This window comes from Globicephala melas, chromosome 3, assembly GCF_963455315.2.
Source record: "Globicephala melas chromosome 3, mGloMel1.2, whole genome shotgun sequence".
NCBI classification, from domain to species: domain Eukaryota; kingdom Metazoa; phylum Chordata; class Mammalia; order Artiodactyla; family Delphinidae; genus Globicephala; species Globicephala melas.
Genome location: NC_083316.1, coordinates 123,851,650 through 124,095,442, shown reverse-complemented (window position 1 = coordinate 124,095,442; position 243,793 = coordinate 123,851,650). Strand labels below are relative to the sequence as shown.

Sequence of the window (243,793 nt, the reverse complement as noted above, 5' to 3'; positions counted from 1 at the left end):
ATTCATTGCCTTTAGCTCAGCTTTCATCTCTGCAAATGAGTTCTCTAATTTTTCTTGGTTCCTTTTTATAGTTTCTAGTTCCTTTTTATAGTAATCTGCATTTCTATCAATAGTCCTTCTTAATTCCTTCAGTATTTTCATTATCTCCTGTTTGACTTCGATGTCTGTTAGACTAAAGTGGTCTGTTTCATTGATTGTTCTTTCAGGGAAATTCTCTTGATCTTTTAGTTGGGAGTGGTTCCTCTGCTTCTTCATTTTACTTATATTTCTCTGGCTGTATGAGCTTGGGAGAAACCATTATATACTATGGTCTTGGAGGGCTGTTTTTATGTGGGAGCGTTCCTGTTTAGCCTGTGTGGATTTAATATATTTTGTTGCGAGGGCTATTTTTAGTGTGGATGCCTGTTACCTCTTTCCTCAGTATGTGCTGGATGTTATTTCCCTTGATGGGAGGTGTGACTGGTGTTGTGACCAGAGCCTGCACTGGATATTGAGCAGGACCTCCTCTTTGCACTGTGGTTGTCACTGCCCTGTCACGGGCTGGGTCTGTTCCCTCGTTGTTGTAGTAGAGGGCCCCAGATCCATTTCTGAGCTGCATTTTTGAGCTGTGTTGGGAGGTAGGTGGGATTGGGGTGCTCCCACTGGAAAAGGAGCTACTGAGTATTCCTCTGCCAGAGCTGTTCACCAGTGAGTGTGTTCTATTTTTCACCTGTCACCCATTGTGCAAGCTCCCAAAATACACTGTTGTTGGCACTGCCCTTGGCCCTGCCTCAACCATGGGAATGTCGGCATTCAGCCCTAGTGTCCCTCAGGCATTGTTTTCACAAGGCCACCAGCACAGATCCATTGAAGTCAGGTCCCAAGACTGCTGTAGTCATGCACCTGGACCCTCTGTGGCCTACAGCTGCTAAGGCCAGGTCCATCTTGGTCACAGGAGCACCCATTGTCCACTCGGATGTCTTGCAGGTGCTGAATTTAGAAAGCCAGTGGTGGAGGTGTAACTCTGAGGCTTGTGCAGCAGCGGGGAGACACTTTAGCCTTGCTTCCTAGCTTGTGCAGCCCCTGGGGCTTAGTTCTGGTTTCAGCCCTGCCTCTGCATGTGGGCAACCCATTGGCAATTGTTCCTGGAGCCCGCCAAGGTGGCAGTTGGGGTGCAAGAGCCCGCTGAGGTGGCAGCTGGGGAGCATAATCTGCTGAGGAGGGAAACCCTAAGACAGTGGCTGGGGCGTGCTCTCCTGGAGCCTTTGGAGGTGGGGGCTGGCGTGTGGATAAAGAGGCTGCTAAGGTGACCCCACCCCCCCCTTTTGCATGCCACTTTGCAATGGCACTTTGCTTCTATGGCAGGCCTGGGCTTCTTCCGCAGAGACTCCCAGATGAGACCATATCACACTCCAGCCCCTTCAGGCTGTCTTTATGCAGCCAACCGCATTCCTCTCACTGGGTCTGTCCTCTAAACCCCAAGTTTCAGCACCCAGTCCCAACCCATACCAGCAGACGCATGTCTCAGGCTGGGGCGCACAGGGTGGTGGCATGACCATCTGTATAGGTCTCTCTCTGTTCGGCCTGCCACAAACTGTTTATTATGCTCTTCTCTGAGCCTCTGAAGCTCTCTTTCTGTCCCAGCTGATCTCCCCACAGGTGAGGGAGTTTCCCAGGGTGCGGGAACCTTTCCTCTTTTTCAGCTCCCTCCCAGGGGTGCAGGTCTTGTCCTGCTTCCTCTTTTTTTTTTTTTTTTTTTTTCCATTCATCCTATTTGGTTACATGGAGATCTTTCTCGTCCTTTCAGGTGTTTGAGGTCTGCTAGTGTTCAGTAGGTGTTTTGTGAGAATTGTTCCATTTGTAGAAGTATTTTTTGATGTGTTTGTGGGAGGAGGTGAGTTCCACGTCCTTCTACTCCGCCATCTTGAGCCCTGTATTATCACCATTTTAAGTGGTGAGAAATATGTAGCTCATTGAGCATTAGCAACTTGCCTCAAAATCATATTATTGGTATGTTATGAGTTGCTCATAGGTCTAGTCAAAGTTACTGATTTAAACGGCAGTGCTTTACTGCCACCTTATGGGTAAATGGGGTTTGTTAAAAGTCCTTCAAGAGTTATTATGGTTAAAGTTGGGCATAGAGTGCCTGTAGCAGATGAAAAACGTGTCTTATGAGTCATACTAAGATGTTTGTATTATAAGACAAAAAATAGTGCTTTTTAAAACAGATCATATTTAAATCATTATAGAATGGAGGCAGAATTATGTCTGGAAGAAGGGAATGGAGGCTGAGGTAATAATAAGAACATAAAAATAAACCATGAAATGTGATGAAGACTTGGATTAAATACATGTTTATGGGTTTAATTTATACTTAAGATGAAATAAGGAATATATAGAAATTATATATTGAAATTGAGTTTGAGTGAGAAAGGACTCAGTAGTGACATTAACTTTCATTAACTCTAAACACATGGAGGAGCACATTTAGAAAGGAAAAAATAAAATTTATATTGGATAGATTGATTTTAAAAATTCTGAGCCAGTGAAATTAAGATGTTTACTATCTGATACTAAGAAGATGGGTACAGTCTCATGATGTGAAAATGTGAGTTGTAAGTATATAGGCAATAGAGTAATTATAGTTGTTGAGAGGGATTGTCAAGCAGAGGAGGTGGGGATGGGTAAAGAGAAGATGGCAATGACAAAAACCTGGGACTGATCAACAATGAGGGATTTCAGACAGACAGAGGGATTTCAAAATTCAAAACACCTGCCAGAGAGTGGGGTGGGGTAGGGGGGAGGGAGGGAGAGGGAGAGGGAGAGGGAGAGAAAGCACAGGCAGTTGTTGTCAAAGCTAGGAACGCTAAGGGGGACTCTTCTTTCATGTTGACAATGGTGGGGTATTTGTGGAATTGATCATCTTTTAGGGGTTGCACTAAAAGTAAGGAAGTCTTGCATTTAGGTAAATATGCTCATCTCCTTTCCTTTTTTGAAAATGTCTACTCTCAAATAACAGAAAATAATATTATTATGAAAGTTCTTACTGTTGTGTATAGCAAATTTAAGTAAATGTGTTATTATCCTCTTTGGGGGGGATTGTATTATTACAGAGCATGATCTTATCTTTTGGAGTCCTTAGAAAAAGTAAAATAATGATATTGTACTCTAGACTTTAGAAGATATCAGAGGAAAACATAAGTATAATGACATGATAAAGATAAAGCTGACTTCTACTTTCGGATAATATGGAGTAAGAGAGACCAGCTATGCTTCCTACCTGAAAAGACAAAAAATCAGACAAAATATATGAAACAATGACACTGTCTAGTCAGACAATGAAGAGTGCTGATTGCTGAGAGATGGGAAACAAATATGGTAAGCTCTATGGTTGGCCTTGGTTTCTGCATTGTGAGAGATTCTAGGAAGAGGAAAGAGGAGCCCCAAGAGGGCAAGGGGATTCCCTGAATTGAGGAGACAGAGCTGAGAGGAGAGAGACCAAAGTGGCTATAGTTTGCAGGACCATGGGAGAACTGGAGAGAAAGCTCAGCAGAGTACTGATTTGTGCTTATGTGTGAGGAAACTACCCAAGGCTAAGAAAGAACCACCAGAGAGGATTAGAGATAACAGAGCCCATGTCTCATACAGAGCTGGTAACGGTGCTTGTTCCTATTAGCCAGACCAGAAAACCTTATAATCCATGGTGCAATGAGTAGAGTACTCAAAAGGGTCTTGCCTCAGTCATGAGGAGTAATTAGCCCACTTAGTGAATACTGCACTGATCCTATCTAACTCTTAAAAGCAAAATTCCAGAGGATCACAATGTTTCCAAGTAACTGAGCTATGTGTCAGAACAAAGCTCAGGAATATTTCTAGAAATACAAAAATATTCAGAACCAAACAAGGTAAAATTCATAATGTCTAATATCCTAAAATATAATCTATAATGAGAAGAAAAGCAGCAAACCCAGAATGGACACAAATATTAGAATTAGCAGATAGAGCCATAAAAATAGTTATTGTAACTGTATTCCAGATGTTAAAAAAAGTTAGGAACATGTAAGATATGAATCAAACTTGTAGAGATCAAAATTAATGTTTGAGATGAAAAAGCTACTGAATGGTGTTAATCGAAGATGGATTACTACTGAAGGAAGAATTTTGTGAACATGAAATCAAAGCAATAGTGTTGGAAACCAATCCTCCCTGGAGTTCTTGGTGTTCCTGCATGGCCCAGGACTCAGAGCAGTGGAAATTGACACACTATAAAGATAGAGACTGTCATTCTCCCCAGAACTATTTGCTTTTCATATTCTAAAGATGATAGACCCAAGGTGATTGTTTCCACTGATTTACCCTAAGCTCTGTATGGTAGAGACTGCATATTGTGCCAGTTCAGATGGCATCCTTCCCTTGGCGCCTCTGTAACAGATACCCAAAGTGTCAGTGGGAGAAGTCCATTGGCCTCTTTCTAATAAGATGCTGAGATAATTTTAAGAGGACCCTGGAGCCATGTGTCCCCCCATGTAATCAACATGGTAGTTAAGGTTAAAGAGCCAACAGAACATATAAACAATCTGACAACAGTCTTATAGGATATTCAGAGTCAAAAGAGATATTCTTTCCCAGGCCAGTAAGGAGCAAGCCGCTGAGGAAAAGAGAACATGTTAGTTTTATGTTAGTCTTCTTTCCATATAAAGTATGTGTGTGTGTATATGTGTGTATATCTGTGTGTGTGTGTGTATATATATATGTGTATATATATATATACATATATATATATATATATATAAAGAGACAGAGAGAGAGAGAGAGAATATAACCCAAAGAAGAACATGTCCCTATATGTTTCAAAGGTGAAAATGTGTCAAGAGTGTCAAGAGAACTTAAGAAAAAAACCAATGATCAGGGTCTCCCCTGGTGGCGTAGTGGTTGAGAGTCCGCCTGCCAATGCAGGGGACACGGGTTCGTGCCCCGGTCTGGGAAGATCCCACATGCCGCGGAGCGGCTGGGCCTGTGAGCCATGGCCGCTGAGTCTGCGCGTCCGGAGCCTGTGCTCCGCAATGGGAGAGGCCACAACAGTGAGAGGCCCGCGTACCGCAAAAAAACCCCAAAAAACCAATGATCAGTGGGACATTCATGAATACCATTAATGTAGACCTCCTCTACGGAGAAAAGGGGGGCTGGTGAAAATGTAGGGCCCTGCTGATCCAAGCCAGACATGCATAAATGCCTCTGCTTAAAGCCTGAGTCCAAAAGTGAGATTGTTTAATGTGGAAAGTGGGAAACAGGAATGGCCAGAAAGAGCACAACACTCCACCTTTCCTTTTTTTTTTATTTTTGAATTTTATTTTTTTTTTATACAGCAGGTTCTTATTAGTCATCAATTTTATACACATCAGTGTATACATGTCAATCCCAATCGCCCAATTCATCACACCACCCCCACCCCCAACCCCCGGCCGCTTCCCCCCCTTGGTGTCCATACGTTTGTTCTCTACATCTGTGTCTCAATTTCTGGCCTGCAAACCGGTTCATCTGTACGATTTTTCTAGGTTCCACATATATGCGTTAATATATGATATTTGTTTTTCTCTTTCTGACTTACCTCACTCTGTATGACAGACTCTAGATCCATCCACGTCTCCACAAATGACCCGGTTTCGTTCCTTTTCATGGCTGAGTAATATTCCATTGTATACACGTACCACATCTTCTTTATCCATTCGTCTGTTGATGGGCATTTAGGTTGCTTCCATGACCTAGCTATTGTAAATAGTGCTGCAATGAACATTGGGGTGCATGTGTCTTTTTGAATTATGGTTTTCTCTGGGTATATGGCCAGTAGTGGGATTGCTGGATCACATGGTAATTCTATTCTTAGTTTTTTAAGTAACCTCCATACTGTTCTCCATAGTGGCTGTATCAATTTGCATTCCCACCAACAGTGCAAGAGGGTTCCCTTTTCTCCACACCCTCTCCAGCATTTGTTGTTTGTAGATTTTCTGATGATGCCCATTCTAACTGGTGTGAGGTGATGCCTCATTGTAGTTTTTATTTGCATTTCTCTAATCATTAGTGATGTAGAGCAGCTTTTCATGTGCTTCTTGGCCATCTGTATGTCTTCTTCAGAGAAATGTCTATATAGGTCTTCTGCCCATTTTTGGATTGGGTTGTTTTTTTTTTAATATTGAGCTGCATGAGCTGTTTATATATTTTGGAGATTAATCCTTTGTCTGATGATTCGTTTGCAAATATTTTCTCCCATTCTGAGGGTTGTCTTTTCGTCTTGTTTATGGTTTCCTTTGCTGTGCAAAAGCCTTGAAGTTTCATTGGGTCCCATTTGTTTATTTTTGTTTTTATTTCCATTTTTCTAGGAGGTGGGTCAAAATAGATCTTGCTGTGATTTATGTCAAAGAGTGTTCTTCCTATATTTTCCTCTAAGAGTTTTATAGTGTCTGGTCTTACATTTAGGTCTCGAATCCATTTTGAGTTTATTTTTGTGTATGGTGTTAGGGAGTGTTGTAATTTCATTCATTCTAATTTCATTTTACATGTAGCTGTCAAGTTCTTCCAGCACCACCTATTGGAGACTGTCTTTTCTCCGTGGTATATCCTTGCCTCCTTTGTCATAGATTAGTTGACCATAGGTGCGTGGGTTTGTCTCTGTGCTTTTTATCTTGTTCCATTGATCTATGTTTCTGTTTTTGTGCCAGTACCATATTGTCTTGATTACTGCAGCTTTGTAGTATAGTATGAAGTCAGGGAGTCTGATTCCTCCAGCTCTGTTTTTTTCCCTCAAGACTGCTTTGGCTATTCGGGGTCTTTTGTGTCTCCATACAAGTTTTAAGATTTTTTGTTCTAGTTCTGTAAAAAATGTCATTGGTAATTTGATAGGGATTGCATTGAATCTGTAGATTGCTTTGGGTAGTATAGTCATTTTCACAGTATTGATTCTTCCAATCCAAGAACATAGTATATCTCTCCATCTGTTGGTATCATCTTTAATTTCTTTCATCAGTGTCTTATAGTGTTCTGCATACAGGTCTTTTGTCTCCCTAGGTAGGTGTATTCCTAGGTATTTTATTCTTTTTGTTGCAATGGTAAATGGGAGTGTTTCCTTAATTTCTCTTTCAGATTTTTCATCATTAGTGTATAGGAATGCAAGAGATTTCTGTGCATTAATTTTGTATCCTGCCACTTTACCAAATTCATTGATTAGCTCTAGTAGTTTTCTGGTGGCACCTTTAGGATTCTGTATGTATAGTATCATGTCATCTGCAAACAGTGACAGTTTTTCTTTTCCTATTTGGATTCCTTTTATTTATTTTTCTTCTCTGATTGCCGTGGCTAGGACTTCCAAAACTATATTGAATAATAGTGGTGAGAGTGGACATCCTTGCCTTGTTCCTGATGTTAGAGGAAATGGTTTCAGTTTTTCATCATTGAGAATGATGTTTGCTGTGGGTTTGTCATATATGGCCTTTATTATGTTGAGGTAGGTTCCCTCTATGCCCATTTTCTGGAGAGATTTTATCATAAATGGGTGTTGAATTTTGTCAAAAGCTTTCTCTGCATCTATTGAGAAGATCATATGGTTTTTCTTCTTCAATTTGTTAATATGGTGTATCACATTGATTGATTTGCGTATATTGAAGAATCCTTGCATCCCTGGGATAAATCCCACTTGATTATGGTGTATGATCCTTTTAATGTGTTGTTGGATTCTGTTTGCTACTATTTTGTTGAGGATATTTGCATCTGTATTCATCAGTGATATTGGTCTGTAATTTTCTTTTTTTTGTAGACTCTTTGGTTTTGGTATCAGGGTGATAGTGGCCTCATAGAATGAGTTTGGGAGTGTTCCTTCCTCTGCAATTTTTTGGAAGAGTTTGAGAAGGTTAGGTGTTAGCTCTTCTCTAAATGTTTGATAGAATTCACCTGTGAAGCCATCTGGTCCTGGACTTTTGTTTATTGGAAGATTTTTAATCACAGTTTCAATTTCATTACTTGTGATTGGTCTGTTCATATTTTCTGTTTCTTCCTTGTTCAGTCTTGGAAGGTTATACCTTTCTACGAATTTGTCCTTTTCTTCCAGGTTATCCATTTTATTGGCATAGAGTTGCTTGTAGTAGTCTCTAGCATGCTTTGTATTTATTTCTATGGTGTCTGTTGTAACTTCTCCTTTTTTATTTCTAATTTTATTGATTTGAGTCCTCTCCGTCTTTTTCTTGATGAGTCTGGCTAGTGGTTTATCAACTTTGTTTATCTTCTCAAAGAACCAGCTTTTAGGGCTTCCCTGGTGGCGCCGTGGTTGAGAGTCTGCCTGCCGATGCAGGGGACGCGGGTTTGTGCCCCAGTCCGGGAAGATCCCACATGCCGCGAAGCAGCTGGGCCCATGAGCCATGGCCGCTGAGCCTGCGCATCCGGAGCCTGTGCTCCGCAATGGGAGAGGCCACAGCAGTGAGAGGCCCGTGTACCTCAAAAAAAAAAAAAAAAAGAACCAGCTTTTAGTTTTATTGATCTTTGCTCTTGTTTTCTTTGTTTCTATTTCATTTATTTCTGCTTTGATCTTTATGATTTCTTTCCTTCCGCTAACTTTGGGTTTTGTTTGTTCTTTCTCTAGTTCCTTTAGGTGAAAGTTTAGATTGTTTACTTGAGATTTTTCTTGTTTCTTGAGGTAGGCTTGTATAGCTATAAACTTCCCTCTTAGAACTGCTTTTGCTGCATCCCATAGCTTTTGGATCGTAGTGTTTTAATTGTCATTTGTCTCTAGGTATTTTTTGATTTCCTCTTTGATTTCTTCAGTGATCTCTTGGTTATTTAGTAATGTATTGTTAGCCTCCATGTGTTTGTGTTTTTTACGTTTTTTTCCCTGTAATTCATTTCTAATCTCATAGCCTTGTGGTCCGAAAAGATGCTTGATATGATTTCAATTTTCTTAAATTTACTCACGCTTGATTTGTGACCCAAGATGTGATCTATCTTGGAGAATGTTCTGTGCGCTCTTGAGAAGAAAGTGTAATCTGGTTTTGGATGGAGTGTCCTATAAATATCAATTAAATCTATCTGGTCTATTGTGTCATTTAAAGCTTCTGTTTCCTTATTTATTTTCATTTTGTATTATCTGTCCATTGGTGTAAGTGAGGAGTTAAGGTGCCCCACTATTATTGTGTTACTGTCGATTTCCTCTTTTATAGCTGTTAGCAGTTGCCATATGTATTCAGGTGCTCCTATGTTGGGTGCATATATATTTATAATTGTTATATCTTCTTCTTGGATTGATCCCTTGATCATTTTGTAGTGTCCTTCTTTGTCTCTTTATTTATAAACTTCCTTTATTTTAAAGTCTATTTTATCTGATATGAGTATTGCTACTCCAGCTTTCTTTTGATTTCCATTTGCATGGAATATCTTTTTCCATCCCCTCACTTTCAGTCTGTATGTGTCCCTAGGTCTGACGTGGGTCTCTTGTAGCCAGCATATACATGGGTCTTGTTTTTGTATCCATTCAGCGAGCCTGTGTCTTTTGGTTGGAGCATTTAATCCATTCATGTTTAAGGTAATTATCAATATGTATGTTCCTGTTACCATTTTCTTAATTGTTTTGGGTTTGTTTTTGTAGGTTCTTTTCTTCACTTGTGTTTCCCACTTAGAGAAGTTCCTTTAGCATTTGTTGTAGAGCTGGTTTTGTGGTGCTGAATTCTCTTAGCTGTTGCTTGTCTGTAAAGCTTTTGATTTCTCCATTGAATCTGAATGAGATCCTTGCTGGGTAGAGTAATCTTGGTTGTAGGTGCTTCCCTTTCATCACTTTAAGTATATCATGCCACTCCTTTCTGGCTTGTAGAGTTTCTGCTGAGAACTCAGCTGTTAACCTTATGGGGAGTTCCCTTGTATGTTATTTGTCGTTTTTCTCTTGCTGCTTTCAATAATTTTTCTTTGTCTTTGATTTTTTCCAATTTGATTACTGTGTGTCTCGGTGTGTTTCTCCTTGGGTTTATCCTGTATGGGACTCTCTGCGCTTCCTGGACTTGGGTGGCTATTTCCTTTCATATGTTAGGGAAGTTTTCGACTATAATGTCTTCAAATATTTTGTCGGGTTCTTTCTTCTCCTTCTGGGACCCCTATAATGCGAATGTTTTTGCATTTAATGTTGTCCCAGAGGTCTCCTAGGCTGTCTTCATTTCTTTTCATTCTTTTTTCTTTAGTCTGTTTCGCAGCAGTGAATTCCACCCTTCTGTCTTCCAGGTCACTTATCCATTCTTCTGCCTCAGTTATTCTGCTATTGATTCCTTCTAGTGTAGTTTTCATTTCATTTATTGTATTGTTCATCTCTGTTTATTTGTTCTTTAATTCTTCTAAGTCTTTGTTAAACATTTCTTGCATCTTCTCGATCTTTGCCTCCATTCTTTTTTCCAGGGTCCTGGATCATCTTCACTATCATTACTCTGAATTCTTTTTCTAGAAGGTTGCCTATCTCCACTTCATTTAGTTATTTTTCTGAGGTTTTATCTTGTTCCTTCATCTGGTACATAGCCCTCTGCCTTTTCATCTTGTCTATCTTTCTGTGGATGTGGTTTTTGTTACACAGGCTGCAGGATTGTAGTTCTTCTTGCTTCTGCTGTCTGCCCTCTGGTGGATGAGGCTATCTAAGAGGCTTGTGCAAGTTTCCTGATGGGAGGGACTGGTGGTGGGTAGAGCTGAGTGTTGCTGTGGTGGGCAGAGCTCAGTAAAACTTTAATCCGTTTGACTGCTGATGGGTGGGCCTGGGTACCCTCACTGTTGGTTGTTTGGCCTGAGGCCACCCAACACTGGAGCCTACCTGGGCTCTTTGGTGGGGCTAATGGAAAACTCTGGGAGGGCTCACACCAAGGAGTACTTCCCAGAATTTCTGCTGCCAGTGTCCTTGTCCCCATGGTGAGCCACAGCCTCCCCTGCCTCTGCAGGAGACCCTCCAACCCTAGCAGGTAGGTCTGGTTCAGTCTCCTCCGAGGTCACTGCTCCTTCCCCTGGGTCCCGATGCACACACTACTTTGTGTGTGCCCTCCAAGAGTGGAGTCTCTGTTTCTCCCAGTCCTGTTGAAGTCCTGCAATCATATTCCACTAGCCTTCAAAGTGTGATTCTCTAGGTATTCCTCCTCCTGTTGCCAGACCCCCAGGTTGGGAAGCCTGATGTGGGGCTCAGAACCTTCACTCCACTGGGTGGACTTCTGTGGTATAAGTGTTCTCCAGTCTGTGAGTCACCCACCAGCATTTATGGGATTTGATTTTACTGTGATTGCGCCCCTCCTACCGTCTCACTGTGGCTTCTCCTTTGTTTTTGGATGTGGGGTATCTTTTTGGCGAGTTCCAGTGTCTTCCTGCCGATGATTGTCCAGCAGCTAGTTGTGATTCTGGTGTTCTCGCAAGAGGGAGTGAGAGTACGTCCTTCTACTCTGCCATCTTGGTTCAGGCAAGACTGGTAGTTCTGAGAATGCTCTTATACCTTCATTTAATTTCTAGATAGCAATTTCCTCTCAGACAAGAGCTGTGAAAGCTTAGAGCACTCTCCCAGGGTGTACTTTTTCTATTCCAAGTCTGTCTTAGACAAACTAGAGCTGGTAGATGGATGACTACTCTGGTTACAGCTGCGAGGGGAAGCTCAGCTGGTTATTTTAGGCACATTTCCTATTAATATATATTTATTTTTAATTCTGAAGGAATATGGAAGAAATTTCTGTTGTGTTCTTTGGAAGACAACCAGGAGCCTTTACATATTGATAGGTTATTCCACAGTTTACAGTATCAGAGACCTGATTAAGCCCTGTGTTTGTCTCTGACCTTTGGCTCAAATGTTCATTTTGTTCTACTTCTGAGGCTTGAGATACGGATCTGAGACCCATGTTAAATGAGACTTTCAGAAAAGTTTATTTATTAGGGAGAATATGGAAGGCAGCGAATCAATGAGGGGAGAGGTCTACAAGTTCACTAGGGGTAGCTCTCTGTCACTAAGAACACATCTAAGGAGGGTTGAGTTGCAAGAGAAGGATTTTCTCAATGGAAAGATAAAAAAAAAGGTACTTCTTTCATGTCTGAGTCCACTCAGCATTTTCCATCATGCAGAAATTAATTTTTCCCTGAGATTTCCTGAAGGAAGAATCAGAATAAATATTTCATTAATATAATGTCAGAGCTACAAAAATACTTGCAAAATTATCTATCACCCTTATTTTATATTTGAGGAAACTAAGAGCATAAAGGACATTGATTACAGACAAAAGCCAGGTTATTGGATTTCCTACCCTGTTATCCTTCCATGATTCCAAGATGCCACTGAAGATATTATGACCTATATTATAAGCTCTTTGAAAATAAGTTACTTAATCAGGCCTCAGCTTATGATATATGAGGCATATCAGTCCTCATCTTACTGTGTCAATACTCTTACACTTTGGCTGAATTCCTCATTAGTGGGGGTGGCCTGAGGTTTACACATTCCTGTCTCATTGCTCTTTGTGAAAATTACAAAATGATCATTGGGTGGAGGGCTTCAGTCTGGTGCCACGGGGAGAGTTTTTCTCCCTGTGAACTTCACTGTCTTATACAGAGATCAACCCTGAAGCCACAGTTTAGTGAGACTTAGTGTCTAATCACTGATAATCATGTCACATAAATCCAAAAACTAAACTAGCCAGAGGACCCAAACTTTATAGTCACCTACCCTAGCTCAGAGTTTCAGACACATATGAAGTTGAAGATATCTGAGAGAAGGCAAAAGTATAGTTTGTTTTAAAATCAAAGAATTTTAAGGACTCAAAGAGATATTTAAAGCTTCAAGTGAAAAAAAATCTATCAATTGGCATATGGGAATGAGAAGGCTGAGAGAAGAAAGGGCCTAGCAAACACTACTGAGTACAGCGAATCTGCTTTCTACTCCAGTGGGCTTTGTATTGCCACATGTTCTCCTGAGCAGGGACTGATTATTATCTGAGCAAACTGGAGCAAATTCCTGGCTTCAAGGCTGTTGTACTTGGTAGAAGAGGTAATCACCTTGCACTAAGCTTTTTCATTGTTCTCTTCTTTTCTCCCAGTATTACTCACATGCTCTCAACACACAAGATGCAGGGATTTTCATAGGTTACCAAATTGTTGCCACAGATGGGTTGATATATACCAGGGCAGGGGTTCACTGTTCCATTGAACCAACTCAATCTACTTTCTTATATGGACATTTCACCTGAAATTGAGTTGAAAAGAATGATATGATTAGAATTACACTCACAGACACCCCTGGACTTTACTAGGAAAATCTAAACATAGAATCATATCCTAGTCTGACAAAAGCTCTCTAGCTTCCCCCTCCACAAAGCAAGGGAACCGGAACCCACGTATGTCCATCAGCTAACAACGTACGTGATGCCCTTGTTGTCAGGACCTCCTGACAGGAAGAGAGAAAGGAGGCCTGCTATGCTATAGTGGGAAAAGGAAGAGTGCGTTAACAGGACAGATTTGGGAAATTTAGCTTCTCTCTCAATCTCCTTTATTCTCAGACTATTTGACCTGGAATTAGTCTTAGAGATTTTCTGTGGTAACTCAGCTAAGGAAACTGAAGCCCCATAATTGGAAAAGATGTTTCACTGAAATCTATATGCCTTGACTTAAAATATTTATCACATCTTATCTACTAAAAATATCTCCAGGCTAACTCTTATCTTGAAGGTGTGAAACATGAGATCATTTAGAGTAACTCCCTGATTTTGTAGGGAAAACTGAAAACAAAGGAAGGGGCATGTCTCAGTGGGACCAGAACCCATGTCTGCTTGCAATGTTGGTATCAGTGATGGCTTGAGAGCAGTGACTCTGGGATGATTGAGCTTGACGATGATAGTCTCAGGGGCTCTATGATTACCATATGATAGGTAGATAAAGTACCTCTAATACAAGGTGGGTAGGAGTTTGGGCTATTTAGAGAAAGAGGGATCATATTTGAGCTCTTCTCCCTTCTTCCCTTATCCAACACCAGCACAATGGCCAGGTCACCACCATCTGTCTGTCACCCAACTACTCCCTCCACTTTCTCTTTTCCTCTGTAGCCTCTAATTTCTGTAATTTAAATGTCCATTGAATCATATTATTCCTGTACTTATGCTCTTTTAATTGCATTTCACTGCACATAAAAAATTTCTTCTTAGTATAAGCTAAAAGACCCTATGTGATCTGTACCCTTCTGACTTTTCCAACCTTGTCTTATACCACCTTGCTCTTTGCCATTTTCCATGGTTTTTTTTGTCTTTTTAAAAATTTTGTTTTGTTTTTGCTTCAAGTGCTCCATAGTCCCTCCATCTCAGAGTCTTGTGGTTTGTCACGACCCCCCCATCAAATGTATTGTCTTTTTCTTGAACCTAAACTCATTCTGCCTTCAGAGCTCAAGTTATGACCTACTTTCTCAGAGAGTTCCCAAAATACAATCTCAACTTTCCATTCCTTTTTTAGTATCTCTAATCAGTGTGTAATAAAGCATTTATACAATTATTTGACTAATTCCACACTCCAAAGAATTATAAGCCCATAAGGGTAAGGTCTGTTTCTGATTAGACTAACCTTTGTGTGTCCAGCACATATATTGGCACTTAGTCTTGCTCTATAAATATGTGCAAAATGAATAAGATTTTAAATAGTTCAAACTGAATGAATATAGTCAAATAATAGCAAGAGTAATTAGTATCATCTTTAAATATAGCTTTTCTTTCTCTTTAGAGTAGGATGTATATTCATCGGGTGAGTAGGCTATGTATTCATCTGCTGTGTAACTATAACATCTGCTGCGCCCCCTCCCTCCCTCTCTGTGTTCCAGTCACACAGGTCTTTAATCAGTGACTCAAGTAGGTAAATCTTCCTCACTGCTCTCCATCTGGGTGGCTCCTTCTCACCCTTCACATCTCAGATATCCCCATGCCCAAGAAGCCTTCACTGACCACATTGTTGATAGTAGTATCTCTACTTTCAAAAGATATTCTCTATTGTACCATCCTATTTCTTTTATTTATAGAATTATTTATAGAATTTACTATAAAAACAGTCACTCTCTTCGTTTTTTCTGGCTATTTTTGTAAGCTTCATGAGAAAATAAGTAAGAATGAGTAAGGTTATTTTTGTTTATAAATTTATGGACAAGTGGAGGACTACTCTTGCAGGCAACCTTCTTAAGAGGAAAACTCTAGGACTCAACTCTATGAGACTAGAGTATAAATCCTGGACAAATTCTATAGACTTTTTTGCTGGAGCTATAGCCTCTAACAGGTTCTACACTCTGATCTCTGCGTCCCTTGAAGGCCAAGCTGCCCTAAAAACATCTTTCTCACCAGTTAACTCATGAATATATTTTTTTAAGAAGTAAAATTTAAAATTTACTAATGAGACAAAAGCTTAAAGTGCAAGTGCTCCTGAAGTGAAGGAGTACAGTGATGCAAATCCACATCAAAAAACCAAAACAATCTTTCATTTCACTATTTCCCCCATTTATTAAACATTTATTTTACCCCACAATATATTCAGTGCTCAGAGGTATAGCTGAAAATGAAAAAGGTGTCTCTGTCACTTTGCCCTCATACAAGTTGGAAACAGAATTTGAGGCTCTGTTCAGAGATTTCCTGTTCCTTCACATTTCCTCAGTCTATAACTTAGAGTTGGCGTTTGCCATTCACAACTCCCATAGGCATTCTCTGCATATCACAGGGCAGTTAGGAGCATTCTTTCCACCAAACTGTGAGCCCCTCCAGAGCAGAAACCATGTTATGCCCAAGTCTGTGGGCATATAAGAACCTGCCCTGTCCCCTGGCAACCGCCAGTGTCCATAAACATTTTCCAGGCACTACCGAGGGCTCTGTGGTATACCTATGACCAAATCTCAGCTTGGGTCCCAGTTTGGATTACTCTCCTCTGAGCTCCTATACCTACAGTGTACCTGCCACATTCATGTGACATTGAAGAACATCACTTGCCTCAGTAAGGTTCTAAAATAGTAATTCCAAAGAAAACTCAGAGTCTCGTTCCCAGGAAATTTAGAGGAAAATTACCTTAATATTTCCATGTGGTGGCCACCAGTGTGGAGGGCCTGAAACCATAACAAATGAAAATAGTTAAAGAATCTAGTATCTGGTAAGTCATAGCTTAATTTGTTGACAGAATAAAAGAGTTTTATGTAGTACCCAGAAAGCTTGCAATAATTGAAAACATTATTTCATTTATACGTATATTCATTCATTTTTTTAAATGTGGGGTAACTCTTTTACTCCTGGTAGATAATCAACAGAAGACTATATAGGTGCATCACTGCCAGTCCAGTGTACCAAATAATTTTTTGATTAACAGTAATTAGCCTGGGCTTGAGAGGATTCAGAGCTGACAGCCAATATATGAAAGAAATTAAGAAATGCTAGAACTTTAAAGAGATCTTTTAACCCAATCCCCATATCTTATGAAATGCCCAAGAATTCATGGCAGATATGTAAGAAAACTAAGCTCTTCAGTCTTTGAAGCTAGGTCGCTCTACATGACTTCTCTAAAAAAGGACACAAAAGATAATGACCCAGTCAAATATATGGCAGAGCATTTTCAAAAGTTCTGAATTTTTGTGATGCACTGTCTTGGAGGCATATTGCCAGTCACTTTCACACGTTACCTCACCCAGTCACCCAAGCCCCTGGTCCCCACGAGTTAGGTCTTATAGTCTGCATTAATAGATGGGAAAGCTAAGGCCCCTGCCCATTGGCCCAGAGCCTTTTTTTTTTTTTTTTTATCACACTCCATTGTCTGTCTCTCTATATATACAGATATATAATATAGTAAAATGATACACTTAATAAAATATATATACACAAAAATCTCAAAGCATTCTCTTCTAGATTATCATGTCACAGCCCAGCAATCAACCTTACATCCCTGCGCAAAACAGCTACATTACTCACCAGAAGGTAATGTCAAATGTATCACGATAAAGAACAGAAGTGAGCAGAGTACTGGGAAGGATTTGGCCACTTTTCCTCCTGGCGTGTCCTTAGAATAATTCTCTGAGATACTGCTTCAGGATGTTGCCTTTTGATACAATCACAAAAGAAGAGGTTATCAGGATATTAAGACCACTTCTGAAGTGAATATTCATCTCCAGTATACGTATTGTATGCTCCTTCTCCGAGAACAAATGCTCAGGAATAAACTTTGGTTAGTTATAAATAAATGTATAGATCTCAGTGACAGACCTGTGACTACTTAGAAGACAGAAGTAAATCAGAGGTTACTGTTTGGGAATAACTGTATTATGTTAGGATGGAGATATTTTAAGTGTCTTGAAAAGGCACCTTACCTGATGATTCTCTCAAAATTTTTTTATTTGAAGGGATACAAAGAAAATGATGAGGCTGCTAGAGGCTTCTAGACAACAAGGGCTTCTCAATAGAGGAAGCAGGTCTGTACTTGGTCATGAAGCAGAGATTGCCTCTTGAGATTAAGACAAAGATTTCTAATACTCCAGGCCTACTTGGCTGTGCTGAGAATCTTCTGACTCGGAAAGCTAAACCCTCTTGGAGCATTCTGAGAGACTGCATAGGGAGAAAAAAATAAATACTCTGTCTCACAGGAGTTCCCAAGGTATTTCATCCAGAATTCAGTGAGCAAATTCAGTGAGCAGATCCTCCCTTGGGATTGCCTTTCCTTGTAGCAGCCTTTCTGACCCTAAAGAATGGTATATGGAGGTTCCAGGTCCTGACCAAGGACCACATTGAACTCTCCCTGTCTTCCTGTTCCTGCAAAAGTGACCTGGTCCTCCCTATGTCCTAGAGACCTTTTTCTCTGCTCTGTAGCATATGTTGATAGGTAATGTACATGAACTTGCCTTTATGCTATGGTGTGATATTTGTTATCTGAGACACTGAGATGTTTCCACAGTGCTCCACTCTCCAGGATGTCTGGAGGCTCCTGGCACAATGTCCAGAGCTGTCTGCTCGGCCCGCTCCTGAGACAGTCTATGACTCCATGTTTTTCTAAATACATCCCCATCTCTTCCTGACATCTTCCCTGGATTACTTTAGGAATGGAGCTTCAACAGTGGAAGATCCAGCTGTATCAGAACACAATGCCAGATGCCCACTCTCCCTACCACGTGTACCCAGGTTGACTCACCTCAGAAAGGAAGTGAGATGTAATGTAATTCTTTGTGGCTGGTGCCTCTCCTTTAAGGAGCATGTGTTAGAGCCTCAAGAGGGGATAGAATAGCTGTGTAGGAGAGGGAAGACACTGATGCATTGTGTGCTGGGCTGAGCAGGCCCCGGGAGGCCAAACATTTAGGATGAGTCAAAGACAAACTCAGCAGGAGGTGCTGGGGAAGGGAGTACAGAGATGCCTACAAGACTTGGGTGGTGGGAACGGATCGCTGGCCAGGGCAGCCCTGGGTGGGCAATCCAAAGAGGCAATAGCAGAAGAAACATACCACAGTAGGAAAGAGCATAGAAGTATCGAATGTTCCACAACAATAATTAGTGCCTTTGGCCAGAATGAAAAATGTGGAAACAGCTGAGGAAGAGAGGAGGTTGCAGTGACAGATGAAGTCTGTGGATGCCATTTGCAGTGGGTCCAGCCTTGTCCTGTAGCAATCCAAACCTTTGCAGCTTTGTAACAAGGAAGATACCTTATCAGAGCTGGGTTTCCTCCTAATTTCTGAACTTCCTGCCTCTATGTTACATTTTTTAAAAAGCAATTCTTCTTATGTCAAGGAAATACAAGTTTAGAAAATTCAAAAAGTAGAAATATTAGAAAAGAAATAAAAAGACAAGAAACCTCGAAACCCATAGATAACTGTGAAACATAAACTGTATTGAATTATATCATTCCAGTTTTTTAAAAAAAATCTATATATACATACACAGAAATGAACACATATACATGTTCTTGTCATATTTGATCACATTTTTGTAGTATATATTGTTTTACACTTTTTTGACTTAGAAATGTACTGTGACATTTTCTTGATCTTTAAATATAGTCATATAGAACATGAATTTAGATGCCTAGTGTCATATTCTATCACATATATGGATTTTTATTATATTAATATTCTTCCATAGTTGCTCAATTAGGCTGATTTCAATTTCATTATTCTTAACAATACTGGAATGAACAAATTTTTATTTACCTCAGTTAATTTGTCTCATTACTTCATTTCAATAAAAGCCTAAAAACAGACCTACTGGAAACTTCCAGAAAGGACCTGGGTCACTTAGAATATGAAAGAAGTGGTTTTCATCCAACCTGTGGGCTCTGTAAGTCTAATATGGAACAATTTGAAAATACCCTGTCATCTTCCTAAGTAAATCAGTCATCTCCCAGTTCAGAGAGGTAGAGGCATCCCATTGTTTAGGAAGGATTCTGGACATAAAAGCAAAAGATCAAGTTACAATATTTTTGTCAACTTGAAAAGTAATTTTTCCTCTCTGGATGGAATTTTCCCATTTTCACAATGGGGTAATCAAACCTTCCTTAAGGAACTCTTTGGAGGTTTAAGTGAGCTAACATTTAAACAGCTTGGAAAACTGCCTGCCTCCGCTACTGATATGGGCTTTATAGGCTCAGAGCCACAGATTGATTGCATTGTATGAGTATTCAAAGGTAATAATGAGCGTGAAATTACTTCCCACCTGATAATAAATAATTTACATTTTTCTCAACTTTGCTTTGTCACAAATTTTGTTATTAGCAGGGTATCACTGGTTAAATGAGTTCCCGTAGGCCTTCTACTGTTTGGGATTCTGGTTTGTCAGGAGTTGTGTGGGCACTGGAAATACAGCTGTGAAAAAGAATGGCATATTCTTGACCTTAATGGAGCTTATACCTTGGCAGGAGAATATTATTAAACAAATAATTACTCGTGGAAGGCAGACTTGAAGAAGCAGATTTTAACATTTGAGTTTCCTGACTCTTGTGACATTCCAGTATGAATCATGGCCCCTCTGATACCCATCCATAACAGCAATGAGAAATAAAACAATAATTTCCACAGATCCAATATCTTGACTCGGTAAAAGTGAAGCAGACCTTCCTAAGATAAAAGGAATTGCATATTATCAATATGTGACCCTGTTTAATAGCTGCAAAAATAAGATAACAGAGAGAGGTCTACAAACAGTATTTAATCCTGTAGATTAAATACATAGAGGAAAATACATAGAAGAAAAAGAAAAACATAGGAAAAAATCAAGCTAAAATAGTTTTAGCTTTTCCAAATTCCAGTTGAACTAATATTGGGAGAGGAGAGTAAATAAGACTGAGGGATCCCATCTTCCTCAAAGAATCCTTAGTCTTTGACTTCTTCATCATCTCTCATACCCATGGTTGAATTCCAGAAGCTACAATTTGGGGCTTTGTTCCTAGATGTCAGGCCCTATTCCTAGCTATGAAATAATTCAGTTTGTATGTTCCAGTGTCACCTCAAACGAATATTTTAAAAAGCCAATTCCTCACTGTACAGTCCAAAGCAGATTCTTTTTTTTTAAGTTTATTTTTTTATTGAAGTATAGTTAATTTACAATGTTGTGTTAGTTTCAGGTGTACAGCAAAGTGATTCAGTTATATATATATATATATATAATAATACATATATATATTCTTTTTCAGGTTCTTTTCCATTATAGGTTATTACAAGTTATTGAATATTGTTCCCTGTGCTATACAGTGGGTCCTTGTTGTTTATCTGTTTCGTATACAGCAGTGTGTATCTGTTAATCTGAAACTCCTAATTTATCCCTCCCCCACCCTTTCCCCTTTGGTAACCGTAAGTTTGTTTTCTGTGTCTGTCTGTTTCTGTTTTTTAAACAAGTTCATTTGTATCATTTTTTTTTTTAGATTCCATGTGCAAGTGATATTATGTGATATTTATCTTTCTCTACCTGACTTCACTTAATATGATAATCTCTAGGTACATCCATGTTGCTGCAAATGGTATTACTTTATTAATTTTTATGGCTGAGTAGTATTCCATTGTACACATGTACCACATTTTCTTTATCCATTCATCTGTCAATGGACCTTTAGATTGTTTCCATATTTTGGCTATTGTGAATAGTGCTACTATGAACTTAGGAGTGCATGTATCTTTTTGAATTGTAGTTTTGTCCAGATATATGCCCAGAAGTGGGATTGCTGGATCATATGGTAGCTCTATTTTTAGTTTTTTAAGGACCCTCCATACTGTTCTCTGTAGTCGCTGCACCAATTTGCATCCCCACCAACAGTGTAGGAGGGTTCTCTTTTCTCCACACCCTCTCCAGCATTTTAATGATGGCCATTCTGACTTGTGTGAGGTGATAGCTCATTGTAGTTTTGATTTGCATTTCGCTAATAATTAGCAATGTTGAGCATCTTTTCACGTGCCTGTTGGTTATCTCTACGTCTTCTTTGGAGAAATGTCTGTTTAGGTCATCTGCCCATCTTTTGATTGAGTTGTTTTCTTTTTTTGTTTTGTTTTTGATATTAAGCTGTATGAGCTGTTTGTGTATTTTGGAAATTAATCCCTTGTCAGTAGCATCATTTGCAAATATTTTCTCCCATTTTGCAGGTTGTCTTTTCATTTTGTTTATAGTTTTCTTTGCCATGCAGAAGCTTTTAAGTTTAATTAGGTCCCATTCGTTTATTTTTACTTTTATTTTCATTACTCTAGGAGATGGGTCCAAAAACATATTACTGCAATTTATGTCAAAGTGTGTTCTGCCTATGTTTTCCTCCAAGAGTTTTATAGTATCCAGTCTTACATTTAGGTCTTTAATCCATGTTGAGTTTATTTTTGTATATGATGTTAGAGAATGTTCTAAATTTTTCTTTTACATGTAGCTGTCCAACTTTCCCAGTGTCACTCAGTGAAGAGACTGTCTTTTCTCCATTGTACATTCTTGATTCATTTGCTGAAGGTTAATTGACCATAGGTGTGTGGCCAAAGCAGATTCTTACCACCATTAGGGATGTGGAAATCCTTCACAGGATTTTACCTAAGACTGCATGTTCTCCAGTAGAAAGGAAAGTCAATTCCACTGCCCAAACCATAGAACTTTCACAGTCTAGTCCATTCTTTAACCAATTATCACTCCACCACAGTACTAATCTGCCATTCTTTAGGTCCTCAGAGCTGTTTCTCCATCACAGGAAAGCCACCATACAAGTGATCGGTCCCACCCTGGACCATAGGGGAAAGTCTTTCCCTTCTCAGGGTTTTTTATTGAAGCCACAGGACAACATTGTCCAGACTTGCATATCTGCCTAGGAAAATTTTGTTTAGACAAAAGCAGAGTTTATGTAAGTAAACTCACTTTTTCAATTTATAGGTTAAAAAAGAAAATTATGTAATTATTGTATAATTACATATATTTTTAAAACATAGGTTATATAATGTACTCTACAATATATCCACTCTACAATATGTAGACTTTGTCATTGTTGTTGTTTATAGTTAAGCAAATTATTTATTATTACAGGGTCAACACCCATGTGCCCACCATTCCAGTCATGAGCTAGCATGACCATCATCCTAAAGGTCTCGTATGTGTTACTGCCTGAATATTTATAATCCCCCAGAATTCATATGTTGTAGTCAATCCTCAATGTGATGGTATTAGGAGGTAGAACTCTTCAGAGATGATTAGGTCGTGAAGGCATAGCCCTCATGAATGGCATTAGTGCCCTTATGAAACAGTGTCCGGAGAGCAACCTTGCCCCTTCTACCATGGGAAGACACAGCAAGAAGATAGTAGACTGTGAACCTGAAAGTGGGCTCTTACCTAGCACCAGATCTTCTGGTGCCTTGATCTTGGACTTCTAGAACTGTGAGAATATAAATTCCTATTGTTTAAGTCACCCAATCTGTGGTATAGACAGTTCCCTACTTATGATGGTTCAAATAACAATTTTTTGACTTTATGGTGATGTGAAAGCAATATGCATTTAGTAGAAACTGTACTTTGAAATTTGATCTTTCCCTGAGCTAGTGATAAGCAGTACAATACTCTCTTGTGATGCTGAGCAGTGAGCCATAGCACCCAAGTCAGCCATACAGTCACCAGGGTAAACAATCCGTATGTTGACAACCATTCTGTACCCATACAACCATTCTGTTTTTCACTTTTTCAGTATTCAATAAATTACATGAGATATTCAACACCTTATTACTTTATAAAATAGGCTGTGTGTTATATGATTTTGCCCAACTGTAGGCTAATGTAAGTGTTCTGAGCACATTTAAGGTAGGCGAGGCTGGTACGTTAGGTGCATGTATGATATTTTCAATTTATGATGGGTTTATCGGGATATAACCCCATCCTAAATGGAGGAAGATCTGAATTTTGTTATGGCAGCCTGGCATACTAATACACTAGCTCATTACATGACTAACAGCACCCTCACTCACCCTCCACATTGTTGCCAGAGTGATATTTTTAGAAACCAAATCTGATCTTGTTCAAATATTTAACTGATTCCATCAACAGAAAGCCCCCTCATGACCCATGCTTATCTCTCCAGTCTCATCTGCTCTGCCTTTTATCCCAGCTGAATTTAAGGACTGAATTCCCAGTGTTTCCTGCTCCTGAACATCCCTGTGCCTTTGCTTCTCATATTTATCCTACTTTGCATGCCCTTACCCACTTCATCCATCAGACTGACCGCTACTTCTCCTTCAAATATCATTTTACTTTTGTAACAGTTTCATGGCCGCATTTCTCTCCCTCACCCACCACAATGGGTTAGGTGCCCATCCTTAAAATGAACTGTCTTTACTACCACAACCCCATGTTTGCCGTTCTCTTATAGTATCACATTTCAAACTCTATTAAAATTATTGACTTTCCACTCACATAGCTCTTTACCCCTAAATTATCTCTACTTTTGTGTTCTTGAATTTTTTTTGTGCTTTTTAAATAACTTTTTTACTGTTATTAGTGTTCTTAAGTCCCTAATGTTCTTTTCTTAACCTGCTAATTAGTTGCAGTATTAGAAAATAACCACATGTACATCAATCTGCTCCAGTTAAGGGCTACGAATAAAGTTTGTGGAGTCTTCCTCTGGGTAAATAAATTATACTTTAGGTTTTGTGTTTAGGCTGGTCAGGTGTCTTATCTATGACTACTCACAGTCATAGATCATTTCTAGAATACATATCTGAAAACACTTTTCCTCGATGAAAGTGAGAAATTGTTAAAACATTTTATATTAAGAATAAATAAAATTTCTGTGTATACTTACTCTATATATACATATATATATAGTATATATACTATAGTATATATATAGTATATATATAGTATATATACTATACTTACTTACACTTCATCATCATGAAGTTTCCTGAGTTGAGATCCTTTCTGTCTGGAAAAGTAGATTTTATTGAATGGGTCATACAGTTATTTGATATTTCATAATCTACAGAGTAAAACATAGTCATATGTCATTTTGTGTTGTCTGACCTGAACTAAGAATGAAGAGTGCTGGTTAATATTCTACCCTAGTTAGCTGATATTTACCATTAACATCCTTGATAGATGATCATTTTGCAAACAAATAAAAATATAAAAAATAAGACCAACATTAAAAGGAGATTGGGCACTTTTAAAATAGTCCATGAATATTCAGATGGAAATCAAAAGCATAATATAGTGTGCAAACATTTCTGCAGTTTTAAAAGAAAATATGCACACATACATCTCTGGCATTTACAGTTTATGTAATTTTGTTATAGTCATTTCTCCTTTCTGAGTATTAGATTTCTTCCTTCTAAAAAGAAGATATGAGATAATATAATCAATACCATCTCAGTCTTCAGTCTCTGATGGTTTTATTAGGGCATGAATTTGCATATCCTGAGAGACTTTATTTTGGATAACACTTGCTATTATATTTGTAAATTTTCAGAAGGTCTAGAAAAGAAGGAGGAAAATTATAAAAAGGAAGAAGAGTTTATTTCTTTGAGTATTCACTCTTTGTCAGCTGCTTAGCTAAGGTTTGACATGTTTTATCACAGTGAATCCTAAACACTATTATAATTTCTGTCTTACTGAATACAGAATTGTGCAGCGAATTGGGTATTTGCCTAATGTCACAGATCTACAAACTGCAGCCTGGATTCTAATCCAGATGTATGACACCAAAGCCCATGATTTTTTTTTTTTTTTTTTACATCTTTATTGGAGTATAATTGCTTTACAATGGTGTGTTAGTTTCTGCTTCATAACAGGGTGAATCAGTTATACATATACATATGTTCCCATATCTCTTCCCTCTTGCGTCTCCCTCCCTCCCACCCTCCCTATCCCACCCCTCCAGGCGGTCACAAAGCACCGAGCTGATCTCTCTGCGCTATGCGGCTGCTTCCCACTAGCTATCTACCTTACGTTTAGCAGTGTATATATGTCCATGACTCTCTCTTGCTTTGTCACAGCTTCCCCTTCCTGCTCCCCATATCCTCAAGTCCATTCTCTAGTAGGTCTGTGTCTTTATTTCTGTCTTACCCCTAGGTTCTTCATGACATTTTTTTTCTTAAATTCCACATATATGTGTTAGCATACGGTATTTGTCTTTCTCTTTCTGACTTACATCACTCTGTATGACAGACTCTAGGTCTATCCACCTCATTACAAATAGCTCAATTTCATTTCTTTTTATGGCTGAGTAATATTCCATCGTATGTATGTGCCACATCTTCTTTATCCATTCATCCAATGATGGACACTTAGGTTGTTTCCATGTCTGGGCTATTGTAAATAGAGCTGCAATGAAGATTTTGGTACATGACTCTTTTTGAATTATGGTTTTCTCAGGGTCTATGCCCCGTAGTGGGATTGCTGGGTCATATGGTAGTTCTATTTGTAGTTTTTTAAGGAACCTCCATACTGTTCTCCATAGTGGCTGTACCAATTCACATTCCTACCAGCAGTGCAAGAGTGTTCCCTTTTCTCCACACCCTCTCCAGCATTTATTGTTTCTAGATTTTTTGATGATGGCCATTCTGAATGGTGTGAGATGATATTTCATTGCATTTCTCTAATGATTAATGATGTTGAGCATTCTTTCATGTGTTTGTTGGCAGTCTGTATATCTTCTTTGGAGAAATGTCTATTTAGGTCTTCTGCCCATTTTTGGATTGGGTTGTTTGTTTTTTTGTTATTGAGCTACATGAGCTGCTTATAAATTTTGGAGATTAATCCTTTGTCAGTTGCTTCATTTGCAAATATTTTCTCCCATTCTGAGGGTTGTCTTTTGGTCTTGTTTATGGTTTCCTTTGCTGTGCAAAAGCTTTGAAGTTTCATTAGGTCCCATTTGTTTATTTTTGTTTTTATTTCCATTTCTCTAGGACGTGGGTCAAAAATGATCTTGCTGTGATTTATGTCATAGAGTGTTCTGCCTATGTTTTCCTCTAAGAGTTTGATAGTTTCTGCCCTTACATTTAGGTCTTTAATCCATTTTGAGCTTATTTTTGTGTATGGTGTTAGGGAGTGATCTAATCTCATACTTTTACATGTACCTGTCCAGTTTTCCCAGCACCAATTATTGAAGAGGCTGTCCTTTCTCCACTGTACACTCCTGCCTCCTTTATCAAAGATAAGGTGACCCTATGTGTGTGGGTTTATCTCTGGGCTTTCTATCCTGTTCCATTGATCTATCAATCTGTTTTTGTGCTAGTACCATACTGTCTTGATTACTGTAGCTTTGTAGTATAGTCTGAAGTCAGGGAGCCTGATTCCTCCAGCTCCATTTTTCGTTCTCAAGATTGCTTTGGCTATTTTGGGTCTTTTGTGTTTCCATACAAATTGTGAAATTTTTTGTTCTAGTTCTGTGAAAAATGCCAGTGGTAGTTTGATAGGGATTGCATTGTATCTGTAGATTGCTTTGGGTAGTATAGTCATTTTCACAGTATTGATTCTTCCAATCCAAGAACATAGTATATCTCTCCATCTATTTGTATCATCTTTAATTTCTTTCATCAGTGTCTTATAATTTTCTGCATACAGGTCTTTTGTCTCCTTAAGTAGGTTTATTCCTAGATATTTTATTCTTTTTGTTGCAGTGGTAAATGGGAGTGTTTTCTTGATTTCACTTTCAGATTTTTTATCATTAGTGTATAGGAATGCCAGAGATTTCTGTGCATTAATTTTGTATCCTGCTACTTTACCAAATTCATTGATTAGCTCTAGTAGTTTCCTGGTAACGTCTTTAGGATTCTCTATGTGTAGCATCATGTCATCTGCAAACAGTGACAGCTTTACTTCTTTTCCGATTTCGATTCCTTTTATTTCTTTTTTGTCTCTGATTGCTGTGGCTAAAACTTCCAAAACTATGTTGAATAAGAGTGGTGAGAGTGGGCAACCTTGTCTTGTTCCTGATCTTAGTGGAAATGCTTTCAGTTTTTCACCATTGGGGACGATGTTGGCTGTGGGTTTGTCATATATGGCCTTTATTATGTTGAGGAAAGTTCCCTCTATGCCTACTTTCTGCAGGGTTTTTAGCATAAAAAGCCCATGATTTTAACTACTAATCAGAAAGGAGTGAATTCAAGTTGTTGGAATGAAAAAAAAAAGAAAGTTGTTGGAATGGCTGGTAATAACCATTCTTAAAATCTCCTAGAAGCTGAGATGTTGTTTATAGTGAGGACTTAATATTTAATGGATGGGGCTGGTGGTGGTGAGGATTCCAACTAATTCCAACTCTGCGTTTGGGCTTTCATTCTCTTCCCTAGACCTCTCCAGACAATCAGAGAAGCAACATGATTCTCCTCTGGGGTATGAAGGATAGATCAGTCTTATAACAGTGTCCATGGCTAACAGCCCAAATATAGACAGCTGTCTTCTGAGTTTCCACTAAGTGGTAAGAAAGATGTAACACAGGAGATTCATGAAACTTTGACCAAGAATATATTTCCCACCTGAGACCCAGTTTCCTTAAATGTAATGTGGGAATAAAAATGTCTATATGTAGCAGCTAATCTGAGGGACATTGTAGACTATAAATGAGAATTTGGCTGGATAGCAAAGAAATATATACACATATATATCCTTACATATAGCTGTTTTTTCAAAACAAAGCAATGTCCAAAGAGTACTGGAGGATCATGACAAAAGGTAAGGTTTGTAAAACCATGTTTTTAAAAACCAAGCAGATTTTGGCCAATGTGAATTTTGTGATCATAAAACAAAAGCAAAACAGGGCTCCAAATTGAGTACTGTACTTACTGATTTAGCATACAAAACATGCATTCATTACTGCGAGTTTTCCGATCTATGTCACATAATGGTCTCCATTCCCTTGTGCATGCAATCCTGGCACTTTTTCTGTTGTATTTGGTGCAGTCCACCTGTAATTGGAAGAAAAATAATACCCTACATTCTCTTCCTTCAATTCTGCATCATTCTCATATTGAGATGGTAAAGAGGGAGAAGAGAGTGGAAAGAGTACTAGTCTCTTTAACTTTTCAGCAAACATGTCTAGAAGATCTTTTATGGACCAGGTGCTGTGCTGCAAAAATAAATCAGACCTAGAATAGTCCTTAAATGAGAATTAGCAGTTTAAGAAGGAAATATTAATCTCTCTTTTTAGGGTTATAATGAGAGTCCAGTAGGATAATGAATGTGAAAAATACTGAGAAAAGTTTAAAATGCTACCAAAAGGTAAAACTTTACTTTATCTGCTCTTCTCCTTTTGCAAGGAGATTCATTTTGTAACCTTTAAAGAAAGAAACACCACCAGGAAAGTACAGTAGGAACAGTTTCATATCCTAGGGAATTATTTCAGCCCACTGTGAGTCAGTTTAGCTACTTTCATGACTCATTTACACATTAGCTCTGATTTCATTTTTGCCAAGAGCATGCCGAAAAGGTACTCACCTCTGTCCCTATTGCTTGATGGCCAGAAGAGAGTAGGATGAGATTCATTTCGAGAGAAGGAATTGGAGAAATAGAAAATTCCACAGTTAGAAATGCAAAGCTGAATTCATTGTTCACAGTAACTAAAACCCATTTCCCAACATCCCTTGCCCAGGCCAGACCTAAAAGAGGTCACTTCTTTACTCAGGGCCAACTCGGGGGGAAGTCAGAGATATATGATTCTGACCAAAAACAAACAAAAAAATGAGGTGGTAGGGGGAATCTCTGGTCATTGGAGAAAGGGCTGTCCAGGAGATCCTGTGGGCATGCCCAGGGTAGAGTTGGAGTTATGGTCTCAAAGTTGTATAGGTGGTTTCTGAAAGGCCAAGTCAGAAACCTGAGAGATCCTGATGAGGAACTGAGCAGAAAGCTCACAATCCTTTTATTCTTCTCAGTCTCTCTTCCTCTTCCTCTTCCTCAAAGTCTGATTCACCCCCACTCTGTTGATTAGACCAATCAAAATAGATGTCTTCTAAATTTTCTTTTGACTTTAACATTCTATAATTACTGAAGGCTGAATATGTTGCAGTTAACGTTGTATGAATATTAAAAAGGAATCCTAACTTACCAGGTGGAGTGACAACCCATGTAGTGGCTGCCGGAGCAAGGATGACAAAAGCAGTGATGCTCTTCATAGTGATGATGAATGAGGGTAGTAGAGAGATGCTGTTCTGAGGCAAGAAGTTCAGAGAGAAAGAGAGAAAAAGCAGTCTGCCAAATACACATATATATACTCAGGGCAGGGTCCCATCCTCATTAAAATTGGCCTTTGCAATGATGATTGGCATTAATCCAAGCTAGGGTATTTATTTCATGTGTCAAGGAATGCTTCCTTATTATCTTGAGCTACAGACATTTGGAATAGTTACATCCTGAAACTCATCTACCAGAAGATCCCTTTGATCACTCAGCAAATATAATGGTGTGGCTATATTTGAGAACAAATAAAATCATAGGTGTAGTAAAGAGCAAATAGACATTTAAATGACGTGTAAAGGGCATTAAGATTATATTAGATGCAGGAAAGTTGAAAAGGATCATAGAAGCACATTTCTTTAAAATGTACTGTAGTAGACAACATTAATAGCACTGTAAACCTTGCTTATCTAGAGCATGAACACACTTTACAACATTTTATGAAGGCTTGTTAAATGATTAACCTTATGAAACAAGAAGAGCAGTATTATTGCTATTCTGCAGATGAAACAACAAAAACAAAAAAATTAAGTATATTCTTTTGGGCTTTCTTTGTGGTGCAGTGGTTAAGAATCCACCTGCCAATGCAGGACATGTGGGTTCGAGCCCTGGTCTGGGAGGCCCCACCCACCAGAACACAGGCACCGGTCCCTTCCACAAGGAAGACTACACAAGGCACTAAACCAATCTCACCTACTGGGAACAGACACCAAAAACAACGGGAACTACGAACCTGCAGCCTGCAAAAAGGAGATCCCAAACACAGTAAGTTAAACAAAATGAGAAGACAGAGAAATATGCAGCAAATGAAGGAGCAAGGTGAAAACCCACGAGACCAAACAAATGAAGAGGAAACAGGCAGTCTACCTGAAAAAGAATTCAGAATAATGAGAGTAAAGCTGATCCAAAATCTTGGAAATAGAATGGAGAGAGTACAAGAAACGTTTGACAAGGACCTAGAAGAATTAAAGAGCAAGCGAACAATGGTAAACATACAATAAATGAAATTAAAAATTCTCTAGAAGGAATCAATAGCAGAATAACTGAGGCAGAACAGATAAGTGACCTGGAAGATAAAATAGTGGAAATAATTACTACAGAGCAGAATAAAGAAAAAAGAATGAAAAGAATTGAGGACAGTCTCAGAGAACCCAGGGACATTAAATGCACCAACATTTGAATTATAGAGGTCCCAGAAGAAGAGAAAAAGAAAGAGTCTGTGAAAATATTTGAAGAGATTATAGTTGAAAACTTCCCTAACATGGGAAAGGAAATAGTCAATCAAATCCCAGAAGTGTAAAGAATCCCATACAGGATAAATCCAAGGAGAAACACGTCAAGACACATATTAATCAAACTATCAAAAATTAAATACAAAGAAAAAATATTAAAAACAGCAAGGGAAAAGCAACAAATAACATACAAGGGAATCCCCATAAGGTTAATAGCTGATTTTTCAGCAGACATTCTGCAAGCCAGAAGGGATTGGCAGGACATATTCAAAGTGATGAAAAGGAAGAACCTACAATCAAGATTATTCTACCCAGCAAGGATCTCATTCAGATTCGACGGAGAAATTAAAACCTTTACAGACAAGCAAAAGTTAAAAGAATTCAGCACCATGAAACAAGCTTTACAACAAATGCTAAAGGAACTTCTCTAGACAGGAAACACAAGAGAAAGAAAAGACCTACAAAAACAAACCCAAAACAATTAAGAAAATGGTAATAGGGGCATACATATCAATAACTACCTTAAATGTAAATGGATTAAATGCTCCAATCAAAAGACATTAGACTGGCTGAATGGATACAAAAACAAGACCTGTATATATTACTGTCTACAAGAGATCCACTTCAGAACTAGGGACACATACAGACTGAAAGTGAGGGGATGGAAAAAGATATTCCATGCAAATGGAAATCAAAAGAAAGCTGGAGGGCTTCCCTGGTGGCACAGTGGTTGAGAGTCCACCTGCTGATGCATGGGACGCGGGTTTGTGCCCTGGTCCGGGAAGATCCCACATGCCGCAGAGTGGTGGGACCTGTGAGCCATGGCCGCTGAGCCTGCATGTCCGGAGCCTGTGCTCCGCAACAGGAGAGGCCACAACAGTGAGAGGCCCATGTACTGCAAAAAAAAAAAAAAAAGCTGGAGTAGCAATTCTCATATCAGACAAAATAGACTTTAAAATAAAGACTATTACAAGAGACAAAGAAGGACAGTACATAATGATCAAGGGATCAATCCAAGAAGAATATATAACAGTTGTAAATATTTATGCACCCAACATAGGAGCACCTCAATACATAAGGCAAATGCTAACAGCCATAAAATGGGAAATTGACAATAACAAAATCGTAGTAGGGGACTTTAACACCCCACTTTCACCAATGGACAGATCATCCAAAAGGAAACTAAATAAGGAAACACAAGCTTTAAATGATACATTAAACAAGATGGACTTAATTGATACTTATAGGACATTCCATCCAAAAACAACAGAACACACTTTCTTCTCAAGTGCTCATGGAACATTCTCCCGGATAGATCATATCTTGGGTCACAAATCAAGCCTTGGTAAATTTAAGAAAACTGAAATTGTATCAAGTATCTTTTCCGACCACAATGCTATGAGACTAGATATCAATTACAGGAAAAAAATCTGTAAAACATACAAACACATGGAGGCTAAACAATACACTACTAAAAATCCGAGAGATCACTGAAGAAATCAAAGAGGAAATCAAAAAATACCTAGAAACAAATGACAATAAAAACACGACAGCCGAAAACTTATGGGATGCAGCAAAAGCAGTTCTAAGAGGGAAGTTATAGCAATAAAATCCTACCTCAAGGAAACAAGAAACATCTCAAATAAACAATCTAACCTTACACCTAAAGCAATTAGAGAAAGAAGAACAAAAAAAAACCCCAAAGTTAACAGAAGGAAAGAAATCATAAAGAAATAAATGAAAAAGAAATGAAGGAAACAATAGCAAGATCAATAAAACTAAAAGCTGGTTCTTTGAGAAGATAAACAAAATTGATAAACCATTAGCCAGACTCATCAATAAAAAAGGGAGAAAACTCAAATCAACAGAATTATAAATGAAAAAGGAGAAGTAACAGCTGACACTGCAGAAATACAAAAGATCATGAGGGATTACTACAAGCAACTATATGCCAATAAAATGGACAATCTGGAAGAAATGGATAATTGTTAGAAAAGCACAACCTTCCGAGGCTGAACCAGGAAGAGATAGAAAATATAAACAGACCAATCACAAGCATTGAAATTGAAACTGTGATTAAAAATCTTCCAACAAACAAAAGCCCAGGACTAGAAGGCTTCACTGGCAAATTCTATCAAACATTTAGAGAAGAGCTAACACTTATCCTTCTCAAACTCTTCCATAATATAGCAGAGGGAAGACACTCTCAAAGTCATTCTACAAGGCCAACATCACCCTGATACCTAAACCAGACAAAGATGTCACAAAAAAAGAAAATATAGGCCCATATCACTGACACACATAGATGCAAAAATCCTCAACAAAATACTAGGAAACAGAATCCCAACAGCACATTAAAAGGATCATACACCATGACCTAGTGGGGTTTATCCCAGGAATGCAAGGATTCTTCAGTATATGCAAATCAATCAATGTGATACACCATATTAAAAAATTGAAGGAGAAACACCACATGATCATCTCGATAGATGCAAAAAAAGCTTTTGACAAAATTCAACACCTATTTATGATAAAAACTCTCCAGAAAGTAGACATAGAGGGAACTTACCTCAACGTAATAAAGCCCATAAATGACAAACCCACAGCCAATATCGTTCTTAATGGTGAAAAACTGAAACCATTTCTTCTAAGATCAGGAACAAGACAAGTTTGCCCACTCTCACCACTATTACTCAACATAGTAGTATGTTGGAAGTTTTAGCCACAGCAATCAGAGAAGAAAAGGAAATATAATGAATCCAAATTGGAAAAGAAGAACAAAAACTGTCACTCTTTGCAGATGACATGATACTATACGTAGAGAATCCTAAAGATGATACCAGAAAACTACTAGAGCTAATCAATGAATTTGGTAAACTTGCAGGATACAAAATGAATGCTCAGGAATCTTTTGCATTCCTATACATTAATGATGAAAAATCTGGAAGAGAAATTAAGGAAACACTGCCATTTACCATTGCAACAAAAAGAATAAAATACCTAGGAATAAACCTACCTAAGGAGACAAAAGAGCTCTATGCAGAAAACTATAAGACACTGATGAAAGAAATTAAAGATGATACAAACAGATGGAGAGATACACCATGTTATGGGATTGGAAGAATCAACATTTTGAAAAGGACTGTACTACCCAAAGCAATCTTCAGATCCAATGCAATCCCTATCAAACTACCAATGGCATTTTTCAGAGAACTAGAACAAAAAATTTCACAATTTGTATGGAAACACAAAAGACCCCGAATAGCAAAAGAAATCTTGAGAAAGAAAAACGGACCTGGAGGAATCAGACTATACTTCAGACTATACTACAAAGCTAGTAATCAAGACAGTGTGATAATGGCACAAAAACAGAAATATAGATCAAGGGAATAGGATAGAAAGCCCAGGGATAAACCCACACAATATGGTCACCTTATCTTTGATAAAGGAGGCAAGAATATACAATGGAGAAAAGACAGCCTCTTCAGTAAGTGGTGCTGGGAAAACTGGACAGCTACATGTAAAAGAATGAAATTAGAACACTCCCTAACACCATACACAAAAATAAACTCAAAATGCATTAAAGACCTAAGTGTAAGGCCAGACACTATAAAACTCTTAGAGGAAAACATAGGCAGAACACTCTATGACATAAATCACAGCAAGTTCCTTTTTGAGCCACCTCCTAGAGAAATGGAAATAAAAACAAAAATAAACAAATGGGACCTAATGAAAGTTAAAAGCTTTTGCACAGCAAAGGAAACCATAAAGAAGATGAAAAGACAACCCTCAGAATGGGAGAAAATATTTGCAAATGAAGCAACTGACAAAGGATTAATCTCCAAAATATACAAACAGCTTACGCAGCTCAATATCAAAAAAAACAAGCAACCCAATCCACAAATGGGCAGAAGGTCTAAATCGACATTTCTCCAAAGAAGATATACAGATTGCCAACAAAAACTCGAAAGGATGCTCAACATCACTAATCATTAGAGAAATGCAAATCAAAACTACAGTGATTATCACCTCACACCAGTCAGAATTGCCATCATCAAAAAATCTACAAACAGTAAATGCTGGAGAGGGTGTGGGGAAAAGGGAACCCTCTTGCACTGTTGATGGGAATGTAAATTGATACAGCCACTGTGGAGAACAGTATGGAGGTTCCTTAAAAAACTAAAAATAGAACTACCATATAATCCAGCAATCTCAGTACTGGGCATATACCCTGAGTAAGCCATAATTCAAAAACAGACATGTACCACAATGTTCATTGCTGCTCTGTTTACAATAGCCAGGACATGGAAGCAAGCTAAGTGTCCATCGACAGATGAATGGATAAAGATGTGGCACATATATACAATGCAATATTACTCAGCCATAAAAAGCAACGATATTGAGTTATTTGTAGTGAGGTGGATGGACCTAGAGTCTGTCATACAGAGTGAAGTAAGTCAGAAACCGAAAAACAAATACTGTATGCTAACACACATATATGAAATCTAAAAAAAAAAAATGGTTTTGATGAACCTAGAGGCAGGACAGGAATAAAGACACAGATGTAGAGAGTGGACTTGAGGAATGGAAAGGGGAAGTGTAAGATGGCACGAAGTGAGAGAGTGGCATGGACATATATACACTACCAAATGTAAAATAGATAGCTAGTGGGAAGCAGCTGTAGAGCATAGGGAGATCAGCTCAGTGCTTTGTGACCGCCTACAGGGGTGGGATAGGGAGGGTGGGAGGGAGATGCAAGAGGGAGGGGATATGGGAATATATGTATATGTATAGCTGATTCACTTTGTTTTACAGCAGAAACTAACACAACACTGGAAAGCAATTATACTCCAATAAAGATGTTAAAAAATTCAGGGTTCAAGAATAATGATCTAAAAATTCACTATCCATGTTCTTCTCTTTCTGGAAATACTTATACGAAGAATTAATCTGGTCAACAACCAACATGACTGCGTTTTCCTTTCACCATCTACTCAGTAACTAAGGATTTAAAAACAGTATATACAATTACCTGAAACTCAACATCATCACAATACATTGCCCAAATCAAAAAACCCTTCAACAAATCCACGCTCATCTCTATTACCAGTTCCTTAACAGGCTCAGTTTTTTTTTTCAAAACTAATTGATTAGGTGTGATTCTGGGGCAGCCAGCCTTTAATGTGGACATGCACTGCACAGGAATTCCTAGCAATCCCCAACATGGGTCCCACACAGAGTAGATGTCAGTTTCCATCAATAAGTGTATATGTAAAACATTATCTGTTTCTTTTTCTCTAAATAAAATTATGTCTGACTCTGAGGTCTTCATTCTGCCTAGATTTGGGGAGATTTGGTCTCATTCATTATAGGAGTTTATGAGGATCTGAGGTGCTTAAGCAGTGCACAGAAAATGAGAACAGGCCCTATTATCTCTGAACAGGCATGGTTGCTGCCTGCATCTCAGCAGTGCAAGCCAGCCTTAAATGGTTCCCCTCACTGAGGCTGCTCCATGATTCTGTACCACCCATGAGACAGGGTGATTTTTGACTGAGATTGAGAACCCCATGAATCTAGGGTTCAGCAGATACTTTGTATAGTCATACACTCAGCAGACTCTTCCTCTTCAGGAAGCTGCCGGGCAGCAGTCTTGGTCAATACTCCGTCCCTTTGATTTCTTTTGAAAATTTAACTTCTTCTGCTTTGGTTACTTTCTAATGTACTCAAGCCATTAAGAGTAATTTTTTGCCCCTTTTTATGTTTTTGTCCAGTTTATTTCAAATATCCTGTAAAGTAAAAATACATACCTTTTTCTTCAAGCTTTGTGATAGAGAGTGAAGGAAAGATAAAAAGAAAACTAGTTAATAGCTTTTAACTACTGCCTTAGTTGTTGATGCTGTGTTATTACTTCTTGTTTGACATATTGACATTAAAATGACTATGTCAAAATTCCATTCATCTTTAGAAACCTACCTTGTGCTTCCAGATAAGTGCTAACCTGGGGGTAAACAGCTCCACCAGAAATTCTTCAGTGGGTACTTATAACTGGAGGTTCTCCAACTACCTACACCTCTCCTGGGTGCCTGGGAAGAGCCTCTGGGTAGAGACGGATGGGGCATTTCCTTCGTGAATCATCCATGTCTGTCTTGTGACCAGAGGCCAGGACCTAAGCAAATATCCTTTGTGAACACAACTTGTCAGAGCTCATTTTTAGAGACCTTGGCAGTAGGAGTTCTGGCAACTTTCTAACTTAAAATTTAAGGAGCAAAGTGGATCCAGAGATGAGAATATAATAGCTGGCAACTTTCCATTTTATTACTGCTCCCAGGACTTCTTTCGTGTTAAGTCAAACCATTAGAATTCACTTTTCATTGCTAATCCCATTACTCTATGCTAAAAAATCTGCATGTGTACTGTCTCCTGCCACATGATCCATAGATTTGGAAGTGAAGTATTCCACAGATTAACAGACGTGACTGTTTCTGTAGATAATGAAGTTTTCTAGGATCATTTGATACAAAATCCACCCTTTTGTCTGAAAACATAATCAGGTAGATAATTTTATTTACATGAAAAGCATGGAACTGTGGTTCATGAGGCCAGAGGGAGTGGTGTAAGGGACATGAGATTAAAAACCATTTACTTGAATTTGTATTTCTCCTTTGCACTCATCTGGGTAGGCTTTGAAAAATCACTTCCCCTCTTTTGGCTTCAGGATTCCCATATACTAAACATGCTGGATAAATCATCTCTAATTTTCTTCTAGCTCTGTCAGCCTGGGAGTTTATCAGTCTGAAGTAAAATAACCTTTCCCTGATTGAGATTTTCTTTATAACTACATATCATATATTTAGCTGATAAAGAGCAAATTAATTAGTTGAAAGTTACAATAAGGCTAATTATAACAATACACTTCACAGCATATTTTTTTCTGGGCTCCTACTGCTTTTGCATTCCTCTTTAGCTGCAGCCTTTTCTAATATTTCTGAGAAACATCTCATGAATCTAGCCTTCATCTGGGGAGGAGATACATTTTATAAGTTCATATTTTCAGGTAATTTTAGCTTGTTTCCAACCATCAGTGCCAGCAATTTTAAATTTGTACCAGGAAGGGAATGCAGAATCTCTAAGTTCTTTGAAAACAAAAGTCCTTGTAGGCTTTATGTCATTGACCATAACTGAGAGTGCCTATTTTAAATTTTCTTTTAAGTCTCTTAAGGGTCTAGCTTTAGTCAACAACTTTTAATAAGCAACACTCCATGCTAGGTATTTTGCTAGGCACTGGAAATAAAAACAAGAACATTAAACCATCTCTTCTCTTAAAGAATTCACAGTCTAGTGAGAGAAATGGACTTGTAAATAAGCAACTAGGAAACAGTGACAGCTGGTAATATAGGTGAAAGGACAGGGTGTTATGGGAGCATAAGAAAGGAATAACTAATTCACAGAGGGGAAAGAAGTCATGGAAGGCTTCCAGAAAAAAGCTACACCTTTAATGAGGTGAGAAAAAATTATTCTAGAGTTTGAAGGAATGAACCTTGTGAGATGGAAGGAAAAAGTGGGAGAAGGACCAGGGGTGGATAAGGAGGATATGTTAAGAGGAGAGGACATAAAGGAACAAGTTTAAGGAAATTATTCAAGGGTAGAAGGGAAAGAGGAGAGTGTAAGAGCTGAGCCTGAAGAGGTGGACAGAGAGGCCTTGCATGTCAGGAGGAGTTTGGTGTTCATCTTGGGGGCTAGAGAAGCCACTTAAAAGTTTCATGCATATTACTATCAAATTTGGATTTCAGATCATCACTCTGCAGTGGAGAATGCAATGGATGGGAGAAGGCTGAAGCAGGGAAATCATGTATAAGGCTGTTTCGGTCAATCATGAATGATTGATGATGGTTTAAACCAAAGATTTAATAGATTTAGTGATTAACTGTACAGAGGATAAAAGGTATCTGGGAAGATAATGCCTGGGTTTCAGGTTTTTCTCGTTTTACTGTGTTTTAGTGCAGTGTGGCTGCTTAGTAGGAGTTTTCAAAAAAAAAATTAAAATGGGGAATTATACAGATCTGTGTTTTGAAGAGGTCATTTGGAGATTAAAAAACAAGAAAGCTGTAAAGGATAGAGACAGGCAAGTCTGTTAGGCCATTGAAAAGTCCACTGAAATGAAAAAGAGGATCTAAAATTCATTAAAGAAAAAAATAAGGTAAATGTCTTTAGGCTAGAAAGATATTTACAAGGACTGTAACAGATAAGGAGAGAGTGCATGGAATAGCCTGGAGGAAGACAGCTCATCATCCCTCAAAATAGTCCAGAAGGAACTACTGTCAAGTGAAAAGTCCATCAAGGATGATGAATGTTTTATGAGGTTTTTTTTCTTGGGACTGATTTTCAAATGACCAAGTCTTTCTTTCTATTCTCCCTTCATGCTTGAAGAATGATTTATAGTCACATATTATTTATATTTAACTTTAATTTCAATACTGGAAAGAAAAAGGGACTTGTGTGCCAGGATGGTATCAGAGAAAGAACAAGATGTCTTGTTATGCTTTTTACTATGAGGGAAACAAGTATTATCCATCATTGGTAAAGGCCACAGGGAGTGCTATTTGAGGGCACATTCCCTTCATTTACCATGATCTAACTGTGCTATATATGAGACTGGCCTTGGACAAAGTCAACCAGCAAGGCCACGAAGAGTATTGGATTGGAGTACAAATGTGCATTTTGAATGTGCTTTTCTCATTTGTAAGCACATATTAAATGTTTAGAAATGTCAACATTTATTATCTTCTATTATTATCATAGAATAAGAAGTGTGGTTGGTGTTTAAGTGTACAGAAGGGAGCAAAGAAGACAATTAAGTTACAAAGAAGAAGGATAAGGGAGATTCTTTTTTTTAAATTGAAATATAGTTAATTTACAATATTGTCTTAGTTTCAGGTGTAAAGCAAAGTGATTCAGTCATTATCTATCTACATCTATATCTATGTATATAGAGATATATTTTTTCAGGTTATTTTCCATTATAGGTTATTGTAAGATATTGAATATAGTTCCCTGTGCTATACAGTAAATCCCTGTTGCTTATCTGTTTTATGTATAGTGGTTTGTATCTGTTAATCCCATACTCCTCATTTATCCCTCCACCCCTCCCATTCCTCTTTGGTAATCATAAGTTTGTTTTCTATGTCTGTGAGTCTGTTTATGTTTTGTATATAGATTCATTTATATTCTCTTTTAGATCCCACATGTAAGTGATATCATGTAATATTTCTTTCTCTGACTTCACTTAGTATGCTATTCCATAGGTCCATCCATGTTGCTGAAAATTGCAGTATTTCATTCTTTTTATGGCTGATATTCCACTGCCTATATATACCACATCTTAAACCAGTCATCTGTTGATGAACACTTAGTTTGCTTCTATGCTTGGCAATTGTAAATAGTGCTGCTATGAACATTGGGATGCATCTATCTTTTTGAATTAGGGTTTTCATCTTTTCTGGATATATGTCCAGGAGTGGATTTACTGGATCATATGGTAGTTCTATTTTTAGTTTTTAAGGAACCTGCATACTGTTGTCTGTAGCGGCTGTACCAATTTACATTCCAACCAACAGTGTACAAGGGTTCTCTTTTCTTCACATCCTTGCCGATATTTATTTGTGTTCTTTTTGATAATAGCCATCCTGGCTGGTGTGAGGTAATAATTCATCGTGGTTTTGATTTGCATTTCCCTAATAATTAGTGATATGTTGAGCATCTTTTCATGTGCCTGTTGGCCATCTGTGTGTCTTCTTTGGAAAAATGTGTGCTTAGATCTTTTGCCCTTTTTTTGATTGAGTTTTTTTTTATATTGAGTTGTATGAGGTGTTTGTATGTTTTGGAAGTTAATCCCTTGTCAGTTGCATCGTTTGCAAATATTTTCTCCCAGTCCGTAGGTTGTCTTTTTGTTTTGTCGATGATTTCCTTTGCTGTGCAAAAGCTTTTAAGTTTGATTAGGTCTCATTTGATTTTTTTAAAATTTTATTTCTTTTCCTTGGAAGTCTAATCTAAGAAACTATTTCTACGATTTATGTCAGAAAATGTTTTGCCTATGTTCTCCTCTAGGAGTTTTATGGTGTCATGTCTTTGTGAGTTTATTTTTGTGTATGGTATGAGGGAATGTTCTAATTTCATTGATTTACATGTAGCTAAAGAGACAGATTCTTAACTATAACTGAGTTACAGCCTACAGGTCAAACTTGGCCCACCACCTGTTTTTATAAATACAGTTTTATTGGAACATAGCTATGCATATGAATTTACATAATGTAAATTCATTATATTAACACAACAGCAGCATTGAGTGGTTGTGACAGAGGTTGTTTATCCCACAAAGTCTATCTGGCTCTTTAGTGAAAAAGTTTTCTGACCTGTAGTCTATACAAGTGCTCTCTGTACTTGTTTCTGAAGCCTTGAGAGAGAGAGGGAGACTTCAGGTGAGTTCCTGACATGAAAAAATAAGGAGTTTGACAGTGGTACTTCTATGAAAACCCACATTCTGAAAGTGGAATCTGAAGTATAGTTATAGAGAAATGCATAAGTCTGTGGTAGTGACCAGGAAGAGGTGATAGAAATAGTCTGGCCTTCTTTAGGTCCATCTCAGGATCATTTGTCACTTCCCGGTTTAGAATTTCAGGGCTGGTTTGTGAAACGTCAGTAAGATGGGTCTGGTTTTCATTTACCTCCCATTCGGATGTCAAGATATAACTCAGGAAGCAACTCAAAAATCAGTTTACTTGATAGTTAATAAAGCTATTTTGTTGTGACCATTTTGACACAGATGACATTTTATATTTGCCTCCAGATTGTGTCTCCAAAATAAACAACTTTCAGTTGTTTTTTTTTTAATCTCAAGTAATGTGTTCAACACATTCACACTCTTAACCCCAATCCCAGAGCCTCAGTCCATTCCCTATTTTCCTTGATTCTCATTTCATCCCTGACCTCTGTCCCCCTCTTCACCCTTGACTTTGACTGGGTCCCTGGAATTTTCTCCATTCCTGTGTCTCATCCTGTTCTAGACCACCCTATCCTTCACCTCACCATATCCCTGAGCCATACTTTCTCCCTAGTGCTCAGAATTATTATCAAGGGTTGCTTAAGCCTTGACTGTGAGAGAACATAGTCTTCTGTGCATATTACCTGATAATCATAATCAAAATAATAATGAGGAAGGCAGTACAGGGGGCTTGTTGTTGTTATCTCAATAAAATATTCAAAATGACATAAAGTGACTACTTCTCAAAAATCATATGTCTTGGCCAGGAAAATGGTATTTCTGGATTTCCTAGAAATAACCAAGAAGGAGATACAATCTCAGATGTTATAGTATCTGTAAACCCATTCTGTATGTCCTGGAATTACCAAAGAAAATAGCAACATTGTTTTCTCATTTTTTTTTTTTTTCTAAAATGGCTCTGTGTTTTCCTGCTTGAAAAATGATTTACAAGTCTTTTCTTTTTTCTTAATGATAACATAAAAAGAAAAAAAAAAACACAGGGAATGATTTATCTTCACTCAGTTAAAGAGGACAAAGATCATAAAATCCTACTATAATGGGCCTAGTGGCAACTTATCTAAAAGAAAAAGGGCAGAGGAATCAATACAAAATTAACTCCCCAAATCCAAGTAGGCCTGCCATTCCCAGCACAGTTCTAGAGCTGAGAACAACTAGAAGCATGGTGGATTCCCCACAGCTTCCTCCATCTACAGTGTGTTCAGCATTAGCCTGGAATCTGCAAGTGAACAATGTAACTAGATACTGTCACAGGACACCGGTAGCAAGGTTCTGAGCATGAGAGTGTTTCAGCACTGAGGCAGGAGCTTATACGTGTTCCATCTGCTATCTAGTGCTTATATTCTCTGGTGGATTTCTCATGTGTATTAGGTCGTTGTCTAGTAGCCTCTAGCTATAATACATGTAGCTCTTGAGCACTTGACATGGGGCTTGGTAACTCTTGTTGCCTTGGTCTTCCCCCAGACTATGTATGGGTCCAAGGCCCTGATACAGGAAATTATGAATTATTGATTCATATCTGGTTTGGCTTTATATAGCTGTTGGCTGCCTGGGAACCCCTACATCCCCAACTCTCTTCTAGACATTCCTTCCCAGCCGTGACAGCAACTTGAATTTGAAGAAAGCATTCTCCATCCACCTATAGGCTTAGAAAAACAAAAAGGTAGAGTTCATTCAGCTTCTGCAAAAACAAGTTCCTATTTTCCAGGCAGTGACAAAGAAATCCCAGAAATGGCGTTCTGCGGGGTTTACTTTTATTGAACAAGCAGTTGGACAGACAGCATTGTGATCAGGAGGTTTCTACAGCACAGACTGGGTGAAGATGTCTCTGTGCCCTCAGATCACAGAATCTAGGAGGAAAGAGATGGAAAAGACTGAAAGTCAGTGAGTCCATTCCCCCAACAGTTCTGTATTGTTTTCTATAGTAAATAAGACGAGCTCTGAAGAATTCTTTGTATATACAGATGGTGAAGGTAGGCAATTCAGAATTGGAATACACATTTTCCCTCATGGCTTTCACCAACTCTTTCATCATTTGACCTACAAGAGAAGATGGGTAGGTTAGATGTTAGAAACTCAAAGACATTGTAGAAATGCAGGCTATACATTTATGATGGTAATAACATAGTCAAAGAAATCCATAGATTCCTGCATTCTGCTAAGAATGCACAATTTCAAATCACTTTCACATTTTATTCCGTTGATTCAGTGAGTATTTATTGAGTATCTAGTATATACTACCTGTTGAGGTGGATACAAAAATGAACTCTGCTTTTGATTACATGAGACCGTCATGGTAATGAAAAAAGGAAGGTGTCATTCACATCTTTTCACAAAGGAATAAATTAAACTTCAGAGAAGTTCACTGACTTGCCAAGATGTCACATTTGGTCAGGACTTAAGTCTAATTCCTCTAACAGTTAATGCTTTACTATTATAGTTTGTTTTAGGCCATGAGATTTTAATCAGCTGTCTTCCTGCCTGACTCATCCATGTAGTTGTATATTCTTGAAATCAACATTTAAAACATTAAATCAACGTTTAAATTTTTAAAAAAGGTAACTGCATCTTGTCTGCTGGTACTACCTGGAACACTAGCAGCATTATTATTCCAAACTCAAACCTCCACTTTAGTTCTCACATTAACCCCATCAGGCTTCCTTTGATTTGAGTTGGCAAGCTATGGTCTTGTTGAATCCTGGAAAATCTTTGTCATGGAATTGAGAATAGTCATTTATTCATCTCAGAAAATAGTACTGGTATTTTTCTTAACATAGGAATTTCCTTCCAGTGTAGCTAATCTTTATTTAATTGAGGTAATGCCTTTTCTAGAGCCCTTGGTTTTCAGAATCTCCTGACAACTAAAGGATGGTGGCAGAGCACAAGAAATGAAGTCAGGGCTACAGTGGACCCCGAACAAATACTGATTAACTTTGGTAAATTGCAGGATTTCTCCCAGGCTGATTTTCTGTAAAGTGGGAAAGATAATGATCCCTGCCCTAAATACAGATTTACTGTGAGGACGCAGAAGGAAAGAGCAGATAAAGCTCTATATTAAATTAATCTTAGTAGTTACTGGATAATGAAAAGTACCTCGTAGAATAGGAAGTAAAAGTAGGATTTTCAGTCTATTTTTCCAGGAAAGTTGTGACTGCCAGGCCTTTTATTCATTCTTGGGATTCCAGACTCTCTTAGAGAATCTTCTACAGAGGAACAAGGTTTAGGCAATAGTTTCCAGCCTCCAGGATTTACACCCATAATGGTTTTCAGAGCAGTCCTGAGCCATGACCCACCCATATCACCTTGGGGTATCCAATATCACATAATTGAATCATACAGCAGGAATTGAACCCATGCCCAGGACACCTCTTGCTCTAATGATTTGTTCCATCAGATAAAACCATAAATAATTCCTGTCATTAATAATGCCTGTTACATAACTCTAGCGAGAAAAAAAACACCCCAAAATGAAAGGAAGGAAGTTGCAAAACCTTTTGTTCTTAGCTCTGGCAAGATGCTTCATTATTTGAATAAATACATCTTATTAGTATTATTCTATGGCAGATTCCTCATAAAGTAGTTTGCATCATGTTGTCTACATGAGATTACAGCAAGGCATAGTCTAAGGTGTGGTCTATAAGACTTGCATAAAGATTATTTTTACCTCCCTGTTTGAGATGTACGTGACCAGGTATGTTTTTAAGATGGGGAGACAGGATATTCTGGCAATAAAATGAGAAGCAGACCACTAACAGTTTATATCTAATAAGATTAAGAAGATAGCCAACACAACATAGGGACTAGAGCAAAAGTTTAAAACCTCTCTTTATATATGTGTAATGCCCAGAGTAGATATATGACTTTTTTAACCCACATGAGAAAACAGTGAAGGTCTCCTGACTTCATTCCAGTACCCTGCCTCCTACCCTGCGTTCCAGCTGCCAGTGTGAAACCAGAAACACCTAGCTTATAGCTCTTGTTTTTCCACTTTCCCATATCAAGGCTCGCTGAGTTCTTCTGAATATGGTCTCATCTAGTATTGCTTAAGATCCTCACGTCTGGCAGAACTGTTTTTAATTCCATTATTGCCAAAGCTTTCTGTGCCAGTGGAATAGAGTAAAAACAGTTGTGAATAATAATAACTAGCTATCAAATCTTACTAAAATATTGTTTTATTAAAGATAAGTATATTTTAATACCAAATATAAATTTATTAAAATTATTTAAAAGAAATAAGCATTGTGCCAGGGTCTGTTTCTCTACATTCATACTTTAGGCTCCTAGGCCTGATAATAATAATAAATGCCATTGCTTTTTAAACACTGGGCCAAATGCTTAAAAGTATTTATTAAATATTTTCAATAACTCAGTGAGAGCTTTGGTTTACGTATTTATGTGATTTGCCAAAGGTCTCACATATGAAAAACATCAAAAACTCTGAACCCATATTTATCTGGTGACAAAAAGTTTTCTCTTATTTGAAAATTCCTAGTTTTTTCCCCAGGTCACATATCATCTTGCCTGAGGAAGAGATTCCTCAAATGCCATCACCAGGGAGAATATTAAACTCAACACATTGGTCTTCCTTACCCTCGGGATATATGTTCCAAGATCCCCAGTGGATGCCTGAAACCACAGATAGCACCCAACCCCATATATACTATGCTTTTTTCCTATACATACATACCTCTGATAAAGTTTAATTTATAAATTAGGCACAGTTAGAGATTAACAACAACAATAATAAAATAAACAATTATAAAGTTATGTGAATGTGGTCCTCTCTCTCTCTCTCTCTCTCTCTCAAATATCTTATTGCACTGTACTCACCCCTTCTTGTGGTGATATGAGATAATACAGTGCCTGTGTGATGAGATTGAGGTGAATGACATAGGTACTGTGACATAGCATTAGGCTACCATTGACCTTCTGAATAGGTCACAAGGAGGATCATCTGCTTCAGGTAATCCATCAAACTATGACGATGTTGATGTCTGGATGACAGGAGCAGATAATGTCAATGGTTGGGAATCTTTGATAGCTTAAGGGTTTTTTTGCCAAAAACTTTTGGAAGGACATTGTAATCGGAAGGTGTCACTCTTTTTTTCTAACTCATCAAAGTGTTGCTGCAAAGGTTGTAATCCTTTGGCGATCATACGGGTGACTTTAATGCTGTGTTCCATCCAAGGATCGTATTCCATAATTTTTTCCTTTAATATCTGTGCAATTTGAAACACTTTGGCAAATTTTGGTAATGTTCACATTGCTGGTTCTGCTTCAATTTCTTCATCTTCCTCTCCCTCTGTAGATGACTCAGTAAGTTCTTCCAATTCCTCAGTCTTTAACACTTCTCAGTGGCCTTCAATATGTTCTTCCACTTCATCGAGCATGTCAGAATATCCTTCTCCGTCAACTTGTCTTGCCCTGTGAATGATTTTCCTAACTTCTCCATTGATCCCCAGGAAGCCTTTAAAATCATTCATGACTTCATACATTTTTCCAGCAGGCATTTACAGTTTCTAGGTCTAATTTATCCATTGCAGCTTCGAGGAATGTTATTGTGTCAGCAATAGTGAATGGTTTCCAGCAGTGCATTTTGTCCAGATTAGGGTCTGCATCAATTGCTGATCAAATGTAATCAAATACCAGGCGGGTGTATGTGACCTTGACAAATTGAATGATGCCCTGGTCAAGGGGCTGAAGTCATGAGGTTATATATAGAAGCAAAAATACAACCTTGAAATTTTCATTTTCATAGCAAATAGATTCAGGATGGCCAGGTGCATTGTCTGTTATTAGGAGGACTTTAAATTCCAAGCCTTCCTCTTCCAAGTATTTTTTCACTTCTGGGTTGAAGCATTGGTGGTATCATTCCATAAACAAGATGGCTGTCACCCATGCTTTCTGATTATGGTATCAGAACACAGGCAGATAATTTTTGTTTTTGAGAGCAAGTGGGTTCTTCACTCTGTATACTATGCCTGGCTTAATCATATGCCCTGTGGTATGTACCAGAGTTAATCTGGCTTTCCATGTTTTATGCCTTGGTGCCTCCTTTGCACTTTTATGAATGCAGGTTCTGTTGGGTATCTTCTTTCAGAGGAGCCTCATTGTAATTGAAGACTTGTTTTGTATGACATCCTTTCTCTTTAATCAACCTTTTCAACTGTCAGAAATGTGGCACAGCTTCTTCACTGGCAGACGCAGCCACTCCAGTAATTTTTATATTTTTCAGTCCAAATCTATTCCTGAATCTCTGTAACCATACTTTACTTGTAGTAAATGGCTTGGTGTCACTGATTTCACGGCATCCCTTGCTGAAGTCTTGGTAGAGGCTTGATGCTTTCTGGCCCAGCACCTTGCCACCAGTCAGAACACATTTTCTATTCATGTCTTCCACCCACAAATCTAATGCCTTTTCCATCTTAACTAAGCACTTATCACACAATGTGGCTGTAACTTGTGCACTTTGAGGTGGAGCAGCAAAACTAACAAATTTCTTTTTCCTTCTTCACAATTTCGTGGATAGAAGATTCATTCTTACCAAAGGTCTGAGCACCTCAGCACACAATATTTTTTTCCCCCTTATTAAGGTGAGAACTTTTACTTTGCACATAGAAGAAGAACTTTTGGGCTTTTCTTTGGCATATACAAATTGCCAGTGTCACTACTCTTGCACTCTGGGGGCATTATTCCTTCAAATAAGGGTTATTTGAACAAAAGACTGTGATGTCATGACAGTTGATCTGATAACCTAGATGGCTAGTAAGTGACTAAGAGGTGGGCTATGCTGGAAAAAGGTGAGATGGAGCAGGACGGTACAGGATCTCATCATGCTACTCAGAACAGCACATAATTTAAAACTTGTGAGTTGTTTATTTTTGGAATTTTCCATTTAGTATTTTTGGACCTTGGGTAACTACAACCATGGAAAGCAAAACCTCAGATAAGGTGAAAGTACTGTAATGTGTGTCATAACATCCTTGTAGGGATTTAAATGAAAAAGGCAACTTTTCATGTTGGTAAACAGCTTAATGCAAAGTATTGATACGAGGATATAAGGTTTAAGTCCACTTCTTTCAGTGTCTGACCTCGCTTGGTCTCTGTCTCATCTTTGTATTGCAGATCACAGAAAATAAAATCAACTCTGCAGAAGTGTTACATTATGTACATTCCTCATAGTCTGTCATTGATCCCAGTAAACTGTAAACATTTAAAAATGTTAACTACTATATTTTTATTTCCACATATTTCAGTAATCACTTATCTTCACAACGAAGATTTGACCAATTCTGGGGTTATCTAACCTAGTATCATTTCCCTGGCCAGAGAACTGTCCATCACTCAGTTCAAGAGAACAGAAGCAGAACCACCTGGTTCTGACACTGTAATCATGAACACTGGTGTACTTACAGATGCTGGCATGCTGAGAGGTGTTGTTTCTGGGTTGCTCTCCTCACACCTTCCTTCACTGCGTATGCGTATATTAGTTTGGCGTATTCTAAAACAGAAGAGGAAGTTTCAAAGATGGGAAAACTCAAAGTTATAATGAAAAAAAAAGACAAAACACAACCAAGGATCAATATGACATTTGGGCATCAAACCAGAACTGAAATTAGGGGTAGGGGCCGGGATCTGCATTCAACTATTTTCCAGTAGGCATCATTCAGGTTTATTCTCTCTCTCCTGATTGAGCCCCAGATTTGTGCTCCAGGCCTGGATCTATTTCATCACATTTCATTCTCCTGTACACTATACAGTCATGGAATTGTTGAATGTCAGAAATAAACTTGGAGATCATCTAGAGCAAAAGTCATTATTTTATAGATGGGAAAACCGGATCCCAGAGAGAAGTTTGACTTTATTGGATACCTATAATGTGACTTGGAGATTATAAAATAGAATATATTTTGTAAAATGTACTTTATATAAATATATATAAATTCTATATGTATGTTATAAAATATAACAATATATGATCATAGAGTATGAATTTTATATCAATAGTTGGAAAGAATCTTAAAAGATGAATTTTAATGCCTTTCTCGTAAGAAATATTATATAGCAAACATCTACTTGTTTGCTCTGGTGATAGGAAACTCACTGTCTATCAAGACAGTTCATTTTGTCTTTGAACATTGTGCAAGTTGAAACTGCTTCCCTATAACTTCCTCTAAGACCATGGAAACCAATAATGTTCCATCTTGCCTGGGTTAGCCTGAATCTTCTCTTCCTAATGTATACTCACAGTTCTTTAGCTAAACAAGCCTTTATCAATATTTTTATTATGGGCATTTCTGTAATTTCTGAAGCTCCCTTGAGTAAACTTACTGTGGGTTTATACAGTGAATGGAATGCTTGTAGAGCACTGGATGGATAACTTAGGGCCTGACATTTACAATAAAGAGAAGTTGAAGGATTTCTGGGGTGAAAATAAGACATATATAGCAACAGATTCATGAATGGTTGTACTCATTCCTTAAACATTTAAGACATTTAAGAATTAAGATTCCTTAATTATTAAAACTCTGTAAGATCCATGGATAGATCTCAAGAGATTTATGTGCCCACAGATATTATGCATACAGATTTTTAATGTTTCAGCATTTTCTTTTCCTTTGTGGAAAGAGGTAACTTTCTCTATATTATCAAAGGAATCTTTGCTCCCCAAATGTTTAAGGAACTACTGCCTTGGATATAACAGTAGTGTAGTGGAGAGAAAAGAAAACTGTGTTTAGACCCAAATCAACAAGATTAAAATCCAGTCTGATCTACTTCCTAGCTTTGTCATTTTAAACAAATTACCTGGACTCTGAGCCTCAGATTAACCATCTTTGCAATGAAGATGATACCACTGTGTAGTGAGCAGTGAGGATTCAGTGAAACTGTGAATATGAAAGTGACTGACTTACAGATATAACACATAAAGCACTCATATTCAGATTTTAGTCTATGTATATGAACTGCAGAATGGCTCTTGCTTTTGTGAGTTAGTTGATTTAAAAGGAAATAAATGTAAATTCAGATATTTTCCTGGGATTGAAAAGCAGGATATCAGTCCCATCCTCAAATTCTGGGCCTTGCTTACAGTGTTCTAAGAAGGAGAGAATGAACATATATGGACTGCAATGTAAGTCTGAGGTGGGGTGGGGTAGAAAAGTCAAGATTTGCCACCATGCCCTTATTTAAAGCTGGTCAAATGAAGGCTGGGAACAGGTGAAGAATGTGAATGGAGGTGAGAGTAAATAGCATTTGAGCAGAAAAGCAACAACAAATCTACAACCAATAATTAAAGTATTAAAACAAATTCCTTGTATTTAACTAAAATAAAAATCGCTATTCTTCTCAATAATCCTGTGAAGTCAGCTGGCCCAGAGAACTATCTCAAGTTTTCCAGGGAAGAAAGTGAATCTCAGGATGAGATAATATGCCTGCAGATAGATTGTGATAAATTGAGAATAGGTCTGCCGGTTGCTCCAGTGTGCTTTCTTCTGCACGATAGCACTTCCTGCTCCAAGAAGACTTGGAGAGGATGGGAAATCTGTGACTATCAGGTAGTCATAAGGCCATTAGAGATTAGAGGCTGGGCTGACTCTGTATCACAATGATTTTCAACTTTTTTCTCTTTACACGAAGGGTAGATGATGTTCACGCTCCCATGAGTGCACATGGGCTTAGATTTTCTCTAATTATTGTAACCCCACCACTTTTTCCTTTCTCTTCCACTCAGTAAACTATATGAACAGTTTTATTAAAGGGATAACCTTAAATCCTCTCTATTTTATGCATGAATAAGATCATTCACAACATTTGAATTTTAACTGCTACGATTAGTAAATTGTTTGCAACACACCTCACATTCATATCAGTACACTGCTGTGGGTCAGCACTGTCATCAAGAGCCTCTACACTGGAAGATGGACTCATTGGACTTGTATACTTACAGATTTTCATGACAGAGCCTGCAAGGATTGCCGTATGTCTGGCCATCATCACCACAGACAGGCTGTAAATCCACTGGACAAAGGTAACCCATCCTGGGTAATACTCGGTAGTGTTTGCACATCTCAGAGTTCTGAACAAGCAAAACATAAAGTACATTTGCTCAATGGCACTCAAGAGATATGAGCTTGGGGGAAACCTCTTGCTTTCCTCAATCATGTATGAATAAATGGTTAGTAAAGGAACTGTAACATAGGTTATACAAACTCACATATTCGTTTCACACCACTGTTAGGTAGATTTAACCTCCTAGATTTGGCTTCTTTTTACTAGGGAAGTTAAGTAGCTAAACCAAGATACAAGGAAAAACAAAGCAATAAGAAAACAGAAATCCTACATGATACTGGGCACAGATAAACTGAGGTATGCCCATAGGACAAAAACTACCATGCAAGAAATAATATCCCTTTTTTTTTTCTTAAATGAAGACACTGGTTATATACAATCTAGAAAGGAGAGACTCAGAGGTAAATGCTGGGTAACCATATGGGTTTTTGAGTTCCAGCTCTGCCACTAATTAGAGAAGTGATTTATCTGACTTCTCTGAGCCTTAGTTTCTCATCTGAAAAACATAAATAATTATAGCTTTTGCCTCATTTGTTTTAGGGAATCAAATCAGATAATGCATTTATATGCATACATAATACAGTGTTTGGCACACACTAAGTGCTCAGTATATGTTAGTTGTCAGTATGTTTCCCAAGGTGAAAAATACATAGATTTTTCATGTAGAAGAAGGAAGATTATTTGTTGTTGCTAGTCTTTTGGAAGTGTGAGTTTAATAATGATGATGATGATAATAATAATAACAACAACTTTATTAATCTTAAAGTAGGACCAAAGGGAAAAAAACACAGAGAAATTTTAAAAATAGGATTATGAAAGACTAAAATTCAGTGGTGTCAATAATTACATTAAATATTAATAGGACCAAGTACTTCAGTTAAAGAACAGACATTATCAGACTGGAGAAACAAAATGACTCAACTTATAATATTTACAAGAAGTATACTTTATATCTTTTTTTAATAATAACTATTTTTAACATCTTTATTGGAGTATAATTGCTTTACAATGGTGTGTTAGTTTCTGCTATATAACAAAGTGAATCAGCTATACTTATATGTATATCTCCATTTCTCCTCCCTCTGCATCTCCCTCCCACCCTCCCTATCTCACCCCTCTAGGTGGTTGCAAAGCACCGAGCTGATCTCCCTGTGCTATGTGGCTGCTTCCCACTAGCTATCTATTTTACATTTGGTAGTGTATATATGTCCATGCCACTCTCTCACTTCGTCCCAGCTTACCCTTCCCCCTCCCCGTGTCCTCAAGTCCATTCTCTACGTCTGCGTCTTTATTCCTGTCCCTCCCCTAGGTTCTTCAGAACCTTTTTTTTTTACATTCCATATATATGTGTATATGTGTTAGCATACAGTATTTGCTTTTCCCTTTCTGACTTACTTCACTCTGTATGACAGACTCTAGGTCCATCCACCTCACTACAAATAACTCAATTTCATTTCTTTTTATGGCTGAGTAATATTCCAATGTATATATGTGCCACATCTTTATGCATTCATCTGTCAATGGGCACTTAGGTTGCTCCATGTCCTGGCTATTGTAAATAGAGCTGCAATGAACATAGTGGTACATGACTCTTTTTGAATTATGGTTTTCTCGGGGTATATGCCCAGTAGTGGGATTGCTGGGTCATATGGTAGTGCTATTTTTAGTTTTTTAAGGAACCTCCATACTGTTCTCCATAGTGGCTGTATCAATTTACATTCCCACCAACAGTGCAAGAGGGTTCCCTTTTCTCCACACCCTCTCCAGCATTTATTATTTGTAGATATTTTGATGATGGCCATTCTGATCGGTGTGAGGTGATACCTCATTGTAGTTTTGATTTGCATTTCTCTAATGATTCTTTAACTATATCTTTATATTTCAACCAGTAGGTTAAAAGTAAAAGGATGGAAAATATATACATGCAAACACTCATCATACAAAAGGTGGTATATCTATATTAATATCCCACAAAGTAGAATTTAGGACAAGAAGTAATAGCAGAGATAAAGAAGAGAATTTCTAATTATAAAATAATAAGTTCAGTAATTAACAATCCCAAACATTTATGTACCTATAGTTTCAAAATATCTGAGGCAAAAATTGACTGACTGAGGGAGAAATAGGCAAATTTGCAAACATAAATGGAAATATTAACATACTTCTTTTTATAATTGATACCCCAGACAAAAAATATCAATGTATAATATTTGAAAAACAAAATTAACCAGCTTGACCTAAATGACATTTATAGACCTCTGTATCTGACAGCTGCAGACTATACATTCCTTTCAAGTGGACATGAAGTTGTTGCCAAAATAGACCATATTCTGGGTCATTAAGCCAGTGTTGATAAATTTCAAAATTGAAGTCATAAAATGTAAGTTTTAGGATCACAGTGGAATAATTATAGTAATAAATACGATAGCTATAAAATTCCTCAGTATTTAGAAATTAAGCAACACACTTCTAAAGAACTCATGACTCTAATCATAATGGAATGTAGAAGTGTTTTGAACTGAATGATAATGAAAATACAAAATATCAAAACTCAGTAGCTAACTCAGTGATTTGAAGGAGAGTTTTAAGTAAGTAAATACATAAAAAGTTTTAAAATCAATAAACCTCCATTTCAAGAAACTAGCAAATAATGAGCAAATTAAGCTCAGAGGAAATAGAAGAAAACAAATAATAAAGAAAAGAAATTTATGAAATAGAAAACAGAACAAAGCCAAACATTGGTTGTGTGAAAAGATTAATAAATCGATAAACTATTTACAAAATTGACAAAATGCAAGAAACACACATTAGCAATATTAAAAATAAAAAGTGGTACACTATATAAATATAGATATTAAAAGGATAATGTGGAAATGTTATTAATAACTGTGTGCCAATAAATTTGACCACTTAGATGGAATTAACAAATTCCTTGAAAACCACTTTCTGAGAAGAAATAGAAAATGTAATAGTAGTCTGTTGATAATTATTTCAGAGGCATAAAGAAGTATTTTCTAATTTGTTTTGTTAAATAATTCAAACATCTAAAGGGACTGTTTTAGACTCTGGTGAGTTCCTTATCAATAGAGATAATTCAGGGAGAGTTTAGACAAGCCCCTTCTAAGAATCACTGGTAAAGGTAGGACTGAACCAGGTATATCCTTAGTATTTTTCAGGTATCTGCTGCCCCAAGATTGAACTACTAAAATAAAGGATTATAAAGAAGCAACAAAGACAGAATTATGCTTCTCTTTTCTTACATAGCACATCAACTCTGAACAAATTCTCCACCTCCAAAACAGACCTAGGATTCATCCACTTCTCATGACCTCCACCACTACCACCATAGTATAAACCAGCCTCTGTGGATTACTGCTGTGGCTAACTAGCTGTCTAGCTTTTTCTCTTGTCCTTCTGCAGTGTATTTTCAATTCAGCAGGCAGAGGCATTCTTTCAAAACATAAATCACATCACGTCACTGCTCTTTTCAAAACCTTCATTCAGAATAATAGCTAACGCCTTTAAAATGGTCTACAAAATCCTACATAAGATGGCCTCCTGTTACTTTAATGATTGCCTCCTTTATAACCGTCTCTGTGGTCACTCTGTCAACTGTACTGGGCTCCTTGCTGTACTGTGATCCCTGCCTCAAGGCTTTGCTGTTCCTCTTCTTGGAATGTTCTCCCCTCACTTACATGTATGGAATTGATCCCTTTAGGAGGTGCAAATGTCACCTTCTCAGAGAGCTCTTTCCTGTACAAGCTACTTAAAATTGTATCCCAGCATTTACTATAGCATTTTTCTACTTTATTTCCCCCTTGCTATTACATTTTATTTATTCGCATCATCTATGATCTGTGTTCTTCCAGTATAAACTCCATAAGTGTAGAGAGTTGTATCTGTTTTGTTTATGGCTATTGTTCTCATATGCACAGTAATGCTTGGAAAATAGTAGGTGCTTAATAATTATTTGTAGAATGCATAAATGATAGCTAAATAAATGACAAAATGAATAATGAATGTTGTTTTCTTCCCCAAGAGAAAGCTCAGCTCAAAACCAGGTTATTCAGGAGGAAGCATGATCGGGTTTCTGGTCTGCTGGTGATATCTTATTTCTTGATCTGGTGTTAATATCACAGATATGATCACTTAGTAATAGCTGTACACTTATGATATATACACTTTTTCTATATGACTATTATACTTCAGTAAAATGTTTTTTTTTAAATAACACATTTTGGGAGGGATAAATTGGGAGATTGGGATTGACATATACACACTACTATATATAAAATAGATAACTAATAAGAACCTGCTGTATAGCACAGGGAACTCTACTCACTACTCTGTAATGGCCTATATGGGAAAAGAATCTAAAAACAAAGAGTGGATATATGTATAACTCGTTCACTTTGCCGCATACCTGAAACTAATACAACATTGTAAATCAACTATACTCCAATAAAAATCTGAAAAAAAAACAGATTTTATTATTCACAAGAGCCAAGACACACACACACACAGACACAGACAATGGACTATTATTCAGTCATGAGAAAAGGAAATCCTTCCATTAGTGACAACTTGGATGAATCCTGAGGGCACTGTGCTAAGTTAAATAAGTCAGACAAAGAAAGTCAAATACTGTATGACATCACTTATATGTGGAATCTAAAAAAGCTGAACTCATAGAAACAGAGAATAGAAGGGTCGTTAACCAGGGGATGGTATTGGAGAAAATGGGAGACATTGGTCAAAGGGTACAAGCTTTTAGTTAAAAGATAAGTTTTGGGGCTCTAATATATGGTATGGTGATTATAGCTAATAATACTGTGTTATATACTCAAAGTTGGTGAGTATATCTTAAATATTCTCACCACAAAAAAGGAATGGTAATTATGTGAGGTGATGGAGGTGTTAGCTAACACTATAATGGTAATCATTTTACATTCTTTAAGTCTATCAAATCAATGTGTTGTACACAAATTTACATAATGTTTTATGTCAACTATAGCTTAATAAAGCTGGGGGGAAAATAGCAGATTTTGTGAACAGCTCTTCTCCATGCTTAGGGATCCCTAGTATAGTGCCTAATTTACTAGAAATATGTAATTACTATGTATTTCACTAGTGTAACTCATCTATTATTCTACTTGATTTGGGAAAATAATTAGATAAAATTCATGTTTGATACCTTTCTTTCTTCTTTTTTTGGGTCATCAGATTAGGTGCTAAAGTCTCCCTTCTAGGACCCAATTCAAGATTGCACTTTGTGAATGAATATACTTCATGCTCTCATATCTTCTTTACTTCTTTCTACTCCTGACCTTGGCAAAGCTCTAAAAAAGCAATCCCATTAGGCTCAATGTAAATATAATAAGTATAAAATTACATATTTATATTTACATACGTATATAATCAGTATAAGTAAGTTCAGCATCGCATTCCAGGCTGTTGGGAAAAGGACTTGGTTTGGACGGGGAGTGGGAGGAAGTTGGGTGAAGAGCCTTTCTGGTCTGCTGAAAGAGTATTTCTTCTTGTTTGAAATTGCTAAAATAGATATTTTAAAACTTGAAAAAAAGTGATCAATATTAGAAATAGAATAGATATCCAGTAGAGATCATTTGAAGTTGTACAATAGTCTTTTCTCAAAGCTATTCATCTACCAAAATGCATAATTCCCAACATGCTTTTCAAAAATGAACATTACTATTAATGTTTCATTTTGTGTAGTCAGTATAGAACTAATGAAAAGTTGCCTCATTAATGGGAAAACTTTCCTGGGGAAATTTCACTATTTCACTTTTCTAATTGAAGTCCATAGATGGATTAGAAGAGATTGTGCTGTTGTCATATTCTATGTGCTGCTATCATAAAGCATTGAACCTTATTTTTAAAACCCCCAATTGAATACAAGATGGCACTAGAATGCCAAGTCAAGAATTTATCATCTGGAGCTCCAAGCTTTTGATACTTTTTTTTCTTGTGTGTAATTTTGGCATCTATTTGCTTAATTGTTTTAAAACTTCAGAAAAAAAATCCACTTGATAATAACAATAATTTTACAATTACCACTGTTCCTGCAAATGTGTGGTAATTGCATCAGAGTTGCTCTTAGGGCATTGAATTCCATGCTGTTTCTTTGAAGTTCTGGCCGTGTCTTTCTTGTTTATCATTATATCCACAACGACTGGGACAGAGTAGGCATTCCATAAGTATTTGTTGAATGAATCAATCTTGCAACCAATCATCCAAATTTAAGTATAAGCACATCTAACATATATTACCTCTTTTCCATTGTTCTTTTCAACTGTGTTTGTCATGTAGTCCTGCTCTTTCGTTTTTCTTTTGGCTGCTTCCCTTCCCCTTGAAGAAAAACATGAGAAGAAACGCTTCAACTAAAGTGAACAAACACCTCAGGTGTGCTTTAAAAATAATTGTCATTTTCTCAAGCTGATGAGAAATGATTATTTCCTTTAAGACTCACAACTAAAGGCCCATTTTTGAAAAATAACTCACAGTTTTTCCTTACACATAGCACATATGTTGCCATGTGTCCTGCCATCTGGACCCTGGACAGGGTCACTTTCTTGGGTGCAAGTAAGTTGTCCATTTTCCATTTGACTTCTAAACTGATCACATACATCCTGAAAAGAAGGAAGGATTACATTGGAAATGGCTATTTTCACATAGTATTTGAGCTTGAAAATTGGAAGATTTTGACTCAGGAGTTGGGCAGCCACTTAACCTTGCTGTGGGAGGCTCTATAACGGACCACAAAGGTGTCCAAGTTATAATTCCTGGAACCTGAAAATATGTAGCCTCACATGGCAAGCAGGAATTAAAGTTGAAGATGGAATTCAGGTTGCTAACCAGGTGACCTTAGAATGGAGAGATTATCCTGGATTATCTGGGTGGGCCCAGGGTAATCACAAAGATTCCTATGAGTGAAATAGGAAGGCAGGAAAATCAGTGTCAGAATGATGCAGCTTAAAAAAAAAAAATCAGCTGGCCTCTGCTGATTTTAAAGATGGCCACAAGCCAAGGAATGCAGGCACTTCTAGAAATTTTTTAAAAAGGCAAAGAAATAGATCTTCCCCAGAACCTCCAAAAAGGAAAGCAGCCCTACTGACACCTCGGCTGTAACACAGTGAGACCCATTTAGGACTTCTGAACTCCAGAAATGTATGATGATGAATTTGGGTTGCTTTACCACTGTTGGTAGTAATCTGTTACAGCAGCCGAACCTCATTTTCCCCATCTATAAAATGAGGTTGAAAAAAAACTTAGTTGACCAGGCTATTGAGATACTTAAACTACTATTTATAAAACTGTTTTATAAAGTGTTAGACCGAAAGATTTCCATCTGGTGTTAAATTTCTACACTGAAAAAGTTATCAGGGATAGATATTCCCATTAATGATGACTTCTGATGTTCTAAGGGCAATATCCTGACTGGTAACATTGACAACCTCTTTCCACATTTTTGATAGTTAAGTAATGACTTACAGAAAGACCATTCTTGCCAGAACCTAGTTAATGATTCACCTTTCCTAATGCTGATTCATTCCCATTTGATCTCTTCCGAGAATTCTTTTTGTTTTCCTCTGCTTCTTTTTGCCTGGAAAAGAAAAGAGTCAGTAGTCATCTTGCAGACACATACTCAGATTTGGAAGGGGCCTTAGAGTTTATGTATACTAAACCACCTCCTTCACAGAGAACCTCTCTGCACCTCTCACAGATGGACAGTGACTTTGGTTATTAAGAAGCTCCCTCATTACAGGGTAGATATTCTAGGCAGATCAAGTCAAATTAATCTCAGAGTCTCCTTTATTTGTATCCAAATTCATCTCCCTATAGCTTTCATCCTTTAGTTTTACTTCACATTCTCAGGAAAACACAGAACAAGCCTGCTGAATCCATTACCTCTTCCTGATATTAATCCTTTAGATATCTAAAGGCAAGTTTCAGGTCTCCAAGTCCGCCTTCCTCAGTTCTTTCACCTTTTTATCATAAGCTGTGGTTTTAATTCTTTACCAATTCACCATTCTTATTCCTCAATTTGTAGGTCAATCTATTATAGTACTATTTCAATTCATTATAATATCATTGGAGCCCAAGATAGAAAGAAGACAAGTGATATAGGAAGTACCTTAGGATCATGGTTTTTTGGGGTTTTTTTTTTTAACCTTTCACCTTTCTGATAAAATATTTATGCCAGTGGTTCCTAAGTTTTCATGTACATTAAGAATCAGCTACGAGATTTTTAAAATCAGATTCACCGTCAATCCCAACAATTTTACTGACAAGATCTACATTGGGATTCAGTAACCTGATTTTTAACAAGCAAGCCAGGTGATTCTGATGCAGTTGACCCAAGATCCAAATACTGCAGAACTCTAGTACACGTATTTCTCCTTCAAAGTTTCATTTGGTAGTGTATATATGTCCATGCCACTCTCTCACTTTGTCATAGCTTACCCTTCCCCCTCCCCGTATCCTCAAGTCCATTCTCTAGTAGGTCTGTGTACCAAACGTAAAATAGATAGCTAGTGGGAAGCAGCCGCATAGCACAGGGAGATCAGCTCGGTGCTTTGTGACCACCTAGAGGGGTGGGATAGAGAGGGTGGGAAGGAGGGAGATGCAAGAGGGAAGAGATATGGGAACATATGTATATGTATAACTGATTCACTTTGTTATAAAGCAGAAACTAACACACCATTGTAAAGCAATTATACTCCAATAAAGATGTAAAAAAAAAAGTTTCTTTTGGCTTTATGCTTAAAAGAAACGTGTATGAATGTATATAACATGAATATGTGTGTGTGTGTGTGTGTGTGTATTTTACGGAGCTCCCTTTTCATATATAAGAAATAGGGAAGTGGTAGTAAATGTATCCTGAGGATTCAAACAAATATAATAAAGTCATGACATCTTAATCAAATACTAGGAAAAAGAGACCACCTGTAATGATTCAGTCTGGTGGAATTCAATCTACAATCACAGCTCTGCTCAAAAATCTCCAGTGGCTTCTGATCACACATAGAATAAAATCCAATGTCCTTCTCTTGGCCCAAAAAAGCCTTACATGATCTTTCCAAATTAATTTCTGCAATTTTCCACGCAGTAATCTTGAGACACAATGACCTCCTCTCTCTTTCCTGAGCTTGTGAATTTCATATATATATACAGAAACTTGCAGTGGCTCCTGCTCTGCCTGAAACTTTCTTCCTTCAGATGGCCAGCTGGCTCATTTCACTCCCTTTTTCAGGTCTCCCTTACTGTCAGGCTTTCCCCAAACACCATAAAGTAGCACCTCCAATCCCTTTCTGTTGCCTTACTCTGCTTTACTTATCAACACCTGGTCTTGTTATGTAGCTTTTTACTTCTTTGTTTATAATCTGTCTTTCCTATATTATAGTTCCATATGGCAGGAATTTTGTCTTGTTCACTTGAAGAGCACCTGTCCGTGAAGAGTGCCTATTATATAGTAGGCCATCAAAAACCATTTATTGTCAGATGCATGGGTTCCAAAGATTGTAAAATTATTTGATTTATGTTGTTAAATACTTTGTTATGTTGTTAAATTATTTTGTTACCTGGAGTACCAGGTAAGTATCTTTTTGTTTTGTTTTTTGTGGTATGCAGGCCTCTCACTGTTGTGGCCTCTCCCGTTGCGGAGCACAGGTTCCGGACGCGCAGGCTCAGCGGCCATGGCTCACGGGCCCAGCCACTCCGCGGCATGTGGGATCTTCCCGGACCGGGGCACGAACCCATGTCCCCTGCATCAGCAGGCGGACTCTCAACCACTGCGCCACCAGGGAAGCCCCAGTTAAGTATCTTATAACATAGATGACATGGATTGTATCAGCAAAGTTTTATCTTAATAATTGTTTGCATCTGAGAGTCATCATTTGTTCCTTCACAAAATTACCCACTATTAATATGTGATGCAGAAAGAAATAGTCATATGTGAAGAGCTATCTCAATTATGTACATCATACCTACGAAGTATGAGGTGTGCAAAGGGGCAACATAGGGTAGCATAAGAGATCATAATAGTCATTCTTTTATTGCTATTAATGGCGACACCTGTCATTTGCTGAACACTAATGACAGTGCTAATAGTGACCATTCACATTTTTTGTGCACCTCCTTTGTGCTAGGCACTGTGCTAAGAGTTTTACATAGTTTTTCTCATTTAACTTTCAAAAGAAACATCATGTGGCTACTATGATTATGGCTGCCCCACCCCCACTATAAATATGAGCAGATTAAAGCCTAGGGACGTGAAATAACCTGTCCAAGAACATGGAGCTGAAATAACCATATGATGCTAATACCCTAGCACTGCCCCATTCTGCCACCCTGCTTCTATTAAAGAATATTATGACATGGAATAAATACTAGGCTGGTATTCAGAAGAACTGGATTCTAGTTTCAGCTCTGAAGTCACTCCCCCATGAGACCTTGTACTTGAAGAAAAAAAATTCAGTTTTTCTCATCTGTAAAATGCAGCACTTGGAATAACTAGATTTTATCACATGGCCTGTAGTACCACAATCACAAGATTGTGATTTTTTTTCAAGGAGAAAAAAAATGTGTGTGGAGAAGCATTAAGTGCTCATTAAATGCATATCAATTAAATACCATAATTAATAACACTGTGATATATGCATCAAATTTTAGAACTATAAGTACCCATCAAGGTTACCTAGAAAACTACCTCAGTATACAGATGGGACCAATAGTGGTTATGTTACTTGCTGCAGTAACACAAATCAAGAGTGGCTGAGCTGGATCATTAACCACTCCAATCAGTACCATTCACCAAAAGAAAATAAATAGAAGGAACAAACCCTGGATTGTGCAATAAATGTGTCCCATACATACGACATGAAGCCACCCTCTTAAACTATGTTGGTTAACTATTCCAATGACCGTTGCAAACCATCCTTAGGATTTAGCCATGATGTGTTCTAAAGAGCAATTATCTACCATGATGACACAGTTCACAGAATTATGATAGAATATAGAGCAGGAATCAGCCACTGATTAGCTGCCCTTACTAGGGCTCACTGTTCCTTAGGGGATGCAAGAGAAAGAGATAATATTTGAGAATTAACAAAAAGGGTAGTGTTCACGAAAGGAGCTATAGGCAAATGAGAAATAACCATTAATTCAGGAGGAACAGGTGGCTATCTTTTAAACATGCAGGTTGAGAGAATTACTTACAGTTTCTCTTTACACATGGCACACTTATTGTTGTATGATTTGCCATTTTCACTGCGTACAGGATCAATCTCCCGAGTACAGCTGAGTGGTCCATTTTTCATTTGTTTCCGATACTCAGCACATTGGTCCTGAAAGGGAAGAAGAGAGCAGGCCTCTTGGATGACTTGGTCTGTTGTATTGTTATTAAGTTTGTTAAATAATTTGAGTAAGAAGTTCTTGTCTATGTTCTCTTATAAGGCATGTAACATCTAGGATTGCTGTCTACAGAAGAGGAGGGGCTGGAATCATCCATATTCTAAGACATCTGTTGTCATGGGTAATGTTGCTTTTAAGGTTCTACAAAGGGAAATGATAAAGCTGGTTGGGATTTAATCGCACAAATCAAGGGTAAGCAGACTATAGCCTACAGGACTAATCTGTCCTGCTGTCTGTTCTTACATAAGAAGTTTCATATATAAAACTTGAAGTGCACCCTCATTCATTTAAATATTATTTATGGCTGCTTTCCCACAACAGTGGCTATTCAACAGAGTTGAATAGTTGCGACAGAGACCGTGTGACCCGTAATGCCTAAAATATTTGCTATCTGGCCTTTTACAGAAAAAAAAAATTTTGCTGACCTCTAATGTAGATAGAAGGGAGAAAGAAGTCCTGGGAGAAAGCACAGAATCATGCAAAATGCCAAGGAAGACAGGCTTGAGCAAATTATGAAGATAGAAAAAGGGTCTTAACAAGTCTATCATTTGAGAGTGAGAACTCAGGTTCCTACAGGAGAAAATATGGAAAAACAGAAAAGCCAAAATTTATCAAAGGCAGATATTGGGCCTGTGTCAGATCTGGAGGCAAAGAGATGGTCTTGACATCCCCAGGTCATAAGAATAGAAATAAGGTGGCTGTGATCTCAGGCAGTTGTGTTCACATGCACGAGGAGTGAGCTTACATGCAACACTGTCATGCTGACACTTAAAAAAAAAGTCTCAGGAAATGTGCTAAACACTTACCTAAATTATTTTATTGTATCCCTATAAGAGTAGTGCTAAGTAAGAAAAACTAGAGTTGAGTGAGATGAAGTGATTTATTCAGTGCTTTGCAAGTCCAAGTGGCATGGGTAGGATGATACCTCAAACTATCTGACTCGAAAACCTGTGCTCTTTCACCATATTATTCTGCCTAGGAACAATAGAAAATATACTTCCAAAAAGTGGCTCCATTCAGGGAAAGAGAGCATAATGAAAGGAAATGAAGAGCATGTGATGCTGATGTGGAACATCTCCACATTTATACCACTTACTCTCCTAGGATCATTTATTGGCCTGAAAGCTAGATGATATAAAGAGGAGTCAAGAGACTGGGGTCTGGTATTCATGTTAATTATTTCCAAGTTTAAAGAAGTCAAAGTGAGCCCTAGAGAAACTAAAAATTGCTCAGATATTACTCTACAGTCTTAAGGGGAAAATCCCCTGTCCTTCCAAGGATGCTTTCCAACTCAGCACTACACACATTCATAGCCTTTGACCATAGGGTCTGCCGGGGTCCCAGTGCCATTGAGTTGAGCCCACTCTGGTTATGGAAATTAGAGGCTGCTCTCACCTGAGCTTTCCCTCTTCTGCCACGTTTGCAACCACTCCGTACAGCTTTTCTCTGATTTTCCTTTTCTTTTCTCTCCTTTTCTTTTCTCTTTCTTGCTTCATCTTCTTTCTGGCTGGAAATTGGAAAGTGGGAGGTAGGGAATAATAGATTACAGAGAGTGGAATGCATTTCTGTGAGTTTCTCTCATATGACCAGATTAGATTTGTATGGAATTCACCGGCATTTATTGAACACCTATTACATTGCAGGCCCTCTTCTTTGAAAATATCAATAGAAAGATGAATTATGTCACATCCTTTTGCCTGGAAGAGCTCTAATTGCAGTAGAAGAAAACCAGCGTTTACTTAACCTCAAGCAAGACTAGGTGAGCAATTAATTAGCATTTTGTAAATGCTCATGTGAACCTCCAGCTGGATTTCTCTTAAATACCTCATGTTCAAAAGGTCCCAAAATAATTATCTTCTCTGCCAAATGTGTTCTTCCTCCTGGATTCTCTTTCACAAAGAACAAAACATTGGAGCCATCCCTAACCGCTCCCTCTCCTTCAGCTCGCATAGCTGTTGCCACAGGACGTTGGTTTCACTTTCACAGTGTCTCCTATGTTGACCCACTCACCTTCTATTCTAGCTCCCTTGCTCTAGTTACCTCTCACTGGATTATTGTAATCCCCTACTACCGCCAGCGGTATTCTGAATTTTAGTCCCTTCCTCTTTTCTCCTTTTTACTGCTGACATATGAATCTTCCGAAAGGAACCATATTTACGCCACTTACTCTCCTAGCTGAAAAATTTTAGCAGCTTGCCACTGTATATAGAATTGACTTCAAAATCCATGATCTGGCATTCACAGTTGGTGAAGTGGGCAAGCTCTAACTAAACTAAAATGACTTGCTCTCTTTATGTACATACAGTACAGTTTCTTTAATTTTAGATTTTACCTACACTGTTCCTTCTTCCTCTCATTCCTTCCCATACTGTTCACATATGATCCAAATTACCAGATCTAGTTCTATTCTTCCATAAAACTTTCTATTAACGCTCCCTTTCCTAAACTACCATAACACACTGTATATATCATTTTTCACTTAGCAATTCCTCCTTTGTGTTATATTAATTTATGCCCATGTCTAAACCTTACTGAACTATATGATTTTTGGTAATACTGTTTCATTCAACTTTGTATAACCAACTGTTATACACATTATACATTGTACATGTTCAGCAAATGACTGTTAATGACAAATATTTTAGGTGTACTTCCAAACTTTGTGTAAAGCTATTTTTAGTTTCCTAGAAGTGTGACTGTTTTTTTTGCAAAAATGCAGGTAGAGGCGTTAGATTGATAGTAAAATCTGTGTATGTTCTTCCCGATGGGGATTACAAAATAATCCAGAAAAGGGATCCACCTGACAGCAAAGGGCTTAAGATTTTACCAAGAAAGATGGTGTGATCATTGTAAGGTGCTACCTCAGAACTAATAGAGAATATAGTGTAATAACTTAGTCACCTATTGCCTATTTCTAGAATTGTGAATCTTAGCCTCTGTAAAGAGAGATTCACCCCAAAATGCTTTAGAGATCATCATTTGTCATTTTTACATGTAAGGAAAGGACAAACACAATCTATATTATCTTCCCAGCTCTTTGCCTCCCGGCTCTGCCACCCACAGCATGGGCTTCATCTGTGCACTCACAGGACTTCTTTGCACATGGCGCACTTGTTGCCATGGGTCTTGCCATCTGGGCCACGCACAGGATCATTTTCTCGAGTGCAGAAAAGACTTCCATTTTTCAGAAGGCGCCGAAATTCACTGCATGTATCCTAAAAGGAGGAGAAAAGGCAAGAGCTTGGGTATTTTCTTGGAAATTACTTTGTTGGGTCCCTACTAAGTGCTTCCTGGGAAAAAAAAAAAAAAAAAAAAGAAAATGACCTATGAATGTTTCTTTCTGGCAACTGTTTTGTTCAAATCCTAGTAAGCACACAGGACTTAAAAAGAGGTTTCTGTTTCTTTGTCCTTGAGATATAGCCTCCAAATCTAGACTGAACCTGCAGTCACACACAAGCAAGAACCTCTTAATAAACTGGGTTCTCTGCAGACTGGTCACAGTCCTTAGTCAAGATTTTATTGTCCCTCTCTATTATATTATAATGCAATAAAAACACTGCACATGGCATAGAAGTTTAAAGAATTAAGGTTTAGGTAGAACTTTGAAGTTCACCTGGTGCAACCATCTGTACTACGTCTCAATCCCCTTTATGTCATGCCTGCCAAAAAGTGGTCTAATTTGCACTGGAATACCTGCAGTGATGAGTTCGTTACCCTCCAGATAGTTCATTCCAAAATTTCTTAAATCATTCCCACAGATTAGCCATAGTGCTACTTTGGGAGGATCTTGGAAAATATCTCTAATCAATCCTATAGGATCCTTATCCTTAGAGTTTTATTTTTCTAAGATGTCACTGCATGGGATGAATACGTTCTTTCAAACCAGTAAGCAAAGTCAACATATTTTACTTCTCTCAGAAAAATTGAGTATATTTTCCTTCCTGCACGCAGAAAGTCCTTCATATATTTGGAGAAAGCTTTCTTGTCCTTCTCCATAGCTCCTTATGTGCTTTTCCAAGAGCAAAGCATCCCCAGATACTTCAGTCTTTCTGTTCCAATCTGTTTCAGTCATTTGCACCATTTTGCATTCTTAATTCTTCCCTTTCAACATAATATTCCAGGTATGTCCAGACAAGCCCAATATGTTGACAGCTATATAATATCATTAGTTAGAATTCCATTCTGTCACCAAGAGACCTTGGATGAGGGGGTCTTGCCTCTCTGTGCCTCAGTTACCTCTTCTATAAAATGGAAATAATGATAGTATCTGTTTCACACAGTTAAAATAATAATGGCCAATATCTATTAAGTATTCAATATATGTGCTGAATTGTTATGAGAATAATGTGAAATAATGTACATCTACTATATCTACAATGACTGACATCTAGGAAGTACTCAATAAATTTTAGCTTCAGAGTTATGAGGAATTGAGATAGAATAAGCAAATCACTTAAGATCATATAATTAATTACTGGTGGCAAGTAAGACTGAACTTGTGTTTTTTTCTGTATCTTTTAGTTCAAGTCAAAACTCAGTGAGGACAAGAGTGAGTTTTTTCCTAGCTTTCCTTCAAGGTTCACTGCCTGATTCCCTAACTGGTCATATTTAGCAAAAGAAATATGATATGAGAGGATAGTTTATGGATAGTAGCTAATGTGAAATCAGAAATCGTCTGATACTGAAGAATATTTTCTTATTGATGTTGAAAAGGGAAGCATATGAGCTCATATTATTTTTAAATTCAGGCTCACAATTGTGGGGAAAATAACTGTAAGCAAACCAATCATACAGAATTCCAAGTGATACTTCATTATAGATTATTTTTAATATCAATAGTTTTTTGATGGGGGCAAGGAAATATCCACAAACCTGGAAAAATCTACCTGGAGTCATTCATTTTGAAACCAAGAAAATATTATTGGGGAAAGTTGCTCTTCTATTTTTCTGCCAACTGCTGACACCAGAGATAATTAAAGTTAAAGCAAGGAACACACCTGGTTTGACCAAATGTGCTCATCCAAAGCTACATAGTGTGTTAGGAATAATGCTAGATTTGGTGTCAGGAAGTCTAAGTTTGAATTGTTTCTGTTTTGCAGCTGTGAGAACTTTGAAACAGTATGAAGATTCTGATACCAATAGTCTCACTACCTTTGTAAGCAAGTTCTTCCTCCTTCTGGATTTTAAATCTTCATTTAAAAATAGGGCATGGAGTAAATCAGAGGTTTGCAAACTATGGCCCATGAGCAAAATCTGGCCTACCACCTTTTTTGTGTAAGTAAAGTTTCATTGGAACACAGCCATGCCCATTTATCTGCATATCATCCATGGCTGTTCTAGAGCTACAATAGCAGAGTTGAGTAGTTGTGACAGAGACTGAATGGTCACAACCTAAAATATCTACTGTCTGGCCCTTTAAGAAAATTTTATCAACCCCTGGACTAACTAAACCTTAAGTTCTCTCACATAGGCCTTCAGTGATTCCATGAGTTATTTTTAAAGAGAAACTGCAAACCACATTGTGGTATGAAGCTTCCAAGATAACTACCTTTTCAGCTCCTCTCTTAGGTCTTTTGGATTCAGCTTCTTTTTCTTTTGCTTCTTGCTGGCTATAAGAGAAAGGCAGGGGGAACAATCATTCCTAGTACCCAACACATATTATCCTAAAGGGGAATCTCTCTTGATAGATATATTCCATTACTTGTACACCTATACCAACTTAGCTTGGGAGTAGAAAGGTAAATGTACACCTCTCCATATTGTTCTTCTTGTTTTTAGTATTGCTTAAAGAGTAAGGCACATATGCCATGGCCAGACAGTAAATAAATTTTCACTACTCTGTTTATTTTGGAAAACAAAGGTATCGGCCTTCTCCTCAGAAAGCAACTAGGATACTTAAAAAATGACTAAATATTAGCAAATTTTTAATTTGCTAGCACCCAGTGATTACATCTTTGGATTATTCATGACAGTATGTACGCAGAGAACAAAAATTCCAATCCTTATATGCCATTAACTCTGGAGGAGTTTCCTCTTAGCACATGGTCCTCCCTTAATGGCAATTCAGGTACCTTTCAGAACACTGAGAACACTACAAAGAAATGCACCGAGTATATGGCTTTGTAAGAGTAAATCCCCAAACTCAGTGCAAAGATAGCCATCTGCCTCCTAGAAAAAACCTTCAATATCATCTCTCTTGCCCACCACAGGCCTGTCTTCTCCGACACTCAGCAGGAGCAGTGACTGCAGGTCTACTCACAAGAAGGCTGCACACATGAAGCAGGTGTTGCCGTGGATTTTCCCATCTGGGCCCTCGATGGGGTCATTCTCTGTGGTGCAGGGAAGACGTCCGTTCCTCACATAGTTACGGTATTCACGGCACAGCTCCTGCCAAGTGAGGGAGGGTTTAAGAATCAGGTAACTAGGGCTTCCCTGGTGGGGCAGTGGTTGGGAGTCCACCTGCCGATGCAGGGGACATGGGTTCGTGCCCCAGTCCAGGAAGATCCCACATGCTGCGCAGTGGCTGGGCCCATGAGCCATGGCCGCTGAGTCTGCACGTCCGGAGCCTGTGCTCCACAACGGGAGAGGCCACAGCAGTGAGAGGCCCGTGTACCACACACACACAAAAAAATAGAATCAGGTAACTAAATATTGAAAGCTTCCTCCACGTTACCCCTCTGAAAACTAAGATATAATGTCCCAAACATAATGGATGCATCAAGAAGACGATGCAGAAGGTTAGTATTAGCCAGATGCTGTTCAGAGGCCTAGGTCACACATTGTTTGGAATATGAGATTGCTGTCACTTATCTAATTATAAAACCTTCAATTTACCCGAATATTATTCTGGGCTAGGCACTGTGAGAGATACAAAAAAGAATGATTTATTGTCCCTTTCGTAAAGCAATTTGTGGTTGGCAGAATAATAGCTCCTGCCCCCAAATTTGTCCAAGTCCTGATATCCAGGACCTGTGAATATATTGCAGGGCAGGGGGGACTTTGCAGATGTGTTTAAGTTAAGGACCTAGAGATAGGGATATTATCCTGGATTATCCTAGTATGCCCAATGAAATCAAAAGGGTCAGTCCTTAAAACTGGAAGAGTAAGACGGGAGAGAGTGAGAGGGAGATATGACTACAGAAGAACAATTAGAGATGCAATGTTGTTGGCCTTGAAGATGATGGAAACAGTCCAGGAGCCAAGGAACATGAACGCCCTCTAGAAGCTAGAAAAAGCAGAGACATTCATTGCAGAGTTCCTGGAAAATGAAGAAAATATGTTCTCAGAGTGGTTTCCTATCCTCCCTACACTTTTGTCTATTATGAAGACAAGTAATGCAGAGTAAGAAGTAAAAAGAAAAGTGATTACATGTAGCAGTAAGTCAGTAAGCATTTAAAAGTCTTCTATCGGGGCTTCCCTGGTGGTGCAGTGGTTAAGAATCCACCTGCCAATGCAGGGGACACAGGTTCGAGCCCTGGACTGGGAAGATGCCACATACCACGGAGCAACTAAGCTCGTGCGCCACAACTACTGAGCCCGCCTGCCACGACTACTGAAGCCTGCACACCTAGAGCTCGTGCTCTGCAACAAGAGAAGCCACTGCAGTGAGAAGCCTGCGAACCACAATGAAGAGTAGCCCCCCCCCACTGCAACTAGAGAAAGCCCGTGTGCAGCAACGAAGACCCAATGCAGCCCAAAATAAATAAATTAATTAATTTAAAAAAATAAAAAAATAAAAGGCTTCTATCATAGACTCAGAATTGTGATGTCACTATAGTGGATCTGTAAATATTTACCATCAGCATTCTTTTGAGGGTGCTTAAATATTGGTGCAGAAGAAGGCTGATAAAATTGGTGGAGAGCAATATAAAATATATATGTTTATGATGTGTTGCACATCACAGTCTATAAAAGCTAGGAAAGATCAAGGTGAGGAGATTCAACAGGCCTGGAAGGGGAAGCTTCCTGGAAAAACTGAGAGTATACATACAGGATAAACCCTAGGAAAAACACACCAAGGCACATATTAATCAAACTAACAGAAACTAAATTCAAAGAAAAAATATTAAAAACAGCAAGGGAAAACCAAAATATAACATACAAAGGAATCCCCAGAAGGTTATCAGCTGATTTTTCAGCATAAACTCTGCAAGCCAGAAGGGAGTGGCCGGATATACTTAAAGTGATGAAAGAGAAAAACCTACAACCAAGATTACTCTACCCAGCAAGGATCTCATTCAGATTTGATGGAGAAATCAAAAGCTTTTCAGACAAGCAAAAACTAAGAGAATTCAGCACCACCAAACCAGCTTTACAACAAATGCTACAGAAACTTCTCTAGGTGGGAAACACAAGAGAAGAAAAAGACCCACAAAAACAAACCCAAAACAATTAAGAATATGGTAATAGGAACATACATATTGATAATAACCTTGAATGTAAATGGATTAAATGCCCCAACCAAAAGACACAGACTAGCTGAATGTTTACAAAAACAAGACCCATATATATGCTGCCTACAAGACACCACTTCAGACCTAGGGACACATACAGACTGAAAGTGAAGGGATGGAAAAAGATATTCCATGCAAATGGAAATCAAAAGAAAGCTGGAGTAGCAATACTTGTACCAGATAAAATAGACTTTAAAATGAAGACTGTTCCAAGAGATAAGGAGGGACACTACATAACGATCAAAGGATCAATCCAAGAAGAAGATATAACAGTTAGTTACAAATGTTTATGCACCCAATATAGGAGCACCTTAATACATAAGGCAAATGCTAACAACCATGAAAAGAGAAATCGACAGTGACATGATAATAGTAGGGGACTTTAACACCCCACTTACACCAATGGACAGATCATCCAAACAGAAAATAAATAGGGAAGCACAAACTTTAAATGACACAATAGACTAGATAGATTTAATTGATATTTATAGAACATTCCACCCGAAAGTGGCAGAGTACACTTTCTTTTCAAGTGCACATACAACATTCTCCAGGATAGATCACATCTTAGGTCACAAATCAAGCCTCAGAAAATTTAAGAAAATTGAAATCGTATCAAGCATCTTTTCTGACTATAACGCTATGAGACTGGAAGTCAATTAAAGGAAAAAAACTGTAAAAACCACAAATACATGGAGGCTAAACAGTGTGCTACTAAATAACCAAGAGATCACTGAAGAAATCAAAGAAATTAAAAAATACACAGAAACAAATGACAAGGAAAACACGACAACGCAAAACCTATGGGATGCAGGAAAAGCAGTTCTAAGAGGGAATTTTATAGCATTCAATCTCACCTCAAGAAACAAGAAAAATCTTAAGTAAACAATCTAAACCTACACTTAAAACAACTAGAGAGGGCTTCCCTGGTGGTGCAGTGGTTGAGGGTCTGCCTGCTGATGCAGGGGACACGGGTTTGTGCCCCGGTCCAGGAAGATCTCGCATGCTGCGGAGTGGTTGGGCCCGTGAGCCATGGCCGCTGAGCCTGCGCGTCTGGAGCCTGTGCTTCGCAAGGGGAGAGGCCACAACAGTGAGAGGCCCGCATACCGTGCGGAAAAAAAAAAAAAAAAACTAGAGAAAGAAGAACAAAGACAACCCAAAGTCAGTAGAAGAAAAGAAATCATAAAGATCAGAGCAGAAATAAATGAAATAGAAATGAAGAAAGCAATAGGAAAGATCAATAAAACTAAAAGCTGGTTCTTTGAGAAGATAACAAAATTGGTAAACCCTTAGCTAGACTCATCAAGCAAAAAAGGGAGAGGATGCAAATCAGTAAAATTAGAAATGAAAAAGGAGAAATCACAAATGACACTGCAGAAATACAAAGGATTATAAGAGACTACTACAAACAACTATATGACAATAAAATGGACAACCACGAAGAAATGGACAAATTCTTGGAAAGGTACAATTTTCAAGACTGAACCAGGAAGAATTAGAAAATATGAACAGACCTATCAATATAAACAGTAATGAAATTGAAATCGTAATTAAAAATCTTCCAACAAACAAAAGTCCAGGACCCGATGGCTTCACAGGTGTATTCTATCAAACATTTAGAGAAGAGCTAACACCCATCCTTCTCAAACTCTTCCAAAAAATTGCAGGGGGAGAAACTCCCAAATTCATTCTATGAAGCCACCATCACCCTGATACCAAAACCAGAAAAAGATATCACAAAAAAAGAAAACTATAGACCAATATCACTGAGGAACATAGATGCAAAAGTCCTCAACAAAATACTAGCAAACAGAATCCAACAGCACATTAAAAGTATCATACACCATGATCCAGTGGGATTTATCCCAGGGATGCAAGGATTCTTCAGTATATGCAAATCAATCAGTGTGGTACAGCACATTAACAAATTAAGGAATAAAAACCATATGATCATCTCAATAGGTGCAGAAAAAGCTTTTGACAAAGTTCAACACCCATTTATGATAAAAACTCTCCAGAAAATGGGCATAGAGGGAACCTATCTAAACATAATAAAGGCCATATATGACAAAGCCACAGCAAGCATCATACTCAATGGTGAAAAACTGAAAACATTTCCACTAAGATCAGCAACAAGACAAGGATGTCCACTCTCGCCACTCTTATTCAACATAGTTTTGGAAGTCCTAGCCATGGCAATCAGAGGGAAAAAAAGAACTAAAAGGAATACAAATAAAACTGATACAAGGAATACAAATAAAACTGTCATTGTTTGCAGATGACATGATACTATACATAGAGAATCCTAAAAATGCCACCAGAAAACTATTAGAACTAAGCAATGAATCTGATAAGGTTGCAGGATACAAAATTAATGCACAGAAATCTCTTGCATTTCTATACACCAACAATGAAAAATCAGAAAGGAAATTAAGGAAACACTCCCATTTACCATTGCAACAAAAGGAATAAACTTATCTAGTAATAAACCTGACTAAGGAGGCAAAAGACTTGTACTCAGAAAACTATAGAACACTAATGAAAAATATCAAAGATGACAAAAACAGATGGAGAAATATGCCATGTTCTTGGATTGGAAGAATCAATATTGTGAAAATGACTATACTACCCAAAGCAATCTACAGATTCAGTGCAATCGCTATCAAACTACCAGTGGCATTCTTCACAGAATTAGAACAAAAAATTTTACAATTTGTATGGAAACACAAAAGAACCCGAATAGCCAAAGCAATCTTAAGAAAAGCAGAGTTGGAGGAATCGGGCTCCCTGGCTTCAAATTATACCACAAAGCTACAGTAATAAAGACAGTATGGTACTGGCACAAAAATAGAAATATAGATCAGTGGTACAGGATAAAATGCCCAGAGATAAACCCACACACATATGGGCACCTAATTTACAACAGTGGAGGCAAGAACATACAATGGAGGAAAGACAGCCTCTTCAATAAGTGGTGCTGGGAAAACTGGACAGCTACATGTAAAAGAATGAAATTAGAACACTACCTAACTCTACACAAAAATAAACTCCAAATGGATTAAAGACTTAAATGTAAGACCAGACACTATAAAACTGTTAGAGGAAAACATAGAAAAAACACTCTATAACATAAACCATAGCAAGATCTTTTTTGACCAACCTCCTAGAGTATTGGAAATAAAAACAAAAATAAACAAACGGGACTTAATTAAACTTAAAAGCATTTGCACAGCAAAGGAAACCATAAACAAGACAAAAAGACAACCCTCAGAATGGGAGAAAGTATTTGCAAATGAAACAACAGACAAAGGGTTAATCTCCAAAATATACAAAGAGCTCATGGAGCTCAATATCAAAAAAACAAACAATCCAGTTAAAAACTGGGTGGAAGACATAGACATTTCACCAAGGAAGACATGCAGACGGCCAAGAGGCACCTGAAAAGATGCTCAACATCAGTAATTATTAGAGAAATGCAAATCAAAACTACAATGAGGTATCACCTCAGGCCAGTCAGAATGGCCATTATCAAAAAATCTAGAAACAGTAAATGCTGGAAAGGGTGTGGTGAAAAGGGAACACTTGTGCACTGCCGGTGGGAATGTAAATTAATACAACCACTATGGAGAACAGTATGGAGTTTCTTTAAAAAACTAAAAATAGAACTATCATACGACCCAGCAATCCCACTATTGGGCATATACCCTGAGAAAACCACAATTCAAAAAGAGACATTTACCACAATGCTCATTGCAGCACTATTTACAATAACCAGGACATGGAAGCAACTTAAGTGTCCATTGACAGATGAATGGATAAAGAAGATGTGGCACATATATACAATGGAATATTACTCAGCCATAAAAATAAACGAAATTGAGTTATTTGTAGTGAGGTGGAGGGACCTAGAGTCTGTCATACAAGTGAAGCAAGTTAGAAAGAGAAAAACAAATACTGATGCTAACGCATATATATGGAATCTAAAAAAAAAAAATGGTACTGATGAACTTCGTTGCAGGGCAGGAATAAAGATGTAGACATAGAGAATGGACTTGAGGACACAGGGTGGAAGGGGGAAGCTGGTGCGAAGTGAAAGTAGCATTGACAATATATACACTACCAAATGTAAAATAGTTAGCTAGTGTGAAGCAGCCGCATAGCACAGGGAGATCAGCTCAGTGCTTTGTGATAACCTATAGGGGTGGGATAGGGAGGATGGGAGGGAGGTTCAAGAGGGAGGGAATACGGGGACATATGTATGCATATGGCTGATTCACTTTGTTGTACAACAGAAACTAACACAGTATTGTGAAGCAATTATACTCCAATAAGGATCTATTAAAAGAAAAGAAAGAAAGACATATCTGAAACAAAGATATGGGGGAGAGAACAAATATGAAAGTATGATGCCTGGAGAAACTGACACCTTTCTGGGAGTTACTTGATAAAGTCCAGGGATGGGGGATGCATATTTGAAACAGAAGAGTAACAATGGGAGTGGAGAGGAGGAGGAATGTGTTAAGAACATTTGAAAAATCTAATAGGATTTAGAAACTGATCAAACATTATGGATAAAACAAATTTTCAATTCTGAATTACTAATAAAAAGATGGTTCCAGGTAACAAAGTTACTGAGAAAATGAATCAGTTTAAAGGCAACATTTTAAACTGTCAACTTTCCCCCCCAAATTATTAGGCTTATACTTTTGAGGCTGTTGTTAGGAAACAGAATAAATAAAGGTAAACCTTGTGTAAGGCTATGTGAGAGTAATCCTACATCTATGTAAAGACAGACTTTGCTCTGCTACTTATAAAATTGTAAAATTATAGAAATGTGAAGTAGATTAAAAATAATTAGAAAGTCAAAGGATTTAATTAATAGTCATAATTGAAAGTGAAAATACTAGTATTCCTCCATAGCTGGGTGCTGACAAAGATCAAATATGAAAATATGTGTGCTCTTTGTTTTGTAAATTGAACTAATGTGAATGATAGGGATGTTGTGCTCTCTTTAAAATAGCTAAGAGGTAGGAATTATGTAACCTGAAATTAGTAAATTGTAAAAATTGATAGTAATAACCTGTGCCTGACAACAGAAATCTTAAGAAAAGCCAAATAAGTTAAACTCCATTTTTTATGAACTAAACCTTAAATTTTGAATTATCATGAAATAAAATTGATACTCAGGAAACTTGTACTTAAGACTTTTTTTTCCAGGTTAAAGGTTATATTTATTCATTTTTTAAATTAATTTTTATTGGAGTATAGTTGACTTACAATGTTTGTTAGTTTCTGCTATACAGCAAAGTGAATCAGTTATACATATACCTATATCCACTCTTTTTTGATTCTATTCCCATATAGGTCATTACAGAGTATTGAGTAGAGTTCCCTGTGCTATATAGTAGGTTCTTATTAGTTATCTGTTTTACATATAGTACTATGTATATGTCAATTCCAGTCTCCCAATTTATCCACCGCCATTTCCCCTTTGGTAACCATAAGATTGTTTTCTACATCTGTGACTCTATTTCTGTTTCATAGGTTCATTTGTACCATTTTTTAAGATTCCACATGTAAGCGATATCATATGATATTTATCTTTCTCTGTCCCCCCAAAAACAGGAAAACATTTATGCTAATGAGATATCTAGAATGTTATTGCAGAGAAAAAATGTCAGGGTATAATATAAGAATTTGTGAGAAGATTACCTTTGCAGTTTCTCTTTTAGCCTTTGCTCTTGCTCTTTCTTCTTGTTGACTGTAAGAAACAGGAAAAAAGAGAGAAGAATCTTAATACAGTAGTATAGATTCTTAACATTCACAGGTTGATCATTCATTGCTTTGATTATTCTCAAGCAACTCCAAAGATCCACTCATAGTAGGTGTAATTTTATTGGGTAATAATTAGAATGATTTACCACACCTCAAGAGAATGGTGTTCAAGGGAAAACCCCTTAATTAATGAGTAAACCTATTTAGCTTCCCAGCAAATATCCTGCAATAGGACTTTCTTATTTGCTGATTCTTTTACATCTGCAAAAGGTGCAGAACTCTTTATAAAGTGGTGATATTTAGCTTCTGGGAGGCAGTATAGCATGGTGATTAAGAAGAAAGTTAAGAAGAAAGACTCTGCAGCCAAATAGAATAAGGAACACAAAAAGTGTCTTAACCTCTCTGTGTTTTCCTCATCTTTAAATGGGGAAATGGAGTGGAGGGATAGAAGAGGTCATAAGAATACTTCTCTCATAGGACTGTTGTGAGCATTAAATAAGTTGATACATGTAAAGCAGTTAGAATTAGTATCCGGTACATAATAAAGTGACTGATAAAAGTGATTGTCATCATCAGCATTGTAAGCATTATTGAAAGTGAACACTCCAAAAACAGGCATATTGGTCTTCCCTGATGGCGCAGTGGTTAGGAATCCGCCTGCCAATGCAGGGGACACGGGTTCGAGCCCTGGTCTGGAAAGATCCCACATACCGCAGAGCAACTAAAAGTCCGTGTGCCATAACTACTGAGCCTGCACCCTAGAGCCCCCAAGCCACAACTACTCAGCCCACGTGCCACAACTACTGAAGCCCGTGCTCCTAGAGCCCGTGTTCTGCAACAAGAGAGACCACCGCAATGAGAAGCCCGTGCACCGCAAGGAAGAGTGGCCCCCTGCTCACCACAACTTGAGAAAGCCCGTGTGCAGCAGTGAGGACCCAACACAGCCAAAAATGAATAAATAACTTTTATTTATATAAATAAAATAAATAAATAAAAACAACAAAAAAACAGGCACATGATGAAAATGAAATGAGAGTAATAGCTATTAACCATTTTGGATGAGTAACAGTGTTAGAAATTAAGTTTAATATACTCAGTATGCAGCATAATTAAATCTATAATGCAGATAATTCAATCATGTTGTAGAAACAAAAATAATTTGCTAAAACGTTTTCATACGTTACAGTCAACGTAAAAACTGCTCATTGATCAACTTAAAACTTTTTTAAAAGTTGAAAACACTATTTGTATATGATATTAAAGTGTTTAAGAAATGACTGTGGAGGGAAGTATGGTTCTTAAGAAAGGCAATAGCCTTTGCTAACATATCCATAAAATATGAGGCAATAAAATTTTAATTGGATAAGGAATTTTTATATTGATGGAACAAACTAAAATAGCTCCAAAATTGTGGTGTTTCTTATACTTCTTTATATGGATACTGATCCAAACTTTACTGTGAGTCTAAGTTGACTATAAAATTTAAGAAGCATTTTCTTTTCATAATGGAAACTTGTCAGAGGAAACAGCAGAGATGACCACTAGGTGGCAGACTTACTTCCTTATCTATGAAAGATTAAGGTAAAGAAAAAGACTGAGATGAGCGTAACAGGCAGATGTTACTACCAGAAGTTGATAATGGCTTTGCTAAATAATTATACCCTGTCTACACCCTACATTGAGAAATCTTATCATTTTCTTCATTTTTCCTGGGCCGAAATTTCCATCATTCTCATCTTCTCTGGGCCTTAATTTTTTTCCATCTATAACTTGGGATAATACAGAACCCATTTCATACGGTTGTTGTGAAGATTAAATGAGATTGGGTAGCAAAACCCAAGTATATGCCGATTATATGCCAATAAATGTTGGTTATGATAATTATATGGTCATCGTCATGACTTCCATCTAACAGATTTTTTAATGCTTCCATGGCTCACTTATACTATGGGACAAATCTGCTGGGTTGTATTGCTCTCCACTAGGGAAGACGGAATGACTGAATCCTTTCAGAGATTCTGGGCATCTAGAAAATAGAGTATCCCTTGGGACAAAGACTTAAGGAATACAGCAGACTCTGGTTTGAGAGGACATACCATGTTGTCTATTCTAAAGTCATACTTTAGTCCCCTGTAAATGAGGTATTCAACTCCTATACAACAAAATCATCATTCCTGAAGCAGCCTTTCTCTAACTATTGCAGAGTTCATCTTCATGTTGTGCCCAAATCTGTCTCCCTATATCTCTCATCAATTTTAATTCTGTTCCTTGAGGTCACACAGAACGAGTAGAACTAAAAATCATGAACCAACACAAAACAAAAATTCCTAAAATTTGCCATGCACCATAATGATATCAATATATTACATGTAATCTCATGCATTTCCTCTTTCAGCTGAAAATCCTTCAGAAAACTAAAAGCAATTAGTATGGTTGTCATAGAGTATTCTCTTCTCTGAAAAAAGGATTCGGAGTTCTTTCTGAAATGTCCTGAAATTATTCTGCATTTTTTATATCACAGTAGTTATCATCTGAAAGCTCTCCACTTGGTTTTGGAGTTTTTTGTGTGTTTGTTTTTTAGTTCATTTAAATGTGACACACAAGAAGAGGAAAACTGGGCTTCCCTGGTGGCGCAGTGGTTGAGAGTCCGCCTGCCGATGCAGGGGACACGGGTTCGTGCCCCAGTCCGGGAAGACCCCACATGCCGCGGAGCGGCTGGGCCCGTGAGCCATGGCCGCTGAGCCTGCGCGTCCAGAGCCTGTGCTCTGCAACGGGAGAGGCCACAACAGTGAGAGGCCTGCGTACCGCAAAAAATAAAAAAAATTAAAAAAAAAAGAAGAGGAAAACTACACTGAAGTTTTACACTGAAGAGGAAAACACATTATTCATAATTGTTGGAAAACTGCCCTTAGCAGTTCCCTGTCCCCACTGCCTCAGAAGCCCCAAGCTCTACTCACAAGAGAGCCTCACACATGAAGCAGAGGTTGACGTGCTCCTTCCCATCTGGGCCCTGGATGGGGTCGTTCTCTCTAGTGCAAAGAAGATGTCCATTCTTCATGGATTTGCGGTATTCCCTGCACAACTCCTGTGAAATCAAGGAGGGAAGTTTGAGGTGTTGAACACGGGTTGGATCAGATTGCAAAAACTGCTCAAGTTTATACATTTTTCTTAAATGGCGGTCAGCACTTAGCAAATTTTAGAATAGTTCTTAACTTTGAAGACGTGAATATTTTTAAATGATAAAAGTTACAGACCCTCAACCTAGAAATAGTCACATATGCACATGTGTACATGCACACATATAAACAAATACACAAACCACAAACTGTATCAATGTTTCATACAGTTTAAGGGAATTTATGGGTTCCCTGAACGCCATCTATGGATCCCAGGTCCATATGCCTCTGACTTGTTGAAGAAGGTCCCCTCACCTCAAAGGAAGATGTATTCTCAGATTGCCTTTTATTTTTTGATTCATCTTCCCTGTTTTTCTTTTCTTTTTTTTCTGCTTGGCTAAAAAAGAGTGATTTAAAAAGAGATGAGTAAGAATCATAGAATCTCCAGATTGAAAGTGATCTAAAATACTCAAATATCATTCAGTTATTACAGTTATATATATTATGAACCATGTATGAACTGATGTACTGTTTGGCATATTGATATGTTTGCTAGTGATCTGTCGTGTTTTCAGATGATTTCATATCCCACTCTGCAAGGGTATGATCCTTATTTCATGTCATTTACACTTTCACGGGAACTCAACCAGTGATTGATATGCAGGAATCATTCTTTGACAATTATGACATTGTGCAAAAATGTGTCACAAAAAAATGCCATTGATAAGAAACAAACACAATTTAAGAAACAAAATAGAATAAAGCTCCAAAAAAGAGAAATGAAGCAGAAAGGACAAAACCCTCCCTCATTTTCCCAGCAGCAGCTCTACTCACAGCATAGTCGCACACATGGAGCAGGGGTTGTTATACATTTTCCCATCTGGGCCCTTGGTGGGGTTAATCTCTTTGGTGCAGGGGAGTGTTCCATTTGTCATAAACTTGAGGTATGGTCTGCACGGCTTTTGCCAAGATAGAGAAGGTAATTTGGACACACGTTTTATTCCCATTCAGAGCAGAAGTTTGAAGCATCTACATTGGTAGAAACTAATCTTTGAGCCCAGGATTTTAGTTGTGTTTTCTCTCAAATATAAAATTCAATTGAACAAAAAAAACCCTCGTGATTTGCTAAGAGATGGAAACAAATAAGACATAATAGGATGTATAATAAAAGAGGTAGATAAGTAAACTCCACTATAATCTAAATAGAATAAAATAAGTGCAAACATACAGGTACAAGAAAATCTGAGAACTCAGAGGTTGGGACCATGAAATCTGATTGTGGAAATCAGGGAAGATGTCAGGGAACTAGGATACTTTGAGTGAGACTTTGAAGAGTAAATAGGATTTTCCTGGTTAAGAAATGGATTCAGAAATACACATTTTAGATTGCTAAAATAAGCTGAGAAGCACATGTCAGAAACTACATGGCCTATAGCAGAACATGAATTTCTGAATGACGGTAAGGAGCCAAATAAGAGAGTTAAGGAGACTGAAATGCATCCTTTAGTTGATAATGAGTTATTTGTGCATTTTAAGAAGAGCAGTAATATGATCTAGTTAATATTTTGAAACTACTCCAGCTGTGTTAGGGAGGATGGTTGGATAAGAAAAAGAATAGAACTTAGAGGGAAGATTAGGAGACTTTCATCATCTAAAGAAGAAGTTAACGGTAACTTATATAAAGCCATGAAAATGAATATTGTAATATTTCAAAGGTAAAAACTATGTTTTCTGTGTGTGTACAATGTATTTTGAACCCAACTCAGATGTGAAATTTCAAAAATTCACATGTAGAAAATATACACTAAGTGTCTCAGGAAAGTGGTAAGTAAAAGCTAGCATAGTCTGTAAATGATGAAACTAGAACTAGAAATCATTTTTTTTCAGACTGCAAATAAGTTCTTTTTACTGTACAGAGTTAGTCTCTGAAGCAGCAAGAATTGATCCACTCCCATATCATTCATCTCAATGTCATCTCCAGATTGAAAGGTTAAGGTTTTCTGGGGATTTTTGCAGGGCAATATTCCAGCCTTTAGGCTCTTTGAAGTGTGTTCAAATTACAGTCTACTCACTGCATATGAGTCTACTCTTCCAGGTTCTCTTTTACTTCTTGCTTTTGCTTCAGCCTTTTTCTTTTCTTCAGCTTTTGCTTGGCTGAATTAGAAAAAACAAAACAAAACAAAAACAGTACAGATCCATAGGACCAAACACAGTCAATGGTTTCTCCACATTTCTGCATTGCTAATCTGTCCTCCCTCCTGAAGAAGGAGCAACTTTGCCCCTTTATCACTACATACTAATGAGAAGCAACAAAACAGCCTCCAGTATAAGATACCAGAACTTCTTCATAGTTTCTGCGTAACACTGAAATAAAGATAGCGTTACTTGTGGATTTGGGAGACTTGCTTTCTGTAAATTACCTTTTTTGGCTGTGGTCAGAAAAGGAACATCATCAGTGTTCATCAAGGAGATATCAAAACTAGTACCGTGGGCTTCCCTGGTGGCGCAGTGGCTGGGGGTCCGCCTGCTGATGCAGGGGACGCGGGTTCGTGCCCCGGTCTGGGAAGATCCCACGTGCTGCAGAGTGGCTAGGCCCGTGAGCCATGGCCGCTGAGCCTGCGCGTCCGGAGCCTGTGCTCCGCAATGGGAGAGGCCACAACAGTGAGAAGCCCCAACAGTGAGAGGCCCGCGTACCGCAAAAAAAAAAAAAAAAACAACTAGTACTGCGGTGACATTACACCTGGAGCCTGAAAGTGGCCTTAATAAAGCACATTGACTGGTCCCCTTGTTTCACAGAGACAAGGTGAGGTGGTGAGGGCTTTGCTTATAATCTCAGGATATGACAACAACTAACCCAAATTTCTCCTCTCAAGTCTATGTTCTGTCTACCATGTCGTGTATGCCGTAGCTTTATTAATTCAGTTTACCTGTATTGCTTACTCATGGCTGTGTTATCTGTAAGAAAATGTAGGATGGGTGGAAAAATAATAATTTCCATACATTGATAAACCAAATGAGCCAAATTTGCTTTGTACAATGGAATTGCATGGTATGTACAGTTAACTGATGGTATTTCAACCATACCTGGTTGTCAATCAAATTACAAAAGACCAAAGATTCTAAATGTAGTCAACTACTTAATCTGAACTCAATCAGATAAACTGAGTACAGTCCCAAATTTTGAAACCAAACTCAGTTATAACTTACTGAGAAATGTCACATTATATGAAGTAACATTTACTGTAATTTAATAAGAGTTCATGGTTGTTTCATGGGCAACTTCAATAATCAGTTTCTGCAGTAAGTGTTAACTTTGGGTCTTTGCCTCTCTGGAAGATGAGATGCCTATAAACTTGTACAACGGGTTCACAATATGAAGCTTCAGCAGTAGGGAGAATTTGATATTTGCATAAGTCAGGATGTTCCAGTGCTAAGAGAATGAGTGTCGGGGCTAACAGACATCTTGGCATAAATGCTCTAGGTACTTATTCCCAGCTCTATTACTTACATTCTCCATGTAATTTCCTGAACTCCCTTCCCAGTTTGCCCATCTATGAAACAAGCTAGTTCTATTAGATTACTGTAGGTTCCCTTTTCTCTTTGACATTCTAAAACTCTGTACTCACTAGAAGTCTTGACACATGGAACACAAGTTGCCATGCATTTTCCCATCTGGGCCACGAATAGGGTAATTTTCTTTGGTACAGAAAGGGATTCCATTCATTGCATGATCCTGATACTCACTGCAGAGTTTCTGAATAAAGAAAATAAGACAGTTTAGATATGGTTCTCTATAAACTTTAGATACTCTTTATCAAAGATATTGGAAAAGAGGAATTAAGGATAAAAAAATAAAACATTTAGGATGTATAATTGTCCAAAAGTTTTGTGATATTTCTCTGCTTGTAAGATTCATCCATTTGGGGCTTCCCTGGTGGCGCAGTGGTTAAGAATCTGCCTGCCAATGCAGGGGACACGGGTTCGTGCCCCGGTCCGGGAAGATCCCACATGCCGTGGAGCAGCTAAGCCCATGAGCCACAACTACTGAGCCTGCGCTCTAGAGCCCACGAGCCACAGATACTGAGCCCACATGCTGCAACTACTGAAGCCCGCACGCCTAGAGCCCGTGCTCCACAACATGAGAAGCCACCACGATGAGAAGCCCGTGCACTGCAATGAAGAGTGGCCCCGGCTCGCTGCAGCTAGAGAAAGCCTGTGCGCAGCAACGAAGACCCAGTGCAGCCAAAAATAATTTAAAAAATAAATTAAGATTCATCCATTTAAGTGTTCAACAAATATATTAAGTTAAAGGGATTAAATATGAATGTGATTTAGCGCTTTTATGTCAAGTGAAAAGGATAAGGAATTGCAATATAAAAAGCTAAGGGATATGACACATGTCTAAATTAAGTATGCACTAGCATATAGGAAAGAATGATCCAAGGAAGTTCAGAGAAGAGCTTATATTTGAGTTGTATCTTTAGAATGTGCCTAGGAGAACAATGTGGCAAAAAAGTCCTCCAGGAGGAATTATGATATGCAAAGACACAGGCGTAAAAGAATATATTATTTTGAGATAATCTATTACAGTCAGGAGTATAGTGGCTAAAGAATTAGCAGGACACAAAGAGGAAGGTTTGGGAACTCGTTAAAAGGAGACCTTGAAGAAAGTCAAAATCAGACTACTAAACTTTGAAAGGACTTTGGACTTTATTCTTAGGAAATGGAAAACAATATTTATAGCAGAGAAGGACCTAATCAAATCTTTGTTTTAGAAAGATTATCCAGTCGGATGTGTGGAGGGTTTAAGTGACTAAAGACTGAAGCTAGGGAAACTATAGAAGAGAAGGAAGGAAGGGAGGGAGGGAGAGAGGGAAAGAGGGAGGAGGGAAGGAAGGAAGGAAGGAGGGAAGAAGGAAGGAAGGGAGAAAGGGGGGAGGGAGGGAAGGAGGGAGGGAGGGAGGAAGGAAGGGAGAAAAAGAAAAGGAAGAGAGAAAGGAAGGAAGAAATTGAAAGTGAAAGATAGGATAGTTGAGGGACATTTAACAGCTAAAATTAAAAGGACTGTGTAACCTAGGACTGAAGGAAAGAAAGCAGTTGAAACAGGCCTTAGCAATTAAGATATAGTTACATGAAGGCAGAAGGTGGACTACGGGAATGAGCTATTTTATGAAACTGAACTACACTTCATAGAAGGTGGGATAACTCTAAGGAATAAGTTAAATAGGGTCTCTTTAATGGAGTGAAATGGTCCAAATACACTCTAGAATACCTGTAAACATTAGATTTTCATAATGCCATTGGTTCATGGAAGTATTTCCTACTCTGTGAAAACAACATGGAAGAATAATTGAATCTTGAAGATTGAGGAAGATGTTGGCTAGAAGTATAGAGAACAGGCAGGATGCTAATGTATCAATGCAAAAGAAAGCTATTAGGTATCTGTGCTAAGATGACAGCAGTGGAAAAAAGGGAGATGACTAGTTAAGAGGTGTTTTAAAAGTAGAATGTCGTATGATTTTAAAAGGATCATATTAAAATTTTACATTGCTATTGCTTTCAAAATGAAAACCCCAAAACAACTGTCACACATTTGAAGAATGTATATCAGCTTTGAATTCAGATAAGCCTTGATATATCACCTTCATTCAGGAGTGTAGAACTGTTTTTATTAATGTGCCTTAATTTCCTCCAAATAGAGCTGAAAATTGTAATGTCATAAGTATTCTAAATCTTATAAAATAGTAACTAAAAATTAGTCTCCAGAAACCCATTAGTAGTGGAGGAAAAATAAATAAATATTGAAAATGCATTCTAGAGTAAAGTACACACATGCACACCCTACAAAAGTCGTAACTGAATTGATCAAACTAATCCTCACCTCAGTTTCTCTTTTAACTTTTTCTTTAGCCTTTCTCAGGCGTTCATCTGCTTTATTTTTTTCTTCTGAAAAATGCTGTTTGCTGGAGTAAGAAACAAAAATAAGGAAGTGAATATAGATGTTTTGAATCTTCAAGCTACAAAATGGTCATTTAGATGCAAGTGGAAAAAAACAGCTAAGTGTTCCTGAGTTTTAGAACAAACATTTTCAAACCACCCTAAAGCCCCTTATGAAATTGAAATCTTCACCATTTCCCCAAAGAACCCCTTGCATTTTGCCTTTAAGTTTGCCATTTCCTTCCACTGTAACAATCTTTTTCTTTTTTTTTTTGTCATCTTCCCTTTTAAACCTCCCCAGCTTAAATTCTACCTTCTTTAAGAAGACATCCCATACCTCAAAGTGGAAATGAGTTCTACATCTTTCAGTGTGTTTTCATACTTGTATATTCTTCTCTTATAGGACAGTTTTCATTCTGTCTTGCAATGTATGTGTGTGTGTGTGTGTGTGTGTGTGTGTGTACATCCAAGGATTATTTTTGCTATTAGCCTTAAGCTTCTTGAGAGCAGGGATCTTTGTCCATACATTCATTCATTCACTTATTTATTCAACATTTGGTTAGTAATTATTTTTCAGCAAGCATTGGAAAGCACTCTGGGCATATAGTTCAGTAGTTTACAATATAAACACATACCCTATCTTCTTAGAACTTACAGACCAGTAGAGAAGAGTGACAGTCAACAAATAGTACTAGAAATAATTATACAAATACCAACTATGATGACTAGTATAAAATAAAATTATCAAGTGTTATAAAGATTGAATTTAATTAGTGATTTTAGGAGATTTCATCCAAGGAAGGATAATCTTGAAATCTTGAAATGTCCATAGAAGAGACATTAGCTGGCCAAAACAAGAACTGGCAGTCAGAAAGTGTAGGAAAGAGCTCATAGAGTTCAAGGAGCTAAAAAAAAATGTGATGAGACCTTTCCTGAGCCATCTTTATAAGTGCCATAATTTATATGTTGTGGGATTTGCTCTTCCCCCAGGGTCAGATGTCCAAGATGAAAAGATAGAGTTAATCCAGTTCACATATGAACATGGATTTTTTTGTGGGCATCCCATCTATTCTGCCACAATGGGGTAATTACTGAAGGAAAAGAATCAAAGTCCTAGTGCCTGCTTTTAACCCTCATTCTGTACTATGACTAGCTCATAAAAAGGCCTACAAAGGTCATGGGAGAAAATGTAAACAAGTATTTTGTAATCCAGTCATCCTACTGGAAATTAGAATCCATTTGTATTAAAAAAGAAATGTATAGCATTAGAGCCTACTTATTAGGTGGTATTATGATTTGTAGAGGACATAAAACAGCTCAAAAATTCTCAACAACAAATATTCCCATGAACATTGTTCTTATTCATCATTTTAGTCACTCTCCACTTCACCTTTTGAGTAACTCCAAAGAAACCACATCTATACTTACAAAATTTCAGCACACAGGGCACATTTGTTGCCATGCATCCTGCCATCAGGGCCACGGACTGGCTCACTCTCCCGTGTACAAAAAAGTCTTCCATTCCTCACTTGGTTTTCATATTCCTTGCAGAAATCCTTTAAAAAGACAAGTAATTACATTTAGCACTTTTCTATTCTTTAATCTAGAAAATGTGCATCATGGATTTATAGTCAAAGAATGTCATATCTAGAAAGTGTTGGTGAACACACACAACGTATTAATGAGAAATAGTAATTACATTGTCAAATTACTCGGTACCTGTATATACTATGTCGTGTATTTATTAAAAGGTAAAAGATCCTAGGAAAGAATAAGCGTGAGCAAATACTTTCTAAAATCAGATAGTTTTTGTTCACTTTCAAATCTATGGAAAAAGATAATAAATAAAAGATCTGTCATGAGGTTCCAACAAAGACATAACAAAACACAGCAGCCAAGACAAAATAAAAGTGTTGCCAATGAGCAGAATATAGAATCTGTAAGATGAGATACTTAAGAGCTACTTAATATGGAACAAGTCAAGAACAATTTTACTTAGTTTGCAAGGAAAAAGGAATAAGATGGTATCCAACAGCATTATGCTTACTCTATTTGTTTCCTCTGTGGATCTGTGGACCATTTTTATATATACTCTGCCACCTTTATCAATGTTCATTTCTAACACTGCAGGTGGAAACCTCAGGAGTGAACCTAATTTTCCTTCATTACCTACTTAGAAATGCAGACCATCAAGACTAATCTTTATTTAGAAAACCTAAAAATGTTGTGACTTCCTCCCAAAATTCAGAAGAGGTTTATACACACAAATTTCCTGATTGATGCTTGAATTCAGTATTTTCAAGTTTCTCTCTGTGTTTTGAAAATTCTATTTGATAAGGGCCATATATATGTGTGTGTGGGTATGTGTGTATACAAAAGTTATATTTAATTATATATGACAAATATATATATAAACTTTAAAACACTATACCAAAACACTACTTGATAGCATATATTACTATAATATAATCTATAAAAATGCTTCCTTCTCTGTGGCCTTTTTCAACTGTATGACCCTCATCTTCCCATTTCAGCTAAAAAAACGTGAGCATAAAGAGTATGGTTTATTCACTGCCGTATTATTTACAATAGCCAAGACGTGGAACAACCTAAGTGTTCATCAGTAGATGAATGGATAAAGAAGATGTGATATATACATATATACAATGTGTATGTATGTATGGATGGAATATTATTCAGTCATGAAAAAGAATGAAATCTTTCCATGTGACAGTATGGATGGGTTGTAAAGGGTATTATGCTAAGTGAAATAAGTGAGACAGAGAATGGTAATTACTGTATGACTTTCCTTATATGTGGAATCTAAAAAAACAAAACAAAGGAACAAATAAAACAGACTCATAGATACAGAGAACAAACTGGTGGTTGCCAGTGGGGAGGGGAGTGGGGTGGGGTAGGGGAAATAGGTGAAGGGGATTAAGAGGTACAGACTTCCCATTATAAAATAAATAAGTCATGGAGATGTAATGTACAGCAAAGGGAATATAGTCAATAATATTATAAGAACTTTGTATGGTGACAAATGGTATCTAGACTTATCATGGTGACTGTTTTGAAATGTGTATATATATATATATATATATATATATATATATATATACACAAAATCAGTGTGATGTACACCTGAAACTAACATATTGCATATCAATTATACTTCAATTAAAAATTTTATTTTAAAAAAGAGTGTGGTTTGGAGTCAGAAGGGAAATTAAACTGTGGCTCTAACTCACTGGGAGACCATAGCAAAGTCACATCACCTTTGAGACTTCAGTCTCACTACCAACACAAAGGCAGTTTTCAGAATAGCTGCTCTTTAGGACCTTTTCTAGATCTAGTATTCTCTGATTTTAAAAAATATATAACTCACACTTCATTAGGACACTTTAAAAGAGAATCTAATGAGGAGATATTTGTCTTTAGAGGAGTAATGGGTGTGTTCCGAACTTCCTGGTTGTAACAATCTAGGAATACAGACGCAGAAGACAGTCACCTGATAATCACAGTGTGGTAATAAAATTGATGCTCAATGGTTCCCATAAAAGAAACAATGATAATTTCAGTTTATAAGTTGTGATTCATCCAAGGAGATTCTAAAGAAATGCTGCTGTGTGATCAACCCACTGACAGGTTAATTATGGGGCAAATATTGAGCCATCACAATAATGCAGTCCTGCTCAACATAATCATGTCCAATGACCCCACCAAAACAATGATCCCAGCCACAGACAAAAAGAAGGAAAAGTAGCTGAGGCATGATGAAAGACAAGGGAAAAGAAACTCCCTGTTTATGAAGTAATAAAATGTTGAATATCATGAGATGACCCAAAGTGTTATACTGAAATTTAACAACCACCACAACAAAATTGCTTTTCAAATCTCAGTGAGTGTTGAACACATTATGGATAATTATGAATGCTCTGTGTTTCTTAATTTAAATTCTGAATGCCCTATTTAGGGTGGGACATTTGTTTCATTGAATGGCATTATGAAGTGGAAGTTCAGCTCTTAAATACCAAAAATTGCACCTGTGTCTCCCCTTAGGAAAACATATGCCCTACAATCCACAAAAATAGTATCTTTTTATTAGCACCAAAGGGTGCAGGACACAGAATCAGAATCCAACAGGAGGGTAAAATTGAGATCATTTACCCAACGTCCTTATTTTACTAATAATGAAAATTGAGACCTGGACAGAAGAGATGAGTTGCTCAGTTTCACACACCCAGAGAAGGACTAAAACTCAGGTGTTCTGACTTTTCAACAAAAGACTACTCATTACCAAAGTAGCTGCTATCACTTTCACTGAAAGTAGGGTTTAATAACCTTGGTGATTTAAGAAATCCAGGCTGTGTTATCTACAATGCATATTCAATTAACAAAAGGAATAATTTTTTATACTAGATTGAAAAACTAAATCATCAAATAATTTGAAAAACCTTAATTTTAAGGTTATTTTAAAAACAATATCAATAATTATTTGAGGTTTTTGTTTAATCAGAAGCATGACCTTTATAATTGCATGCCTCTCTGAACATAATAACCATAATGGAAAAATGAATAACTAATTTGCATCAGTGGGAATATACATAAAATACACCAGTGGATATACTGTTTAAAAGATTCTGGAATTATTTTCAAGTTAGTCCTGTCAAATTTATATTAAGTTGCTTTTTTAACTAATTTATTCACAGCAAAAGTAATTTACACTAAGTCAAAGAGAAGTCTGGTGGAAACTAAGCAGAATTTAATTTGCATAAACTTTGTCTTCTCTTGTTTTTTTTAAGCAAGCAGAGTATTTTGAGCTTTAGGTGGGAAATGCTATTTTAACTTTGAATCTAGTGATTAATATACTTAGGAATATTATACTAGGAATAGTATACTAGGAATTCAACTTGGGAAACTTTAAAATTAAGGAGAAAAGTTCAATGTAATAATGAAGAACAATGACATGATTGAATTACCTTAAAGGTTCAAGTATAAATTGTTAATATTTATGTCCACAAGAACCAAATTGTGTTGATGAGAAATTTACCTTTTCAGCAGTTCGTCGAATTCTGGTTTCACCTTCTCGCTTGGCATTTTCTTCAGCTTCTTTTAAGCTGTTAAGAAAGGAAAATAGTTGGTCGGTTTATGACTTTATCATATCTTCAGTGTCCAGTTCTGTGCTAAGCACTTCCATATCCTTTGCTCAACTTGCTCAACCCATCCACTTACATGAGACAAGCTTTGCCTGTCTTGAATGTTTGAGCCAGAAAATTGCCAAAGATAAGGATGGGTGTGAAACTGACTCACTGACAATCAATCAATTAGAAGCCTTGTTCTGTAAAACTGGATGGGTGTGACTCCTTGATTGACACACAAGATTGTCAGGAAAACTTGCTCTAACAGGAAGAACCAAGAGCTTTAAAACAATGCTGTGACAAGGATGAAACCAAACTAAGCATTTGAAGTACATGTTGTCATCCACACCCTTATGTATAGCTTTTTTAAACCTTGTAAAGTACTTGTTTGCCTTCATGTAAAAGCACCCTTGTCAATAAAAGCTACATTGAACTGAGCGTCTAAGTCCTTTCAGATCTATTATCTAACTGCAGTTCAACTTGGAGATAGACAAGACTATCTTAGTTCTACAGAGGAAAAAACCAACCAGGAGTCAGGGAGGTCAGATTCTCTTTTTTAGCTAGCACATGGAAAGAAACACAGAATCATAGAATTAGGGCAGGTTTGAGCACTAAAAGTGCATGCCTCCTAGATAAGAAAGTGGAAATGAGGATGATTTCCTGTCTGGAAACCAGTTATAATAACTATTTTTAAACCTGAGAGGACATGCCCTTGAATTCCACACAGCATACTATAATTTTCAAAGACAGATGTGAAGTCCTTTAATCTGTTAAATCTTTCTCTCTCCTGATTTTAAAAATCCAGTGATATAAATAGAGCACTTTAAGGCTTGCTGACAAACGGATTAGAGAATCTATGCTTTAACAGTCAGAATATTAAAGACTCTGTGGATCTTACTCATATCTGTGTCTCAGTGCTCAGAGCAGTGTCAGGCACTGAGAGAAAGATTAACCCAACAGTTCTTCCCTTTCATAAAGTCCCACCTTTTATACAACTAATAAATCCAGCCACATGACATTATTTTAAATTAGACTGTCATCTTCAGTGAGAGTATCTATACATGCCTGAATGAAGCAGTACATGTCAAATGACTGACTTAGATTATTCCACAAGAGAGCACCTTTTAAATTTTGAAATATTATGCCTTATAAAACACTGTGCATTTTCAAGTCATTATAATTAAATAAATTAAATAACTAGCATAACCGCTTTATCTACTCCTTTTTTTTCTTTTCTTTTCTTTTTTTTTGCGGTACGCAGGCCTCTCACTGTTGTGGCCTCTCCCGTTGCAGAGCACAGGCTCCAGATGCATAGGCTCCGGATGCGCAGGCTCAGCGGCCATGGCTCACGGGCCCAGCCACTCCGCGGCACGTGGGATCTTCCCGGACTGGGGCAGAACCCATGTCCCCTGCATCGGCAGGCGGACTTTCAACCACTGCGCCACCAGGGAAGCCCTATCTACAGTGAGAGGCCCGCGTACCGCAAAAAAAAAAAAAAAAAAAGAAAAGAAACTTTATCAGATAATATGAATTAAAAAGAGAAGAAGCCACTCTGGGAGCAAGGCCCATTTCACCTTATAAAGACAAAGGATAACATGCTTGAGGAAAAGGACTTTATCTCTCTGTGGAGTGGTTCTCAGGATAGCAACCAAGTACATTCTCATCAGGTCCACCTGCTGGCCAGCTTGGGGGTGATGATACTTACAATAGCTCAGCACACATCACACACTTATTGACATGTGTCCTTCCATCAAGACCAAGAAATGGTTCATTTTCCCTTGTGCATCCAAGTCTTCCATCCTTCACATAAGGCCGAAAATCACTACATATATCCTGAAGAACAGGGAAAGAAACTTCACATTTACCATCCGGATGGTAATGCTTACAACACCATTTTCAGAAATCTTATACAGCCCAGTGCCCCTCTGCCTAGTGCACACTAGCTACCTAGAGCAATGCCAGTCATGTAAAAGTAGGTCAGTAAGTACTGTATAATTCACATGGTTAACTATAGAACTCGTTTACTTGTTTATTCATTTATTAGTAAACGTGGATAACCTATGATGTGTTAGAACAAAGGTAGAACACAATCCTTGCCCTCAACTTGCTCACAATCTACTGGGTGATACAAAGAGACATTTAAAATACAACGTGCTACAGAGAACTGTATTCAATATCCTATGATAAACCATAATGGAAAAGAATATTAAAAAAAAGAATGTATATCTATAACAATCACTTTGCTGTACAGCAGTAATGAGCACAACATTATAAATCAACTATACTTCAATAAAAGAGAGAGTTACAAAAGATAAAACAATGTTACCTTCTCACTGTTTTTCTTTAATTATGGAAAATGTGGCTTTTTATATAAATAGGTTATTTATGTTAACATGTAAGGGGTTTATTGTAATTTAAAATGAAAAATAAACATATTTTTCAAGTTCTCAGTTTTTACTCCTGATACAATAAATATCTATAGATATAACTCACATAAACAAAGCTCCTTGAGATCCTCAATAATTTTTAAGGGTTTAAATGAGTCCTAAGACAAAAAACATTGAAAACCACTATCCTAGAGTAATCCTACTTTCCAGGGATAAATGTATTTGTGATTTTTTAGGTATCTCCCTTTTTTCCCTAAGCATATAAAAGCAAAAGCATATTTACACACATATATTTATCTTTTTCTCATAAAAATAATGCTATACAGCTAAAAAAAATACAATGTGCTAATATCCTATGATAAACCATAATGGAAAAGAATATAAAGAAGAATGTGTGTGTGTATATATATATAACTGAATCACTTTGCTGTACAGCAGAAATTAACACAACATTATAAATCAACTATACTTCAATTAAAAAAGACAAAAAATATAGTTTAAATAAATCTAAAGAAAAAAATACAATGTGCTAAATGTCTTGATGGGGGTAACCTCACTCACTTCCCCTATTATCACAGGCTCACAGAATTTTAGCATAGAAAGAAGGTGTTAGCCCAACTGAAACGTTATTTGGCAACTCATCATTGTGACATAAGCTAGATATTCTGATTCAGAGTTAACTTGAACTTAATTTCTATCTAAAACCAAAGAATATGGTTCAGAACTTAATTTCTATCTAAAACCAAAGAACATTGCAAAACAAATTTTTTGATGTCATTATTGTCATAACAAAAATGTCTTTATTATAGATTTGGAAAACTTAGGATATGGACCTGTGACTTAGTATGGCACACAATATCAAGAATAAAGTAGGATAGACACAAATGTAAAATAAATTTTTGAACCAGAAGATTACACTGAGGAACTCTCCTAGAAGACAATTAAAAAGGAAAAAGAATTTAAACTAGAAAAGAAAATCTATGAAACATACCCCACTCTTCATGTCATATATTTAGGAAGAAGTTAAAAATAGAGTGAAAACAGGTTAAGTCACGGCCATATGTGCTACCCCATTCACTTGGTTGTTCATTTATTCCTCAAAACCCATTACCCATTTACTAGGCTCTAGGCATTCCACTAGACTGTGACACAGCAAAAAAAGAGAAAAGGAATATGTACTCTAACGGATTTACATTCGTTAAATAGGGGAAGAGATAGACAGTAAATACAAGAACTTTAAATTATAACAAGTGCTATGTAAAATAAACTGCACGATATGATAGCACCCAGAATAGGGGCTATTTTAAGTATAGTGTCAAGAAAGATCTTTCTGCAAAGGTAACATTTGAGGTGAGATGGCATTAATGAGGAGGAGCCGGGCATTAAAGACTTGTGGAAAGAACATTCCAGACATGGAGAACTGCAGTTGCAAAAGATTTGTGATAGGAACTAGATTCTCCTGTTTAAGGGGCAGAAAGAAGAGAAGTGTGTTTGGAGCATAAGGAAAAAGCAGGAGCGTAAGGAAAAGCTGCTGATTTTCTCTCAAAAATCATTTCTGGAGAAATTGCAGAAGCATGGGGATAGGGATCCAAGCAATCAACTTGGGGCCATCACTCCTCTCCCGCTTCACCAGTGAAACCAACAGCAGCCTACTAGGTCACAGATGTTGGCAGGGTGATGGACAGATCAAAAGCCCAGCTGGGAGGTGATGAAAACAGGTGTAAGCGTTTACTACTCCACCTCCTCCTCCTCCAAACCCCAAGGGCTGGTGGATCACAGCCTACAGTGAACAATTCTTCCTGATGCTGACAATTTCTGAGAGCTTACAGATGGATTCTTGACATGGTGAAGTGGCAGCAAACTGGAGTTAACACTGGTTCTAGAACCTTCAGCTCTGAGTCTTATCCTTTGTCCTCTCCTGACACTTACCAGGAGAGGCAGAGGCTGAAGCTTGGCTTCAGTATTTTCTAACTCACCTTAGCAGAAAAAAATTTACTACAGAAAAATTAAAAAGCCCACAAATATTATAATAGGATAAGAAAAGATACAAGGCAAAAGTGAATAAGAAGAGAGCAGAAGCAAAAATATTAATATATAGAATTCAGTCCCAAATGCATCATAAGTAACAAAGAAGGACATTACATAAAGTAAAAGGAAGAAAAGAACAAGAAGGTATAATAATCATGAGCATACATTCAATAATACAGGCTCTAAATATGTCAAGTGATAACCAATATAATTAAATAAATCAATAACTGGTGTTCGAGTTTTTAGCACACACTTCTCAGAAGCTGATATATCAAAGGAAAAAATTAAGGTACTTAAGTCATTAGATTTTAATAGAAAACTACATCCAAGAAACAGAAAATAAACCTTTTTTCAGAAGATATAAAACATTTATAAAAGTAGAATATTTATCAGGCCACAAAGAAAGTCTTAGGAAATTCCAAAGGATCAGTGTCATATGGCCCATGTTCTTTGACCACAATTCAATAAACAAGTTAATTTAAAATGGAAAAAAAGTACCACATATTTGTAAATCAAATAATGTGTTACTAAATAAATTTGGGAGGGAGGAAAGTTAAGAAATATTTGGCAAAGAATGACAAATGAAAACACTTCAAGTACAAATCTGAGACAGATGAACACTGATACCTTCAAATACACTTGTCATGAAATTTAGAAAGTTAAAATTTAAAGACTAAGTATTGCTCAATTCACTGTAAAATGAGCAGCAGAGCAAATAGGAATGAATAACATAAAGACCAGAAACTACAGAGAAAATTAATAAAAAAGCTAATGTTATAGTTTTCTAGTACAACTGATAAAAAAAAAGAAAGAGAAGATGACAATTTAAAATATATATAGTGATATTGGAAATAACTGAACATTAAGAAATAATACAATGAAAGCATATTGTGAGTATCTATATGCTAATGCATTTGAAAACCAAAATGGAGACATGGCTACAAAAAAAGTAGAAAATACCTCCGCTGGTGTCCTAAGCAGGAGGAAAGTTGAACGTATCAATAAGTATATTAACTAATTGATATACTGGTCTGAGATATTCTCTCCCCAAAATGCCCCATTTCTAATAGACTTAAAATACATTTTTCTAAAACTTTGAATTTAAGGAGTATGTACTGGAGACATAGTTGGGTTTTTTTTTTTAGCATATAATAGTCTCAGCCTTTTGATTGGGATGTTAAAACCATTTACATTTAATATAATTATCGATAGGATTGTATTTACATATGCTATGTTTCTATTTGTTTTTAATATACTCTTGTTCTTTTTACTTCTCTATTCTTCCACTATTGCCTTCTTTTTGGGTTAAATATTACTAGTGCGTCTTTTTTATTCTCCTGCTGATTTTATGCATTTATTATACATGTCATTTTCTGATCGGTTACTCTAGTGATTACAATAAGCATCCTAATTTATCACAATCTACTACCAATTAATACTTAATTCTAGTAAAATATAGAAACTTGGCCCCAATTGTAGCTCTATTTTCTCTGTCTCCTTTCGTACTGTAACTATCATACATGTTATGTTTGTACACCCAATAAAACAGCATTATAATCATTGCTATATGCAATATTATATCTTTAAAAGAAGCTAGGTGAAAATAAGGGACATATATTTATAGAGTACTTCATATTAACCCCTATATTTACCATTTCTGGTGCTTTTTATTTCTTTTTCTAATTTCAAGTTACCATCTGGTGGTCATTCCTTTAAAGAACTTTATTATTACTTATAAGACAGATCTGTTAGCAACAAATTCTCTCAAATTTCATTGATATGGGAATATCTTCATTTTGCCTTAATTTTATAGGGTAATTTTTGTGGATATAGAATATTGGTTAACATTTTTTTTCTTTCAGCCCTTTGAGCATCTCTTTCCATTGCCTTCTGACCTTCATTATTTTAAATGAGAAGCCAGTCATACATAATGGGTTATTTTTCTTTTGCTACTTTTAAAACTTTCTCTTGATCTCAACATTTTGATCATAATGAGCCCAAGTGTAGATCTCTTTGATTTGTTCCATTTAGAGTTTGTTGAAATTCTTGAATATAAAGATTCATTCTTTCATCAAATTTGATACATTTTAGGCTGTTATTCGTTCAAATAATTTTTCTATCCAGTCTCTGTCTTCTATTTCTGGCATTCCTATTTCACATATACTGGCATTCTTGATGTCTCAAGGACTCTGCGACTCTGTGCAATTTTTGTCAATATTTTTTCCTTCTGTACTTCTTTTGTTAAACTTTATTAATCTTTCTTCAAGTTTACTAATTCTTCTTTTACTATACAATCTCAAAGCTGCTTTTGAGCCTTTCTACTGAATTTTTAAAACTTGAGTTATTGTGCCCTTCATCTCCAGAATTTTCATTTGGTTATATATATACATACATATATATGTGTATATATATATATATATATATACACATATACAAGTGTATATGAGGGTGTTATATATAACTTTTCACTGAAAATCTCTATTCATTTTTATTACGTTTTCCTTTAACTCTTCAAATATTGTTTTCTTTAGTGTTGGACACCTTATAAATAGCTTCTTTAAGTCTCTGTCTGTCAAACTAACATCTGGAACCACTCAGACAGTTTCCATTAACATTTTTTCATGCCAACTATGGTTCATATATTCTATTTACTTTGCCTATTTCATAATTTTTGTTGAAAACTGGACATTATGGATAATATAGTTTAGCAACTCAATTTATTCCAAAGATGATTTTCGCTGTTTTATTGTTTGCTTCTTTGGTTGAGCTAAATCTCTGATCTCTTGCTCTCCCATAGTGTGCAGCTGTTGATGTGTATGCTAAGAAAATGTTTATTCAGTCATACCTTTGTATCCATTGGGGGAGTGGTTCCAAGACCCCCATGGATACCAAAATCCATAGACACTAAAGTCCCTTATATAAACTATGCACATCCTCCTGTATACTTTAAATTATCTCTAGATTACTTACAATACCTAACACAATTTAAGTGCTATGTAAATAGTTGTAAGTACAATATAAATACTATGTAAATAGTGGCCAGCATGGGGCAAATTCAAGATTTGCTTTTTGGAACTTTCTGGAGTTTGTTTGTTTTTAATATTTTTGGTCTGTGATTGCCTGAATCCATGAATGTGGAACCCACAGACATGGAGGGATGACTGTAGTTTTTTGGTTTTTTTAAGCCTGACTTTTTAGGTTTTTTCTCCCTGGATCTGTGTAACTTAGCAGTAGGCCAATGATTAGACAGAGTTTATGCTCAAGCTAGTAAGGTGTCTATCCTCCACAGATGGACCTGTGTGTGTAGGAGAGGGTATTCAAATTTCAGGCTACTTTTACGTCTACCCTAGCATTTGCTTTCCACTGGGATTTTCTTGTGTCTTCTAAGTGCTTGCACACATCCCTATGATTGTCCAGGACTTTATGAATTGCTTAGTCCCTTTTTGTCTCTGCTGCCCTGTTATGAAGACATAGCCAGAAATATGCTTACTGCTATAACCTAAGATCATTCTCCTTACTGGAGTAACCAAAAATATCTCTGGATATGTCAGTTGCCCACTACTCAAAATTAAATAAACCCCTTTCAACATTTGCAGTGCAGTTGCTGATCCACATAGCCTGCTCTGTTTTGGTAGACTCTCCATATCAACCAAGCCATGGGAGTGAGATGGGACTATCATTAAGCAAGAACATCATAGAATCCCATTGCTCTTACCCAGAGTTCAACAGTTTTTCAAGCATAACTGATTGTCAGATTAACATAGGCTGCTGGTCAATTTCCAGAATGCTAAAATGGTTGTTTTACTCAATTTTGTGTAGCCTTATAGTTGTTCTTTGGGGAGGGAATTAGCTGACCTCCTTATTCAGCAATAGTCTGAAGTGCCACCCCCTCAGGGTAATTTTATATTGATTCCCAAACCAGATAAGAATAATTAACAAGGGGAAAGTATAGACTCATTTTACTTACAAAAATAGTTTCAAATTTTCTAAATAATAACTATGCAAATTCAACAGTGTATTAAAAAATGCATTACGATTATGATTTACCCTAAGAAAATAATAATGATTTAACATTTAGCATGGTTATCAAAAAATGTATTATGTTAATAGACTGAAAGAGAAAAATTGTAAAATTATTTCAATAGTTGCAGAGAAGGCATGTGATAATGATCAAAACATATTCAGAAGAATAAAAACAGAAAGGAACTTCTAAACTTACTAAAGTTTATAGAGAAACACCTATGGTAAACAATATACTTAATGGAGAAATTTTGGCTATATTGCATTTAATATAGGCAGAGAAAGGGCAGATTGAAGTCCATTATCATTGCTACTGTTGAACTACTGTATTGAACTCTAGATCCTCACCAATGATATAAGGAAAGAAAAAGAAAGAAGTGACAAGATTGAAAAGGAAGTTATAAAGCTTCTATTATTTGCAGATGATGTGATCAACTTACAAGAAAAAGACAACAGAATTAAAAGATAAATTATAAGAATTAACAAGATATCATAAAGGTTTTTAACAGAAGATAAACCTATAGAAATCAATAGAATTTGTCTATGCCAACAATAATCAGATATAAATACCATAAACAACAAAATACCACTCAAAAGAGCAATAAAATTACAAATTTTCTAGGTATTGGCAAAAAATACCTGTGGAGAATATTTTATAGATTTCATAAGATACACAAAAGTTATATGAATTAATAAGATATTCTATGCCTTTGACTTGGGCAAGTTACTATTGTAAAAAGTCAATTTTACCCAAATTAATTTATAAATTCTCTGTAGCCTTTACCACATTGAGTTCTCAAACTCAAGTTGGATTTTTAATAAACTTAGTAAATTTTTTATTTCAAATATATATGTGGAAAAATATATATCTGTGCATAGGTAAGTCAACTTTGAAAAAGTGAGATAAGAAAGGGGACTTGTCTTATTAGTTATTAAAGAAATGAACAATATGAACAAAAAAGGGAACTTAGAAACACATACACACCTATGAATTTAATATCCTACAAAGTTGGCAACTTAAATCAATGAGAAACACTGAATGAATGAATTGATCAATTAAAAAACAAAAGTTTCTACATAGGCCAAAGATGTTAGTGATTAGAAATTATGGAGGATTTCAGAAAACTTGGGTGGTAGGAATGGAAATCATGAAAAGGAGTCAAATTGGAATATACGTTGGATGCAAAACCAAGACTTGTTGATGGATTGCATATCAGAGTCATAAGGTTAAAGGATGACATACATAGTAATGAAGAATAAATTGATGATGCAAGAGAGAGAGGATGTCTATAGGAGGAAACTTCTTGAACAAAGCATCTTATTCTGAGAGTAAGAAGCAGGGTTAATTTTCTTTTTATTAACATCTTTATTAGAGTATAATTGCTTTACAGTGGTGTGTTGGTTTCTGCTTTACAACAATGAATCAGCTATACATATACATATATACCCATATCTCCTTCCTCTTGAGTCTCCCTCCCACCTTCCCTATCCCACCCCTCTAGGTGGTCAGAAAGCACTGAGCTGATCTCCCTGTGCTATGCGGCTGCTTCCCACTAGCTATCTATTTTACATTTGGTAGTATATATAAGTCCATGCCACTCTCTCACTTCATCCCAGCTTACCCTTCCCCCTCCCTGTGTCCACAAGTCCATTCTCTACATCTGCATCTTTATTCCTGTTCTGCCCCTAGGTTCATCAGAACCAATTTTTTCTTAGATTCCATACATATGTGTCAGCATACAGTATTTGTTTTTCTCTTTCTGACTTACTTCACTCTGTATGACAGACTCTAGGTCCATCCACCTCACTACAAATAACTCAATTTCGTTTCTTTTTATGGCTGAGTAATATTCCATTGTATATATATGCCACATCTTCTTTATCCATTCAGCTGTCAATGGACACTTAGGTTGCTTCCATGTCCTGGCTATTGTAAAGAGAGCTGCAATGAACACTGTGGTACATGACTCTTCTTGAATTATGGTTTTCTCAGGGTATATGCCCAGTAGTGGGATTGCTGGGTCGTATGGTAGTTCTATTTTTAGTTTTTTAAGGAAATGCCATACTGTTCTCCATAGTGGCTGTATCAATTTACATTCCTACCAACAGTGCAAGAGGATACAAGACGAAAAGACAACCCTCAGAATGGGAGAAAATATTTGCAAATGAAGCAACTGACAAAGGATTAATTTCCAAAATTTACAAGCAGTTCATGCAGCTTAATATCTAAAAAACAAACAACCCAATCCAAAAATGGGCAGAAGACCAAATAGACATTTCTCCAAAGAAGATGTACAGATTGCCAACACACACAAGAAAGAATGTTCAGCATCACTAATCATTAGAGGAATGCAAATCAAAACTACAATGAGAAAAAAAAAAAAAAAACTACAATGAGGTATCACCTCACACCAGTCAGAATGGCCATAATCAAAAAATCTACAAACAATAAATGCTGGAGAGGGTGTGGAGAAAAGGGTTAATTTTTGATGGGAAAAATCTAAGCAGAGAAAGTAGATTGTTTTCTTTTACAGTTAAGAGGAAAATAACAACAATAAAAATATACTACAATTGCATTAATCTATTCACACACAGACAAGTAAACATCTAGACAGAAATTACTTGAAGGCAAACAGCTAAATATTAACTGCCTTAATTTATAAGTAAATAATTTCCTAGGTAGCAAAACGTGTAACCATAGGAACTTTATCTAGAGGTCAAAATTATAATCCAGGCATAAAATGGTAACAGAGAAGTATAATGTCTTAATATTCTATCATTTTATTTCTTAAAAATCCTATTTCATTAAAATTCAGTAAATGTGTGTCTACATATGAAAACGTACCACTAGTAATGTTTTAAAACAGTAGGTTTAAGAATGATGTGTGTGTGTGTATGTACTGGGGGGATTTTTGTTTGTCACTTTCTTGTATTTTATATTTTTAAACACCAATGATATATCAGTTTTTCATGAAGAAAAAAGAGGAGGAGGAAGAGAATGGATTTTATAGCATAAGCCTCTCTCTAAATGTCACAAAGAAAGGCAGATTTGAAAAGTATCAGTAAAGTTTTCTGACCCTCACAGATTTGGGGGAACATAGAAGCAGCTCCCTTTTGCTCAAAGAGTTTGTAGTTATTGACCAATTGTGTGGTGACTATGTTATTGTTTTAAAAGTGAGACTGGTTGAGCCCGGGCAAAGATTTGGTTGACTCGGTCTACTGCGGAGGCTGAGGTGCTCAGACAGTCCTGAGTAACACTGACAAGGAGAATGGTAGCTTGGTTAGACCAGGGATATTAATGTAATTTGGGTGTGCCTTCCCTGACTGATCATTTTAGTTACGTGTCAGAGGCAGGAGAGGAGGAAGAGAAAGAAGATATTGGAGAAGAAGCTACATAGGAGACCTGGAATAATATGAGTAGTTGTCAGAATACCTGGCAATAGCCCCAGCTTTGTCAATAACTTATTGTAAGACATCGTAGACAGAGAGTTCAACAAGTCTGGGCCTATAACTTTTATTTTTTTGTATAAATAAGAATTTTTGTATAATAAAAAATTATTTATAAAGGGAAATGGTTATGTGTTGGGTTGCATCTGTATAGTTTCTTTCATTTTAATTAAAAATTTTTTTTACCACAGAACAGTTTTCTCCAACAAATATTAGCCTGAATCCCAATTTGCAAAACAGATATAAATAAGCAAGTCTACTTGAATTAGGAGAAATCTCCAAGTATTAGAAAATATGTTCAGTCAGAAGAGAAAGAGGAAAAGAGAAAGGAAATAAAATGACTCAAATGTCTGCTAACACATGTTAAACATTGTAGCTGGCTTTTAAAAGTTAGTTTCTCATTTGATCCACATTCCATTTCACAGGTGAAAAAACTGAGACCCAGGTATACATAAATTGTCCGAATTCTGAGACTTGAACTTAAGTTCTACAGTCCCGTGAATTCTCTTGTTGGAGCTAAGACAGGACAGTAGAAATGAGAACGGCCGTGGAAGGCAGACATCACACTGGCTTACACCACCTCTTAGCATCTGTCAGTGCCCCAGATGTTTTCAGAGAGTTGGGTCATGGGTTGGACCTATGGACAAGCTGTACCAGATATTTAGCCTACCCCTGGACTACGCCATGTTCCCTCCCTTCTAAGTAGCTGGCCTCACAACAGGTATGACCTAGTAATTAAGAAATAAAGAGATCTGAATAGAGTTGAACATAATCTCTAAAGCAAATATGACAAGTTGACTCCAAATAGTCTCACCTTTGCTGGGGCAGTAGTCCTGGCTCTTGCTAAATGCCTGGCCCTTCTCTGGGATTTTGCTTCTTTTTCTCTGGAAGATAGCAAAGAACAGAATAGCTCAGATATGCTTGACCAATTTTAGGTCTAACATCATACATGGTAAACTTAATTTTGGCTATTCTTCTCAGCTTAATCTAGCTTGTCAGAAGTGGAGGTATGTCTGGAAATAACCACAGGTACTGTAAATCTCTCCTCAGGGCTGAAATATATCTCAAATGTGGTTCTATTAAAGGCAAGAATCTTTACTGTTAACTGTATAACTGATTACCCACCTTAAATACTTCCATCCTCCAGGTGGTCACCAGCTCTAAAAGCCATTTATATCATTTTTGGAATGCTCTCTTTGAAAGACCATATTCAGATTGATCCAAAATCTACCCACCTGTCCTGGTCTGAGGTTCCAATCTCTAAGGACCCACAGAGCAAATTCAGCAATTTAAAGATAACTTTAATGCCTCATACAGTCTCCTCCTTTCCAGGTTAAGAAGCCAAGTTTATCCCAATATAATTTACATAAGTAATAAAGATAATAATTGTGTGAGTGACCTCAAAGTGATAAATAACCCGCCTTGTATGTCTAAAGGCATTTAATTTTTATTTTAAATTATTTTTCAATAAATTTATTCTATTTATAGTTTCAGTCTCCTAACAAAACATCCTATGTAACAAGGAGGAAACTCTTTAGTAAATATTACACCTGCTGGTTTACATTCAGCTTTCAAGAGGCTAAGAAAGGATTGTTCAACTTGCCCTGGGAGTCCTTCCTCCCTAAATTTTGCCCTGCCTTCCTTCATCTTCCTACAGTGTCTTCATTAGGAGCAGCACATGTGATCAGAGCTTTGTTATCCCAATATCAATGACTATGTCAGATTAAATGCCTTGACACATTACCAACTTGGCATTTTAAAAGCTGATTATAATATAATTATCTTCAGTGGGTAAGTTTTGTGTTGGCTTGGTACCAGAGTTGAAGGTTTTTTTTTTTTTTTTGCGGTACGCGGGCCTCTCACTGTTGTGGCCTCTCCCGTTGTGGAGCACAGGCTCCGGACGCGCAGGCTCAGTGGCCATGGCTCACGGGCCTAGCCGCTCCACGGCATGTGGGATCTTCCCGGACCGGGCCACGAACCCGTGTCCCCTGCATCGGCAGGCGGACTCTCAACCACTGCACCACCAGGGAAGCCCCCAGAGTTGAAGTTTTGATGGTGGTCAGAAACCGAGAATGAATTCCCTGTTCAAAACCAAATTCGGTCCCTTTGATTTGAGGACTTGCAACTGATAACTCAAGCCTTTACCACCTATGGAGTGTCACTGGAGAGAAGGAAATAGTTAAGAAGCATTGCAAAGATGTCAGTAAACCTCCAGGATATTAATTCTTTCTGAGTTGTGGGGAGTTGGAAGCCACAGTCAATCCTAGGGTCCGTCTCATGCTAGCATAATCCTAGATGTCTGAAGACACTGGCAGCTCACAGAGTCAGGGTGTATCCTGATTCTCCTGGTTGGCTCTCACAAGAAGAGTCTGGCATCATTCTCAGGGGTACAACAGAGTCAGGTCTTAACAGGCTCAAGAATTCTTTTCTCCCAGGGTCAGAAAACTCAACTTGGAAGTACATCCTCAAAAAACTATTAAGTGTTGCATGAGGTACTGATACCAGGCCCTCTGGGATATTTTGGAATACCATGAGTTATTATTAAAATCTTTCAGAGTGGGTGGCATTTATCCAACTTTACTTGATGGTAGCTATCACAGTGATCTGCTAAGCATTTTTATTTACCCACTTAGATTTAGAAAAGTATATTTGACAGAAAATAAAAATAATACATTTAGTAGTTCAGAGAATAACTTGTAACTCAAAACACTTGAAAGAAAGATTGAACTTTACTCACAATATCATTTTGCATGTGGCACATTTGTTGATGAACACTATTCCATCAGAGCTTTGAAAAAGGTTTTTATCTCGGGAACAGAACAGTTTTCCATTTTTCATCAGTGCCCTATATTCATTGCATGTTTCCTTAGGAAAATATGAAAAAAGTGCTTACAGAAATCTCATCAAAGCAAGACTTTACCTTCTAAGAACAATATTATTTCATGACCACCACCCGCTTTGTATGGAAGACATTCACTCAGGTGATACAGATAATACAAATAAAAGTAATGAATCTGGATTGTCTGTTGGAGATTGAAAATTCACCTAAAAGCATTCATCTAAAGTCATTAGTGAAATGGAAAGAACAAGGGACTTGGAGTCAAAAGATCTGAGCTTATCTTCCAGGGTTCTCACTTACAAGCCCAATAGCCATAGAAAATGAACTTCTCAAAGGCTCATTTACTCTATCTGTAAAAACAGAGGATATAAGTATATGTGTTTCATAAGTTTCGTGTGGATTAAATATCATAAGCATGTAAATCCCTCAAAGAGTGCCTGATACACAGCAGATATTCAATAATTAGATTCTCTACCTCTCCTCTTCCTCCTGCTTTATTATTATAGTTGTTGTTGCTATTGCCATTATTATTGGAATATGCTAAGATGATGCATATAAAATACCTAGCACACAGTTCAATAATATTGGCCATTAAAAGGTATATGAAAATGTTGCAATATATTTGATGAAGGCCTGCTATATGTCACTCACTTTTTTTCTAGGAGCTTAACATTAATGGTGCATTTGCACTACTTAGTAAAGTACTGATTTAAAATGTTATACTACCTATTAGTTTAGGAAATCCACTGGTCCTTTAAAGCCTTTGTAATCTATGTTTTCTTTTTTTTTTCTTTTGGTTTTTTGTTTTGTTTTGACTTTGAAAATACAAAGCATAAAGATCCTCGCACCAGAAAATATAAGTAAATCAATCAAGCCTTTGCTCCAACTCTGACATAGGCAACCTCTTCCAAAGGACAGATTATAGAATTCTATTCAGCCTCCTATATCTTCATAATAATCATTCAGTTAATCAACAAACACTTATTATGAGGATGCTATACTTTCCTGGGTGTCATGGATACAGCAATAAATAAGGCAGTAAGGATCCTTGCCTAAATGGTGCTTACCATCTAATGGATAATGATGTAACTAACCTAGCATCCTATAAACAGGAGGCAGTTGGTAGCACTTGCAGAATAAATGATTAATGGTGAAGAAGAATAAATAATTTCAGAGACCAGCCCTAGGAAATTTCGCTAAGGGTGACCTACTAAAACATCTCTAAGAGTATTACCACCACCCAGTGATCTTATCTGAGTAGCAGAGCAATAATTTCTGGCAACAGACTGACAACTGGGCCTCTTGAGATCCGTGTCTGGTCTCTGATTCTATAGTATCTTATGCCAGTATTGCAAGTTACTGCTTAGCTGGCTGGATATAACTGATTCTATAAAGTCCAGATAAAAACATTGTCATAGAACCAGAGAACAGCCTGGTGACTCTGTAATAGAAATGTATCCCTTGTGAGGTAGGTCTTAAAGAAAGTGCTGAAAACAAAGATTCATGATAACACTAGAATAAAGCTTTAAATAGTTTTTAGTGGTCAACTGAAAAAGAACATTCTCAATCAAGATAATTCCTGAATTGGACTTCTCCTGTGTCATAATTAGAAAAATACCTAAATCCTAGAAAGACGCACTTTTATTTTTATATGAATGGACAACTGAGTCCCAGAGAACAGGTAAGAAATTTGTTCACAGTTTGTAATTAGTAAAGATGGAACTCGATGCTATTTTTCTGAGTTATGAGGTTATCCAGTGTGTTCTTTTGGGAAATAGGAAAAGGCCATAAAAATTGAAATCAGCAGTTGTGTTTTTCTCTGGGAAAAAGGAAATAACCTCCCAATGACCATAATAGAGAGGGCTGAAACAGGAACAGGTCTGGACCATAAAGGAATCCTGAGTTGGTGAGATGACTTCCCAGCAACCGATTACTTGCAATCTAACTTCCAGTCTTTGGCTCATTTTTGTTTTGTTTTGTTTGCTTTAGTTGCTCTTTGTGTTTTCTCCACTTGTCTCAGAGAAACTGGAGCCCTGTAGGGCCAAGCTCTTTCTGTTTTCCTTCACTGGCTGTGATATTGCCCAGTGTTTTCCATTTTTCCTCCCCAGGCATCACCATAAACCCCTCAGGAGCTGGCATCACCCCTGCTCTGTGTTAGAGCATCATCAAGGTTGCCATGGCTTCGTATTAACTCTTCTGGGATGACAAATTTAAGCATATGGTAAAGATCCTTGCAGATTACTCCAGTGCTTTTCTGTGCTATTCTGGCTCATGTTTGTAAAATTCAACATGTTTTTATGTTGTACTAGAAAGAACTTGAGCTACTGAACTTGGAAAATAAAATTTCCAGCACTATAAGAAAGACTAAATTAATAGTTTTCATTTCTGACAAAATATCCAAAGACTATGATCAGAAATATTTCCAGATAAATAATTATGTTTTATATTCTTTTTTGCTTATGCCAACACGAGAGGTGGCTAAATTTGTTTTTAAAATGTTTTTCAGTGAAATAGAGTTCAACAGTATGAGAAATATCAGTGCAAAATTTGAAATATCCACCGAAACTACTACCCATTATCATAGACACTGAAAAAAGAAAATCATGGCTTCATGCTCAGTAAGATTTACACAATACCCTTCTTTTTCCAGTATGAAATATCCAAATGAGCATGCTCTTCGATTCTCAAAAATCCAGGCTTTTTTTCTACCCTACCATCCCACTCTACTTAGGCAATAGAAGTTTCTGAACCTCTCTTTAATCAGCAAACTTAAATGTAAGGCCAGAAACTATCAAACTCTTAGAGGAAAACATAGGCAGGACACTCTATGACATAAATCACAGCAAGGTCCTTTTTGACCCACCTCCTAGAGAAATGGAAATAAAAACAAAAGTAAACAAATGGGACCTAATGAAACTTCAAAGCTTTTGCGCAGCAAAGGAAACCATAAAGAAGACCAAAAGACAACCCTCAGAATGGGAGAAAATATTTGCAAATGAAGCAACTGACAAAGGATTAATCTCCAAAATTTATAAGCAGCTCATGCAGCTTAATAACAAAAAAACAAACAACCCAATTCAAAAATGGGCAGAAGACCTAAATAGACATTTCTCCAAAGAAGATATACAGAATGCCAACAAACACATGAAAGAATGCTCAACATCACTAATCATTAGAGAAATGCAAATCAAAACTACAATGAAATATCATCTCACACCAGTCAGAATGGCCATCATCAAAAAATCTAGAAACAATAAATGCTGGAGAGGGTGTGGAGAAAAGGGAACCCTCTTACACTGTTGGTGGGAATGTAAATTGATACAGCCACTGTGGAGAACAGTATGGAGGTTCCTTAAAAAACTACAAATAGAACTACCATATGACCCAGCAATCCCACTACTGGGCATATACCCTGAGAAAACCATAATCCAAAAAGAGTCATGTACCAAAATGTTCATTGCAGCTCTATTTACAATAGCCCAGAGATGGAAACAACCTAAGTGTCCATCATTGGATGAATGGATAAAGAAGATGTGGCACATATATACAATGGAATATTACTCAGCCATAAAAAGAAACAAAATTGAGCTATTTGTAATGAGGTGGATAGACCTAGAGTCTGTCATACAGAGTGAAGTAAGTGAGAAAGAGAGAGACAAATACCGTATGCTAACACATATATATGGAATTTAAGAGAAAAAAAATGTCATGAAAAACCTAGGGGTGAAACAGGAATAAAGACACAGACTTACTACTAGAGAATGGACTTGAGGCTATGGGGAGGGGGAAGGGTAAACGGTGACAAAGCGAGAGAGAGGCATGGACATATATACACTACCAAACGTAAGGTAGATAGCTAGTGGGAAGCAGCCGCATAGCACAGGGAGATCAGCTCGGTGCTTTGTGACTGCCTGGAGGGGTGGGATAGGGAGGGTGGGAGGGAGGGAGACGCAAGCGGGAAGAGAAATGGGAACATATGTATATATATAACTGATTCATTTTGTTGTGAAGCTGAAACTAACACACCATTGTAAAGCAATTATACTCCAATAAAGATGTTAAAATGAAAAAAAAAACTTAAATGAAATAATAGAGACTATAATGGAATTCTCTAGAATATTCCTGTAAGTTTCTTTAAAAAAAAAAGTAACAATAAAATACAGCAAGAGTATTTTAACCACATTTATAAGAGTTTTGGTGTAGAAAAGAATCTTTTTACTATTTTATTCTTTCAATGTTCGTGGTCTTTGAGAAACAGCAAATATCTGCTACATAAGTAGAAATATTTTCAATCTGAAATAATGGCACAGTTGTGTGTGTGTGTGTGTGTGTGTGTGTATAATTGGCTCTTTCAACGTGTCTTTCAAATAGATTAAAAAATGTTTAATTTCTATAGAAAACGATTCCTTCATTTCTCAATCAAAAGATCCCTTAGAGTTGGTGCAGACCCTTCCAGAGTCAGGGCCTCTGCCATCACAGGTGCTTCTGCCTGGTCTGCTGAGAGTTACAAGTAACTTCATGATTCACTCCCACCTCACCTTTAGATCCATGTTCTAATGCTATCTTCTCAGAGAGAACTTACCTAACTATCTCATAAGAACTGATACCATCTCCATCCCCAGAAATTCCTGTCTTTCATCCTGCTTTATTTTTCTTCTAGCACTAATCATTATTTAATGTTGTATATATTTTACTAATTTACTTATTAACTTGTTTGTTTTCTTCCACTAAAATGTAAGCTCCATGACGGCAGCGTTCTTTTTTGTTTTTATATCCCTGGCATCTCAAACAGGATCTGACATACAATAGATGCTCAGTAAATATGTATTGAATGAAATATATACACTGACTATATACAAGATACAGACAGCCCCTTTTTGCATAATGATCACAAGAAAAGTTATTTCAGCTTCCTATGTGTATCATGACTTTTCAGCTGTTAAACTGAACAATAGTAATTCACTAGTGTGTTTGTTTATGGAATTTTAAAGCACTCCTTTAGTGTGGTAGATTGCCTCTTGCAGATATCCATTATCATTAAGACGTTGACTGGTGTGTGTGTGTGATTCATGTCTTGATTCATAAAGACCTGTTTCTGTGTTTTCAACAAAAGCTATTAGTACCCATGAGTATAATATATCTGTATTATAATATGAAGGTGTTGGCCACAGAACATTTTTCTTTAGGGATCTTGGAATGAATTCAATGAAGAGCAAAAGCAGGACTAACCTGATTTTCACCTTCACTGGCAGCATCTGGGACAAAAATACAGGAACCAAAGTTAAGGGAATGTAAAACATTTAATAAGTAAAACAATTTACTGAGTGTAGTATCTTGCTTATTTTAATGGCAGTATATTTTAAAACCACAAATTGATTTAAACACATTAAAATTTACCATGGCAAATGAAGTGAGGGCACTGCACCCGGCAGTATATACAGTCACAAAGATCTCTCGCTCATAAAGTTCCAATTACTTTGAAAAATAATACTTACTCATATGCTTTCTTACCCCCTCAAAATATCTAATTTCTAAAAGATCCTTTCAGAACAAAGTATTGCAGGCCTCTTTTAAAATTATAACATAGTACACCTATCAAATATATCAATTATAGTTTTAAGGTATAGTGTAGCATAAAGTTTATATCATATATATACATAAAATTAAATTTTCTGAATTCGGGTAGCTCCGCCTCCTCATTATAGCCACAAAAATTAGAGATCTGGTAAATATTAAGATTAAACTCACAGACTAATATACTCTCTCATTAACAGACTTTTTTTGTACCTATACACTTTTTTAGGAAAGTGGGCATCATTTGTGTATAATGGTCTCCTCACTCTCCATCTCTGAGGTTTCCTTTTAAAATATGTAAATGCTTCATAGCAGGTTAAGTCTAGGCAATCTTGTGTTCCCTTCAAATTCAAATAGCAAAAGCAAAAACCTACTTCCTAGCTCCCACAGAAGTCCCTTACCAATTAGATGAAATATTTTCAATCCATTTAGGATTTGAAAACACAAAAATAAAATTTGCTAGAAAGCACTACTGCTTTAAAATAAAAACAGATGACTGAATTTGAGTTTTTAATGTTTTATTTACAAATATAGTATTAAAATATACATATTAAGTACATGTAAGTTTTAAATATCTGTTATACACATAATTCATATCAGCATCAATTCATAGGCTTAATATCCTACATATGTATAATATATATAATTCATATTGTTATGAACTTTTATGTTTGGTGAGGGGAATATGGAAAAGAATCTATTAGCTTTTCAGAATTAATGTTGAATTAATGGAAGGATTTCTGATGGATAAAAATTCAGATTATCTCAAACTACTTGTCATTTCTAAAGATAACATAGCTATAAAACCACATATGTAATTCTTCAAAACTCTACATCTGGCAAGGTATTTCAGGGATATATATATACACACACATACATACATACATACATACACACACACACTGAAGAAGGAGGGAGAGAGACAAGTCCCTGTCCAGAGCTTTAGGATGTGTGGCAAGAGGCTTAGACTACAGGTAAATTGCTCACCTTGTATGAGGCAAAGAGCCAGGGTCAGAAGCATTGGCACTGCAGCTATCTTCATGTTGAAGACGATGTAAGTTGGTTACACGACTGCTCCTTGCACTGCTCACCAGCTGGTGCTCTAAGACTGAACCTGTGGAGATGCAGCTCATTTTTATAGTATACTATGGGTGACACCCACAACAACAGCCAAACTGTAAAACCAGTTGTTCAAGGTCATGCTAAACTTAATATACCACATCAATTTAGTTTCCATCTTTTAGGATCCTGTCAAGGTGGCAGATCTGAACAGATATTATTTCTGAAGTAGTTCTAATGTGTCTTCATGATACCTCCCCTAGAATGCAACAGATAATGTCCAAGGACCCTGCTCAAAGTTTAGTACTCCATAATCCTATATCAGAACTGAATTCCTCACCAACACCAGACACATTTCCTCATAGACAAACATGTTTCTAACTCAGCTCCCTTCATAAGTGGGAGGGGAGGGAAAAAGAAGACAGATGGGTTGTCCTACAAGCCAAGTAAAGATTTAAAGATTTCTACATCTGAAGAAAGCTGCATATAGCAAGAGCACCTAGGATTCCGTTTGCTTCCATCTGCATCTGTTCTAAAGTGTCTCAATTCAGTGTCACAGACACATATATAAGTTAGAATTGATGGGATCAAAGCCCTTTTAAATATTGTTCCAGAAAACTGATCTAAGGCTATCCAACGCTGAGATTGTGTCAATATTCTGAATCCCATCAAAGCTAGAATATTTCCCTTTCTTTTTTTCATGAATTAATTTCTTTCCTATAAAATATAATCATTGGTCTTAAGGTCTGTGCTATAAGCTTTATTTCTTTCCAGTGGGTTAGTGAAATTAGTGCCCATGGAAAACAAGTTCAAATTGCATGACTATCACAGGTTAGAAAATTGACTGTCTTAGCTTAATGGAAAAAGAATGGGACAGGGAGTCAGAAAATTTGTTTCTATTCCTGTCTTTGCAACTACACAGTGTAATGGAAATGAACCTGGCTTTGATGCATTTATAGATCTGGGTTCAAATCCTGACTCATGAGTTACTAGCTATGTTGTCTTGGGCAAGTCACTTATTTGCTTTCAGCCTCAGTTTCCTAATATGTAAAATAGAGACAGTAAAACTATATTGCACAATTGTTGTAAGAGTTAGAGGTAAATCGTGTGTGCGTGTACTGTTTAGAACAATTCCAAGCATATGTGGTAAGTTTTATAGTTAATGATAGCTGGCCTTGCATTTTTATCTCATTATAATGATGTGATTTACTAGGTAATTTCTAAGACTCCAAGAAAAGTCAACATCTCTTAAACGTGGTCCACAATGACAGATTTAAGTTTACTCGGCATAGAAATAACAATCCCCAAACATTCTGAAGTGAAATCAAAAAGTCAGGATATAGGTTCTCTTTTTCATCCTATCATTGTGTTCTAAACCATGACACCTGAAATAGATCAAAGTATTAACCATCTAAACTTTGTCAAAGTCATTGCTAGGTTTCGGTCATCACTGATGTCTATAAAAATCCTCCTCTGCATAATGACATACCAATACTAATCTTTTAATCTTCCATTTGCTCTGTTAGACCATATGAAATGTGTCCCAACCATACGGTAGAAAAGTTTAATGCCTTACAATAGAATTGGTGACTGTGTACTATGTTCTGATGAACACCAAATCTAGCCCAAATGGACAGTATTTCCAGGAGTGGAAGTAGTGATAGGGTGTAACAAAAGAACCAAAAGATGATTGCATCTCTAAAGTATCCCTGCTATGAGGGAAGGTTGAAGGAGTTGGTTTCTTTCTTACTGAAGAAGAGTTCCTTACTAACACCCAGAACCTTCTGAAATGATGAATAAGAGGATTCAGACTGATAACCTCTTCCAGCAGAATAAGATGGCCAAGAGAAGATTCAGTGAGCACCCCCAATACTGGAAGTACATGTCAGCCGGCTCTTGTCATCAGACCTACTTCTGCATTTCATTTTAGAAATGTAAATCCAGAGGTGATTAATCATACACTCTGTTAATCACTCCTTATTTTTGAAAACCATGGACTTTAAATTCAAATGAATGGGACTGAGGTTTTAGAGAACTGAGTTTTGGGTTAATAGAGTACTTTTATATTAGGTTATCAGAGTACTTTCCTGAAATTCTAAATTCTATTTTTTTGGGGGGGTGGCCAGCTCTTTCAATTATTCATCAAACGTGTAAAACCCTTTTTCTTCTCATTAAAAAGGAATGGAGTTAGGTTGTAAAAAGTATAAGCTTTCCAATTCAAAACATGTATCGAGTGGCCCAGAATCTGAATTCACATCAAGGATACTGACACAGAGGGAAGAGATAAGAAAAATATAAAGTAAACAAGATTTTGTAGATCAGTAATATTACTAAAGACAAAGGTTATTTCCAAAATCCAAAGTTAGCAGATCATTGTTCAGATCTTCTCTTTTTCTATGCTGAGATATCCTTGATGATCACAATAATAAATAATTATAGTCCCTTACAATTAAATCACCTTCCGCATCTTTCCAAACAATCTGTCATCCATTACCTCCCATGACTTGTTTATGCAATGCAGTGATGCAGCAGAGTAGGTGTTATTGTCCTTTCCTCACCTGCCCAAAACGGCGCCATTAATAAACCTCAGAGTAGGAACTAGCTTGGATGGTAATACCAGCCTTGCCACTTTCTCACCTTTTACACCCTATGTGGCCATCGCATAGCATTTCAGACAGTTCAAAGAGAATCCGGACGTTAACAGTGCTTTAAACTAGGTTCAACATTCTACTGCTAACGCAGTCCTTTATGTTTATCCGCTGCTCTCACATTCATACACACACACACAACCGTAAACCCATAATGACAAAAAGAATTACGTTGTGACCATGACTGAAAAAGTATATGTCCTAACAGTTCTTAGAAGATGAATTAATTTCTTTTTAATTTTCCTTTAATTTTTAATTTCCTTTCCTAAAATTCTCATGTTTTCCCCCATTAATTGAACATGTCTGTATTCTCCTTTTTTAAAAGACACTAACTGGAAAATAGATTTTACCCCCCCTCTTATCTTGAAATGTCCCATTAACAGGTACCTTTACTCCCTCTCTGGGAGTTCCTTTCTGTTTGTCTAGAAAGGCTGAGAAACTATAAAGATAAGCATGTCATTTTATCTAAGAACAGGATGAGATGGGCATTCTTTGATCACTAAGCATACAGACCCTACTATTTATAGATATAATTGTTGCTTATGTTAGATTAGGATTAAGAAAACAGGAATGTTTTAATACCTAATTTTTAACTGTATTAAATTTTATGTATCAGGTTATATTTTGTTCTTAAATACAATATCCAGCTTCTCCCTACAGCTGATGCTACTGGAACTCCTATTCCATGACCCTACACTATCCATCACTTGAAAATTCTGTACATTCTCAAGTCTCCTAGGATTCATTCTGACTGTAGAAAACAAGTTTGTGGAGCTACAGTCCTTTGGGAAAAAAATCACAATGAATTAATTCTGAAGTAGCTAGTATAATGAGTTTTGGCAAAAAAGTAACGCATATTTTACAGTGAAATACTTTTATGTGTGTGTATATACAATAAGAAGAAAACTGTTAGATTTATAAGCAAAATTAGAAAAAGGTGGTACATATATATCTTTATTAAATTATTTGCAAAGAAATATAAAATTTGCTATCATTTATGGTACACTTACTAAGTGACAGGTACAACAATAAAGAGTATCATTTTTCTCTTTTTTTACAGGTTAAAAAATGGAGGTTTGGTGAGATTCTATAACTTTTCCAAGGTCATACAGCCTGTAAGCAGTGGTCTTTGCAAATGATAACACTCAATGAAAATAAAGGCAGTGAAATCCAGAGTCCAAGCTCTAAAATAACACACACTGTAGTGACCATATTATTTACACCTATAACTAGTTTATCTCAGACACTTCCTGTTATAGACTGAACCGTGTCCCTCCAAAATTCAGATTTTTAAGTCTTAAACCCCAGTATTGCAGAATGTGACTGTGTTCGAGGAGAGGGCCTTTACAAAGGTGATTAAGTTAAAATGAGGCCGTTAGGGTTGAGCCCTAACCCAAACTGACTGGTGCCCTTATAGGAGGAAATTTGGATGTAGAGAGAGACACCAGGGATGCCTGTGCACAGTCACTTACACCAGGCCACATGGTTTGTAAGCAGTCAAGCTGTGGCTCACATCTAGGTTTTAAGACTTAAAAATTTCATTCAAACAAGTAGCAAGTTAAATAGCACCAACCATTGTGTCATACAACAATCCTGATTCACTAGACAGAAAAAAGCAGTAAGAATGAATAATAAATCAGAGAATCCTCAGGTATGGGACCAAATTACCAAAATGTGATTTAACAAGTTAAAAATATAAGTCCAAAGTTAGATGTTATGGTATTCCAATAGATTCTATAATACTCCCCACATGAATACAACAAATATTTACTGAATGCATACAATTATCTGTTATCATGTGAGAGCCCAGCATTAAGCTTGTGAATAAAATAGATGTGGTCTCTAATCTCTAAGAAATTATACTCTAGTGGAAGAAGCAGAAAATAATCATACAAATCATTGTTCACCTGACTCTGTGAAAATCTTTTAAAAACGATGTCCATAGAGTAAAACTAGCATATAATACAGATATTTGGCCTCTAGAAGGGAATTCCCTGATGATACTCTCAATTCTTAAAAAAATAAGCTGGGGTTAAAAAGGTGTATAGCCTTCAATCATCTGAAAAATTCAGTTAATCCAAATGAATCATTCCTTGTAGAAAATAAACTTATAGTTACTGGGGGGGGGTAAAGCAGGAGAAGGGATAAATTGGAAGATTGGGATTGACACATACACACTACTGTATATAAAATAGATAACTCATAAGGACCTACTGTATAGCAGAGGGAACTCTACTCAATACTCTGTAATGGTCTATATGGGAAACGAATCTAGAAAAGAATGGGGGCTTCCCTGGTGGCACGGTGGTTGAGAGTCAGCCTGCCGATGCAGGGGACACAGGTTCGTGCCCCGGTCCGGGAAGATCCCACATGCCGTGGAGCGGCTAGGCCCGTGAGCCATGGCCGCTGAGCCTGCGCGTCCAGAGCCTGTGCTCCGCAACAGGAGAGGCCACAACAGTGAGAGGCCCGTGTACCACAAAAAAAAAAAAAAAAAAAGAAGAAGAGATATATGTGTATGTATAACAGATTCACTTTGCTCTACACCTGAAACAACATTGTAAATCAAGTATACTCCAATAAAAATTTAAAAATATATATTTTAAATGAATCAGAGAATGAAATTTTGTTGTAGTCATTTCTTTTACCTGAATTTTAGTTTCCACTATATTACTAGTTAGTTAACTAACACTACTGGGGATGGGGGCAGGAGTTATTTAAAAGTGAATTTAAAAGTGAATACAGAAATTCAAAAGTGAATATAGAAATTATTTTGCATTTAGTGGGTTTTTTGTTTATTTTGAGTGACACCTCCCACATGATATTAATGCACTTCATCACCACGTCCTTACTATAAAACACCTCTATTTAAGAAGGTATTTTTCCAGAAAGTAATTTTAATATTTCTGAGCAAGAAGCTGTAAGTAGTGGACATTTGTTATCTACATACACAACCTTGGAAAATGCAATAACCAGCTTTAGTCTATTTTTTCTGTCACTTCTAGATAGAAAATACTACTTATGCTTCTGAGAAGTATTGTAAAACTGTATAGGAAATTATTTAAGAATTCTATGCAGTTACTAACATTAATAAAGGCTATTAATATACTTATTATTATTGTAGTTATAGAGCAATTGCATATAAAATTTATTTTTATAATAGGATATTTATATAATAATAGAATGCAATACTAATTTGTACACAATATGTATATATAAAAATATTTATATACTGTCTATATTTTATATATTTGATCCTCACATTAACTCTTTGAGGTAAGCAAATAATATCTTATTTCCATTTCATGGTCAGTAAAACTGAAAATCAGCAATGGTTGAATGATTTTCTTCAAGTCTGTTAGCCATAAGTGGAAGAGCTGTGACAGGAATTCAAGTTTCCTGATATATATATATATATATATGTATTTGTTCTGATATATTTTTTTCACACTCTCCCATATTTAACAGAGGTCTAACACAAATTCAGTGAGATTAGGATAGGAAAGAAGAAAACATGGAAAGAGTACAAAAGAGAGGCATGTATTCAGAAAGAAAATAAAGGAACAGAAGGACACCAAATATACTGAAAGAGAGAAAAAATCAAGTTTGAACCAATCTTGGTGATGAAGGGCAATAATAACATGTAAAATGCTTTACAAATTACAATTTTTAATATTCTCATTTGGGCCTCATGAACAACCTTCTGAGTAGGTTGGACATACATTATTGCTAGCATCCCCATTTTACTAAAATTTAGAGAGATCGTTCCCAAAGATACAAACAGTAAGTGGTGAAAGCTGGACTCAGACTGAAGTCTACTCAATCAAGATTCCATTGTCTTTTCCCTATGCCCTTTGGTTTTTTTTTTTTTTTGAAGAGCAAAGTTTATTTACTACCTGCATACAAAAACACATTGCACATCAAACAACCAAAATCAAAAAAATAATAATAATAACAGAAAAATGGGAAAAAAGAAAGAAAAAAGGGGGAGAAAAGAAAAGGAAAAGATACTCTACTGAAGACTAACATGTAGTTTATATAGAATAAACCTTCTGGAACACTGTGAAAGATGCTTGAAGCTTTCATAATTTCATTAGGAAGAAAATGATGAGAAGGCAAATAAGAAAACTAAAATAACTGAGTTATTTTCTGAAAAGAGCAACAAAAAAATATGTTTACCAGGATATACCAGGTTTTGTTTTGTTTCATTTTTAATGATAAGATTTCCACTTCTGGCCAAGATGCAGTAACAAGGAAAGAATATTTCCTCCCACCTGAAACAATAAAAGAAAAAAATTAGTTAAAAAAAAAAAAAGCTACATGAAACAAGAGTTTTCTGACACTGGACATTAGATAATGCAGGTCATGATCCTTGGGAGTGGGAATAGAACCCAAGTTAGCTCTACATTGCCACAGCTTACTGTCTATAGTTTCCAGTCTGTTGAATAGAGAGAGAAAACACAGGTAGAGCACAGCAGTCTCTCCGAGATGAGGATACAAAGCTAAGAGTTGAGGAGACCAAGGGAGGTAAAATTTACATGGCATGATACCAAGAAGAGAGAACTTCAAAGAGAGATTTGCAGCAAATTGTCCACCTAGAGTCTTCAACTGAGTGATAGTCAGTAACTGTGTGTGAGAAAACTACTCAAGGCTATGGAAAAAAGGGTGCTAAGAAGTAGACGGAATAATATCCAGAGTAAAACAGGAGAGGAGATGGCTTGTGTTCCCACCAATCAAAGGGAAAAACCTGTCATTTAGTTAGAGATCTGAGAATGGTATTTCCCTAGTAGTGAGAAAAAATTAACCACAAAAAGTTGCTCTGGTTCCACCTAACAAAGCTTAAAAGCAAGGCTAGAAAGGATCAAAGTATTTTCAAGTAACTTTACTGTGTCCCAGCACAAACCTCAAGGACATTTAGAGGAAAGAAAAATATTCATCACTGAACAAAGTAAACATAAAATGACTAGCATACAATCCAAAATTATCAGACAAACCAAGAAACAGGAAATAGAATTTATGTTAAGAAGAAAAATCAGTCAAAAGAATTGACTGGACTCATGATTCTAGCCAAAAGAAAGTAATAGGAACTGGAGTTATATTACTGCCTGCAGTAAGTAAACAAACAAATAAAAACAAACATAAAATACATGAAACAATGGTTTTCAAGATACTGGACAACAGTCTCTTGAAATGCAGACAAGTGATCCATGAGAGATAGTAAACAAACAAGCTGCAACTTGTAAGCTGCCCCAGCTTACTGTCTTAAGAAAATTTCCAAGTCACAGAGAATGAAGGAGAAACTCAGGCACAGCCATACAGACTCTGTTAAGGAGACAGCTGAGATTCCAGAGAGATGAAGGCAGCTGGAATTTACCAAAACAGAATACTGGAGATGAGAGAGCTGGAACAGAGTGGGTACCCTAGAAATATGAATAACACTTAAGCATTCAGCACAGTATGGATCACCAAAGGCACATGACATAACTATTCAAGACCAAAGAAAGATCCACCTGAAATAATTAGAGAGAATAGCACCCTATGTTCATACAGGGTCAGGACTAGTACCTGTTCCTATCAACCACACTGGAAAAATCTCAAAATTCATAAGGCATTGGATAGAGTACTCAAAAGGGCTATGTCTCAGTAGTAGGGGATAATTAGTTCTAGCCTGAATATTTCTCTGGTCCTACCTAACAAATGGTAATAGCAAGATCCAAAAGGATACATACACTTTTCCTAACAGAACTGTGTCCCAGGACAAAATTAAAAATTATTTATAGAAATACAAAATCATTCACTACTCAATAATATAAAATTAACAATGTCTGGTATTCAATAAAAAATTACCAAGCATGCTAAGGAAGCAAGAAAATATGAAGAGCAAGAAAATAGTGAGGAGAAAAATCAATCAATTAAAACTAACTCAAAACTGTTACGGATGTTAGAATGCAAGGACATTAAAACAGTTATAAATGTGTTCCATATATTCGAAAATATAAAGTAGAGATATGGAAGACATAAAAACAAAATACAAATTGGACTTTGGAGTATGAAATGAAAAATATACTAAATATGATTAATGATAAATTGGATGTCATAGAAAAAAAGATGAATGAATATGAAGACATATGATATAAATGATACAAAATAAAACACAGAGGAAAAAAAAACTAAAGACAAGAGCATCAGTGAGCTGTGGGACAACTAATATAAGAAGACTGATATAAGTGTAATTGGAGCCCCCAAAGGTAGGCCTGGGAAGGCAGAAAAAAATATTTGATGTAGTAATGGCCCCAAATTTTCCACACTATAAACCAACAGGTCAAGAATCTCAATGAACTCCAAGCACAAGAAACGTGAAGAACTTATACCAAGGCACATCATTATCAAGTTGCTCAAAAATAGTGAGAAAGAGAAAATCTTCAGAGCAGTTGCAGGGGGTGGGTGAGTGGGGCAGGGAGAGAAGGCTCTGTTATATACAGAATAATAAAGATTAGGAAAGCGGCAGATTTTCTCTTTGGAAATAACACAAGTAAAAACACAGTGAAGCAACATCTTTAAAGTACTGAAAGAAAATTCTGTCAATCTAGAACTCTATGCCCAATAAAAACATCTTTTAAAAGTGAAGGTGAAATAAAGACTTTTTTATGTATAAAAGTTAAAAGAATTCATCCCTTACTCCATACATTTACTGGAAAAAATATTAAAGGAAGATTTTCAGGCAAGAGAAAAAAACATACCACATGAAAATATGGATCTACACAAAGGAAAGAAAATCATTAGAAAGGATAACGACATGGGTAAATATATGAGAATTTTTCTTATTATTTAAATCTCTTTTAAAAATAACTGCTTTAATAGTAAGAACTAAAGATCTATAGGTAGTAAATTAACAAAGGAGATGTAATGAAATCATAAAATACTTGATTTATCCAAAAGCAGAAAAAAGGAAAAAGGTAACAAGAAAACAGAAAGGACAGATAGAAAACAAAAAGATGGCAGACTCAACTCTGACCATATCAATAACCTGTATTATATTTAAACCTATATATTTTATGTAAAATATGTATTAAATGTAAATATATTCTATATAAATGTATTAGACATAAACATATGTGTTATATGTCAATATGTAAATTAAGAGACAGATTGTCAAATTAGATAAAAAAAGGAAAATCCAATTATTTGCAGCTTTCAAGAAACACACCTTAAGGTAAAGATAGAAATAGGTTAAAAGTAAAAGGACGGGAAAAGATATATGATACTAACATTAATCAAAAGAAAGCTTGATTGGCTATATGAATATCAGACAATCTAGATTTCAGAGCAAAGAATATTACCAGAGATAAGGAGAATCATTTCATGATGACAAAGATATCAGTTCACCAAGAGAACATTTTTACCACTCAAAGTGTTTGTACCTAACAAAGGAGAGGTAGTCAAGAGTTATAGAAATTACATGAGAGAATATTTCTTATTGTTTCATTAGATGAAAACCAAGCATTCATATGTTTATAAATCATAGTATCTGTTTATAACTCACCTTAAGCCAGAATTGTTACTCATTGGCATTTTGAATACTTAGGAAAGTCTTGAAATTCTTTATGATCAAGCAGAAAAGAAAAAGTTTTACTCCATGTAACCCAAGAAAGTAAAGCTAGAACCTGACTGAAGTTAGTAAGAGGCTGTTATGACTCCATTGAAAGGGAAAGCTCTCTAACAATGAAATCTGTCCAGATATAAAGCACATGGTTGCCTTGGAGAGATTGTCTTTTATGCCTCTGGGGATGGCAGAAAAACCATAAGTAACACTTAATAGATCACATGCATGGGCTGCTACTATCTGGGCCTAGGGTAGAATAAGTGGATTTTAAACTATAAAATTTGAATGCTATGTAGAAATTAACTAGATGCAATGAAGATAAAGATGGTATAGGATTAAGAAAATGTTCAACACAGAGATTTGAAATTAAGCATTTTTCTCTTGTATACTTATCTATAAGGATATTAATGCCAATCAAAAATTTAGATCAATATCAATTTATAGGAGTCATGTTGAATTTCAGTAGTTGAAAGCTTGAAAACCATAGGTGCTGGAAGTAAGGAGAAAAAAATAAAAAATTTTTCTACGCTAAGGAATCTAGCAACCTGGTAAGGAAGACAATACTTGCCTCAGAAATAATTCAATAGAATATAAATATTTTTAAATTAATTAATTATTTATTTTTTGGCTGCGTTGGGTCTTCGTTGCTGTGTGTGGGCTTTCTCTAGTTGCAGCAAGCGGGGGCTACTCTTCGTTGTGGTGCGTGGGCTTCTCATTGCAGTGGCTTCTCTTGTTGTGGAGCACGGGCTCTAGGCATGCAGGCTTCAGTAGTTGTGGCACGTGGGCTCAGTAGTTGTGGCTCCAGGCTCTAGAGCGCAGGCTCAGTGGTTGTGGCACATGGGCTTAGGCGCTCCACAGCATGTGGGATCTTCCCGGAGCAGGGATCAAACCCATGTCCCCTGCACTGGCAGGCAGATTCTTAACCACTGCGCCACTGGGGAAGTCCCAAACAAAATATTAAAGTGTCCTAAAATAAGTCCAAATGAAGTGTCCAGGAAAGATACAGTATTTCTATCTGGAAGATAGTAATGATTTTTTTGAACGATGTGGACTTTGGATTGGGTGGGCCTTGAGGCTTGAGAATATTTGAACATGTGGTGATGGGAATGTAACTGATATTTTAGCACAATGACATACACAAAGTTCCAGGAGCAAAATAATGTGGGGTCTCCATGAAAGACTATGTAATACCTTTTATTTATTTATTTTTTTGTGTGGTACACGGGCCTCTCACTGTTGTGGCCTCTCCCGTTGTGGAGCACAGGCTCCGGACGCACAGGCTCAGCGGCCATGGCTCACGGGCCCAGCTGCTCCGCGGCATGTGGGATCTTCCCGGACCAGGGCACGAACCCGTGTCCCCTGCATCAGCAGACGGACTCTCAACCACTGTGCCACCAGGGAAGCCCTGTAATACCTTTTGACTGCATCAATATATGAGAAAGTAAAGAGTAGAAAGTAATTTTAGAAGAGTGGGAGGTCAGAATGTAGCTAAAATAAACGATGGTGACCATCAAATGCTGGCAAGTATTGGGAGAAACCAGATCTCTCATACGTTCCTGGTAAGAATGTAAAATGGTGCAACCACTCTGGAAAATAAGTTGGCAGCTGCTTAAAAAAACTAAACACGTACTAATTATACTACCCAGCAGTTGCACATCTTGGCATTTATCCCAGACAAATGAAAACTTATATCCACACAAAAACCTGCACACAATCATTCACAGTAGCTTTATTTGTAATAGCCCCAAATTGGAAACAACTAAAATGTCCCTCAGTAGGTGAATGGTTAAACAAACTTTAGTACACTGCACCACGGAATGCTATTCAGCAATAAAAAGGAATGAATTATGTATACATGTAACCACTTGGATGGATCTCAAGGGCATTATGCTAAGTAAGGGAAGGCTATCTCCAAAACGCACATACTGTAATTCAATTTATATAACATTCAAAATTACAGACATGGAAAACAAATTAATATTGGCCGGGGGTTAATGATGGCTGTTGGATGGGGAGTGGGGGGTGTAGATGTGACTATAATGAGGTAGCATGGGGGAGGTCTTCGTGGTGATGGAAAATTGTATATCCTGATTGATGTGTTAATTACACAAAACTACACATTCGATAAAATAATATCGAACCACACACACACACATTTCATCAAAATCAAATTCCTAGTTTTGATTTTGTAGTATAATTATGTAAGACTTAATTATTGGGAGAAATTGGGTAAAGAGTACACAGGACTTCTTTGTACTATCTTTGCAAAATTCCAAACAAAGTTTTTAAAAATGTAGATTACAAAATCCTATGTTCTTTCTATAAAGTTTACCATGTACTTACGATAGGACCCAGAAATCTCACTCTTAAGTATTTACTCAAAAGAAAATTAAAACATATGTTCACACAAAACTTACAAAAGAATATTTATAACAACTTTGTTCATAATCACTGAGAAACAGACATGACCCAAATGTACATCAATTGATGAATGGATTAAAAAAAAAACCTATTGTACATCCTTACAGTGGATTTCTAATCAAGAATAAAAAGAAATGAACCTTCTCCAACATGGGTGAACATCAAGAACATTATTCTAAATGAAAGAAGCCAGATATAAAATTCCATTCGTATGAAATGATAAATATTTATTATGAAATATTTATTAATATTCATAATAAATAAATACATATTTATTTATTTATTTGGCTGCACCAAGTCTTAATTGCAGCACGCAGGATCTTTAGTTGCAGTTGTGGCATGCGGGATCTAGCTCCCCGACCAGGGATCGAACCCGGGCCCCCTGCACTGGGAGCACAGAGTCTTACCCACTGGACCACCAGGGAAGTCCCCATATGACATTTTTAAAGTGACAAAATTACAAGGGCAGAAATCAGATCAGAGGGTGCGAGGGGCTATGAATCAAAGGAGAGGATACAGGATTGACCACAAAGGTGCACATGAAAATATTTTGAGGTGATGGTAGTTACATAAGTGATTGTCAAAACTTATGTAACTGTACACCCAAAAGTTTAAATTTTGCCTTTATAAATTTCACTTCAATAAACTTAACTTTGGAAAAAAACTGACATTAAATATCATACTATTTTAAAAACATTTATACATTTAAGTATTAAGGAAGATAGAAATGGATTTACAAGAAAATCCTAACATTTATTATCTCTGGTGGAATTACTTATGATTTTTTAATGTTCTCCTTTCATTTTCCTTGTCTGATAAGTTTTTTGTACCAAGTAGGTATTATTTTTAAGAATGAAAATGCTATTTCTATAAATTCGTTAGGTAATTTTAGGGCTAGATAGAACACTGAAAGTCATCCAACTCCCCCCTTTAGTTTACAGATGAAGATATGAGGGCTAAGACAAATAGAATGATTTTTCCTAATTATTTCAATTAAAACCACACATCCTCAGTACCTTCATCCCCTAAGCAATATGATCTAACTGTAAATGTCATGATTTACTTTGATGGGGTGGGGGAGATTTTCATCCTTCCAAACCCCCACTTCATAATGCTAAAGCAAAGTGTCTCAGGATTTTCCTGGACCATCTCCTGGAGGTGGATCCCAACAGTGTCTGGACAGAGAAGATTACTTCTCCAATCTGCATCACAGGAGACAAGCGGTTTTTGGAAATGTGTGACTTGCTAGCATTTTGATCTCAGACAAATCATGATAAGAGTATCATTCACTTGACAGAATTGTTGAGCAGATTGACATGATTGTGTGAAAAGGCTAAAGCAACTATTATTATTGGTAGCTGTTCAAGTTATACATGCTGAAGTCCTTCTTGAGAGGCAAAGGAGATGTAACTTAGAACTGTGTTGGGCTTTGGAGCAATGCTACCTGGATTTAAAAACTGGCTTTTTTGCTGTGTAACCAGGGACAATTTACCTAAACTCTGTCTCAATTTCTTCACCACTAACCTGAGAAGGGTAACATGATTGCCATGAGGATTACGTGAGGTAATTTATGTAAAGCCTTTAGATAGTACCTGGCGTATGGAGAGTGCACAGTGTTATCTGTTGTTAGAAAGGTCTTCTTGTTAGCCTGCTGGCTACATTGAATTAGAGATCACAATAGGGAAATCCACTTCCGGGTCTTTTAAAGTATTGAATATTTTGTGGGAAGTGCTAAAAACCAGTGCTAATTTTAGGGGTACAACTAATAGCCTCCAGGGTGAAGGAGTCATTTCCTCATTAGTGCCCCTTCCTTTGGACAACATATTGTACTTCATTCAGGTGGTGCAGCATTTGTAAGGAGTTGGGTCACCCTCAGTGAACAACAACCACACATGGCTGGATGGACTGAAAGGTCATCTGAGCCACCAAGAAGTGACACCTGGGCTTCCCTGGTGGCGCAGTGGTTGAGAGTCCGCCTGCCAATGCAGGGGACGCGGGGTCATGCCCCGGTCCGGGAAGATCCCACATGCCGTGGAGCGGCTGGGCCCCGTGAGCCATGGCCGCTGAGCCTGTGCGTCCGGAGCCTGTGCTCCGCAATGGGAGAGGCCACAACAGTGAGAGGTCCTCGCAAAAAAAAAAAAAGAAGTGACACCTTTTTAAATAGTTCAGAAAATCAAAGAGCTCATTCTAAGCTCTTAAATTTTCAAACATTTTCCCTCCTTAAAAGAGAGGAAATGTCTTATTATCCAGCAGGGGATGAGACTGGAGGGAATGCCTTTTCTTACCATTACCAGTCCCTCTTATGCCTTTAGCTCATTTGCAAGTTCATGAATGAAGTCAAAATAGTGTTTGATGTGGAATTAGGAAGTCTGTGTTTTAATTCCAGTCCTCACTTTTAGCTGAAGTGAGACATTGCATTCCTAAACTACTCATGATGTGAGGCACATTGGGAAATGAACAAAGGGAATGAAAAGAAGGTAGGCCAGTTACACTGTACTGATGAAGTGTATCAACCAATATAATAAAGATATCTTCACTGAGGACTTTTAAGATAGTGAAACTACTCTGTATAACACTATAATGGTGGAAACATGTCATTATACATTTACACATTTGTCCAAACCCATAGAATGTACAATATCAAGAGCGAATTATATAAAGATATAATTAAACAGTACTAGTGGAAGGACTCATGAGCTATAAGGTGCTGAGCAGAAGCTAGTTGCTGTTCTTGGTGTAGATTGGTATTATGTGCCTCAAGCTGCCTCAACTCCTATTTTATCAGGAATATTCACTTAAAAGGCTAGCTCATTACATCTCAAAATTTCAAACAATTATGTGGGGTTTGGGAAAGAAGAGAGGGAAGAGCTAACACATTTTTTTGCCCCTAGATTAATGACTATGTGCAATTTTTAAATTAGTTAGTCCTTAAAAAATACCATTTGTCATCATCTGGGTGTGGCTGCATTATAAGATGCCACTGCTGTGAAGGTGGCTGGCAGGGGCACCAGGCCAAATCCATTGTGGGTGTGGAGACATCCGGAGTAATAAAGTAGCACTCCACCCTGTTGTCTTGTTGCCCAATTAACTGCTGTGCTCTGAAAACAACTCTTGGGAGTCAGAATAATCTCTCCTCTTAGAGTTGTGATGCAATGGGAAAATGGCAGCCTACTTAGGGCAGAAATGCAGAACATCCTCTGATGTTGGTTTTCTGGGAAGAGAGGCAAGTGGACAGAAATGGGCTCCGAAATTTCCGTGGAAGTTCACTCTTGATTCCTTGCCCACTTGGCTTATGTTTCTGAGCTCAGCAAAAGGTGCTTGCATAACCCAAACAGCCTAGCCCCAGGCCTCTTCTCCAGAGGTGGAAAATGTGAATATCATCTTAGGGCCAAATAATGCCGTTGCCAGGGCACACTTCTTTCCTTCCATTTCTCGTGGAAGTAAACAGTGAGCGTAGACATGGGGTGAATCCTGTTGCAAAAGGAAGAAAGAAAGACTGAAAACCTTTCAGGTTTTCTGGCAAGAAAACACACTTAGCTCTGTTGAGTGTCCAGTCCTTGAGAGAGTTCAATACCCAAAGAACCAGGTGTGTGTACATTTATGAATAGTCACAAGCTTATCATAGTCTTTGAACAGGAATGGCTGTGGTGTATTCTAGTATATTCAAATATCTTCTTTTTTTTTTTTTTTTTTTTTTTTTGCAGTACGCGGGCTTCTCACCGCTGTGGTCTCTCCTGTCACGGTGCACAGGCTCCGGACACGCAGGCTCAGCGGCCATGGCTCATGGGCCCAGCCGCCCTGCGGCATGCAGGATCCTCCCGGACCAGGGTACAAACCCGCGTCCCCTGCATCGGCAGGCGGACCCCCAACCACTGCGCCACCAGGGAAGCCCCCAAATATCTTCATTTTATCGGTAAGTCCTGACAAGGGGAAGCCATAGATTCAAGGACAAAAAATTAGAGACTGGCCCAGCTGGAACTCATTTCACTTCTCCTGACTCCTAGCCCCATGTGTTTTTCCCAAACCACAACTTTTTCAATCACTCACTCATGCCTGATTTGGGGATTGACTCTTTTTTTTAATCACCCTGTATTCCAGGGAACAAACACAGACTCATATATAGTATTTTATATAATGGGGTTTGACCGCTAGTTTACATTTTTATTCGTTTTAATCTATTTTAAATAAAGGCAATTTTGTCCCCCAGGGGGCACTCAGCAATGTCTGGAGACATTTTTGGTTGTCACATTTAGGGATGTTCTACGGCCCCTAGTGGATAGCGGCCAGGGATGCTGTTAAACATCCTGCGATGCACAGGACAACACTCCCCACCCCAACAAGGAATTAGCCACTCTAAAATGCCAACAGAGCGTTCAGAGACTCTACTCTAGAATTATTATCCAGAATTAGCTTCAAAGCTTCATTAATTATCTTGGTGATTATACAGCTGATTCTGGAACAAGGGATTCTGCTATGCCCCCAGAGGGTATAATGTACTGATAGAAAAGCCAGGTGATACTTATTTTTTAATGTCTTACAGGATTGGAAACTTTCTTATTTCTTATTTTAAAAATCAAATCCTCACCTGAGTGTAGAGTACATGAACAAATGTTGAATCCATCAATAACCCGTTTTTGCCAGAGAAAGGACCACTTTCAAAAAAAAGATGTAGAATACTCGACATTTTACTTTGTCCTTCTTTCTGTTTCCTCCATGTTTTCCAATCATTATTTTGTCATTAGCATTTCCAGAGCTGAACTTCTCTTAGATCTAACTTCAAGACCCTTTCCTTCCAAGGATCTTTTTTCAGTGACTTTTCACCTTTGGTGAAACTTCACCAAGCTACCTAGGAGTTCACAGCTGGTCACATACTAAAGGTTTATTTCTATTTCTGATTCTCTTCACTGTTAAAACCATGGTCGACCTTAAATTTGCATTCCAGAGAATGCTTTCCTATCTTCCATTCTTCTTGATTCTTTAGAACTTTCCTAAGTGTCTTCTGTTCTTTCTTTGGAGATTGGAACATTTCTGTCTTTGCAACATGTAATTCAATTTAAAAAAAATAAAATTTGTTAAAATAAGATCTTGAATATAACCATAACATACATAATACATAAAAGTGTTTTGTTTTCAACCAGAGATGGGAGGACTAATATGCCTCACCCAGCCTCCCCTTTTATTACAAGTGCAGAAACCATAAGTTTTAAAATCTTGGAGAGGGGTACCTGCAAAGAAGTATGTACTTATTTTATTAATCAAAATGAAAGAAGGAAGAAGTATAAACAGTTTGAAAATAACAACGATACCAAGTGTGGACTTTTCACCCTATTTTCCCCCTGCATCTCAATTGCTCGGAGGTATCCTAAATCTTGTATCTGTTGAAAATTCCTCATGTTGTGAAGAATTGTATTATCCTCATTGAACACATTATTCAGATTTGCTGCCCCTTTTCTTCATTTTTAAAGACCACTTCTCAGGCTTCCCTGGTGGCTCAGTGGTTGAGAGTCCGCCTGCCGATGCAGGGGACACGGGTTCGTGCCCTGGTCTGGGAGTATCCCACATGCCACAGAGCGGCTGGGCCCGTGAGCCATGGCCGCTGAGCCTGTGCGTCCGGAGCCTGTGCTCCGCAACGGGAGAGGCCACAACAGCGAGAGGCCCACGTACCGCAAAAAAAAAGAAAAAAAAAAGACCACTTTTCATTTTCCATTAGCTCTACCAAAACTATTCATTCATTGTGCTTGCTTCGGCAGCACGCACAGTCAAACCCATCGATTCGCTGAGTTATTACTGAGCATCAATTTCAAAGTCAGTGGAAGTTACTGAAGATGAATCAGATAAAAGTCTTGCCTTCAAGGGTCTTGTAATAGAGTAGACAAGGCACATGCCCAATATAGCTTTACTTTGAAATAAAAAGTGATAACTGCCGAAAGATAAAGCGGCATGGGAATTTAGAATGAAAAAATGACTATCAGCTGAAATATTAAGAAAAGGATTATAGGAGACATGAAATTTGAAAAAAAACCTTGAGAGATGAATGGTCTGAACACATAGGTATATGGGTGAGGCTCAGGAGAACTATATTTGGAGGAAAAGTAATATTGCAGCGCTTAATTCAACTGTGACAAAAGGTGACTGAAAATACTGACAGATAGAATTATAAAAGGATATTGGGACCAAAATGTAAAAGGCACAATACCTGGATCTTGGGTCTCATTCTGCTTTATCTCTCATGGCTCTTTCTACATGATTTTTTTAAACATCACAAATTTTATAGGAAGTCTGTATACTGGATTAATGTTCTATTAAAGAAAATCTTGGTTACCTATTCTGCTTTAAATATTTGCTGATATGGACAAATTTTGGCATGCCAAATTGAAGAGTAATCTGATATACCTTCATAAGTTAGAGAATATAATAACTGGAAACTTATCACCTACATATAATCAATAAGGAAATATTATTTAAAAACTTGGCCAAAGGTAACACAAATGACATTTTAGAATGAAATTGAATAGGTAATACTACTGGAAATAAGCCAAGCTTTATGTGTAATATTTTGAAAAAAGTAAAAAGAAAAATTATCAAATTTGTTTAAAAAGGATACTGCAAGCTTGTGGTTTTAAAATATACTTATAAATCTAATGAAAGGGTTGGCAAGAAAATCTATTGTTCCCAGAGATGAAGGCAGGGGTTCGAAGTATTGCAATTATATTGACACAGTTGTCTACAAAATATGGAATTCAAAATTGTAAAATTACTTATTAGAGAAATGCAAATCAAAACTACAATGAGGCATCACCTCACACAGGTCAGAATGGCCATCATCAGAAAATCTACAAACAATAAATGCTGGAGAGAGTGTGGAGAAAAGGGAAGCCTTCTGCACTGTTGGTGGGAATGTAAATTGATACAGCCACTATGGAGAACAGTATGGAGGTTCCTTACAAAACTAAAAATTGAACTACCATGTGACCCAGCAATCCCACTACTGGGTGTAAACCCTGAGAAAACCATAATTCAAAAAGACACATGTACCACAATGTTAACTGCAGCACTATTTACAATAGCCAGGACATGGAAGCAACCTAAGTGTCCATTGACAGATGAATGGATAAAGATGTGGCACATATATATATAATGGAATATTACTTAGCCCTAAAAAGAAATGAAATTGGGTAATTTGTAGAGATGTGGATGGACCTAGAGACTGTCATACAGAGGGAAGTAAGTCAGAAAGAGAAAAACAAATATCGTATGTTAACGCATATATATGGAATCTAGAAAAACGGTACAGATGAACCAATTTGCAGGACAGGAATAGAAAGGCAGATGTAGAGAACAGTTGTGTGGATGGTAGGGGAAGGGGAGGGTGGGATGAATTGGGAGATTAGGTTTGACGTAAATACACTACCATGTGTAAAATAGATAGCCAGTAGGAACCTGCTGTATAGCACAGGAAGCTCAGCTTGGTGCTGTGTGATGGCCTAGTTGGGTGGGATGGTGGTGGGGAGGGAGGTCCAAGAGGAAGGGGGTGTGTGTACGTGTATGGCTGATTCACTTCACTGTGCAGCAGAAGCTAACACAACATTGTAAAGCAATTATACTGCAATTGAAAAAAATTGTAAAATTACTTAACACCAAAACATGTCTATAGCAATTCACACACTTGAGTTTTACCTTTATGACTATGCACTGATTGTAACGTAATATTAAAACCTTAAAAAATAAAACTCTGGCACCTCAGCTTTGTAGGTCCCTTAAGTACATTGTCAGTTTTCCAATCGGATCATTTATTTGAACTACTTTTGGTCTTCCAAAAGCCTTTTGATGGTTCCCCTAGGATCCTTCTTTCTTCTTTTGTATTCAAATTGGGTAGAAACTACATAACTTGAGATTTATCCTCTTAAAAAAATCTTAAGTGTACTGTACAGTATTAACTGTAAGCACAATGTTGTACAGAAGATCTCTTAAGATTTTTTTCATCTTGCATGACTAAAACATGCATGACTGAACAATTACTCCCCATTTCCCCCTCCCCCTAACCCCTGGAAACCATCATTCTACTTTCTGTTTCTGAGTTTGACTACTGTAAATACCTCATACAAGTGCAATCATATAGGGACTCCCTGGTGGCACAGTGGATAAGACTCTGCAGTCCCAATGCAGGGGGCCTGAGTCTGATCCCTGGTCAGGGAACTAGATCCCACATGCATGCCACAACTAAGAGTTCGCATGCCACAACTAAGGAGCCTGCAAGCCACAAATAAAGGAGCCCACCTGCTGCAACTAAGGAGCCCTGCAGCCACAACAAAGGAGCCCATGTGCTGCAACTAAGACCTGGTGCAACCAAATAAATTAAATAAATATTTTTAAAAAGTGGAACTGTAGTATTTGTCCGTGTGTGTCTGTCTTGTCTCACTTAGCATAATTTCCTCAAGATTTGTCTATGTTGTAGCATGTGACAGGACTGCTTTCTTTTCTGTGGCTGAATAATATCCCACTGTATGTATATACCACACTTTCTGTCTATCATCCTTCTTTCTTACTGCCACATGATATCCTCACAATTCATTCCCATTACTAGAGGTAGCTTGGGTAAAACCTCTTCTCCTCAGAGCCTAAAGAACTAACTAATACCTTTTTCACCTGTCATCTGATTTAATGTTCCCCATAGACCTATGTGATATTTTATCTCCATTTTAAACTTAGAAAGTGAGGCTAAGAATCTTAACCTAAGTCACAAAACTAGAGAGTGGCACAGACTGGATTCAAACCTAGAAATGTGTGACCACAGAGGCCATGCTATTGTGCTGTCTTCCAGACTTAAAATGCCAACAGTTGGGAATGTAAATTGGTGTAGCCACTATGGAGAACAGTATGGAGGTTCCTTAAAAAACTAAAAATAGAGCTATCATATGACCCAGCAATCCCACTCCTGTGTATATAACCAGAAAAAACTATAATTTGAAAAGATACATGCGCTCCAGTGTTCATAGCAGCACTGTTTACAATAGCCAAGACATGGAAACAACCTAAGTGTCCATCGACAGATGAATGGATAAAGAAGATGTGGTACATATATATTATGGAATATTACTCAGCCATAAAAAAGAATGAAATAATGCCATTTGCGGCAACATGGATGGACCTAGAGATTATCATACTCAGTGAACTAAGTCAGACAGAGAAAGACACATTGATATTACTTATATGTGGAATCTAAGAAAAAGATACAAATCAACTTATTTACAAAACAGAAACAGACTCACAGACATAGAAAACAAACTTATGGTTCCCAAAGGGGAAAGGGGGTGAGAGAGGGACAAATTAGGAGTTTGGGATTAGCAGATACAAAGTACTATGTATAAAATAGATAAACAACAAGGTCCTACTATATAGCACAGGGAACTATTATAGTCAATACCCTGTAATAAACAGTAATGGAAAAGAATATGAAAAAGAATATGTTTATACATGTATAACCGAATCACTTTGCTGTACACCAGAAATTAATACAATGTTGTTAATCAGCTATACTTCAATAAAAAAAATTTTTTAATGCCAGCAGGCTGTGATCTCACACTTCTAACTGAAAATAATAGTGTAATATTTTTCATAATACTTTCATATCTTTAGCCAATTGGATAATAAGACTGTTTTACTTGTTCCTATATGGGATATAAATGAAAAAGGTAATAACATTCTCATTTACAGATGAGGAACCCTAAGATTCCACCCAATTTGGAGACTGTATAAAGTAAACTACTGCGGAGCAAAAGACACATGCTTTAGAGCCAACCTGCTCCACGTAACAGGTATATGAACTTCTGTACCTCTTTAGTAGAGAAGGAGAAATAATGACATTGATCTCACAGAATAATGGGAGGATTAAAGTTAAATGAAATCTAGCCCAATAATGGGCAAATAAAAGGTGTTCAATAAATGACTGTTCTCTTCCTCTTCCATTCCAGATCCCACCCACCAATTCTTTTTAAGAACGAAATCACACTGTCCTTAATAGCCACAAAACTCTTCAAGGTCAAATTATAATGTGAAATGCATGAAGTATGATTCATCATATAGGATTTCCTTAGATTTAAAGAATGTCATTTTATCCAGGACTACTCATGTCTATTTATGCTTACTTGCTAATTTATTTCCACCCCACCTTCTTCTAAAAAGTATTTGAGGCAGACAACTCAACTCCTAAATCAAATTTCCTAGATATAAACAGTGACATAAACACGAAAGAGCTCATTCTTTCTGAGATCTTTCAAGGAAACAATTGCCTATAGAAAAGGAAAGACGTGTTAAGGCACGAAGATCTGAAAGCCACATACATTTAGAATTGAGTACTGACTTTATCATCAAAAAAGGTACATTCATGACATTTTTTTTTTCTTAAATTCCATATATATGTGTTAGCATACGGTATTTGTCTCTCTCTTTCTGACTTACTTCACTCTGTATGACAGACTTTAGGTCTATCCACCTCATTACAAATAGCTCAATTTCGTCTCTTTTTATGGCTGAGTAATATTCCATTGTATATATGTGCCACATCTTCTTTATCCATTCATCCGATGATGGAAGCAGCCGCATAGCACAGGGAGATCAGCTCGGTGCTTTGTGACCGCCTGGAGGGGTGGGATAGGGAGGGTGGGAGGGAGGGAGATGCAAGCGGGAAGAGATATGGGACCAGATGTATATATATAACTGATTCATTTTGTTGTGAAGCTGAAACTAACATACCATTGTAAAGCAATTATACTCCAATAAAGATGTTTAAAAAAAAAAAAAAAAGCTACATTCTAAAAATTTGCCTTCTCTGAGCCCTAATTTCCACATTGGTGAAATGAGAAAGTGGGATTAGTTGATCCTTCATTTTCTTCCCAATTTTATGATGTAATGACATTATGGAAGAAGAGCATCAATCATGGAGTCTGCCCACTACCTTAAAATTGAACTGCAGGAGAGTGCCAGCTGCTACAAAGAGCCTTCCCTGTCCACCTGGCTTCAGGAAACACTCCCTCCTCTAACCTCCTCTAGCATATGTATATTGACTTGATCACCCATTTGACACATTATTTTAAGGATTAAATTATGACTTGCTTTTGTTTTCATAGCTGTATATCTAACAGAACAGAGACAGTACCTTATACATTTTCATAACCACAATACATGATAAAGTATCAAAAGACAGTGACTGCCTGCTGATAAGGGAAACTTTTCATTCGCCCAAAATTTAAATTCCTTAATCCGTTTACAATTATGAATACTCCCTGGTCCATGCAGAACATTTTCTGTCATTAACATTGGTCTCAGACATTATAAACCACTTTCACCTTAATTATTACATTAGTTGCCTCCAATAACCTCAAATCTTGCACAGTTTTTTCTGATCTACATTTCTAGAACATTTTACAAGCAGGGAAGCACGACAAGTAAAGAAAAATACAGATTAGGTTATGGGGCCTAAATCCACCATTACCAGCCATGAAAACCAAAAAATTACTTAAAATTTCTGAGACTTGGTTGAGATTAAACTATTTCATAGAATTATTGTGAGGATTAATTAGAAAATATTTGAAAATTCCTAGGATTTAGTAGGTACTTAATAAACGGTAACAGTTCCATAAAAAATTAAGGTATTGGGAAGGAAAACATAAAACTATCTTTGTGCACAGATGACATGATCGTCTATGTAGAAAATCCAAAACAATCATAAAAAGACTCCCAGAATTAATAAGTGATTATGGCAAGGTTGCAAGATACAAGGTTAATATACAAAATCAATCACTTTTCTATATTCTAGCAATGAAAAATTGAATTTAAAATTAAAAACACAGGGCAGCTTGTGCTCTAGAGCATAAGCTTGTGCCTCTCCATTCTTCAATCAAAGAATGAAGCTTTCCTTTGCTTCTGAACTGAGCTCAGTTTTGTTCTATTGTCCTGAGAGACACTGGGCAGGAGGACTGTTGTTAGGGACTGACTCCAGAGGGTGGTAACAAAACCAGCCATGTGGCTGACAGGGTCTCAGTGCTCCGGCAGGGGGTCAGGTCTGAGCCTCTCAGGTGGGAGAGCCAAGTTCAGGAAATTGGACCACCAGACACCTCCAGGCCCCACGTAATATCAGTTGGCGAGAGCTCTCCCAGAGATCTCCATCTCAACGCAAAGACCCAGATCCAGTCAAGGACCATCAAGGTGTGGTGCCGGACATCCCATGCCAAATAACTAGCAAGACAGGAACACAACCCCACCCATTAGAGGAGAGGTTGCCTAAAATCATACTAAGTTCACAGACACCCTAAAATACACCACCGGACGCGGTCCTGCCCACCAGAAAAAAAGATCCAGCCTCATCCATCAGAACACAGGCACCAGTCTCCTCAAGCAGGAAGCCTACACAACCCACTGAACCAATGTTACCCACTGGGGGCAAATACCAAAAACAAGGGGAATTACAAACCTTCAGCCTGAGAAAAGGAGACCCCAAACACAGTAAGTTAAGCAAAATGAGAAGACAGAAAAATACGCACCAGATGAAGCAACAAGGTAAAAACCCACCAGACCAAACAAATGAAGAGGAAATAGGCAGTCTACCTGAAAAAGAATTCAGAGTAATGATAGTAAAGATGATCCAAAATGTTGGAAACAGAATGGAGAAATTACCAGAAACATTTAACAAGGACACAGAAGAACTAAAGAGCAAACAGACAATGATGAACAACACAATAAATGATATTAAAAATTCTTCAGAAGGAATCAATAGCAGAATAACTGAGACAGAAGAACGGAGAAGTGACCTAGATGATAAAAGAGTGGAAATAACTACCAGAGAGCAGAATAAAGAAATAAGACTGAAAAGAATTGAGGACAATCTCAGAGACTTATGGGACAACATTAAATGTGCCAACGTTCGAATTATAGGGGCCCCAGAAGAAGAAGAGAAAAAGAAAGGGGCTGAGAAAATATTTGAAGAGATTATAGTTGAAAACTTCCCTAATATGGGAAAGGAAATAGTCAGTCAAGTGCAGGAAGTGCATAGAGTCCCATACAGAATAAATCCAAGGAGAAATACGCCAAGACACATATTAAGCAAACTATCAAAAATTAAATACAAAGAAAAAATATTAAAAGAGGTTGAGGGAAAAGCAACATATAACATACAAGGGAATCCCCATAAGGTAAACAGCTGATCTTTCAGCAGAAACTGCAAGCCAGAAGGGAGTGGCAGGATATATTTAAAGTGATGAAAGGGAAAAACCTACAACCAAGATTACTCTGCCCAGCCAGGATCTCATTCAGATTCAACAGAGAAATTAAAAATTTTACACAGAAGCAAAAGTTACGAGAATTCAGCACCAAAAAAACAGGTTTACAACAAATGCTAAAGGGACTTCTCTAGGCAGGAAACACAACAGAAGGAAAAGACCTACAATAACAAACCCAGAACAATTAAGAAAATGGTAATAGGAACGTACATATCGATAACTACCTTAAATGTAAATGGATTAAATGCTCCAACCAAAAGACATAGACTGGCTGAATGTCTACAAAAACAAGAGCCATACATATGCTGTCTACAAGAGACCCACTTCAAACCTAGGGACACATACAGACTGAAAGTGAGGGGATGGAAAATGATATTCCATGCAAATGGAAATCAAAAGAAAGCTGGAGTAGCAATACTCATATCAGACAAAATAGACTTTAAAATAAAGACTATTACAAGAGACAAAGAAGGACACTACATAATGATCAAGGGATCAATCCAAGAAGAAGATATAACAATTGTAAATATTTATGCACCCAACATAGGAGCACCTCAATACCTAAGGCAAATGCTAACAGCCATAAAAGGGGAAATCGACACTAACACAATAATAGTAGGGGATGTTAACACCCCACTTTCACCAATGGACAGATCATCCACAATGAAAATAAATAAGGAAACACAAGCTTTCAGACACATTAAACAAGATGGACTTAATTGATATGTATAGGACATTCCATCCGAAAACAACAGAATACACTTTCTTCTCAAGTGCTCATGGAGCATTCTCCAGGATAGACCATATCTTGGGTCACAAATCAAGCCTTGATAAATTTAAGAAAATTGAAATCGTATCAAGTATCTTTTCTGACCACAATGCCATGAGACTAGACATCAATTACAGGAAAAAATCTGTAAAAAATACATAAACCTGGAGGATAAAAAATATACTACTTAATAACCAAGAGATCACTGAAGAAATCAAAGAGGAAATCAAAAAATACCTAGAAACAAATGACAATGAAAATATGACAACCCAATACCTATGGGATGCAGCAAAAGCAGTTCTAAGAAGGAAGTATAGAGCAATACAAGCCTACCTCAAGGAACAAGAAACATCTCAAATAAACAAATTAACCTTACACCTAAATCAGTTAGAGAAAGAAGAACAAAGAAAACCCGAAGTTAGCAGAAGGAAAGACATCATAAAGATCAGATCAGAAATAAATGAAAGAAATGAAGGAAACAATAGCAAAGATCAATAAAATTAAAAGGTGGTTCTTTGAGAAGATAAACAAAATTGATAAAGCACTAGCCAGACTCATGAAGAAAAAAAGAAATAAGACTCAAATCAACCGAATTAGAAATGAAAAAGGAAAAGTAACAACTGACACTGCAGAAATACAAAGGATCAGGAGGGATTACTACAAGCAACTATATGCCACGAAAATGGACAACCTGGAAGAAATGGACAAATTCTTAGAAAAGCATAACCTTCCAAGACTGAACCAGGAAGAAATAGAAACTATAAACAGACCAATCACAGGCACTGAAATTGAAACTGTGATTAAAAATCTTACAACAAACAAAAGCCCAGGACCAGATGGCTTCACAGGCGAATTCTAACAAACATTTTGAGAAGAGCTAACACCTATCCTTCTCAAACTCTTCCAAAATATAACAGAGGGAGAAACACTCCCAAACTCATTCTACGAGGCCACCATCACCCTGATACCAAAACCAGACAAGGATGTCACAAAGAAAGAAAACTACAGGCCAATATCACTGATGAACATAGATGCAAAAATCCTCAACAAAATACTAGCAAACAGAATCCAACAGTACATTAAAAGGATCATACACCATTATCAACTGGGATTTATCCCAGGGATGCAAGGACTCTTCAATATACACAAATCAATCAATGTGATACACCATATTAACAAATTGAAGGATAAAAACCATATGATTATCTCAACAAATGCAGAAAAAGCTTTCAACAAAATTCAACACCTATTTATGATAAAAACCCTCTGGAAAGCAGGCGTAGAAGGAACTTACCACAACATAATAAAGACCATATATGACCAACCCACAGCCAACATCGTTCTCAATGGTGAGAAACTGAAAGCATTTCCACTAAGATCAGGAACAAGACAAGGTTACCCACTCTCACCACTATTATCCAACATAGTGCTGGAAGTTTTAAACACAGCAGTCAGAGAAGAAAAAGAAATAAAAGGAATCCAAATCAGAAAAGAAGAAGTAAAGCTGTCACTGTTTTCAGATGACATGATACTATACACAGAGAATCCCAAAGATGCTACCAGAAAACTACTAGAGCTAATCAATGAATTTGGTAAAGTGGCAGGATACAAAATTAATGCACAGACATCTCTTGCATTCCTATACACTAATGATAAGAAATCTGAAAGAGAAATTAAGGAAACACTCCCATTTACCACTGCAAGAAAAAGAATAAAATACCTAGGATAAACCTACCTAAGGAGACAAAAGACCTGTATGCAGAAAACCATAAGACACTGATGAAAGAAATTAAAGACGATACAGACAGATGGAGAGATATACCATGTTCTTGGGTTGGAAGAATCAATATTGTGACAATGACTATACTATCCAACGCAATCTACAGATTCAATGCAATCCCTGTCAAACAACCAATGGCATTTTTCACAGAGCTAGAACAAAAAATTGTGCAATTTGCATGGAAACACAAAAGACCCCAAATAGCCAAAGCAATCTTGAGAAAGAGAAATGGAGCTGGAGGAATCAGGCTCTCTGACTTCAGACTATACTACAAAGCTACAGTAATCATGACAGTATGGTACTGGCACAAAATAGAGATATAGATAAATGGAACAGAATAGAAAGTCCAGAGATAAACCCACACACATACGGTCACCTTATCTTTGATAAAGGAGGCAAGAATATACAATGGAGGAAAGACAGCCTCTTCAATAAGTGGTACTGGGAAAACTGGACAGCTACATGTAAAAGAATGAAATTAGAACACTCCCTAACACCATACACAAAAATAAACTCAATATGGACTAAAGACCTAAATGTAAGGCCAGACACTATAAAACTCTTAGAGGAAAACATAGGCAGAACACTCTATGACATAAATCACAGCAAGATCCTTTTTGACCCACCTCCTAGAGAAATGGAAATAAAAACAAAAATAAACAAATGGGACCTAATGAAACTTCAAAGCTTTTGCACAGCAAAGGAAACCATAAACAAAATGAAAAGACAACCCTCAGAATGGGAGAATATATTTGCAAATGAAGCAACTGACAAAGGATTAATCTCCAAAATATGCAAGCAACTCATGCAGCTCAATATTGAAAAAACAAACAACCCAATCCAAAAATGGGCAGAAGACCTAAATAGACATTTCTCCAAAGAAGATATACAGATTGCCAACAAACACATGAAAGGATGCTCAACATCACTAATCATTAGAGAAATGCAAATCAAAACTACAATGAGCTATCACATCACACTGGTCAGAATGGCCATCATCAAAAAATCTGTAAACAGTAAATGCTGGAGAGTGTGTGGAGAAAAGGGAACCCTCTTGCCCTGTTGGTGGGAATATAAATTGATACAGCCACTGTGGAGAACAGTATGGAGGTTCCTTATAAAACTAAAAATTGAACTACCATATGACCCAGCAATCCTACTACTGGGCTATACTTGAGAAAACCATAATTCAAAAAGAGTCTTGTACCAAAATGTTCATTGGAGCTCTATTTACAACAGCCAGGACATGGAAGCAACATAAGTGTCCACTGACAGATGAATGGATAAAGAAGGTGTGGCACATATATACAATGGAATATTACTCAGCCATAAAAAGAAATAAAATTGAGTTATTTGTAGTGAGGTGGATGGACCTAGAGTCTGTCATACAGAGGGAAGTAAGTCAGAAAGAGAAAAACAAATAATGTATTCTAACACATATATATGGAATCTAAAAAAAAAAAAAGGTTCTGAAGAACATAGAGGCAGGACAGGAATAAAGACTAAAGATGCAGACGTAGAGAATGGACTTGAGGACACAGGGAGGGGGAAGGGTAAGCTGGGACGAAGTTAGAGAGTGGCATTGACATATATACACTACAAAATGTAAAAGAGATAGCTAGTGGGAATCAGCCGCATAGCACAGGCAGATCAACTCGGTGCTTGATGACCACCTAGAGGGGTGGGATAGGGAGGGTGGGAGGGAGATGCAAGAGGGAGGAGATATGGGGATATATGTATACGTATAGCTGATTCACTTTGTTATACAGCAGAAAGTAACACAACATCGTAAAGCAATTATACTCCAGTAAAGAAGTTATAAAAAATTAAAAACATAATATCATTTACATCAGCAGCCATAAAAATGAAATACTTAGGTATAAATATAGCAAAATGCGTACAAGATCTATATGTGGAAAACTATAAAACCATGATGTATGAAATTTTTTAAACAACTTAATAAATGAAGTTATATTCCATAGTCATGGATAGGAGGACTCAGTATTATCAAGATGTCAGGGGCTTCCCTGGTGGCGCAGTGGTTGAGAATCCACCTGCCGATGCAGGGGACACGGGTTCGTGCCCCGGCCCAGGAAGATCCCACATGCCGTGGAGCGGCTAGGCCCGTGAGCCATGGCCGCTGAGCCTGCACGTCTGGGAGAGACCACAACAGCGAGGCCCGCGTACCGCAAAAAAAAAAAAAAAAAAAGATGTCAGTTTTTCCAAACTTGATCTACAGATTCAATGCAATCCCAATCAAAGTCCAGCAAGTTATTTTGTAGATACTGACAAACTGATTCTAAAGTTTGTATGAAGACACAAGACCCAGGATAGTCAATACGATGGTGAAGAAGTAAAACAAAGTTGGAAGAGAGATGCTATAAAGCTTAGACTTACTATAAAGCTACAGTAATCAAGACAATGTGGGATTGGCAAAAGAAGACAAAAAGATCAATGGAACAGAACAGAGAGCCCAGAAATAGACCCACATAAATATAGTCAATTGATCTTTGACAAAGAAGCAAAGGCATACAATGGCACAAAGACAGTCTTTTAAATATATGATGCTGGAACAAATGAACATCCACAAGCAAAAAATAAATAAATCCAGACATAGACTTTACATCCTTCACAAAGATTAACTCAATAGAAAGATTACCTTAAAATGTAAAATGCAAAACTATAAAACTCCTAGAGGATAATGCAGGAGAAAACCTAGATGACTTTGGGTACAGTGATGACTTTTTAGATACAATACCAAAAGCATGATCCATGAAAGAAATAATTGATAAGCTGTAGATAACCAAAATTGAAAACTTCTGCTCTGCAAAAGACAATGTCAAGACAGTGAGAAGACAAGCCACAGACTGGGTGAAATATTGGCAAAAGATATCTGATAAAGGGCTGCTAACCTAAATATACAAAAAACTCTTAAAACAACAATAAGAAAACCTGATTTAAAAATGGGCTGAAGACCTTAAAAGAGACCTTACCAAAGAATATATACAGATGACAAATAAGCATATTTTAAAAATGCACCACATCATATTTCATCAGGGAAATGCAAATTAAAACAACAGTGAATAAAAACAATGAATAAAAAAACATATTAAAACTACACAGCTATCAGAATGGCCAAAATCCAGAACACTGGAAACACCAACTGCTGGTGAGAATGTGAAGCAACAAGAATTCTCATTCATCGCTGGTGGGAATGCAAAATGGTACAGCCACCTTGGAAGAGAGTTGGGCAGTTCCTTACAACACTAAACATACTTTTACAATACAATCCAACAATACTGTCCTTGGTATTTACCCAAAGGAGTTTAAAATGTATGTCCACACAAAAACCTCCAATGGATGTTTATAGCAGCTTTACTCATAACTGTCCAGACTTGGAAGCAGCCAAGATGTCCTTCAGTAGGTGAATCGATAAGTAAAGTGTAGTACATCCAGAAGCAGGAATATTAATCAGTCTCAATAGAAATGAGCTATCAAACCATGAAGATATATAGAGAAACCTTAAATGCATATTACTAAATGAAAGAAGCCAATCTAAAAAGGCTACACACTGTAGGATCCTAACTATTGATATATGACACTCTTGAAAAGGCAAAACTGTAGAGATAGTAAAAAAAGTCAGTGGTTGCCAGGAGTTGGGTGTGGGGTGGTGTTTAGAATGAATAATACAAGCAAAGAGGATATTTAGGGGAGTGAAAATACTTTGTATGATACCATAATGAAGGATACGTGTCATTACACATTTGTCCAGACCCATAGGTACATCATAGGATGTACAACACAAAGAGTAAACTATAATATAAACTATGGACTTTGGGTGATTTTGATGTGCCAATGCAGGTTCATCAGTTGTAATAAATGTGCCACTCCCATAGGGGATGGTGATAACGGGGAGGCTATGCATATGGATGTTGCAGGGGGTATATGGGAAATATCTGTATCTTCCCCTCAATTTTGCTGCTATTTTAAAACTGCTCTAAAAAACTGTCTTAATTTAAAAAAAATTTTAAATTAATCTTACCTTGTGACTTCCAGCCTCAAAAGTCTTCCAATGACTCCTCCCAGCTTCAGAATAAAAATCTTCCTACTCATCTCTGCTTTCAAAGTTCACATAATTTAGCTATGACTTACCTATTGGAATATATGTTGAATCTATGTGAGTTCTTGGACTTTGACAACATCCTGGCTTGTGAATATATCTTCTTATTCCTCCACTTGGCACTGTAGAAAGAGTAAGAATTTTAAAGCTAGACACAGACTGAGTTTGAATTCAGGCTCTGCCACTTCATATCCATGGGACCCTACACATTTCACTTAATCTAGCTCCATCTGTGAAAAGGTGATGGTAACATAAGGATTGCTGATTAATATCTATAGTGCTTATAACTCAGGACCTGGCACAGAGTAGGCACTCACTAGTTGGGAACGGTAGTGATAATGAGGATGATGGGTTTTTGGCCACTGAGCAGAGATGCAGAAAGTGGTAGTTAATGGGAAAGAAAGAAGGTGATCTGATCAGAAAAGGGACTTTAGTTTTGCATCTTGGGGACTGAGGATTTCCATGTCATGATGAGGCCTAGGGTGTGTCTGCCAATGTGGAAAAGAACACATAAATGAATAGAGAACAAAATCAGCCTTCTGTTAGGAGAAGCGTGGAACACATGCTGAGTAGAAAACAGCACTGGTCACTAGAGGCCAATACATGGGCTTATCTCCAGTGTGGCAACAGGACCCACTTGAAGGAATGCTTCAGTCCCAAGATTAGATGATAGCATTTGCTTCATAAATTCCTTTAAAATTGAAGACCTGATATTTTAGAGTGACAATACAATAAATACATTTCCATGGTTTATTAACTTGAATGACAGAAAATAATCATTTGTGAAGGATGTAAGAATTAAAGTAACGGCATGCTATTTTTTGTCATTCATTCACAAAGTTCATTACTTTAACAAGCAGTCACTGAGCAAGTGCTGTATGCTGGATAGAGTTCTAGACAGTGAGTATACCAACATAAATTCATCAATGTGTGTGGTCTAGGGGTGGGGGGAATGGTGACAAACATGTAAGTTATCACAATGCAACATTTTTCTTCCTATTCTATACAAAGTAGAATGGAAAAATGGTCCAATACACTGGGTCAAGTATATACATATACGATGAGAAATAATAAATATAATAAATAAGCATATGCATCCTTTCATCTTAGTAGCAACAGAATGGAGGATCTTTATTGTTGACCCTGTTACATAGACCCTAAGTATTATAGGTATTAATTCTAATTGAAAAATGAAATTGCATACAGATATAGATAGGTAGCACGGCTACTTTCCGAAGTGCAGTTCTAACAAGGCCAGCAGGCTGACAGCTAACTAACTACAAGATGTATTTGCTAAAGATATTACAGACAACTCTCTATAAAGAATAATAATTTAAAAGTGGAACTCAGAGACCCTCTAAGATCCCCCCAGACGCGGGCCCTCACTGATCCCCTGCGGATACCAGGGTCTCACCTGGGGGCCACCTCAGTGCCTGCCACCTCCCAAAACCAGTGCAGGGTCGGGGGTAGGGAGAGATGCATAAACAGTAACAGGACCCGGGATGGGCACTCTCTGGATGGAAGCCTAGAGCCTAAGTGTTCAAAAGGCTGCAGAGGAGGAAGATGGCGGAAGAGTAAGACGCGGAGATCACCTTCCTCCCCACAAATACACCAGAAATACATCTACACGTGGAACAACTCCTACAGAACACCTACTGAACGCTGGCAGAAGACCTCAGACTTCCCAAAAGGCAAGAAACTCCCCCACGTACCTGGGTAGGGCAAAAGAAAAACACAGAGACAAAAGAATAGGGACGGGACATGCACCTCTGGGAGGGAGCTGTGAAGGACGAAAGGTTTCCACACACTAGGAAGCCCCTTCGTGGGTAGAGACTGCAGGTGGCGGAGGGGGAAGCTTCGGAGCCACGGAGAAGAGCACAGCAACAAGGGTGCGGAGGGCAAAGCGGGGAGACTCCCGCACAGAGGATCGGTGCCGACCGACACTCACCAGCCCGAGACGCTTGTCTGGTCACCCGCCGGGGCGGGCGGGGCTGCGAGCTGAGGCTCGGGCTTTGGTCGGAGCGCAGGGAGAGGACTGGGGTTGGCGGCGTGAACACAGCCTGAAGGGGTTAGTGCACCACTAGCCGGGAGTGAGTCCGGGAAAAGGTCTGGGCCTGCCGAAGAGGCAAGAGACTTTTTCTTCCCTCTTTCTTTCCTGGTGCGCGAGGAGAGGGGATTAAGAGCGCTGCTTAAAGGAGCTCCAGAGATGGGCGCGAGCCGCGGCTAAAAGCGCGGACCCCAGAGACGGGCAGGAGACGCTAGGGCTGCTGCTGCCGCCACCAAGAAGCCTGTGTGTGAGCACAGGTCACTCTCCACAACTCCCTTCCGGGGAGCCTGTGCAGCCCGCCACTGCCAAGGTCCCGGGATCCAGGGACAACTTCCCCGTGAGAACGCACGGCTCGCCTCAGGCTGGTGCAACGTCACGCTGGCCTCTGCCGCCGCAGGCTCACCCCGCACTCCATGCACCTCCCTCCCCCCGGCCTGAGTGACCCAGAGCCCCCGAAGCAGCGGCTTCTTTAACCCCGTCCTGTCTGAGCAAAAAACAGACGCCCTCCAGCGACCTACACGCAGAGGCGGGGCCAAATCCAAAGCTGAGCCACTGGGAGCTGTGAGAACAAAGAAGAGAAAGGGAAATCTCTCCCAGCAGCCTCAGAAGCAGCAGATTAAAGCTCCACAATCAACTTGATGTACCCTGCATCTGTGGAATACATGAACACACAACGAATCATCCCAAATTGAGGAGGTGGACTTTGAGAGCAAGATTTATTATTTTTTCCCCTTTTCCTCTTTTTGTGAGTGTGTATGTGTATGCTTCGGTGTGAGATTTTGTCTGTATAGCTTTGCTTCCACCATTTGTCCTAGGGTTCTATCCGTCCGTTTTTTTAAATTTTTTTCCTTAATAATTATTTTTTATTTTAATAACTTTATTATATTTTACTTTATATTATTTTATTTTATTTCTTTCTTTTTTCCTTCCTTTCCTCCTTCCTCCCTTCCTTCCTCCCTGGTTCCCTCCGTCCCTCCCTCCCTCACTCCTTTCTTTCTTTCTTTCTTTCCTTCTTTCATTTATTTCTTCCTTCCTTCCTTTCTTTCTACTTCTACTTTCTTTCTACTTTTTCTCCCTTTTTCTTTCTTTCTTTCTACTTTTTCTTTCTTTCTTTCTAATTTTTCTCCCTTTTATTCTGAGCCATGTGGATGAAAGGCTCTTGGTGCTGCAGCCAGGAGTCAGTGCTGTGCCTCCGAGGTGGGAGAGCCAACTTCAGGACACTGGTCAACAAGAGACCTCCCAGCTCCACATAATATCAAACGGGAAAAATCTCCCGGAGATCTCCATCTGAACGCCACCACCCAGCTTCACTCAACGACAAGCAAGCTACAGTGCTGGACACCCTATGCCAAACAACTAGCTAAACAGGAACACAACCCTACCCATTAGCAAAGAGGCTGCCGAAAATCATAACGAGTCCACGGACACCCCAAAACACACCACCAGACGTGGACCTGCCCACCAGAAAGACAAGATCCAGCCTCATCCACCAGAACACAGGCACTAGTCCCCGCCACCAGGAGGCCTACACAACCCACTGAACCAACCTTAGCCACTGCGGACAGACACCAAAAACAATGGGAACTACGAACCTGCAGCCTGCAAAAAGGAGACCCCAAACACAGTAAGATAAGCAAAATGAGAAGACAGAAAAACACACCGCAGATGAAGGAACAAGATAAAAACCCACCAGATGTAACAAATGAAGAGGAAATAGACAGTCTACCTGAAAAAGAATTCAGAATAATGATAGTAAAGATGATCCAAAATCTTGGAAATAGAAGAGAAAAAAATGCAAGAAACATTTAACAAGGACCTAGAAGAACTAAAGATGAAACAAACAATGATGAACAACACAATAAATGAAATTTAAAATGCTCTAGATGGTATCAATAGCAGAATAACTAAGGCAGAAGAACGGATAAGTGACCTGGAAGATAAAATAGTGGAAATAACTACTGCAGAGCAGAATAAAGAAAAAAGAATGAAAAGAACTGAGGACAGTCTCAGAGACCTCTGGGACAACATTAAACGCACCAACATTTGAATTATAGGGGTTCCAGAAGAAGAAGAGAAAAAGAAAGGGACTGACAAAATATTTGAAGAGATTACAGTTGAAAACTTCTCTAACATGGGAAAGGAAATAGCAAATCAAGTCCAGGAAGCACAGATAGTCCCATACAGGATAAATCCAAGGAGAAACATGCCAAGACACATATTAATCAAACTGTCAGAAATTAAATACAAAGAAAACATATTAAAAGCAGCAAGAGAAAAACAACAAATAACACACAAGGGAATCCCCATAAGGTTAACACCTGATCTTTCAGCAGAAGCTATGCAAGCCAGAAGGGACTGGCAGGACATACTTAAAGTGAGGAAAGGGAAAAAACCTACAACCAAGATTACTCTATTCAGCAAGGATCTCATTCAGATTTGATGGAGAAATTTAAACCTTTACAGACAAGCAAAAGCTGAGAGAGTTCAGCACCACCAAACCAGCTCTACAACAACTGCTAAAGGAACTTCTCTAGGCAAGAAACACGAGAGAAGGAAAAGAGCTACAATAACAAACCCAAAACAATTAATAAAATGGGAATAGGAACATACATATCGATAATTACCTTAAATGTAAATGGACTAAATGCTCCCACCAAAAGACACAGACTGGCTGAATGGATACAAAAACAAGAACCATATATTTGCTGTCTACAAGAGACCCACTTCAGACCTAGAGACACATACAGACTGAAAGTAAGGGGATGGAAAAAGATACTCCATGCAAATGGAAACCAAAAGAAAACTGGAGTAGCAATACTCATATCAGACAAAATAGACTTTAAAATAAAGACTATTACAAGAGACAAAGAAGGACACTACATAATGATCAAGGGATCGATCCAAGAAGAAGATATACCAATTGTAAATATTTATGCACCCAACATAGGAGCACCTCAATACATAAGGCAAATACTAACAGCCATAAAAGGGGAAATCGACAGTAGCATATTCATAGTAGGGGGCTTTAACACCCCACTTTCACCAATGGACAGATCATCCAAAATGAAAATAAATAAGGAAACCCAACCTTTAAATGATACATTAAACAAGACGGACTTAATTGATATTTATAGGACATTCCATCCAAAAACAACAGAATACACATTTTTCTCGAATACTAATGGAACATTCTCCAGGATAGATCATATCTTGGGTCACAAATCAAGCCTTGATAAATTTAAGAAAATTGAAATTGTATCAAGTATCTTTTCCGACCACAACGCTATGAGACTAGGTATCAATTACAGGAAAAGATCTGTAAAACATACAAACACATGGAGGCTAAACAATACACTACTTAATGACGCAGTGATCACTGAAGAAGTCAGAGGAAATCAAGAAATACCTAGAAACAAATGACAATGGAGACACGACGACCCAAAATCTATGGGATGCAGCAAAAGCAGTTCTAAGAGGGAAGTTTATAGCAATACAATCCTACCTCAAGAAACAGGAAACATATCAAATAAGCAACCTAACCTTGCACCTAAAGGAATTAGAGAAAGAGGAACAAAAAAACTCCAAAGTTAGCAGAAGGAAAGAAATCATAAAAATCAGAACAAAAATAAATGAAAAAGAAATGAAGGAAATGATAGCAAAGATCAATAAAACTAAAAGCTGGTTCTTTGAGAAGATAAACAAAATTGATAAACCATTAGCCAGACTCATCAAGAAAAAGAGGGAGAAGACTCAAATCAATAGAATTAGAAATGAAAAAGGAGAAGTAACAACTGACACTGCAGAAATACAAAAGATCATGAGAGATTACTACAAGCAACTCTATGCCAATAAAATGGACAACCTGGAAGAAATGGACAAATTCTTAGAAAAGCACAACCTGCCAAGACTGAATCAGGAAGAAACAGAAAATACGAACACACCAATCACAAGCACTGAAATTGAAACTGTGATTAAAAATCTTACAACAAACAAAAGCCCAGGACCAGATGGCTTCACAGGCAAATTCTATCAAACATTTAGAGAAGAGCTAACACCTATCCTTCTCAAACTCTTCTAAAATATAACAGAGGGAGAAACACTCCCAAACTCATTCTACGAGGCCACCATCATCCTGATACCAAAACCAGACAAGGATGTCACAAAGAAAGAAAACTACAGGCCAATATCACTGATGAACATAGATGCAAAAATCCTCAACAAAATACTAGCAAACAGAATTCAAGAGCACATTAAAAGGATCATACACCATGATCAAGTGGGGTTTATTCCAGGAACACAAGGATTCTTCGATATATGCAAATCAATCAATGTGATAAACCATATTAACACATTGAAGGATAAAAACCATATGATCATCTCAATAGAGGCAGAGAAAGCTTTCGACAAAATTCAACACCCATTTATGATAAAAACCCTGCAGAAAGTAGGCATAGAGGGAACTTTCCTCAACATAATAAAGGCCATATATGACAAACCCACAATGAACATCGTCCTCAATGGTGAAAAACTGAAAGCATTTCCACTAAGATCAGGAACAAGACAAGGTTGCCCACTCTCACCACTCTTATTCAACATAGTTTTGGAAGTTTTAGCCACAGCAATCAGAGAAGAAAAGGAATCCAAATTGGAAAAGAAGAAGTAAAGCTGTCACTGTTTGCAGATGACGTGATACAATACATAGAGAATCCTAAAGATGCTACCAGAAAACTACTAGAGCTAATCAATGAATTTGGTAAAGTAGCAGGATACAAAATTAATGCACAGAAATCTCTGGCATTCCTATACACTATGATGAAAAATCTGAAAGTGAAATCAAGAAAACACTCCCATTTACCATTGCAACAAAAAGAATAAAATATCTAGGAATAAACCTACCTAAGGAGACAAAAGACCTGCATGCAGAAAATTATAAGACACTGATGAAAGAAATTAAAGATGATACAAATAGATGGAGAGATATACCATGTTCTTGAATTGGAAGAATCCACACTGTGAAAATGACTCTACTACCCAAAGCAATTTACAGATTCAATGCAATCCCTATCACACTACCACTGGCATTTTTCACAGAACTAGAACAAAAAATTTTGCAATTTGTATGGAAACACAAAAGACCCAGAATAGCCAAAGCAGTCTTGAGAATGAAAAACGGAGCTGGAGGAAACAGCCTCCCTGACTTCAGACTATACTACAAAGCTACAGTAATCAAGACAGTATGGTACTGGCACAAAAACAGAAAGATAGATCAATGGAACAGGATAGAAAGCCCAGAGATAAACCCACGCACATATGGGCACCTTATCTTTGATAAAGGAGGCAGGAATGTACAGTGGAGAAAGGACAGCCTCTTCAATAAGTGGTGCTGGGAAAACTGGACAGCTACATGTAAAAGTATGAGATTAGATCACTCCCTAACACCATACACAAAAATAAGCTCAAAATGGATTAAAGACCTAAATGTAAGGGCAGAAACTATCAATCTCTTAGAGGAAAACATAGGCAGAACACTCTATGACATAAATCACAGCAAGAACCTTTTTGACCCACCTCCTAGAGAAATGGAAATAAAAACAAAAATAAACAAATGGGACCTAATGAAACTTCAAAACTTTTGCACAGCAAAGGAAACCGTAAACAAAACCAAAAGACAACCCTCAGAATGGGAGAAAATATTTGCAAATGAAGCAACTTACGAAGGATTAATCTCCAAGATTTACAAGCAGCTCATGCAACTCAATAACAAAAAAACAAACAACCCAATTCAAAAATGGGCAGAAGACCTAAATAGACATTTCTCCAAAGAAGATACACAGATTGCAAACAAACACATGAAAGAATGCTCAACGTTGTTACTCATTAGAGAAATGCAAATCAAAACTACAATGAGATATCATCTCACACCAGTCAGAATGGCCATCATCAAAAAATCTAGAAACAATAAATGCTGGAGAGGGTGTGGAAAAAAGCAAACACTCTTGCACTGCTGGTGGGAATGTGAATTGGTTCAGCCACTATGGAGAACAGTATGGAGGTTCCTTAAAAAACTACAAATAGAACTACCATATGACCCAGCAATCCCACTACTGGGCATATACCCTGAGAAAACCATAATTTACTAAGAGTCATGTACCAAAATGTTCATTGCACCTCTATTTACAATAGCCCGGAGATGGAAACAACCTAAGTGTCCATCATTGGATGAATGGATAAAGAAGATGTGGCACATATATACAATGGAATATTACTCAGCCATAAAAAGAAACGAAATTGAGCTATTTGTAATGAGGTGGATAGACCTAGAGTCTGTCATACAGAATGAAGTAAGTCACAAAGAGAAAGACAAATACCATATGCTAACACATATATATGGAATTTAAGAAAAAAAATGTCATGAAGAACCTAGGGGTAAGACAGGAATAAAGACACAGACCTACTAGAGAACGGACTTGAGGATATGGGGAGGGGGAAGGGTAAGCTGTGACAAAGCGAGAGAGAGGCATGGACATATACACTACCAAACGTAAGGTAGATAGCTAGTGGGAAGCAGCCGCATAGCACAGGGGGATTAGCTCGATGCTTTGTGACCGCCTGGAGGGGTGGGATAGGGAGGGCTGGAGGGAGGGAGACGCAAGAGGGAAGAGATATGGGAACATATGTATATGTACAACTGATTCACTTTGTTATGAAGCAGAAACTAACACACCATTGTAAAGCAATTATAGTCCAAGAAAGATGTAAAAAAAGATAAAATAAAATAAATAAAAGTGGAACTCAAATCTTATTTAAAAAATAATAATAATAAATATGAACCCATGCTTTAAGTACGTAGACAGAATACAAATACAATATTATTTAATCATCAGAAAGCCCCTGAGTAGGTATTATTACTACTACTACTATTATTATTATTATTATCACTACCATTTTACTGATGTTGAAACTGAAAATCAGAGGAGGTTCAGCAATTTGCTCCAGGTATATGAGTAATGACAGATGAAAGGACGGATCCCAGACTTTTTTGTCTCCAAAGCCTGTACTGTTAATGATTCAACCAGTGTTTTTCAAAACGTGGTCCATGGTCTACCTACATCAAAATCACCTGAGATGCTTGTTAAAAATGCAAACTCTTTAGTTTCACCCAGGCCCACTGAATCAGTATTGCTGAGATGGAGCCAAGAATTGTGCATTTCCTTGTGTTTTTTTGCCTACTGACTGTTAACACATTGCTAAGCTACTCTGCCTTCTGACATTTAAGACACCATTATGGCAAAAAGATGAAAATCTTACTAATAAGTGCATATGACCAAAGACCTTCTGAATGTTATCCCATCTAGAAGCCTTCACTGAATAGATAGGAAAACCCAACATCTAGAAAGTATAGGGTCTAAGCTTTGTGTAACAATCCCAAAATTACACTATGAGTGGGAAGGCCTGCTGATACCTGAGAATTCTGGAACTTTTCCCCTCCTTTCCAACTCCAATTTGCTCTATGACTTTGAAGAAGTCAATTTTTATGCCTGGGCATTGGTTTCTTTGCTGTTAGCTCTGGTGAGCTGACCTATGCTTCACAAGGGTGATCCCAAGATCCACACAGAGAAGGAACTTTCCCAGACTATAGAGCTGAATCAAATGCTCCAGGATTTCTAGCGAGGGCAAAGATATGTTCAACAAAGCCAGGCAACAAAATATCACTTTTCATTTCTCTGTTTCAATGTCTTTGAAAACATTTTCCTATTATCATTTCCCACTATCCCTAAATTCTTTCAGGAGTAGAAGTGAATATACCATGTAAATAAATGTCTCTCCTAATTTCTTCCATATGGCCACAAAAAGTAGCAAGTTTAATAAAGTTTCCCCCAATTTTTTAAAGTGATAAAGAAGGGACCTTAAAAATATTTATTTTAACCCTCTTTGATTTTTATAGGTGATAAAACCAGCCAGTGAATGGACCCAGTGGAATACTCCTGTGTTATTCCACTACACCTAATGAATGCTTATGCTTCTAGTCTCTGCTTCCTCAAAGCAGTGCTAGTGTTGCTATAGCTGCTGTGTGTTTTTTTATAACAGTAACCTTAGCCTGTTGCCCTGGGGCAGGGCAGTATTTCTCAAAGTTTGGGACTCCCTACTCTGGTCGACTACAAGAAGATTTAGTTGGTTTTAAGTAATACTGAATCACATAATAGAAAAATAATTCCTCCATCAATTTAAAAAATCTTTTTACTTACTTCAAAGAGAAAGTCTCAGGATGACTCTAATACAGGCTTAGTAGCTCTGTGACTTGGTAATCTCCCTTTTTAAGAAATTCAAAGTAGGCAGTTGATCACCTTTTCTTTATGGCAAGTGGTATAAGCTTTCCAAATATGATAATGATGTGAATTTTTCTTTTAAAATCAATCAACTTAAAGAAGAGTATTAAGCTAATAATACTATAAGGGACATGATAAAAATTTATAAAAATTGTATGAGAATGATTAAAATGATGAAATGATTCAAAATACAGACTCTGGAGTCAAACACACATGGGATTCCAATGTGCGGAATCTTCTAGATGTCTAAGATGTAGAGTAGGTTATATATCCTTGCAATGATTCACTTTTACTGTTGGCAGAATGAGGACATTTGTAATGCCTACCCATGGTTTGTTGTGAGGATTAGCCAAATGATCACTGTCAAGTTCTTACCACAGGGCCTGGCCTATGGTGAGTGGCCAGCAACTGCCAATTGCTATTTTATCAGCAGTGGCAGCGCCAACATTACCTTGCCTGAGGAATGTTGATACATTTTATCTCCTATAATCACAGATTATAAAACCTAGGGAATACAAAAGAAAAAAACCTCTAAAGATTATCTAATCTAAATTTCCCCAGACCCCACCACCTGAGGGTGTTGAGAAAAGAGAACCCTCCTACATTGTTGGTGGGAATGTAAATTGATACAGCCACTATGGAGTTTCCTTAAAACACTAAATATAAAACTACCATATTACCCAGCAATCCCACTCCTGGGCATATATTCAGAGAAAACCATAATTCGAAAAGATACATGCACCCCAATGTTCACTGCAGCACTATTTACAATAGCCAGGACATGGAAGCAACCTAAATATCCAACAACAGAAGAATGGATAAAGAAAATGTGGTACGTATGTACGACGGAATGTTACTCAACTATAAAAAAGAACGAAATAATTCTATTTGCGGCAACATGGATGGACCTAGAGATTATCATACTAAGTGAAGTAAGTCAGACAGAGAAAGACAAATACCATATGATATCACTTATATGTAGAATTTAATAAAAAAATGATACAAATGAACTTATTTACTAAACAGAATTCACAGATCTCAAAATCAAACTTATGGTTACCAAAGGAGAAATGTCGGGGGAAGTAATAAATTAGGAGATTGGGAATAACATATACACACTACTATATATAAAATAGATAACTAGCAAGAAACTGCTGTATAGCACAGGGAACTCTACTATTATTTAATAACCTACTTGGGAAAAGAATCTGAAAAAGAATGGATATATATATATATATAGATATATATATGTATAACTGATTCACTTTGCTGTATGTACACTTGAAACTAATACAACATTGTGAATCAACTATACTCCAATAAAAACTTCTAAAAAATAAAAATAAAATAAAAGCAACATGTTTTCTAGAATAGCATGTCTCCTTTTAAGCTAACCAATGAATAAGAAAAATAATATCTGTTTAAAAAGTTTTAAAAAACAAACAACCTCTAAAGTTTCTCTAATCTAACCTTCCCCAGACCCCACCACCTGAGGCTTAAAGTTCCTCTAAAGGAGTTTTTAACCTTTATGGTTTATGACTTTTCATTTGTTTTAAATATTTTTGATGCTTTTATTAATCTTAAACTAAAATTTAGCATACATTTTAATTCTGATATAGGCAGTAGTATATGCAGTACTCTGATGTTGTCACTAATAGAAATCACAGCCATTTTCACATTACATCTCTTGAAATATTTATATTCTTTGCCACTTAGAGATTTATGATCGCTATTAGAGCATCTGATTATTAGCATATTAAAAAGAAGCAAATTTATTACTAGATCACAAACTTATAATACTTTGATAACTGCATTTCAATATAATTGGTTTCCTTGTAATCCTATGCGTTTTATGTTATGCATTTACAAGCATTTTGAGAAGAAAACCACCGGCATTATCACACTGCCTCAGCTGTCAATAGCACACACAAAAAGTTTAAAGACCCCTGCTCTATCACCTTGCCAAGAAACGTCGATGCAGTCCACTTGCACACCTTGGGAGATTCCCCATCTCCAGAGAAAACCAGTTCTTATCTGCCCCGGTGAGCCCTTAACACCATAGACAACAAATTCTCCTTGGTTATAGAAGAAACAGAATCCACTGTGCTAAAACAAATTTCTGAAAAACAGAAACTAATTCTGATATATACCTTGCAAAAGTATTTGATTTACCAGCCAAGAAAAATATTAACATAGGTGGCTGAATTCCAAGATTTAAATCACCGAGTGAATCAAAGTAGCAAGATTTCATTCTATTTCATAGCATACTCTGTCTACAAGCCACTTATCTACTAAGTCAGAACGAATACTGCTTCACTGTTGCTCACACATCACTTGTATTGCTAACGACAAGAAGAAAGCGGTGTGGGGGGAGCATCAGCTTTCAATCATCTTAACTAACCCACCTTCTCTGCAAAAGACATGTAGCTAATTAAATCAATTTTGTTTTATTTTTTCAACAAATGTTTTTCTCTTTTCAAAATTAGGAGGCAGTTACCTAATTCATGACATAACAAAGGACAAGAGAGTTAGGTTGGTGGTCGAGCAATGTGCAGATCCAAGGCATTTTTGCTTCCAATCGAATGCTCTCTCTAGCACTCAGGACCAGAGAAGAGGATTTGGGGAACAGGAGGTAGATGGAAGAAGAGAGAGAAAAGGAAGAATAAATTAATAATTTTACATTTAACAAAGTATTTCCATAGAATAGCTTTTCATGCTTCCCCCCAAACCCTGTGTAATATTATCAATACTTTTTTGTTAAAGAAATAAAAGACCAGAAAAGTTAAGTGATTTGTTCAAATTCATGAAGCCAAAAGGAGCAGAGTCAAGGTTTGAGCTCAGGAAGGCTAGTTAAGAGGCTGCCTCTGACTTTGTCCTTGCCCTGCCTCAATCCATCCCCTTACAGAGCTGGTGGCACAGTCTTTCTAAAGGAAAGATCTGATCATGCCACTTTCAGATTCATTATCTTTTCAGAACCTTTGCGAAAAAGTCCAGGGCTTAGAGATCCATCTTGATCTGGCTACTGCTTACTTCTGCTGTGCTAGAGCTGGCTCCACTGGCCTTTGAGAAATGATTGTTAAATACTCACGAATTTCCAAGTCAGTTAATAAACTGTTGGTAGCTTGAATTTGGCCTTGGTGAGAATATTTACACCACAGAAATTGGCAAAAGTTACAAACGAAGGCTCTCTCTCTTTTTTTTTTTTATTTTTTTGAGAAGAAATTTACCAACACACCTCTGCTCTGTAGCACACATCATTTGAACACACCCCCCGCTCTTATTTTCATCCATGCTGAATTACTTTCTGTTCCCTAATAAGCCATGCTATTTCTTTGCCTAGAACACTATTTTCCTTCTTCTCTTTCCCTGGCTCTAATCCTATGAATGTTTCAAGTTTTAATTTTTGTATGACTTTCTTCCTGACCTTCATTGCCTTCTAACTTTCATCCCTGCAAAGCTGGGTGAGATATCCCACCCCAACACCCCACCCCCATAGCACACTAGGCTTTCCCCTCCCAAGGCAGTGCTGTAATTACCCTACTACTGGCCAGATTATGTCACTTGACTACAAACTACTCAGGTGCAGAAACTCCTTATTTTTTTATTTTAATACCATTCTCTACCATGTGTCTGACATCTACTGAAAGATCAATATTTGGTAAATAAACATGGTGAATGACAGAGTTAAGAAGGTCCCCAGGGACAAAATCCCTGAAAAACAGGACTTGTAACTTATATTCAGAGGTATGATACCAGGAATTGGGAAAATCATTCTCAAACCATAAAAGAACCCAAGGGAAGAAAAAGACAAAATGAGGGTCTTAAGAAACAGGGATGTCAGTTTATTTCTGGTTCTAGCCCAAGGATGACAAACAGTTATTTAGACGGCACCACTACCTATTACCAAGGGCATGAGATCCCCGTTTGATCTCTGCACCCTTTTCTGCTGGGCCCAGGAGACTCCTCCAAGCCAGCGTCACTGTCATCAATCAAAGCCAGCATCTAAAGTGAAACACATTTGCCAACCCAGAGGAGGTCATGTGACAACGAATACTGCCTTCCTCCTAGAAGCCTTTCTGCCGTACTTTCAAGTATATCACCAGGTTGCTTCCTCCCTTTTGGAGTCAGGATTGAAACTAAGAGAAGTGAAGAGGCATAGGAGGAGGAAGTAAGGAAGCTGCATGGAAGGGGAAACTTCAAAAAGAGGATGTTAGGGAGGGCCCCCTGTAACCTGTTCTCACATTCCTCCTCCCCTTTCCTTTCTTCCCTTGAGTTTCTTCTTTTTCCTTCTTACTAATTCTCTCTGTGATTGTTTTCCCTTCTGCCCATCTCATTCCAGCTTTTGAGTCTTTGTTTACCTTTTCTCTCTGCAGCAGCTTCTCATTTCTTCTCTGTTCCCTTTTCTGACATCCCCATCTCCCTTTCTCCTCTACCATCCTCCTTCTTTCTCAACTTTTGTTTCTTACCCTTCCTCCTGCCTTTTAATAGGTTCCAGTATCTCTCTCTGAATTTTTTTTTCTTCTGTCTCATTTCCCTCTCTCTGTCAACTAGATTCTAGAAGAATTAATTACCTTTATTTTGAACACCATTTTCCTTCTCTTTTCCTGGTCCTACTTCTGCTTATCCTTCAAGTTTTACCTTCTGTATCACTTACTTTCTGACATCCATTCCCTTTAATTTTTATAAAGGAAAAAATTTATTTAGAGCACATTTTTCCCCCAATAGATCTTTCAACTAAATAGCAAAATATTTTATTTCATCTAAAGGCAATAGATTAAAAAACAAATTGTACCACATACATAGTAATGTAATCTTGCAAATTATTTTCCAGCTGGCTTTATAAATTTTGCATATATTCTAAATGGATAATTTCATCAAACACAGTTCTCTTTAAATTAAAGCCTAACAAGCAGTGGCACAAAAAGAAAATTAATCTTGTCATTTCTTGAGCATTTACTATGTACACATCGTTCAATATATTACTCAAATTCTAAAGCCTTTGATTTTCCTATCTATCTTTACACGTAATCTGATTTCTAAAGATGTTTCATGGGAAATATTGTTTTTAAGTGAGCGCAGGCTGATTAGAGCATTTACATTTTTACTACCTGTTAGGGAACCTTGACTACCTGTAGTTCTTGGATAGAAAAATTATGTGTGACCTCCTTTCTTAATGAATATCTGTGCCTTATCTCTCATTAGTTTAGAAATATAAAAATGTAATACTGAAAAAAATGTAATGCTCTTTCTTAAAAAATGGAACACAAAAATTCTGAGTTAATAGAAGTGTCATTACTAGGAAGAGGCAGGTCATCATAGGCAAGGCATTCTGCAGAGGGTGGAGAAGCTTGGTTAACCTTGTTTTAGTAGAGAGGCATCAGTGTTTCCTCAAAGTCTGTCATTCCAGTGGCTGACCAAGTGCAAAAACAAGCTTAGAGCTAACAAACAAAAGAAATTCAGCAAATCTTTTAAGAAAATCCCCAGTTACCAGACCAGAAAAAAACGGAAACATCCTACAGAGAACTCTCTTATTTCCACCAAAAACTTACTACAGAAGAGCAATTAGGGAACATTAAGTCCAAATCCTCCACTTACTAGGAAACACTTTGGTTATAATTAAAAATATGAGCTTTAGAGATAAAAAGACTTGGGTTTAAATTGTCACTCAGAAACTCACAAGCTGTGTTCTAAGATAACAATAACACCTGAATATCAGGTTGCTCTAAGCATTAAATAGGTGAGGCTCATAAAGGTATGGCAACATAAGAAATGTTCAATCAATATTAACTATAAGTTCCAGAGAAGGAAAGGGTATTTCTTGAAGTCACATACTTGTCGAAGAGCAAGTTTAAGGCCAGCTCACTGTCAAATTGATTTTTAAGTCAATGCTCTTTCAATTTCCTGAGATCATTAAACTATGGCCCACGGGCCAAATCTGGCCTCTTGTCTGATTTTGACAAGAGCCACACTCATTCAGTTAGGTACTGTTGATGGTTGCCCCAGTGCCAACATGGCAGAGTTGAGTAGCTGTAAACTGCAGAGCCAAAAATATTTACCAAAAATCCTTTACAAAAAAGTTTGCTGAACTTTGTGACTAGGACTTGATTTCAAGTCTAGATCACTTAGGGAGACTGAGTTAGCTTTACTATAATCCTTCCTCTACCCTTAGGGGTCTTACTCAAAAAGGTAAAGGTTTAGTGGTGAATTCTTACCTTCCCAAGTCTTAGTTTTGGTAGCTTAAACCAAAAACAAAAATAAAACAAGCAGGAGAGTAATTTGTTTCCTGTAATGAATAGACTTCAGATTCAAAAGGGTGTTCAGAGTTACTCATTCAGGTCTTCCAATTCCAAGCAAATTTCAAATTTCTACCCTATTTTGCTCTCTACCAATTTGAGAATCGCTAAATGCAGTTAAAATTTATAGGCACCCCTCCTCCCCATGCAGCTATGTTTTCTTTATCAGGGTCAAGGAATGACAGTGCTAAATCTGTCCTTAGCACCCTCTTTGCCCAGATGGAGAAACTGATATCCAGACAGGGACACTCTCTTGTCATAGATCCCAAGCACAGTGTTTTGTTTTTTTTTTCATTAAACTAAAACTTCCCCCATGATTTACTTTATGTTGCTCAACTATTTAGAGTTTCAGTGGTGGCAAGTAAGATCACAGATTTAGAATTTTACAGTAAGAATTGTATCCTTTATTAATTTTTTTTTTGGCCGCACTGTGCAACTTGCAGGATCTTATTTCCCCTGCCAGGGATTGAACCCCGCCTGGGTAGTGAAAGTACCGAGTCCTAACCATTGGACCACCAAGAAATTCCTATTAAATTATTTTTTAACTGCTTTGCTGGGAGAAAGAAAGTCAGTGCTCACCAGCCAGGGATGAGAACCAACCACCTTATTTGAGTTCCTTAAAATATTAAAGCTATAGACTTACTTTCACACACAATTATAAATATTCCTCTGAGATTGCCTTTTTCGCCAAGAGGTGAGAAGAGGCCCTAATGGACTCAAAAGTAAAGGAGACCGCATGACACTGGGAAAAGGGAGAGGAAGGAGGTCCATGCAGCCATGAGCAGCAAAATTCAAAGAGGTCCTTGGAAATGTTGCTAATATACATTTGGAAGAAATGGTGAATTTATCTGGAAAAAAAATTATGATCTATAAAAGGGTTACATTACATTTGACCCTTGAACTGCAAGAGTGTGAACTGCATGGGTCCACTTATATGCAGATTTTTTTCACTAAATTTGTACTCCATACAAATTATACTACATAATCTGAGGTTAGTTGAATGTGCATATGCAGAACCACGAATACAGAGGGCCAACGGTAAAGTTACACATGGATTTTTGACAGTGTGAAGGGTTGGCACCCCAGCCCCTGCATTGTTCAAGGGTTAAATGTATTTATTAAGGATATATCTTTAATTGGGACTTTAAACTCCAGCCCCTCAACCACTCCCCCCCTCATTATTGACAAAAGGCACTGTCATATATTCTGCAGGGCTGATGGATTGATTGCTTTCTCTGTGATTCACCGGTCTGTGGATATACAATAACATATTCACATCTATATGTCCACTAGGCTATCAATTTTATAGTGATGATATAATTGTTCATCATCCCAGTCAGGTCCTCCTCTGACTCCTGAGCTCTCTTAGGGTCAATCAACAAAGCATGAACACTTGAGAATCTCTCCTGTCTCTGGTATCCAGATTCAATCAGTGACCAAATCTTTTTAGTGTTTCCCTCTGAGTTATTTCTTAAACCTATCCTCCGCTTTCTATTTCTATGATATCACTCCAGTTCAGACTACCAGTAGTTCATGTCACGTTATTTCTCATCTGCGTATGGTCCCTCCTAATTCTAATCCTGTCAAACTACCACCAAACCAATATTCCTAAAAACAATTTTGATCAGGTACCTCTCCTGCTTAAATACCTACAATATATCTCCTTTAAAGTCCAAACTTTTAATCAGGCATTCAAGCAACATTCTTTCCAATCCCATTTCTAGGATTTTGTTTTCCTCTTTGAAAACAAGGAGGAATAGCCTGCGTTTCATATGTCTGCATGTGTTGGGGAAGAAGAAATTTTCCCTTCTAGATTCTTTTGGCTGGTCTAAAAATTAAATTGACATGAGATAGATTAACAGGAGAAACATCAAACAAAAGTCGAAAAACATGAATATACAGGAGAGACCCAGGTAAAATGAGTAACTTGCCCAAATGGTCAAAGACCGCACCTTAAATATCATCTTTAGCTAAAGGCAAAAGAGGATGTTCGGGGTTGTAGTTTGGGACTTCAAAGGGGAGGAAGGTAATTTACATGGAAAAGCAAATGTTAAGTAAAAAAATGTTTGCTGGCCGTGCAGAGACAATTGGACACAGACTGGACTCTGATATCTAGGTCTTGCCTGAGTTTCCCCCTCACCACACCTAGCCCATATTCTTTGCAGACATCTCTGATGATAGCTCTATTCCTGGAACAGGCCTTTTATCTAAATTAGTTAGGCAGCCAAGGGGGAGGTAGAAAGAAAGGCCTCCTTAGTCTTCTGGTTCTTAAAAATAATCAGCCTAAATCAATCCTCATGCCAAAGAGGCACAATTTGGGCTGGCAAATTTGGTTCTCCTACAGGGACAATTGGAGGAGATGGACATAGTGAGAAGTGAGGAAAAACCATCTGTCTTTGGTGCTATTAGATTTGTGCTTTTCCTGATCAATACCACAAGTCCTGAAGTTATTTGTTCTGTCACTAAACCTTGATTGGCAGTACCTTGAGATCTGCTGTAGAGGCCACAGAATAATAGCTTTTCTCTCTAAATTAAAATTGCCTCAGGCAGTAAAATCTTAGAGGTTACCTTTGAAGCAATTAATTTGCAAATCTGTTGTTCCATTTATAAAACATTTTAAATTACCCATATTTTAAAAATCACTTTGTCAACTGAAGGAAAAATGCACAATATTAAGAGCTGTAGGTTTCAGCTTTATTCAAGGAGCTTACTGAGGACAACAGGCTGGGAAACAGCCTCTCAGTAGCTCTGAGGGAATTGCTCCAAAAAGGTAGGGGGAGAAGCCAGTATATATATGATCTCTGGCTAGGGAATACACTCAGTCAAGCACACATCTTGGTAAAAGAAAACTGCTAGTCACAAGGAACAGATATCTCAGTCAATGATTTCAGTTCTTTTCTATGTATGGGAAGATGAATGAATTTGGGTTTATTAAAATTCTTCCTGAGATATACATCTAACTATCTAAGGGGCCTGCTTTTCCAAAGCACGGAGTGCCTCATTCTGCTTTTCATTTTGAATTCCTTTCAGGGTGCACTGTCTGTCAGTGACTGCAAGAGCTTATGACTTAATCCTTGCAGAACTGGATGGTGGGCAACATTCTTTATTTTACAGCTTTAAAACAGCCTCTGAAAAATATTTGATTGATAACTTTTTAAAATGTAGTCAATTAAATACCCTAAAATTTTTAAAACTACATTTACAAACTTAATTTCCCTTTCAAGTATTTTAATTGTTTGATTTAACAAATAAATAATTTTTCAGTACTAATGAATTTTCATAAATTTAGCAAAATTGATAAACTTATCTGTCTTAGATATTGCAATTCTGAGAATAATATAGCATAATATCAACATGAAGGGATAAATGTAAATCAATTATTCAATTAACCATTTCAAATCTATTTATGAGGTTATAATTTCAATTAACTAAACTTCCTTGTTTATTATAAATATATGAAATTACAAATATGCACACCCTACTCTTTCTTTTGAGATGTAACTGGCATACCCTAAATATTTTAAATGTACAATTTCATAATTTTGGACATATGTATACATATGTAAAACCATTACCACAATCAATGAAATAAACATGTCCATCACCCCCCAAATTTTCTCGTGCCTCTTTGTAAAGAATTCTCAAAACTCAATAATAGAAACAGGATTTCAAGCCAAATTGAAAAATGGGGAAAAGATTTGAACAGATATTCGACCAGAAAGAAACAATTAGCACATAAGCACATGAAAAAATGTTTGGCATCATTAGTAACTGGGGAAATGAAAAGTACAACCACAATTAGATACTCTCACACACCTAATCGAGTGACTATACAGTAAGTCCCCTACACACGAACCTTCAAGTTGTGAACTTTCAAAGATGCGAACGTGCGTTCACATGTCCAATCACATAAGTTGGTTCATGTGTCTGGTGTACACTGTCACATGTGTGCATCCTCTACAAATGGTTGTGCTTTTGTGTACTTTACTGTACATACTGTATAGAGTACAATAATATAGTATCTTTATTTCAAGCCCAGGATGTCTGGAAGCAAGTGTAAAAGCAGCAGTGATGTAGCTGGTACTGTACTGTACTTTTCAAGGTACTGTACTATAAGATTAAAAATGTTTTCTTTACTGTTTGTGTTTGTTTTTTATGTATTATTTGTGTGAAAAGTACTATAAACCTATTACAGTACAGTGCTATATAGCTGATTGTGTTAGGTGTGTATCTAGGCTAACTTTGTTGGACTTACCAACAAATTGGACTTACAAACGCACTCTCTGAATGGAACTCATTCGTATGTACAGGACTTACTGTAATTAAAAAGATTGACCATACTAAGTGTTGGAGAAGATGTGAAGGAATTGGAACTCTCATATACAGCTTCATGATGCACAGTGGTACTGCAGAGTGGAACACCACTTAAAAAAAATAATTTGGGGGCTTCCCTGGTGGCGCAGTGGTTGAGAGTCCGCCTGCCGATGCAGGGGACACAGGTTCGTGCCCCAGTGTGGGAAGATCCCACATGCCTCGGAGCAGCTAGGCCCGTGAGCCATGGCCGCTGAGTCTGCGCGTCCGGAGCCTGTGCTCCGCAATGGGAGAGGCCACAACAGTGAGAGGCCCGCGTACCGCAAATAATAATAATAATAATAATTTGGCAGTTTCTTTAAATAGTTAAGCTTACACCTACTATTTCTAGCCATTCTCCTCCTAGGTACTCAAGACAAATGAAAGCATACTTTTATGTAAAGACTTGTGCTGGAATGCTCAAAGCAGTTTTATTGTAATAGCCAAATACTGGAATCTACTCAAATGTCCAACAACATTTGACGGAATGTATCAGTAGTCTGGGGAGGGAGGGAGGAGTGGGAGAGATAAGTTACAAGGGCCTTACAGAAAAGTTTGAAAGTTATGGAAATATTCATTGTTTTGATTGAGGTGACAGTTTGATGGGTGTATGCATGTGTCAAAATCTACCAAGTTATGTACTCTTAACTATGTGCAGTTTATTGTCTATCAATTATGCCTCAATCAAGTTTTTAAAAAATAAAACAATTGATCCAGTGCCAGTTAAAAAGCCTTTCATTTTTATTGCAGAGGATCAAGAAGATCCTCATTTTTGGGCTGTCAAGGAACACCTATAAAAACAGATAAAATTTTAAAAATAATTTATGACTCATGTCAAAATTAGACCTTGTTTCATATATCTGTTACTACCATTTTCACTTTTTAGATTATATAGAAACCACATGTATCAATGCGGATATGGCAGGTGATGCTGCATTGCAAACAATCCTAAAATCTCAGTATCTTTGAACTATAAAAGTTATTTTTTAAAACATCACATGGCCATTGTGGATCAGGGACTCCACTTATTTTATGACTCAGTGACCCAGGCTGAAGAGGACTCACAATACTGAATGCTGCCAGGTAATGCCCAGGCAGGGTGCTCTGGAGGGAACTTACAGTGAAATGCTCAGCCCAGAAATGACAAAGCTCATCTCCACTCGAAACTCTTTAGACAGAGGAGCTAAGGCGTAAGGTCCCACTCAAGTTCAAGGGCTGATTCACACCCAGAGCGTGACAGAGCAGGACTGTGAGCTTTCATCACACAACTCAGAAGAGCCTGCAATTTTAAACTTATGATTTATTTATGGAATTTTCCATTTAATATTTTTGGACTGCTCTTGAAATAGTTCACAATAATCCTCATTTATCTGTCATGATAAAGGAGTACTACAAAGAGAAGATAGCCTTCTGTTTTTGTTTGTTTGCTGTGTTTTGTTTTTCATTATGTTTTGCTTCACTGTTCAAAAACTAAAATTCTCATTTATTGAACTGAATGTCAGGGACCTTCAGGGTTAGTGTATACTGATGAAGAATCATGCCTCCCTTTCATGTTGGTCACCAGTTTCATTCACCTACCATATAACATTCTTTCCTTTCTTTCACTTTGAGCACACCTCAATTTAACAAAGTCCTGTTAACTCAAACTTAAGATTCTCTTTGGAATCCAGCACCTACTCTTTACTGCCATCAACACCACGTTAGTTCACATCCTCATTCTTCTCAAACCCGGGTCATTTCAATTGTGTCTATACTGATTTCTGTGCTTCCAGTCTCTCTCCTCCTTCTCATCACACACAGAAGCACACACAGGGTCATCTATTTGACATGAAAATATTGTTTCACTATTTTCTGAGTAATAAAGAACTGTAAAGGTCTTGAAGTAAGGGAAAGTTCACAATCATTATGATTGCATAAATGTTCCTCTTAATCTAGTCCAGGAGACCCTGCCAGTCTCCTCTCCAGTAACTGTCCCTCACAACAACAAGCTACACCCTCACACTAGTCTTTCCCCAAATCCAGTAATTTCTTACAGGTCTCCTTGTCTTTGTTTGTGCTATCACCTGTGCTTGGAATGATTCCCTCCCCTCTGTCCATTTGACAAATTCCTGCTTAACTACTCAAATGTCTTCTTTGATGCCTCTTGACTTTCTGAAGTAGAGACATCTCTCTTCTCATGCCCATAAAATTGTGTGTTTTCTCTAACATGATATTAGTGATATGACACCTAGTCACATGTGTGAGTGTATATAGAGGTCTTCTTTACTAGTATTAGCTTCTCAAAGTCTTCACTATGTCCTTTTCATCATCTTGCCCAATATATGTGATACCCATATATATGATATGCAGTATATGTGTTATAATATGCTTCCTATATATTATACACAGTGCCTTGCCCAGTGGCTCGTAATGAATGGATACAAGCAAAACATCCAGTGAATGTTTGTGGAATGAAAAAATGGGGTCCATGGCATTAATCCAAAGAAGTACCTGAACCATAAAGATCTTTATTTGAAATCCTAGGTGCATTCTATAGGTAATGGGTTGGGATTTGGAGTATTTAAGAAATCTAAGCAAGAAAAATACCTGATTTTATTTATTTTCTTTAGAATTTAACTTTGACAACTTTGCCAAATATGGATTAAAGAGGAAGGGTGAGGCTGGAGACCCAGGCGAAAAGCAATAGATCAGACCACTTTCAATTAAGTCAAGTAACCATGGAAATGGAAGGAATAGAGACAATGGTTATTCAGAAGGTAAATTTAATAGAATTTAGTGATTAATTGGATGTAGAGAGTGGGGAGTGAAAAGGCAGAAAAGATTAAATTCCAGAGTTCTGGCAAGTTAGAATGAGTAGATAAAGATCCACAACAACACCAGGGATATACAAGGAAGGGCATATTTTAGGGGTAAAATTATCAGTTTTGGAAAGGTTGAATGAGAGATTTCTGAGATAGGCCTAGTTACTAAGTCACAACACCAAAATATTACAAGTGCTATACTAGGAATATGAATAAGGAAGGTTTTTGTTCAAAAATGAATTCAACATATGGCAAAAAGCATGACACATCCAATTACCTATAATACCATGTAATAAATATTACTCTAACAGCTTAGAGTGCAATAGAAACAAAGGGAGGTAACAATTAAATCAAATCAAATCTGATGAGAACTTCACAGTGCAGGTTAAGTTAGAGCTGGAGTTTGAAAAGTAAATTCATTTTTGTAGGAGACAAAAGGGACCTGGTTCTGTCCCCACAGGGCTTGCAGTTGCTCAGAGTTGGAGATAGGTAATTAAACAGAAATGTCATTGGAATTATAATGCAGTGTAATAATGACAATATCAGTGCTGGTTGGGACAGGAGACATTTTAAAGAAAAAGGTCAATAAGAACAAAAATATTATAAGGCATACTTCTCTATGACCATTCACATAGACATTCAGAAAGTAGACATCCAAGTCCTATATCTGGTATCCACCATTGAAACTAAATATTAAGAAATGTTATCCCATCTGTGGAGACATTTGGGGAATACAGTGCACTGGGAAACATACAATGCTAGCAACAGAAATTAATCGTTAGACTTTTGCTGAGCTTCCTTCACTTCTTGTCCAACCCACCAAAATAACACAGGCATCTGGTGAGTTCCTGCTTTTAACCACGTGATATACAATTCTTTCACTGTAATTGCAATAATTATTCCGTGAAAATGATTTTAATAGGCATCACATTCTCAGGAAGATGCTCGTTGAGCATTTCTTGAACATGAAGTTGAAAAAACAAAAGTTTTAATCTCATTTATCACGCCTTATGATAATCTTTTACTTTCTTTCTTTCTGATGGATGATTTCTCATATAAGTGTATTTTGCATTTTAAATCAGTACGTTTTTCCCATATCTGACGGGGATCCACCTGCAAAGGGCACTCAAATTTCTCTCCAATTGGGAAATGATGGCACATTTAAAGTTTGCAATGCATCCATTTTCTTGTAAAATAAGGTCTGATTGATCATTCATGAGGCAATCTGCTCAAGTAAGGAAAAAGAATGAAAGGATCACAGGGGCAAGTGGCATGTCTGCCCCTCTGTCTCACTTCTGTTGGGCTGGCCATCGCAGAGGGGCAAGCTATCTGGCTTTCTGCACATGCAGCCCTTGAATCTGTATGTACTGGTCACACAGGTGCTCCTTCAGGCTTATCCTGCCCAGGTTCTGGGCCAGTCATTGTCCTAGTCAAGAGAAGTATAAGGCTAAGGGACCAAGGGAGCCGTCCTGCTCCTACAACCCTAGGCTCATTTCTAGTAGAGCATAATATAAGGGAAGTCTGAGCCTTCCACTCCAGTTCTGCCATTGCTTGCTTCCCCATGGAACTTAATGAGTAACTCCTGCATTTGAACTTTAGTTAGCTTTTCTATAGAATCAGAAAATTGTACCACATGGTCTTTCAGTCTCTTCTGAACTGCAACATTTCTAATAGTTAAGAGTAGACGTGCTACAGTAAAATAAAAACAACCTGGATTCAAACCTCACCTCTGCTACTTACTCAAATGTGTTGATGAGCAAATTATTTAACATCTGCACCTTGCTTCATACATCTTTAAAATGAGGATAACAATAGCACCTGTTTCATAGAGTTACTATATAGGTTAAAAGACAGAATGCATACACAGCTCTTAGCACAGCGGCTGGTGTATAGTATTTGCTCAATAAATGTTGGCCATTATTAATATTATGATTACCTGTTCTCCAGGGTTTTCCCCCACATGTCAACTCATATTGGTTAGCCCTGTCTTCTGAAGCTACCCACAAACCTCAGTATAGTTCTACACCCTGTATGTGGCCAGAGCACCTAGACATATCAGAGCCCTCTTTTAAACTACCTTTGCGGCCCTCCTAGATTGTGTGCCCAACTCATCACAGGTATATTAAGTCTCAAAATCTCACCTCTTCCTGCTCTACCCTGTTTCACTGAGAGCATTAGCCTTGGTTCTGACATAAGTCTGTGATGAATCCATCAGCTGGGCTCCTGGTAATGACTTTGACCACAAATTGACATCATCTATCTGACAAACTGGGCTTTGTACCGAAACAGGTTCTGGCAGCCAAGTGGAACTGTTTACTTCAGACTGAAAGAGCAGGGTTTTAGTTCACGTTCCCTGAACCGCGCATTCCCATTCAGTCTTTTGCATTTCAGCTCCATGCTCTTCATCTACCCACTGCTCTCTGATGTTGTGCCGTCTGCTTTAGCACACAGCATTCTCTCTGTGTCATGGGAAACTTCCAATGAGCTCCTATGAGTGCTCTCAGTAGGGCTGGCCTCATTATACACTAAGTCCCCTAATTTCTATTGCAAAAAATCCTTTCAGAAGCTACTTCCCTCTGAGGGGTTAGAACTGGCATGTATCATTTCTGTATTAGTTCTATAATCAGTAACTTTAAATTCCTGACACTTCCCTTGTCAGTCTTCACGAGTAAATCTCTTATTCATCATCACCAAGCAAAGTATAAAACAAATTGATCTAGCCTGCCTATTTCAGAGAAAGTTGACAATAATGATAACGGTTATGTTGAAAATTAGTAGCTAATACTTATAAACACTCACTATTTTCCAATCTGCCAAGCTCTATGTCAAGCCCTTTTCCTTCATTTTCATTTAATTCTCAAGTAACACTAGGCAGTAGCTACCACTTTATCCCCATTATAAGAGTGAAGAAATAAAACAGAGGGCTAGTGAGTTAAATTAGTGAAATTAATTCACCCAAGGTAACACGGCTAGTTAGTGAGTACTAGGATTCAAACACTGTTCTGTTTGACTTTAAAACCCACAAAGAAAAAGGAAAAAACACACACGCACATGCCTAATTCTGACACAGATAGGTATTACTAAGAGGCATAAGAGTAGTATTGGTAGAAGTTTGTAGGTGTCTAAAGAAGAATGAAACACCTTCCCGCTTAAAGGGAGAAAGTGGGAATGTGCATCTTTGGTATTTGAGCTTAGCTTTGAAGGATGGAGAGAAATCAAAGGACTAGGACAGAAAAAAGAGCAGGGACATCATGGAGATAGGAAGCCATAGGACATATAAAGTGAACATCTTTATTTTTGACTGGAGCCAACCCATAAATAATTGATGAAAAAACACTTTTGAAAGAAATACTGGGACCAGAATGTGGGATACCTTTAATATTAGGCTAAGGATGGCTTCTGAGTAAAGTTTTACGCAGGAAAGAAATGCATTATCATATTATCATATTTGTGTTTCAGGGAGAGTCTTCAACTAGGGAATGAATGATGTAGTTTGAAGAGGGGAGAATATAGGCTGGGAGATGAGCTAAGTTATTTCAACAGTTTGGGTAAGACTTATGAGGGTCTAAACTGGAGTGGGGTGGGAGTGGATGACATTAGGAATGGAGAAGAGAGAACAAAGATGAAAGATGCTTGCTTCCAACATTGTATTAAATATAAAAGACTTTGTCTTCAAAAACTTCATAAGCTTCTTGGGAAGAAAAGGTGTATAAAAAACAAAATCAAATTATTTAAAATTTGGCAGTAAGTGGCACAAGAATACAGTGGAAGAATATATCACCTAAGGTTGAAACTTCTGGGCAACATTTTTAATAGAGGAGGTAAATTGAACTTAACCAGGGAAACTTTGACAGTGTCTGTAGACCTATTTGATTGTCACAGCTAGAGGGGGAGTCCTACTGACACCTAATGCATAGAGGCCAGGGATGCTGCCAAACATCTTAGAAAGCACAGGACAGCTTCCCTCAACCCTTACCCAACAAAACAATTACCCAGCCAAAAATGTCTATAGTGCTGAGATTGAGAAAGCCTGCTTTAAATGATTGCCAGGAATTTGATAGACACTGGGAAAGTTGACCCTGCTTCCTCATTGTAAAATGGAGCAATAAGAGCAACAGTATCTCCTTCATAGGGTTCATGACAACTTTAAAAAAGATGCTGGGGCTTCCCTGGTGGCGCAGTGGTTGAGAGTCAGCCTGCCAATGCAGGGAACACAGGTTCGTGTCCCGGTCCGGGAAGATCCCACATGCCACGGAGCGGCTGGGCCCGTGAGCCATGGCCGCTGAGCCTGCGCGTCCAGAGCCTGTGCTCCGCAATGGGAGAGGCCACAACAGTGACAGGCCCGCGTACCGCAAAAAAAAAAGATGCTGGTTAACTATTTATCATATGGTAAGTATTTAATAAACCTCTACTGAATATCATCAGTTTTTTTTTCAAAAATGGGAAACTGAAGGGACAATAAATGAATTCACAATGAAAAATTTCAGCTCATCTGAAGTCACCATCTCTGCTACCAAGTCTAAAATATGTAACCTCAGTTCTGACCTCCCTACCAGACTCCCTTCCCACCACATGCCTGCCATTTTCATTTGATTGTCTCACCATTTTTCCAAACCAAACCTATATAAAATATAACTCATAATCCCCTTACTAACTCACCTCATTGTTTGTAGCAAAGACACATTCCCTTAGTTACTGAGTTAAAAGAAAGACAATGAGTGTGATTCAGGAAAACTGTCTTCATGATTCCTGTCTGTTACTAATATGGTATATGCTGTGCAGCATTAGCAGTTCTGTTTCTTTTCTTGGCCTCAACTTCCCAACTGTAAAGTTGAGAATGTTACCTGAGATGATCCTATAGGCTCCTTCCAGAACTAATATTTTATCACTTGTAGTGAGACTTACTTTCTTTCTTTCTCTCTCTCTCTCTCTCTGCCAGATAATGCCAACAGTAATGTCAATTCTTTTCTGGAAATATCACTCACATCTGCCCACTCTTCCCCTGTCCCAATGGAAGCAGACCGAAGTAGGTGCTTGATGGTTTTTAAAAGGTAATATTGCAACAAATTCCTAACTGGGTTTCCCCCCTCCAGCCTTTCTTTTCCAATCCACTCTACATGCCACATGCATCCTCTTTACACAAATCATTTATGCTCCACACCTGCTCAGAATGCTTTGCTGGCTCCCAACCACATGAGTCATTCACTAAAACGCTTCCACCTGGTACCCAAGGCACTCCATGATCAAACCCAGTCCCCCTTTCCAGTCTCATCTCCTATGGCTCTCCTCCATATACTACTCTCTGATCCAGACATTCTTTTCTCCTCATCAACACTCTAGCATGACATATTCATTCCTTACATGTTTCTTACATTGTTATGCCCTCTGAAATGCTTTTATGCATATCCAACCATCCCACAAATCATTCGGAAATATTAATCAAAGGCCCACTCAGACATAGCAAACACATAGAACATTATAGTGAGCAAAAAAAAAGCATGGTTTCTGCCCTTACAGAGCTGGCAGCCTAGAGGGAGAAATGGACATTTCTCAAGTAGTCTCATAAGTAAATGTGAAATTGTAGCTCTGTCCAGTACTCTAACTAAGAGGCACATTGTGCTATTGAGACAGGCAGACAAGAATGCAGCCATTTTAGAAAAGGACCAGGGAATGGCCTTGGACAAAATAGGCCCTGGAAGCTAAAAAAAACAAAGGCCCACGGGGCCTGAGCCCCAGAGGAAAAAAAAAAACGGGCTCGAAGGAGTAAAAGATTAACTTTACCTCTGTTGCGATAAGGAGTATACCTAATTGCCACAAGACAATAAGCTCGACTACAGATTTTAACTTTATCCATTCCTATGCTCTCTAGAAGAAAATTCTCATGCATTTCTTTTCCCAAGGAAAATCAGTCCCTATTCCTGATAGCTACCATGGAGCCACAGGCTGCTGATGAAAAACGTTTGATGATTTCTGAAAATTATCAGTGATCAATGAGAGAAACCCTCCCTACTGTTATTAAAGCAACTCGTCCCTCCTATTCAGGGAACTGGCATTTCTCCCTTGTGCACAAGCGATCTCTTTTAATAAAAAGCTTGCTTGCGGCTAGAGAGAAAGATGGCGGAAGAGTAAGACGCGGAGATCACCTTCCTCCCCACAGATACATTAGAAATACATCTACACGTTGAACTGCTCCTATAGAACACCCACTGAACGCTTGCAGAAGACCTAAGACCTCCCAAAAGGCAAGAAACTCCCGCACGTACCTGGGTAGGGCAAAAGAAAAACACAGAGACAAAAGAATAGGGACGGTACCTGCACCAGTGGGAGGGAGCTGTGAAGGAGGAACGATTTCCACACACTAGGAGCCCCTTCGCGGGCAGAGACTGCGGGTGGCGGAGCGGGGAAGCTTCGGAGCCGCGGAGGAGAGCACAGCAACAGGAGTGCGGAGACCAAAGCGGAGAGATTCCTGCACAGAGGATCGGTGCCGACCAGTACTCACCAGCCCGGGCGGGCAGGGACTGGCAGCTGAGGCTCGGGCTTCGGTCGGAGTGCAGGGAGAGGACTGGGGTTGGCGGCGTGTACACAGCATGCAGGGGGTTAGTGCACCACGTCTAGCCAGGAGGGAGTCCGGGGAAAAGTCTGGACCTGCCGAAGAGGCAAGAGACTTTTTCTTCCGTCTTTGTTACCTGGTGCGCGAGGAGAGGGGATTAAGAGCACTGCTTAAAGGAGCTCCAGAGACGGGCGCGAGCCGCGGCTAACAGCGCGGACCCCAGAGACGGGCATGAGACGCTAAGGCTGGTGCTGCCACTACCAAGAAGCCTGTGTGCGAGCACAGGTCACTATCCACACCCCCCTTCCGGGGAGCCTGTGCAGCCCACCACTGCCAGCGTCCCCTGATCCAGGGACAACTTACCCAGGAGAACACACGGCGCGCCTCAGGCTGGTGCAACGTCACGCCGCAGGCTGGTGCAACGTCACGCCGGCCTCTGCCGCAGGGCCGCCCCACACTGCGTGCCCCTCCCCCCTCCCCTCCCAGGGCCTGAGTGAGCCAAAGCCCCCGAATCAGCGGCTCCTTTAACCACGTCCTGTCTGAGCGGAGAACAGACGCCCTCAGGGACCTACACACAGAGGCAGGGCCAAATCCAAAACTGAAACCCTGGAGCTGTGAGAACAAAGAGAAAGGGAAACCCTGCCAGCAGCCTCAAGAGAAGCGGATTAAATCTCCACAATCAACTTGACTACCCTGCATCTGTGGAATACCTGAATAGAAAACAAATCATCCCAAATTGAGGTGGACTTTGGGAGCAAGATATATTATTTTTTCCCCTTTTCCTCTTTTTGTGAGTCTGTATGTGTATGCTTCTGTGTGAGATTTTGTCTGTATAGCTTTGCTTTTACCGTTTGTCCTAGGGTTCTGTCCGTCCGGTTTTTTTGTTTGTTTTTTTACTTAAACAAATTTTTTTCTTAATAATTATTTTTATGTTAATAACTTTATTTTATCTTACTTTATTTTATTTTATCCTCTTTCTTTCTTTCTATTTTTTCTCCCTTTTATTCTGAGATGTGTAGATGAAAGGCTCTTGGTGCTGCAGCCAGGACTCAGTGCTGTGCCTCTGAGGTGGGAGAGCCAACTTCAGGACACTGGTCCACAAGAGACCTCCCAGCTCCACGTAATATCAAATGGGGAAAATCTCTCAGAGATCTCCATCTCAACACCAAGACCCAGCTTCACTCAATGACCAGCAAGCTACAGTGCTGGACACCCTATGCCAAACAACTAGCAAGACAGGAACACAACCCCACCCATTAGCAGAGAGGCTACCAAAAGTCATAATAAGTCCACAGACACCCCAAAACACACCACCAGACGTGGACCTGCCCACCAGAAAGACAAGATCCAGCCTCATCCACCAGAACACAAGCACTAGTCCCCTCCACCAGGAAACTTACACAACCCACTGAACCAACCTTAGCCACTGGGGACAGACACCAAAAACAATGGGAACTACGAACCTGCAGCCTGCGAAAAGGAGACCTCAACCACAGTAAGATATGCAAAATGAGAAGACAGAAAAACACACAGCAAATGAAGGAGCAAGGCAAAAACCCACCAGACGTAACAAATGAAGAGGAAATAGGCAGTCTACCTGAAAAAGAATTCAGAATAATGATAGTAAAGATGATCCAAAATCTTGGAAATAGAATAGAGAAAATGCAAGAAACATTTAACAAGGACCTAGAAGAACTAAAGAGGAAACAAGCAATGATGAACAACACAATAAATGAAATTAAAAATACTCTAGATGGGATCAATAGCAGAATAACTGAGGCAGAAGAACAGATAAGTGACCTGGAAGATAAAATAGTGGAAATAACTACTGCAGAGCAGAATAAAGAAAAAAGAATGAAAAGAACTGAGGACAGTCTCAGAGACCTCTGGGACAATATTAAATGCACCAACATTCGAATTATAGGGGTCCCAGAAGAAGAAGAGAAAAAGAAAGGGACTGAGAAAATATTTGAAGAGATTATAGTTGAAAACTTCCCTAATTGGGAAAGGAAATAGTTAATCAAGTCCAGGAAGCACAGAGAGTTCCATGAGGATAAATACAAGGAGAAACACACCAAGACACATATTAATCAAACAATTAAAAATTAAATACAAAGAACACATATTAAAAGCAGCAAGGGAAAAACAACAAATAACACACAAGGGAATCCCCATAAGGTTAAAAGCTGATCATTCAGCAGAAACTCTGCAAGCCAGAAGGGACTGGCAGGACATATTTAAAGTGATGAAGGAGAAAAACCTACAACCAAGATTACTCTACCCAGCAAGGATCTCATTCAGATTTGATGGAGAAATTAAAACCTTCACAGACAAGCAAAAGCTGAGAGAGTTCAGCACCACCAAACTAGCTTTACAACAAATGCGAAAGGAACTTTTCTAGGCAAGAAACACAAGAGAAGGAAAAGACCTACAATAACAAACCCAAAACAATTAATAAAATGGGAATAGGAACATACATATTGATAATTACCTCAAATGTAAATGGATTAAATGCTCCCATCAAAAGACACAGACTGGCTGAATGGATACACAAACAAAACCCATATATATGCTGTCTACAAGAGACCCTCTTCAGACCTAGGGACACATACAGACTGAAAGTGAGGAGATGGAAAAAGATATTCCATGCAAATGGAAATCAAAATAAAGCTGGAGTAGAAATTTTCATATCAGACAAAATAGACTTTAAAATAAAGACTATTACAAGAGACAAAGAAGGACACTACATAATGATCAAGGGATCGATCCAAGAAGAAGATATAACCATAGTAAATATTTATGCACCCAACATAGGAACACCTCAATACATAAAGCAAATACTAACAGTCATAAAAGGGGAAATTGACAGTAACACAATCATAGTAGGGGACTTTAACACGCCACTTTCACCAATGGACAGATCATCCAAAATGAAAATAAATACGGAAACACAAGCTTTAATTGATACATTAAAAAAATTGGACTTAATTGATATTTATAGGACATTCCATCCAAAAACAACAGAATACACATTTTTCTCAGGTGCTCATGGAACATTCTCCAGGATAGATCATATCTTGGGTCACAAATCAAGCTTGGTAAATTTAAGAAAATTGAAATTGTATCAAGTATCTTTTCTGACCACAACACTGTAAGAGTAGATATCAATTAGAGGAAAAGATCTGTAAAAATTACAAACACATGGAGGCTAAACAATACACTTCTTAATAACGAAGTGATCACTGAAGAAATCAAAGAGGAAATTAAAAAATACCTAGAAACAAATGACAATGGAGACACGACAACCCAAAACCTAAGGGATGCAGCAAAAGCAGTTCTAAAAGGGAAGTTTATAGCAATACAATCCCACCTTAAGAAACAGGAAATAACTCAAATAAATAACCTAACCTTGCACCTAAAGCAATTAGAGAAAGAAGAACAAAAAATCCCGAAGTTAGCAGAAGGAAAGAAATCATAAAGATCAGATCAGAAATAAATGAAGGAAACGATAGCAAAGATCAATAAAACTAAAAGTTTGTTCTTTGAGAAGATAAACAAAATTGAAAAACCATTAGCCAGACTTATCAAGAAAACAAGGGAGAAGTCTCCAATAGAATTAGAAATGAAAAAGGAGCAGTAACAACTGACACTACTGAAATACAAAGGATCATGAGGGATTACTACAAGCAACTCTATGACAATAAAATGGACAACCTGGAAGAAATGGATAAATTCTTAGAAACGCACAAACTGCCGAGACTGAACCAGGAAGAAACAGAAAATATGAACAGACCAATCACAGCACTGAAATTGAAACTGCGATTAAAAATCTTACAACAAACAAAAGCCCAAACCAGATGGCTTCACAGGCAAATTCTATCAAACATTTAGAGAAGAGCTAACACCTATCCTTCTCAAACTCTTCCAAAACATAGCAAAGGGAGGAACACTCCCAAATTCATTCTACGAGGCCACCATCACACTGATACCAAAACCAGACCAAGATGTCACAAAGAAAGAAAACTACAGGCCAATATCACTGATGAACATAGATGCAAAAATCCTCAACAAAATACTAGCAAACAGAATCCAACAGCACATGAAAAGGATCATACATCATGATCAAGTGGGGTTTATTCCAGGAATGCAAGGATTCTCAATATATGCAGATCAATCAACGTGATACACCATATTCACAAATTGAACAAGAAAAGCCATATGATCATCTCATTAGATGCAGAGAAAGCTTTTGACAAAATTCAACACCCATTTATGATAAAACCCTGCAGAAATTAGGCATAGAGGGAACTTTCCTCAACATAATAAAGGCCACATATGACAAACCCACAGCCAACATCATCCTCAATGGTGAAAAACTGAAACCATTTCCACTAATATCACGACAAGACAAGGTTGCCCACTCTCACCACTATTATTCAACATAGTTTTGGAAGTTTTAGCCACAGTAATCAGAGAAGAAAAAGAAATAAAAGGAATCCAAATTGGAAAAGAACAAGTAAAGCTGTCACTGTTTTCAGATGACATGATAGTCTACATAGAGAATCCTAAAGATGCTACCAGAAAACTACTAGAGATAATCAGTGAATTTGGTAAAGTAGCAGGATACAAAATTAATGCACAGAAATCTCTGGCATTCCTATACACTAATGATGAAAAATCTGAAAGTGAAATTAAGCAAACACTCCCACTTACCACTGCAACATAAAGAATAAAATATCTAGGAATATACCTACCTAAGGAGACAAAAGACCTGTATGCAGAAAATTATAAGACACTGATGAAAGAAATTAAAGATGATACAAATAGATGGAGAGATATACCATGTTCTTGGATTGGAAGAATCAACATTGTGAAAATGACTCTACTACCCAAAGCAATCTACAGATTCAATGCAATCCCTATCAAACTACCACTGGCATTTTTCACAGAAGTAGAACAAAAAATTTCGCAATTTGTATGGAAACACAAAAGACCCCGAATAGCCAAAGCAATCTTGAGAACGAAAAACGGAGCTGGAGGAATCAGGCTCCCTGAATTCAGACTATACTACAAAGTTACAGTAATGAAGACAGTATGGTACTGGCACAAAAACAGAAATATAGACCAATGGAACAGGATAGACAGCCCAGAGATAAACCCACACACATATGGTCACCTTATCTTTGATAAAGGAGGCAAAAATATACAGTGGAGGAAAGACAGCCTCTTCAATAAGTGGTGCTGGGAAAACTGGACAGCTACATGTAAAAGTATGAAATTAGAACACTCCCTAACACCATACACAAAAATAAGCTCAAAATGGATTAAAGACCTAAATGTAAGGGCAGAAACTATCAAACTCTTAGAGGAAAACATAGGCAGAACACTCTATGACATAAATCACAGCAAGATCCTTTCTGACCCACCTCCTAGAGAAATGGAAATAAAAACAAAAATAAACAAATGGGACCTAATGAAACTTCAAAGCTTTTGCACAGCAAAGGAAACCATAAACAAGACCAAAAGACAACCCTCAGAATGGGAGAAAATATTTGCAAATGAAGCAACTGACAAAGGATTAATCTCCAAGATTTACAAGCAGCTCATGCAACTCAATAACAAAAAAACAAACAACTCAATCCAAAAATGTGCAGAAGCCCTAAATAGACATTTCTCCAAAGAAGATATACAGATTGCCAACAAACACATGAAAGAATACTCAACATCACTAATCATTAGAGAAATGCAAATCAAAACTACATTGAGGTATCACCTCACACCGGTCAGAATGGCCATCATCAGAAAATATGCAAACAGTAAATGCTGGAGAGGGCGTGGAGAAAAGGGAACCGTCTTGCACTGTTGGTGGGAATGTAAATTGATACAGCCACTATGGAGAACAGTACGGAGATTCCTTAAAAAACTAAAAATAGAACTACCATACAACCCAGCAATCCCACTACTGGACATATACCCTGAGGAAACCATAATTCAAAAAGAGTCATGTACCAAAATGTTCATTGCAGCTCTATTTACAGTAGCCTGGACATTGAAGCAACCTAAGTGTCCATTGACAGAAAAATGGATAAAGAAGGTGCAGCACATATATACAATGGAATATTACTCAGCCATAAAAATAAACGAAATTGAACTATTTTTAGTGAGGTGGATCGACCTAGAGTCTGTCACACAGAGTGAAGTAAGTCAGAAAGAGTAAAACAAATACTGTATGGTAACACCTATATATGGAATCTAGGGGGAAAAAAAATGTCATGAAGAACCTAGGGGTAGGACAGGAATCAAGACACAGACCTACTAGAGAATGGACTTGAGGCTATGGAGAGGGGGAAGGGTAAGCTGTGACAAAGTGAGAGAGTGGCATGGACATATATACTCTACCAAACATAAAATAGATAGCTAGTGGGAAGCAACCGCATAGCACAGGGAGATCAGCTTGGTGGTCTGTGACCACCTAGAGGGGTGGGATAGGGAGGGTGGGAGGGAGGGAGACGCAAGAGGGAAGAGATATGGGAACATATGTATATGTTTAACTGATTCACTTTGTTATAAAGCAGAAACTAACACACCATTGTAAAGCAATTATACTCCAATAAAGATGTTTAAAAAAAAAAAGGTTGCTTGCTTAAGTGTATTTTGGAAGCAATATTCATTTCTATGGTATTGCTGTCCAAGAATCTGGAAAGAGTCCGGTAACACCATAAGAGAATAATGTGAGATTTGACCTATTTGAGGAGGGTTGGGGGGCGGATTCCAGCAGAAGGTCAATTGATCTGATACCTGCATAACAAGCTAACCAGGCCAGGGGGGCTAGAAAGCCCATTGTGACAAAACAGAGGAGGTTTAAAATGCAAAGTTGACTTCTTATATATGTAGATATCAAAAATTTTTTAAATGGCATTAAGCTCACTTACTTGGCGTTCCTTTAATTTATGCAGAAACAATATATGCTAACTCATTTGATCTTGATGGGAACTCTGTAATCATTAATAAGAGCCATTTTATAGATCAGTACGTGAGTTCAGACTTGTTAACTGGCTTGTCCAAGGGACAGAATCTGGAGTAAAACTATGGTCTCTGATCCCTAGTGCAGGACTTTTTCTCCTCAACTACTGTCACTGCCCCTGCAGTTTGCAAAACCCATTTGTCTCTGCTCAACAGGCAGACCAAGTGTGACTTTTTTCCTGAGGGCTTCTCAGTCCTTTTTGACCCACAATCAAATATAACTAGAGGAAAAAAATGGTATCTTACAAACCAGAAAAATACCTGTAACATAGATGACAGATAGGAAAGGGTCACCATAAAAAGAGCTCATAAAATTGATGGGGAAAAAAAAATGAGAATCCAGTTAACAAATAAATAAAATTCTTGAAAAAGAACTACAAGGGGCTAAACAAATACAAAATAAAATGTCAACCTTTGCTAGTAATCAAAGTGCAAACAAAAGGGATAACTTTTACCCATTAAGCTAGTATTCTTTAATATATAACAAAAGGAAGAGCTGTCAAACTTGCCACAAAAATGGCATTAATGGGTTTCCCTGGTGGCGCAGTGGTTGAGTCCGCTTGCCGATGCAGGGAACACGGGTTCGTGTCCCGGTCCGGGAAGATCCCACATGCCGCGGAGCGGCTGGGCCCGTGAGCCATGGCCGCTGAGCCTGCGCGTCCGGAGCCTGTGCTCCGCAACGGGAGAGGCCACAACAGTGACAGGCCCGCGTACGGAAAAAAAAAAAAAAGAAAAAAAAAGAAAAATGGCATTAGTGTACATTGTTGGTGGGAGCACAATAAAAATAGCGAACAGTTACACAGAATGTGCAGTACCTTCCATACATCGCCTCAACTCTATAAAGTAGGTACATTGTGATTCCTGTATTAGAGATGAGGATGCTGAGGCACAGAATGTTTAAGTAACTTTCCTAGACCCAAATAAAGTAATACAACCATACTGACGATTACTGAGACTCTTTACAAGAAAATGTAAAGTATCAAAATTTGACCTAGTATCGATATAATAACTTACTGAAAAGATTTATGGACGAATGTATTCAAGACAGTGTTAGCATTCAGATTGTTCCTGATTTTTCTCACTGTTATAAATGTGAATAGTAAAATGAAAGCGGGAAAACTTGGAATAATAAGAGAGGAACTGTTAAATAATTACAGTCTATCTGAACGGCAGAATATCATTCACCCCTCCAAAATAATATGAGTAATAAATTGTTGATCGACAATAAGAAAATGTTTTGGAATATTACTGAAAATGTTAAGGGAGAAAAATAATACAAAGTCATATACAGTATAATGACTCCAACTTTGTTTTGAAAAAGTAGTCAGTAAATATTTGAAATGCAGTAAATATTTGAATGCAGCTTCAAAGACAGATACATCATCCTTGGCTTGGAGAAGAAAAACGTATGTATAAATGTATAAATAAGAATATGGTACATCTCCTTTGAAGGAGCAACACAAAATTTACTGATTTAAGAACACTAGGGAGAATCTTGTTTTAAAAAGAGAATTGTGATGTATATTATATTATTATCTTCGTAAAATTGTTCAGAGTTTACAAATTGGAGGAACCTAAACCTAAACTTACTTTACACTTAAATCTTTCAAAAATGAATCACATTCATGAAGCTTTTTCAGTATTACACGAACAAAACTTAACTAAATCTGAACTACTTGGCCAGAACCCTGCTCTTCAGGTTTGGCCAGTCTCCTTGACCAGCTGAGGTTAGGTCCAGCTGACCCTCTGAACCCAGGAAGTGAGATTTAGGTGTCCTGTTGACTCCTTAAAGTATAAGAGTTCAGTAGAAAGAGCCTCACCCTCTGGTCCACCCAAAGGAAAACCTGCAGCCATCTCCAAACTCTAAGAATCTTCCTTCCTCTCCTGAGCCTGTATGGTCCCCTGAGATTCCAAAGCTAGCTACTGTCAACCCTATCTCTCTTCTTTTACTCAAGGCCTGAATATAATCCCCATGCCTCAGAATGCTCCTCACTGGGTTTGGAGACTGCACTGTACTAATGCAATACTAACAGAGCCTGGCCTAGTTCAGACCCTAACTACAGAGATCAAGGTCCAGCAAGACCCAAGTTCCTAGGATATGGTGAAGGAATCCTACATCTCCACTTTCTCCTGCCCACCCTCACAATGAATGCAGGCTATAAATTTGGTCCAGTTACCTTGTCTATACATCTCCACTTTCTCAGCTGGAAAATGGCTATAATAATAATACTTATCTTGTTAGAAATATGCCATTAAAAAGTTTTTAGCACATAGGCACCAGGTCCATAAATGCTAACTACTATTATGGTAATGAGGAGGTAATGATCACCAAGAAGAGCTGGCCAATTCCCAGCCAGAGCAAGTACAGAAATTTAGCCAGACTGTAAACTCTTGGCTGTTTTAACCCATTATTTTATCTTCAGTACGTATAGTATAGTGAAGGCACATAGTTGACCCTTGAAAAAATATAGATAATTGAATAAGTAAATGGATTTGGCAAATCCCTTCCAGTAGCCCAGATTTTAGGCACCCCTGAGGAGTAGTGAGCTCTCACATATCTGGATCAAGACCATGGGATGTCTGGGAGGGGTATCTTGGTTTCCTAGCTGCTTCCAGAACTAGTGTCTAGGTATACTTTTCCTCAAGTGGCTGCCTTTTTTCCTAGATCTCTATATAACTCTAGGCAGAACTAAAAGTTCCAGTTAAAACTGAAATTTGTGCAAACACTGTCTGAGGTCACTCCCTCAGTTTGGGCAAAACAAGCTGGCACTGTTAGAATTGGAAGTCTGGCCGTGCAGACACATCCTGCCAGACCCTTGTCAGTGGAGAAGAGATTATGTGAATTGTTCTGATTCAAGAAGCCACTCCCTGTAACAACCATCTGAGAAGTCCTGCAGCTTCTCTGTATGGGATGAACCTCATTAAACTCCATGAGGCAACAGCCACAGATTCAAGCAATCAAAATCTTAGGTTTACACAGCAGAGTGCAAGGGAGGGACTGTACATGGGTGGAGAAAGCTGCTTCTAAAAGTACCTTCCCTACCCACCTCCTCCTTGCCTAATTCTCATCTGCCCTTCTATCCCTTAGAATAAGAAATTCAGTAGCACAGACAGGTAGGTCCCTGTGTGCCTGGACAGGAAATTTCAGAAACTGGGTTTCTATTTTTTGATTCCCAGAAGACAAGCAATGCTACCACTTTAGCATTCCTAATTACCTAATATGCCATACTGTTTGTATTATGGACACAGATTTTAATGGGTATTCTTCAAAAGCAATTTGGCCCATTGGTTTTCAATGTTTAGTCCCTTGAACTGTATATACAGGAATAACCTAGGCAGCTGATTAAAAATTCAAATTCCTTGTCTCAAAACCCAGATATTTCAATTCAGTAGAGCTTAGATGGGGCCCAGGTATTTCCTTCCTTTCCTCCTTCCTCCCTTCCTTTTTTGTCTTTTTTTTTTTTTTTAAAAAAAACTAAGTTAGAAGATGATGTTCAGTCAGGGCTGAAAGTCACAGATCTTCTAATCTACTAATCTACTAGATCTACTAATTTCTGGTTTAACTCTTGAATCCTCTCCAAAATAGTCACATCCAATGATTATCAAATCCATGTTTGAAAACTACTAGTGATGGGAAGCTTGACTTCTAGAACTAAACCATCTTTTTACATAGTTATCCAGCTCATCATAATTTTACACTTTCAGTCTAGTTTTATCCCTCTTGGGACCTTGAAAAGTAAGTACAATCCTTCTTTCACATCCTAAGTTTCTTTGTTTGACATGGCTCTTTGTACAAAAATTAAAGGAGTATTCATAATTCAGTCTTTCACAAATTATGTTCCTGAGAACAGTGCTGCTAGGATGTGTTCCATGAAAAAGGTGGTCTGTTGTCAAAGAAGTTTGCTGCTTATCAAACACATAGGCTACATTCAGTGGTAGCAAATACATGCTATACAAGCAGAAGAAAGATGGTGATCCCCTCACACATGCACTGGAGGGGATTTTCACACTGGATGAAAGGACTAACTTTAATCTATGATCTCTACTCCCTTCATCACTGATATCTTTATGAAGAGGATAGAGTAATTCCTTCCTGCTCACAATACCCCAGTCCCATTTGAAACCTCATAGAAAAGCAGGGAAAAGTGAGCATTCTGTGTGTAATTCATCCCCAGTCATCAAGAGTCAGCCCTAGGTCACACCCCATCAGGAGGGTTTGTCAATTAGTCATGATCTTGAGGGATGGGCGGGGTCTGTCTACTCCCAATATAATTCACTTAGTTCTCATCAATGGCAATAGAAGAATTCACCCTTCAATTAGTAAAGGCTCAGCAGATTTCAGATGAAAGAGGATCAGAAGTCAAGGAGGTCCACACCTACTCTTTCCCAGACACTTGGGAAACTGACCTAGTTTTGTTTTATACCTTGTATACACCTTTTGGTAGTGTTAAATAAATTGTTTAAGAATGTGCACGTGTTATGACAACCTGTTTCATCAACGGCTACTGTTTTCTCACACATTATTATAATCCTACAGCAACCACATACATATTTTACATAGCTGTAATCACAGTGCACATATAATTTTGTGCTCTTTATTTCACATATATTGTACACATCTTTCATATTTTTATGGTAGTCCTATTTATCATACAATATATATTCAGGAAGTTCACACTAAGTTCCTTAACATTTCCCCAACTTTGTGATTTGAACTCACTTCAAATATTCACTATGATAGAGTTTTAAACATTTTTGTACATAAGAATTTTTCCTTGTCTTTAACCCTTTTCTAAGTGTGGATTTTTATGAGTGGGATTATTGACCCAAAAAGCATAAACAATTTAAGGCAAACTAATCTTTTACAATGTTACACTAATTTATAATGATGCCAACAGGTATTAGAATTAGTGTTTTAGAATACACATTTCATTACAAATTTACCACTACAGTACAATATATTTTTCTTCTACATTCATCTACATATACAGAGCTTTTACAAAACTTTTAGAGAGAAGTAATGTACCGCTAGACTTTCTTTTCAAACATCACAGTACATATTCATACAGAAAGAAATTCTCAAGTAAGTCTTTAAAAATATTTCTCAAAAACCATGCAAAATTTGTATGATTTAAATTAGGTGTTGTGGTGGCAGAATTCTAAGAAGGCCCCACGATTCCTGCCCTCTGTTGTACATACCTGGTGAGTGCCCTTGAGTGTGGCAGGTCCTATAAATAGGAGAGCAAACAACCACCAAGATTACGCTATGTTATATGACAAAGTAAAGGAATTTTGCAGGTGTAATTAAGTTCCCTGATCTATTAACTCTAAGTTAATTAAAAGGTCGATAACTAGGTAGGCCTGACTTAATCAGGTGAGCCCTTGAAAGGTAGTCTAGCAAGAGGTCAGAGACATAAAGTCAGAAAGTTTCAAAGCAGTAACATACACATTTCTGCAGATCTTGGAGAATAATACTGCCATATTTTGAAAAGGACCATGTCTCAGGTAATAAAAGGTGACCTCTAGGAGCTGAGGGCCTCAGTTCAACAGCTGTGAGGAACTAAATTCTGTCAACAACCAGTGACTTGGGAATAAACCCAGGGCCTCAGATGAGATTTCAACATCAACTGACATCTTGATTTCATCCTGTTGAGACCCTGAACATGGGACCCATCTAACCCTTGTCTGGATTCCTAACACACAGAGACCGTGAGATAATAAATTCATGTCATTTTAAGGCAGTAAGTTGGTGATAATTTGTTACTCAGTGAAAGGAAACTGACACATTAAATACTAAAGGTAAAAAAATCTTACAGGGCTTCCCTGGTGGCACAGTGGTTGGGAGTCCGCCTGCCGATGCAGGGGGGCACGGGTTCGTGCCCTGGTCCGGGAGGATCCCACGCGCCGCGGAGCGGCTCAGCCTGTGAGCCATGGCCGCTGAGCCTGCGGGTCCGGAGCCTGTGCTCCGCGACGGGAGGGGCCGCAGCAGTGAGAGGCCCGCGTACCGCAAAAAACAAAACAAAACAAAACAAAAAATCTTACAATAATCAAAGAAGCCAACCAACATTAGAGAAAGAATAAAATAAAATAAAGCATTAACTGCAAAGGGAACAGTTGGAGCTAATAAATATCCCAAATTAATGTAATGTTTTGAAGAAGTCTAAGTCATGATGAAAAAATTAAAAAAAGTAGTTATAGATGGTTTCATTCTCCAGATTAAACAAAACAAAAAAATGCCAATAAGAATGGTCTCTTTGGGCTTCCCTGGTGGCGCAGTGGTTGAGAGTCCGCCTGCCGATGCAGGGGACACGGGTTCGTGGCCCGGTCCGGGAGGATCCCACATGCCACGGAGCGGCTGGGCCCGTGAGCCATGGCTGCTGAGTCTGCGTGTCCAGAGCCTGTGCTCCGCAACGGGAGAGGCCACAACAGTGAGAGGCCCGCGTACCGCAAATAAAAAAAAAAAAAGAAAGAAAAAAGAAAAGAATGGTCTCTTTTTCCTATAAAATTAAGTTTAAAATTTATTTTATATGAGCATAAATAGATAATTTTATGGTTAATAATGTTTGAAATTATATTAGGAAATAACTAATGGCATAAAAAAAACCTTTCTCCTCACACAAAATTTTAAATATAAAATCAAAAAAGGAGATCATCTGTGCACTAATAGTCAATCAATATAAATAAATCCAAGGAAGTAAGCAAAAAGATAACAAATATCAAATTATGAAAAATTATTCAGTGAATATAAAGGGTAAATATTCCTGATCAAAGGCAAGCAGTTTCCAACTGCACCTGAAAAGAAATTTAGTAACACTGCTTTTAAGAGACATTTCTAAAACAAAATTACAAATTAATTAACTACTATTTAATTAATTTAAAAGGCCGGGGGTGGGGGTGGGGTGGGGAAAATGTTTTAAAATAATGTTTAAACAAAAGAAGAACAAGGTTGCCAATATCAATCTCAGAAAAAAATATATGAGAAAATTAAAACATAGTAAGCAAGTTTCAGAGGCTTATTTTATAATAATTAAAGTTATAATAATTTAAAAATATACAAAAACATTATGAATGAAAGGAATTATAAAGTGTAATATGTTATACATATTTTTAAGTGATTAAAAACAAATATAATGTTTTATGTTAATGCAAGAAATGAATCTATAGCAGATGAAACAGAAATTTGTGACAAAAGCAGACCACTGAAAAATATTTAAAATAATAAAAATTTAAATCCTACATACTAGTATTTATAGAATTTGGTCAAAGAATTACTTAGAGCAAAAAATAAAATACAACTGCACTACAAGAAAATTAAAAAAAGAAAATCAATTACATAAAAGTTATGTAATTGTTATGTAATAAGAAAAGTTGTTATGTAATAAGAAATTAGAAGCACATTTAAATTAATCAAGCCCAGCTCCTTAAATATTACTAGCAATATAGACCAAAAAAAATCATGGAATCTAATCAAGAAAAAAGCAGTAGCATAAACTTTGTAATATGGGAGAATACATTAGTAAAATGGTCATTTAAAGGAGTATGAGTTTTTTAAATAGTGCCATCAACATGAATGACGTTATATCAAAACTTTCAAAATATCAAAAATACAATGCTAGAAGAAAACTGAACAAGGCTGAAAATAATAATAATAATAAAGGAAATGTAACTTTTATCAAGATGATTTTCTTTTCTTCTTTATGTTTTATGATAGAGGCAGTAGTCATATTTAAAGACCTTCCTAAATTAATACGAGGGCCTTTTTGTGTTAAGCCTCTTACATGGTTTATACTTCTCTTAAAACTCTTACTTATACATACACTTTTTTGGACAAAAGAATTTTCATTATTCCCTCCTGTGTGTGTGTTTAGACTTAGCACCAAATAAGGATACTCCAACATCCTCAGTGTGATACTAGTAAAGCTCTCAGAATCGCACTGAGAACACTGAAGTGTCCTCACTTCTTCTATGAAGTGTATTTTGGTAGAGGGTAGATTTTTATAAGGTCAGATATATGTTAGGCAGTCATTAAAAAAAGCTTCCTTCAAACAACCTAAGCATCCATCAACGGATGGATATGGAAGATGTGTACATCTCCTCCTTTCTCACTCTCTCTCTCTGTCTGTCTCTCTCTCTCCTACAATTTGCTCCTCATCATGTGAAGAATACCACACTGATGCTTACCTAGCAGCTGATGAGGGGAAGAAATACAGACCTGGCATATAAGGAACAGGCTTGCAAAATGATTAAGAACTCTGGATCTGGACTGCCTGCACTCAACTCCTGAACATCTACTGTGAACTTGGGCAAATTGTGTAAGTCCTCTCTGCCTCAAATATAAAATATATAAAAAAAAAAGAAGAACAAGAAGGAGAAGAAAATAATAGTAGCTCCCTCATAGAAATGTTATATCACATGAGCTAACATATGTAAGCATGTAGAAGGGAGGGTGACACAGCTAATAATGTTCAGAGTGTTAGCAATTACTGATATTATAGCATAAGTAGTATCTGAATGTATGTTGAATAAAATGTCCATAGCTAAGTATAATCTACATACTCTAGACTTCACCAGGATGTGACAATAAAGTGAGGGTATACTTCCTTTTCATAACCAAATTGTGATGGGATTAATGATCCTCTGGTCAAAAATCATCCATCCTTACAGGTCCCTCAAGTATTTCCCAGATTTTCCCCATTCCTGCTATTTATGTAGTTAGGAAATAGAACTTCTAGTTCACCTGCCCTCAGCTCTTTATCAAGCTGCCATTCTAAAGTCTCTGTTGCTGGTGACCCTTGGAACTTAATATTTTGTTGGTTACATTGTTGTCCAGAGGAGGTCAGCATTGCTACTCTCTTTGCTATCAGCTGGAGAAGGTGGTTTCCCCAAACTGTTGTGCCTTTGCTATTCAAAACATCCCTGAACAAAGGCTCTACTTTTTGACTGGAATTTACTGAAGCTTTGTGAATAATGAAAGGAAGGTAAAATACTGAGAATAACTTTAAAAGGCTTTTTGCATGGCTGGTTCCTCTTAATTTAAGGGTCATTTCCCCAGAGCGACCTTCCCAGATTATTTTCCCCTAACACATTTTCCTATGCAATTATCTTCTCCTCCTCCCTCCTCCTCCTTTTTATTCTTTACCAGAACCTGAAATTATCTTATATATTTGGTAAAATACTGAGAATAACTTTAAAAGGCTTTTTGCATGGCTGGTTCCTCTTAATTTAAGGGTCATTTCCCCAGAGCGACCTTCCCAGATTATTTTCCCCTAACACATTTTCCTATGCAATTATCTTCTCCTCCTCCCTCCTCCTCCTTTTTATTCTTTACCAGAACCTGAAATTATCTTATATATTTGTTTACTTGTTTATTTATTCCCTTGTTTTAGAAAAGAAGTGCTTGTTCATTCCTGAGTTCTTGGAACCTAGAACATGGCATGTCTCACTGTAGGAAAACAACACACGTTTGTCATAAAAAATGATGAGTGAATGAATAAATAAATGAATGCACAGAACCAGACCTTCCTTAGGGTGTAGCTAATTTTTGTTCATTTTTTACATATCAACTTGCACATGACTTCCTCAGGCAAGGTCCTCCATGACCCACTACACAGGATGAACACTCCCTGCTACATGATCCTTCTGTACCCTTTATTTATCTAAAATCATTCATTTCATTATCTGTCTTCCCTGCTTGATTGTCAGGTCAAGAATTATGTCTGTTTCATCTCATAATGGGTCCCCAACTCCTAGACAAGTGCATCCCATACAGTTGGTGTTTAACAAAACTTTTCCAAAAAAAAACTATTAAAAGATTATTCAACTTGATGAAATAACATACAATTAAGAAGTAGCCTTCTTATTAAATGGAAAACACAAAATTGAAACTATGTGAAGAAATCATTCTAATATAAAGGTGACCTGCCCAAGTTTTTACAAATTGCTCTTTTCTTTCTTGACTCTTAACATCTCTCACTCATGAGTCATTCTGTTCCCACCACGAATAAATATTACAAATTCTTTCACTGTCATTATAAAGAACTTTTCAGAATACCACTCAACAATAAATGCATCATTTAACCAATAAAGTACTAATACCTGCCACTAACAAATCTAATGACTAAGGAAATAGTTTCCCAATGTATACTTTCACATTATTCTGTAAGGGGGAAAAATTGTAATGGTCAGTGTTCATATTTCTTACATTTGGTGTCATCAGAAGAGAGCCACATTCAAAGTGACGTGTCTGGGAGTCAACCTGCTTAAGGATTCTCAGTCCTCAGGAATGTGAAGATGGTAGCATATTCCTACCCAAATTTCCATGGCCAAAGCAGTAAAACAGTCACTCGGCTATTTTAAACAGTCACTCGGCTATTTTCATGCTTAGGCTTTTTTTTTTTTTTTTTTTTTTGTCTGCGTTGGGTCTTTGTTGCTGTGCGCCGGCTTTCTCTAGTTGCGGTGAGCGGGGGCCACTCTTGGTTGTGGTGCGCGGGCTTCTCATTGCAGTGGCTCCTCTTGTTGCAGAGCACAGGCTCTGGGCGCTCAGGCTTCAGTAGCTGTGGCATGCGGGCTCAGTAGTTGTGGCGCACGGGCTTAGTTGCTCCATGGCACGTGGGATCGTCCCTGACCAGGGCTCAAATCCGTGTCCTCTGCATTGGCAGGCGGATTCTTAACCACTGCTCCACCAGGGAAGTCCTGCTTAGGCCTTTTTTTGTATTGTTTTTTGTTTTTCATGCTTAGGCTTTAAACACTACTTTTCATATATGTTCACACAACAGCAAAAAACACCATTTAATTAAAGAAAAAAAATCACAATTTAAATAAAAATTAAATATACAAGTATATAAAAACAACATTATACTATTTAATTTTATGGCAAAATCTCTCAGCCTAGAAGCACACTTTTTTTCTGCTTTGGAAAAAAATATGTATTTTTTACAGTGCCGCAGTTTCCTCATTTGTAAAATGGATATAATAATGGCCATAGAGTTCAGAGAATTGCCTTATGGTTTAAGGGAGTTAGTAATCATGAAAACATTAATTATAGCTCCCAATTATGGTTTAAGAGAGTCAGTAATCATGAAAACAATAATTATAGCTCCCATTTATGGTTTACCATGTGCCAAGTATTGTGTTAAATATCTTATCTAGATAACCTAAATAAACTGTACAAAAACCCTATTTTATTGATAGATTTCAAATGAATAAATAAGGAACCAAGACACAAGAGATTAAATAACATGTCAGTGAGAACTGTCATAGTGTAAAACTCTAGTTGGCACCATTGATGTTGTAGTCTATATGTATGGCAATCCCTGGAATCACATACTCTGAGTGCCAGAGCCAGGATTAAGTATGGGGACAGATGGTTACTAGACTTACTGTGGTGAGCATTTTGTAATGTATCTAAATGGCAAATCACTATGTTGTACACCTGAAACTGACATAATGTTGTATGTCAACTATACTTCAATAAATAAAAAAGCTCTTAAACATAACACTCTACCACTTGGTTAACTATAAAGTACAGCACTAATGCAACAATATTAGCTAGTATCCCCATAAATGATTATAAATATTAAAATAATTTTATTTTGAATGTCTTGTTTAGACTTTCAAAGTACGCTAATTAAATGTATTTAAAAGAGAAAAATGGTTACAAAATTTACCAGAAATGAATTCAAGAGAAAGAGCATCTGATATGGGCTTGGAAGAAGCACAGGTTGACCCAAATAGGGTAGAAGAGAGTAGACCACTGGCTGAGTTTAAATTAGCATGATGGTACCATTCCCTTTCTCATTAACATCATGTAATGAGGTATAATTATGTTTTGCGGGTTCAGAATACAACAGCTATAGAAGCAGCAATATCACATGTGCTTTATGCAAAGAAAAACTGAGATTCAAGTCATATCTTATAAGGATCCATTGTATTTTCTGAGCAAAGTTTTTAGTCCAAGTTTCAGGAAACTAGTGTGTATCTTAAAACAAATCTTAATACGAACTTAAAATCTCTTTTGTTTCCTTAAGAATAATACAGAATGATCTACTAATAATAACTAACAATACTTATACTTAGTGAGGGCTTACAATGTTCCAGGCTCTGTGCTAATAATGTCACATTGATGACCTAATCTAATCCTTCCAACCACTCTAACAGTTATTAATATTATTATAATTTCATTTTACAGATGCAGAAACTGAGGCATGAAAACAGTATGTTGCTTGCCAAAGGTCATAAGCTAGATGTTCATTTTTTTGAAATGAACATCTTTACCAGTCTATGCCAAAGAGAAAAATAAGGCAATCATTTTAGGGAATAACAAGTTTCCAAAGGAGAAACTTCAGGTTCTTAGCTATTAAAAGTAGCCCCAAAATTACCAGTTTGCTAAACACTTAACCTGTATTACCTCAACTCAGTGAGAAGTGTACTGTTTTTTTATTTCCAGTTTGTACTTTACAGAGAATTTAAGCAATTTGCCCAACTACACACAGTTAGTGATAGAACTGGAATTTGAACCCAGCTTTGCCTGATCTTAAAGTCACCTCTTGTAACCACTATGTTTTGCTGACTCTCTCCACTCAATCTTATAGATGGTTCCACCAGCTGTCCCAACTATGCCCATGTGTCATTTCTTCTCTAGCCTCTTTACTGGATGAGTATCATCACCTTCCTTGTTTTTCTCCCTATTCATCTAGCTTAATTCACTGAATGATTTTGGAAGAGGCTATAGACAAAATTTTATTCTTTTGTTTTTCTCATTCATAATTCCCAGAACCCACAAGCTTCTTCCATTTCTAGAAGCTTCAGTGAAAAGGAATAGAGAATCAAATCCTGACTCTAATTCTGGAAACTTCCTCCACAGACCAGGGAGGTGCAAACCCCAGAAATGATGTTCCTTCCTCACACAAGTGATCATCTCTGCTCAACTGTCCCATAATAGGGACTGTCACTCAGGCAAGAGTCTCCAACCATCCACACATATGCACAGAGTGAGTTTTATTATTAATAACAAGAACAATGACAACAATTAGCATTTATTAGAGTCTTCTATTTTTCTCAGTACTTGCTAAATGTTTCTTATACTTTACCCTATTTCATTCTCATTTCCACACCCTAAAGTAGGTATTACTATAACCACTTGGCGATTGATGAAACTAAAGTTCATGCAAATTAAGTAATTTTGTCACAAAGCCTGTAAGCTGGCGTATGAACACTGGGCTTTCTGATTCCCAAGCCCTTGCTCTGAACCCTTGTTCCATATTACATCTGATCCCATCCCATCAAAATATAGTAATGTTTGAGCATAAATATAACACTGATGTATTAGTACAAACAAATGCACGCATGCATACACATTAAATCACCATATTTACACATTATGCAATTCCACACCTACAAGTATTTTCTCACAGTGTCTTTCAAGTTTCACTTAGCAGCGCTGTGACCAAGCAAGCCATATGAATCCACAAATAGTATTGCTAGTCTGATGCAATTCAGTGGAAGCCCTACTATTATAATAAAACTGTCTGTGGCTTTTTACAGTTTACAAACATTTTATCTAGTTCTTACTTGATGTTCATATCAGTCATAAAATGTGCAATTATCTCATTTTGCAGAAGGGGGTACAGCTTCTGATAATTAGACAACAACCTGAAATTAGAGGCTAGCAGAGGAAAGAGTGGGGAATTTAATCTCAGCTCAAACTTTCGTATCACTTCCCACTGCCTCTCTTCCTGTGTTTCATGGATTATTTCATCCTAAGCTATTCTCTTCACTCTGTAGTTGCTGATACTGGTCATCTTGTGGAGTCAAATATTTCCCAGATGGAAATCTCCAATCAATTGTGTTACACCAGAATGCTTTTACCTGGATGGAGTGCTTATTTCTTCCTCTAAGTATTTTACTTCCCAGTGAAATGCCCGCATACAGTCCAAAGTAAAATGAGTTAAATGGCCCCATGTCCTCTAATGCTGAGTCAGCTGAAGTGGGGTCTACGTGACTGAAGACAGTCTATCTCCAAAGGCAGACCTCTTTATCTTCTGGGTAGTCCCAGGGCTAAGAACCCAACAAGCCAGCACTTTGTCTGGGATGGTTTCTGGCTTCTACACTGCAGCACTTTTGTTTGTGACCTCTGTTTTCTAAGTGGATGAGTAGGAAAGATAAAAGCCCTCTCCCGTCTGAAACCCTGCATCTATAGTTATTCAATGCCTGCACATGTTCTGATTCCATACACTCATATGAATAGGACATTCAGCAATAATTCCAAGATAGGACTTCTTGTGAATTAATGTTAACTCCTACAAACCACTACCTGTAACCCCATAAAAAAACCTACGGTCCCAATCCAGCTAAGAAAAGCCACTTATAGGATTTATAAGCAATTCCACAACACGGCGCTGCCAAGGCTGGTAAACAAGCTAGATAGCATGACCTATTCTTTATGTCCCATAGGCCAAACCACCATATGGCCTGCCTACACTACTGCAATAGCCACCAAACTATTCTCGTATATATTCTCGTACCCTTACAGTCTAATCACCAAAGATCAGCCAATGTGATATTTGAAAACATAAATTATATTATGTCACTCCCCTTCTTGCCACCATCTTATGGTTTCTCCTCAGTCTTAGAATAAAATCCAAACTCCTTACAATGCTGGTTAGATTTTATTCAGAGAACATCCTCAGAGGGACTCTTGGTAAATTCAAGAAGATCATCAGTCTATGAACACTCAGCAGAGAAAATATTTCCTATAAAATATTTGAATTCATGGGGAAAACCTGAGTGCTGCAAGACAAAGAGATCTTTACAATGAAAAGTGACAGATTGAGAGATAACCACCCAAAGAAAAAAATATGTTTCTAATGGAGATCTGAAGAAAAGCATTAAGAATCTATGCTGTACAATCCCACTACTGGGCATATACCCCAAGAAAACCATAATTCAAAAAGAGTCATGTACCACAATGTTCACTGCAGCACTATTTACAATAGCCAGGACATGGAAGCAACCTAACTGTCCATCGACAGATGAATGGATAAAGAAGTTGTGGCACATATATACAATGGAATATTACTCAGCCATAAAAAGAAATGAAATTGAGTTATTTGTTTTGAAGTGGATGGACCCAGAGTCTGTCATACAGAGTGAAGTAAGTCAGAAAGAGACAAACAAATACCATATGCTAACACATATATATGGAATCTAAAAAAGAAAAAAAAGATTTTGAAGAACCTAGGGACAGGACAGGAATCAAGATGCAGACGTAGAGAATGGACTTGAGGACATGGGGAGGGGGAAGGGTAAGCTGGGACGAAGTGAGAGAGTGGCATGGACATATATACACTACCAAATGTAAAACTGATAGCTAGTGGGAAGCAACCGCATAGCACAGGGAGATCAGCTCGGTGCTTTGTGACCACCTAGAGGGGTGGGATAGAGAGGGTGGGAAGGAGGGAGATGCAAGGGGGAGGAGATATGGGGATATGTGTATATGTATAGCTCACTCACTTTGTTATAAAGCAGAAACTAACACACCATTGTAAAGCAATTATACTCCAATAAAGACGTTTAAAAAAAAAAAAAAGAATCTATGCTGTAGTTAGGTTTTTACCAAAAAGGATTATTTGGCTGGAAATCAAGCAATGGATCTTTACTCAGTCATTTTTTATTTAAAAAAATGTTTTAAAGATTCTTGGGATTATGGCACCTGTGAAGCTAAAATGGAAACTAAAAACCAGCTATGCAAAGACCTCTAATTCATGGATGAGGAAAGTAATTCCCAAAGGAGAACGAGCTGCCGAGGGTCTCATATGAGTTGGTGTCAGGGCAGGGCTAGAACCGATGACTCCACACTGCCTCAGCACTTTCAAACAATTAGTTACAGAGAACCAACTTCTTTTTATCTTCTTTCTTTTCTTTCTTCTTGTTTGTTTTCTATGCTTCACAAAGCTTTAAATTAAATGAAACATACACAGCCAACCCTCCATTTCTGTGGGGGATTGGTTCCAGGACTCCTCATGAATACGAAAATCCACAGATAACTCAAGTCCCTTACCATGCATATGCCAAATGTGAGTCTACATTTCTCTACTGGTAGATTTAACAGACATAAAGCCACTCTGTAAGACTGATAAACAGCTGTTTAAATGCTTATTCCCAATCCTACAATCATCACATGCAGATCAGTAACAGTTTGAGGACCAGCGGCAGACTGCACTTTGAGTAGCGATGTTCTACGTGTCGTGCCTAAGCCATCACCCTTCCAGGTTCACAAGATCCCTCTCAGTAGCAAGTTGGCACTCAGCTTGCATAAACCATTACAAACCAGGCTGTTGCCATCTCCACATGCAATCTTTGTTCCTTAGAAATTAATCTCATCGTGAACTCACTTCCTCTGAGGAGAAATCCTGAACCTAGAAGTGACTTCAGGTAGAGGAGAGAAGACCCCTCACGCTGAGCATTTTGGTCATCTTTAAAAAGACTCAGAATGACCGATGTTAAAGGACATACCAAGAATTTCTTCAGACATTTATTTCCCAAAGAAGATCACTGAGGAACATATCGTTTTTCCAAAACTGCCCTGTGGCATTTTCCTGTTCCTACCAACACTTCTCAATCTGTCTTGTTTCATTTTTTTCCACATAACCATTCAGTCTTCAACATATTATATTTTATTTGTTTTCTTATATCCTCCAATAAGAGCAATATACATAAGTAAATTCATCAGTTACTATCCTAAGTGCTTTATGCACATTCATTCATTTAATCCTTAGAACTGTGAAGTAAACACTATTACTATCCTTATTGCAGATATGGGGCATAGAGAGAAAATGGATGGGTTCAATTTTGAACTTGGTGAGATTAAAACACCTGTAAGATACTCATGCATAGATATCCAGCAGGCTGCTGTACGTGATCCTGGAACTCAGGAGAGCAATGCCATTTGAATTAGACATTAGAATCCTCAGTCATTTGCATATGCAAATTAGGGCAGCAGACCTGGAGGAGATCTCTTAGGATCATTTGCAGAGTTCAAAAGGGGGCCAGACCTCTAAAGAGCACCAGATACACCATGATCTGTCATTAACAGCATCACATAAGGACAGTTACTAGATCCTGTGTAACTGAACTGCTACTGAGAGCATCTCCCTTTATAAAGAAAAAGGGGCCTAGTTTCCACAACCTTTTGCCTTCAAAAAAGGACAGAGACAAATTATATTAGAACATGATGTCAATGACTATGCTTGACAGAAACAGTGTATCTGTGGGAACAATGAAGAATGGCATGGAAATCAATAACAACAGGGCAAACACTCCATCAGCCTGCAGCCTTCTGAAGGATTCCCATTGGAGGCAATGGGGAGACTTGTTCTTTGTGGTTGAAGGAGATGAAACTAGGACAAGTGGGTGAAAGCTACAGAGAAACATGTTTCAGCTTGTTTAAAGAAGTGTTTCCCATAGCTCGAGCTCTCAAGGTGGACCTGATTGCCTGTCAGCAGTCACTATTGGGTAAAGGCCAGGTTCCAGTTGAGGGTTAGACAGGATGGGTCCTCTCTGTACCCATGAGAAATGCTCACAGCCTTTCCCACGGTTGTGAGGACAGAATGGGTATTTTTCCTGGTTGGGCAAGAACTATGGGACAATAGCTGTGTGGTTCTCTGACAGCTCTCCTTGACAGTGACGTGGGTTGTGAAAAGGTCAACAATAGTGCTCACCGAGCAATGGCTCTTTGAGTCCTGTTGAGCAGTACCTTAAGTGACCTCCCAACATGTAGTAGGAAAACTCTAGTTGCAAGTCTCTCTTGCATCCTGGAATTCACTAAAAGGCAGACTCACAGAAATCTCCCAGCTGGAATGACCTCAAAGTTCTAGCTGACCTCCCACCCACATAGGAATCTCTCTTGCAGCATCCCTGACAAATGCCTGCCTAGTCCTGTTTACATACCTTCCATGATGAGGAGCTTTCTGCTTCACAAGGTACCTGCCCATAGTTCAGCAGTTCTCATTTTTGTTGATAAAGATAAAAACAATAGCTAACATTTATGCAGTTCTCACTATGTGCCAAACTACGCCGAATACTTTCCATGCATTGAACTATTAATCCTTGCCACAAACTTATTAAACAGATGAGGAAATTACAATGGTAAGAATCAGAATGTTAAGAATATTTCCAAGTCCATGAAAAGTGATAGAGCTAGTTTCAAAGAATATGATTTTCACAAACTTCAATCACTCATCTATCATTTCATTTGTACATGCCTGAAAATTCACCCTTGCTGTTATGCACCAAAAATTTCTCTTTAAATGATTTTGTTTCATTTTTTTAAAAAGTAAAATATCTACTTTAACCACTTCTTATATATCTGAAATCACAAAATTTGTCTACTAGTTATATATTTTCCCTAGTATGTATATTTTCCCTATATATTTCCCTATATATTCCCTATATATTCCCTAGTATGTATATTTTCCCTATATATTTCCCTATATTAAAATAAACTCAGAACTAATGAAAAATTTCAAAATGTTCAATCATGTCCTAAATAAAAACATCTTTCTTAGCACCATTTTGTGCTAAGAAAATACACTGTATTTTGGTAAACACTGTTCTAGGCTATATTACTTCTCTTTTTGTAAATATGTATTTTTGAATCAAAAACTTGATTTTTGCAATTATTTTTCACTGTTGGTATTAACTCTGCCCTGTAAGCTTGCAGAGAAAAAGTCTTGGCAATTTTGTCTTTAAGACTGGTTTTCAAGCATCTGAGAAGATTATATCTCCCTGAAGTCTTCTCCAGGTTGGTCATTTCCTGTTCCTCTAACTCTTGGACAGGGTTTCTAGCTTCCTCTAGACCCTCTTAGGCTGGTCACTCTTGCTTGAACTACCCTATTTTGTAAAACAGCCACAGTTGTTATTATATAAGGGCCTATACAACCCTAGATGTAGAGCCCAGAATCTTTACACCTATATCCAGTAGCTGCTTCTGTGCTCAGGTTCAGATCTACCCAGGGCTGGGGACGGAATACATACCCAGCTGGAAAGAACATGGTCCCAGCCCAGAAGACATGAACTATTTCACAGCTCTGCCTACCATTTGGCAATCACTTGATTTATAGGAGTTTGAGTTTACTCAATGGAGAAATGAATATGTCTTGTCTTGCCAGCCTCCCAGCATGGTTGTGGAGATAAAATGGACAAGTGACATGTAGATTTTTGTAAACTATGAAGAGTTACAGACAATAGTTATCATTAAAGTAGACCACACGGCCTCAGTACACCATTACTTAACCCTATGAGTGACCTGTGAACCCAGGCCGCCTTATAGATCTTTTAGAAAATATCGAGTTCAAGAAAGCATATGTGGACAACACTTGATAGTCAAGTAAGTCACCATGTGAGGGATTGCTATATGCTAGTCACTGTTCCAGGCCTGGGATATAGTGTTGAATATAGGAGACAAGTAGGGTTGATATTCAAACAGTACAAACTAATGGTCATACTGATTGCTAAGATCAGTATGCTAAGATTTCCACAATAATGGGCACATAGTTCACATGCATTGCTTAGTTAATAGGCATTGCTAATTAACATGCATTGCTTATGTACTCCAACCCCTCCCTCAGGACTCCTGGGCCTCCCCACACACCAACAATTTAAAGGTCGGAGGGCAGGTTAGGGGGCCTCCTGGACCCTGTCCCAGGACTTTGGCCATGGTCAATTCTGATTGATTAGTGCCATGTGATACTGGTTGCTAAATATTTGGAATATCACCCTGGGAAAATGGGTTCCATTCTACGGAGAAGATACAGAGTAAACAAGTGAATGAAACAATGTATAATTCAGTTGCAGATTGTGATAAGAACTATAAAGGAATGAGATGGTGATGTGGGTGGAGTGGGGGGTGGACCTCAGATTGCATGATCAGAAAAGGCTTGCTTGAGGAAGTGAGATGTGTGTTGAGACAGGAAGAAGGAAGAAGGAATGAGAGCCAGCCATGCAAATATCTAGGGGGAAAGCATTGCAGGCAGAGGAAAGAGTAGGAGCAAAAGCCCTGGGGCAGGAGTGGGTTTGGCATGTATGGAGAAGAGAAAGAAGGCCTATGTGTGTTGCCCAAAGTAGGCCAACGGAAAAGCATGCGAGTGCTGGCAGTCTCCAGTAACAAGTCTGGGTTTTATTCCAAGTGCGAGGAGAAGTCATTAGAATGACTTAAGAACATTGAAATGTGGTTATCATATTTACAAAATGCCTTGTTCTGAGAAATTCAAATCTCGGAAGAGAGTTCATTTCCTATTTTCTCTCAACTACAATTGCAAACCTGAGGCTGATGAATGATCTGATAGATGTATATGTGGTGGATGATAACAACCAATTCACCAGCCTAGAGGGACCAACTTAGGAGGGAAATCAGACACCTAGAATTCTTGTCATGCAAGGCGGGAAGAACAGGAAATGACCAACCTATAGAAATCTTAATGGGAACATAGTTAATCTTTTCAGACACTTAAAAGCCAGCCTTAGAAACAAAGTTGCCAAAATGTTTTCCTTTCTTTTTTTTCTTGAAGTATAGTTGATTTACAATGTTGTGTTAATTACTGCTGTACAGCAAATGATGACCATCATTAAAAAGTCTACAACTAACAAATGCTGGAGAGGGTGTGGAGGAAAGCGAACGGTCCTATAAGCCTGGTGGGAATGTAAATTGGTGCAGCCACTATGGAGAACAGTATGGAGGTTCCTCAGAAAACTAAAAATAGAACTACCATATGATCCAGCAATCCTACTCCTGGGCATATATCTGGACAAAACTATAATTAAAAAAGATACATGCACCCCTATGCTCATAGCAGCACAATTCACAATAGCCAAGACATGGAAACAACCTAAATGCCCATTGACAGAGGACCGGATAAAGAAGATGTACATATATACAATGTTTTCCTTTCTATAGTCTGATTTCCACAACAACAGGGTAAAGTGATTCAAGCAGAAGTTATCATTTCTTACCATTTTATAAGAAGTATCCGATTCTGAAAAGAAAATTACATTCGTGCTCTACAGAGCCATCAGCAGGAGTTATTTCACCTACTTTGCTTATTGAGAAAGAAATCAAGAATATTTGCCTGATGTTACATACAATTATCACCGTTGGGTTAACACTAGAATACAGGTGCTCTGAGCCTCTTTATAGTACTCTACTACCTCCTTATGACATTTGGGGAGCAGGAGAATTTTGTAACTTTTGGGCTAGTCAGTTGAAGAATGACCCAGCCAATTCCCAAGGTACTATTCAGCCCACACATGTGATGACAATCTGGTCAGGCATTCAGACAAGCTGCATGCTTTATCTAGTGTAGAGAAGGCATACATGCATTCAGTTTGGCATACATACACTGCAGTTCATTTTCATTTTAAATGTTAGAGATGGCTAAAATCTGCCCAGGAAATTACCTGTGATTGAACTGCCATCCAGTCAAAAAAAAACAAAAACTAAGCTTTCTAAAGATGACCCAGACAATCACAGTGGTGTAAGGGAAAGACAGGTGGATGAGGAAGAAAGAAACGCTTCTTTGTTCATTTTCCTAGAGACCCCTAACTCACCCATGGGTATCCAAAAAGTACAGCATAAGAGAGGCATACATGTTCATGGTCATGATATGGCACTACTGAATAAGAGAATCTCAGAAACATGGGGAAAGGCTGTTGCCCGCAGGATGGAACTGTATGTCAAGGCGGCCTTTCCCACACCTTTGCAATGGAGTTTCCCTCTGGACCCTCCTCCATGCTGCGTAGGTCTAACTTCATCTTCATTCAGTTCTTTCCCCATAACTTTACCACTCCTTCACCCATTCACTTTGCTTACTTTGGTATTTTCTCTCTCCCATTAGTCTGCAATGTTCTTTGCGGACAGGGACCATGTCTCCTTTTCCTACTTCCATAGTACCAAGCGTGGTATTTTTCAGCACATCTTTATTAAATAAAATAAAATATAACTATGACTGCCATTTATGGAACAACATGTACCAGGTATGACATTAAGTGTTTTACCTAGTTTTATTTTATTTAATCCTTTTAGCAATCCAGTGATGTGGGTGTCTCATTTTACAGAGGAGCAGACAGAAGATTGAGGAAGTTAAATAACTTGCCCAAGGTCACATAATTAGTAAGTAGCAGAACTGGGACTCCATCCACATTTTTTCTGATGCAAACACAGAGTAACTTACACACTAATCTTGGCTGCCTCTCTGTACAGATTATTTCATTATAATATTGAAAGAAAAGAGCTGGAATGGTGAGACAGAGTTAGACAAGCAGCCACTTGCATTAAGGAAGCTGGACCAGTCGAACGGCCAGCAGAGTCCACATTCTTGCTGTGTACCTGGGTATTAGAGGGTGGGCAGGTATCTGTGCGAAAGAACTCATTCAGACCTTAAGCTAGTTGTCATGCCCTTTTAATACCAGACAAACAAACTGAAAAGGAGCTGCCCTGTGCTGAGGTGTACTACATGCTAATCTGCTAATCCTGTACTCCTTGGAAGAAGAGAAGGAGTAGGAGATGTTTTCTACAAGTCCTTTGCTTGGCAGAAAGCTGAGTCAGAGACAGTTGGCTGAAATTGTGAAAAGGCAGACCAGCAGCTTAAGAGAGGGTGGTGCAGATCTCTTGTTATTCAGCCTTTCCCAGGAGCTAGAAAGCAGGATGCTCTCACCACAGTGAGAATGGGGATTTAGAAAGAGTGGGAGGTATCCTGGTGAAGGGGAAATATGCCAATTTGGAAATCCAAGGTCTTGGAGTTGTTGAAAAAGTTATTGAAATGAATGAGGTAAAGGCAACACAACGGGGTGTGGTTTAGTAGAAATGAGCACTAGCCTTGGACTTAGGAATCGTACCTTTGAATTTCAATGTTGGAACAAATATTAAAAATTATGAAGATGGATAATATTTTGAAATATTAATTGTTTGTTTCCAGAATTTGCTTCATTCCTTGTTCCTTCCCACATTCAATCAGCTAAGCATTCTCCATAATTGCCTTGGAGGTGAACTGACAGAAGAAAGCAAAGAGAGTTGGTTGCTGGTTTTGAGTTTAGCAACCTACATATTATGACTCAGCTATAGACACATGAGATTTTGAGAGAATATATGATATGATGATGATATAAATGATAAGAGAAAAATTACCTTAAGGCAAAGGATGGGTTCCCAAGGCTGAGAAGAAAAAGATAAGAGAGACTTAGAAGACAGTTGGACAAAGAATGAGGAGACGTCGCCAGAGGGACCATAAGAACAGTATTGAGTCAATATCCAGGGAAAGGCCAGTCTCCATCAGAGCATGATCATATGTAGCTAGGGCCCAGGGACAGAAGCTACTGCCTTCAAATATGAAGTCTTATATGCTGCCTGGACTGAGGAGCTATGATGAGTTCCTTCCTTTGACAGAAGTTAGCATCTGGCACACTGTTCATCAAGCAGGAGTGATAGCCATTTATACCTTGACCCTTAAGATTGTTCTGTTCCCATCCAGCATACCCTACCTAGAACTGTCAAGTATTTTGTTTTAATGAAAAACAGCCAATTTTGTTCAAATTCTCCAAAATTTATACTCATTATGTTGTTTCCAAAATGCTTCACATTTATATAATGGTTTTATTATTTCACCTTTCTTTTATAGTTTTTATATTTTTTCTGTACAGTTCTTCAGTAGAAGCCAAAGTCCTGAGTTGCCCAGTTAAGAGCCTCTGACCTACCATTCTGATTATGTTTCTTCTCAATATTCATGACCAATATCTGGCTTCTAAATGAAAGGCTTTTGGCCTTTTCAATCACTTGCTGATAGGATGAGACTACACTGTCACCCATAACCACATGACCTAATTTAGAATCAATCTTGGCATCCAGTCTTGCATTTCTAATCAAGTTTACAATCCACCTTTCAGCTTCTTCTGGAGTCACGATCAGTTTATCTGCCAACATGTTAATGCTGATACACTGATGAATGCAACAAAAAGTCTCAAATACAAAGAGACGGGTATTTTCAATGGACTCCTCCGGACAAGCCACCGAGAAGAAATCATTCACTAGCACTGATTCATAGTCCTTCAGCTTTTTCTGAGCCCCATAAAAGTCAAAATTAACATATAAGCACTCAACGAACTCTGTAATGGGTTTTTTATATGTGTAAGACTCCTATTGAATAACTTTGACCAGATCATTTAGCACGTGCCGGCGTTTTCAAACATCTTTGTTTGTTATGACTGCTGTGGTCAAATAGCCGAGAATATGTGGACACATCATCTGAATTACATTAAGGTACTGTGGCTGGTAGAGGAAGAGATCAATAATGTTATCACGTCCTTTGGGGTGATTGAAGAAAACATAGAGACTAATGAATGAGCATGTTTGCTGCTGAAGAGACTAGAGTGGCAAACTCACAGAATTATTATCTATGGTCTCTTTTAGTTACATAAGGTCTTCCATGGCTGCATTCCAATTCTGCATTAAGATTTCAGAGACCAGTTTTCCCCAGAGTGAACTCAAAGCATTTCTGTCCATTGTGGGAACCAACACTCTAAAGAAGTAAAGATATTCTGCTGCTCCAGAGTAGTTTCCACATTTATATTGGAATTTTGCATACCTTTAGGGTGTATCTAAATATAGAATTGTCAAGTCTAAATCAGCCTGCTGGGACACTTGTATACCAAAGAAATAGACACTTAGAGGGGTGGTAGTGTAGAAGAAAAATCCCCCAACACATGGACTTACTAGGTGGGAATGAATGAAGTCATCTAGGGATTTCTCGTGTAGCTGACAGTCCAAAAAAACGTTATCCTCTATGATTTTCAGGATAATGACCCCCCAAACGTACCTACATCCTAATCCCTAGAATCTGTGAATATGTTGCTTTACACGGCAAAAGAGACTTTGCAGATGTGATTAAGTTTAGAATCTTGAGATGAAAAGATAACCCTGCAATATCCTGGAGGATCCAATGTAATTATAAGGGTGCTTATAACAAGGAGGTAGGAGGGTCAGAGTCAGAAAGGGAGCTTTGTCAATGCATGGAAAAGTTGGAGTGATGTAGGGCAGTGAACCAAAGAATGTGGGTAGCCTCTAAAACCTGAAGAAGGCAAGGAAATGGATTCTCTCCTAGAGCCTCCAGAGGGAAACAGCTTGTCAATAACACAGAATCTTGAGCCTTTCTCTAAATCTACTAACTCAGATTATCTGCATTTGGGCCCAGACTTATGTATATTTTAACACTATCCGAGGCTATGCTATACAGCCAGTCTGTACTAGCCCATGCACAGCAGGTAGAGAAACACTGGATCTGAACTGACAAATGGGTCTCTGAGACCACTATCACATTCAGAAATGTTAATGTCCTTACCACATGAACACCAAATGGTCACTCAGTTTCATAAGAACACTTAAAGGGATTATGATCTCATCACCTCTTGAATATTACTAACAACTTCCATTTATTGAACATATCCTAAGACAATCAGTGTGCTAATATTCTTATGCATTATCTCATTTAACTTCAGAGCAACCTTATAAAATAATTATTAATGTTATAATTTACAACAACAGCAAAAAAGGTCTAGGAAAGTTAATTGTAACCACATGGAAAGTCAAAAGTATCGTTAACATGTAACTGGAATTGCTGTTTTTAATGCAACTGGGTTGGAGCAGACAGGATCTCAAACCAGTTCTATTCATTCCTACCAAGGTACCGATGTGAGGATTCCCTTCCACATGATCTCTCCTCCTACAGGTGTTCAGGAGACATCCTGTCATCAAAGCAACACCTTAGAATATACCTAGTGAATAAGAGTTGTTTCCACACAGGGAAGGTAAAATAGAGCTGAGCAAAGTTTTGGTCCCAAAGAGCTGCAACTCTCATAGGACAAAGACCAGCACTCTGCTAGTGTTTCATTAGGAGGTCTTTTCAAGATGTAATGAGGACAGCTGTATGGCATTGATGATTTACGACACTGGTCCAAATGCCTAATGTGATCCCATGATATCCATTAATGAGCTGACTCCCACCTTGTGATAGATGGTGTCTCTCTATTGGTAGTTGATGAGTCTTAGTGCCAGTTCCACAGCTCTCCCCCCGGTTCCCTTAGGCGTGTTGAGTTCCAGGCAGGCTAGGCTCCACCAATCTCCTCCCTCAACATTGTCTTTCCTCCACACATTAACTTCCAGCCCATGGAATTTTTATTTGGTCTTAGTGGGCAGTGCTGTGTGACTCCTACTTTATATTTCCAAACCTACTATTTCAGCATATACTTTGTGTTCTACTTCCTTCCAGACATTCTGGCCTTAGATTCTAAAAGCCAGACTCAAAATTCCTTTTCTCAAACTATTCTCTCAGCCTTGAATTTCAAAATCCTGACAGTATAAACTGGCAGTTGGCTGCATGAGGTTCAAGGACATGTAGGAGAGGGAAAAAAGAGGTCTATACATACAATATTGCAATATATTATTCTTCTCCATAACCATAATCCCCAGGGTCAAACAGGCAATAAGAGATGAAGCCAGGAATTATTCTCACTTCTCTCTGATGTCAAAGTCTATACGACACCCAGTTCATCATTGGACATCTCTAGCTAGTGAACCCAAGCCTAAATCCCAGCAAATTCTACCATAGGTCCTAGATCTGGGCTTATGAAACAGCTAAGTTCCTCCTTTTCCAGGACAGTCATTAAGATACTTGAAGATAATTATTTGGGCACCTGAGTCATTTCTGAGCTAAGTTACCACCCAGTTTATTCTACTCTTCTTCACAGACACGGTGTTTCTTATTTTTCATTATCCTGGACCTCGTTTTGAATGTGCACAATTTTGTGTGTGTGTGTGTCCCTCTTGACTTGTGACTTTCCTAAATAAGCTGCATCATCCCAATTAGTGAAGTCCAAAGTCAACTACAGAAACTTTTCTGATCTTGTTCCTGACACCACATTCCTAAAGCAAAGGATATTTGTACGATGCAGCATGTGTGCAGATTTCTACTTCATCTGTCTACAAGATACGTACAAGCTCAGGGAAGACATTTGGGATGAATTTAGGGTATGCCTCAATCTCTTGCTTCAGCCCAAAGAGCACTCACATGGCCAGCACATACCAAGGTTCATAAAAAGACTAGGAAAAAGGCTTGTGAATGTATTACATAGTAGTAGGTCTAGTGCTAGAGAGAATCTGAAGTCACCACAGGTGAGCCTTACTTCAGAAACCCCAAGCTGGAGGACAGCAAAAGATGGGGTGGGCAGTGAAAGGGGCAAGGAGCCTGTAGCTTATCTGCCAATAACTTGCTCTGGGATTTTGAACAATCGTTTCATCACTCTGGATTTTATTTTTCCCACAAGTAAAACAATACAGTTAGACTAGAGTGGTTTCCAAAAGTACTTGATTACACACTTTGATCAGAAAAACATTTCTGCACATGCACATGAAATTATGTCTATTTTATTTATTTATAAAGAATATACATTCAACCCCAATATATAATATATAGTATAAAACATAATACAAAATATTTCTAAATAATTAGACTTCTAAAATGTAGTCAAAACCTTAATATATTTTCCTGTATCCCAGTGGGTCATCATAAGCATCTAGAACAGGAGTTAGCAAATTTTTTCTGTAAAGGACCAGATAGTAAACACTTCAGGCTTTGCAATCCATATATACGCTGTCCTAAAGACTATTTTGTCTGATATTAATATAGCCACTCCAGCTTTTATGGTTGCTGTTTGCATATTACATCTTTTTCCATCCTTTTACTTTTAACCTATTCATATCTTTGAATCTAAAGGTGTCTCCTGTAGACAGAATGTAGTTAGATCTTGTTTTCTAATCCAGTCTGACATCTCTGCCTTTTGACTGGATTGTTTAATCCATTCACATTTAATGTTATTATTGATATAGTTGAATTTATATGAGTTTTTTTTTTTCTATTTGTTTATATCCTTTTGTTCCTATATTCTTACTTTACTGCTTTCTTTTGCATTAAGTAAATGTTTGGTAGTGTAACATTTTAGTTCCTTTATGTTTTTTTTTTTTTTTTTTTTTACCACTTTTAGGGTTTCTTTTGTTGTTTGTTTAGTGGTTGCTCTAGGGCTTACTATATACATTTTAATTTATCACAACTTACTTCAGATTTATACTAATGTAATCAAAGTGAGATAGAAATGTTACTCCTATATAGCTCTATTCCCTCTTTCCCCTTTTTGTGCTATTATGTTATACATATTATATCATATCTGTTACAAATCTAATAATACTTTATTATAATTATTACCTTATATTATTTTACATCTATTAAAGAAACTGAGATACAGTGTCCATTGCAACTACTCAACTCTGAAATTATTGCATTAAAAACAGCCTTCGGCAATATATATATGAATGAACATCACTGTGTTCCAATAAAACTTTATTTATGGACACTGAAACTGAATTTCATATAATTTTCATGCATTATAAAATATTATTCTTTTGACTTTTTCCCTGTTATTAAAAAATGTAAAAACTAACTCACAGGCTGTGCAAAAACAGGTAGGGGGCAGGCTTTGATTCAAGAATGCAGTTTGCCAACCACCTGACTTTCAGCAATGATTTTCCAAACCCTTTTATGTGGCACCTTGGGGTTAACAGACATGCCTCCGGGCCTGCCATGGTGGCAAAGGTAAGATCAGAGACTGGGCTTCAGCATCCTACCTCCATTTCAAGAAGAACAGTTCTGCTTATATTTTGCTTATTTTTTCCAAACTGAAAAGATTCTGTTTAACAAAGTGTCCCTGGAAGGAAGAAGGAAGGAAGGAAGGGGGGGAGCAGGGGAGCAGGATAGAAAAAAGGAAAGATAATCTCAAATGTTCTTTCTAGCTTTGAAATTCTATTACATTCATCTAAAATTGTACAAAATCATCAGCGACACTGGAACTATACTTCAGTTAACCTTGAAATCTAAACATTTGATATTATGCTGTACTTTCATTATTTCTATTAAGTTTTTCCTGAGTTTTGTAATCAAAGTTCTTTTCTGAAAATGGAATGAGCATTAAAGGAAAGAGAACGTTCTACACCTGGGCCTAAAGAACCAGAAGAGAGATCTTTTAGCACTGTCTTGTGTCCATAATTAGTGATAACAGCAACCCTGCTAAGTATTGGGGACATCTAATAAGGCCTAAGGCATCAGGGTGAAATGCATGGAACAAAGAACTTGAGGTAGTGACAGGGTTTGTCATTCCTTTTTCATACTGATCTGCTCTATTCAAATAAGTCTTCTACAAACAAGAATCCCTTACAAAGAAAAGTTCTTCCTTCCTCCTCTTTATCAAAATGCTACCCACTCTTTGAGAAAAAGTTGATCATCTTGAGTTCACCATAATAATTTCTTCTCTGCATAATTAGAGAAGTGAAGATTACTGGTTTTATTTATTTTCTCACATTCAGTTCCTTTATTAGCTTAGATACCCAAAGGTTATTTGGAGAGATTTTTTTTTTTTGTGGTATGCAGGCCTCTCATTTTGTTGTGGCCTCTCCCATTGCGGAGCACAGGCTCCGGACGCGCAGGCTCAGCAGCCATGGCTCAGGGGCCTAGCCACTCCGCGGCATGTGGGATCTTCCCGGACCGGGGCATGAACCCGTATTCCCTGAATGGGCAGGTGGACTCTCAACCACTGCGCCACCAGAGAAGCCCATTTGGAGAGATTTTTAAGGTAAGATTACTGGTTTTAACATCAGGTATAAGTCTCAACTCTGCTCTTTACTAGCTGTGTAACACTGGGTACATCAGTTAACCTTCTCTCCTAAGTGCTTCTGCCACCACTTATCAATGAATGGAATCCCACACACCTAAGCATCATAGCTTCCCCTATGATTGAACTAAGCAAAGTCACCTCCCCTCAAAAGTTAGAATTGGAGGCATAAGCCACAAAACAAACATTAAATTAGTCTTCGTCAAAATGAAAAACTTTTATGTGTCAAAGGTGTAAAAAATTAATAAACTAAAACCTCAATTGAATGGAGTTGGGAGACCAGAAGGGGGAGCTCTCGTGCCCTGCAACAATAGCAGAGACCAACACAAAGTAGAAAGACTCTTCTTTCCTGGCAACAACTCAGTCAATGAAAATCCATGGACTCTTTGTTTACTACGGCCCTCCCAACTTCCTTTTCCCCTCTATAAAAGAGTTCTTCTCTCCTTGCTGTGTAGGGACTTGCATGTGGCTAGCTAGCCATGGTTGCAGGCCCCAAATTGCAATTCTAATCCCAAGTAAGTCCATTTTTACTGGAGAAATAGCTGGCCGTCTGTTTATTTTAGGTCAACATTTTGGTGGCACATACAGGAATTTAGAGGAGACCCCCCAAGGACTCCAGAGCTGGTGAGAAACAGGTGCAGTACCCACACTGAGCCCATTGTTGCTCATTGATTTTCTCCCTGACTGCGGAGTTCAAACGTATGTCTTTCTCCTGGATCCAAGCTTCCCCGCTCTTTGGATCTTGAAGTTCTCTAGGGTTTGTTTGAGATCTGTTTGAAGGTTTCAACTTTTCTAGTTAAGGCCTTGTTCTATCTGCGAGTGCTCATTTAGCACTTCGATCTGATTTGAAATCAGATTGTTCCAGTTGGGACTGGTTCAGCCTTTGGCCATATATATTTGGAATATATATATATATATATATATATATATATATATATATATATATATATATATATATATTTGGAATGAGGGCTGTTCTATGGGAACTGAGCTGAGAAGGCTTCAGCTAGGTTCCTCTAGGACCAGACTGTTCTCTTAGAAATGGCTGGTATTAGGCCTACAGGTTGGTAGAGATATCTGAACTGTTTGAGCTATAAGCTGTTTGAGCTGAAAACTGTTTAGGTGGTTTGAAAATTATTCTGAAATAATTTTCAGAATAATAATAAATAAAATAATAATAAATCATAAAAGAAATTAATAAAAAGAAAATTATTCTTTTTCTGGAGGAAAAATTATGAGAATGGGACTGCAGTTATCTAAGTATTTTGAGGGCACTCCCCTACAGGGATTTGAGCTGATTTTATGTTTAAAAACCACGGTCTTTCCTCAAGTGCGTTTCTAACTAAAGAAGCCAACATAACCAAAGGCAATTTAGAATATCAGTGGCCATTAAGAGGAATTTTGAAATCCCCAAACTTACTCTTCTTAAAAATAAACCGGACTACCATAGTTCTAAAATGTCTCAAACTAAATAGAATGTCTATTTCGATTTGTATTTTGAGGATTCCAAACTTTATCAGAAGGCTAAAATTGCCTTTCTGCAAAATAAGATTTTAAGATTAACTGATGCAAAGAAAGGATTAAAGAAAGTGAAAATGGCCCCAAAAGCTACAGGGCCTTCCTCCTTGGCTCCTTCGCCCCTGGTTCTTTCTCCAGGGCCGTCGTGTCTCTCCCTCCATTCCTTGTGCCCAAGCTCTGCCTCTGGCGCCATCCTCCTCCTTTCTTTCTAGGCCACCTACAGCCCTATACCCTCAGTTCCCCCATCGAATTCTCTCACTGAACTTCCTTTTTTCTCAGAAACTGACCTCACTTCCTTTGCCTCTGAACTTATCAGAATGTGTCCCTTTAAAAATTAAGCTTTCTGAGGATCCAGAGACTAACCCTTAATTTCTTATATTTCCTGGACTAAAGCTAAACTGTAAGCCACAAAGATCTTCCCAAAGCAACTGAAGATCCTCGCCGATTTGCTGAGGAATTTAATGCAGTCATTCAGACCTATCAACCTAGTTTCTGACTTATGTCAGCTAGTTCATATGCTTGTCAATGAAGGCCAGACAGCATTGGATGAAAATCACTAACTGGGAACATTCTGAAAAGTCTCTAAAATTACAACTGGGAGACCAGCCTGCTAACTTATCATACGATTAGGCTAAGGCAATGGGTGGGAGACTTCATCCAGTAATATTTAGGGTGTTTCCAAAGCCTACTGACTGGTACAAAATTCAGGATTGCACATAAATTCTGATGAATCTTGTCGTGACTATTACAATGAACTTCAGATTATTTTTAAAGAAAATTCTGGTCTTCCTTCAGATGTTGATTCCACCCAGGTAGCTTTTACTTTTTTTATTTTTATTTTTTTTGAGTTTGGTGATGACTTTTATTTTATTTTTTTTACACCTTTATTAGAGTATAATTGCTTTACAATGGTGTGTTAGTTTCTGCTTTATAACAAAGTGAATCAGTTATACATATACATATGTTCCCATATCTCTTCCCTCTTGTGTCTCCCTCCCTCCCACCTTCCCTATCCCACCCCTCCAGGCGGTCACAAAGCACCGAGCTGATCTCCCTGTGCTACGCGGCTGCTTCCCACTAGCTATCTGTTTTACGTTTGGTAGTGTATATATGTCCATGCCTCTCTCTCGCTTTGTCACAGCTTACCCTTCCCCCTCCCCATATCCTCAAGTCCATTCTCTAGGAGATCTGTGTCTTTATTCCTGTCTTACCCCTAGGTTCTTCATGACATTTTTTTCCCTTAAAGTCCATATATATGTGTTAGCATACGGTATTTGTCTTTCTCTTTCTGACTTACTTCACTCTGTATGACAGACTCTAGGTCTATCCACCTCATTACAAATAGCTCAATTTCGTTTCTTTTTATGGCTGAGTAATATTCCATTGTATATATGTGCCACATCTTCTTTATCCATTCATCCAATGATGGACACTTAGGTTGTTTCCATCTCCGGGCTATTGTAAATAGAGCTGCAATGAGCAGCTCATACAGCTCAATAACAAAAAAACAAACAACCCAATCCAAAAATGGGCAGAAGACCTAAACAGACATTTCTCCAAAGAAGATATACAGACTGCCAACAAACACATGAAAGAATGCTCAACATCATTAATCATTAGAGAAATGCAAATCAAAAGTACAATGAGATATCATCTCACACCAGTCAGAATGGCCATCATCAAAAAATCTAGAAACAATAAATGCTGGAGAGGGTGTGGAGAAAAGGGAACCCTCTTGCACTGTTGGTGGGAATGTAAATTGATACAGCCACTGTGGAGAACAGTATGGAGGTTCCTTTAAAAACTACAAATAGAACTACCATATGACCCAGCAATCCCACTACTGGGCATATACCCTGAGAAAAACATAATTCAAAAAGAGTCATGCACCCAGGTAGCTTTAAACTTTACATCAAAATGGGTTATTCATGGGCTGAACCAGGACCTTGCACTTCTAGTAAAAAGAACCAGGATGGAATGGGAAACTATGTCCACTCCAGATTTAGTTAATCTGACAGACCAGGTCTCTCTCACTGTGGATGAATCACCTCAAAGGAAGACAGCTAAAATTCTCTATTTTCTTTTTAGGATTTTTTTAAATTGAAGTATAGCTGATTTACAATGTTGTGTCAGTTTCTAGCATAGAGCAAAGTGATTAAGTTATACATATATGTATATATATATATTCTTTTTCATTATAGGTTATTACAAGTTATCAAACATAGTTCCCTGTGCTATACCGTAGGACCTTGTTGTTTACCTATTTTATATAGAGTAGTTTATATCTACTAATCCCAAACTCCTAATTTATCCCCCCTTTTCCCCTTTGGTAACCATAAGTTTGTTCTCTATGTCTGTGAGTCTGTTTCCGTTTTGTAAATAAGTTGTTTGTATCATATTTTGGATTCCACATATAAGTGATATCATACGGTATTTGTCTTTCTTTGTCTGACTTACTTCACTTAGTATGATAATCTCCAGGTTCATCCATGTTGCTGCAAATGACAGTATTTCATTCTTTTTTATGGCTGAGCAGTATTTCATTATATATAGTATACATATTATATGTATTATTACATATATTATAAATTATATATACATATTGTATATGTATATATATTATATATGCGTGTGTGTGTATATATATACCACACCTTCTTTATGCATCCATCAGGACAGATAAAATTCTTAACCTTCAACTTCAGCAAATGAAGGTCCCTAAAAAATATCAAAACCCTCTTGGTTTCTGCTATTATTGCAAAGAGCCAGAACAATGGAAAAAAAGATTGTTACAAGTTTAAGCACTTCAGGTGCCTTCAGCCTTTCTAACATCCTCCCAGTTTTAAATGACAGGGCTTTCCCCATTCCCTTCTATTCATCAGCTTGGAGAAACATTTTTCCAGATTAGGGATGAATCTCTTCCAGTTCTAACTGACACCAAAGCCACACTCTTGGTGCTCAACCCCACTATAATAAAGCAGCCCCTGCCTTGGAGTACTAAAATAACTCAAATACAGAGGATCTCTAATGAACCTTAAGAGGTTCCTGTCCATGAACCTGTTGTCTTTTGTTTAGGTCCCTTGAGAGATACATACCCTTCTCTCTTTAGTCCTGCTGCCCTTATCCATTTATAGGCAAAGACTTCTTAGAGAAATATCATGCTGGAATTTCTTTCTCCCAAACAGGGAAAATAAGTCTAGAATTTGACAGTAAAAAATCAAAGCAGCCAACCAGATGAATTAAATGATGCTTTTACGTCTTTATTTTCTCCATTTCTGACTATACTAGAGCTCATTCTGGAAACACTGACCACGTGTCTCTATTGAATCAACAACTACCTTTCTTATGGGCAAAATCTCCAACTGATATTGGCAAAATTCATAGCACATCTCCCATCAAGATTCAGATAGATCCCTCAAAAGCTCTCCCCAGAATGAATCAATGCCCTATGAGTTGAGAAGCCCTTCAAAGCATAAAGCCCATAGTAGAAGATTATAAGGCTCAAGACCTCATTATCCTTGGTACTAGTCCCTGTAATACTCCCACAACAGTGAGAAAACCTAAGGGCCAGGAGTGCAGGTTTGTTCAGGACCTCTGAGCTATAAACATTGTTATCCCTTGATACCCTGTTGTTCCTAACCTTCATATGTTATTAACATCCATTCCCACTGGAAGAAAATTCCTTACTATAATTGATGTATGCAGTGCATTCTTTAGTATTCCAGTTGATGAAGGTAGTCAATACCTTTTTGCCTTCACTTGGGAAGAAAAACAATTCACCTGGACAGTAACACCTCAGGGTTTTACTGAGAGTCCTTATTTCTCACCAATCCTGAAGGCTGATCTGGATGAAATAAAGTTCCCTAGAGGTTCTACTTTTTGTAATATGTGGATGATTTACTTCTTCACTCTCATTCTCAAGCCTTCTCACAGAGACAGTATCCACTTTGTAAAGCTTTTAGCCTTAAAAGGACATAAGATCACCAAGGAATAGTTGCAGTTTGCCCAAACCTAGGTTTTATATTTATGGCATCTGCTATCAGAACAAGGACTTCACCTAGATCCAGATAGCATGGTGTTCTAAGTCTCCCAAACCCCCAAACTAAGCACCAACTGTGAAGTTTTCTCAGGCTCGTTGGTTATTGCTGGAACTGGATTCCAAATTTCTCTCTTATGGCTAAACCTCTGTGTGTTTTACTGAAGAATAAGAATGCCAACACAATTTTATGATAAGAATCAGTGACATCACCTTTAAGGCTTTAAAGAAGAGTTTGGTGAATCCACCTGCCCTTGAGCATGCCAATTATCAGATTAGCTTTTTCCTTTTTGTATATAAATAAAAAGAATTGGAATGCCCTTGGGATACTCATCAAAAACACGGGGACCAAAGACAAAATGAAATATCAAGGAGGTTTGTGCCTGAGATCATGTTGATGTGAAACCATGGATGGCCACTTTGTGCCAGATACACCAGAAATACATCTACACGTGGAACAACTCCTACAGAACACCTACTGAATGCTGGCAGAAGATCTCAGACCTCCCAAAAGGCAAGAAGCTCCCCCACATACCTGGGAAGGGCAAAAGAAAAAAGAATAAACAGAGATAGAAGGATAGGGACTGAACCTGCACCAGTGGGAGGGAGCTGTGAAGGAGGAAAGGTTTCCACACACTAGGAAGCCCCTTCGCGGGCGGAGACTGCGGGTGGCGGACGGGGAAAGCTTCGGGGCCGCGGAGGATAGCACAGCAAGAGGGGTGCGGAGGGCAAAGCTGGGAGATTCCCGCACAGAGGATCGGTGCCGACCGGCACTCACCAGCCCGAGAGGCTTGTCTGCTCACACGCCGGGGCGGGCGGGCTGGGAGTTGAGGCCCCGGGCGTGTCGGTAGGAGCGCAGGGAGAGGACTGGGGTTGGCAGCTTTGTTTCCTGGTGCGCAAGGAGAGGGGATTAAGAGTGCTGCTTAAAGGAGCTCCAGAGACGGGCGCGAGCCCCGGCTAAAAGCGCGGACCCCAGAGACGGGCATGAGACACTAAGGCTGCTGCTGCCGCCACCAAGAAGCCTCTGTGCGAGCACAGGTCACTATCCACACCCCCCTACCAGGGAGCCTGTGCAGCCCGTCACTGCCAGGGTCCCGGGATCCAGGGACAACTTACCCGGGAGAACGCACGGCACGCCTCAGGCTGGTACAACGTCACGCCGGCCGCTGCCGCTGCAGGGTCGCCCTGCATCCGCATCCCTCCCTCCCCCCGGCCTGAGTGAGCCAGAGCCCCCGAAGCAGCGGCTCCTTTAACCCCATCCTGTCTGAGCAAAGAACAGACGCCCTCTGGTGCCCTACACGCAGAGGCGGGGCCAAATCCAAAGCTGAGCCCCGGGAGCTGTGAGAACAAAGAAGAGAAAGGGAAATCTCTCCCAGCAGCCTCAGAAGCAGCGGATTAAATCTCCACAGTCAACTTGATGTACCCTGCATCTGTGGAATACATGAATAGACAACCAATCATTCCAAACTGAGGAGGTGGACTTTGAGAGCAAGATTTATGATTTTTTCCCCTTTTCCTCTTTTTGTGAGTTGTATGTGAATGCTTCTGTGTGAGATTTTGTCTGTATAGCTTTGCTTCCACCATTTGTCCTAGGGTCCAATCCGTACTTTTTTTTTTCTTAAAAAAATTTTTTTTTTCCTGTAATAATTATTTTTTATTTTAACAACTTTATTTTATTTTACCTTACTTTATTTTATTTTACTTTATCTTCTTTCTTTCTTTCTTTCCTCCTTCCCTCCTCCCTCTCTCCCTCCCTCCCTCCCTCCTTTCCTCCTTTCTTTCTTTCTTTCTTTCTTTCTTTCTTTCCTTCTTTCTTTCTTCTTTTTCTCCCTTTTATTCTGAGCCATGTAGATGAAAGGCTCTTGGTGCTGCAGCCAGGACTCAGTGCTGTGCCTCTGAGGTGGGAGAGCCAACTTCAGGACACTGGTCCATAAGAGACCTCCCAGCTCCCCGTACTATCAAATGGCGAAAATCTCTCACACATCTCCATCTCAACACCAGCACCCAGCTTCACTCAACGACCAGCAAGCTACAGTGCTGGACACCCTATGCCAAACAACTAGCAAGACAGGAACACAACCCCACCCATTAGAAGAGAGGCTGCCTAAAATAATAATAAGTCCACAGACACCCAAAAACACACCATCAGATGTGGACCTGCCCACCAGAAAGACAAGATCCAGCCTCATCCACCAGAACACGGGCACTAGTCCCCTCCACCAGGAAACCTACACAACCCACTGAACCAACCTTAGCCACTGGGAACAGACACCAAAAACAACGGGAAATACGAACCTGCAGCATGCAAAAAGGAGACCCCAAACACAGTAAGATAAACAAAATAAGAAGACAGAAAAACACACAGCAGATGAAGGAGCAAGATAAAAACCCACCAGACGTAACAAATGAAGAGGAAATAGGCAGTCTACCTGAAAAAGAATTCAGAATAATGATAGTAAAGATGATCCAAAATCTTGGAAATAGAATAGACAAAATGCAAGAAACATTTAACAAGGACCTAGAAGAACTAAAGATGAAACAAGCAACGATGAAGAACACAATAAATTAAATTAAAAATACTCTAGATGGGATCAATAGCAGAATAACTGAGGCAGAAGAATGGATAAGTGACCTGGAAGATAAAATAGTGGAAATAACTACTGCAGAGCAGAATAAAGAAAAAAGAATGAAAAGTACTGAGGACAGTCTCAGAGACCTCTGGGACAACATTAAATGCACCAACAGTCGAATTATAGGGGTTCCAGAAGAAGAAGAGAAAAAGAAAGGGACTGAGAAAATATTTGAAGAGATTATAGTTGAAAATTTCCCTAATATGGGAAAGGAAATAGTCAATTAAGTCCAGGAAGCACAGAGAGTCCCATACAAGATAAATCCAAGGAGAAATACGCCAAGACACATATTAATCAAACTGTCAAAAATTAAATACAAAGAAAACATATTAAAAGCAGCAAGAGAAAAATAACACACAAGGGAATCCCCATAAGGTTAACAGCTGATCTTTCAGCAGAAACTCTGCAAGCCAGAAGGGACTGGCAGGACATATTTAAAGTGATGAAGGAGAAAAACCTACAACCAAGATTACTCTACCCAGCAAGGATCTCATTCAGGTTTGATGGAGAAATTAAAACCTTTACAGACAAGCAGAAGCTGAGAGAGTTCAGCACCACCAAACCAGCTTTACAACAAATACTAAAGGAACTTCTCTAGACAAGAAACACAAGAGAAGGAAAAGACCTACAATAACAAACCCAAAACAATTAAGAAAATGGGAATAGGAACATACATACTGATAATTACCTTAAATGTAAATGGATTAAATGCTCCCACCAAAAGACACAGACTGGCTGAATGGATACACAAACAAAACCCATATATATGCTGTCTACAAGAGACCCTCTTCAGACCTATGGACACATACAGACTGAAAGTGAGGGGATGGAAAAAGATATTCCATGCAAATGGAAACCAAAAGAAAGCTGGAGTAGCAATTCTCATATCAGACAAAATAGACTTTAAAATAAAGACTATTACAAGAGACAAAGAAGGACACTACATAATGATCAAGGGATCGATCCAAGAAGAAGATATACCAATTGTAAATATTTATGCACCCAACATAGGAGCACCTCAATACATAAGGCAAATACTAACAGCCATAAAAGGGGAAATTGACAGTAACACATTCATAGTAAGGGACTTTAACACCCCACTTTCACCAATGGACAGATCATCCAAAATGTAAATAAATAAGGAAACACAAGCTTTAAATGATACATTAAACAAGATGGACTTAATTGATATTTATAGGACATTCCATCCCAAAACAACAGAATACACATTTTTCTGAAGTGCTCATGGAACATCCTCCAGGATAGATCATATCTTGGGTCACAAATCAAGCCTTGGTAAATTTAAGAAAATTGAAATTGTATCAAGTATCTTTTCTGACCACAACGCCATGAGACTAGATATCAATTACAGGAAAAGATCTGTAAAAAATACAAACACACGGAAGCTAAACAATACACTTCTTAATAACAAAGTGATCACTGAAGAAATCAAAGAGGAAATTAAAAAATACCTAGCAACAAATGACAATGGAGACACAACGACCCAAAACCTATGGGATGCAGCAAAAGCAGTTTTAAGAGGGACGTTTATAGCAATACAATCCTACCTTAAGAAACAGGCAACATCTCATATAAACAACCTAACCTTGCACCTAAAGCAATTAGAGGAAGAAGAACAAAAAACCCCAAATTTAGCAGAAGGAAAGAAATCATAAAAATCCGATCAGCAATAAATGAAAAACAAATGAAGAAAATGATAGCAAAGATCAATAAAACTAAAAGCTGGTTCTTTGAGAAGATAAACAAAACTGATAAGCCATTAGCCAGACTCATAAAGAAAAAAAGGGAGAAGGCTCAAATCAATAGAATTAGAAATAAAAAAGGAGAAGTAACAACTGACACTGCAGAAATACAAAAAATCATGAGAGATTACTACAAGCAACTCTATGCCAATAAAATGGACAACCTGGAAGAAATGGACAAATTCTTAGAAATGCACAACTTGCCAAGCCTGAATCAGGAAGAAATAGAAAATATGAACAGACCAATCACAAGCACTGAAATTGAAACTGTGATTAAAAATCTTCCAACAAACAAAAGCCCAGGACCAGATGTCTTCACAGGCAAATTCTACCAAACATTTAGAGAAGAGCTAACACCTATCCTTCTCAAACTCTTCCAAAATATAGCAGAGGGAGGAACACTCCAAAACTCATTCTGCGAGGCCACCATCACCTTGATACCAAAACCAGACAAGGATGTCACAAAGAAAGAAAACTACAGGCCAATATCACTGATGAATATAGATGCAAAAATCCTCAACAAAATACAAGCAAACAGAATCCAACAGCACATTAAAAGGTTCATACACGATGATCAAGTGGTGTTTATTCCAGGAATGCAAGGATTCTTCAATATACGCAAATCAATCAACGTGATACACCATATTAACAAATTGAAGGAGAAAAACCATATGATCATCTCAATAGAGGTAGAGAAAGCTTTTGACAAAATTCAACACCCATTTATGATAAAAAAAACCCTGCAGAAATTAGGCATAGAGGGAACTTTCCTCAACATAATAAAGGCCATATATGACAAACCCACAACGAACATCGTCCTCAATGGTGAAAAACTGAAAACATTTCCATTAAGATCAGGAACAAGACAAGGTTGCCCACTCTCACCACTCTTATTCAACATAGTTTTGGAAGTTTTAGCCACAGCAATCAGAGAAGAAAGGGAAATAAAAGGAATCCAAATCGGAAAAGAAGAAGTAAAGCTGTCACTGTTTGCAGATGACATGATACTATATAGAGAGAATCCAAAAGATGCTACCAGAAAACTACTAGAGCTAATCAATGAATTTGGTAAAGTAGGAGGATACAAAATTAATGCATAGAAATCTCTGGCATTCCTATACACTAATGATGAAAAATCTGCAAGTGAAATCAAGAAAACACTCCCATTTACCATTGCAACAAAAAGAATAAAATATCTAGGAATAAATCTACCTAAGAAGACAAAAGACCTGTATGCAGAAAATTATAAGACACTGATGAAAGAAATTAAAGATGATACAAATAGATGGAGAGATATACCATGTTCTTGGATTGGAAGAATCAACATTGTGAAAATGACTACACTACCCAAAGCAATCTACAGATTTAATGCAATCCCTATCAAGATACCACTGGCATTTTTCACAGAACTAGAACAAAAAATTTCACAATTTGTATGGAAACACAAAAGACCCAGAATAGCCAAAGCAATCTTGAGAACGAAAAACGGAGCTGGAGGAATCAGGCTCCCTGAATTCAGACTATACTACAAAGCTACAGTAATCAAGATAGTTTGGTACTGGCACAAAAACAGAAATATAGATCAATGGAACAGGATAGAAAGCCCAGAGATAAACCCACGCACATATGGTCACCTTATCTTTGATAAAGGAGGCAGGAACATACAGTGGAAAAAGGACAGCCTCTTCAATAAGTGGTGCTGGGAAAACTGGACAGGTACATGTTAAAGTATGAGATTAGATTACTCCCTAAAACCATACACAAAAATAAGCTCAAAATGGATTAAAGACCTAAATGTAAGGCTAGAAACTATCAAACTCTTAGAGGAAAACATAGGCAGAACACTCTATGACATAAATCACAGCAAGATCCTTTTTGACCCACCTCCTAGAGAAATGGAAATAAAAACAAAAATAAACAAATGGGACCTAATGAAACTTCAAAACTTTTGCACAGCAAAGGAAACCATAAACAAGACCAAAAGACAACCCTCAGAATGGGAGAAAATATTTGCAAATGAAGCAACTGACAAAGGATAAATCTCCAAAATTTATAAGCAGTTCATGCAGCTCAATAACAAAAAAACAAACAACCCAATCCAAAAATGGGCAGATGACCTAAATAGACATTTCTCCAAAGAAGATATACAGACTGCCAACAAACACATGAAAGAATGCTCAACATCATTAATCATTAGAGAAATGCAAATCAAAACTACAATGAGATATCATCTCACACCAGTCAGAATGGCCATCATCAAAAAATCTAGAAACAATAAATGCTGGAGAGGGTGTGGAGAAAAGGAACACTCTTGCACTGCTGGTGGGAATGTGAATTGGTTCAGCCACTATGGAGAACAGTATGGAGGTTCCTTAAAAAACTACAAATAGAACTACCATATGACCCAGCAATCCCACTACTGGGCATATACCCTGAGAAAACCATAATTCACAAAGAGTCATGTACCAAAATATTCATTGCAGTTCTATTTACAATAGCCCGGCGATGGAAACAACCTAAGTGTCCACCATCGGATGAATGGATAAAGAAGATGTGGCACATATATACAATGGAATATTACTCAGCCATAAAAAGAACCGAAATTGAGCTATTTGTAATGAGGTGGATAGACCCAGAGTCTGTCATACAGAGTGAAGTAAGTCAGAAAGAGAAAGACAAATACCGTATGCTAACACATATGTATGGAATTTAAGAAAAAAAATGTCATGAAGAACCTAGGGGGTAAGACAGGAATAAAGTCACAGATCTACTAGAGAATGGAGGATATGGGGAGGGGGAAGGGTAAGCTGTGACAAAGCAAGAGAGAGGCATGGACATATATACACTATCAAACGTAAAATAGATAGCTAGTGGGAAGTAGCCGCATAGCACAGGGAGATCAGCTCAGTGCTTTGTGAACACCTAGAGGGGTGGGATAGGGAGGGAGGGAGAAGCAAGAGGGAAGAGATATGGGAACATATGTATATGTATAACTGATTCACTTGTTATAAAGCAGAAACTAACATACAACTGTAAAGCAATTATACTCCAATAAAGATGTAAAAAAAAAACAACAACACGGGGACCACTATCGACCCATAACAAACAACTGGACCCTGTGAAATGGGGATAACCCCCTTGCCCTAGAGCCATCACTGCCACTGCCCTTTTGCTTAAGACCACTGAGAAAATCTTTGTGTGATCTCCTTTAACCATTTTTGTACCTCATGCAGTAGAAGGCTCCTAAAGTCCCATTACACTCAATATTTCATAACCAGTCACCTCACCTCCTATGAAGTCCTTTTTTCAAACTGATGCTCACGTAACTCTTTTAATAATAACATTGTAATAACATTGACCCTGCTACTCTTCTCCCCTTTGTCACCAATAATGTCCCTCACAACTGCTTAATGCTGATGGATCACTTCCTTACTCCTAATGATGACCTGCAGGAAATACCTTTTGGTAACACTGACTTCTCATGATTTACTGACGGTTGTTATTTAAAAATATGACAATGATAATTAATATGGTATTGCCACTCCTTTTGATATTCTTGAGACAGCATCTTTACCTATGGCTACTTCAGCCCAACAGGTTGAATTATATGCTTTTACATGGCCTTTCACTTTAGTTAAGGGCAAAACTGCCAATATTTTACTTACAGTAGATATGCTTTTGGAGCAGCGCATGGTTTTGGAATGTTGTGAGAACAATATGGCTTCCTTACTTCCAACAGAAATAAAATTTTAAATGGCCCCTATGTTCAAGAATTTTTAGATACAATACTTTTACCTGCCACTTTCGCTATTATGAAGATTCCAAGGCATTCTAAATTTGGATCTCTGGAAGCTAAAGGAAATCACCTAGCTGATGTTTCTGCAAAGAATGCTGACCTTAAAGGGACCAACAGCAGCCAAAACTCTGCAATGTTCCAGAGGGATATTTCCCCAAATGATAACTTAGAAAAATTGACTAGAGAAACCCAACAATTGGCCTCAGAAAAGAAAAAAACAAGATTGGAAATTCAATGACTTTTGGTTTGATACAAAGAAAAAGCTCTGGTTTGGGCCAGATAACAATTCAGTCCTGCTGGAGACTCTAAAATTACCACTTCTAACCACTCTACATGCATTAAACCATTGGTCTACTGACAAAATAATAGCATTCATGAATCAATATTGGTAGGGAAACATGAACAAAGCCGCAAAAACTGCCTTCCTTACTTGTCCCACTTGTCCAAAGTACAACCCAGGGAAGCATGTTGGTACTGCTTCCTGACATGCTACACTGCCTAATGGACCATTCATGGTCTGGCAAATGGATTTCATACAACTTCCTCCATCTCACAGATATAAATATGTGTTAGTCATGGTCTGTATGCTTTCACACTGGACTGAAGCCTTCCCTTGCAAATAGACTACTGCCTCTTCTGGGGTTAAAGTCCTTTTGGAAAAGATTATCCTTACCTGAAGAACTCCTCTTAAACTCTATAGTGTTCAAGGAACCTATTTTACTGGTCATGTATTCAACAAGTCAACATTATTTGACCGGTTTTACACTTCCACTGTGACCTCAATCCTCTGGTTTCGCTGAACACAATAATGTCATTTTTAAGACTCAGCGGGCAAAATTTGTAAAGGCCCTCCAAATACCTTGACCAAAAGCATTGCCATTGGTCCTTCTAAATCTTAGATCCACCTCTTTTGGAACTCATAAGCTCTCGCCCTTTGAGATAGTCATAGGACATCCAATGCACTTGGTCCCTGCCTCTTATGACCTACAACTGATAAAAAGAGAGATACTCCACTATTGCAAATGTCTAATTGCTTCTATTAAAAATAATCATGTTCGAGCTTCCCTGGTGGTGCAGTGGTTGAGAGTCCGCCTGCCGATACAGGGTACACGGGTTCATGCCCCGGTCCAGGAAGATCCCACATGCCGCAGAGCGGCTGGGCCCGTGAGCCATGGCCGCTGAGCCTGCGCGTCCGGAGCCTGTGCTCCGCAATGGGAGAGGCCACGACAGTGAGAGGCCCATGCACCGCAAAAAAAAAAAAAAAAAATCATGTTCTAGTAGAGCAGTCTTTTCAGAGTGCACTCTCAGGAGATAAAGACCTTAAGTATCACACCTTGCAACCTGGAGATTTCATCTATTGGAAAAAACATCTCCAGAAAGACTCTCTTCAACCTCACTGGAAAGGCCCTTATCAGGTCCTGCTAACAACCCTCACGCCTCCAAATTCCAGGGAATAGACTCTTGGATTCACACTTTAAGAAAGCACTGAAGCCTGACTAGACTTGTATGTCATCCGGCAACCTGAAAGTAAAGATTTCCTTGAATTGAAGCAGACAACATTGGATGAGACCACTTTCCCAAGATATCTAGACCAGGCCTGTTGGAAATTTGTCATCAAACCTTTGATGATGACCTAGTGCTTTAGATGATCTCCAATATCTATGATCTTGATAACATATGGACTTTAGATAAAAAGTAGAGAGTTTTTACTGAGAGTTCTCCCTCCTACCCTTCCTAGTTACTCATATGTGACCTCAATAGGTTTCCAATCTGTGCACCAACATGAGACACTATGCCTAAGAAAGGTCCTTCTTGGCATGAGAGAGAAAAAGCGACTAAAAATGTAAAACCTGTCTCTTGATCAGTGATGCTTCAGAGAAAGATCTTGATCAAAACGGGAAATGTAAAAAGAAATTAATAAACAAAAAAATCAATTAAATAGTCAGGAGACCAGAAGGGGGAGCTCTCATGCCCTGCAACAAGAGCCCAGCTAGAAGGACTTTTTTCCTGGCAAGGACTCAGCCAATGAAAAGCTATGAACTTTTTGTTTACTATAGCCCTCCCAACTTCTTTCCTTAAAAGAATGCTTTTTCCCTTGCTCTGTAGGGACTTGCAGTGGCTCTGTGGTTGCAGACCCCAAATTGCAATTCTTTCTGATCCCAAATAAACCCATTTTTGCTGAAGAAATATCTGACAGTCTATTTATTTTAGGTCAACAAATGATACTATTAAGAAAGTGAAAAGACAACATAACAAATGGAAGAAAATATTTGTAAATCATGCAGTCTATTCTTGCAAACAATGAATTAGCAAAAACTGAAACACTGCTCCTAGGTATAGATAGATAGATAGATACATACATACATAGATAGATAGATAAACAGACAGACAGAGCTCAAGATAGAGAGTAAGATATATATACATGAATGGTATATATGGAGAAGAGATATATACAGAGAGAAGAGATCCCTTCTATCGCTCTCTCTCTCTCCATATACATGTATATATACACACACATGTATAATGTATGTGTATCCTTTCTCTATATTTTTAAAAAGAGAAAACAAAGTTCACAAAAGTTTAGTGACTTGCCTGAGGCAAATGCCAGAGTTGGGATTCAACTATAAGGGACTATTATCAGAATATATAAAGAACTGTTATAACTCAACAAGAAAAAGATAAACACACAATTTTTTTAAAATGGGCAATGGACTTAGAAAGATATTTCTCCAAAGAATATACACAAATGGCCAAAAAGAACATTAAAAAGGAGATCCATATCATTAATTATAGGGAAATAAGAATCAAAACTTCAAGGAGATACCTTTTTACACCAACTAGGATGACTATATTTTTTAAAGAAGAAAGAAAATAAGTTTTGGCAAGGATGTAGAAAATCAGAACCCTCACACATTGCGGATAGGAGTGTAAAATGGTGCAGCCGTTGTGGAAAACACTTTGTCAGTTCCTCAAAAAGGTAAACATAAAATTACCACATGGCCCAGCAATTCTACTCCTAGGATATACTCAAAAGAATTAAAAATAGGTATTCAAACAAAAACTGCAGCACTATTCACAATAGCCAAAGTGTGGAAACAAGACCAATGCCCATCAACAGATGAGTAGAAAAACCAAAGTGATATATCTATACAAAGGAAATTATTCAGCCATAAAAAGTAATAGTGTATCTATACAATGGAAATTATTCAGCCATAAAAGGAATACACGCTACAACATGGATGAACCTTGAAAACCTTTGCTAAGTGAAAGAAGCTAGGTACAGAAGTTCACATACTGCATGATTCCATTTATATGAAATAGAATGGGTACATCCATAGAGACAGACAGCAGATTAGTGACTGCCAGGGCCTGGAGTCAGTGAGAAGAGGAGTGACTACTTAATGGGTAAAAAGTTTCTTTGGGGGTGATGAAAATATTTTGGAGCTAAATAGAGGTGATGGTTTTACTCTGTAAGTACTAAGTGCCATTGAATTATACAGTTTAAAATGGTTAACTTTATATTACATGAACTTTACCTCAATAAAAAAAGTGTATAACCAAAAAAGTTGAAATTGAAACCAAAAGAAAGCTTTATCTTTTTTTCAAGATTGCAGCATCTGTTGACATGTCGGTTCAGAAACAATCAAATGGTTATCTACCACCTGCCAAGTGGACAGAGGAACTGAGAGAAAGCTGTTCTAGAGAAAAGTAAAGAAGAAAGAAATATAATCTACAGGCAGGAGCATAATTTCTGGATGGAGAGAGAAGACAGATGACATTCCAGACTCTAGTTTCAATTCTTTCTTCTGCCTATGGACTTCTTGAGACACCTCCTGATTCTTATAATTCACTTTTTTTTTCTTCAGAGTTATTATTCTAGTACCTGTAATCAAAAGTGTCCTATCTATTGCACAAATCCAGCTGAAGGATTACTTCTGCCATGAAGCCTACTGTGGTCCAGAGAAATTATTGCATTTTGAAAGGTACTATAGAAATGTTGACTCTTAAGATTTGAAAATATCTTAATGGCTCTTCTTAGTGAGACACAATCCCTACACTACCTCTTGCAGTTATCAGCAGACTCTGCTTAAGAAAGCCAACTAATGAAGACATTATTTCCAAGGGCAGATGATTCCATATTTGGGCAACTCTGGCTATTAGACAATTATTCTGTATAAATGGGCGGAAATTTGTTCATCTAAAATATTATAACATTTGGAGTCATTTGGAAAAAAAACATGGAATTCCTTCCCCTATGACAACTATTTAGCAATTTAAAGACAGAGACCATACCTCCACCATACCCCGTCTTCTTTCTTCCTTTGTGTGTAACACGCATACACACACAGACTTCTCCCTGTAAATATTATTTCCTTTCCTACCCCTGTCACAATATCTTAGAATGGCTAAGATGACATGTTGTAACATCAGACTTGGATTTGATTTCAACTCTGCCTTTCCTTAGATGTGTAACTCTGGACAGATCAGTTACTCAGTCTCAGTTCCCTCATCTGTGAATTGAGCATACTAAGAGTATTCTATACAAAGGACTGTTGTGAAGAGTAAATAAAATAATTCAGCGTCTGCCACAAGCAGGCATTCAGTAAATGCTAGCTATTATTATCTTATTAATAATATTATTAATACTTGCTATTATGATTGCTCTTATCTAGCAATCTAGTTTTATTTGATAATGTCTTCAAACTGTGATATACAAAGACATCCTTTTTGAGCTCTCTGTGATTACTATAATACCAGGTACCATAGGACTGGTAGAATATCCCCTTTTACAGAGGAAACTGAGACAAAGGTTAAGTAGCTTGCCCACGTCACCCAGCTAATTCATGGCAGAGTAAGAATTTGAATCCAAGAATTATGGCCCAAACACTGTTGTAACATGCCAGCTACACCAGCATAGCTCATTATTTATCCACAAGGTGATGTTCAGCAATACATTATGGCTTGTTCGGCTAAGCCCTCTCATGAAAAGTACAAGCAACTCAAAAGGAGGCCCCTGGTGGTGAGTCAGTATTTTCAACAAAGGCATTTTTCCTCCAAGGGCAAGACTTTAAGTTAGTTTTTAAGGAGAGTAAATAAGTCATGGGGATGTAATTTACAAGGTGACTATAAATAATAATATTGCATTGCATATTTGAAAGTTACTAAGAGAGTAAAAGTAAAATAAAAAATAAGAAGATTAGGGCTTCCCTTGTGGCGCAGTGGGTGAGAGTCCGCCTGCCGATGCAGAGGACAAGGGTTCGTGCCCCGGTCCGGGAAGATCCCACATGCCGCGGAGCGGCTGGGCCTGTGAGCCATGGCTGCTGAGCCTGCGCGTCCGGAGCCTGTGTTCCACAATGGGAGAGGCCCGTGTACCACAAAAAAAAAAAAAAAAAAAAAGAAGAAGAAGATTAGATAGGTGGTTTGGTCAGGAGCACAAATTTAGGCACAAGAGAGGCAATTAAATGCTTGAAGAAAATATGAAGGAAAAACTTTTATGAATGTTAACCAAAAAATAAGCAACTTTCTGCAACTACCTACCCTACGTCTGGGTCTCATACGACAAATTTCACATCCCCTTATCTGCTCTATGAATTCAGTCATTCCCTTGGAGAGATGAAAACAAACTATAATAAATTTAAACTATGTATGTATTAATTCATGTGTTCATTATCTTTCATCCTTTCCCACTGTATTAAAGAAAATTCTGCCTTATTCTGGGTTTTTCACTACACCTCAATCCCTCCTCAACTTCAAAAGGCAGATTCAGCATGCTCCAGTTCTGCTTCTAGCCCGTTTTTGACATAGAATTGGCAAATGAGAAGAGAGAAAAATGGAGAAGTGAAGTGAGAAAAAGGCAAATACTTAACTCAAGAGCATAAAATATAGAGGCTAAAGGATAAGAGAAGAAAAACAAAGAGTTACTAAGGCTTAGTTTTGTTTTGTTTTATATTTTTATCAAGACGAGTTTTGTGGAGGATTGAGGTACCTGCAGAGTTTGAGAGTTGTGAAGACTGGGAGGAACAGGGACAGAGCAGGCCTGTAGATGGACTAAGTATGAATTACATTCCTGTTGATGTTTGCCAAGAGATTCAAGTAAAGATCGAATCACTTTCAGGACTTCCCTGGGGGTCCAGTGGTCAAGATTCCACACTCCCAATGCAGGGGGCCAGGGTCAATCCCTGGTCAGGGAACTAGATCCCACATGCCACAACTAAGAGTTCGCATACTGCAGCTAAAAGATCCCATGTGCCGCAACTAAAAGAACCTGCATGCTGCAACTAAGACCGGTGCAGCCTAAATAAATAAATAAATAAATAAATAAATAAATAAATAAATAAATAAAAATAAAATCTTAAAAAAAAAGATTGAGTAACTTTAATTACTTTTGGATATTGAACTTTATTCCGTGGAAGATGAATGCACGGAGAACTTCAGCCAGCTGGAATCCTCAGGTTTATTCTGGCTAGAACAACACTTGTCAGAGATATCCACACATGCACCCACCTTGCTGGAATGCACAATTCTTTTTCTTTTTTAATTGTGGTAAAAGTCATATAATATGAAACATACTATTTTAACCATATTTAACTGTACAGTTCAGTGGCACTAAGTACAATCACATTGTTATGCAACTCTCACCATCAACCAACTCCTGAATTTTTCACCTTCCTAAACTGAAACTGCATCCGCGTTAAACACTAACTCCCCCTTCCCCTCCCCAACACCCCCACCCCCGGCCCCTAGCATCTGCCAATGTACTTTCTGACTCTATAAATTTGACTATTCTAGATACCTCGTATAAGTGGAATCAAACAGTATTTATCTGCACCTCATGTATATTGGAATGCATTTTTAAAGTTAACTTTATATTTATATAAAGTTAACTCTATATTTATATATAACTTTATATGTCCTGCAAAGAGATTGTACCTTCTTTTTTGTTTCCCTCTGTGCTATACAGTAGGCCCTCACCAGCCATCTACTTCATACATAGTAGTGTACATAGTAGTCGATCCCAATCTCCCAACCCATCACACTGCCCTGCCTTGGTGTCCATACATTTGTTCTCTACATCTGTGTCTATATTTCTGCTTTGCAGATAGGTTCATCTGTACGATTTTTCTAAATTCCACATATATGTGCTAATATATAATATTCGTTTTTCTCTTTCTGACTTACTTCACTCTGTATGACAGTCTCTAGGCCCATCCACATCTCTGTAAATGGCACAATTTTGTTCCTCTTTATGGCTGAGTAATATTCCATTGTATACATGTACCACCTCTTCTTTATCCATTCCTCTGCTGATGGACATTTAGGTTGCTTCCATGTCCTGGCTATTGTAAATAGTGCTGCAGTGAACATGAGGGTGCATGTAGCTTTTCAAATTATGTTTTTCTCCAGGTATATGCCCCCAAGTGGGATTGTTGGGTCATATGGTAGCTCTATTTTTAGTTTTTTAAGGAACCTCCATACTGTTCTCCAGAGTGGCTGTATCAATTTACATCCCCACCAACAGTGTAAGAGGGTTCCCTTTTCTCCACACCCTCTCCAGCATTTATTGTTTGTAGATTTTTTGATGACAGCCATTCTGACCAGTGTGAGGTGGTAACTCATTGTAGTTTTGATTTGCATTTCTCTAATAATTAGTGATGCTGAGCATCTTTTCATGTGCATCTTGGCCATCTGTATGTCTTCTTTGGAGAAAGTCTATTTAGGTGTTCCACCCATTTTTTGATTGGGTTGTTTGTTTTTTTTGATATTGAGCTGCACAAGCTGTTTGTATATTTTGGAGATTAATCCCTTGTCATTTGTAAATATTTTCTCCCATTCGGAGATCAATGTAACAGGACAGAAAGCCCAAAGATAAACCCATGCACCTATGGTCACCTAATCTATGACAAAGGAGGTAAGAATATACAATGGAGAAAAGACAGTCTCTTCAATAAGTGGTTCTGGGAAAACTGGACAGCTACATGTAAAAGAATGAAATTAGAACACTCCCTAACACCATACACAAAAATAAACTCAAAATAGGTTAAAGACCTAAATGTAAGGCCAGACACTGTAAAACTCTTAGACGAAAACATAGGCAGAACACTCTGATATAAATCGCAGCAAGATCTTTTTTGACCCACTTCCTAGAGTAATGAAAATAAAAACAAAAATAAACAAATGGGACCTAATTAAACTTAAAAGCTTTTGCACAGCAAAGAAAACCATAAACAAGATGGAATGCACAAGTCTTATCCCATTTGCCATTCCCTGCCCCAAGGCAGAACTGGTCATATAAATCATTTTCAAAATACTGATAAACCAATATGAAGCAAATGATGCTCCCTGGCCATTTTAAAGTATATAATGTAAACACAAATCCCTTACACACATGCTGGTCTTTACAGTTTCCTTTTTCATCTCATTTGAACTTCACAACATTCCTGAAAGCAAGCAAGGGTCATTACTACTATTTTGCAAGATGAGGGAAAGGAGGGTCATAGAAGTTGCATGGCTTTCACAAGGTCACACAGTCTGTATGTGGCAGAACTGGATTTTAACTTCGATTTCTGACTACAAGTCTACTGGGTTCCATGGGACTTGTCAGCATACTTCTCCACTGTTCAAATGTGCTTCAAATACTATGTAATGGAGACCGCTGTGTATGTAGAGGCAAAAACACTTGGCTTAGAGTTTGAAGATATTGGTTCCAGTCCCTACATTCTATAACTTTGGATAAGTCATTTTTCTGCTCTGGACCTATGCTTATCAACTTCTTCATCCATTTGTATTTTAGAACTTCAATGTTCTACATTCGTGATGAACATAGCTATTATTACTGAAAGTTATAGCAGACAGACCCTAATGACAGGTATATGGATTCATCATCCGTTTAATCTTCATAACCTTGCAAGGTTTCAGAGAGGTTAAAATAACTTTCCCTAACTGGTAAGTAGCAAAATCAGGATCTAAACACAGTCTGACAGATTATTTTTCCCAGTACGATATAGCTTCAAAATCTCTTGTTGAATTATCAGAACATGTGAATGATTATGAAAGAGGCAGACCACTCTAAATTGGTAGATGGCAGGCTTATTAAGTAAGGGAACATACATTTGAGGTTTGTCTTGGATGCCACAAGATGAGTAGATCTCTGCATCTGCCTGCCAGAATCTTAAAAGTTTATATGGAAGCCTTGAAGAGGGTTCAGTCATGTATCTAGTCCAGATGGTCTCAACAACACATTACACTTTCAAGGCTGTGGCTTGAAAGCGGCTCCAGCTATGGGACTGGTGGGTGGAACAGACATTCCAAGGGCAGGGGAGAGGGTGAGGAGCCTCCATCTGCCTGGGTTTGACTCTTTGGTTAACCAGCAGTCATGTCCTCTCAATAACCTCCTCCCCAGGTTTGGATCTGGGTTTGCCTTCCTCTGAATCTATGTTCTTAAAAACTACATTGCAATGCCCAGATAAGTGGGACTTTTGTGTGGTTCTTATACCTGAGCCTCTGTTTTGACTCTAGATGTGCAGAAGAACTTCTTTAAGTGTGACTAGAAGCCTCTGCTCCATGACCTCAGTACCCTTTTCTCCATGCCTACTTCCTCTTGTTGGTTGAATCCCCTGTCCAGAATTGCTGGTGTATTACCATCTACCTTCCTTTCCACTGCACTAAACCAGGATCTACTAGCTTATACAATTTCTATTTATCAGTATACAGGAAGGTAAACTTTAGGAACTTGATAAGAAATCCTTCTCTTCTTCCCATTAAAGGCTTGGGAACTTTATGTGGGAGAGTAGACAACGTCAAAATACCTGTTCAGACAAGCTTTTGGCTTCATTCTGGATTGTGGCTATATTTTTGAAACCCACAGCCTAAGCAAGTGGGACAGGTTTGGGCACTTAATCTATGGCAGAAGGCCCCCTTCAAGCCAAATGTAGGACTCTCCAAATCCTTACACTGGGAGAGGAAGCCAAGCTTTCACTGGGGAAAACACCATCTCCATGTCAAATAAGAAGATCACCAGAATTCACCTCTGAACTTCATGGGCACCAACCCACGGTGCTCTCCTCGCCCACAGGCAAGTAGGAATTTCCTACTCAGCTCAGACATAACCCTAGCATTCTAGACCATGACAGAGTCACCAGGCTGATCCCACGCCCTCTGACAGAGGCAGAAACTAAGGGCCAGAGACTTACTCAGTGACAGACGACTCCTATAAACTGTGCTCCCAATCCCCACCCTTTTATGAAAACTTGATGCCTCCTCTTGGGAAACCCAATATCCACTGGGAGTTATCCTGACCAGCAACTCCTGTTGGCAAAATCCTCCTTCCTTCCTGACTTTTCTAAGACAGATCCACAAACTTTAATACTCACAAATGGCCTTAAAGAGCCAGTCTAACATCTTCTCCAAATTATTGTGACAGAAAGAGAGAAAGAAAGAGAGAGAGAGAAGGAAAGAAAGAAAGAGAGAAAATGAGGGATGGAGGGAGGGAAGAAGAAAGGGAAAGAAAGGAAAGAAGGAAAAAAGAAAGGAAGGAGAAAGGGAGGAAAGAAATCTTTGTCAGCAAGTGCCAGAAATGCTGGATTATTCCAAGTTAAAGAGGTGTTTTACTTAGAACTTCTTGAAGCCTTTAATATGGTAAGAGTGTACCATGATCTCCTGATAGAGGAATAAGTTCGCCAACTTAATTTGTAACACATATCCTTTTTATTTTCTCCATTGAGAAGCACACATGTTTGATGTTCTATGAAGCATACTTCAGGATATACTAATGTAGTCCAGTATTCTTAAGATCCCATTTGCAATGTTCAGAAAGCTGAAATGGCTTAATGCCTTGCAGTGTGCATTTAAAAGAAGGAGGCATGACGATCCATGAAATATTAGAAGAAAGAAAAATCATGATTTGTTTAACTATGAGATCACAGTCCTAAAAGTTGAAAAAGTACTTTTTAACTGCTGCAGCAAAACATTCTTAGGGGGAGTTGGTAGGAAACACAATGAACATCAGCTCTGTAGAGGAAGAGGATGAGGATGAAAACAAAGATAATGAAGATAATGTGGAGGATGGAGCTGGTCCACCCAAAGAATAAAAGGAAGAGAATAAGGAGAATGATGGCAAGATGAAGCAAACTCAGAACTGGGAAAGGATGCAGACGAAATAGATCTCTCATACTCAAAGAAAGAAGAATTTCAGAATGCATATTATGATGACTATGTTGACAGGGATAGAGGAGAAGACAAAGAAGAAGGTCTTCAAGGGAAAGAGAAAAAAAATTTGAAGGATGAAAAAGAGAAAAAGACAGCTACATCATTTTAAAACCACATCCCTTAATGCAATAAAATGATCATTAGTTATTTCTATAGAAAGTAAGTAACATGTTACATTTCACAGGAAGAATGTATTCTACTATTTTCACATTGTCTTCATTCAAAATAAGCTTTATCTACAGTAATCAAAACAGTATGGTACTGGCACAAAAACAGAAATATAGATCAGCGGAATAGGACAGAAAGTCCAGGGATAAACCCACACACCTACGGTCACCTAATCTATGACAAAGGAGGCAAGAATATACAATGGAGAAAAGACAGCCTCTTCAATAAGTGGTGCTGGGGAAACTGGAGACCTACAGGTAAAATAATGAAATTAGAACATTCCCTAACACCATACACAGAAATAAACTCAAAATGGATTAAAGACCTAGAATGCAAGGCTAGACACTATAAAACTCTTAGAGGAAAACATAGGCAGAACACTCTCTGACATAAATTGCAGCAATCTCTTTTTTGACCCACCTCCTAGAGTAATGAAAATAGAAACAAAAATAAACAAATGGGACCTAATGAAACTTAAAACCTTTTGCAGATCAAAGGAAGCCATAAACAAAACGAAAAGACAATCCTCAGAATGGGAGAAAATATTTGCAAATGAAGCGACTGACAAAGGATTAATTTCCCAAAATATACTAACAGCTCATGCAGCTCAATATCAAAAAAAGAAACAACCCAATCAAAAAATAGGTGGAAGACCTAAGCAGACATTTCTCCAAAGATATATGGATGCACAGCAAACACATGAAAAGATGCTCACATCACTAATTAGAGAGATGCAAATCAAAACTACAATGAGGTATCACCTCACACCAGTCAGAATGGCCATCATCAAAAAATCTGGAGAGGGCCTTGAGAGAAGGCAACCCTCCTATAGTGTTGGTGGGAATGTAAATTGCTTCAGCCATTATGGAGAACAGTATGAAGGCTCCTTAAAAAACTAAAAATAGAGCTAGCATGTAATCCAGTAATCCCACTCCTGGTCATATATCTGGAGAAAACCATAATTTGAAAAGACACATGCACCCCAATGTTCATGGCAGCACTATTTACAATAGCCAGGACGTGGAAACAATCTAAATGTCCATCAACAGAGGAATGGATCAAGAAGATGTGGGACATATATACAGTGGAATATTACTCAGCTGTAAAAAAAAGAATGAAATAATGCCATTTGCAGCAACATGGATGGACCTAGAGATTGTCATACTGAGTGAAGTAAGTCAGACAGAGAAAGACAAATATCATATGATATTGCTTATATGTGGAATCTTAAAAAAGGGTACAAATGAACTTATCTACAGAACAGAAAGAGTTACAGATGTAGAAAATAAAATTATGGTTACAAGGGGGTAAGGAGGGGGGTAGGGATAAATTGGAAGATTGGGTTTGACATATATACACTACTGTATATATTGTAAAATAGATAGCTAATAAGGACCTACAGTATAGCACAGGGAACTCTACTCAATACTCTTGTAATGGCCTATATGGGAAAAGAATCTAAAAAAGAGTGGATATATGTATATGTATAACAGATCCACTTTGCTGTACAGCAGAAACTAACACAACATTTTAAAACAACTCTACTCCAATAAAAATTTTAAAAATAAAAAAAAATTTTAAATTTTAAAATAAGCTTTATTAATCTGTCCTTATAAGTAGAGAAAAATTTTCATTGATCTCATTGTCAAATTCTCTAGAAATATATTGTCTTAATTTTTCTCATTATCTTTTTCTTGTTGGTTATTATTAGCCATCAATTAAAACATGACTTATTTTACACAGGTTTAACATGGTACATTTTTTTCATAATGTTTTAAACTTATTTTTAAAATAACAGAAGTTGCTATACTATGAAAAGGCAACAGATTTTCCTTTTGAATGGAATGTTGATTATTTTCAAAACTGACCCAGAGATCTCTAGATTGAAAGCTCTTAGGTTTTTGTTTGCTTTTTTGTAAGAGTTTTTAATTTTATAAAAATTTGTTTGTGTTTAACTGTTTTGTTACATGAGTAAGTTTGGAGAGTAGAAGCAAAGAAACAAAGATTCTATTCAGCCACATAGTGCATAGATTTTAACACTCATATGACAGTACACAGTCACATATATATATATATATATATACACACACACACACATATATATACGCATATTATATACACACACAGATAGATAGATAGATGTATATACACACACATATATAGAGTTAAATTCCTCATGAATCTCTTCTTAAAACTTTGAAATTATTACTCTTTGTGCAACCATGTTCTTTTAAGCTTTATTGGGTATAATTGACAATTCAAGCTCATGTATATGTAAGGTATACAACTTAATGACTTGATATACAGACACATTGTGAAATAATCACCACAATCAAGCTAAATAACATACCCATCACGTCACATAATTGTCATTGTTTTCGTGTTTGGTGAGAACACTTAAGACCTACCCTCTCAGCAAATGTCAAGTGTACAATACAGTATTGTTAACCACAGGCACAGTGTTGTACATTAGATCTCCAGAACTTACTCATCTTGCACAGCTGAAACTTTGTACACCTTGACCAATGTCTGCCCGTTTCTCCTTACCAACAACCCCTGGCAACCACCATTTTATTCTCTGCTATGTTCATTAAGGATATTAGCCTGTAGTTTTGTTTCCTTTTAGTGTTTTTGTCTGGTTTTGGTATAAGGGTGATGATAGTCTCATAAAATTAGTTTGGAAGTATTCCCTCTTCTTCAATTTCTTGGAAGAATTTAAGAAGGATTGGTATTAATTCTCTTTGAATGTTTGGTAGAATTTACCCATGAAGCCATTTGATCCTGGGTTTCTTGGTGTTGGAAGGTTTTAGATTACTGATAAAATCACCGTATTTGTTATTGGTCTGTTCAGGCTTTCCATTTCTTCTTGGTTGAGTTTTGATACATTGTATGTTTCTAGGAATTTATCCATTTCTTCTAGATTATCCAGTTTGTTGGCTTATATTTGTTCATAATAGTCTCTTAAGATCCTTTTTATTTTTACTGAGGCATCCATTGTAACGTCTCTTCTTTCATTCTTGATTTTATTTGAGTCTTCTCTCTCTTTTTATTTTTCTTAGTCTAGCTAAGGATTTGTCCATTTTGTTTCTTTAAAAAAAGAAACTCTTAGTTTGCTGATTTTTTTTCTATTTTTTATTCTATATATAATTTATTACTGCTAGATGTTTTCCTTTTGCTAAATTTTGGTCTCAGTTTGTTCTTCCTTTTTTCTGGTTCCTTGAGGTTAAAGTTAGGTTGTTTATTTCAGATCTTTCTCTTTTTTTAATGTAGATGTCTTATCACTATAAACTCAGTACTGCTTATGCTGCATCTCACACAACTTCCAGAATAATGGGCCAAAATGACTGACCATGGCTCACACTCACTCCAGAAACATTGAGGGATCTCTGCTGTCAACTGAATAGAATTAATTCCTCAGAAAGGCATTTAAGCCTCTCGTGATCTGATCCCTTAACTTACATTCTCAAGCTTAATTTCAAATACTTCCCATCCCACAGCCTCACCGCAACTTAACCCTTTACCATCTCTGAACGTACCCCATAAGGTTCCACCTGGTACTTTGCTTGCTGGTTCCTCAGCCAGCAACACCCTTCACCTGCTTGCTCCGCCCCACTCCCAATCCCACATCTAAATTATGCCTTTTACTGTTAATCATCTCTCAACTATCAGACCAAATGCCACTATCTCCACTCTGAAGGATTAGGAACACCTTGGAGTGAATTGAAAAAATAGCAACAAAGATGGAGAGGGGCTTTAAAAACATGGCTTTTGAGGACAGTTTGAAGAAACTGGGATATTTACCACAGAGGAGAGAATATTTAATGATGAGGGGTTGTTGTGGGAAAGTAGATTAAACTCACTGCTGCTGTTGCTGCCCAGACCCAAGAACAAAAACTAGGGCCAATGTTTGGGAATTAGAAGGAAATATTTTAGGCCAAAACAATTAGGAAATATTCCATGAGCCAAAGTTGTGAAAAAGAAAATAAAAAATATCTATCATTTTTTAATATATTCTCTGTGCTGGAGGCTGTGCTGTTTGATCACACTTAAGTTTCTTAACAAGTCTGAGAGCTAAGTATTATAATCTCCACTTTACAGACAGGAAAACTGAGGTTTAGAGAGCTTAAGTAGCTTGCCCAAGATATCAATTGGTAGAGCAGCAACCAAACCTAGTTCTGTCTGACTTCAGAGCCTGGAACAGAACAGAAGCCTGCAGCACACCCCCCATTCCCCAAGTTCCAAGGTTCCTCCATGTCCCCTGCCTCTTGTTTGTAGAAAAGCTGAACTCTCCCAGGCCTCCCTGAGTCACAAAAGAGCAGGCTCAAGCAGTTAATGATTAGGACAACAGAGTCACAGATTCAATATCTGATCCACATTCCTGAGTCACTTGACAGATACTATAGCTGCCACCAGAGGGAAAAAGTTAACTGCACGATGACCAGACTGCAGCTGTGACATAAGCTGCCCCATCTTGTGCAGTACTGAATCTATGGCTAGCACAATTCCAAGAACTAGCCTTAAGAGAATGGGATTGGGCTTCCCTGGTGGCGCAGTGGTTGAGAGTCCGCCTGCCGATGCAGGGGACGCGGGTTCGTGCCCCGGTCCGGGAAGATCCCACATGCCGCAGAGCGGCTAGGCCCGTGAGCCATGGCTGCTGAGCCTGCGCATCCGGAGCCTGTGCTCTGCAACAGGAGAGGCCACAGCAGTGAGAGGCCCGCGTACCACCAAAAAAAAAAAAAAAAAAAATAGAATGGGATTAACACTATTGCTCAGAATAATCCATATTTTTGTGGGCATCAAAATAAGTGTAGCTTGTTCTGCCCATATATGTAAATGGGCAACTCAAACTGTCAGCAAAGAGATGTGACAGACCCATGTCCACATCTTCCACACTAAGAATACAGCACTCTATGTCAGCATGAAGTACAGAAGGCGGACCTTTGTTCCTAATTCCATAGAAATGGAATGATGTTCTGAGAAGTGGGGATTTGTAAGCAGCTTCTGGCAGGAAAGAACTCTCTGCAGGAGGCTCCTTTTCTCTTGTCACTTTAGCAAAGCTATATTGTAACTAAACAAACCAGGCACCCCCATGCTCTACTCTTCTCTGGCCCAAGCACACCTTTTAAATCTTTTGATCACACAATATCTTGCCTAACCCATTCTTTCTACAGCTCAAAGAAGTAGAAATAAAGAAAAAGTAATTAACAGATGACCAGATCTCTTCCCTAGCTTCCCGTTCAGTAATCTCAAGAACAAACTGTGTGACCAAACTGTGTGAATGAGATAGCATCTAAATAAAGATCACAAGAAGTTGACGAGCCTGTACAGTGAGGGATGGTGACAACTCTGACGCCCTATCTCAATGATTAACTGAGATTACTTCCCTCTTTCCCTTTAAAAACTTTCACGGCTGGACAGAAGCTTGGGAGTTGGTGTTTGGGAACACTGAGTCTGCCCTCTCCCCAGATTTCTGGCTTTCTGATTAAAAGCAATGTTTTCCATTTCTACTAATACTTGCCTCTCGGGTAATGATTTTCGAGCTTCTAGCAGCCGGACCCGAGTTCAGTAACAAGCCAATGCCATGGAGCCACCACTATGCTGTCTGAAGAGGTAGTGAATGCCCGTCTCTAGAAGCGTAAAAGCAGTCTGGATGCACACTTGGGGGAACAATAGAATGAGGCTCTAAGCAGCTGAGGAGCTGAATGCAACCTTTGAGAATAATTCCAACCCCGACTTTAGCCTTCCCAATCACATGAACCTTTAAATTTTAAATAGTTCTATAATCTGGTAAATTCGACGGGACATTTAAGATGCAAGCGGCAGAACTAGCAAGAGCAGAATATGATTTCTCTCTGTCTCCTCTCTATGCCGAGATTATGACTTCATCATATTCTGCTTTATATTAAGGTTCTTTATATTTCACGTACTTCTGAAGTGGAGTGGGGCTGTCAACACCTGTGTTTCACAGATAAGGAAACCAGCTCTGAGACACGCTTGTTCCCATGGAACCTACTTCCTTGATTCTCTCACAGCGTGTAATGAGGCTTATCACCACCACTCCACTGGCACTCCTACAAGTGACCAAAGACCTCGCTGCTATATTTATAAAATATCACAATCCTTGTCTTCCTTGATCTCTGAGCCACATCCAACACAGCAGAATGGTACCCCCTTCCGTTAAGCCTCTCTTCCCTTAGCTTCTGTAGTATCTAAATATCCTCTTTTTTCCTTCTTTATTTCTGACAGTTTTTTCTAA

General features: G+C 37.8%; 2 protein-coding genes and 1 pseudogene across 4 annotated transcripts; all 3 read right to left on the bottom strand.

The window, feature by feature from the left end:
• Positions 1-12,060: 12,060 nt before the first annotated feature.
• Positions 12,061-28,913, bottom strand: SPINK14 (serine peptidase inhibitor Kazal type 14 (putative)). Its single transcript, XM_060295529.1, is given in 8 exon segments — positions 12,061-12,080; positions 12,083-12,105; positions 13,060-13,171; positions 13,174-13,195; positions 16,035-16,080; positions 16,928-17,035; positions 28,215-28,336; positions 28,866-28,913. Coding segments are annotated over 8 exon segments (501 nt in total).
• Positions 28,914-43,198: 14,285 nt separating this feature from the next.
• Positions 43,199-175,544, bottom strand: SPINK5 (serine peptidase inhibitor Kazal type 5). 3 transcript variants are annotated; one of them, XM_030847382.2, is made up of 28 exons: positions 175,404-175,544; positions 145,306-145,395; positions 119,486-119,580; positions 112,590-112,716; positions 111,258-111,283; positions 105,927-106,054; positions 104,004-104,073; positions 93,013-93,140; positions 91,220-91,286; positions 87,595-87,722; positions 86,111-86,192; positions 83,856-83,983; positions 82,302-82,383; positions 81,064-81,188; positions 80,545-80,626; positions 80,071-80,198; positions 77,051-77,099; positions 69,145-69,272; positions 68,434-68,494; positions 65,973-66,100; positions 64,281-64,392; positions 62,691-62,818; positions 59,004-59,076; positions 57,975-58,102; positions 57,743-57,821; positions 51,332-51,462; positions 48,801-48,888; positions 43,199-43,427 (listed from the first exon to the last, which is right to left on the bottom strand). In XM_030847382.2, exons 4-28 carry the CDS (start codon positions 112,642-112,644, stop codon positions 43,419-43,421), a joined length of 2,343 nt encoding a protein of 780 aa, XP_030703242.1. In that variant the 5' UTR covers positions 112,645-112,716; positions 119,486-119,580; positions 145,306-145,395; positions 175,404-175,544; the 3' UTR covers positions 43,199-43,418. The 3 variants fall into 3 exon arrangements, 2 of the variants coding, with proteins under 2 accessions (XP_030703242.1, XP_060152394.1); XR_009563473.1 differs by lacking the exons at positions 43,199-43,427; positions 48,801-48,888 and adding an exon at positions 56,650-56,794; XM_060296411.1 differs by lacking the exons at positions 43,199-43,427; positions 48,801-48,888; positions 51,332-51,462; positions 57,743-57,821 and having other exon boundaries at positions 58,012-58,102; positions 58,965-59,076.
• A 30,812-nt stretch (positions 175,545-206,356) lies between these two features.
• Positions 206,357-219,172, bottom strand: LOC115847487 (eukaryotic translation initiation factor 3 subunit E pseudogene; annotated as a pseudogene).
• Between the last annotated feature and the right edge of the window lie 24,621 nt (positions 219,173-243,793).

What these genes read in the sequence shown, in the direction of transcription:
- SPINK5 (XM_030847382.2), bottom strand. Translation starts at nt 112,644, where the DNA reads ATGAAGATAGCTGCAGTGCCAATGCTTCTGACCCTGGCTCTTTGCCTC. An exon ending in GTGATGTGTGCTGAGCTATT is followed by an intron (nt 91,287 to 93,012) that starts GTAAGTATCATC and finishes CTTTCTTAACAG; the next exon opens with CTTAAAAGAAGCTGAAGAAA. An exon ending in GAAGAGTAGACTCATATGCA is followed by an intron (nt 81,189 to 82,301) that starts GTGAGTAGACTG and finishes TCTTGGCAAAAG; the next exon opens with CCGTGCAGACCATACCTCAA.